Source organism: Phalacrocorax aristotelis, chromosome 4 (genome assembly GCF_949628215.1).
Source record: "Phalacrocorax aristotelis chromosome 4, bGulAri2.1, whole genome shotgun sequence".
In the NCBI taxonomy this organism is placed as follows: Eukaryota; Metazoa; Chordata; class Aves; order Suliformes; family Phalacrocoracidae; genus Phalacrocorax; species Phalacrocorax aristotelis.
In genome coordinates this window covers 77,614,955-77,862,315 of record NC_134279.1, presented here as the reverse complement: position 1 = coordinate 77,862,315, position 247,361 = coordinate 77,614,955, and the positions used below count along the sequence as shown (strand labels likewise).

General features: G+C 44.2%; 7 protein-coding genes and 1 non-coding gene across 28 annotated transcripts; 4 read left to right on the top strand and 4 right to left on the bottom strand.

Annotated features, from left to right (window-relative positions):
* The first annotated feature begins 1,527 nt into the window (after positions 1–1,527).
* CHMP3 (charged multivesicular body protein 3) lies at positions 1,528–16,909 on the top strand. 3 transcript variants are annotated; one of them, XM_075092161.1, is made up of 6 exons: positions 1,528–1,730; positions 6,129–6,189; positions 10,467–10,646; positions 14,087–14,208; positions 15,327–15,441; positions 16,360–16,909. In XM_075092161.1, exons 1-6 carry the CDS (start codon positions 1,686–1,688, stop codon positions 16,491–16,493), a joined length of 657 nt encoding a protein of 218 aa, XP_074948262.1. In that variant the 5' UTR covers positions 1,528–1,685; the 3' UTR covers positions 16,494–16,909. The 3 variants fall into 3 exon arrangements, with proteins under 3 accessions (XP_074948262.1, XP_074948263.1, XP_074948261.1); XM_075092162.1 differs by having other exon boundaries at positions 1,621–1,779; XM_075092160.1 differs by lacking the exons at positions 1,528–1,730; positions 6,129–6,189 and adding an exon at positions 8,566–8,711 and having other exon boundaries at positions 10,429–10,646.
* A 2,314-nt stretch (positions 16,910–19,223) lies between these two features.
* On the bottom strand, positions 19,224–51,445 carry KDM3A (lysine demethylase 3A). Of its 5 annotated transcripts, none has more exons than XM_075092153.1 (26): positions 51,431–51,445; positions 50,695–50,883; positions 48,006–48,161; positions 45,573–45,683; positions 43,938–44,040; positions 42,924–43,048; positions 42,398–42,470; positions 42,227–42,315; positions 39,891–40,042; positions 37,306–37,877; positions 35,850–36,051; positions 33,305–33,519; positions 30,104–30,256; positions 29,779–29,874; positions 29,335–29,462; positions 27,443–27,629; positions 26,783–26,952; positions 25,765–26,001; positions 25,193–25,364; positions 24,169–24,259; positions 23,464–23,594; positions 22,536–22,655; positions 22,309–22,448; positions 20,685–20,861; positions 20,468–20,602; positions 19,224–19,963 (listed from the first exon to the last, which is right to left on the bottom strand). In XM_075092153.1, exons 2-26 carry the CDS (start codon positions 50,863–50,865, stop codon positions 19,883–19,885), a joined length of 3,987 nt encoding a protein of 1,328 aa, XP_074948254.1. In that variant the 5' UTR covers positions 50,866–50,883; positions 51,431–51,445; the 3' UTR covers positions 19,224–19,882. The 5 variants fall into 5 exon arrangements, with proteins under 5 accessions (XP_074948254.1, XP_074948253.1, XP_074948252.1 ...); XM_075092152.1 differs by lacking the exon at positions 51,431–51,445 and adding an exon at positions 51,202–51,377; XM_075092151.1 differs by lacking the exon at positions 51,431–51,445 and adding an exon at positions 51,015–51,031.
* Positions 51,446–69,563: 18,118 nt separating this feature from the next.
* Positions 69,564–138,279, top strand: REEP1 (receptor accessory protein 1). 9 transcript variants are annotated; one of them, XM_075092140.1, is made up of 10 exons: positions 69,564–69,744; positions 96,859–96,931; positions 100,031–100,107; positions 101,683–101,803; positions 103,407–103,520; positions 110,893–110,943; positions 117,344–117,512; positions 124,886–124,921; positions 133,419–133,558; positions 136,042–138,279. In XM_075092140.1, the coding sequence occupies exons 1-10, from the start codon at positions 69,713–69,715 to the stop codon at positions 136,111–136,113; spliced, it is 885 nt and encodes a 294-aa protein (XP_074948241.1). In that variant the 5' UTR covers positions 69,564–69,712; the 3' UTR covers positions 136,114–138,279. The 9 variants fall into 9 exon arrangements, with proteins under 9 accessions (XP_074948241.1, XP_074948243.1, XP_074948246.1 ...); XM_075092142.1 differs by lacking the exon at positions 110,893–110,943; XM_075092145.1 differs by lacking the exons at positions 133,419–133,558; positions 136,042–138,279 and adding an exon at positions 129,166–129,733.
* Positions 138,280–140,718: 2,439 nt separating this feature from the next.
* On the bottom strand, positions 140,719–143,053 carry MRPL35 (mitochondrial ribosomal protein L35). 3 transcript variants are annotated; one of them, XM_075092137.1, is made up of 4 exons: positions 142,975–143,053; positions 142,473–142,635; positions 141,320–141,464; positions 140,719–141,073 (listed from the first exon to the last, which is right to left on the bottom strand). In XM_075092137.1, the coding sequence occupies exons 1-4, from the start codon at positions 143,036–143,038 to the stop codon at positions 140,885–140,887; spliced, it is 561 nt and encodes a 186-aa protein (XP_074948238.1). In that variant the 5' UTR covers positions 143,039–143,053; the 3' UTR covers positions 140,719–140,884. The 3 variants fall into 3 exon arrangements, with proteins under 3 accessions (XP_074948238.1, XP_074948240.1, XP_074948239.1); XM_075092139.1 differs by having other exon boundaries at positions 143,011–143,053; XM_075092138.1 differs by lacking the exon at positions 142,975–143,053 and adding an exon at positions 142,754–142,897.
* A 93-nt stretch (positions 143,054–143,146) lies between these two features.
* IMMT (inner membrane mitochondrial protein) lies at positions 143,147–166,846 on the top strand. 4 transcript variants are annotated; one of them, XM_075092133.1, is made up of 15 exons: positions 143,147–143,301; positions 149,624–149,700; positions 150,118–150,307; positions 152,157–152,277; positions 152,927–153,007; positions 154,107–154,208; positions 156,913–157,049; positions 158,074–158,177; positions 159,732–159,867; positions 160,723–160,852; positions 162,027–162,041; positions 163,366–163,589; positions 164,856–164,987; positions 165,419–165,548; positions 165,888–166,846. In XM_075092133.1, the coding sequence occupies exons 1-15, from the start codon at positions 143,257–143,259 to the stop codon at positions 166,493–166,495; spliced, it is 2,232 nt and encodes a 743-aa protein (XP_074948234.1). In that variant the 5' UTR covers positions 143,147–143,256; the 3' UTR covers positions 166,496–166,846. The 4 variants fall into 4 exon arrangements, with proteins under 4 accessions (XP_074948234.1, XP_074948235.1, XP_074948237.1 ...); XM_075092135.1 differs by lacking the exon at positions 143,147–143,301 and adding an exon at positions 143,934–144,305; XM_075092134.1 differs by lacking the exon at positions 162,027–162,041.
* Positions 166,847–167,888: 1,042 nt separating this feature from the next.
* PTCD3 (pentatricopeptide repeat domain 3) lies at positions 167,889–191,428 on the bottom strand. 2 transcript variants are annotated; one of them, XM_075092131.1, is made up of 24 exons: positions 191,294–191,428; positions 189,317–189,366; positions 188,191–188,230; positions 187,119–187,164; positions 186,300–186,368; positions 184,883–184,987; positions 184,326–184,449; positions 183,133–183,251; positions 182,304–182,377; positions 181,907–181,994; positions 181,744–181,804; positions 181,379–181,488; positions 180,559–180,703; positions 179,465–179,515; positions 178,507–178,590; positions 176,030–176,058; positions 175,414–175,517; positions 174,234–174,312; positions 174,053–174,143; positions 173,103–173,188; positions 171,907–172,055; positions 170,989–171,030; positions 169,317–169,475; positions 167,889–168,583 (listed from the first exon to the last, which is right to left on the bottom strand). In XM_075092131.1, exons 1-24 carry the CDS (start codon positions 191,386–191,388, stop codon positions 168,508–168,510), a joined length of 2,076 nt encoding a protein of 691 aa, XP_074948232.1. In that variant the 5' UTR covers positions 191,389–191,428; the 3' UTR covers positions 167,889–168,507. The 2 variants fall into 2 exon arrangements, with proteins under 2 accessions (XP_074948232.1, XP_074948233.1); XM_075092132.1 differs by having other exon boundaries at positions 181,379–181,461.
* LOC142057000 (small nucleolar RNA SNORD94) lies at positions 181,527–181,668 on the bottom strand. The gene has a single exon (XR_012660512.1). It is a non-coding gene; the product is annotated as a small nucleolar RNA SNORD94 (small nucleolar RNA).
* Positions 191,429–191,478: 50 nt separating the features above from the next.
* POLR1A (RNA polymerase I subunit A) lies at positions 191,479–228,836 on the top strand. Its single transcript, XM_075092130.1, has 34 exons — positions 191,479–191,675; positions 192,949–193,153; positions 194,503–194,652; positions 194,743–194,850; positions 195,786–195,871; positions 195,982–196,091; positions 198,078–198,164; positions 198,844–198,946; positions 199,414–199,576; positions 200,751–200,924; positions 201,132–201,254; positions 202,077–202,304; positions 203,962–204,216; positions 204,608–204,799; positions 205,581–205,724; positions 206,174–206,357; positions 208,925–209,007; positions 209,127–209,285; positions 209,620–209,718; positions 210,604–210,756; positions 210,941–211,023; positions 211,756–211,921; positions 212,445–212,666; positions 214,784–214,998; positions 215,634–215,801; positions 216,743–216,878; positions 217,889–218,046; positions 219,652–219,766; positions 220,402–220,518; positions 221,398–221,676; positions 222,800–223,000; positions 223,764–223,881; positions 225,118–225,282; positions 227,838–228,836. Exons 1-34 carry the CDS (start codon positions 191,599–191,601, stop codon positions 227,936–227,938), a joined length of 5,127 nt encoding a protein of 1,708 aa, XP_074948231.1. The 5' UTR covers positions 191,479–191,598; the 3' UTR covers positions 227,939–228,836.
* The last annotated feature ends 18,525 nt before the right edge of the window (positions 228,837–247,361 follow it).

The window sequence follows — 247,361 nt, the reverse complement described above, 5'->3', positions numbered from 1 at the left end:
CCCCTCATGTCCCTTAGCCTGGGTTATATAAATTGTTGTGATCCAATTCCTGGCGATGCATCTGTTTCAAAATCTACAGCAGCTGGTGTAGTACATTGGTAGTCCCAGCAGGAAAGGAAAAACAGTTGGATGTATTTATTTTATGAAATGCTTGTGTCAGTAGCAGCAGAGGCATCCAAGCAGGATTGTTTTCTATGGAGCGCAGAACCTCAGACAGCCCTTACCCAACGCATTGACAGTTTAAAATCTGGAGAACAGGGCGAAGACTGTGCCTCTAACCAGGTCGGCGGTTTCGCTGCTCGCTTGTTTTCCTTGCTGGGCTGGGTTATGCTAGTATTTGTAAAGTGTCTTAACTGAGATGCCAAGTGTTCTTGAAGTAGTGTTTTATTCTCTGCATGCCCAAAAGTTGACAGCCAACTGTAAATAGAAAATATCAAAAAATTCATCTGAGGTTACTTATGTCAGTAGGTTTAATGAGGACTATTGGTGTTTTGTTCTGTTAGAGGATGGATTTAGATCACCTCTGAAGGTCTCTCTGCCAGTTGCACTTTCACTACTGTTTTGTAATGCTGGCTTCCCCCTGCTCGTACCCCATACAAAATGAGACCTCTCCTTTCCAAAGTGTATTTAGAGCGGTCTTTGTTCTGCGTGAGGTTTAAGGAAAAAAGACAAAGGTGAACTGTACATTTTTGAAACTGTTATTAAAATGTCTTTCTCTGGGAAATAAATAGTGAGGGTAAGTATAATTGTAAGGTATTAGAGTTGGATTAAGCTAACAGCACCTGTTTCTTCTTAAGCTTTCACACTCTTTCTGTGCATCAGTGATTATTTCTAGTCTTGTGTGTCTCAGCTTGTGCATTGGGGTGGAAGAAGATGGAGCGACTTGCCAGGGCTCATCCCGCAGCACCCAGCAGGGTGGCTCCAAGCTGTCCGTTAATTTTGGCCAGGGTACCCGCCCTTTGCTGCGGAGAGGGTGGCGGCGGGTGGAAACGAGCCAGGCCTTCCTGGTGGGGCACCTCCGAAAGAACCTTAGCAGGAGCCTGCCAAGGCAGGCAATGTCTTCTGTGCTAACAGCTGCTTCTCTTTAGGTCTCCTGCGGGTCTTCCCTGGGCTGCAGGAGAAAGATACGAAGTCTAGTTTGAGTCACCCCTTGCATGACTAGATTTTGTAAATACTCCTACTGGGCGTTCTGGGGGAGGGCGGGTGGTGACATAACCTGCACTGCCATCGGCTTTTATTGCTCTGAACGGGTACGGACCAGCATCAGCTCCTGCCGCTCCAGTTCACAACGCCACCGGCGCGGAGGAGGCGCCCAGGCAGTACAAGCACCTTGGCCGAATCCCGTTAACCCCGCAGCAGCCCCCCTGCCCCGCGCCTCCGTCAGGCGCTGTGGGGCTCGATGGGGCCGTGCGAAGCGCGGGTGCGCCCGGGCCTCAAGGACCAATGGGATCGCCCCCCGGAGGGGCGTGGCGAGGGGCGGGGTTGCTCAGTCCTCCCCGCACCCCCCCACACCTGCGGCGCATGGGCAGTGCCGGCGGGAGCGGGCCGGGGCTCTGCGCATGTGTGGAGAGGGGGCGGAGTCGGGCGTGCCCGGCGGCGCATGCGCACAGTGGAGGGTCCGCCCCCGCCGTGGGCGGTGAGGAGAACCCGGAAGTGGCGGGCGGCGTGAGGCGGCGGCCGCCGCCATGGGCCTGTTCGGGAAGACCCCCGAGAAGCCGCCCAAGGAGCTGGTGAGGCCCTGGCCAGGCTCCGGCGGGTGTCGCAGGGGCGGCGGCCGAGGTGCGCGACGGCGCCGGGCGGGGGCTGCGGAGGGACGGGGCCTAGCCTGGGCGAGGCACCGGGGGCCTCCTCTGAGGGCTCCCGGCCCGGGTCTGGGGCGGAACGGGCACCCCGCACCCCCGCCGCCGCCGCGGAGAGTAGGGTTGGAGCCGTGAGGTCTGTCTCGAGTATCGCCGCGGCGGCTGGGCCACAGCAGGCGGTGAGGGTCCCTGGTGCTCCGTCCCGGGCGGGCTGTAGGTACCCGCCCTCGGTCACTTCACTCCTCCCGAAATGTAGCAGCTTTTTGTCGCGCCCGGTGCGGTGCCAGGGCCCCTCTGCGGGGTGCAGGGCCTCGGAGGGCGCTTCTCAGGGCCACTTGGGCAGTAGCCAACGGAGCAACGCGTCCGGGGTGCCGTGGCTGGGGCGGATAGTCAGCGGCTCCTGGAGCTTTAGCTTGCTGTTAGCTGTTTTCCATAGGTTATAGTCTTCTGACTTCACTAGGGGCTTCCAGCTCCTCTTGCAAGAACATGAATAGCTGAAGTATTGGGATTTGGTGGGCTCTTCTGAGTCGTTGGGAAAACTTTTTAAGTCTTGCTTCTTTCCACACATGTATAATGTCACAGTGGAATGAAATAATGGAGATACTAAGGGATTTCACCGTTGTCTTTCATAAATCCCTATTAACATATTAATAAAAATATATATTTGGTGGTGGTGAAGATCAAATACATTAGAGGTACTAAAAAAACAACAGAGAGAAGGTGACAGTTACTGAAGTTGAAGGCTTAGAAGAGCTGCACTGTCACAGATATTCCCTGCTGCTTTGTAGCAACACAACCACTTCCCAGGGGAGCAAGCAGTCTGTAGTCACTGCTTATTGGGTGGCGGTGTTAGGCAGGGGATCTACTTTGGATAGTGTACTTTCCCTTCCTCGTCTACCTGTGTCAGAGCACCATGCAGGCTGGTTACAGCTCCCTCCATTCGTGAGCAGTGTTCCCACAGAGAAGTGAGGTTTGGAGACGGCTGCTTTTGGTGAGGTAAAGCAGCAGACAACCCTTTAACCCGCACAAAGTGGTTACACTGCACCAATAACTTCTTGTCGTTTCATGTCCGACAACCTAAGACTGAAAACTTGATAACACACAACAAATCAAAAACTTGTCATGTTTCCCAGTAACACAGCACGGCTGTGGTCATCTTGGAGCTGTTTACAGAAAAGCTTGCAAGGGCACTGGAAGACAGACGTGTCTGACCCATAGGGAGGAGTGACGTGGGTCATCTTGCTGTCATGGACGCAGTCTTGGGTTGTGGGCTGGCACGGTGATTTCAGAGGTCATAACAGTGAAATTGAGAAACCCATTAATAGTAAGAAATTTATTTCCTTCTGTATCTGACTGCACACTTTAGAAGGAAGAAGTCGTTACTTCTGTTTACTAGGTGATGGGGAAACAGTACCACTTACCTTGTGTCTGCCAGCAGCCATACACAGATACTGTCCCTGGGCAGGGCTAGAGACAGCAACTGGAGCACTGCAGGAGGTGGCTGATGATGGGAAGAGGTTGAGATTTTTGTGATGGCAGTGAGCGACCCTGGGTTTGTCTGTACACTCACTGTCTGTCGATGAAGAAGAACTTACTGGCTGAATGAGACAAGGCAAACATCATCAGTCCTTGTGAAGAGCTAATGATGGTTTCAGCCTGTCTAAAGCTGGGGGTCTATAAAAAGTTTAATGCCATGTCTGGATTGTTTGAGCTTAAAAAGTGGTTTTCCTCCAGTATAGTCTGAGTGGTTTCTTTCATCTTAGTGTTTTGCTGGCTGACTCCCCGATGTAATGAGGTGCTGTGAGAATGATGTTTTTGTTTGTGTCAGAAGTGGGAGCAGAGTAGCTACATCAGCATGGAGCTGTGCTCAGGGTAATTAGCCTTGCTTAACTGGCCGAAGTACTCTTATTCCCAGCAGTGGTACCTCTGCACTGCATTGTGCCGTGGTTTGCAGCCGTATCCCTGTTGTCCTGCGTGCGATCGGCGCTACAGCTTCCTCGCTGCTCAGCAAATTGCCGTGTCTCATATAACTGAAAGCATGCAGTTGTCTAGATGAGAGTCAATGGGATTTCCTCCTCCTCTTGTACGCAAAACTGGTGATGTGTGTTGGGAAGACCCGGGAATGAAGAAGCAACCAGCTCTGTCTTTATGAGGACAGCCAGCTGAAGCAACTTATTCCTTGGCAGTGTAAGGGGTGAGCTATCAAAGAGGTTTCTGCTGTCAGAGTTAGCAGGGACTGGTGACAACATACAACCAGTTGTGGTTTAATGGTGTCTTTGTGCTGGGCTGTGCATCGCAGAGGCAAAAATCTGTGAATCCTGCTGTAGTTCATTTGACAGTTCCTGATTGTGCTTGTACGTGAAGGTTTAATACACGTTGGTTTGCTCTAGAATACAACTTGTAAAGCAAGTCTGTAGAAGATGTTACATTTGAGATGTGTCAGTTGGCCAGCCAAAGTTCAATCATGCTTTACCTTGATCTCTTTCCCGTCTTCTCTCCATCTAGTGGAGGCATACTTGAAGAGGGACTTTCTGAGCCTCTTACCAGGGCGAGGAATGAATCTATGTGAAATCTTTCTGCACTATTCTGAAGAGCAAGCGAGGAGGCTGCAGTCGGTCCAGCAGGATTTGTTTTTTTTTTTCTGAACAGGAGCTTTCTGAAACCCCTTCAAAACTTCTGCACACTCATAATGTGTATGCACAGAGTTCTGCAGGGCTTTGGGGTTTGCATTGTTTTGCATCAGATCTTGTGCTTGGGCAACTCAGATGGTGGTTGTTTGTAGTCAAAACATGGTCTTGTTCGTCGTGACTGAGAGAATTTCTTTTGAGACTGGTAAAAGTCTAAGAATCTCGCTCTGCTGGGCTCGTGCACTGAGGAGCACTCTTTTTACTGTTCTGTTACAAAGCTTATCCAGGTAGATGGAGCTTTTTATTTGAATAATTAAAAAGTCAGATAAAAATTAGGGTGATTTTCATATGAAACTATTCACGCAGCCAGCTAGACTTCCTGAGTGGTCTGTGCACTGGCACGTATAGTGCACAAGTGGATCCATGAACTGGAGGTCATCTTTGTACTTTGGGTTTTTTGGGTTTTTTTAGATACTGTGCAAAATCTGTGCTGCTAACAATTGTAGCATCCAAGCTGTGCAAGTATTTGGCACTCTGTATGCTAGTATTTTCTCCCAGTTCTCCATTCTGGTTCTGCAGCCCCTCTCAGCATCCTTGTTTACCACAAGTGCTTCCAGTTCTCAGCTGGATGTCTGGCAGCTGTTGCCTGTCTGGTGACTCCGCTTCCCCAGAGAGGTGGTCGGGGCAAGTGGTGCTGCACACCTCCTTCAGTGCCCTGTGCTGTGGGAGCCAGGAGTGCTAGAACAAAGTGGTCTTGGCAGGTCCCGGGAGGGAAGCTGGAGAGGGGGTAGCTGTGCTGAAACTGGGCTGCATTAGTGAACTGTAATCATCAAGCTGAGGCAACTGGTTGTTCAGTTGCTCTGCACATTCAGCATTAGTGAGGCCACATCTGCAAAACTGTCCTGGTTTGAGCACCCGGTTCAAGAAGGATAACAAACTGGGGAGAGTGCGGCAGAGGACTGGAGCCCGTTACAGAGGAGGAGAGGCTGAGGGAACCGAGCTTGTTTTAGCTTGGAGAAGCAAAGGTGAGGAGGCAAGAGTCTAAAGCCTTTCACTGACTCTAACAGGGTTGTAGTGAAGGCAGAGCCACTGCCTACTTTTCAGGTGTGCCCAGGACAGGAAGGAGGCTACAGCCACAGGTGGCCAGAGGAGAATTTTGAATTGGACGTGAGGGAAGTTCCTCACTATGGGAGTGAAGAAGTGCTGAAACGGATGCCGAGAGCAGCTGTGAAGTCTCTGCCTTCAGACAGTGTCAAAGCTCAATGGACAAGGCCCCAAACAACCTGCCTTAACCCTGAACTTGGTCCTGCTTTGAGTGGGAAGTTGGCTTGGAGACCACCTTGGGTTCCCTTGGACTGAAATGGGTGGTGGCACTCTTGGTGCTGTCAGCCCGTGACAAAGGTCCTACCTTATGCTGAAATCCCCTCCCTCTGCATGATGACGTTGCTGTGACATGGGAATTTAGCCAGGCAGTGACTGTTCACAAACTGCGTCCTCCTTAACTCCATGTCTGAATTGTAAGAGGAGTGCGATAATTGGTGGTATTTCTGCAGTGGCTTCTTTTTATAATGAAATGTTACAAGACTCATAACTTAAAGCTTGTGCATTTTGAAGTGCTTCTTTTGATATTGAGTGGTTAAGTTACATGAAAGTATACTTTTAAAGTTGGAATTTCAAGTAACTCTTGCTTTTTCTTTTTAAGGTCAATGAATGGTCCTTGAAGATAAGGAAAGAAATGAGAGTGATTGACAGACAGATCAGAGGTTTGTACTTAAGTCTCTTTTTTTTTTTCCCCCTTTCCCTGTCTGCCTTCAAGGTTTTTTTTGCTTTCACTGGGAGAGGCTGTCAAGTCTAATAACCAGCGGTACTCTGTCACATCTGGAATAGATGATGATGACTGTGGTCTTGGGGTCAGGCTTAGTCTGTGTTACAACATGACTGTGAAGTTCTCCAAGTAAAGTTTTCAAAAGAACCCAAATATTTTATGCTTCTTGTATGACATAATGCTCTAAAAACCCATTTGATAACATGAATTGGACTTACGATCCAGAACTTCAGCCATATTGATTTATTGAATAGTATTGGTGTAGAAAGTTCCACAGGTATGTACTGGCATGAAGTGTGCATGCTAAACAAAAGTAGCTTGCTGTCAGCTTGGGGAAGTTGCAGACACGAGAGGAGAAGAAGAAGAAAAAAGACTTTTCTCGGTGGGAGCTTTGTTATTAAATTATGAGCATTACACTGTTGAAGAGATCTTGAAAAGCAGAGGAGTTGCTGCTTATTGCACTGCCGCTAGTTCAGCTTCTTGTTCTCTCTTCTGCCTGCCTTCTCGGAATCTGAAAATAGGTTTGGGGCAGATTCTGTTTTCCCCTTTTTGTCTTCTGCCCTGCCCTCAGGGTTGGTCCATGGGATGTGCTGGTAAAGGATATTTTGTGTCGGCATCTGGTTATTAGGCACGTGTCCGTTTTGAGTGACTCCTCAAGGGGTGTGTTCTCCCTTCCCCCTTTCTCCCCCAGCGCCGTGCTTCTGGACTAGGCTGGCGGGGTTCATGTATTCTCCCACTTGTAGATTTGTACGAGTTGGTTGGAGAGAGATGCTTGTGCAGTACAAAGTCTGCCTTTGTCCTTATCTGTAACAGGACAGGGTTTATGCCTCTTCCAGGAAAACACAGTGATGTTCATTATACTTGTGAATTGTTTTGCATTCTCCAAGGCACTTGGTGTGGCTGTATCAGGCACAGAGCAACCGAAATGCGGCTGATCCTGTTAGCATGGTATTATTTAGAGTTTGGATCTTCCATGGGAGCAAACTACCCATGTTTTCACTGTTGATGGTTTCTTGAAATATTGGTTTTCTCTCAACTTCATGCATGCCATGATACTTCTAAAGGCCTATATAGATATTGGGTTATGTGGTAGTCTGATAGTTTGACATGGGTGTAAATCAAATTATTGTAACAGCTCTAAACGTCTCTGTATATGTATTTCAGAGTGTTACATTCAAAGAAATACAGTTTAGCACATAAGAGCTTAGACTGACCACCAATCATCTGCTATTCCGGTAATTGCCATTAAAATAAAGTACAGAATATCTTTGTAATGCCCATATTGTGCTAGGATTTGACATCTTACCAAGTGTCAGCTGTGGAATTACGTGGTTCTGCTGGACATGAGGCTAGCAGGCCACTGCTGAAAGTTGACAGCCACGTGCCACTAAAGGGCTTTTTCAGAAAGTATGTGCTGTAGTTGGGTTCTGCCATGCTTTATCATTTCGACTGAGATTTACACAGGAAATCACTGTAATCGTTGAGCAAAGGTGCTGAGCTGGGGCCTGTCTTCCTTTCCCTGGGGAATGCTGTGCTGGATGCGTTTTGATACGGCAACACTCATCCACCTGGGATGAACTGAGTGGGCTTGGATCATTTGAGCACTTGGCTCGCCCAGTCAGCGCAGTCACCAATACAGCAACATGCTGTTTCAAACCATCTGTTGTTGGACTCTTGCTGTCGTTGTGATTTCTGTTTGGTGTAGGTTGCTTTTGAGGGCTTGGAAGGTTTGAAGAAATGAAAGGTATCTTTGCGACTTCAGAATTGAAATTTTCGAGTTAACATAGTTAGAGTAATACAGTAACTTTGTGCTTTACTGAGTTTGCAAGTCCGTCTCGCAGGTGCTTTGGACTGCTTCACGCCTCTGTTGTGCTTGGTAGTGCTGCAAAGGCAACTGCTGTAGTGACGTGGGCTGATTCGAGGTGCATAGCTGACACTGACCTTCAAAGGTGGAGTTGACCATTCCTGCATATTTTATGCCACTAATGCCATATTCAGCAGTTTTTCAAGCAAATGAAAGCATTCACTCGAGTACAGGGCCCTGCTACCCTAGTTTGGGTGTAGTAACATATTTGTGGCTGGTTTTAGCCTGACAAAGTGAATGTGATAATTCCTCAGTACTACTGGACTCTGCTTCTGGTGCTTTCTGGTTTTTGCTGCAGCACCTCAGCTGTTCCTTGCTGTTCTGATACGCTGGCACTTGGCTCACTCCCGTGGCTGACGTACAGGTGTCTTCAAGCTTGTGACATTTCTGCAGATAATAGTGGGGAAGCAGGAAGGAGCATGCTGTTCTGATTACAATCCTACAGATTTCTGCCAGTCCTTTATGGCAAAGATGCCATTGAATGATATTGAGGTGTTGTGGTTTAGCCCCAGTCAGCAATTGAGCCCCACACAGCCGCTCGCTCAGTGGGATGGGGGAGAGAATCTGAAGAGAAGTAAGAAAACTCGTGGGTTGAGGTAAGAGTTTAATAATTGAAATAAAATAATAAGAAGAAATTGTAATGAAAAGGGAAACAATGAGAGAGAGAGACAAAACCCAGGAAAAGCCAGTGATGCAACCGCTCACCACCCGCTGGCCGATGCCCATCCCATCCCCAAGCAGCGATTGCTGCCCCCCCGGCCAACTCTACCAAGTTTATATACTGAGCATGACGTTACGTGGTATGGAATATCCCTTTGGCCAGTTGGGGTCAGCTGTCCTGGCTCTGCCCCATCCTGGCTTCTTGTGCATCTCCGGCACAGCATGGGAAGCTGAAAGGTCCTTGACTTAATTGTTGCTAAGCAGGGCTTACACTAAAACATCAGTGTGTTATTACATTATTCTCATGCTAAATCCAAACCACAGCACTGTACCAGCCACTGGGAAGAGAACTAACTCTATCTCAGCTGAAACCAGGATGTGACGGAATGACTCACCCTTGAGCACAGGGTTCATTAACTCCCACGTGAGAAGCTGTGTCGAAGTCTCCAAGCTGGTCTGTGCCAAAAAGTGTGCACTGATGCCTTTGTTTTTATAAAGGGCAACTTCTGATTCTTGCCTCCCTGTAACTTCTGTCTGGTATAAATCAAGAAAACTCAAAACCAAATTTGAACAAAGCCTTTGCTAGAAATAATTGTTCTTGTGGTCATTTTCTTCAACTCTTTGCAGGAAGGTGAGCCTAACCCTTCTTTATTTACTTTAGGATAATTTTTTTGTGGGCTCTTAGATCCATATTTCACCAATGGCTAACTTATTGCTGAGTCTGGAAAAGGGAGGGGGGTTGATATGGCCCCTGCTTGTTCCTGCATTTCTTACTCTGAGCTTTTAGATGTACCAGGCTTCTGCTGTACACAGCCAGCATTATCTGACGTGTGAACAGTCACCCCCAGTTTGCTAGAAAAACCCACATTATTTAAGGAAGCATATTTAGTGGATGAGATTTCAAACCCAGCTCTTCGGCGCTGGTTTTGTACGGGCTCAGTTCAGTACTCCTGTTCCAGCATGCTCTTTCAAAGAGCTGTTGAATAAAGCAGGATGCCAAGCGAGTTTGAACAGGCTGCTTTAAGTTATACCTAATGGTTTACCAGCCTACTGATTTTCACTGGTAAATTATCATAGCTTTGGCACCAGTCAGCTTATAATTTGAATGTGCCAGTTTATACAAACACCTAATGTAGGTGTCTTAAAGTATGGGCAGTATCAACTCAGGACCTTAACTCTTAAGTACAAGCATAGACTGGGCTGGCTGTCCAGTTGAGGCTCAATGAGTTGTGCCTAGCGGGGGGAATAATTAAGTCTGTCTGCAAGGATGGAGGGTTTTATACGTAGGTTTATATCAGGCTAGTTCAATAGTCAGGAGGTTATTTTGAAGTTATAAGTCAAGTAGTCATCTCAGAGTGCTTTGGTCTTACTGGACCTTTTTTTGCTTCTTAAGAATTTGTCTTAGCTCAGCTTCATGCAGTGATATTCCTGGACAGTCCTTTACAGTACTCTTAACTGCAAAGGAATTTACAGAGCTGGGTGTTTTCATAATGAGAATGTTCCTATTAATATTTAGTTGAATTAATCAGCTAACATGTAAATCAGCCTAGAACAAGGTCTTTGAGTAACAGGAGATCTGAAATCAAGCAGAAATGATTCTTTGCATTGAAAATACACCCCAACTGATGACTGGTTTCTCTTCCAAATCCTTAGTGGTTTGTTCCCATTTGCTGTGCTTTTCTGCGCTCCAGATATCCAGAGAGAAGAGGAGAAGGTGAAGCGGTCAATAAAGGATGCTGCCAAAAAGGGTCAGAAAGATGTGTGTGTGATCTTGGCAAAGGAACTGATCCGCTCTCGGAAGGCCGTAAGCAAACTCTATGCATCCAAAGCTCACATGAACTCTGTTCTCATGGGGATGAAGAACCAGCTTGGTAAGAACACCTTCTGAGTGCTTCTAGCTTCAGGGGTGAGGTCTGGGTTTCCATTACAGAGAATCACAGAATGGTGGAAGGGACTTCTGGAGACCATCCCATCCAACCCCCTGCTTGAGCAGGCACACCCAGAGCAGGGGCACAGGACCGCATCCAGGCGGGGGGTGAATGTCCCCAGGGAAGGGACCCCACAGCCTCTCTGGGCAGCCTGTGCCCCTGCTCAGGCACCCGCACAGGGAAGGGGTTTGTCCTCATGTTCAGGTGGAACTTCCCGTGTTCCAGCTTGTGCCCGCTGCCCCTTGGCCTGTCATTGGGCACTAATGAAAAGAGCCTGGCCCATCCTCCTGACACCCACCCTTTAGATATTTATGAACCAAGGTGAAAGGCAGGCAGGGCTTGAGTTTGGAAGCAGTCCTACTCTTATGAAAGGCAGCTTATTCCAGTGGGCTTCAGGACCTGGGGAAATTCATGCTGTAGTGGACCCAGAGGTGTGAGGCTGCTGCAGTTCCATGTCCCCACATTCAGCCAGGCTGAGCACCAGCAGGCACACATGGCCGCACAGGCTCACAGCAATGCCTTTAACAGCACCCGTGTAAACACATGCAGCTCTCACACAAATGTGAACAGCACCGACAGCTCAGTCCTGGTCTCCCTCTTCGCTGGTTAGGACTGAGGTCCACTAGTAGAGTACACATATACACATGTATGCACAGTGCATGGGTTGTTCAGCAGCTGCTCTCAGACGCTCAGTCTAAGCTGGCGAGCTCTCTGGTAACTGGCCCCAGGTTTTTCCTCTGCCTGGGCCGCTGGTACTTGGACCTGTAGGCCCCTGAGGTTTGTGGTCTTCCCTGTTCCACCTTGATCCCTCCCTTTCTCCGCCCTCAGTCCTTCCCCTAAACATTCAATAAAAAGTTTCTCATGTTCAGTCACATTCCTGCAATCCCCTTAAAAGATTCCATAATAAGTTTTTCTTGGTTCAAAAAATGCTCTTTCTCCCCCACATCCCATACTGAGGCCTGTATCCCTGTAGGCAATAACCCCCGTGAGCCTGCAGGAGACGTCTCCCCACTGCCCTCCCTGGATGTGTTTCCCACCCTGGGTTCTGGCATAGTCAGGGAGCTCCCCGTTAGCTTCCTGGGGTTCCCACCCCACATTGTTCCCTAGATATTCACTGGCTTTCTGTTTCCTCTGACTAGCTGCTCAACAGATAATCTAACACCTCTCCTCAGAGCCTGATGGGTGCAGTGACATGAGAATCACGTGCTCTGAAACAGAACTTTCTTCCAATGATCCAGGGCATGTTTTTAGTGTGCGTTCCTAAACAGTTGGAACGCGTGCCTAATACCCCTGTATCCGTGTGGAGCCTGTTGTTGTTACTGATTTTGACAGGTTCTGTAACGTGTTTATTTCCTTCAGTAGAATTCCCTTCATCTTGTATATTGTTATTTCTCTAGCAAGAGTCTTGGGACGCTTACGAAGGCCTAAATGGAGATGGGGGAGCAGTGTTTGATTTCCTTGATGGGGATGAATTGATTTGCCCTGTGGCTTAATGCCTAGCTCTGCGTAAAACCTGCTGGGTCCTTTGTGCTCCCCTGGTACCAGCGTATTTCCCTCATTCCTTATCCACATCAGGAATATGTCGGAATAGGCTTCCTGCAGTATTTTCCATACCTTAGAGCATTCCAGTCTGCAAGGCGAGCAGAGCAGAAAGCATTAACGACAGGGCCAGACTTGGTGGCGGCCGACACGCTGAAATGTCAAAGCATTTCCCCCCACCCCAGCGGGTGCTGGTCGATTTTATCACTAGATGAGTGACAAATTGGGTGTTGCAATGTGAACCTGAAGTGTAATCTTATGATAGGTCAAATGTGGCTCCCCATGTACCTCATTCAGGAAGGGGAAGTAGGGGCCATCTGTGCAGCTTGAGGTGTCCCTTAAAAGGAAAAATGATCCGAGCTCTGGAGCCCCTCTGCTACAAGGCCAGGCTGAGAGAGTTGGGGTTGTTCAGCCTGGAGAAGAGAAGGCTGTGGGGAGACCTTATTGCAGCCTTCCAGTGCTTAAAGGGGGACTCTAGGAAGGATGGGGGCCACCTCTTTAGGAAGGCCTGTTGTGATGGGACAAGGGGTGATGGTTTTAAACTAAAGGAGAATAGATTTGGACTGGATATAAGGAAGAAGTTTTTTACAGTGAGGGTGGTGAAACCCTGGCCCAGGTTGCCCAGGGAGGTGGTCGATGCCCCATGCCTGGAAACATTCAAGATGAGGTTGGATGGGGCTCTGAGCAACCTGATCTAGTTGGGGGTGTCCCTGCTCCCTGCAGGGGGTTGGGCTAGATGGCCTCTAAAGGCCCTTCCAACCCAAACCATTCTGTGATTCTATGAAAAACTCCTTATTACTGCTACCAGCATCTTCACCTTACTGGGAACGTTCCGAGACACTTACCCAAGTGATAGGAAGGAATCTAAATTTCAGTCTGGGGTTTGTATTAACTTGCATCCTCTTGGGGAAATGACTGCTAGAGGCAAGATTTCTGTTAGTTTGTTAACATTACAAGTGTAATGTTCTTACAGAAATTAAGTATTAAAATGAAGGTACAGCATGTATTATTTTTCATTTTATTTCATTGAGGAGTGACCATTTTATATACAAATGGGTGAGTTCTCCATGGCTGGGAAACCACAAAGTGAGACAGCACAATTCAGGAACCTCAAAGTACCGTTAACTATTGCATTTTGATCTTGGTATAGCAATGTATATGAGAAGAGCTTTTAAGCTGTATTATGAGAATAGCCTCTGGAAAGAGTATTGTTAAATTCAGTTTAAAATACGCTTATTTCCAGCTTCTTTGCTTCTTTGCTGTGAAACTATTGTGCTAGAACTTCTGCCAGAGGTCATGTCCAGTACCCAGTGCCAGGCGGAAGGTCACTAGTTGGGCCAACAGTCAGGCATGGAGCTGGGCAGCAGCTCCACTGGTGAAACCCTCAGCAAGCCCTCTGGCTGCTGAGGGGCACGGGCAGGAGCTCCTCAGGGACCTCTCTGTATGAACCAGAGCGTGAGTGGGTTGAAGTTTCTCTGCAGGCAGTCTGGGTTGCTCCAGGTAATCACACAGGACCAGTATATTTGCTAGAAATGTAGTTTTTCTGATGTGGGTAGGAATTGAGCTTTTCCAGGATGGTAGACAAGAATGAAGAAGCAGGGTGCCATTTCTTCTTTATAATTAAATTGCCTAAATGCAAACAAATTTCTAGAATCATGGAATCATTAAGGTTGGAAGAGACCTCTAAGGTCATCAAGTCCAACCGTCAACCCAACGCTACCCTGCCTTCCAAGTAGAATCATAGAATCCAAATCAAATTGTTCTGTCCATGTAGGGAGGATATAATTTCTCTGCTTTTGGTGACACATGGATCATTCAAGCTTTTCTATGGTGCTCCTTCACAGCTGTCCTGAGAGTAGCAGGTTCATTGCAGAAGAGCACAGAAGTCATGAAAGCTATGCAGAATCTAGTGAAAATCCCTGAAATCCAAGCAACGATGAGGGAGTTGTCCAAAGAGATGATGAAGGTAAGATCTACACCGTAAATAAGGCTTGGGTGAACAAGAGGTGGTTGTTAGTGTGCAATCGCTTTGGTGGGCCCTTTGTCAGAGGGCTTTTGGGAGCCCTGACAAACAGAAATAAAGGTTGCACGTTAATAGCGGGGGACTTTCTAGTGAGTTACTGTATGTGGGGAAAACCCTGACTCGGTGATACATTTGGTGTAAAGCTTGAAGCCAAAACAGCTCCTCAGGTTGAGGATGGAAGGAGAAAGATCAGACAGAGCGGTTGTGGTTTGGTCATCCTCATCCCAAGGGCTCGCACTTGTGCCTGGTGACTGCCCATGTCCCTGAGCTTCTCTCTGTTCTGGGGAGGCTGAACTTCCTGCGTTCAGGGACAAAAATGTCCATTAAGACAGACCTACGGCAGCCTATTGTGGAGTGGGAAGCTGAAAGCCCCACCTTAGGCCAGATGACTATTCTGATACTGGGTGTAAAACACCTAGTTTAGTGTCTCCATCTGATGGAACTGCTCTGATCTTAAAGTATGCTGCTTCCCTGTGGTGGTTATTTTCTTCTCAACTCCCAAAGTTGTTTTGCTTCCCCCTCTATTCTGACACGCTAGTTTAGGCCAGATCACCTTATTTTTTAGTAATTTCACCATTGTGCACCAGAACAATTTGGCCAGACTGCAGTTGCAGGCCCTGCAAAGGGATGTTTTCAAACGCAGATAGAAAAAAGGGGGACCTGTGTCACACTAATTTTACAGCGTTACACAATTTACACTTCGCAACTGAGGTTTGCGGCTGTATTTCACACGCTTGGAGCACGCTGGGTTGTCAGCATTTAGACATGCAATAACAATAAATAATAGCTTGGGGGTTTCAAAGTGAGAACGTGTGTATTTAATCCTCAGTTTTCTTTCTGCTTTTCCTGTGCACCGGTTGTACAGATATGGCTTAAACTGCAGGCAAGCATGTTGGCCAGCCCTGGTGCAGCAGAAGAGCCTCTGTCGGGAAGGCTCGAGCAGCCGGCAATTGGTTCTTGAACACCTGAATAGGCGTAACCTGATCTGGAAAGCAGGAAATACGTCCTCTTACGCTGCTGTTTCCCAGGGCATCATACACTGCCTTTTTGTTTTCTGCTAGGCTGGTATTATAGAGGAAATGCTGGAGGACACCTTTGAAAGCCTGGAGGACCAGGAGGAAATGGAAGAGGAAGCAGAGATGGAAATTGACAAAATCCTTTTTGAAATTACGGCCGGTGAGTGCGTGTGTGTTTGCCAAGAGCGGTGCCTTGCCCCACTCTGCTCAGTAAGGCGCAGCAGACTAAATCGTCTATTCTGACTTACCTGTGCTCTCTCAGTGGTGCCGGTGCCTTTGCTAACAGGCAGTGTGTTCTGACAAACTGGTTTCTCGGGGAATACTGGCTGAGGCGGCTGGTGCAGTCCAGCAAAGCCTAAGTAGCGTGGATCAGCTGATGTCTGTGCAGCTTTGTGCTTAAGGCCTTAACAGATCACCGTTTGTACGGTGGCTCCTCTTAACAAGGTGAAATTTGTATGATTGACTAGATACACTAACAAAGCCAGGAAATAAACTCAGCTGCAGTGCCCTGGGTCTTAGGCTGCATTGTGATTCCTGGCTGTAAAATGCTGTTAGCGTCTTGAGTTGTTGGCAGGGGAACCCACAAAACAAACAAACAAAAACCCCTAAAGCCAAAAGCCAACCCAAAATGCCCAACTTCTGCCTTATAGCTCACAAAGCAATGATCTACTGGTTTAGTTATTTGACTAGGTCACACTTAGCACACTCCTTACCTGAATTTCTTCTGACTTGGTGCGACAAATGAAGTACTGGAGCTGCGTTCAGCTGTAACACGCTGAAAGCGCTGTGCCCTGGCTCCTGCTGTTACCTTGTGCCCTGCTTCTGGCTTCTTGCCCTCTCCTGTTTCTCACATCCTGCTTTCCTTTTATTCCTGGCTGGGAGCAGCTCCTTCCCACCAGGCAGGCAGTGGGAGCTGCTCCCCCCTCAGCAGGCTCCATTCTGCTGTGTCCCCCAACAAACTATTCTTGCGTGTCACCTTGAGTAACAGGCTGAATTATTTTAAATATCTGTACCTGAAAGGTGCAGATGATTAAATGGAGACCTGATGTACGCTAACAGGCCTGTCTGTTGTTTGCAGGGGCCTTGGGTAAAGCACCCAGTAAAGTCACAGATGCCCTTCCAGAGCCTGAGCCCATGGGAGCAGCCGCTGCAGTTGATGAGGAGGAAGACATCGAAGCAATGCAGTCGCGGTTAGCGACCCTCCGTAGCTAAGGATGAGCCAATGTGTACAGTTTGCCTTGTTTTGTGTGCGTGCAATGGGATATTCTGTTCTACATTCAAAATGCAAAACTTAAGCGAGACTACTTTATGTAATATATTTTTTTCTCTTCCTGGGGAACGTGTTCTCCAAGAAACTACTGTAATATACTTCTTGGGGAGTGTGGTTTGTAGAGATTCTTACCCTTTTCTGTTCAGCCCGCCTCCCCTGTGAGAGGCTGTGGTGAAATGGCAATGGTGGTGTCACATTGTGTACTTTTAGATACAAAGCCCTGAAATACATTCTTAGCTTCAAGTACCATCTTTCTCTACGAGGCACTTCAGCTTGATCTGCTACCAAAAGCCTTCAGTGGTAAGATCTTTGTTTTTCTGACTCACTACAAGTTTTATTAAAGCTGCTCTTAACAGTTGCTTCTGTGCATCAGTTTAGTTTGCATCACTTAATGCTTTTCACAAGCTATATCCACCTCTAACAGCTCCCTTGTGGTTTTATAGCAGGTTTGGTTTTGTTAGAACGTTTAGGACCTTCACAGCATAGTTAAAACTTTCACTCAGAGCAGCTGTTAAATAGCTGCTCTCTTCCTGTGCTGTCCAGGTGGTGTATAATCATAGCAGAGCCTTATTTAGCAAAGGCAGGCCCAGCTGCCCATCCAGCCATGCAGCTTTCCTTGAGGAGCTCTGCTGCAGCCAAGAACCACTCCTCAGTGCAGCTGCCTGCCTCTGCTACTAGGAGCCACCACCAGGGAGGCTTCCAGACCTGCCCAGGCCCTGCCCTTTTGATCTTGGCCACCTCCAGCAGCTTTTGTTTTTGATTTCTCACTCCCAGACACCTGTAAGTCATACTCCCAGAATGCAAATGTCAGCCCTGGCAGCTTAGTCACTCCAGGTACTGTCACTTCTCTGTCCCACAAGCAGTGCAAAGCCAGCTGCTGCTGAAACAGCACGCTTTTAGTGTCAGAGGGAAGGTTCATCTCCTCTCAAGGAGAGCCTCATGATGGTGAGACTGACAAAAGGCAAGCTGGCAAAACAAGTATCCACTGTATCTCCCCCCGCCATGGCAATGCCATAACAGCCTCATAGGCTAAGGGAAGAGTTTCTAATTTTAAGGAAGACTTACCAAAAGAAAACTAAGTCTATAAATAATTGTGTTTTCCAACAGCAAGGGTAGAAGGACAGACACCTGGGTGGTGTCCAACAACTGTCAGTTTCAGCCATAAAAAGCAAGCAAACGGGACAATTTAAGACCACAAGAAGCAAAAATCCCAAGAGGACAGAGCAGACAGAAAACAAAAGCAGCTGAAGAGCTGGTAAGATCAGGTAGATAACAGCTGCAATAAAGCCAGAGTGAACAGCAGCACATGGGTAAGGTAGGTCAAAATCCAACTGCAACAGAGCCTTTCACAGCAGAGTGTGCACAGAAGCACATGTAAGACCGGTGTGACTCATTTCTCTCACTGGGAGGCAAGACACCTGGCACCAGCTCCCCACAGGTGCTCCAGCTGGCTCCAAGCAAAGCAACTGGACTGCTTTGTTTCATTTACTTCAGATTTGATACTGCAAGAAAGAACATTCAGCTAAAGCGTTGCCTTTAAGGATACTTCACTAGTGAAGTATGAAATGCCAAATCAAGGGTTTATTGCTCTTCTACAGAAATAAAGCCAGCTGAAGCAACTAGAAACAAGTCAGTCTAATGTCAGAGGCCTCAGCAGCAAGTAGAGATGGAGGGAAGTTGCCACAGGACACAGCAGCAAGCTGGCGCCTAAGCTTGGCAAGCCAGAACATTTCCCCATGCAAGAACATCACAGCACTTGCACTGCTGCCTCGCAAGTGCCTCAACTCCTCCCACAGTGAGCCATAACTGGTCACAGCTGCAGACAAGGGACCTCCCCAGGAACAGGTGCTGCAGCCAGCCTTCAGGCCTGGGCCAGGCAATTGCCACACATCAGCTTCCTTTTTGCTTTGCTGCTTCAGTTGCCTGCTTTCACCTCAGTTTTGAGGAAGCAGATGCACCTTTTCACAGCAGACAAACCTTTTACTACCCCACATTAACTTAAGAGGCTCCTCCTCCCTGCAATTCCCTGCAGGCTCAACTCCACTGCAGACACTGATGGGTAAGAGGAAGTTTTTACCAAAAAAAAAATACCATCTCCTGAGACAGACTCAAAACAGTTAGTGCTGATCATTAGCAGCAGGTGAAGCACTACAGGGAGGGGAATTTGCACAGAGCTGGTCAGTCTGTGACAAAGTTCAGAAAAGTGACTTTTGGCTGAGTAGGAGGTTCCCTTCCTGCCTGGGCCTTCCCAACAGCTCTCCTCTGTGCTGCTGGGCTGGGAAGGGCACTGAAGAGCAGAGAGGTTTGCCTTGTCACAGCTGATCTTGGTAGATGAGGTGAACTTTTCCAGTCTTGACCCCTGTGCCTGTTTTGTGTTTTCAGTCTCTCTCTAGTTCTGGAGACAGGTGTGCTATTTAAGACTGAAGCTGCAAAACTCATTTGACACAGACCATGGAACTGGCCCTGCCTGAGGAGCAGCAGTCAAGCTACACCACACTTCAGTTAACCAAAAATACCAGCTATAAACATCTGTCACAACATCCAATACACTAAGCCTTCAGATACTGTGAACAGCAGTATGAACAGTATTTACTTCTGCGTTTCAAAGCACTGCCATCAAATTAATTACATTTTAAAGAGTAAATTGAAGAAGCCAGGCAAGGAACAATATCTGAAATAGAAGAATTTTATGTAGACCATTCAGTGTTAAAAACCAGAGAATTAAACATCAGTTCAAATTAAAGAGCAGTTTCAAACAGAAGACATTCGATTAAAAGTTTCTTTTAACATTTAGAAATTTAAATACATTTACCTAAAGATGGTTAACTCCCATCTCTATGTTACTATACAATAGCTTAAAGCTACTTTTAAATGCTAGTTCTATGTTAATGTGAAATTCCAGAACTGCATTCTTGTTTTTATGTAAATTGGTTATTAAATTGGGTGACTCCATACTTCCTCCCACCCCAAAATAAACTTTAAAAATTGGAGCTTTACAATGTCTTGAATAATATTTTTCAAATGAGTAATTTGGAATAGTTTCCGACAGTTCTCTAGGAGGTATTTTGTACAGTTTGGAGAGCAACTCCATATAAAGTTCTGTTGCAACTGAGCGGTTGCACGCCACAGTCCATACATATTACTACATATACATATCAGGTTTGTAAACATTGGAAGAATACACAGAACATAGTACCATGATCCTCTGGTACTGCTGAAAGGAAGATGAGGTAACATTCATATAATCCCAAAGTCCACAGAGGTCCTGACTGAGGAGTTAAAACAGCTGCCAACGCTTCTGATCCATAGTGTGTGGTTAAGGCTTTCTACTTCACGGTCTGCTAAGGCTGGATTCGTTAGCTCTCAGTATCCCGACCGCATCTTTAACAGCGTGGTATATGACATTCTTCACCTGGGAGGGAAAGAAAAGGCATTTTGTTTTACAATTAAATGGCATGGTTGGGGTCAGGCTGGAAGGCCCTGACACAAGGAAGTCGCTTGCACAGCTTCCCCCCCCCCACCCCATGCAGCTCTCCTTTCAGTTTGAAGGCGCTCATCTGCATGAGCTTCACCCGAATCACTACCTTGTGAAAATAAGGTTCATCTTTCAACAGGATATAAACAGAAACCCTGTAGCTTGGGGACACTATTGCAAGCTCAGCTAGAGAGAAAACAAAGGAAATGGAAGAAACATTTCCAAAGAATCTCAGGAGAAGCTTCAGAAGGCTTCCTCAAAACTACTGAGAACTGTAAACATCGAAACCCTACGGAAATTCCTCTTCAAGATCCAATGCATTAAAGCTGACCTGGGCGTGGGCACACCCCTTATGGGCTTGGTGAGGGCTGGCTGTTGTCTTTTGGGGTTTTGTTTTTTTTTTTGAAAGGGTTAAGAGGGGCAGGGTTCATCTTGAGTTACCTGCAATTTGTCTTCGTGGTTCGTATGCGTATGTGACAGATATCTGAATTCCTGAGTGAGCCAGAAGCAATGTTTGACATGCTCTGGGGATACAAAGTCTTCTGCAACTTTAATACAACTGTACAAATTATGAACCTAGAGAGAACAAACAAGTATTAGCCACATGCTCAGAAGTCTGCCCAAGCAGTCAGGCTGTAACAGCGGCCCTGGCCCTTGCCTGGTGTGGAGCTCCTGCTGGAATGAAGACTACATCTCCTAGAAACTGTACAATAGCCCAGCCTTGAACTCCGTACTCTTGATGAAGGCGTCTTCTTAGTGATCGGTCCAGATACCAACTCTGATCGTGAATGGGATCATGGTCTACAGGGTTTTCTTGACCTTGTTCTTCTGCAACCTGGAAAGTCACAAGATGACAGGTATTACCATATCCCAGCCTCACTGGGCAACCAAGACATAGGTGTGGTATTCCGTACGCACGCGTGCCAGACAGAGCGACTCGCGCCACATGCTCAGGAGAGTGTTACACAATTGAAGGGTTGGATTCTTATTCAGTCCTTTGTCAAGGCCTCATCATTTCTCAGTCCCTCTTGCCTCAGATGCATTGTAAATGTGGATATAGGAAGTGTAAGTAAACCCAATTTACAGCAAGAAGAGAGAGAGGGTTAAGTGACTCATGGGTGTTTACAGTGGGATCAATACTCTCACTACTATAGCCTGTAACTGGGAGAAAAATCCCAAGTCTGGAAAGCAGCAGGTGTCTGCCCTGAGGCCAGCGCTAGTCAGCATGCTCACTGACCAAAGCAGAGGATGCTAACTATATTTTCAGGAGATACGAGGCTGGCAGGCACAAGCAGCACTTCAGAAGAGAAATTTGAGGGTTGTGGGGAGAAAATTTCTGCAAAAAGTTCCAGTATAAATCCAATTTGCTGTGCCAGTCATTTACACCCAGGACCGTAGCCCAAAAACTCATTTGGGAGGGGACAAACAGCTTGGTTCTACTCCAGGACAAGCTGCTGAAAGCCTCACACCTGCAGGCAAGAATGCTACAAGGGACCAAGAAGAGGTGCCAGACAGATGTCAAAACTCAAAATGCCAATGCTTATCAAATTCAGTATTGTGTTTTATCAGGGATAAGATTTGCTTGTTGTTAATACTAAACAAATCTGCTGCAGCCTCTCTAAGCTTCCGCCCAAGACAGGAATCAGGCTGACACGGCCAACAGTTGTTCAGATCCCATTTGTCCTCTTTTCACTCTTAGAGCACCAAAGAACTTCTGGAATTAAAACCACCAAGAACTCTGGACCATTTATAGTTGAATTAAATACTGAAACAAGCCCTTTTGGGTGTAGAATCACATCTCTACTAAACCTTTAACTCTCATGAAAACATCACCCAAAACACCTCATGCTCTTCCCTTAATCTGAACCTCATAAAGGCATGGAAAAAAGGTAAGAAAAGGGAGCCAACAAGGAAGAACTTTATGGACCACATGTTGCTCTCACTTCCCAAGAGCTTCTCACCTACATGCTTTAAAGAAGGATCTAATTTAAGATTAAACTGGTTTTGCTTAAATCGAAACCAGCTGTTTGTCCCTTACATAACATCACTGCTTGTGCTCTAACAAGAGTGGGCAGCAGCAGTGCACCCACATACAGGATTACTTCAGCTCGTTACCCTCCTCGGATCCTGCAAGATTCATGGCACACAGGAAGTTTTGTCTTGGATACAACTCAAAGACATGTGTTTCCAGAACAACTGGGATAGAAAGGAGGGAAAAGTCCAAGGATACATACTTGCAAGCCTACACAGACAGAAGATGAGTTTAAGATTTAACGGCTTACCTTTTTAAGGAATTCCCGGATCTTCTCTGTATCTTTAGCAGCATAAATGTGCCACAGAGCTCCAGGTTTTTCTCGACTTTCAGTAAAACGTTTAATTGTCAATTCATCAGAATCACCATCTTGTATGGTTTTAAGCACTTCTGTTGAGAGTGAACGCGAGCAGTTACACTGAGGGACCTTCCCTCCAACCACAGAAATGGCCCCCCTGAACACAAGACAGACTCTACCTTCTTCTTGATCAGCCTGGCCTTTGGGGATACCCACATAAACCATGACATTAGCTGCATCAGACACATCTAAATGGAGGTTTGTTGTGCCGTATTTTCTATCTTCTGGTGTTATTAAACCTGATTAAAAAGAAAAAGGAGTAGCAGATACATTAGTAAGACGAAACAAAGCCTTATGCCACTCTCAGCAGCATTATCTGAGAAGACCAGACAGCTTTTACTTTTATCAGCAAACTACTCTAGTACAGCAATATACTTTATACCCAGGACTTTGCCCCATCTTCTTTGTGTCTTCCCAAGTGATCAGTTCACAGGCACACGCATCGATCATATCTATACCTAGCCTGTGTGATATACAAAAGCCATGCTTAAGTCCTGCTAGAAGAGGGTTTCTACAGCAGTTTAGAATAAAGCATTCTCAGAAACAGCCTCCTTCTCAGTCTAAAAGGCAGCTACTACAGTATTTACTAGCACAATCTTTTTACTGGCCGTGATCACATATAGTATTAAATGCCTTTTGAGTGACAGCAGATGAACTACCCATGGAAAGAAGTACTCAAGAAGAGATTAAAAACTAAATGATACAGCCCAAAAAGGAGAAGTAACAGAAGTGATACAGCCAGAAGCAGCAAAACCAACAAATACAGGTGGCCAGCTACAGGAAAGAGAGGCTGTGTATAGACATGTGGAGCGAGTTGATTGGAAGACTGAAAATAAATATTATTGGCTTGAAACCACCTGGACAAAAACATTTAATAAAAATCATATAATGCTCTGGACATCACTAACAACTATAAGTGAGCCAATATTAGGTTTTCAGATCAATGGGATTAATCAAGAGTCTACAGCAGCATAACCGATTTAATTTACAGCAAGATTTAATTTGAACGTGTGGCCAATGTGACCTTTTGAGTAAAAAATTCCTTACCATATGCATTGTACATCTTAGGGCCCAAATCTGGTCGCACAAAGTAGTTGGGAAGTCGAGAGGCGAGGTTGAGCTTGCCGCCTCTCCTAGTGTATTCTGGCAATGGAATATTTTTCATCAAATCATCAAACCTGAAGTAGTACAGCACAATTTAATGTTAGGAACTGATAAAAAAGCATATTAAGTAGACTGCAAGAAAAGCTTTCTTCAGTCGAGAAACTGCGCTCCCTCCCCCAGGGGGTTTACTGGACACCACAAAAAGGAACAAAACAAACAAGACACAGGAATATAGCAAATAAATTTAACTGCTCTGGAGTAATGCTGTTTCCTTGTGTAATCATCTCAACTAGTAGCAAACAGAGTAAGTCAGAATACTTTAAAGTGTTTGGCAAAAGAATAAGCTTCACCTGAACTTTAGATTTTAAAATTATTCAGGCTTTTAGGAAGCTTCCAAAGTTTAACCAATCACTAGCGATTTTAGGCACTCCCTTTACTTGGCAATAAATACAATGAACTACAAAAAACTTTATCATAAATCTTGTTTAACATTTCTGGCTATATTGGGCATCTTTAAGAAAATGGTTCACATGTGACCAACTGCTTCTCAAAGCTGCAGCAGGTGTCAAAACCTAACAGCATTCCTACGTTCCATTATTTTGGGGGTGTACCCCACAAGTTATGAACAGTTTCTTTGTAAATTCATACCGAGAAGGCATCATATCTCTGAAGTCTTCTCCTGGAGGCCAGTCTTTAAGCTTCAACACCATTGGCTCTCCTTCTTCTGTTCTGAGGCGACCTATTGTTAAATATTAACAAGTCTTAGTTTTTAATAGTTGCACAACTCAAAATCCAAAGAATCAAGAAAAAGAAATCCTCATCTTAGTTTAAACATCATGTTCGTTCCGCAACTATTTGGTAGAACCAAAGACATACAAGTTCATCTGACACCACAGTTGGGTACAGCTGCCGTGACAAACGTGTTACAACAGATTTCACACCAGACAAGCAGCCTTTACCAGCTCCCCTGCCCAAGCACCTGCCTGAGCTAAACTGCAGGAATTGTTCTGTTTGACACTAGAGTAGCTGATGATAAAGCCAAATCTTTTCCAAGATCAAGTAACAGAAAAGAAAGGTGTACGTGAGCATTCCAGGTCCCACTCTCCCTGTCCCAAGTACCAAATTCCCCGAGCGAGTGAAGTAGAACTCCAAATGCCATGGCAAGTGTTAGTTCTTCTGGAAAAAGTCTGTTTTCACCTAGAAGTGAAAACAACGCCAAGCCTCATGCTCGCCTCCCCTAAACCCATTTTTATACAAAATAACTTTAGTTCCTTAGGAACAAAAAGCACCTGCAAGTTAAACCAGCAGAACCAATTACCTTGTGAGCACCAACACTACGCAGGCTTTTATGTTTTACTCAACTAGGCAAAAAAGCTGACAGGTGAACCTACTTGCTAGGAAAATCCCAAACTTCCTCAGAATGCTTCCCCAAAAGACTAAAGGCAGCCAAACGTACTCCTGAGGGAGAGCCCTCCACAGGGCTGACTGCTTCTATCCAGCCCACCAACCCGCACACATGCATGGAGAGAACACATGGCGGACATGCTGTCCAGACAAAGAAAAAGCCTGGAAAGTCCTTTACGTTGCTTAAGGATGACAAATTCGTGCTAGGACAAAGTTACTGCTGCTGAATATTTTACCTACTGGAACAAAAAAATCTCGCACTACTTACTTGAAATATCTTCAAATCCATCCCAGAAATCCCCTACAGTAGCTCCAGTGATGATTTCATTGGTCCTGCAGTTAACCAGATCTACTTCCTGTTGGCCAAATTCCTTCCTAAAGGACTCCGGTCTCCAGAGGTCTGCGTTTAATTTGTGATGCACTCCTGACACCATTACAGGCTACAAAGAGTAATATATTCAGAAGACTTACTAAATGGCAAAAATTCTAATTCCAAACAGAGTAATGTATAAAAGGTACCAAACATTTGAACACAGGCACACTACAAATACTGTATTTTCCAAAATAAATGCTCAGCCTGCCGTACCAGAATTATGCCGTGCATTTGATCATTCTTTATTTCAAGCTATAAGGCAGCTTTTTATAGAGAGACATAAGTTCAGCAGTGTTTGGAAACCGATTTCAAGTAGTAAAATACACATCCTTTTATCCAAGGACCTAACAGTGTTCATGTGGTACATTTTATGAAGGTTTAGCATTACTTATCATTGAAGTTTGTACCTGCCCTACAGTTAAAATAGACATGAACTGAAAATAGAAAAAGCAGAAAAACCCAAATACCTGTCCCTGCTTCCAGCACTCCCTGAAGACATTCCAGTTACTTTCATTGTTGGGATCTTGAAGACATAGCAAGCGGTTATCGCATAGCCAGTAGTGAGGAGTATCAAAGCCCATTATCGTAGGCTTTATAGTCAGTCCTTGAGGTTTCTTAGGCAAGTCTGTAATGGTTCTGTTTTGCACCAGGGAAGCAAAAATGTCATCAAGGATTTTGGGTGTACTCTTGAGTCCATTATCTGTCTGATTTAAAAAATAAAAAGGAGAAAGGACAAAAAACAAGTTGGTGCACTTTTCTGTTGCTTTGTCCTGCAGGCTTTAAAGATATTTGCCACTTTTAAAATTTCTCACTTGAGCCCACAGTTGTTCAGAGAAACAAAAATCTGCAGAACTTTCCCGTCTAGAAACTCATCATCATTAAATGCCAATGCCATTTCTGACACTTTGTCTACAGCATTCTGGCATAAGAAGGTCTGCTCTGATTTACATCTCAGCAACGCTGCAGAAAACCATGAAATGCAGCAGGGAACCAGAATTTGACATAAAGAACAGAAATGCGGTTTCATCAAGGAATTCTCAAGGCCAATATTTTACCCCACCATTTTGAAGTCCTATCTGTAAGAGCAAACAAAGCCCAGGAACATCTGAAGGAACAGTCTGCACACGAGATACGAGAAAGACAGTCACCCACCACAGAATGTTTTTCCCTCCATCCATAAGTTCTTTGACTGTTCTTTTTTGAGTCTAATGGACACGCCAATTCATGTGCCTGCTAGACCTCTGCTTTATCACTTGGTTCGCAATACCTCACCAAGTGAGACTTGCTGATAGTACCACTGAGTTACTGTTCTAGAAAGCATTAACTGGAGCAGTGCAACACAGACACTGCATTAAGCCCTTTTTCTCAAATAAAGACAGAATTCTACCTACTGTGACAAATGTCTGTGGTAGCTGTTCACAGGTTTAGAACAGTAGTCTAAGCCTAGCATCAACTCAGACTTGCAAAATGAAGTTTTTCATATACCTTTCCTCCAGAAGAGTTCAACAGATTCCGCAAGAAACCTGTGTTATTGTTGCTCACAGGTGTCAATATTGCACTGTTGAATGTCTGCAGGGCTGCAGCAGGCTTAGCTAGACTAGGGAGTGTCTGAAGAGGTTTATTTTCATTCTTTGAAATAGGTATGAGGAGTTTCTCTGAAACAAAGAAAAGATCACATCTCAGAATGAGAGATTAATTCTCTGAACCATAAGAAGTATATGCTTTCGCTTTATATGCTTGGGATTTTAAGACAAAAAGATACTCCTATATGCATGCACGTATATATGAACATATATATATATACACACTCTAAATAGATACAGGTGAAATACTCCTTTCACTTAACTTTCTTCAATATTCCAAAGTTTTTTAAATCACACATTTTAAAATACATACATTTTCAAACTAAGCTTTTAAGAATATTTGCATCAACGGGACATTAACCCAGTTTTCAAATAAGAACATGCTAACCCTGCCAGGTTTTACTCTAAGGCATTGCCACAGACCAGTTTTGCAGGACAGGCACTGAACACCCATCCCAGCAGGCAGATTATATAATTCTCAACACGAGATACTGCTGGTTTGATCTGTATTCTTCTGACAAACAACCACAAAGAGTTTACTCTTCACTGGTTCTGCACATACCTTTGTTCTCTTTATTCACGTTTCCACTTGTTAGATTCGATAACCAGCTTAATGAAGGAGAAGTATTTACTGAAGCAGTTTGCTTACTTCCAATTGCTGACTTTAGAGGCGGATCGTGTGTAGTGACTTGCGGGCTCAGGACTAAACTGTTATGTTGAAGGCTGGTCCTCTCTCCAGGTACCAAGTTCTGAAAAAAAAAAGTGAGAACTTGATTAGACACAAACATGCTCTACTCAAAAGGGAAGCAAGCAGTAACACGTCCAAATTAATTCTTTCACTAAAAAATGGTTTGGCCCTTCAAAAAATATCTGATCGCCACAAGAGGTCAGCATTGCATCTCAGTATCAGCCAGAGATGATCCAACAGGATTCGGGATCTCCAGAGTTTAAGAGCAGGCAACAGAGCGATACCTGCTAAGACAAGCACAGAAAGCTGAGTCTCCCACATGCATTTTATGGGGCTGCTTTGGGAACCAAATGCAGTTTTAATAGCAGCACTCTTGCAATTTTAGCAATAGCTGATGTTCAGACCAAGGCTAAGCTGGAGGTTTAGCTTGGTAGACTGAAATACATAAGAGCTCCTAAATTTTATCCTAAGGCAGCAGCAAAAGTCCACTCACCTGCCAGGTCTAAAAACACCTGCATATGAGTGCAGCACCAGCCTGGCCAGCACAAACCAAGCACAGGACTCCTGTACGTCTCCCGTGCACCCGATTTATCTACTTGTTTGGAGATTGAAGGTAACAGACTAACCAGAACTACTGCTTTGGCCTGGGATTCCTGCATGACTGGCTAAATTTCTCCTCTCTGCTCAAATACTTTCCAGTCAAGAAATTATTCTGCACCTGTGTCTGCCTATTGCTATGTTCTTTATTTCATCTTCTAATGACTGCTGATGCTTGTGAAGGATTTCAAACATTACATAATATAAAATGCTTCAAACTTTAATAAGCTTATCCTCACACAACCACTGCAGTACCTAATTTTACAGAAAGAGAAGTATAGATAAATTTCAAGGCAGCGGTTTGTCCAGGGTCACAAAGGAAATTGAGAAACAGAAGACTGAAGCTAGGTCAGTCAGTCATAGGCTAACTTTTGAATCACACAACCATCTTCCTCACTTTTAACACTTTCACAGTATTTTTCATCTCCTGTATTGATTACCAACACCAAAATCAAGTTCAGCCTGCTTCTTAAACTTATTCTCAAAATAAGTTTATCTTAAATATGTTATGAATACACATAAAGTTAAAATTACTTAGTTCAGCTGGTTTCTTGCATGACACTGCAAAATTAAGCCATTAATTTGTGCTCTATTTTCAAAAGCAAAAAAATACTATATCCACAAGCAATTTTTTTTTTAACTATAACGAGCAGCAAACTTTCTGCCAGGATTCCCAGAGACATCAGTGCTTCTCCATACTGCTCTAGCCCTCACAATTTTATTCATGTTTAGTTCTTCTATGAATTCCAGGGCTCTTCCATCCTACTTCTTTTAGATGCCAGAGGTGTTACACCTCCAGGACCCAAGGGATAGCCTACACTTCACAACCATTTCCCCGTGTCTGTTCTTAAGACTCTTCTCTTAAGGACGCTCTCAACCTAATCCTATTTTTGCTCTAAAAAATCCTCACTGAGGATTTTTCAAGGACAGGTCAGTTACTGAGGTGTCAGCATGTCAAAAGGGATGAGATCTTCCCCAAGACCTAAGAAAGAACTGAACCAGAAAGATGAATACTGAACGCAAATTTTGAACAAAAACCTACATGGCAGGGTTATCAGCAGGGATCAGGACTGGCATACCTACAAAGTCAATTATCATTGGCTTCAAATACAGGTAGTAGATGAGGCAAACCCATACTACACAGACATAGCGTGAGACAGTAGCAATACCTGTTTTGAATCCTCCTTTAGAGTTGGCTTTGATAGTGCCTTGAACTGCTTATTTGCACAAGGACAATTTGCCTTTATTCCCCATTTTGTTCTTATGGAGTGAACGATATCACCAACATCATAGAGAGCTGAAGGACAAGAGTCATTAGTGAGCTCACATGTAATTAGAGCATCCAACACTCAATAACACTTTAAGAAACTGTGATGCTGTGCAGGTGAACAATAGTACACAGACACAGTTCATCATTAAACAATGCTACCTCTTGGTAAAGGTCAAAGATAAATAGTACTAAGTACACAGGCCATTCCAGTCTTTGGACAATAAATACTAAGCTTTTACTAACTTTATACTAAAAATAATCCCTCACTTGCTACAATATCAACAACATACAAAAGACAGCAAGTCTACAGCATTTTTTTATCACAATCAAATATTCAAAATACCTTTCCCAGGAATTATTTGTGTAGGCATTAGATTCTCTGGTTCATGTACCTGCCCCTTCACACATTTAAACCAGGAGAAAGTATCCGAGTCATCATCTGTAAAACAAAACCATTCAGTTGTTTTATTAGTGCATTTTTCATCCTCCTCCAGAAAGCTCCACATTTTAGTACTATTGATAGACCAAACCACAGGTCTACAACATGTTGTTTTTGTTGGGAAGGCTTACTGTCTTGTGGCTTAAGGTTGTTATTGACTACCAAGTTCAAAATACAGGTTTTCTTTCCCCATCCCTGCTTTGTTTAAAGTACTAATATGCGTTCTCACCTTCATGTAAGCTTTTTTTCTTCATCCTGTAACAATCCACACACACGCCAAAGCCACACTTCGAGCAGACCCAATGAAGGTTGAAGATTGTGGTGTCACAGACATCGCACATTTCTCGAACTCCACGAACTGCACGCTTCCAGGCTACCTGTCCTGTGGTGATTGACAGATTAGTCGAAGTGTTAGTTTAAAGAAAACAAAAAATCTGCATGTGAAGTATAGCTACATTAAAACACTTTAGTGATAAAAGACTCAGACTTGTTTTTGCACTGGAACTCCAAAACAAAGCCTTTGCTGTTAGAGATTCAGAAAACTAGGCCCAGAACAGAGCCTAAGCAGTCAAGGCCATTTTGCTTTCTCCTGTGCAGCAGCAACAACACATCAGGAGTAACAGATATATTCACCCAGGTTAAGATGCACACTGCTGACATTCTCCTAAGTGGAAATTCCACAGCTACCCTAGAAAAAAGTTACTACTAGGAAGCTGACTTTAATGTCTAGCTTGCCACAACCAGCTTGTCCTTGTTCTCTATTCAATAGTATAATGGGCAAGTAGTCCTATTCCTTTTAGTAGGTTTTCTATGTGCTTGTAGGTGTGTATCACACCTCAGAATCAAGAGTTGTTTCTCTCTGAAGAGCTAAACACTGCTGTTCAGGTTTCTTATGTACCCATTATATTCCACCTTTCCTCACCCCAAGTCACTCCTTCAGTTCACTCAAAACATCCCAAACACTGACAGTATCTTCCCCCAAAATCACAAGCCCTTCCAGGGCTGCATTATGTACAGATTATTTTAACCTGATCTTTGTTTCATTATGTCACCAGCTAGAAAACTAGACTAGACAAAAAGCACACATCTGCCACCTCCTACCTCCTTCCACACTTGTAACTTCTCTGAAACTTCTGCCTACAACACTTCTTAATTTTAAAAGCAAGTTATGGGATACCGTGTCCTAACATACGCTAAAAAAGCCACACTAGGATCCAGGACATCTGTTGCTTTTCTTCTGTGAAATGCCCATTAACTATGTATGGAACAAAACCAGAATAGCTTGGCACAAATTGTTCTTAAGTAGGTAAAAACTGTTTGACTACTTGCTTCAAAATTCTTCCAAGAGTCAGAGGTCTAAATATCACCAGCTCCCTTCTCCGCCTTTTAGAAACATGCACTACATTAACCATTTTCTAGGCCAATCCTCCAATCTCCTCAAAACAGGATGAAGGGTTTTTTTGTTATCTTTTGCCTGTCATTTCTATTTCAGTTTTCTGATTTTGTCCTTTTCCACTCCTCCTGTTCTTTTGTTTCCTCTCTATAGGTCGACCCTGTCTCCTCTTTCCATAGGTCTCCTTTCGGCACTTGGTGGCCAAGGAGCAACATGACCTACTAAGCTGTTCTTTCTACACTGGTCAAACTTTTACTGCTTGGAGGCAATTCCATTTGTGGTTTTCTACTAATCCTTTAAGGAACCCTCCTTAAGGAAGCTCTCCCAAATAATCTTTTCCCCTCATACTTGTTTGTCTTGTGGCCCTGCCTACCAGTCTGGTAACTCACTGGTAAGAGAGAGGACTGACCCCGAGACATACTGTGCAGTGCAAAAATATTCAAACATAAATAATCCCCTAAAAATAGTATCTGAACAAAATATTTTGACATTTTGGAAAAAGGTCAGTTTAATCAGAGAATTTTTCATGAAAAAGTATCATTTCAACCGAACTCCACCAAGAAAAGTTTACCATAATTTTAAATCAGGGTGACAAAAGAATCTACCTTTTTCCTGTGCTAACCAAGCAAGCACTCTTCCACTGAACTGTTCAAAGAATGAATCTTTACACTATAAATTACTTCTTTCCTACCCAGGGCATTAAAAATATCCTCCATTTTAATGAAATTGAATTCCCTTACTCTCACCAGCCAGGGTAATAAACAATCAGAGGAATTAGTGACATTTTGCTCCTTGCAAACCAACACAACTCAAATGTGTCCGTTCGTTTTTAAGCAGAGGATGTTTCTGGTAGGTATGGCAACAGATTCATCCTCTACTATTAACAAACACCACACCTCCCATTTTTTTCCATTACTTCCACCCAAAATTTCATCCTTCTGAAAGTGTTTCAGTATTCCAGTCTGTACCTCTCACTCTGGCTATTGATACTTTGGCTCCACAAGCCTGAATATGTTCCAGTTCAAGTGAAGAGTAGAGCTTGCAGATTCCAAGTAGCACAGGGTAAGACCTCACATCAAGCATTTCTGAAATATCTCAAGTCCTCCCTCCCCTTTTGAAGGGCACTCAAGCCAGTTCAGTTTTTTCTTCTATTCAAAACCTTGGAGTGACTTGTAAACTGATATATAATCCTTATATAATGTCAATACTACCCAAATGCAGAAGACATTGGGTAGACAGTCTTCTAACCTGTACTACATCTCAGTCATGTAGTTATAATCCAAAAAACAAACACAGTTTTAAGAGTTAATCTACCCTGAGAAGTGATTATGCAAGACCACAACCTTCCCCATTTGTCTGCTCATGTTTGCTACAAAGAGGTTCTGATGCAGCCGAACACCTGTGTTCAAGGGTGCAAGGTTTGCCCTGCCTGCACTGACAAAGCTCTACAGTCAGTTACCCCATCAACAGCACCTTTCTGGTCTATTCCCAGGGCTGTACAGATCACCACCTCAAACAGTCCTACTGCACGACTTCAGGTGGAGAGGAAAAAAAACCCACATATTTACTGACTTGACTGCCAGCATTAGGTCCATTATGCAAGAACAACAGAATAGGACCAAAACAATCTAACAGAACCTGTGCAGTCAACATGAAAGCTTTATTTCATTTACATGCTAAGAAGAGATTGCTGTCAGCTGCCCACTGGGTGTTTTTTGGTATGGTTTTGTAGGTTGGTTTTTTTTAACACTTTTTTTGTAACAGAATTACACTCTCTGCAACAGGAAAAGTAATTTGATAAATTGAGAAAAGTCTTCTGACATAAACAAGGGTAGAATTACTTTTCCCTTTCCCCCTCCCTGCGAACAAAGAGTTGTTGACACTAGGTCACACTGGATCTTAACCACTACCCCTCCCTGAGAAGGAAACACTGAAGTCTGACGTTTCCAAATGCATGCAATGTATTTTCACACAGGTCAGACACTAGGTTCACATACAGCTATTAAAATAGATTATTTTAATACAAATTTATCTTACTGTGTGGTTCAATCGTAGACATAACTTCCTTTTCAGATATCACTAGCTGACAAAAGTGATCTCCAATGTTGGCTAGGATATACTTTGCTGTGTCAAGATCTAGACCCACAACATTTTTTGATAAAGGTAGCCATAAGCTAATAGCCTCAGGGTCATATTTATTTGGAGTTAAGAAGCCTTCCTCACGCAGTATTCCATGCTTATTAAACTGCAACCTGCAGAAAGAGGGGGGAAAAGGAGAAAATTCCATCATCTCAAATGTTCTATTAGTTTATATTCATTCCAGTGAGTCAATGCCTGACCTGTAAACATGTATGCTGTATGTCAATGAGTTTAAGAGTTAATGGTTGCAACAGACATGGGTGAACATACTTGTCATTAGGATGAAGCATGCTTCATGTACTGCTTTTAGAGAAAAAGACTCAAAACATCAGTTTTTTTGTAGTAAGGTAGATTTCCTAAAGGTTTCTTTCTAAATCCACACAAAGATCAAGTCAGTTTAACATAATTTTAAAAATGCATCGGCATTAAGGAACACATCTAGAAGAAGTAACAAGAATTTAATCTAGAACTAAGTACAACTCAAGAGACATCAGAACACCTTAAAAATACAATATATTTCAGTAACAATCAGCTGCCAAAAAAATCCAGCAAAATTTAAGTAAGATATTCTTGAGTGATTCTGACTAGGTGGGAAGAACATCATCTGTATTGTTAGTAGTTTACTAAATAAAAACCATAAAGAGCGCTGCTCATGTTTTCAGGAAACTTTTTACTAAATGCTGTAGAGGGAAGTCGACTTCTGGTGACAACATGTGCTCACTGTACTGCTCAGTGTGGCAAGCAAATACACGCTGGTAACTGGCATCACCAGACAAATGCCATATTCAGACTTTGCAGATTTCTCATTCAATAAAGAGAGACAGTTCCATCAGCTTCAGGTTCTACACTGAAGGATTCAACTGCTTTGAACTGCACTGCAAGTCTGGATTTTTACCCTAAGATGATGATTAGCACAGTCTGCCATTACTCTGGTATCACACATTTTTGAACATTTCAATTAATGTCAAATTATCCCAAGATTTTCTATAGTAAAATCTCTGATCCGAGGTTAAATAACAGATTAGTAACACACCTGTTTTTTAAACATTTAGCTACAAAATGTGCAAGATAGACAGTGTTGTGGTAGTTGAAGAATAAGCCTCAAGAAACAAATGAAAGAGTGGAAAGTATTTTTTCATTTTCTTCGTAACGTTTCCTCTTTCAGTTTTCTCTCTTCAAAAGGTTCTCAGCCCTATAGCTTCTTTTTATTCTACCTAGAGACTCAAAAGGAAGTAATTCCTCTGAAAATCAAAAGCAAAACTGAGACTGAGTAAGCTTCCCATCTCCCTTGCAGTAACTAGTATTTTTGCTTTTCCTCTCTAATATCACAAGCATTACTTTCCATAAAGCACAGTCCATGCTTAAATGGGCGTGGGGGGAAATAAAAAAAGCAGCACACAACAACATCTGGCTGTGAGATCAAATAGTTCATGGGGAAAAAAGTTTATACAACTTGAAAACAAAGGAAATGACATGTTAAATACCAGCCAGGCACTGCAGTTTGTCAACATCCATTCTGAGCTTACAGATAGGCTTCAAGTAACAGTTTAGTACTCTTTCTGAAAGGGTTCCTCATAGATTCTTAAGAGCTAAAGAAATAAAACATCAGAAGACCTTGAGCATCAGGCTGTGGGGGCTGGAGGGCAGGGGTGCATATAATGGATCTGAAGTTGCAAATCGGGTTTTGAAAACCACCACTCCAGTCATCACGTTTTCCCTAAAGTGGCCTTGCTGACCCTCCCCATCTGCCCTCCTGAAACCCAGCAGATGTAGTGATTCAAAGTTTCTACAGCAAGCTTAAAGAAGCAGCACAAACTCTCAAGTATAAAGTCAAACAAAGAATGAAGCAGCACACTAAAATTATTTTGCCCATCACTATTCCATGACTCCAGCTGAAAGCCCCTGGCCACTCACTGCAACTCATCCACAGCTGTGGATGTGTCCAACATTGCATATGCCCAACCACTAAGCTCTGGGGGACGTGCACGGAACCTGCCCCCTCACTGCTACCTCCAGCACTGAGCTATAGCACTCAAAACAAACTCATGTTATCCCATTGGCACTCAGCCTAGAATCACAAAATGAAGGGCTCAAACTCCTGCCAAAATATTTTCTACCCAAATTAAGCAGTTAAAACATTTCTAAGGGCTAAAAAAAACCCCACAGTCAACCTCTCATTAATGAGGTATATTAGCCTTATAACTTTGCAGCTACACACTGACATCCAACAGTTTTGAACCAGAGACTTAAGTGAGACCACTTTGAACAAAAAACTTTTTTCATCTCTCCTGGAAGATGAAGATCCATGTCATAGCTAACAGCGAGCACTCAACAGCACCCTTTTCAGAAAAGTAAAAAGGGTCATAAGTCCAACTCAGACATGGGGCATGTTATTCACATTTTAAGAATACCAAGGTCTACACAGAGTCAAAGTCGTTCTTACCTTCTAAAGTGAAAGAATCGACAAAAGACAGTGGAGTCTCTTTGCTCTTTGTTCTTCCGGTAACTGTCCAAACGGCATTCCCTGCATTTATGCAAGTGAGGTGCGATATTATTGCAGGAACCATCCTGTACAAAAGCTTCTCCACTTTGCTGCAGCTTCTTCACTTTAGAAGCATCTGCTAAAATTGACTTGCGAACAATTACTGCAGGGAAGAGTAGCATAGATTACACAAGCTTCAGTTTCTCGGTAAAGGTGCAAGTGGATGTATTTTATTGAAAGATCCATGTCAACTTTTCTTAAGTCTCACATTACATTGAAACAAAGTTATGTTAAAATATTTGCAGTTGGCAGAAACCTCTTTTCAAGTCTAGAAATTTTCCCAAGGTACAGTGCCACTGGAGCCATAGTCTGTGGCCCCAAGTTTAACAGCTCCTTTTGATCCTCTACAGAGGAATATTTTGAAAGAGCACCTGCTTTTAGCGAAAGCCCTTTAGCCATCAGGGCTGGAGCACCGAGTAGTCCAGGGCACGAACTGACCACACATCACAAGTAAGACAGAAGTACAACCTGGCCATTTCTCAGTGCTGTTTTCACCCTTCACGATGCAACGGCTTTCAGCATCTTACTGTAACAGATGCCAGATGCATCTCTCTCCCTCCCACACTGCAGGTGAGGCCTAGCAGGGTGCAACAGTGACTGCTTGGCTGGCCACATACCCGTGTTAATCACAGAATAGCACGTAGTAACTCAAGACCAAGCAACATGAGGTTGGAAAGAAAGAAGAGGCAGGTGTGTAGGGAGATTCCCAGAACCCTGAACAATCAGCCTGACGTGCAGCGCAATACATGACATCAGGAGTCCAGTTCCTTAAACAACTACAGCCTTTCCCATTCTGACCCATGTGGAAAACCTGAGCTCACCAAGTGGAACTGGGCCACAGAAAACAAATGAGGTGGGTTGTTTTGGGGCTGGGTAGGTTTTGATTCTTTTTTGTTGTTGTTGTTGGGTGAGCTGTTTTGTTTGTTTTGTTTTCAGAACAGTTATTAAATGAAAGCTCCTCTTGAACAAAACTTTATTGAGAACACCTTCCATCTCTCACCATGCTTACAAAATTTAGGACCATTGCTAAAAAAAAAAAAAGTAGTGTCATGCCATCAGCATTTGCATTCCAAACAGGACCTTGTTTTTGTAACCTGTTCTGCCATTCTGTTCTTGCACACATTTTGTAACAGTGTATTTCTAGAAATTAATGATTCGTCCTTTTCCTTTATCAGGAACAGATGTTATTCTCAAGTATGGAATTCCCTTTGTAAAAGGGCTCACAAATAACTCAAATTCTGGATTCACCCACACAATTTAAATTACTAATTTTACGTATGTTAAAGGATCTACTTGTACGTACTTACACAGAAGCTACAAGGACTTTCAAGTGACAGGAAGTTTTAAAAATACTTACTATTATCCTGGGCCTTGGCACTTCCAGTCCAAAAGCTTTCATTTTCATTTCTATCATAGAGAATCTCATTTGAATTTCTTCTAATAAAAAATTCCATGTCTATAAGTTCATCAGTCTTATTTCCTTTGTGGCTGTTCTGGCTATTGCAATTGCTTTGTGATTTAACTCCAGACTCGGCAAAAGAGAGAAGATGAGCATCTGAGGTTGAGGGTCTACAATCTAAAGTCCTCTGTAGTTCAAGAGTGCTACTGACTCTGGGTATTGGTATGGAAGCGTTAAGGTGTTGCAACTGTTTTACAGAAGTGCACTCTTTTGGAAAATTTGTTGTGGGCTTCATAAGAGATTCATTTGCATTTTTCAGGTTCGTTCCTTTTTCATTAGCTGAATCAGTCACAGATGAAGATCTTGAGGTTGTCAAAGAGGTATATTTACCATTTTGATCATTAAGATTTTGCGTTTGTTCTTTAGATATAAACCCCACTTTAGGAAAGGCCGTCAGATCTTCCTTCAATGGCTTAATTCCAGTATTAAGACAAGAAGGATGAGTTTCCGGTAAGCTTCGTCTACATGTGCTGCAACACACAACATGCAATAATTAGGCAAAGAAAAAACTGCCTAATAAATCAGGGCATCAGCTGCGCCGTCTAGTCACATTTAAAGCTTGGAAGAAGAAATCTAATCATTTACTGCAAATTCTGATGTTCCAAGATTTTAAATTTTGTGAGGTTAAATAGGTTTGTGGTTTTGAGTTTTTTTTTTGTTTTGGGGTTTTTTTGGGTTGGTTGGGTTTTTTGGGTGGTTTTTTTTGTTTTTGATTTCTTTTTAAGATTTGGACAGAACGATAAAGCTGTACACACATGTAGGCACACACAAATTTAGGTATGGCAGCTACTCCACTACCTTCTTTCACAATTAAACAGGTACTTTCTCATTTTCTCCATGCAGCAGCTGTATAACAAAATGCATTTCATTTGCATGTCTCAGAGGATTCTAATCCTCAAGAAACTTCTGGCTGGCAATACAAGTGCAGTAAGGAGGTAGTAAAACTGCTCCCACACAAAAAGCTGAAGAGTCACCTTTTCCATATTTATCTTGAGATAAAAAACAAAATTAACGGTAAAAACCTATACTACTTCTTTTAAAGCTAAAACAAAATTTGAGTTTTCTTGTCACATTATTTCTACCATGTATGTTCATTTTTGTGACATAATTGGGGACACAAGCACAATATGCTGACGTTCAAATTAAGCAAGTTAGGAAGGAGCTATGATTACACTAAGGGAAACAAGTTACTTGGTACAATACAGTCCCCATCCTTGCTGTGGTCAGATAATTGACTAAAACATACCCATCCTCTCAAGCCCCTGACTGCCTTTCCTCCTGTCACAGCTGATGTAGAAGTTTGTATTTTGGAGACATTTATCTGACTGAAAAAAATACACTGACAACGTGACTTCTAAAGCTAGATTTATACTGAAAATGCAGTATAAGTCAAATTTGCTCCAGGAAAGGTTGGAGTGGGAAACTCTGTACTGGAAGGTTTATAGCCAACTGGACATTTTCTAGCCTCCTACAGGTAAACAAAGTCTAAAGCCACTAGTGTTCAACAGAAACATAAATAACTACCAGTACTTGATCTAGAAGAAGCTAGTGTACTGGGCACCTGCCTGAATGTGTTTGTTTTTCTTGGGGGCAGGGGAGGAATGCATTTGACCAGAAGTAGGCACCACACCTATGTATAACTGATCAGCTTGCAGATGGGTACAAGGAAGCAGTGGCATTGTGACATTGAAAGGCAACTACCTCAAAGACATGGTTGGCAACATGCTTTTGCAGCCCAGAAGGCCAACCGTATCCTGGGCAGCGTGAAAAGAAGTGTGGCCAGCAGATCAAGGGAGGTGATTTTGCCCCTCTGCTCTGGTGAGATCCCACCTGCAGTGCTGCATCCAGCTCTGGAGCCCTCAGCACAAGACAGACATGGAACTGTTGGAGCGGGTCCAGAGGAGGGCACAGAAGAGATCCAAGGGATGGAACAGCTCTGCTGTGGGGACAGGCTGAGAGAGTTGGGGTTGTTCAGCCTGGAGAAAAGAAGGCTGCGGGGAGACCTTATTGTGGCCTTTCAGTACTTAAAGGAGGCTTATAAGAAAGATGGGGAAAGCTTCTTCGTGGGGCCTGTTACAACAGGACATGGGATAATGGCTTTAAACTAAAAGCAGGCAGATTCAGACTAAATATAAGGAAGAGAGGTGGTATATGCCCCATCCCTGGAGACATCCAAGGTCAGGCTGGACAGGGCTCTGAGCAGCCTGATCTAGCCGAAGATGACCCAGCTCACTGCAGGAGAGTTGGGCTAGATGAGCCTTAGAGGACCGTTCCAACCCAAACCATTCTATGCTTCTATAAAAAAGAAAAATATGGCACAAGCAAGCACATAATGTACCCAGGACAATTAAGTCTAACACTTTTCTATGCCAATACTACAGAAGACTAGTTACTACAGTTCTTTAAAATGACCTCTTCATTTTGCTAAGAACTGGAATTATTTTTGGAGGAGAAGTCTGTATGAGCATAAACTGATTCCTTACCCCTGAGGAGTTTCTGCACCGAGATCGGGTGGTGAGTTCGCTGGCAGGGGCAGGCCTTGATGCCTTTGGTCTTTATTAGCAGGAGTACATCCTAGCAATGCTTCACCCAACACTGTTGGTACTGACTGCACATGTCCCTGACCGGGAGAAACCTGTAAGGGAGATTTTAACAGTTAGGAAAATTCAGGATAACAGAAATATTGCTTTGCAGGGTTCAGCTTAAAAAGAAAAATGTTTTTCTTTTTACATCCTTCCCACCATGTCTAATAAAGCTCATTGAAGACAATTCCTCACTCAGTCCATAAGATGGAAAGACCTTAGAGCACCCTTTTAAACCTCATAGGTTCTGTGAAACACTGTTCCTGTTAATTTTCCTGATTAACAACAAATTTTGGTGGGGGAAGGAAGGTGTATTAAGAGGTGGAAATGAAGATAGAAAGCTCTGCTCTTCATAACTGCCAGTGCAATGGTCATTCTAAAATAACTACAGTAATCAGAATTCAGAAATAGCTTTCAGAGCTCACCTGAAAATCTTGGAGAAAATTAAAACTCTGAAGTTAGTCTGACAACATTACTAAAACCTATATGTGAACTTCCCTGTAGCAAAAAAGTCTTTGTACCAGGTTTCTAGAAAGTGTTAGGTAAAGAAATCCTGTGCTGATTGAATCACCAGCCTTACAAATCCACAATTCTTTTAGGATTACAACAGGCCTATCAAATTAGCAACCATCTTTAAAAACAGTAATTTTCTGTAGGGCTCCTTCCTCAGCTATAACATCCATATTCCACTCCCACATGCTCAGCTTCCTGCTGGAAGTTACACTACAGACTCGTTATCACCAACTCCAAGATATTTCCTTTCTGCTTTGGTGTAACACAGCTGTCAGGCATTGAGTCAAGCTCTCAAAAACCCACCAGAATTAATTAACTCCATATTAGAAAAATCAGAGTACTATCTCATACCAAGTAAAACAAAAAAATCTGGCTTCAGCTTAACACTCCCATATATTCACATCCATCAAAATCAGAGGAACAAACAGAGCTTTCCAGAGTTTTCCATATTAGAAAGTACACTTGCTTATAACCATTTTGAGAAAACAGATGCAAGACTTCCTAAAGAGTACAAGAGTGATAAAGGATCCAGGCCTTCAAAGGAAGGCAGACTAAAAAGATACATAAACAACTTCACTACTTTAAGGAAAAACTATAGTAAAACAAGCTGTGAATTCAGATCATGATAACTCTTCTGCAGAAGATTTGGAATATGAAATAAAGACCAGCTTTGTATGTATCAAGCAGGCAGCTCAATGGCTGAATATGCAGAAAGGCAGAGACTGGCAAACTGAGCACCCAAAAGATGCTAAAGGTACTCAAGCACGCTGTAGAAATAACAGAAGTAGAGGATGACTGCAAAGCACTAGCTCCTTCATGCTGATCTGCTGCATGCTCTTCCTCAGCAGTAAATACAAGATAGATCACTCTTCATTGAGGAATCTTATCCTGGACTTGCTACCTCATGCCATGTCTTCCTGAAGCTATTAAATATTTCTAATGACAATATCCAGTCATTAGTCAGATCTACAGTTGACTCGGCACAGGACTGACTGCACAGAAGCCAAGGAAAAAAAACCCAAAGCAAACCCCAACCCCCACACCCCACCCCCAACTCCAGGGCTTCCAGAAGGTTGCTCCTGCCTAAAAATGCAATCTTTGATCTGAAACACTGGGGCAAAATTATAGGGCAAGTTTGAAGTACTGTTCTTTAAACAAGCCATTATTTTTCATTTGCATCTCTAAAGTTACCCAGCCCATCTTTTGGCCTTCAGGATGGTTTTCTTAGATCTTAGTGATACTTGGCATGTCACTCATAAAAGAAAGAAATGTAGACATGGAAGTACTAGAAAAGTAGTCATATTCCCTTTTTGTACTGAAGCGATGTTCTTCCAGACTGCTGCTTGTCTAGCCTGAGTTCTCAAAGCATGCAAGTGTAGCTGAAGGCTTTGGGTTTAAGTACAAAACATTTCAAGAACAAACATGAAAAGCAAAGGTTAAAAACTTGAGAACCGCTTTGCATTTTCTCCCACTACTGAATACATGACCAGGCAGGCTAACTCCTAAGTAGGAGCAGGCAAAAAAGCACAGTTAAAAAACCTTCAAGGCTCAGTAACTTTCTCAGATTATCACAAGGTAGGATGCTTTACCCATGCCTAGACAAGTTCCAAAGAACTCAACACACCCTCCCAGGTATTACATTTATTATTCCACTTTCCCATCTAATCTTTATTCAAGACTGTTATTATTATATAACAGTCATATATAACATAGTAAGACATTACCTCAGGAGAAGATTTTGTGTGTTTAGCATTAACACTTCCACCATTCTCAGATGACTTCCTCTTCACGCCCCCAATTCTTTTAGACTTATCTGGAAGAGAAAGTGATTGAAATTAGTCTATTTATCACAAATATGCTACTTAGTGTTTGAAGGACAAACAAATAGGTCTTACCACATTTTCCACTGTTGTCATATATGATTTCAACGTGAATTAACTCTGGATCAAGAGTTTTTAAAGCTGGAATCTTGGATATGAGAGAGACACAGAAGCAGCCATTTAGAGAGGTGAAAGTTACTGTTTGTATGTATTTATCTTAGATGTGTGGTAGAAACTTCTAGGTTCTCTGAACACCATGCTCAATTTAACAAGACATGAAAACACATAAACAGATGCTTCAGAGCACTGTCTCCACAGCACAGAAAATAGAGAAATGAGGATCGTACATTTGCCTCACTCTTCAAATAAAAATTCCAGGTCTTCCTCATTTTGCTTAGGCGGCCATTTGTTATTTGATAGTTCTACCAGCAGCATATAGAAACACTTTGGGGTAACAGATTATTCTGCACTACACTGATCCCCCTTTTTTTAAGTTTATGACAGTAAGGACAGAATTAAAAATAGTGTTGGTGGGGATATAAATACAAGTTCTCACTTATTTCCCATCCCCGACTGTACACCCACAATAACTGGTTCTTACCTCCTGGCAGTTGACTTCTAGAGTTCTTGTAGCTGGATTACCATTGACAACAACTGCTGTGAACCACTGAGTAGATGGATCCAGGCTATAAATCCTGATTTTTGAACCAATGATATTTTTTCCACCTTAAAAATTAAAAAAAAAACAAAACACCAAACCCAGAAAAGGGAGCTTTAGAAAAAGGGAGTATTAAGATCATCATAGCCACTGACATGAATTTGCTGATAGTACTGCATGTAAGATACAAGCAAGCAGAACAAACTGAGGACCTTGACACAACTGCTCCATAGCTTGGGGAGGTAGGAGGGAGAGCATCACAAAACTGTGTTCCAGCTACCTCCTTCCTAGAATAGCTCCGTGTAGTTTTCTGGAGATTAAGACATGCAGCAGAGGCCAGACTGACCTCCAGATTTCAGAGAGCGAGGCAGATCAGTGGACATGGAAATGAAGATTCAATGATTAGATGTGAATTTTTCCACTTTACAGTACTGGAAGTGTCAACTAAGTTGCAATTTTTACCTTTCCATAAGAGTAAGACATTTCTTACATGTGCAAGCATATGACTACAAATATGCTTGTACGAACCTAGTAATTAAGATTTTGAAGCTGGCAAATCTAAAAGTAACCATCTTAACTTGACTAAAAAAGTAGCCTATAAAACTTTGGAAGGTTTTATAAACAAGCAGCAAACTGAAAAAAGTCAAGCTACTTGAAACAATAAATAACTCCAAATAATTTCAGTGATAATTGCTACAAATTTGATACCTTTTTCAGAAGTGCCAGGCCATCATGTGTGCCTAATTATGTACTCACTCTTAAAAGGAAATACTTGAAACTTAAATCTCTATAATCCTTCCATTTTGCATTCACTGCTGTGAAAGAAAGTGGAATCAGTATTTTAAAAAGCTTTTACCCCTAAAACAGATCACTGCAATTTACACCATCACTGCAAAGGTTTCCCTTTTGCCTTGAGTATTTCTTGCCAGAGCTTTCCACCACAGAGTGTGCTTGTACCTTGTACCAAGCGAGTTTCATCCAGGTGTTTCTTAACCAAAGCCTGAATTTCTTCATTAACATTTTGATCATCCTTAAGAGGAAGCCTGGAACTGTCCACATCCTATTTAGGAAAAAAAATATAGAAGTTGGTATTAAGGACAATGCTTTTAACAAAACCCCATAATATTTAGAAACAAGAAAGCAGCAATTCATACAAGTTCAAAAAGTTTCTCATTACTCTGTAGTCCTTCAGCTCTGATGATATTGTATTTATTGAGGCAGGTATCATTTCCTTGCCACTAATTGGGACTGACCACCTGCAAGCCAGACTGAAGTGAGCTCTCCATGTCCATTTTTATATTGTTCTGAAAACAATCTGGCTTTGTTTTGCTAATGAGCACTAAGTTTAACTGAGCCATCCATTTTTTAATTTAGGATTTTAAGTTTGCAGAAGCAGCAACTTATAAGTACTCCTGAGCAGACATAAATGCAAATATTTTAAGTCTTATGTCTCTATTTATGATAATAATGCCAGGATCCCATCCGTCTCAAGACACCATTATAAAATGTTCATATGAATAAAAACAGATTCAGCTACATCTAAATCATAGTTATTCAGCATCACCTATTTATATTTTAGAGGTTTTTTTATGTGTTCTCTCTAAAACAAGCCATTTGACAACATTTAGAATCAACTCTGAACTAGAAAGTTTAGAGCAAGTTTTTACCAATGGCTCAGAGTGCTAATATAAAAAGAAAAAGCTTTTGGGTTGTTTGGCCTTTGTTTTTTTCCCCAAGGACTGCTCTGCTATTTGTAAGAAGCAGAAGGCTGAAGAGCTAGTAGTCTTAGTCAAGATGTCAGAAAAGCAATCTTCTCCATTGCATTATTGGGATAAGGCTTCTACGTAAAGAAATCTCTTCTCTGTTGTTGAGCCAACACAGGCAAGACAACAATCTACAACTCAAATTTAGCTTTAAGTGATTCTTTTGTTAGTTTCTCCAGAGGAGTTGTCTATTTGCTGACCATTAACAGGTCAAAATAGAACACCAATGATGCACTACTAGCAGTATCAACATGGGATATCCACTACTAGTTTTATTCAGACTGTTTGCAGGCTGTGAGAGTAGTTTCCTGAAGAGGTTAAATCCTTTACCACTAGCGGATACTCTTCAAAATGCCTGACCAGTCAGTCACACCGGGCAATTGTTTCAACCCATCTCTACCTAATTTTCACTAACAAACTTTCCTCCTGGTGCTCACTAAAGGGCCTATAAATCAACCATCTCATTTACATCCTGCCCAATTCCTCATTTGTTTAGGATTAGAAGTGACATGTTTCTATTAAAGAACAAAGGGAAACTATTCCTGATTACCCCCACAATCAACATGATGCAATTGCTGTCACCTGAGCTGAATAACTGACCCACACACTCCCTCATTCAACTCTTAAGCAATAGTATCCTGGATCAGCTCCAGAAGGTTTTTAAATCAGACATTACATTCAAAACTGGTATTTATAGAGTTACAGCAATAAACACCTACCCCAAGTTTTACCCATCTGAAGTTTGCATTTAGAATGCAGTAACTCAACAAATCTTAAATATCAAGATAAAAGATTTATCTTCCATCTTTATAATGCCATACAAGGTTACCTGAATGGGTGTCAAAAGGTCTTTAGAAAGAAAAACACATCTCTCTTCACCAAGATAGCGTACTGAAACCACTGATCCCAAACCAGCTTTGTCCACTAAGGATTTGTAAGTCTAGAAAAGTGATAAACATTCTTAGAAACAGAGTAAGGAGATCTCATCATTCCTCATTTACATTTAAAAAATTGTTTTCGTTTTACATCTATTTTTTCTGTTAAGATATCACATCTACATGCAACTCTTGAAACAAAGCAAGTTTCCAATAAAACTTCTAATACTTGCCTAATAAGGGAGTTACTGGACTATACTTGAAATTAATTTCATTTAGAATAAGGAATTCAGTTCAGGTGGCCATAATTGACACTTATTAATCATTCATGTCAACATGAAGACTTTACTAATACTAGGAGTTCTAACTGTGGATATGTTAATGAAAAACCCTCCTTATGATAGATTGGGGACTAACTAAGAAAACAATGAATGCCTACTGTATGGCTTACATTAAAGTTCTCAAAGCTCATGCAACACTGAGAGCCTCATAGTTGTTCTACCACAGCAGTACAATTACAAAGCTGTGTTCACAGAATCCCAGACTGGCAGGGGTTGGAAGGGCCCTCTGGAGATCATCTTGTCCAACCCCCTGCTTGAGCAGGCACACCCAGAGCAGGTGGCACAGGACCACATCCAGGCAGGGTTTGAATGTCTCCAGGGAAGGGACTCCACAACCTCCCTGCACAGCCTGTTCCAGCGCTCTGTCACCCAGGTAAACCAAGGCTTTAAGAACATGGAAGAAAAAAATTTCCTTTAAAAGCTTCTGAAGTCTTTCTAGTATGTTCAAGGTTAATTTTTGTCTAGTCCTGCAATAAGAGCTCTTAGTGTATAGGCACGAGGAGCCTGGAACATTGGAACTGGCAAGAATAACTCCTCCCTACATGAAAAGTATATTTGTGCCCTATTTAAAAGAAGAGAAGAAACTCATTCTGATATTGTGTGTTTGGGTTTCAAACAAAGACATTCTTTCTCTTTGCTGTTTTCACTTCAGTTAGGCCAGCATTGGCGAAGGGATGGTATCACCATAAGAGGAACCAGAATCTCTCCAGGAATGACCAGGCGTGACAAGGGTTCTGCAAAGCTATTCCATTTGTCAGAAACATACTCTCCCGTATACTTGACTCAATAAATTGTGTGGGTTAATTTATTTATCTCTTGATCACATCTATTTTGTGACCCCTTCTTTCCTGCCTTGTGTGGTAGTAAAGGGGGCAAAAAGTCTTTTTGCCAAGACAAGCTTCAGTATTGTGCTTTACTTTATCCTACATCATTCCTCTGCTAAGTGAGCTTTGGAACACGTACCCTGCATGAACTGACACATCAAACATCACGAGAAAACCTTATGCATAAATTGAAGACAAGTAACCAGTAAGAACTGTTCAGATACTTGCAAAAGGACAACAGCCAAGTTTAGATTTTGCTAATACAATGTTCTGAAAACCTGTTGTTTTTATAGTAGAACTGCTGATATTAATGCACGGGTCAAGAAATAAAACAAAGGATTCATCTTTCCACTTCCTCACCCATCCTATTTGGCCCTACTTCCAACAAATATCTGCTTAGATTAGCTTTGCTTAAAAAACTCAGCTAAAATGCAGCAACATGAATTACACTGCCTACTTTATACCTATCAAAGGTAAGAATGTTAAAACATGGACTACAACTTCACCGTAATTAATGTACAGCAAGTTTACATCTTCATTATTTCACAACTACTTCTATGAGTAGCAAGATCCAAAGTAGTCAAGTAAAACTACACTGGCTGAATACATTAAGAAATGTTCCCAGTTCACCTCTACCGGCTAATTTGCCTAGCCAGCCATGCATGGCAGTTACACAAAGCTTAGTTCTCTGGCTTGTTCAGTGTAGCTCAGGTTTTTGTATGCACAAAAGCCATCCAAATCTCACATATCATCTGTGCCAGGCAGCCATCACATAAGTAACTCAAAATATTTTTGTCTCAGATCAAGAATCACTGAAGAATTAACAGTACTTGAGGCAGAACAAAAGAATTCAAGGTAAAAATACAGGCTATCCTTAGAAACCTGATTATTTGCCCTTTTTCTCTCTATTCTTAACAGCAATTTCATAAGTGAAGAAACATGAGACTAGAGGGAGAAGGAATGAACATCGAACAGAACAGTGGTTTGGGAGAGAAGCAAAGTCAGAAGAATAGATTCCTGTATCTCCAGGCGCAACATACCAACTTCTAATGCTTACAAGGTCTGCCTATCTCTAGCTGTACAAAGAGAGTTAGTCTCCCTTCAGATTACATCTAAGGGTATACCAGTGAAGCTGTACTTGAGAAATTCACACTTGTAACAACGCTGTCCCTGGGAGACAGAACTGAAGCACCAAAGTGAATTAGGCCAAGCGTATACTTGCCATTGCAGGCCACTGGACAGGAGACATAGAGCTGGCTTGAGATTTCCTTTCAGCCAGTACCAGCTTTTGCTCCACCAGGAATACTTTCATTTTATGGCTGTAGACTTCTAGCCATCTTCTTTTTTCCCATGACTCATCATCAAATTCTACACAAATCTGCAGAAAGGAAACAAAGTGAAGGAGTGACTATCCATAAAATTCAGACACATACAACATGATAAAGGATAAACACACACCAATTTTCTCCACAAAGAAAGAAATTTAATTAAAAGTACTTGTGATTGCCTTTCCGTCATACAATCAAGCAGTCACTAAAGCATCCCAAGCTGACCTCATATTTCATAAGGGATAGTCAATGCTCACAGATTTATCATTACTGTCGCCTAAAACATTAATATTCCTATTTAACTCTACAATTCAGAAAGTCCTCTGGTGTTAATGTGTTAACTCTGCCACGACTGTTTTGGTCAGAGAAAAAAAACAAAAACTTTAAAGACCTGTATACAGTAGTGGCACAAGCATTTCCCACAAGCTCTAAACCAAAGTACTTGAATAAACAAGCTGTTTTCCAATAATATTTTAAGAATAAGAGTCCCAAAGAATAACTTTACTTAATATATTGGAAGGACAAATGACAGTATGCCAGCAAAAGTGATCAAATTATATAATGTGAATAAGGTCACTTGCTGCCTGCTTTTAACTGGTATTTATCTTTATGAGTCTCTGAAGCATCTCTACAGACTTTTCAAGAGGAAAGCAGTCGTCACTTCATGGCAAAACTATGGTGGCTTGACCAATTTCTTTGGGATGGCATTACCCTTCTTTCATAGGCAACCCAGGGAGATCAATAAAGGACTGGGAAAGACCGCAAGTACAGCTTTGCCTGAATACAGGAATTGGATGTTTTGGTAGAGAGCACTACTCCTGGAAGAATCACTCTCTTTTCCCATAAAACAAAACAATCCAGTCTAAATACATTTAACTAATTTACCCTAACGGCAGAGAAACCTATGTCGAGTGAATCTTAGAAACGTTCCCTAGCGTTTAGCTTCCCTCTAAGGGGAAAGGCAAGTAAAAGCATGCACACAAAACAGCATTACCACAGACAGGAGTTGTAAAACTAATTGCTGCAGAAATGAGTTTAGTCATTTTGAAGTTCACGGAAACAATGAAAGAGATAAGCAAATAACACCAGTACCAGAACGGCTTTTTTTGTCTATAGCACGAAGAGGAAAACACAGTTGAGAAAATACTTTCAAAAGTAGTTGACAGTTCTATTCTCTAGTTTGCTCCTGACACTACAGAAAAAGATTCAATACTTCTACTCCTTTAGAGACTTTCCCCCACCCCAATCCATTACTATTTGGAGTCTAACTACACATTGCTCTTCCCCAGAGCTGAGAGAGAAGAAAGGAAACAGCACATGTTTTGGTACAAAAGATCTCTACTCCTACATTGTCTACTGCAACTTCTTTAACACTTTCACTGGAGAATGCATTAAGTCAATTGCTTCTAGCAGAACCGTAACCAGTTACAAGGCTCACAGTGAAGTCCCCAACAGCACCTGCTCTTTCTCCTTTTACGTCCCAGAGAAGGTCCTTAAGAACAGCTTTCTGCAGCATCAACTTCCTCCTCCTCATTCCAAGTGCAGCGTGGGCATCGCCCCCGCCGGCCAAAGATGGAGAAAGCTCCACCCCTGCCGCGGATCCACAACAAGCTCGGCCTCTAACAACTCGGGACTCTTCATAACAAAGTTTAACTCTTTTTTGAAAGAGTAGAGACACATACAGTTTCTTCTCAAGCAAAGGTCACAAATTTCTCCCCGTTAAAAAAAGAACCACAAAGGCAAGGAAACGGTTTTAACTGAATAGTGGTACCGTTCTTCTGCCATAGAATGGTCAACCACCGAAGTCCCTTGTAGAAACAAGAGGCCCATGTAACAAGATGCCGTTACTATAATGGAGTTTGGTCCTTACTGAGTACTTTGTATACTACAGGAATTGCCCAGGCATGGTTGAATAGTTTTACTGACTACAGTTGCCAAATAACCCCTTAAGAGCTTTACAGTCAAATCGCAAAAGTTGCTTGACTTCCACCAAAATGCATAGTTAAGTTTGCACTAATTGATTGCATGTTCAGAAATCCCTTTGGTAATCATTTAGAAGTGGCCACCATGCAAGAAGAGTCCAAGAAACCTCCAACACCATATATGAATTAGTCTTTTAAGACCATAGAAGTAATTGTTCATTACCAGCTACTTCAAAGAGCCAGAAAGAAAAGCCACCAATCCCATCGACATAAGAGTGTTTCAGTTTTATAAATAACTGCAATCTCTGGGGAAAAAAATTGTTTACAACTGACAAGGTCTTAAATTACATTTAGGAAATATGCAGAAATAAAATCTAGGCACAGTGAGTGCACAAAAAACCTTAAGTTTTCAAAATGCTGGTGGAAGAAAGCACATTTATAATTAGTTTGAGGTAATTTCCGGCACTAGTACAAGCACACTGGGGGCTTTGGCCAGAGTTGCACATTTTCAAGCATGTTAAGCAGGCAAGTTGACCAAGACGACCTCTCTCCCCCGACAACACTATATATACGTGTGCGTACACATGCACGAACACGAAGTTTCCGGGTCACAGGGTAAGCGCTCTCATTTTATAAGGTCTCTTTGCAAGCTCCCGGTTACCTTCAAGTCTTGTTTGGATATGTCTGTGTGCGAAACCGCTCGGATCCTGCCTGACTTCCACGGCCATTCCGAGATGCGGCTGGTGTCCCACGACCTGTCCTCCTCCTCCGACAGGCTGAGGAACTTCTTCCCCACCAGCAGCGACCAGCTCCCCTCGAGCCTCAGCACCATTTTAACTCATCGGGAGGCCTCCGGAGAGGAAACCGACGGAAGGAGAAGAAAAAAAAGAAAACAAACCAAACAAAACAAGGCGTCGGTCAGCTGGCAGGCCGCGCTGCCAGTCCCGCCGGCGGGCTCGCCCCCCGCCCGCCCTTCCTCACAGGGAGCCGCGGGGCCGAGGCGGTAGGAGCAGCCTTGCTTCCTTCTTCCTCTCCCCGGCCTTCCTCCGCGCCCGCCCCGTCCCTTCCAGGCGGCTCCAACCGAGCCCTCGGACACCCACAGGACGCTTCTGTGCCCCCGGTCAAGTTAATCATTCCCTCCTTGGGGGGGGGAGGTGGAAGGAAATACCAAAGGCTGCTGCAGCGCGGCTCCGAGGTATTTCCACGGCGGTGGCCGGCCGGCACCCTGCCCCCGCGGCCTCTTTGTTCCCTCCCTCCGAGGAGCCGGAGCGGCTGGCAGCAGCCGAGGGGGAGGTAGAGAAGCGAGCGGCCGGGCCGAGCTCCTTCCGGACGCCCGTCCGCCTCACGGATAGCTCCTCCCCGCCCGGCCAGCCCTCCGACCTCACCCCTGCCCTCACCTGCTCCCCCCCCGGCCCCCGCCGCCGGTCCCCCCCGGCGCAGCCCTCGGTCCCCCGGCGCCCGGCAGCGGGCTCCGCCACGGCGGCGCGTCCCCTCCGCCCCCAGCAACGCCGCTGCGCCCGGCGGTACTACGCGTCCCCGCGCTCGCGCACACACCCCCTCACCCGCCCGCCCATCCTCCGCTCCGCCACCTCGCGCCCATTGGCTCTTCCCCGCCAGCGGGGCGGGGCTCCCTGTTAGCCTCCCGCTGCGATTGGCCTGGAGGGGCGGTGCCCGCGCTCCCGGCCACGCCTCGAAACCGTTGCTCAGCAGATGGGGGATTAAAAAGATAAGTATCCCTCCGCGAAGCTTCGGCTGAAGGAGTCCGCCAGCCCGTCCACGTCCACGAAGAGCCCAAAGATGGGCCCACACGTAAAAATAAACGTGTTTTAGGCCGTAGCGCGCTTTGAGGCTTGTGTTTCCGCCTCAGGCGGGCTGAGCCTTAAGCTATAAGGCCCGCCTTTGGGGTCAGCGGAGGGATCTGATGGCTGCAAGAAGCGTGAAGCGACCGCTTATACGTGCGGTTCGCGGCGTACTCAGATATAGCACAGGGGGAGGGGGCACCTGCGGGGCGCTTCTGCGCAAGCGCAGATCGGAGAGGCGCACCTGCGGGGGCGCTGCGGGCTGCCGTCTGCGCAAGCGCAGATGGGAACGGGTCTCGACACCTGCTCGGGGGCGGTGTATGCGCCTGCGCAGGAGGGGTCCGACGGGGCGGGGGAGTGAGGCGGAAGCGCCTGAAGGGCCACCATCTTGTTTGGTGTCTTGGGGCTGGGGACGGCCGGGGGTGGCTGGCTCAGCAGGGCGGGAGGAGTCGCAGGGGGAATAAACAACGTGTGCTAGAGGTTCTTTGGGAGGATGGCAGGCTCTAGAGATGCTCTAGCTGTAGCTGAGCTATATAGTTCTATCTATGAGCAAATGGCTTCCACCACCTCAGATCTCTTATTGTTTTCATGCAAGACCTGTGCACTCTTATGAAAGACCAGAGCATAACAGGGCCGAGTAGATAAACTGATAACATGGTAAAGAGCAAGCTCGTGGTATTCTGCAGTGACCTAGCAAGAGGTACATGCTCCTCTTACCACAAGATTTTGCTACCAGAGGATGTGGGAGGAGGAAGACCAAAAATGAAGAACATACCCAAGGCCAAGAAGCTGTTGAGTCATCCAGTTTACTGGAAGCTGGTGGTATTCAGCTTATGCTTTCTCTGGGGTTCTTCCCAGCATGAGAGATGTCTGAGCTCCAAAAATCCCCATCAAACAGCAGCAGGGGCTCTGCTGCAGGTGGGATATTCCTGTTGCGTTCTGGTTTCATCCTCCATTTTTTCAAATAAGCCAGTCCCACATTTATGTTAAATACATTTTTAAAGCTTCTCTCACCAATTTGCTTCAAGACTCTCCACTGATCACATGTCTACTGCTACAATCAAACAAACATGTTCACATGTGAAGTGGAAAAGCACAAAAAATTCCTTGTGCACTGAGATGAGGGAGTCGCTGTCCTTCACGCCATGGAAATCAGGCAGCCTAAATTCCTTGGTAACCTTAAGGCCTCTTCAGCGATTCCTAGCAGCAAGCTGAACCTAGTAATATGTAGCATTTTCAGGAGGGAAAACACACAAACAAAAGTGAATAATAGAAAATTAGTCTAATATATTAGTACTGAATGTAGCCTGAAGAAATACTTGTTAGCAGGCACTGAAAGGAAAAACAGGTATGTTTGCTTCTCAGATTTAAATATTTAAGATAAAGACCAGACCTATAAAATGGAATTTGTGTTAAGAGATTGTATAAAGCAAGATATATTTGAACCTACCAAATCACTTGTTTCATTGTTGGTATTAGGCTTTTGTAACAGCAGCTGTACAACGTATCCATCATACAGCGTAGGTCTTGTATACCCTCCTTATTTAAAGTCCTTATTTTTTAGGCGTATACTACAGTTTGCCTCCAAGAGTAGCTGATTGATACGTGCAGGAAGAGCAATGTTAGGCAATAAGGAAGCAATATCATTTAACACAATAGATAAAACTGTTGGTAGCATTCCAGTTGCCTAATGTTTGGTTTTTTTTTTCCATTAGCACCAGAATAAAGGAAAGCTTTATGGGGAGATTTGAAAGACAGCAATGTGGGTTTCGTGAATGAGCAGCTCCCACATGCAGAGTAACACAAAGATTGATCAAAGGTGCTTTAAAATTTAATAGTTTGGGTAGGTACTGGCCTAGAGGGCTGAGAGTAAGAGAGCCAGCAGAGTTTGATAGCTACAATGATGTAGTCCATGAATAACCCTGAAAATGAACTTACACTTACATAGGAAATTATGCTAAAAGAGGAGTCATATGATCAAAATGCGACATTCTGAATGTGTATAAAGTAACACGAAGTAGCAAAGACCACAAGGGAAGGTGGTGGAGCAGGCAGAGTACAAGCTGACAGGAGCCTGGACAAAAAACAAGCTTTCAGGGTACAAACAAGCTTTCAGTCCTTAAAGAGTAGGGGTATTTGAAACCCAGGGGCTAGAAGTTGAAGCCAGATAACTCAAGATTTTTTTCTATTTTTAACAGGGAAGATAATGAGCTACTTGCTTCACTTCCCTAGGATCCCTCATTCCCTGAATAAGTTAGATCAGGACCAAACATCTTTTCGAATTTTCTAGCTTCCTTAAAAGTTATAAATTTGGAATAACCAGTGAAGTCCTGGGTCAAAAAGTCAAAGATATAAAATTTCATATTGTGGCTAAAACATGTCTGAATTTGTTGCATAGTTTTAGAATACATTTCCCAGGATCTTAACGATATAGTATAGAAAAGTAAATACTTGTATTTTTCTTACATGCTTATTTTACCACCACTCACAATAGTCTCCACAAAAACTAATGTCTACTAGAAAATTTTTTGTGTGTATCTGCTCACCCGCACTCACACAGTGTGTCAACAGAAATATCAAAATGTTCACAAATAACTTTCAAACAAACACTACGATAGTGACACAGGCACAGCTGTCTCACTCTGGATTATAGACATCTCTTGAACAAAATGCCATTCGAAATACCTGCAAAACAAACCAGTGCTGTAAATATGCATAACTGATTAAACTACAAAGCAGCAGATTTCAGCCTGTTCTGCCTGCAGTAAGCCTTGAACATAATTTTTTACAGCTGCCTCTATGTACTGGGTTGAACTGCTAATAGGTAAGCCTTTAGCTCCTATTTGAGGAAGGAGTAATCTCTGCAAACAGGTACTCTTTAAACAGTAACCTCAGAACACACTTGAATAAATTCTTCCTTTCAGCCACCATTAAGTAACAGTACTTTTCTCTTGTACACAATATCAGTAGGAAAAAAGTATAAGAAGGTTTGAGTGAAGAGAAATTTGATTTTAACAGTACGTGCGGTAAAACTCAATAGCCAGTTTTGTAACTATTGATGCCTAAAAAAAATCCACATTGAGGCATTTAAGCCTACTTCTCCGCATATAAAATCTGGATGTGCTGTTCAAATATTTGTACTTGAAAATCGGTCTGTCACTGTCTAAGTATTTGATATCACCAATGGCAGACACTTTGCAAGAAAAGGCTGTTCTATTCAGAGTGGGGCTGGTAGCTAACATGGACTGTCACGGCTCTATGTTCCTGGAAGATGTTTTCTGTGATAAGTGGGGGCAGATTGTTTTTCAGGGCTCTCCTCCTGCATTTCCAAGATAAGCCTACAGGTTTGTGTGCAGTTACAACAAACGATGGGTGATGCAAGATCTTATGGATACTGTTTTTTAAAAAACTCTACTGTAGCAACATTTAAAGGTCTTCGTTCTCAATCAAAGCCCCACTGGAGGCTGTACAAGCACCGAAAAAGACTATAAAGTGTTTTATCTTCTAATGATTGATGATGAAGGTGTAAGGACATATAATTAAAGTTGAAAGAGCTCTTGGTGAGACTACAAAAATGCCAGTCTTAGTAACTAGAAACAGGGCTTTGGAAAATACCGAACAGTTTCATTTTTCCAATATGTCTTGAGACACAGTGCTAAAGAATGAGTGATAACGGACTACCAGAAGGTTTGTTATTCACTAGCACCCAAACTGATGTAGTTTAATGACTGCTGAAGTAGGTCGGTTACTACTCCTGTTCGATCTAGCTCCAATTGTAGCATGAAAAGATAAAACCTTCTATAAGCTCTTTTCTCAGGTACAGTCATGTTACCTCAGGATACCTCACATGGATCAGCTTTGCAAGACTAGCAGGACTAGTTCCGTCTCTTCTTTTTCCATGCTTATCTCATTACCATAAGTTAAAATAGCCCTAAGTTTACCATAAGTTTACCATAAGTTAAATAAAGGCCTTTTAGCAAGGCCTGTTGTGACAGGACAAGGGATGATGGTTTGAAACTAAAGGAGGGGAGATTTAGACTAGATATAAGGAAGAAATATTTCACAATAAGGGTGGTGAAACCCTGGCCCAGGTTGCCCAGGGAGGTGGTCGATGCCCCATCCCTTGAAACATTCAAGATGAGGTTGGATGGGGCTCTGAGCGACCTGATCTAGTTGGGGATGTCCCTGCTCACTGCTGGGGGGTTGGCCTAGATGGCCTCTAAAGGTCTCTTCCAACCCAAACCATTCTGTGATTCTATGAGAATAAAACAATTTATGTCTTACATTAGTTAATATTGTGCCCTTGTCTAAAGCTAAAGGAAGCACATATTTTGACACAAAGGACCTTATATCACTGTGCAATTAAGTTTACTTGCTGAAGGAAAAATTCCATAAGAAATGCTGAACTTACTCTTTTCCACTGCCGTACATACTCTGCAGTGGGGACTAATTTGCTTTTGTTTTGCTAGCTACCTGTTAGTAGGACTTAGATTTGCTATCGCAACTGTAGAAACAGGAAATTGTGAGAGGACTTTTAGGATAATAAATCAGGTTTGACTATTAAATTTTAATTGACTATTAATTGAACATTTAATGATTTAATGATTTAATTGGATGTTAAGTATTGTCTGGGGATTTGGATTGGATGTTCAATTTTTCAGTTTAGTTCTAAAATTGAACAGGTATTTATAGACAAAGTAATGCAATAACCTTTAAAGAATATCCATGAGCAAATTTTAGACATAAAGCGTGGTTAGTAACTATGTGCAGATTTTGTTTTTTCTTGGCTGCTCCAGATGAAGAAGGCCTGTTTTGGAAGAAAAAAGCCCTTTCCCTACAGGATTTAATTATTCAAAGGGTTCAGGGTATCATACTTAATAAGAGAATTCAAATCAGTATTATCTTGATGGTTATAGGTGAATCAAGTCTTGAAGACCAGCAGCACAGAAGGAATGTCTTGGTGATATTACTACCCATGTACAAAAAGAGCCACTGAAAGTTAGGTAAAGCTATGCTGTGAACTTTAAGCAACATTATTTAATGAACTGAGGAAAAATGTTCTTTGTTAAATTAGCTTCACCTCCAAAAGCCTCACAAAAAAAAATGAAAGCACATCATGTTATTCATATTCTGCTACTTAATGATGTTGAGGTTCTTTTGTCACTGAAATAACATAACTTGGTGTTGGGAAAGACCAATTAGTCTTTACACCATTCCCTGCCAGTGCCAGAGAGGTTCTTGAAGTTTGTTACAAGTGCTTCCCGTTGCCTCTTTTGGTTTTAAACACATCGGTCTTGTGATTGAGCTGCTTCCCTTGGGAGAAAAGTTACCCCTTTCTCTTGTGGATCTGACAAGAAATGTCGGCAACTCGGGCTTCTGGACATGTGTAGCAACGTGTCAGGTCAGTGAACCCTAGACTAGGTGATAGAAATTTTACTAATATTGAACTAGCCTGCTACATACTTTTCTAGGATCATTTGGACAAAATTCGCAGTGCTGCATTTGTTTTTCCAAAACCACATGTGTCTTCTGTTGAAAGTATTTGGGACACTTTCAGTCTTGGTAATTTAATGTAGTTTGTGACAAAATAGTGAACACAGAGAGAAGTAGTGATTGTTGAGAGTTACGAGTACGTGTGATTTGGACAAGAACTTTGGTTGTTCTTGAATGTGTATTCACTTAAAAAGAGGCTCAGACTTTTGACTCAGATGCAAAGAAAGCACTCGAGAGTGATCTTGATGGGCAGGTTGTATGTGCTTGAGTGTTACCTGATGCGCTGCAAATCCTTCTATTCCCCGCAGAGAATGCTGGCTTTCTTGACTCCAGTTCTCCTGTCCTGCTGCTTTCTGACTCTCCCTTGAACTGGAGCAATGGGTATTTAGCAGAGAACGTTGTATGTTTTACCTGCTAGAGTAGTAACTCTGATTCCGGTAGGAAAATACAGTATCTTTTTGTGTCAAGAGTCAACTGAGAAATACGTCCTTTTTTTTTTTTCTTAATTCGCATTGTTGTGCTGATACAATGTTAACAAAGCTAAAGTAATGCTATTAGCTTCAGCATCCTGAAGCTAAAGGGTAAAAAAAGAAAGTGAAAGGTTAAGATCCCAGAGACTTATGAATATAGAACTGGCAATTTTTACAACTTGTATATTGCTAAATGTGACCTAGTTGCTATAGCACAGAACTGTCAGCCAGATCTGGAATCTAACGCTAAGTGTGTCATTAGGCAGATAATTCAATTCGCCTCATTTCTTTCTAAGATAGGGATAACAATAATCATTCTTATGAATTGCTTTGTATTGTGCACCTGAAAGATGTATTAGAGCTACTAATTAAACATTATTTTAATCCTCAAATTGCCTTTTCCTTTAAAACTTTAATAAGTGTTTGTGCTCCCTAATGCCAGGGAGAGAAAAAGCATGATTGTGAAGCAGCTAAGAATTTTTCCCAGAAGGTATTTAATATTAAATTGGGATTGAGTCATGTTTCAGATAAAGGGGCAATGCAAGAAGTATATAAGCAAGAGTAGAGATTTTGAGTAAAATATATTCAAAGCAAAACCAAAGCAGCTGACACACCTGTGCCTTCCAACTGGCTCCCACCTTCCCTGTACTCTCAGTCGAAACTGGAAATGGGCATTGTGGTTTTTTTTTTTTTTTTGCAGCTTAATTAAGGGGAGAAAATGCAATGGCATCACTTGAAAAATAGCTACAGCTGTAAGTTACAGGTTGTTACCGATGCTTTTTCCGTCTCAACTCTCCTTCTATGCGTTGAGGTCTCTCACCGCCAGCCAGCCCGGTAGAGGGGAGCTCTGGACAGCTCTATGGCTACTGGGATGGCAACTGAATTCCAGGCTGAAGCCTGCAGTGCAGCTGGGCATTGATAGTGGCACTGGTAATTATGGTGTTTCACTGTATTTATCACCATAAAGCACTTTGTAATTTCTTACTCCTCTTTGTAAAGCTCTGCAAGTTAACTACATGTCGGTGAAACTTAATAGTGTCTTTTCCCTAACCAACTCTCTTTACAGTTGTCAGAGACTAATGGCTGCTCTCCAAACCCTACGCTTTGGCACTAGAGGTTTGTGCCTAAATTTAAAACAGTAGTTCTAAAGCAAATTCCTGACTCCAGTGAAACTAGGAATTTCATCCACTGAATTTTTTAAAGAGATCATATGTCAGCCTTGTCTTCTCCTAAGATGAAGACTGCAATCTGTCTTGTCTTTCATCTCTTCCAAAAAGCACAAGAAGGCAAAATTGAACTTTTCTTGTTTCCCAATATCTAATGCCCTAAATAGCATAATTACCTAACTGCAGTTGTCCAAAAAATGGAAATGACAGTTTCCAGTTTCCTTTGCAGAAGTACTTGTGCTGCAGCATAGGTTTCTAGTGCCGTTTCTTACTCTTCTTTCCTATGCAGAAATCATCACAGAATAAAATTTACAGCTGCAGTTTTCTAATGAGAATATAAGACACACAACTAGGCTGTCTCTGTTGTCCAACAAACTTGGACACATAAACAATGAGGAGTAGCTTAAAACCTGAATGTCTACCTCAGGATGGCCAGAGATGGATTTATTTCAAAAGCAAATAGGAAAATATTTTTAGGTGATTGAAATAATTAACAAAGCTGAAAGGGATTTTATAAATGCAGTGTTGGGAAAAAAATTCAGCAAATCATTGGAGGACTGTGAATTTTAGAAGGCATAATAGTATGTCAGGTGTTAGTTTCCTTGACTCACACCACTGTGGTGATTAGCATTATGCCTCTGGTTACAGCGGAGGTGGGATGTGTCTCACTCTGTATGACATGTAGGTCACAAACTGCCAATACAAAAAATATTCATTTAATGAACTTCATCCACCAGGAGGCATCTGGTTGTCTGGGCTTACTCTGGAGGGAATGAAAAGATGCATCTCCAGAAGGAGATTCATACTAAAATAGGTGTCTAGAATAAGTGGGACGAATTATCCCTCAGAGGTGTCTGATCTTCCTCATTTGCTGTAGTGGTCCATGATTATTGACTTACATTCCACCCTTTCTTTTAGAGTAAATGCTGAACTAAATACAAACAGAAGGTGAGGTGGTGTCTCTGCTACCCTTTGGTTTACACATTGTTGCCCCAATTAGGTAGGCATTGAATTTTTTTTCTTTCTTGAAAGCTACTGCGAGTGAATGTTAATATGAGGCACTAATGATCTAATAAGTGGTACAGTGTATGTTCAGGGTTCACAGGTTTCCAGTAGCACAAATGACCTTATGAATATTAGAAGAAGAATGTCTAAAGACAGGAATCACAGGAATTGGTTGTGGCCATAAAGGATCTTTTAAAGAGGGGGAAAAATAAAAGCTTTATTCTTAAAGCTATCAAAGTGCTTTAAACACATCTATTGTTTGTACATGAAGAATGTAAAATAATCATTTAAGAACACAGGTTATAAAAGACACCAGCTAAGTTAAAAATGGTTCAGAATGCTTACATTTGACTATTCCATAGCACAGTGTGTTAGACATGCTACAGTGCAAAAGAATGATCCCTTTTCTAGATTTAACGTGGTAAACTATACACTTGCTCCCCAAATATATTTTGTGTAGACTCTTTCAAAGTTAGCAGTGAAAATGGAGGCTTAACGAGCAATAGAAATGTTGCTTTACAAGTGGACTGTAAGCATGAGAAAACAGGATGCGCTGTAATTGTTAGGGCTTTCTAAGCAGGTCACATCAACCAATGGCTTAAGAAAAGCTGTGTTAGAGCATGCACCTGGGAATATTGCTACTGGTTTGCTGTGTGGAATTGGCATTATTACTTAACCTCTTTGCACCTCCATTTTCCCCTCTGGGATTAACAAATATGTACCCACCTTTAAAAAAGTACCTTCTGTTCTTCAGAGGAGTGCTGAATAAATACAGAATAGTATTACCATCAGCAGCAAGTAATCCTGTTAATCTAACACACACCCTATGGGTATGTTGAATATGTTCCATGCCACTTGATCGCTGTAGTTAGATTAACAAAGGATATTACAGGGATTAACTCTTAAGTAATGGCTGCAGCTGCCCACCATGCGTGTTTACAAACCCAAAATCAGGGCTTGAAATCCTCTTGCCTATAATGAATAGAAGGAATGCACTTGACTTCTGCAAAACCAGTTTTCCATTCAAAAGAACAATGTCTTGACCTAGTCGTTAGCAGTAAGAGGTTTGTAACGCAACCTGTTGCACAGTGCTCTGATAGCTGCTGTGCTGCTGGCACTGGGGGAGGCAACTTCAGCGCTACAGCAGCATCATCTACCTACCATACCAGTTCTGCAGAGTTGTTGTAAGGTTAAAACTGTCTCACATCCCACTGCTCTGTAACAGCTGCAGCTCACAAAGTCATGTCTAGACTGCTTCATAAAATATTAGCTGGAGACAAGGCCCTCCCCAGTGTAATGCAACTTCAAAGTTGGCTCTTTGAGCTAGAGGCTGGCCCGGGTGACCTCCACAGGCTACTTGCAAGTGAAATTATTCAATTATTGTACAAAGTCAGGTGTGGCCTCAGTGGCATGGAGCTCAGCATGAGTTGAAAATCACCCAAGGATACAGAGGACATGCTTGTGGAGCCATCTCAGAGTAATCTCTGTGTTACTACAGCAACACCTTTATCAGTGCCCTGATTGGTTTCAGGGTAGTTCTGGGAAGACCATGTGATTCACTGGCATGCTTTTCATGGGATATAGATATACCTTCACAATCCTGCTGTTGGCAGTGCTCTTCACTGGCTTTATTTTGTCCATTTCATTTCAGTGGCACTTAGAGAATCTCTGAGCTGTAATAGACATTGGAAGTATTTTCAACAGAGGATGGCTGAAATGGGGTCTGAGGGAGAAGGAAGTACAGAAAACAATCCATCACCTGCATAAATTGCAATTAAGAGTCTCTTATTGGAGTGTGGAGGGAGAGAGAGAGAGAACACATGCTTACAAATGCTTCTCTTAGCTCGAGAGATTGGAACTTGCAGTTTTCCTGCTGGAGACTGGTATGGAAAATGGAGATCAAACACAAAGGCTTTTTTTGTTTGCCTTTTAGCAGTTGGCTGTTGTCTTTTTTTCTCTTCATTACCTTTACAGTGTAGTTTGTGGTATTGAAGTATAGACTTCTAGGAGCCCGAATTTCCATTTCCAGCTGTAGCCTTTTCAAATCCTGTGCTAAGCAGTCAGACTGGATCACTATTTGGGGGGAAAAAACTACCACCACTTTCCTCAGTCAGACATGCATTGTTCAGAAATGTGTTAGAATATTATCACTTCCCAGTACCAAATGTTGGGAGTGCTCGGTATGCTACTCTCGCTCTACTCACTCTGACCTTTGTAAGTTGTAAGAAGATACTAGCCAGGAAATGGTTACCTGGTCTTATTAACAGTGGCATTAAAGTGAGATATTGTAAGTCTTCAAAAGGGAGGAGTGTTTATAGAGATGGGGTCCTCTATAAATAGCCAATAGAAAGTAACTTGAAAACCCTTATCACAGTGGGTGTATTTTTCCTTTGTCTTTTTTTCTGAAGCCTCTAAGTTGTTTGTTTGGAGCCTTGCTTTTTTTCTGTTTCAGTTTTGGAGTTTAGCCTTTTTTGTTCCTGGGAAGACAATTAATTTTTGTTCTTACTGCCACATAATGAGAGAGAGAAGCAGGATGATACAGCAAGTTTCTCATATATCCTGACTGCAGAGAAAAAAATTATATAACTTGTCCATATAAAGAGGCATATTTTCCCTGACATCCTTTTTACTTCTTCCAGAATTAAATAGAACTGGAACTAGCTTAACGTGGTGGAATTTCGTGTTCATGACTCTACATGGTATGAGAGTCACTGTCTTTAATGTGCCCTGTGCTTTGACACTTGGCATTTCTCTTTGCATTTATAACTGAGGAGAAAGCAGTTATAAAGCAGTGGGTGGTTTACACACCTTGAAAGGAACAGAACAGGACACATATGGGAGATGCAGGTGTATTGTGGTGTATGGGAGGAGGAGGAGAGCTCTGACTGGAGTATGGGAAAAACCCTGGAGAAATGAGTGCACTCACAGTGAGGTTGCTGCTCACCTGCAAGTACTTCTGAGCGGCTCCTAGGGGAGGGCATCTTTGCCAGGTGTGCCAGTGCAGCTAGTTTCTTTCTGCCTCCCTCGGGACTCTGCATGAAATTGAAATCTGTAGTTGCCACATCCCGGTTTGTGCTGGATTTAAATTGATTGTAAATGTCAATAGCAGCTTTTTATTAAAATTTACCATGAAGTAGCATTTATACAGTTATTAAAGCATGTTTTTACAAAGCCACAGTAGTCTAGTAATTCCTTAGTAATTTCACCTATGTACAGGATACTGCTAAACAGAGCAGTGCCTGCAATACCGAAGTGGTTAGTTAAAGGCGATTCAGCAAGGGATGGTGAAGAAGCCCACCTTGTTTTCCTCTTTTATTGCCTTCATTTTTTTTATTGCATCAGTCTGTGAAGGCAGCCTGTCTCTAGAAACTGCAAAGACCAGTCTGCAGCAGTTCTTTGGCTTTCTCCTCACATAATTAGGGCTGTCCATAGCCTCCCCTACATTCCTTCTCTGTTTTCTTGAAGGAAACCTTCACTCTTCCCATGAGAGAGGCCCCTTTCCCTCATTATTTACAGATTCTTGTTATCTTGAGCATTCCCATCTGCATGGTGCCTCAGTGAAGCCTCAAGGCCGTGCACCAACCATATTTCTCTCAACATTCCTCTTTGGCCAATGTTATGTTCATACTAGTACTTAATTACCTTCCTCCTTTCTCTCTGTGTCTGCTTTAAGGGCAAGAACATGGTCAAGTCATCTTCAGAACATTTATTACTGTATTGTTAAACATTATACAGTAATAAAATTCAAAAAAGCCCATCCTTCCAGTGCAAGAATATAAGAACTGATGCACTGGATCAGACCAAAGCTCTGTGCATCTTAGTATCTCCTCCCTGGTGGTGGCTGATAATTAGGGCCCAGAGAGGCACACACCAGCAAATCTAAAGAGAAACCCTCCCCGGTCTTGACTCAGTATGCATCGTCCACAGCAGTTTGCCCAGGAAGTGGCCCTTTCCTTTTCCTTCTTTGTACTGAGTAAATGTCCTGTTTTAAAGCTAGAATAGGCTTGGTCTTGCTGCTGGTTCCTAGTCTTGAGAGTATACCTTGTTATTAGAAGTCACCCTTGCAGTTCTTCTTTTAGAAATTTCCTTTCCTTAACAGAGGGAACATGTCTGTCATGCTCGCCTTCTCACTCCAGCAGATGTTCAGAGAGCTAGCATTCATGAAGAAGGAAAGCCTCAAGGGGAAGATGGTGAGGATCTGAACCTACTTTGGGGAAATCCCAAGCTGACATTCTCTCAGCATCCAACCAAGATATCTGTGCAGCATATCTTCCTCTTTGTTTGCAGTCTTTATCAAATATGGGGGTGGGTTCTTGTCTGGCAGACACAGGGAGAGAAGTGCTTCATAAAAATGAGGGGGTTGTATGTTATGTTCCTAAGAAGAGGTGGTGTCTCGTCTTACCTGCTATAGCAGACTATACAAAAATCTGTCTTTGAACATTCTGTTTTCCGATCACCTTTTTTTTTTTTGCTCATACATAATTTTTTTTTAATTGAACTGTTTCCTTTCTTTTTACATTTCTGTGGTAAGCTGTCCATAGCATAGCAATGTTCATGTTTAGGACATAATCAGTGACAGGCAAATCATCTGGAGACATGGAATAGACCTGATGATTGTGCACAACTAGCTTGACGTGGAAAGATGGTAGTAGATAACAAGGGACAAGAAGACTAATCTGAGTGTCAGAAGTACTGTAATAATAGTGGTAATATATTAATGTTTATATTGGCATTTAAGGCTGAAAAAATGAAGTTCCAGTCTAAGACACAGCTCTTTTTTAGTGAATTTAGAAAATGCTGTAACCTAAGTGTTTTCTTCATCCTGAAAGAGTACAAGGAAAAACATGCTGATTTGGGATAATTTCTCATGGAGCTTGAGGGTCTGCAGATGCCTCACAGCCACTAATGGATTAATCTAAGACACATGGATTTATTCTGAGGCAGAGGCATCCTGTAACATGTATGTTACAGAAGGGGATGAGGAAAGCAAAGAACAAACTTCTTAGAAGACACTTCTGATGTACAAGTTGAGGTATTCAGAGCTTAATATTTGGAGATGTTGAGTACCACTGGCTGATCTTTGTGCTGGAAAGTTTCATGTTAGAATATTTGGTACCAAGCTATCTCATTTTGGTTACCCAAAGCCAAATGATACATTTGAGCATGCTGATCTCTGTGTTTTCCCCAAGCTCTTGTAGTGAGTCATTGAGAATGAAGGGCGCTTCTCAGCAGTCACAGTTCCCAGGTCAAATGCCAGACCACACCACTTTTGAATCAAAATAGGCATTTCTTAATCTCTTTGCTAATGGCCATAGCTCTGAAGCAAGTAATTCAATAATGAAGATGGAAATGGCATCCAGGAAAAGCTGACTGTCTCCACATGCTTTAACAATACTCCCCTTAGATTAGGATTAACCTTTTTGTATCTGGTCTGTATCTGATAGTAAAGCTGTAGTTTTAGAAATGGGCATTTTTCATTACTCTCTTCAGGAGCTGTGTTCTTCTTGGATTTTTGCTTTATATGTTCACATTGTCGTTTTTGGGTTTTGTGCATTCATTTTTTTTCTTTTGCTTCCCAAGTAGAAGTTAGGAGATAAATGCAAGAGATTACCTCTTCTCTTCCAGTTGGTGAAAGACCAAACAGTTATCTTCCAAGAGGCTGAGCATACGTATCTATATATGTGCATATATGTGTGTGTGTGTATATATATTCCTTGATGGGATGCAGAATTTCTATTTCCTGATCAAACTATCTTTCTTCTCCTCATACTTTTTAGGTACTGTAACAATGCTATAGAATATACGTGTGCACTGTTGCTGTTGCATGTGCATTCATTTTGTTATTTTGTTTTCCCCATGTGAACTTCAGCACCTAAACATCACCGCAGGTTTCCTGGCTGATGTTTTTCTCTGTACCTGGCAATGTTTCCTAGCTAGGTTTTCTGCTCTTCTCAAGCTGTTCTGAAATGCCTCTTGGGTAGGTTCGATCCGTTGGAGGGCATGCCTTCTTGATAAGAGCTGTCCCCCTCTCTCTGCACTTGCTACTCCCTGACCTTTTCTAGTTTTGGTAACAGGGTGGGGGTCCTGACTTTTCCATGGCTGTGAACTGCTCAGGAAAAGTAGTTGCTAGGAGAAGGCTGCATAGTATTTAGGGCAAGGGTGGTGGCTCTGCTTTCATTAACAAAGCTGGTGTATTTTGTTATTTGGGGAACAGAGATCAAACCATCTAATGGTGCAATCTGCATAGGATTTCTCACTGCCTGAACTTCTTCCACTGCTAAAGCTGTTCCAAAATGTTCCACTGGCATTGGGTGCCCTCTCTGCTAAGCTGCCTGTGTAAATTAATTCATATCTGTCCCTACAGCTTTAACTCTTCTTGTGTCTCTCCATTATTTCCTTATAGACTGCGTCAGGTGGTTTAATAGCAAAGGAAAAGCTTTCTTCAAGCAAAGCCCCTTTCCAGATGCTTGGGATGTCATATGCTGAGCTTACAGCCACAGGGCTGTGAAGCTGTCATCCTAAAACACAGCCCATGAAGAGTAGGCAGGGGGCATTGTCACCCTTCCACTGATGACTCAGTAGAGCTGAATTTCTCTCCTTCACCCATTGCTTACCAAATAGCTATTTAAGTAAAGCTCCCTGCGTTCCCAATGACAGGCTCCTTAGGTTTAACTCTGTACATTTGAAGCTTAAGATCAGTCATCGGGTGATCATGTCAGTTGTGTACAAAGCAGCAGCATGAGAGGGGTCCGTGTCCTGCTTGTCCCTGTCAGAGGGACCTGCCAAGCAGAAGAAAAAGATCTTCAAGCCTTTCAGAGGGTTGCTGCCCAGAAAAGAGAGCTGCAGGTCAGCGGTGACAGCGACTAGCAGGAGTTGCAGGCAACATGGTGGGCTGGAAGAGGCTGGAAGGAGCCAAGAGGGCGTGAGGCTGAGTTATGCTTTGGGCACTAAAATGTTTTGCTGCAGCTTTGGGTGTTGTCCTGTGTGTTATCCCTCTTTATGATCTGGTATCTTCTCCTGTTGGACCATTTTTCTGTGCTTAAAATGTGCAGCAAGGACTAAGTGGCAAGTTCTGTGTACTGTGGTGATTACACGAATATTTATGCAGAGAGATCTGTGCCTTATACTTGATAACATCATATAATTAACTGTAATAATGTTGTGGAGTGTCTGCCAACATGTAGCCTGAAATCTCATGCTAAATAATCCTGATACATGTAAAATCTTTGATAGCAGATTTCCAAGTACTTATTTGGCTATGACAAACAAGTGAGACAGGCACAGGATGATTCACTGCCTTAGAGTTTGGGCTAGATGGCTTCTTTTGGAGAGAAAGCAGTTCTTCCAAAGAGCAATCTTGTCTGGAGAAGACTGCTAATTTACACCTGTTTATTGCAACAGACCACCCAGTCCTGTCTTTGTGCTGCGTGTATAAGCAGTCAAAGTGCTGGCTGTAGCAATGCTGCCACTGCAGGCCCTTCCAGTCCCCGAGGCAGGAACGTTTGGTGACAGCCCTCTACCTCCAGCTGTGATTCGCAGCCTGTCTGTAACCAGAAAACGCCAGTGTTTGTGGCAGAAATGCTGCTGTAACCCAGGGAGGTGGGTGAGGAGGTAACAGCTTTTTACAGGTCACAGCGTGAGGTGGAAGTTCCCTCTGGTGGAGGAACAGACCCACTACAGAGAGAAGAGCAATGTGGTGATGTAGATGCTGGACTCTTACCTTCTAGAGGAAGATTCAAATTTTTAGAGGTGCTGAACTTTAACTACATGTATGTCTATACCTGCAGATTTAGCTGACAACTATGAGTGCTATTGTTTTTCTGGGGACTGGTTCCAGAGAGCCTACATGATAAAAGACAGTCCCGTTATGGAGGACTTTTTGCTGAGCAGAAGGTGTTAGGTAAGGGCTGGGTATTGCGTGATGGTCATCCCCCTGTGGAAATGGACAGGAGCATGAGGATGGCTGTGACCACCTGGGAGTGGAGGGGTCTCTGATCAGCTCTGAGCTCTGCTACCTCTGGTTTGAAATGCTCAGCCTCTCCCTAGAAGAGTTCATCACAGGTTACTCACGATACCATCAGGGAATTTCAGCCTCCTTCAGCTATGCTGTCTCAGAATGATCGGGAAAATTTGCCGCAGATGCACAGTCCTAGGAAAGAACAATGAATGTGTCAGGCATGCAGACAGGGATCCTGCAGCACACCCAGGGTGGCTGGAGCCTTGGCCCTGACGCCTGAAACCAGGCCAGCTGCTCCACGGAGCAGCCTCCCAGGGAAGCTTGGGGCTGGTCTCATGGTGGCAAGCTTGAGAGAGATCTAAGGGTTGCTGCAAGACTAAAACACATCATGGATCCCTGTGGGCACGTGTGCTTCTGATAGAAGAAAAAAATGAAAGCGGTGGAAGATTATTTCTGACAATCTAATCACGTTTGGCATGTTCCAGTGTACAGGAGGAAAAGAAGAAGAATCCAGAGGAAATGCAGGGAAGAACAACCCACAGGTCAAGCTAATATCTGTTCCGCATGGGGGCAAATTGGTTCCTTGTGGAGATTGGACTTGATAGCTGTGAGACCCCTTAATGAAAACGAAGGTGGAGGAGAGATTGCTGGCTGTCATCGTGGACAGTGACAGGGATTCACCTGGATTGCACAGCTAGTAGCCTTGTCAGCCATGCCTGCAAACTTTGGGGTGCAGAGGGGGATCCCTCTCTTCCTATGTTCTTATATTCCTATATATATACTGTACTGCTAGCTGGTCAAGGGAGGGGATTGTCCCACTCTGTGCTGGTGCAGCCTCACCTCGAGTGCTGGGGGCAGGTTTGGGTGCCACAGTACATTAAGGATACAAAGCTGCTAGAGAGTGTCCAGAGCAGGGCCGTGAAGTTGGTGAAGGGTCTAGAGGGGAGCGGCTAAAGTCACTGGAGAAGAGGAGGCTGAGGGGAGCCCTCATTGCGGTCTGCAGCTTCCTCACAAGGGGAGGAGGAGGAGGGGAAGGCGCTGATCTCGTCTGTCTGGTGACCAGTGACAGGACCCGAGGAAATGACAGGGAGATGTGCCAGGGGAGGGTTAGGCTGGGCATTAGGAGAAGGTTCTTCCCCCAGCGGGTGGTGGAGCCCTGGAACAGGCTCCCCAGGGAGGCATCACGACACCAAGCCTGATGCTATTCAAGAAGCACTTGGACAACACCCTCAGAGCCATGGTGTGAATTTGGGGCTGTCCTGTGCAGGGACAGGAGTTGGACTTAATGATCCTTGTGGGTCCCTTCCAACTCAGGACATTCTGTGATTCTGTTCTATGATGCTAGATAGCCAAGAGGCCCATCAACACCACGCCTTAGCTTTACCCTTACGTCCATATCAACAGTGGATACAAGGTTTAGCTTCGCGTCCCACTCAGCCGCGGTGGTCCAGAAGCGCACGCGTGGGGAAGGGACCCCTGCAGCTGGCGCATTTCCCCCCCCCCCCCCCCTTACCCGGGGCCCGAAAAATCCCCGTAGGCCTGGGGGTCTCCCCCTTCTCCTCCTCCTCCTCCTCCCGCAGCGCTGGGCGGGGGGGCGGCCGCCGGCCCTGCCCAGTCCCCGCTGCGCGTTGGCTGCCGGCGGCGCCGCCAGTGAGGCTGCGCTGCGGCTGCGGGGCCGGATGGCCGAACCGCCCGCCCCGCTCACTCGGGCGGCGGCCGGCGGCGGGCGAGCAGACGGGGCGAGCCCTCCGTGCCGGGAGAGCCAGCCCTGCGGCGGGCAGCGGGCGCCATGGTCTCATGGATCATCTCCAGGCTAGTGGTGTGAGTAGCTGCCGGGCTGGCACCTGCATCGGCGGTGCCCGGCGTGGGTACGCGTGTGGCTAAGGGCGCGCGGCGTGCGTGTGCGGGGTCCGCCTGTGTCCCCCCCTCCGCTACCCTCGCCCCTGCTACGAGGTGGAGGCGAGTCGGCTAAATTTAGCAGGTTGTTGTTAGGGCCGGTGCGCTCGGCTGCTTGGTGGGTGAAGGAGAAAATAGGTGGGTCACACGGTATTTTCCAGCGTGGGAAAACGGCGCCGTGCTGTGCGGCGCAAGGGGACAGGGGAGGAGGAGGGCGGTTGGCATCGCCCGGTGCTCGGCCATGAACGGGCTGGGGGTCGGGAGGGGGAATCGAGCATCACCGGGTGGGAAAATGGACGTGGATTTGGGCAGCGGCGCTTTGTTAGCGGGGCTGGGCGGGCTGGGACTCGCGAGGGGGCGCTGGGAGGGGCGGCCCCTGCTTTCTTCTCCTTTTATTTTCTTTTTTTTGGAAAAGAAATAGCAAATACTGCTTTCCTCCTTGCAACCCGCCGCCCACCCTCTCAAAAGACATCCTCTATTTCCCTTTAACCTGTCAGCCTGGGTGGAGAAGCGTGTGGCTCTTTGCGCTTGTCCCACAGCTTTTCCATAGCTGGAAGTGCTATAGGTGGGAATGCGCATAGAAATTCCCTGAAAATGCTTCCCAGGCAACAGGGGGAAATGGAGCAAGCTCGAGGTATACGTTCACCTGCCCCACCTGAGAAGAGATTCACTGAGAAAAGGGCGTTTTCGATGCCACTAGGAAAATTCCTGTGTGCGTGTGGTGGTGGTGGGGAGTTTGGGCTTAAGGTGGGGCAGCAGGATGGCTGATCAGTCTTCCTTCTGGAAATGCGGCTGGTCAAGGTTAGTACGCTGAATCAGATGAATCATTTGCCAGTTTTCTCTGTCTGGTACATGTAGCCACAGACTCAGGAGAACATCTGTTGTGCTCCTAAGTTATTGTAGAGGGTCTGCAAGGGCCTGTCACTTTCTTTGTCTGAAAGAAACATGCCATGATGTTGCACCATCAGCATGGTTCCAGAAAGGCATTTTCAAGGTCTCCTCTTTTGCCACATGAGATGAAACAGCAAAAGGAAAACTTGCCTTGATCTTAGCTGTCTCTCTGTATCACTAAGACATGGGTGGCTGCCAGAAATGAAGATTTTTGGGGGTTCCAGAGTTGAACTTAGCCCCTGGAGGTATATGATCTGGATTCAGCTGCAGCTGTAGCTAGCCATTATTGGGTTTACACTTCATTCTGGGAAAGAGTGTTAAATATTTAAAGGACTTAATCTGAACAGTATGGTGCTGCAGATATCTCTGACAGCAATATGAGGTGTAGCTTGTATTGTCCAAGGCTCCTTTTCCTTCTTCTCTACTAGACTAATTCCCACTTTGAAAAAAACCTGTCATCATGTAACCCAGCTAATCCTCAGGAACAAAGAATGTCTACAGAAAGATGGTAGTTTAACTTACCTGCCTCGGCGCGCACACCTATACACGGGTCATTTCATCTAAGACCGGGTGAAAATCTGAAAGGGGCAGGACATAGAGCAGTTGACATCTGCAGTCAGGTAATTAGCTGAATATACAAACCTTCCCGTTCGCTTCAGCTTTATTTTTCTGACTAGCATGTCACAGTGTGAAATCAGGTGTCTAAAGGGTGGTACCAATTATTTGTTATACTGGAATTTCAACAGCAAATAAGAATTTGAATATGCAGTGTTAATAATAATCATTTAGTAATCATAGTAATAATTTAAAAATAATTTTGTGAGGAAACCTGGGGCAAGCCAAGCTTGATCACCTCTTTCTTTGCATGGCTACTTAGTATACACCCATCCTTTAAGAATGTTTTGCACCAGGAAGTGCTGATTTGTTATGATCCTAGCGAGAAACTCGGACTCAGCAGTGTATTGCTTAAAATACCATCTACTAGAGCTAATACTATGAAGAAAAAGAGGAGAGTATGAATAATCTTACATCCCTTCAGATGCTGGAAACCCTGAGCTGCCTAACATGGAACAGCCCTCCAGTCTGGGCACAGCACACTGTGCAGATCTGCCTGTTGAAAGGTTGCCTTCCATTTTGGTCTTTTGAGCCCTTATAGTATTCCATAATATAAATAATAGCAATTCTATTCATCATTTCTACTGTCAAATGAAAAGGACATTCACAAGAGGACTTGTTGCTGCACTTTTAGATGAAGACAAACAAGGACATGCAGCTGGTGACCTCTGTGAGCTTCCTATGGGCTCCTTCCTTAAAATTAACCAGCTGAGCCGATCCTGTGTCCAAGGGGTGTGCGCAGGGCGACGCGGGCCAGACGGCCAAGCAATGCATGCAGCACAGCACAGGCCTGTACCCGCTCTGGTTAGCTGTTGGGTGGATCGCTGAGTCCTCTCTGTACAGTGGTTGTCAGATTAAGGACCATGACAGACATTCAATCTATCTAATCAGTTTTCCCCATCTCATTATGAATGACTAGCTGACCCATCAGTACAGATAGCTGTGCTCAAAGTAGAATGGCTACCTGGTTCGGCTTTTTTTTCCCTTGCTCGTGCTTAGTTAGTTGTTTTTCCATCAAATCTTACTAGCTGAAAAGGGTTATGAGGAAAGTGGCGTGGCTTAGTCACACTGTGAATATTGCTTTGTGCTCTTACGACTTCTGCTGATCTCTGTGGGGTTTATGTCTGATATGACTCAGCTAACAGAAAGGGCCTTAAAACAAAAAGCAAACCTTTGCTTTGTTGCTTCCACTATCTCCACTTTACAGTCACAGAACGGCAGGGGTTGGAAGGGATCTCTGGAGATCATCTTGTCCAACCCCCCTGCTTGAGCAGGCACACCCAGAGCAGGGGGCACAGGACCGCATCCAGGCGGGGTGTGAATGTCTCCAGGGAAGGGACTCCACAGCCTCTCCGGGCAGCCTGTGCCCCTGCTCAGGCACCCGCACAGGGAAGGGTTTTTTTCTCACGTTTAGCTGGAACTACCTGTGTTCCAACTTGTGCCCATTGCCCCTTGGCCTGTCGTTGGGCACTAATGCATCCCTGTCCTGGCAGTTTCTGTTTCCAAAATATTGCTGAAGGATAAGAGTCTGTGAGCGCTTCTCACCCACTTCAGCGGGACGTCTGGCACCTTACTGCAAACCTTCTCTTACATCGTTTCAATGTTAGTGTTTGGGCTCTGTGTTAACGCTGGTCCGGAGTGTTGGCTTTTTCTGTTCTGCCTGCAGAGCTGTGTGCTGGTAACCCCCAGAAGAGAAATGAGAACTTCAGAGCAGCATCTTATATTGCCATAGCGATGTGTTAAAGTCGAAACTTTATTATTGTCAGGATCTGCACTAGGTACGGTACAAATGCAAAACAAAAAGAGAATCCTGTCCCTGGTTATCTTTTTCCTTTAAGAGCTCAGTTCCCGTCCTCCTGTGGTCCAGGTAGCTTTTCCACTCACCTCAACAAGAACAAAACCAGGATGTTCTTTTTCTCATGGTAGTAGATTACAGGCAACTTTTCCACCAAGGGGTGGCTGCAGTCACTGTAATTGCAATTGTTGCATCTTGGAGTTACTTGTTGCTTACTCTCATAATAACTGGAATGGGATAGCATCGTTAATTACAACCCCTTTTTAGTTCATCATCTCCGAGTACATCTCAAAGGACATCCTAGAGCACCTGTACCTCCATTTCCTCGTCTGTGAAGTGTAGTGGACTGTGCTGAATTTATCTTCCCTGAGACAGACCAGAAGGGATCAGTGGCATGTCCTACCATCTACAGTTTATTGCTATTCATTTCAAAGGAGATTCTTTTTTGCTTCAGGTGGTAGAGACCACTCCAGCAGAAGGACTTGGGACCTGTCTTCATTATTGCAGTCCAGCTCAGATACAGTGCACAGCACTGGCAAACCTGGGTGGTTGCTGGTCTGCTGTACCTTTTGATTGTTGTCTAAATGCATTTTGAAGTTAAAAGTGGTCTATATAAATGTGGCCTGTTGTATTTGCATGGAAATCCTATTCTTTTCCCAGAAACATGGAACTTGCTTTTTATGCTTGGGATCATGCAGAACAGAAATACAGGTTTTGGCTCCAATTCTGAAAGTTAAGCGCATCATGCTCTGTTGAAAACCTTTCAATCTGGAACATGTGGCAGAGGAAGGAGATGGCAGTAGAAATGAGGCTGGAGCAGACAGGTCATCAATAGTTGACATGATACTGTGTGACTTAGACATTTGAATTCCTGCTGTGAGGAGCTTCAAACTGCATTACACATGATTATAAAATGGTTAAATATTTTCTTCATTGTGAAGTACCACAGCCTTAATTATGCCTTTTTGCCTGTATTTCTTTTCTTTAAATCAAAATATCAGTAATGGCCTGTCTGATCTCTTACGGTTTGGTACAACCTCAGATATGTTCACTGGGAATTCCCAGCCCTGTGTGGAAGTAACAGGGATTTGGGGATTTGTCAGAGGCATCCTTTCTTCTGGCTGTCACTGGAAGTAGGTAGGTCTGAACAAAACCAAAGAGGAACCAAAGAATTCTTTAAACTGATGAGTGAAATTTCCTTCCTTGTCACAATTTTTCTTCTTTCTCTTCCTTGGTTCCTGTGATGCCATTTTAGCAAGGGTGGGTGAGATCAGCCACCCCCATCCTCAGCTGGTATAAATCCATAGTGCTACTGAGTCAGACATTGATTTAATCAAAAGGCACTGCTTACATTGGTAATGAATTTCCTTTTTAGAGAAGCTTAGCAGATACTTCCTCCTCCTGTTTTTCCTGTGCATGGGAAGCCTGAAGAGATTTATGAATGAAAAAAAAAAAAAAGTAATGTAATAGACATTATATGATGGTAGAAAAGGGTAACTTGTATCCTCTTTACCCGAGGCAGGCAGAGACAGGATCTGCTCAGGTGGGCGAGGGCTGTTCTCGTGAAGGCATAGCACAGCCCCGTGCTTTTGGTGATTGATGTGTGAGCATTAGCCTCTCAGTTGATACATACCGCATACGTGAAGGTCCTTCTTCGCAGTCTATGTTATTTACATGGTGCTGGCAGGTGATGTGAAGGATTCTGGTAATCATTGCTCTGTACAAACCTCAACACCAGTGATGTGGTGAAACACTGGTGAAACCCTGGCCCAGGTTGCCCAGAGAAGTAGTCGATGCCCCATCCCTGGAAACATTCAAGGCCAGGTTGGACGGGGCGCTGAGCAACCTGACGTAGTTGAAGATGTCCCTGCTCACTGCAGGGGGGTTGGGCTGGGTGGCCTCTAAAGGTCCCTTCCAACCCAAACCTTTCTATGAGTCTATGTGAAATTATGTGACAATACAGCAATGGATCCAACGTGGCTTGAGCTCTCAGCTAAGGCTGCGGGATGAGTTTGCAGTAGACTCTTTTATGTGCTCTGAAGCTGGGAAGTGGGAAGGGCAGACCACCAGCCATACATTCAGAATTTGCTAAGAAACATCCCGTGTACAACAAGGTGGTTTAATCCCTCTGAAACAGATCTTGCAGTCTTGTACTGCTACTCTCCCTCGCATGAAGAACAAGTGGTCTCTGTGGCTCCCAGCTCAGCTCGGCCCCCACCACGTGCATCTCTGCTGCAGCCTTTGCAGCTCAGCTGAGGGGCAGAACCTGTTGGTGACAGTAACTGACAGAGGAGCATCCAGCGCAGGTGCGACATTTGCTTTGCCCTTCATGTGAAATGTGACCGTGCTGATCACACTGCAGGGGATAACGCTGCCTGCTGCTTTGTCAACCGTGACCCAGATTTTCCTGCCCAAGCACACATGTGGTAGAAAGGCTTTTAGCCCCAATGGGGAAGGTTTTCTTGCATGCACATCACAGATGTTACTAGTCCTGGTTTGGTAAGGAAGGATGTTTTACCAAACTAGAAGTTGTGGAATATAACTAGGGGTCTTAGCCTTTGCAGCTGCCTTAATACAGTACTTCGCCTTTGTGAGACTCTTACCATTTCACTGTATTAAAGCACTTTGAAGCATTAATTCAGTAAGTATTGTGTCATCAGAATGATTTTTACTGCTATTGCCCTGGTAAGGGCGCTGAGGCACAGGGAGATCAAGTGATGTGTCTAATATTCCACAGAAAACCTGTGGTAATAGGTAATATATTTCATTCAGGCTCCTTGATCAATAAATTAATGAGAGGGGATCTGATCAGGAAATTGGGCGTCATGTTTGTGGTTTATTTTATGGATTTGTGAGGGGTGCGGGAGGGGAAGAACAAAACTACAGGCTTAAATAGGTGCTACCTGAAGCAAACAGCCAGACTTAAATATTCTGAATAATGACCCATTCCCTTTCAGCTTCTTAGTGCTGCTGTCAGCATCATAGACAGCAGAATGCAACAGCCAGAGTGCCTGATTCAGGCTACTAAGTCAGGCATTACACTAACTAAAATTGGCTACTTAGTCCCAGCAGGGAGATTTAGAGCCAAGTTACTTGGCCTGTGGTCCTCAGACGGCTGGCAGTCCACAAAACATCAGGCAGTCCATGAAAACATTTCAGCTCTAAAACACAACCCCTCATACAGGCAGTTGTCAGTTATGCACTAACTGATTTAATCAGGTGATACCATTTTTTACTACATTTTCTTTAGTTATAAGTTTTGTAATTATACCTATTGAATTACAGTTCTGTAAAATATTAACATTTAAACATTTTACCAATTCCATGCAACTTATTATTTGTCATCTATCCTTAAACAACAGTGGGATATAAAATGAGCTGTATGTTTCTTTCGAAGGGTCAGGTAGTCCAGTGAATAGGAAAGGTTGAGAAACACTCTTCTGTGCTCTTATTTCAGTTAACAGAGGGAGACAGATATCTCTAAGGAGCTTCCATTAAAGGTAGTATGCTGCATAGAGAGCTGTTTGGTCAAGAGGAAATGCTTGGTACAGAGAGGATAAAGGAAGGCATATAATCATGCTTGCTACTTCTTGAGCAGTTGCTTCTGAGCACTAAGCGCTGCATTTGCCTTTCTGCTTCCATGCTTTCAGCAGGCAGAGGTGGTATCTTGAGGACTTCCAGGCTAATCAAAAAGGTAGGTGAAGACTTGAGTGCTGCAGGAGTATTGGCTAGTTTGGGTTGCTGTAGAACCTTTATATGTAAAAATTTCTTCTGTGCCCCCATTAGCCAGCTAGGATCTGAGTCTAGATTGCCTTTTGTTTGACTCTGCACTTGACTTGATCAGGGCCACCGAGCAGATTTCAGATAGGCGTTGTGAGATGAAATGGCTCAATGGAAGGATGCGTCCCTGTAATCGGGCTCTTTGCAAGCAAAATGCTTCCATGTCAAAATGTCACTTAAATCACCTGTGTGCTTGAAGTTAATCACACACTGCTTTTTGCAGAGGAAGGTGTCACATACTTTTATTATCACTCATGGTATTTAGATTGTAAACTTGGGCAGGAACTCTTATTTAGTAGTTTTGATTCTACAGCACCCTAGATAATGTGATTTAGTCTCTAGTTGGTTCTCCTAAGTTCTGTAGTAATATAAAACTAAATAATATATGAATAAATGCAACTCTGCCTTCTAGGTGAATCATTTATAAGACTGATCCTGTGCTCCTTGGTAATTTCTTTGTGACACTATTACTGGTACAGTGTTCATGTTCTGTTTTGGCATTTCACATGCATGTAGTAAGACAGGAGCTCCTCGGAGCAGGAATCTTAATTTAAACTGAGGAAATATAGGCAAAACAGATGGTGAGCAGAGTGGTGAGAACGAACTAGAAGAAATGACAAAATGAAAACTGCGTCTTATCTTTCCATGACTTGTGTGCTTCCAAAGGGAAGGACTGAGATAACAGGGCAACCTGCTCATTCCACAGGCAGGACCCAGGAAGGCACTCCAGACCTGGAGAGGCATGCCAGACCTAGAAACATGGGTGGTACTTATGCCAGCTTCATACACAGAACAACTCCATTTTTTGATGGGAAGCTCAGAGCAGGCATATCACCTTAGTGGGGTACCCTGCTTTTTGTTTCTTGTAGAAGACATTTTGCAGGATCCAGAAGGGGAAGATAAAGGATTTTAGTTTGATGTGGGTGGTAAAGCAGTGACCTGCAGGTTGGTGAAAGCTGCCATATAGCCAGAAGGAGGGCAAGGATTGTACCAAAGGAGGAGAGAAGTTGGTTGTACAGTAAGCAGAAATGAAGATCAAGGATTATGTTTCAGAAGGGACACACATTTATATGGAGGCAGAGGATTAGGTGTCAAGTTGGAGACTGGCTCTTGGGAGTGACGGGGGGACAGCTGGGAACGTTGGCCTGGTGTCACGCTTAGTAAAGGTTTGTTTCTTCAAATGCTGCCTACTTGCTTGCTGCGTCCCTTGCTGCTAATGTACTAACTGCTAATAAATAAACAACCAATGAATTCCAAAGAAGGGATCAATCAACTGTTCAGTAAAGCTGCATTCCATCTTTCCCTCTTCTCTCTCATGGAGCCAACAGTAATCTGCTTTCCAAAATGGCAAATTTTTACAGGACAACAAAACCAGCATTAAAGAACCTATTTGTGAGGAGCTGGAAAGAATGCCCCTCATGTCTGGAATTTTGTGCCTTTTTGGACGGGTCCCAGGGATGCTGGGGCAATGTGTGTAGCCTGACTTTGAGCCTACTGAGCAATTCAATACTCTCAGCATCAACGAACAGTTGCAGCTCCTTCTCAAGAAGCATTTCTGTTGAGTTCATACTGTTGCTTCCTTTCATTCAGCTCAGTTGAGCTCATTTATTCTATTTCTTGTTTCCAGCCTCTAAATAAATGTTTTTAGAGGAAAACCAAAAACTGACAGACATTTCTTGCCTCATGTTTTGGAGGGAGGCTTATGACCAATAACCAGTATTGTACAAGGGAGGGGAAAGGACTTGTGCTGCAGATTTTGTATGAGAATACCAAGAGCCTGGATTCAGTGGTGCTGCAAACTCCCTGTGGGAGGAGGGCAGGTTATTTATTCTTTCTTAATTTGGTACCTGTAAAGTAGGCGTAGTGGTAACTTCTGTCCATGTAAACTATCAGTTCTGCTTTGCATGTGATAGACCCTGATGAGGGCATGAGGCACGCTCTCTGGAGCAGAATTGGAGGGGCAATGTAATTATGGATTTTGAGCTGAGATTTCCAAGCCAATGGTCAAAAGTTCAGGGATGCTCTGGGATGTTTTGTATAGATTGGCCTCTTTTGTGGCAGAGCTCTCCTGACTGTCAGTCCCTGAGAAGCACTCATGGAAGAGTGAAAGCAGGAATCTTAGATGGCATTTCATGAGGAATACCCTTCTAGGGAGGACAGACGGGAAGCACCTGGTCAAGATTAAGAGCAGAGCAATCTCAGGAAGATGACCTTCTCCTGTCATCACAACATTTCATGGCTACCTTTGTCTTGATGTCTTTGGCACAAATGCCCTAACACTTGCTGTGAGTGTGTGGGGAGAGCAGCTTACCCAGGCTGCGGGTCACATTGAAAGCTGCAGTGATAAGGTTGCTGTTCAGCTGCAGGCAGTTCCCACAGGGCTGCTGTGGGCTGTGCTCTGCCTTTGGCCCTTTTGTGGATGAGCAGTTCGAGGCTCTTAAGCCTCGTTCTGCTTGTCCTGCTGCCTTTTCTGCTGGGAACTTGGGAGGACGTGTGTCTGTGCATGTCTAAACTGAGACCTATGCCACCCATATTATGTGACCCACAAGAAACTATCCCCAATGTTATATCGGCCTGTATAACACCGTCTGGCTCCTAAAATCTACCTGCAGAATTCATGATGACTCTTGAAGGAGGATGATGGGTGCTGAGGCTCCCCTGAGGCTAAAAGGTTTTGGATTTGGTGATATATTTCATGGGAGAAGATTGAGTGGTTTTGCTGGGCTTGCATGGCTGGTGAACAAGCACAAGACGGGCAGCTATGTGGAAATGAATTGATGGTCCGTGTTTAGATTCTACTGAACTTGTCCTTCTGAAAAAAATAAAACCCAAACAGTATCCTAGCTGGTATTTTTGCTGGAAATCACAGCAGGGAGGCCAGGGACATAACGGACACAGACACTGAATAAGACTTTCTCCCTTCCAGATGGTCCATCTAGGTCTGAGCTGAAGCACGTTGGCAGGGCAGCTTGGAGGCTGTTTGCATCTTCCCTGGCTTAATTGCACCTGTTTTGCAGCTGAACAAAGGATTCCACTTTCCAGGTTTATTGTTTTCACTCTGCTTATAAGGCTTTTGGTCAAAACAGAAAGATGTTGCCATGTAGAAAGAACATTAATAATTAAATTGAGATGCTGCAGGGAATATACCCCATAAGGCTGGATTTGTTGAATTTAAGTAGATCATAACTTCCATGGCAACATACTCTGCTGTCCTATATACAGAAAGGGTCTTTCTTGTAGGATCAGATGCAGAGAGGAAGCTGTTATTTAAAACAGATATTTTTAAAAGGCAGACAATGAAATAATTGAGTAAAGAGTTCCCTGCATAAATGTTGTTGGAATTTTCTCATGTTTGTTGTATTGTGCTAACCTCTTTTCACAGCTGTCAGAATGCAATCAGTCAAACCAATCCCCTGCTGACTCTAATGATTTGGGGAGAAGCTGTGATCTAATGGTCCTTTCTCAGGAGATCAACTCTCTCATAGCTATATCCATATCTGTAGATGTATATAGCTATAACTGTCGTGAATCTGTAACATAGACTACTGTGGTAATTTTGAACAGGGCTACTGGAGTCTCTGTGTTGTACTGCCTATACCTGTGTCTGCTAGTAGTCTCCCATCTCACAGCATTAGGTAAAGCTTGTTTCATCAGTATTTGGGTAGCATTTTGGGATCCGTGTATATGGTGTGTTCTGTTACAGCTGATTGTTAGATGGAATCTCCTAACGACGGTCTAGCACCTGAACACTTAGAGATAATTGAGTAACAACACATTCACTCAGAAGATTTGGAGATTCTTAGATCCAACAGGAACTGCACCAACTATTTTTCTCTAATCTAGCAATCAAATAAGTGTGTTATTTTACATGCTCAAAAAAGCCTTACAGGCGCATGGTCAGAGTTACAGGATCCTTATGAAATGAAGAGTGATCATCCAAACAGTAAAGAGGGAATTTAACAGAAAAGTTCTCGATGTAACCTTCTGTCAAAACCCCACATATTATATGAGGGGGGTAAAAAAAGTCAGTTCATATCTGGAATAATTGCAGCTTCTCTGTTTTGTCAGTGGAAGTAGGCTAAGTGGTACGTTGCCAAATTTTAACAAGAACTGCCACAAAAATTCTCAGTCCTGGCTTGTGGTAAACCTGAAGGATCAAGGCTGGATGCTCTGCAGACAGAGGGAATAAATAGCTGGAAAATGCTGATTCAACACAAACCTCAGTCATTTTCTCATTCCTAAGGCAATACCAGGGCTTCAAGTTGTGTTAACTGGTACAGCCCTGCTGAAGTCACTGAGTGGTGTAAATCTACCCAGGTCAGAATCCCAAGGTTGTGTTTGTAGCTCAGAACAGTGGGGGCCTTGAAGAGGGTGCCAGCTGAATCCTAGAAAACTGAATATTATAGGACAGAAACTGGCCAGTTCAAGATAACAAAGGACTTCTGTTCCTTATGAGCCTTAAGTTAAAATGCCCTTTGAGCGGTGACAGACTGAGGATAGAGGGCTCCCAAAGACATGATTCTGTCAGGACAGTTATTTTATCCTTTCTTTCATTTTATCGTTGGGAATTTCATTACTAGATTGGCATATGGCTTTACCTGCCCTTCAGTAACGAAAGCCATTCAAATGGGCCATCCCAAAGCCCATAATGAAGATATCTCTGACGTCAGATCCGGAGTTCTCTTTTAAGATTCACTATTGAGCTTCTCTCTAGTAAGTGTGAATATCCACTGGAAGCTGAGGATGAAAAGCATGACCACCTTCTCTTTAGATTCAGCCTAAAGAATCCTAATGCCTTATTGCAGACCACCCAAGCACGTATATTTTAAAAGCTACTTTAATCATGTCAGACAGGGAGAAACTCTGTCATCTCTCATGCTTCATCCCTGCACCCTTATGCAAAGATCTGTTACAGAGAGGGCTGGACATCACACCATGCTAACAAACCACTGCCCGCTGCCATTAGTTCTTAGCTTGCATCCCTGATCCTATCTTAAATCTCTTTCAGTGCTGCTTGCAGGCTTTCCCTGAACTGGGAATCCCAAGGGCTCACTGACAGCCATGTCCAGGGCCCAAGGCAATGTGACATACATGACTGATGATACAGACCCTATGCATGTTTCTACAGATTATTCCTAGATCTCTGTAGGAGGAGCAGAGCTGGTTAAGAAGCTGCATACAGCCAGAGAGAAAGATCTTGTCTGCTGACTGTGAGGCAGGACATGCATTTTAAGTACGTAAATACTATGCCAAATTTTGCATGGTACTGGAAACTGAACTGGTCTGCTTTCCTTGTAGTTTGTGTATGATTCATAGTTAATCTCATGTAAACCCACTCTGTAAAATCTCTTTTCCACCCACCCCCCCTCTAGGATTGACTTATAGATTAGATATTTTTCCTCTCTTTGCTATAGTGTGTCCTGAGGTTTTTGCACTCAGATGTGCTATACAGCTCAGCATTCTTTTTCAATTATTATTCTGCTGAGGTCTGCAGATACTTGGCTGTAAAAAATCAGATTCGAACACTATTGTATTTTAGGTATATTCTTGAACCTCACTCTGGGCAGTCAATCCTTAAACGGCTGAATTCTGTGAAGATGCAGTTCTCAAGGCACATTTTATACAGCTACATGTTATGTTGGAAACAATTAACCGTTTCATTTCAAAATAGCAATGCTTTGTTTCTGGAGAGTGGCACTTACACTGTCATCCTTCTGTGTGAATCTTCTCGCCTGCAAGGAGAACAAGCACTGGACTGTGGCATTTAAACCAGCAGTATTACAATGAATAAGAAGTGATGGAAAAGCATACATAAGATAGCAGGCAGTGTGGGCGTGCCCACAAAAAGTACAAGCTGCCTTCTCAAGCAGCTGCTTACTTAGAAATCTCTGTAACAACTTGGAAGCATTGGCTGTCTTACCCTTTGCTTTCCTCTGAAGTTATTTCTGTGAAGTCTCCATCTGGCTCCTAAGCCTCAGTTTATATTTCATTTTATATTTTGAGTAGCTGCCAGCTGCAAGGTATATGTATGTAAGAGAAGGTGAGAAGGGAAAAGAGGTGAAGTCACTAAGCCAAAAGAAAGAGAGGAGGCAAAGCTTTTGCCCTGATGAATTGTATAGCGCACTGGCTTTTTATCCAAGCCTGAAACAAAGAGGTATTCCTCACAGTGTAAGAATGGAGCTATGCCTGTGTCACAGGCTTTGATCTGAACACATTTGTGTTTGGGGAAATGCAGAACAGAAGAGAGTGGCATGGCTTATCCTTTTTACTCTCTAATGCTCTCAGCCAAAGCCTGAAATTCAGAAAGATATGAGAAGTCTGGGAGAGATCAAAATTGAATGCAAATGGGAACATGACATCTTCTGTCAGAACGAAGATTGAGTGTCTGGGTAGCAGTACTGCTGTCTGGAGGTATTAAAAAAACCTGAGTCAAACCCTTTCACCCCTTCACCAAATTATTAGTCTGGATTTAAAATCCTGACTTTTATAGTATGTGCATATATATCTCTCTGTACATCGGATCCTTTGATTTGTCCTCTGAACCTGCAAGATTGTTTGCATGCTCTTTTCTGAGAAACCATTAAGCCTGAGAATTTATTTTGAACTGAGATGTTCCTATAATCACTTCCAAGAAATCACCTGATGAGATTAAATGGGCAAATGTGAGAATTGGCAGTACTGCGGTACTAAGCTGTGCTCACAGAGTGAGCTCGTCTAAGTGTGATGATGGAGGTGATAAAGGCTAGCACAGCCTGCAAATTGTGACTTCTGCTTCCAGATCTCACGTTGGCTCTACCTGGGCTGTGACCAAGCTGCTGATTTCCAGTGGTGAAAGCCATTTAATTTCCAGCACGGTCAATGGGACCTGTAGATATTTGTCATCTCTGAAAACTGGCTGTTGCCTCAGGCTTCTTTAAAGATTTTTACTCTAGGAACCTCTCTATTCCAAATCTATGATTTCCAGTTGATGTTGTGAAGCTCTCAGCATGAAGTGCTGTACCGTGAGATGCTTCAATGGATGCCTGTCCTTGCTCTTAAGTCTCTCCTGTACTTGAGGTAATAGCTGGCTGTTAAAAACTGTAATGCAGATGAATATAGTAGTGCTATGAAAATTGGTGGAAGCTAAAAGAATCCCCTTCCTCTGTCTTATCTTTAGTTAAAGACCCAAAGTTCACTTACTAAAACACTACAGGGACTGAAATCTAGAGTCCTTGGTGTAACAGGAAAGTGTTTAACCCGCTAAGCTTCAGGAAGAAGCTATGGTAACACAGGAAGATACCAAAAACTAAACAAAGAAACCAGATATTGGTCAAGAAATACAAAACCTGGAGATACTTAATGAGATAAAATGATTTGGGAGAAGCAGGGAAAGAATTGTCTTTTTGTAGCAGAAGAGTATCCAGTTGTGGGATGAATCGTGGTGTAGAAAGTTAAATAGATATAAAGAGATTCCAAAGTTCAGAAGAGAAGGCTTCCATTTTAAGAAACATCCCAGAGTTCTGAGGAAATATGTCTAAATTCCAATATTTCTGTCTTCGTGCGTACATTTGTACATATATACTTTTTGTTGAGCAAAGAACAAAGGTATTTTAGAATCCTGTGCAAACCGCATGAGCTATATTTGTCACATGCACCTGCAAAGTGAATTGCAAGTCAGAAATTTTTAACTTGGGCTGTGGCTCTGGGCAACATGTGAGTGTTACTGAGGGAATGGCATGAATTTTAGAGGCTATGCAGCTGCATCTCCTCCCGAGAGTTTATTCGTACACCCACACTGTATGCTGGTATGCTCCAAGCCAGAAACAGTGACAATATCCTGCCCAGCCCAAGCAAGTTAAAGGCACAACAGATGCAGCTTTTGCATGTCAACACTGCATGATGAATGTCCAACCAGGGGATTACTCAGCTGGGCCTATAAGAAACCCATCTGTAAAATGGGAATACGAGAACTTTACTATTTCCCAAAGCCTTGGAGAGAACTAATTGAGGATGATAAGACTTTTAGAGACACTGATATTTCTGTGCCTAGGGCCCTGCTATGCACTCAGTTATAGTCCTGAAAAGCCTCTTAGAATTAGTGGGTCAGAGAAATTAAAGCTTCCCGAATCCTGCTGTGTTTGTTTGTCCTGCTAACTTAGGTGAACCCTTTGAAAGTGCTGAAATTAGCTCTTCTTAGAATTAGTTTCATTTAATCTTTCTTCATTTAACCTACAAATGCAATTCTCCGACTGCTAAAGGATGAATTTAGGCACTGTGGCGGAGACTGTAATTTAAAGAAGCCCTTTAAATAAGTTTTAGCTCAGTCAAGGCTTTGCTGGATGTTGCCGCCTCTGACCCTTTTAAAAATTATCATAGCATGACTACTAGCTATGTGTATGGGTAATTTACTTTCTCCATTAGCTTCCCAGCTCCAGCAAAAGAAAGGATGTGCCATTTTCTCTCTAGATATGTACCCTGGTCTATGGTGTTTGGCATAGAAGTATATAAGCTGATAATGACCTCCCTACTAGTGGCTTTATGTAAGAATAGATCATGCAACAGCATTATCATAAAACCATTACATTTTGCAGCGATGCTGCACAGCTAATGACAACGGAGGCTTACACTATGAGTATGTGGCTGTAGAGATAAGGGAAATCTAGCTGTCCCTCACCTAGCTCACCAAAAATGGCTAAGCAAGAGTATCAAAGCAATAAGTGTTTGTAAATATTCATTTAATCTCCCTCACTCCTTTTTTCAAAGCTCTTATGGTAACGGCAGCTTCATCCATGTTAAGTCCCACAGTTAGGACAGCGTGGTACTGTTCTTCACGTACTTCCCATGGCAGTCAAGTTTTGCTTTGCAGCTAGCTAAATGAGGTTTGTATTACTGTAACAGCTCATTTGGAGAAGGCTAAAAGGAGCATTTTCAGAGTCCTGCTGTAGCGTGACTTCTATTATTGTCGTACCATGACTTCAGCTTAGCTCCCTGGGGAAAAGGAAAGGGTGTGATATGGCTGAGCAAGAAGGTTCTCAAAGCAGCAAGGAAAAGCTTCCTCCTCATTCAGGGAGTGGGTCCTTTTGCACCTCCGAGGATGAGGGAAGGGTGCAGTGCTCTTCTCTTCCAGATCTTCATACAGGACTGGTTTAGTAAGAGGGTTAGCCAGCAGGTTGAGAAAAGTGCTTGTTCCTCTCTATTTGCAAGTGTGAACAGGGTCTGGCTGCAGTAGTGCATCCTGCTGGGTCTGCCTAGTGTACGGAGGGCACCAGCAGTGAATCTGGTGGAAGGGGGCTGGAGCACATAGTGCACCAGGAGAGGTGAGTGGGCTGAGTTCGTTCAGCCTGAACAAGAGATGGTGAAGGGGAGATCTTAGTGCTGTCTTCCGAAATGTGATGGGTGGTTACAGAGAAGATAGAGCCAGGCTTTTTGTGGAGGCACACAGTGAAAAGGTGAGAGGCAATGGATGCAAGTTGCAGCAAAGGAAATTCTGTTTAGATATAAAGAAAACAGTCTTCAAAGCAAGGGTAAGCAAACATTGGAGCAGAGGTCCAGAGATGGAGATACTGAAAATTTGACCAGATGGGGCCTGGAGCAACCTGATGTAAACTCAAGAGTTGGTCCTGCTTTGGGTTAAAGACTTGCAGAGATCTCTTCCTACCTAAATTACTCCATGATTCTAGTCTAAAGGACACATTTCTATTTCTTGTATTAGATTTGCCATTCTCTTACTTGAACAGTTTCCAGTAGAACACTAAATGATACCTGTTACATAGGTTTTGATCTTAATCTTCTCAGATGGGAAAGTATGGGGAAGAAAAATGTTTACAATGGCTTGCTTTAGCGTTGATGGGCCTTTTTAATATCTAAGATGCTGTTTGTTGATACAGGAAAAAATGGGCTGAAGATTTACATCTGGCAGGGCATCAGTGCTGCTGCTTAGGTGCTGGGTGGGTCTGATTCCTCTGGAGTCAGTCCTGGAGGAAGTTCTCTTACTCTCCAGTGAGCTGTAGTGATGTGGCTCCTTGGCACAGAAGCCAAAGTGCTGGCTGTCCCCTCTGTTCTTCAGCATAACTTCAGGGCATTATTTAGGCTCCCCTACCTGCTGTTTTTTATCACTTATCCTAACACTGGGATTTAAGATTAACCACTAAATGGTCATTTTTCTTTTTATTTATTTTAATTAGAGACAAATAATTTTACTGGTAGTTGAAGCTGAATTCAGAGGTATAGCCAGAAGCTCTGTTTATTCATTAGTGATCCGTGGCTTCAGTACAGAGGCTTGCTTCCTTCTGATTTCCTCCCCTTTATGTCTAGGTTAGACTGGAGGCTGGTCTGTATCAGTTTAGCTCCAGCTGGAGATCTCTCCCTCCTTGTTTATCTCAGTTGTACCATGCATTTCATTAAGATGCTGTTATTAGCCGTATAAAATGGAAGGATTAAAAAGGATGAATGAAATGAAAAAAAGACCCTGGAGGAAAGAACTCTATTAAATTTACACTAGAAATCCTTGTCACATGCATATGAGAAAAGACTAAAAGTCTGTCTTTTTTGAGCTGTATGACAGTGTTTCATTTTCTTTCTTTCCTTTTTTTTAAAATTTTGCAGGTCCTAGTCAAAAAAAGGAGGTGCCCAGCCCCTCCCTAAAATGTTGTTTTAGTACCCAGAAGAAATACCAATCTGCGTCTGTGGGCCATAAAGAGAAATGTGGTTTGCATGGCCCGTGAACTCTCTGCAATGTTGCAGCTGTTATATATAGCATGTGGCATTCTGATACTCGTACTAACGAAAGCATTCAGATGGTCTGAATATTCTGAAATTACCTGTAGAATCATCTTGCCTTATTTTTCCTATGCTCTTGCTTTAAAACTGGAGTTGAAAACTGGGTAGTGTTCATGTCTCTGACGTGAGCGTCCTGTATAATTTCAAGTAGATCTCACTGTCATCATTTAAAATGGAGATAAAACATGAATGAAATAGAAATAGTCAGAAATCAGTGTAACTGCAACTGACTTTGATACTCAGGTCACTAATAGTAATACTGCATTTTGAGATCCTTCTTCGAAATGTGTTATCAAAAGGAGATGTTTTAAAGGTGGGGTTGGGTTTGTTTGTTGGTTGGTTTTTTCACTTAACTAGGAGTTAAATACCAGCTCTGGAACATAGAGTTTATAACTGAGTTGAGTCCCACATGTTTTCAATGGGGCTGGTCCCTCCAAATGGTTGGTCTCCCAGTTTTTCAGATTTTAGAGTCCTCAGAGATGTGAGAGTTAGGGTCAGTTACTGATGGAAGGAGTTATGCTGTTTATTGTTAATTTACTAGCATATTTGTAGAAATGTCCAGGCAGCAGTAAGATTTTTCTCTGCAGGCTGTTTTGTGCCAAGCTGGCCATGACCATACCTGATACCTGTTCCTATACCAAACTGCTCTCCTTGGCTAGTGTAGAGACATAACCGGGGTTGCTGTCCTCCTCCAAGAGCTTGTGGAGATCTCTGAGATCTGGCGCTACTCAGAGCAGCCTTGGGACTGATCGATTTGGGTCAGTGGATTGAACTGTTGGTAACCCAGGATTGTGATTTAATAGGAAGTCAACATTTTCCATGGCTTTAGCTGGATATTTGGGTCAAAAAGGTGTCATGGTTTGGTTTTTTAAATTATACCGGTGAGCAAAAATATTCCTTACACTTACTTAAGCACTTCTAGTAATATTCTGTCCCTGGGAAGCTGAAGTAACATTACGCTAAGGAGATTCCATATTGCAATTGATTTGGACGAGTTATAGTTTTGTTTAATTTCTTATTCCATTTTCCTGTCCCACAAGGACAACACTAGAAGTCTAAAGCTGTCTTTCAATGAGGAATAGACAAACAGGAGCTTCTGTGTTTCTCACCATCTCATCAGACAGTGGTAGCACTTATGGTTTGGTGGTTGAAGACTTCCAAGACCTCAGCTGAGTTTTAGGGTACACAGAGTACGGGATTATGCTCCATATCGGGATTCCTGTATGTGTTTGTGCTTCCTAAAAATTGATCCATGTAGCGTCAGTTAAAATAACTCCAAAATAATACTTGCAGCATGATCTTTGTGGTTTTATATGAAAATAATGCAGAGCTGCTTTGTTGATATGCAGTCCATTTTTATACCATTTTTAGCCTAGAAATTTGGTTGGGTTATACGTCTCTTTCTGTTCCTTTTTGTATCCTGAGCCTACCGTAAATCTGTAGGCTAACTCACAATACAGATTTTAAACCATCTGTCATCTCTGGAATATAATGTCAGTGCTTCTAAAAAATCCCTTTTCCACATAAACAACCCCTTCTCCAGAGTCAGGAAAAGCAGCCCTTCCCATCTAAAACATACCATTTAGTTTTCAAATCACCATTTATTTTTTCCTGGAAAAAGACAGGGCTCTCAAAGCAGGAACTATATGGTCAGTACTGGATAGGGGAAAAACATCAGGGGCACACAGATGCTAAGCCCTGGCTTTTTGGAGCAGTGAAGCTGGGTGAAGATCTGACCCCGTCACATAGCAGAGCATGTTTTCTTCTCTAAAAGGCACAGATTTTATTCCCTTCAGTATCATACTTTGATGAATTATTTGTTCTCCCCCAGGAGGGTCTGAATGATGCAGTGGGCTGTGCCAGTGCTGGGAGAATGCTGAGTGCCCTGGACGGCTTTCTCCTGCCGCCCTGCTGAGCTGAAGCGCAGGGAGGGGAGGAGCAGCAGCGACAGGGCAAATGCCTCCGACGAGGCCCATGAAACACTATCTCTTGCAGGCAGCTGCTCGAGCCTCGTGGCGTGTGCCAGGCGCTGCGTTCCTATCAACCCGCAGCTTCTTACCGATGGGTTGGGGGCCCAAACCAGCCCCACACACTCTCCATGCAGATCCTTCCTTCAAAGCATTGCCTTGAGGGCAAAGAAATTCCCCTTGCTCATCAGCAGCCCACCTCTGCTAGGCCAGGCAGCTCCACTGAACACAGCATGAAGTAGAACAGCCCAGCTTAGTAAGCCATCTACCTGCACTAAATTTGCTTCCTAAAATAACTGTGGAGCCGTGGGGTATTTTTGTAGCAGCCACACCGGCCTTTTCTGTTCTGAAGGACTATACCAAAAAAACCCCAACAAACCCAAAACAAAACACTCGTAAGTGTTAGCTTATGTGTAAACTGATGCACTTTTGCCTGAGTTTGAAGATGGCGTGGAACAATAACCTTGGGAAGGGTGAAGTACCTGCTTAATCTTGGTTGGGCTTTACATATGAAACTCAAGGGTGTCAGTGTAAAAGTCAACCCTGTGAGACCCTTCACTGCTGGTGGTTTTAATAGTCATCAAGTGCATTATCTGGACAATCTCAATGTTTCACAAGGTCTCTCCATCAGTAGTATTGGTATTTTAGCATTTCTGTCTACTTCCTGTTACAAGAAGTAAGGAAAAGCAAGTCATGTTTTCTTCTTTAGACAAGTCTGGATCTAGGATCTCAATGTGAGTAAACATAATAGTTGTGTGATAGCTCCAGGCTGGTCAAGACCACTTCCTCCACCTGTTCCCCCCGGCCATGTCTCTTCACCTGTTTGTGCCTGGCTGTCTTCCAGCTCCCATGTGAGGAGTGCCCTGGCTGAGGGGAGGAAAAAAAAGGTGGTGTCAAGTGGAAAGGAGTATGTGCTGCCTTGGGAAGATCAAGACTGCTTAAATTAGAAGCATCAAGGACAGCCCTTACTCTTGCTATTTCTGCTGGAAGGACAGTCGGCCGTCCCTTTACCCTGCAGTTATACCAAAAGGAGTGATTGAGTTTCATCAGCCATTAGGTTACATTAACCAAAACAAAGTCTGCAGTTTGCTTCTGTAGTAGCCTCGCTGAGAAGTCAGAGGTGGATCTCGATGGAAAGCGGAACATCTTTGTGTTAGACACCGAGTTCTCCTGGGCCTGCCCTCTGTTTCCTCGGTGCCATGGGTGTGCAAAATGCTTCAGAAGTGCTCATGAGGACAAGGTCTCAGCAGCCAGAGCTAAGGAGGTCACCTACTGAGGAGGTTGGGAGGAAAGTTTCCTAAAGCTGAGGGATATGCTGAGCAACTGTTCAACTGGAGCTTTACACCTTGTTAATACCAGCACAACTGGCCAAGTGACGTGGGCACAGCTGCATGGTTGCGGTTGTCCTCGGCAGCACTGAACCAACCCCACAAGGATGTTTGATTTAAGTTGCAAATGGAGTTTGAAGTGAGCCTGATCTGTCTCAGGGTGTTAGAGCCCAGTGCTTTCCTGGGGGGATGTTTTTGCAACTGAGGCACCATGCACCAGGGAATACCATCCTGCAGCCTCCTCTGCAGCTGGTGCTTCCTCCGCCCCAGTCCCTTCTTGGATATCGGGCATTTGACCCATCAAGGGGCTCACATTAACCCTTTCCCTGACCTTGTGTGCTGCTTATTTTCACATCCCCAGCTGTTGGATTTAAACTGGGAACCTTTGGTGCAAAGACAGTGCTATTTATTTTTAGTCTGTGGCACTGTGTGAACATTAATTAGGACTGATAATAAGGAATGCAAACCTATTGGCACCCTCCTTGGCAGTTTCAGCAAGGAATACTGGCATGGTGACAGCTCAGCTGCCATTCCATGCATAAGAAGCACGCACTAGCCAGTGAATATGTTGAGGGAATAGGGAATATTTCAGTGATTCTTAAACGTGTCCATTGCTGTGTTTGAGCAGAAGTTGGCCGTCTTGGCTGCTGTGTGCCGCTGATATGTAAACACTAGTTTTTTACGGGCAAAATAAGGGCTGTTCTATTTGTGCTGTAGTAATATGATCTAAATATTTGGGCAGCCCAAACATCACTGGTGGCATGGTAACTAGATGAGCAAAACTTGGATGGCTTGGGATGTGGACAGCACCATGCTGGTATGTTTGTAACAGTAAGTTACCATCCAGAAAATACCTGTGTGCAGGCACTTCTGGAGGTAACCTGAGTCCTGGCCAGTACTCCTGAGAATCGCTGAGAATCTTTCCATTTATTTCAGTGGGTACTGTACAGAAAGTGAGAGTTAATTTTACAGGTAAATGGCTGTAGGACCAGGCCCCTCCTGAGGGAAATAGCATCACCAAATCATCGGAACTCAAGGTGTCATGTGGGGCCATCCCAGGTCCTGGTACCAGCTATGAGGCTGATCCCCAGGCTGTAACCTGGATGCTGAGGGATGTTGTCACATCTGGGTTAGCCTGTGCTCTGCGCTGGTCAGATCACTGCGCTGGCAGATTTGGAGAAGGAGTAGAAGGATATAATAGCCAGGGCTGGCTGTGGCTGTACTGGTAAGTGGAGACAGAAGGAAGTTTGGTGATGGTGCAGCTGCTCCCCTGGAATACGACAGAGATTGCTAAAGAAGAGGCAACAGTTCAGTTCCTTTAATACTCCCCTGGTAATCAGATAACCCCACAACATGGGAAGCTTCATGCTTTCCTGTCTTGTTTAGTGGTAAACTTTAATACTGAAAACCAATCCCTAAAACCTATGTAATATGATCATATAAATACAGTTACTAAGTTCCAAAGATTAACTCCTGGTGATAGAGAGGGTTTTTCCCCTCCTTTTTGACTTCGTTCTCTTGATTCAGTTGAACATTCCCTTGTACTGCATCGGGAGTAGGAGCAAATAACCTCAGTTATTTGTCTTTGCTGCAAAAGAAACAATTACAGCATTTACAGTTGCTCTCTTCCCCAGTGTGCATCCACACACTTCCCCTGCCCTTCTCCTTCCCCTTCTGCCTCTGCCGTGTCCCTTTTTACAAAGAATGACCAGAAGCGCACATAGTGGTCCAGATTGGGGATTGCTGCTGCTGCTGTGCCTAATAGGATTATAAGATTTCCAGCATTAATCCTTATCCTGTTCTTTAGGAAGACTAACCTTTTACTTAGATTTTTGCCTCCTGTTGCACAATTAGTTGACTCTTCAGTGATTTCTTTACAGCTGCTGTTTTGTCCTTTTTCTAGGCAATTGTAATTGAGGTGGACCTCCAGCATGGAGTAGTGCAAGAATTGTTAGACTGTTGTGGTTATTTGTTTAGTGCTGCAAGTGAGGTTCTCCTAACTTGCTGAGGAATGTCACTACTTCTTGCCTTTCTCTGTACTCTGAGGGTATGTGTTTGTTTTAGCCTGGGCTGTAGGAACACATCTCTATAGCTTTAAAAGTAGCAACTACATCAAGCTCTGGGAGCCCCTGGTTTGCTGATCAGGATGTCTTGCTTCTGCTTTTGCACAGAGGGCAAAAGAGCCAAGGCTTTCCAGGGTACATAACTCATTCAAAGGAGCTTTGAAAGATGGAAATGGGTGGGGAGTGGGTTGACTCTGCATTTGTAGCCTGGTTTCCTAAGGAAGTGAGGCTTAAGCAGTCTATTTTTCCACTGCTGCTGACTTTTGGATCTGCAAAGTGATTGTGGATGAAATAGATGGGTCAGAGAGGTCTCAAATATTAAGTTTCTGCATTATTTATAAGAATTAGCTGCTGGATAAGAGATTGTCTCATAGCAGTGTCTGCCAGGAGGTAAAAGCTGCAGTGTTAACTCCATAGGTAGGTCGTTAATTTGGCTTGCCAGCTGGCAGGCACCAGTCAGGCAGTCAATGCATGGACCACGGAAGGAATCATCGTGTGTGTGGTTCCCAGGTCAGCTGGCAGTTGTGGGAGGGAAGACATACAAGGAACAGCAGAGTAAGAAGATGGTGGCACTATAGTCATTGAAGGAAAGAAGGGACTGAGGTGGCCAGTGATAAAAGGCCAAAACAACAGTAGTTAGGAGCAACATTTTTCAGATATGGAAAGCAAAGATTCATCTTGGTAGGCAAGGGGCGGGGAGGTGAGGGCAGGGGGAAAGAGGTTTAAACACTGGTGCATTCAGGTAGGGTAGAAACCATGCAAAGGAGGCTGAAAAGGAGGCTTAGACAAGGAATGACTTAGTGGCTTGGGCAGAAGGACAAAGAATCAGCCTTGGTTTTGTGTATAGCGTGCAGAAGGAGTGATTTGGCAACAGTCTGAGCATGGGGGTGAAGGAAGGCAGGAATCAGTGATAACTGTAATTACACAGGGAGCGTGGGGATGAAGGGGAAGAGAGCAGTATTTTCTTCAGTGGGGGAGAGGAACAGAGGAAAGAGATAGAGGATTGACGTGTATGTTTGAATTAAATCAGTTGTCCTCAAGCCTGATCCAAAGCCCAGTGAAGACAGTAACAAGAGACGTTTTAGAATATGCCTATGTGCAGGTATTTGTCTCCAAAACCCTGAATATGCTTTACAGAAATGCCTGAACATCTTCTGTCTGCCATTTGTAGGGTGTACCCAAAGGTTAAGTGACTCCAAGCCACATAATAAGCCACAGCAGTGACACGACTGGGATCCAACATTCCTTAAACCAGTTTTCAGTCTGTTAAACCATAGCAGTAATAAATGTCCATATATGCACACAACACACTACAAGGCAAATCAGTGAAACTCTCAATCTCCAATTTAGGGAGAGCACATCACCTTATTAACTGTCATTTGCTCTGCATTTGCAAAAGCGTTGCACAGTTTCCTTTCCTCACAGGATTTTTTTCCAAGTGTTTATTGTCTGCAACTAATTATTTTCTAGCGATCCTGTAAACTTCTTGCTTCTTTAGGATCCAGTTACTTTTGTTATCAGCACAAACTATGGAAAAAAATATCAATCATTCAGTGGTTATTTGCAGGAAATAAAAGTGTGAGATAGCACCCAGCCTGGGCCAAGAAGGAAGGACAGAACTGCGGTACTTTTTATAAGTAGAGCCAAAAATATTATTCATGTGCACAGCTGTTAGTTTCTGGATATTGTGGAGCTTTCTTCCTTTTGTGAGCTCTACCTTTGTTGGATTAGGTCCTGCTACCACTGAACTCAGAGGGAATATTTGTTGTTAGCTTCAGCGAGAACAGGATCAAGCTATTGTCTCTGTGTTCTTCCTTGCTTTAACCAGTGTTGCTGTTTGTTAAGGTATTACAAGGGACAAAAATGTGTTTGGTTTCCCAGAATCTTTCTGAGCAATTATATCTAATCCCTGCACATAGCACAGCCCCTGTGGGGTGAAATAGGTTCAGAGCTGACTGTTTCCAGCAAAGCTTTTTGAAGCCAATGTGAAGCTTCTGTAAAATACTGAATCTCTTCCCTCAGTAGCTGCTTTTCTGAAGTCTGCATTGTGCCTCAGGTTTTACTAAGCTATGCTACAGTAAGCATCATGAATAGCAGGCACATTGTCTCCAGTCACTGCTTTGGAAATCAAGATGTGTGCTGGCTCACCCCATTCTTTCACAAATACCTTCTTGAACTATGGGAAGTATGATGGCACACCATATCCCAGAGTGTTAATTTTTAATGTCTTATGCACGTAATGGACTCAACTGTAATTATGAGTCCCATGGCACACAGTTGCTACTGGCAGGATGGAAAAGACGACTGTGGGTCCATGTGGCTCCACAATTAGGGATTGAAACATTGATCATTCCCATTCCCAAGAGCAGCAGAAGCAGCTGTGTGAATTTAAAGCAAAAGCTCGAGTGGGAAGAAGGGTAGTTGCCAGGCAATAAACATTCCCTTGCAGTCTATTAAATTCAGACTTTGCAGCATCATCCTACTGCATTGAATAAAATTGATTATTCTGGACATAAGCATAGGCTTGTCAAAACCACTTTGCCCTGCTGAGGTTTCAGTCAAAGTGAATAAGTGGCTACGCAGTGATGCGGAGAGGAGTTAGTACAAAAATTCTCAACCTTTTTTTCTCAGTAGTGCTATTTTTAACTTACGGATCCTTATTTCTTTCTTGCATGAAATCTTGAAGCTGACAGCATCCCTTTCAGTCTTGAAAGGAAACTGTCTGAAAGAACAACAGAGCTGGGATTTTCAGGCCTGATCCTGTTGGCATATCTTGGTAGGCAAATTCTTCCTCATTTGGTGAGCCCAAAATGACTTTACCAAACAGTGCAGGGCTCTTCCCTTTGGCAGATTTAATGTAGGATAAGGCCCCAGCATTCAAACGCTTGTGCCAGTAGAACTTGGATGCTGCTTTATCCTCTGCCAGCTTTTCAGAGTATTGAAAAGAGGTAGAAGGGTTTTTAGACAAAAATTCTCATTTTGTCGTGCCTCTGAAAGCAATGCTCCATATCTCTGGTATCACAGTAGTTTATTCTGAAGTCAGGTTTTTAATTTTCTTTTAAAAGTGCAGTGGTCTTTTTTGGTTGTTGGTTGGTTTGTTTGGTTTTCATAGAACCATTAAGGTTGGAAAAGACCTCTGACATCATCAAGTCCAACCATCAACCCAACACCCCCAGGCCTCTGAAGTTCCACCTATACACGTTTTTTGAATACCCCCAGGGATGGTGACTCCCCCACCTCTCTGCGCAGCCTGTGCCAATGCCTGACCACTCTTGCAGTAAAGACGTTTTCCTAATACCCAACCTAAACCTCCCCTGACACAGCTTGAGGCCATTTCCTCTCATCCTATCATTTGCCACCTGGGAGAAGAGACCAACCCCCACCTCACTGCAACCTCCTTTCAGCTACAGCAATAAGGTCTCCCCTCAGCCTCCTCTCCTCCAGGCTAAACATCCCCAGTTTCTTCAGCCGCTCCTCATCAGACCTGCTCTCCAGACCCTTCCCCAGCTTCGTTGCCCTTATCTGGACACGTTCCAGCACTTCAGTGTCCTTCTTGTACTGTGTAACTAATTTTGTGTGTCACTCATAAGGTACAGCTATGGAACCCATTGCAAAAGGAAAGTTAACCTGAATCCCTGCTCTTCATTCATGTCACTGGCAATAAATTCTCTGAATTCAGCGATGCAAAATCATTTCAGTACTGTACTTAGTGCACTCAAGCTTAAATCAAATCCTAATGCTTTTTGCTAGTGCAAGAAACACATTTAACAGACGGGAAAAAATCTTCCTCTGTGACAGGAAATCAATTTAATCTATTAATTGTTTGTTTGTTTGTTTTCCAGGCTTATATTTGGCACTCTTTACCCCGCATATTATTCTTACAAAGCCGTGAAATCAAAGGACATCAAAGAATATGTGAGTAATGAGGTTTGTGGCTGTGCTGCAGGGTTTGTTCTAAGATTGCTCCTCGTCACACTGTAAAGGTGTTGCCTGTATTCTGGGAAAGCTCGTAAACCAGTGCAAGGTGAAGGCTGGCCTAAAGGTAGACTGGCTGATTGCTAGGCACAAGTCTCGAATAAGGAGACTTGGGTTTTTTGTTCTGGCTCCTCTGCAGAGTTGATGTGCTCTTTGACAAATGTGTGCTATTTCTCTGGTGGCGTGAGCTATATATGGCCAACTTAAAAGGTGTTTGGCATCCACTGTGTTGCATGTTTTCCTTTGTTTCTGAAGAGCATAATAAATCAAAGCCTTTTCAGAAAGCCTTGAAGCTTTAGCTGCTCATTCAAAACAAGGATCAGAGGAGGCAGCTCGAAGCGCATAGGACTGAATCGTCAGATAGAAACACCCTTCCTTGTGGAGCAACCTATTAACAGGCAGGTCTGGCAACCTTTTGCTGAAAAATGTTCCCTGGGCCCCATGTCCAAAGGCATATGGAGCCACCAGCGAAAGTGAAACGTGGGAGAATCAAAACCACTTGGATGCTGTTGGGGTCCTGTAGGATTTGTAGTGCCCTTCACAACTTGAGCTCTGTTAATTTCACTGAAACCAGCTCAGCCTCCAGATCTCGACTTTTCAATCCTCTCAAGATCCCAGGGATAACAAGCCCATTTTCTCCTCTGGGTGACAGCATAGATGGCTATCCCATTAAGTCCTTAGCGCAAGCTCAAACTGGGACTCAGTGTGGCTGCTAAGACTTTTCCTTTCTATCAGTTCCCCTCTTCAGACAATGGCTTTGGATATTTTGAGACTCATAAGTGTTACAGAACACAGCAGATACTTAAGGCACAATGTCACTGCATCCTTGGACAGCTGTGCTTCTCAAGGTTTGTACACCCTTTGCTTGGAAACGCCAAAGACGTGCGCTAGCATCCCCAAGCAATGTCTGCCACTGATACTTAGCATTTGCATAGTCCTTTTCTGGAAAATATTTTGTTGAAGGGTCCCATTCCTGTTGTAAACTCAGTTGCAAAAGAGGAACTTGCATCAGACAAATAGGGTCAGGACCCAAATGTGGGAACAGCTGATCTAAGACCTGGTTTGTACTTAAAATTGTTTTTCAGTTTAACATACCGGTTGTGGCAATAAGTCCATTAGGGTCTGATTTTAAAAAAAAAAAAAAAAAAAAAAAAAGGAAAAAAGAGTAGTTATTCACAATGACACAATACAAACCTTCATTTATTAGTCAAAACTTTTATCACTGTAGTTTATTTTTATTCTGCTTGGTAATAGTCATTTTGATAAATGGTGCTTTAGGCTGATCCAAGCCCATCTGCGCCAGGTCTTGGTTTGCTTTTAAAAGTTTTGCTGGCAGTAAAGTCTAACTGACAGAACAGTGCTGGCAGTCAGGCTTTGAGGGAGTCGCAGTTATGTAGAAAGTCTGGCAAAAACTGCCCTGGGAACACAATGGTCTCAGGCATTTAGCAGTGCCATTCTACTGCTGTGACACTAAATATAAATATACATATAAATCCCAGGGGATCAGTTATATAGCTGGGTGATGGGTGCTCGGGGCATAATTTCAGTACCTGCAGGGAGATGGAGAGACACTACAGGCCCTGTCCCCACTGCTTCGGGAACAAGATGGAGCAAGCCATTTTGGAGCTGGTGAGACCCAGATTTATTGCCACCTCCATCCTCCCTTCCCCAGAGCAGCACCTGGTATAGGTATCCCTCTTTTACTGCCTTCTTTCCAGCCTTCCCTTATTCTATTGCAATTATCCCAGCCTTAGGTAACACGGTCTAATTCTCTAGGTCATGGATTTTAATGGATTTTACTTCCTTAAGCTTTCTGACATTCCAGCAAAGCTGCTTAGGGACCTCCATTTTCAAACACAGCTAATTAGACGACAATTTTCCGTTAAATTACCAACTGTTGCCTTACCATCTCTTTTCTTTTGGAGAAACGGATTCTTAAAGCCGTTTGAACTTTGTTTTACAATTCTCCAATGGAAAAAAAATGAGGGGGAATAAAAGGCTTCTCTCTCATGTCCAGTACTTGGAAATTATTCCTTACATCGTGTCTGTGGTGACAGTGATGCAGAAGAGGAGCACCACATCTCTTGATAAAAATCACTGGAAGTGCTGATGGCATGTGACAAATATGTTGTTTCTGTGCAGAAGAACCAATACTGCATACAACACAATAGTTTAGCTGTGCTTTTAAATGCCTTTTAGTGCTCAGTGACAAAAATCCCCACATTCCTGAACTACTTGAGATACTAGTTTCCCTGACCAAGCCATGGTCCCCAAAGACTTTTCTGTGTCAGTCGCTATCACCGCAAAGGAGACCATCCATAGATCACCCACGAAGCAGTCCACCCCACAGTGGAGTTATCATAGTTGAACACAGTGACAACACAGCACATGCTTTCACTACTAACGCGAGGTAAATGCTCTCACGTAAGCCCCAGGTAAGGGTTTTAAGCTAATGGACTTGCCCTTGTCACTGCAGCGGGCTCAGGGTGTGGATGTGAGGAGGCACCACCACTCAAGTAATGCACACTAATTCAATAAATTGCAGTGAGTTGATTGTGCTCCTGAGCCCTCGCTCATGGGATGGGCAGTTACCTCTTCATCTCTTCCTGGCTAATTTCCCCTGCCTGTAGATATTATGTAAGTAATGACATTTTGTCTTAATTGCAGTTTGGCCAACACCGTACCTTTGCTATTAAGATGAGCCAAGTGAGAGTTTGAATGCCCTGTGATAGGGCTGTGGTCCTCTGCTGGCCAGTGGAGCTTCCTCTGTAGGGACAGAGTCAGGATGTTCTTCTCTTCATGAGAGCAGTCCTAAAGGCCACAATCTTCCTTCCCAAGGGCTTGTGTGGAAATCTGACTTGTGTTATGTGCTGAGGCGGGGGGAGCTCTGGCATCTTCAAGTCTGTAGTAATTGTTAAATAAAAGGGCGGGAGAAAAGAATCTTTTTTTTTTTCTGAGTTATTCTGTGCAGTTATGCCTCTAAGAGGTAGTTCAAGGCCCTTGGGGAAAAATGAACCGGCTATTGTTTTTGTTTACCAGGTCAAATGGATGATGTACTGGATCATATTTGCGCTCTTCACGACAGCAGAGACGTTCACAGATATCTTTCTTTGCTGGTGAGCACCAGATGGGAGAGGGTCTTTGGCATGAGATAGAATGAAATGGAAATGTTTACAAAGGGGAAAAAAGGGTCACAAAGGTGCACTGCCTCTTGAACACGGGGTTAGCAGCTTCAGGTACATAGAGGTGTTTTGTCTGGTTGAGCCAGGCTTCCTTTCTCAGTGCTGTCACAGGGAAAGCAAGAAAGAAGACAGAACTGCTCAGTGGTATCTCATTAGTGACACATCATTACAGGAGTCTCAGTCCCCTTTCTGTCAGAGAGGCGCACAGCTGATTGCCAAGTTGGATGCTTGCAGAGATCATTATGTAAACTTTAGCTACAGGCATAGTTCTAGACTTACCTAGCTGTGTCCTACAGTAAATACCCAGAATCTAGGGATGAGGCAGAAACAGACCAGTGAGGTCAGCAGATTTCAGGATGAAAATCTAACTCTAGTGCATGGCCCTCACCTAAAGCCTGTTCTTGCGTAGCACTGCATGCCTCTAGTGAGTTGTCCAGACAAAGGGAATTGGGGGTACTTGGCAAGATGTCAGATCTGTTGAAAAGGAGATAAAAGACGTTATTGTCTCTCTATCTAATTTGCATGCAGATCTACCTCCACTGTGTTCATCTGGAGCTTTGTTTTTCTGGAGGGTGTATTATGTGGGTCTCTTGGGAGGAATGACACAGCGCTTGTCCAGCCTGTGAAATCAAGTATGCGGTAGAGAGTGAGGTGTAGGACCAACCTGGCAAATCTAGAACAAAGCATTGCAGAGGCCCTTTGGGTCAGACCTGGATGCTGTATGGCCCAGCTGGCTAGGTGACAGTGCTGTGCTAGCACATCAGGAGTCTGTCTGGGCCCAGCTGGACTGGTGCACGGCCATCACAGGTTCTCTGTGCTGCTCTTGCTTGTCCCTGCCTGCAAAGGGTAGCATTGGTTCATCACGCTGCTGGCAGCAACATGCTTGCCTGCGTGAGGATGCTGCTAGCTGGCCAGCCTTGAGCTCTAGACTTTGTCCTCCAGAAAAGAGTCTGGATAATCTAATCTCAAGAAGTCCCTGGTTTCTTACAGCTAAAGCATGTCCTGTTGTTAGTTTGTGTCCTGCATGTTTTGCAGTGCTACCTGAAAGCCACGGTATGGATCTGCACCTTTATGTGGCATGTTGCTTGAACAAGAAAGATCCTTGTATTTCAGTTTCAGATAAGTGTTTTCCTAAAAGCAGAAAAGCGGAGAGATGAAAGGTGCATAAATATATCAATGAAATACTGATTTGCTGGATTGCTCCCTCATAATGACTGGTGATGCTATGAAGGCAGCACCTGTACTTGTTGTGGGTAGAAAGCTCCTCTTATCACACAGTCAAGTCTCTTTCAGACCGTTAAATAATGGCCCTGATACCCAAGTAACGATTCACCCACATGCCTGGCTGAGATGTGTGTTAAGGTGAGTGCATGTGTTTTGGCCTTTGGATTCTTTGGTAAGCAAAAGCTGTCCTAAGCTAGACCGGCCAGACCCTTTCTGTGGTGAGCATCTCTAATTAAGGGCAGTGGTTAAACTGGGAGCAGACATTAACAGCTTTTTTTCTTCTAGGTTTCCGTTCTACTATGAACTCAAAATAGCTTTTGTAGCTTGGCTCCTGTCTCCATACACAAAAGGCTCCAGCCTCCTGTACCGGAAATTTGTTCATCCAACGCTGTCTTCAAAAGAAAAGGTAATCACGGGTGCCTGGGTCCTCTCTGGGTGGAGCAGATCTACAGTGTGTTTATTCCAGTCTTCGTATCACTCATTTTCATTGAAGGACTAGATGTTGCTGATGCTCTTCCTCTATCATTTGATCATCTCCTTTTGGTTGGTGTTTTTGTTCTTTGTGGTTGTTGTGTTTTTAATACTGGCACCTGTTCCACGCACTCACAAATATTAACTCATCATTGTGCACTTGAGAGGTTGGGAGGGAGAGGCATAAAAATACCTCCTGAGCTGCTTTGTACATACTGGCTTAATATAGCTGGAGTGCTGTGTTGTGGCTGGATATAACAATTAAAGAAACAGGGTCAGGCGGCCAGGGCTCCTTAACTTTGTTCCTAGCACTGCCTAAAATGTTATGCAGCAATGAGACAAATAGCTGAGCCTGTCTGGAAGGGGCTTAGCAAGCAGTTGCCCAGCTGGGAGATGTATAGCATGCTGAAGTAAGGCATGTAGTATGTTGAGGTCCTGGTTTGAGAAATGTCTTGCTCAAATTCAGGATGCAAATTTCAGGGAGGGGGACATTATAGCTTGGATCATTTGCCTGCCTAGGAGATTCCTGTGGCTGTGAATGGGACATTGTCAGGCACATCCACTTGGCTCGTATGGATACATGGGCCAAGAATAGCTCTCAGTCACATATCAACATGTAAAGTACTAAACTGGCAACTATGGAAGTGAAAGATCTCTGTTTAGCCACAAACTGCGCATGAACAGTTGTATCTCAATCCTGTCCGAGAAGCACAGCGAGGATCAGTCCACTGTCTCTCTGCTTACGCTTCTCACAAGTAGTGCTAGTGCATTTTGGGTTGCCACCTCTTATCTATAGGAATAGGGAGGGAATCACTAAACAGCCAGCAGCTTCTCGCAGCCTTCCGTCCCTGCTAACCCAGCACATCCAGTAGCTGAGTACTAGAAGTTATTGTCATGCATCATCATCCGGACCCCTGTGTCTTGAGGGAGGGAGGGTGAGGGCAGGAACTTCCATAATAATTTCACTGTACATTGAGCCTCATTGAAGTCCAGAAGCTCTGGACCTACCAATTCCATGGGCATGTTGAAGCTGGACACTGCAGTGATGTGCAGATGCGTCTCAGATACTTCCAAGACCACCAGTCCTGGAGCCAGGGCAGTACAGCTGCAGCTCCCCAGTGTCATAATATGATTCTTTTTAACTATGGGGCAATCCAATTTGTCTGTAGAGCCCATAGATTGCAAATGGCTCTTGACACACCCTGGTCCATTCCACCCAGGTGGATGTGTCTGCCCTGCTTCCAGGACCTATTGGACCTATTGGTGGTGGTTGCACTGTGCAAGTGTATCCTGTCTTTGGGTCCCAATCTTCCATTCGCAGAGTAGTTTCCAAAGCCTGCAATGAGAGTTATTGCTCCCCTACAAACCTTTCCCCTTTGCAAACGTTGGCTGTGAACTTCTCTCAAGCCAAGGTAGAGGAAGTGGAGGATGTCTGCCTCCATAAAAGATGACCTGGCCCTGCCAAGAGTTTTTGCTGGGAACACTCTGAACTTGTCCTTCTTGTGCTTTTTTGTTTGTTTTGTTGTCTGCTGTGACAGGAGATCGATGACTGCCTCGTCCAGGCAAAAGACCGGAGCTACGACGCCCTTGTTCACTTTGGGAAGCGGGGGCTGAACGTCGCAGCCACGGCAGCTGTCATGGCAGCTTCAAAGGTAAAGGTGTGGGTCCGGATGGTGACTCATTAGCATCTCATCTGCGTCCATCGCTAACAGGAGCCATAGTGTGGAGGGGGAGAGAAGGTGAGGGTAGGGATTCGCTTACTGATTTTTTTGATCATGCCTTCCAATCTCCCATTCACCAGCCACACAGGTGCCTCTTGGAATGAAGACAGTTAGTGTGGTGCCTAGTGAACCTTTAGGAGGTTGGAAATGCAGGATTAAGACTAGGGTCTGCCTCAGGCCTCTGTTGAATTTTATATATTCCATAGCATTCAGTGCACAGGTGACAATGTTAGCAATGCTGTTCATCACAGCCTGTGCTCTTCATTTTCACTGTCAAAATAGAAGCATGCTTCCCATGAAGAGGCTGACGTTAGGTGAACACGGTTAACACCCTGACAGGGAAATACTTTTTTTGGTCAGCACCTTCTGCAGTGAAGGGAAAGTCCATCTGCAGCCCAGTTTGTCAGTTGTTGTTCTGAATTGTTGAGAAGTCTGGAGGATCTAGTGACCTGTAATTTTGGTACCGACAGAAAGCAGATGTGATCTGAAGTTCGTGAAGACTAGAAGTTCATGTGCAAGGCTTACATGTAACATACCTGGTGTATAATTCTCTGGAGACATGTTTATATAAGTGTGAATGGGAGGCGGCATTAGTTGCTTTTGGAGAATGAGTAGATATTGAATGAGTGGTCTCATCTGAGGAGGTGTATCCTCTACTCAGCTCCTGGCTTAGAGCCAGAACCAGAAAATAGCTGTTTCTTTGCTTGTATGAAAGCTTGCAAGGACTTGATAACTGCGTTTTGTGGTCCTGCTCTCTGGCCATGGATTATCATGGCTTAGCATAGATGTGCATAGTGACTATACCCTTGTGTTTTGGGGGCAAGAATTGTATAAAAGATGTGGCTTTCATGCAGTCAGATACAATCCTCTTGCAAAAGGATAGTAGTAACATATGGGCAAGGTGGGTACTAGTGTTAAGAAAAACATGTAAATGGGAGTCGAAGGAAATTATTTTCTTCTGTCAAATCACCTCAAGCACATCGTTTTAGTACGTCTTAGCCTTACCTTCTGTAAAAATGCATGATACATCCTTAAGAGGCCAAATACCATAAAGTCTAGAAAGCATGTTGAATGCAAGGTATTACAGAAGTGGGGAGCCCCTGGGATATGCCATGCAAACGTAGGATCACAAGGACATGCCAAAGCTATATCCTGTTTCAAAGGAAAGACCAAAATTGCTTCCCTTTTCCCTGCCAAGCATTGGGCAGACTGTGACTGTCAGACCTTCTCCTGAACTGTTGCTATTCAGTGGGGAGGCTCTGCTAACCCAGGGACTGCTGGCTAAAACAAACTTGGACTGAAACCTGGGATAAAGGTGGAGCTAAGGCAAAGCTGTTCGTTATATGCCCAACGAAACAACATTTGTGTGACGCTTCCATGACAATTAACACTTTTGCTGCTGCTATGTAAGCCTGAAGTCACACCATGGATATAAACATGTTCTGGGAATGCCTGTTTTGCAGCACTGCCTTTGCTCTGAGCCCCATCCTACAAGGTGCTGCAGACTATCTGCACTAAGCTGTTTTTAGGATAGAGTGAGAAACTATGTGTGAATCCCAAAGAAACTCTGACTCCTGTTTAGGTAGCTCCTGAATATGAGAAGCTCAACAGTAGCCCAGATCCACAGTGCCAACCTGTTCATCTCAGGACTGCAACAGTGTCTTCATCAGCTCTTTAACCTGAATGAAGCCAGCACCAGTTTTTCTCCCCACTGTTCTGCCTTTTCTTAAGAATCTCTCACTACCTTGAAATGTGGCTCCAGTGGCAATGGGAAGCTGTGTAGAAGGGAGAAGAGTCTCCAGGGCACAAGGAATCCATTGTTTTGCATGAGTTCATGAAGCTCCCCATTCAGTCCTGGAAGAAAGCAACTCTGTGACTTGCATGGTATTGTATGGCACATCTGCCAGCCTAACTTGAGAGAAAACAGTTGAGATATTGCAACCTGTAAATGGACCAGAAGAATCTTTCCTGCACGGTACTTTGGGGAGATGGAAAATGATCTGTTGATAAGATTGAGAGGTTGTTATTGGATTGATTAAATCGATTGAGTGATTTTTTTATAACAAAGCAAGGACTGTTCATGTGTTTGTTTTAACCTTGACATTTAAGTTACTCTGAATATGTGAGGAAAAACAGGACTCCTGGCTTCCTTCACCACTTTGGCATGTGGCCTCCAGCAAGTTGCTTGCTTCTGTGTGCCTCGGTGCAGATCCAAGAGACAGAATGAGCTGATCTGATAGGTCTCCTCCTCCAAAATGTGGTAACGCTTCTGTTCCCAGTAGGTTACTGTGCACCAGCTCTTTGGACCTCCTCAGTTTATCTCTGATCTGTCAGAAAGCTAATCCAGAAAGAGAAAGAAAAGGAATACTGGGGGGTTTTTTTGAGCCCACAAATGCGTCTCGAGTGCCTGAACCAGCACAAGGGAAGGAACAGAACTGCATTGTGAAGAGTATAGCTGGAGGAAAGGAAAGCAAAATCTTTCCTTCCAGGTCTTGGGAAGTAGAGAGATCAGGCCTGCTGCTCATGGGACCACACCCTTAATACATTTACAGTCTTCATGGTTTAATAGTCAGGAATGGTTAAAGCAGCTTCTGCCCCTTGCCCTTCTTGGACTGAATTTGTTGTCTTTTGGGCAGGGAGAGTTGTGACTCACAGCCTGGTGTGTTGCAGTACAGAAGTGCTGAGCTGGGGTTCCTCAGGTATTCAGATGGGATGTGTGATGGGTCGGCTATAGACATGTCTCCATTTAGCTGTCCCTGCTGCTGTGAATGGAGCCGTTTCCAAGAGAGGAGCTATACAAGCAGGGTACGGGTGGTAACAGCTGCTGTTGCTCTGGTTTTCAGCTGCTGTTAAATGTATGGCAATGCCCTTACTTGCTCACTTGAGAAGGAGGTTTACCAGAGCTAGATTATCCTGCCTAAGAGAAGTTTAAATGAATAATTATCTGGAAAACACTTTGAGCTGACAGGTGCCAGACAAGACTGCAGTGCTGTCCTTCAGGGGAAGTTTCCAGGGAGGAAGGAAAGAGGATTCTACTTCTAAGGTTTATCCTGGCTTTCCCAATGCCAGGGTTTAAGGGTATCAAGCTAGCCTGTGTTGAGTGTAGATGGGAAAGTGAGCCCTGAACAGATTCATTGGGTTTCAGCCTTTAATGGATCATGTTAAAATTGGAGCCTATAGAGATGACCATATATTCAGAAGCACTGAGCTCCTGCAGCTCCTGTGGAAAATGTGGCTTTTACCAGCAAGTGAATGTGAGGATCTGTCTTATTTCCTGCTTCACTTGGATTAATGGGCAAGGAAAAGAGGCTTTTGTATTAAGAAATGAACCCTCAGACCTTGCAAATCAGCAACTTCTGGTGGCAAATACACAGCGAGCTGCTGGGCTGAAAGTGTGCTCTGTACAGAGCTGTTCTCAGTAAATTAGCTTAAGTCTAAAGGCTCTTGAACTTGGAGACATGCCTCCTACTGTGCATAGCCCTCACCCTACCTTTCTGTCTGAGCTGTGGTAACTGATCATCTTGTGCTCCCACGGGATCCATCATGATCTTTTGTCTTTTGTGATAACATCTCCGGGCGAGGCCTTTCTCTTCATTCTTTTTATCTATCTTGCAGTACAATGTGGCTGTCAGTGTGTGACAGGCTGCTACTTATGTATTTACCACAGGCTAAGTTGCTGCAAGCTGTACACAGCCACACCTTCCTTATCACTAATCCCCCGGCCCTTTCCCTTTTCTATCTTAAATAGCCTACAGTTTTACTTAGCCAACCACGGGCTTCTCTCCCTTCCCCTGCTCTGTTTTGTTTTGACTCCACAGTGTGCTAACACTGGCACAAGCCTGTGCCAATTCATTTTACGAGCTGAGGAGCTGTCAGTGTCCCAAGTACCCAGAGTCTGCCCAGCTGGCTCGCTTGGGTGTTTTCTCTCTCTCTGGAGAGTCTATTTTTAATGCTCTCTAAGCAGCCGGAGCATTGGATATCTGGTCTTATTACCCCTGCTAGGTGCTCAGCACAGATCTTTTCCCTGCCCCCAGCAGCTTGTGTCCCCACCAAGGAGCATAAATCTCATTTGGGGCTCTGTAATCCTGTCCTCATTGCTTGGTCATTCTGTCACATGCTGTGATTTCAAGTGGGTCAGTCCTAAATGGCCAGATTAGATGACCGGGCAGTAAATCCTGCTGCTCTTTGTGCATTTCCAATTAGTTCCAACTAGTTCAGCCATTCCTACTCCCAAAGGGCCCTGGGCACTGACCACCACCTTCTTTCCAGCTCATCTTGGGAGAGGAGAGGAGAAGCAGAGCCTGGTTTTGGGTCCCAGCAGAAGGGGAGCAGCAGCAAGGCTGTTAAAGCCCTAGTAGTGGGGCAGGTGCAAGGCCTTGGCTGGCAGCAGAGCCATTAGATGGAGGCTTGTGTCTGAGTGGGCTTTTCATTGACACCAGTCAGGTTTCTACTGTAAGCGGCTGGGACACGTGTGTGATTGCAGTGAGGAGAGGTACTGATGGCTTGGAGGCAGCACCAGCCTCCTCCAGTGCACCCTCATGTACTCCCTCACTGTCACCACACTCTCAACACTTGCACATCCTCTGCCTGTTATCCTGAGCCTCCCACCACCTTCTGCCTTGCCCTATCCCCCATCCCCAACCCTTCTACTCCCTGCTTCTCTTCTCAAGACCTGGCCCAGCCCTGCATTGCCCCTTCTGTCTCTGCAACCCTCCCATCACCAGCTTTATACTCTCCTCCAGCTCTCTGAACTTCTCCTTCAAGCTTGTGGGTTTCCCAAATCCTGTTTGCCTGCATCCTTATTCCTCACCCTGAACAAACCCATTCTGCCAAACAGGCCAATTCTTTATTCCCCCCAAGACAAATCATCCTCCCAAACACTGAACCATCCCCAAGCTGCAGGCTCAACTCTGTTCTTCAAAGGAGAGCTGCAGAAAATATCCCACAGCCTACAGGTCATCATAACCCAGAGGTTTCTGATAACCTACCTTCCTCTGTCCTTCTTCTGCCCTCCTGTGCGTGGGGCAGGGACTGTTTGCACAGCAGCTGGTGCTGTGGCCCGTTGTGTGCCCCTTGGTACAGCCCACCTTTAGGAAGGGGAGTGGGGCACAGTGTGCTGCTGGCAGTGGGCGCAGTGCCTTGGCAGGAGATGATAAATGAGGTGGAGGGAGCAGGCACGCATGACTGGTGTCGATGAAAAGCCCGTTTGTGCCTAATAAGTCTGAGAAACAGTCCAGGAGCCTTTCATGCGTGGGGAAATATGGCTTGTGGTGCTGCCAGAGCTAGCAATCTCTCTGGTTTATCCGTTAAAAAGACCAGGCATGCAGACGAAGGCGGGAGGGTTTCATTATGCTCATCTACCTCCTAAATGCTCAGGAGTGCAATGTCAGCAGTTCCCAAACTGCTTCAGCTAACAACCACCTGTCTGGTCTGGTAACCTCATTTCCATGTCCACCTTTGGGCTCACCACCCCCTGGGGAGTTGCCGCTCCACTAGTTTAGGGTCCCTTAGCCCACGAAATTTATTGGGAAGTTTCCCAGGGCGTTTGCTGATTTTTTTTTTTTTTCTTTTTTTTTAAACCAGGATATTTTAAGGGAAATCCTGGTGATCATTTAGATTTTGTCAGACAGCATGTTTTTGTTAATTTCTAGCATCTAGCTGTTATAGCCAGTGCAACTGCCTGAAAATCAATATTTAGATCCCTAATTTTCCATGAGAATTGAGACCCATTTACTCTGGGAGTTTAGAGCAAAATCCTGTGTGGGAGAGAGATGCTGCCTTTTGTGGCATGACAGTGGAGAACTACGCTTTTGCTTGAATTGGGGAAGAGGGAAACAAGGAGTGGGGAGCATCCTTCCCTTTAAGAGGCTGGATAAAGCCTCTTTGTAACAATGAGATCCCAGCACTTGGAGGGAGGTTGTTTCTTTGCTTACCAAACGTATCAGCGAACAGTCCTGTCCAGTCTGCTTAGTACCGTATCTGTAATGGCCACACTGTGTGCCCTGGTCTGTGGCGAGGCCAAGAGTGGTGGATGTCAGGAGTGGTTTTGAATATGCAGTTTGAGAAACCTATGGAGACTCATTAGTGTTATCTCAGAAGGGCTGAGCATGCTGCTTTTGAAAGTAGCTTCCTTTAAAGGATCTCCATTTGGGATCCAAAATCAAAGATCTCATGGCTGAGCTATGTTACACCAATAAATTGAAACATATATATATTTTGTGGTCTGTTCCTGTCATGGTGTGATGTATCTTTCATTCTTAAGTCTTTGAGAATCTGTTTTTCCTGAATCAATAAAAAAACCGGCGCTGTTTGAGCTACAATCCAGGTAGCTGTTTCCAGTTTACCTCTTTGGAGACACCAATGAAAGAGCCAACAAGAAGCAGACGACAGCCAGTGAATGCACAGGACAGCAGAACCAAACAATAAATTTATACAGAGAGACCAGGCTGGGAGAGACAATAGCAAACAGTTCCCAGGAGAGGAAATGAACTGTGCTAACAAAAAGGGTGGATGAAATTAAGTTTCCGCCATCAGCATTAATATCAGCTGATTTCCGTTTGAGTCTTTAGTACTGTCTGACATCTCCAAACTGGGCAACTGTTCGAGTCTAGGCACGGCACGCAGGCCTTGGCCATGAGAATATTGCTTGCAGGATATTTGTGTTCATATGGTGGCAGAAGCAATTTCCTCCTTCACCCAGGCCTGTGCTCAGAGCATAAATCCAATGGTTTTGCTCTTAGCAGGGCCTGCAGCCAGACATGATAACACTTCCATGTGCAAACTCCCACTCATTGCCATGAGTAATTCCCAGCACTACCCTACTTCTCAGAAGACCTGTCAATCACCAGGACTAAAATGACTGCCACGTGGCCCTCACCTAATCCCGTGCCTAAATTAGTCATAAATGGACTCTGTTCTTAATGATCCTAAGTCTGGATTAAAGAGGTGGCCAGACACTGGGGGTTCCTCCAGTGGGAAGCATAGGTCAGGTGCAAGTAGAGTGGCAGCCCGTTGTGTTTATAATTTGCTTTACTCTTTAAACACACTTGCTAGGTAACACCCTGTCAGCTGGGGTTATGGAGTGGTTTCTCCATCTCTCTGGGAAAGCTGAGGAAGGGAGAACCTACGTTCAAAGGTGTAGTCCACAGGTGGGTGCCCCTGCTTTTTATGTGTATGTGAGTCCCTGCACATGGTGCCCAGTGTCATGCTCATGTCTTGCCTCTATTACTTATGCTTCAAATAGACCTTATTCTCAAAGCTTTTATGCGGGTTGCCACAATGGCTCTCTTTTTTCCCTTGCTAGGTCTCTCAGCTACTTCATTTACACTTGTATTTGGACCAGAGAAAAGGGCAGGTAATCTGCTGAGTGCTTATACTAACCCCTAACTAATGTCTGCTTCCCCATTAGACTAGTTTGAACTGTTTTCAGCTGAGATTGGTCTGAGGCCAGATGCCGTCTGCTTTACTTCCAGTCAGTAGATCCTGCGTGCTGAGCTTCAAAAGCCTGTCTTTGATCTCATCAGCAAAATGCCTTCCAAGTCCTCTGCTGGCAATCAGAGAGACTCCAGCAGCCAGGAAGGGAGCTTTGTATGTGGAAAACCCATCTAACTCGGGTTGTTGCTACTGCATTGGCCAAGCTGCTGTGTTTGCTGTTGTTTTCTCACTAATGGATAAAGAGAGCCTCTCTCCCACTGCTGTGATCCCATTAGGGCAGTTGGGGTTGCAGTGGAGCTAGTGAGGCTGGGAGTTGGCTCAGAGGTGAAGATGCATCTCTGCAAGCATTTTCTGATAGGAGTGGTTGGGGAAGTCCTGCTGACACCGTAGCGATAACTGACATCCACGGAACATGCACTACACCCCGTAGTGAATATCTGCAGGATGGAGGCTGTAACATGCATGCAGACATGTCTGCTAGCGTGGAAGAGAACTGCTAACCAAAGTTACAGCAAAAAGAGAAGAGAACATTAACAGGTTTAGCACTGTGTTGAGGTGTGGTGAGCGTGACTTAGTATTCCCTTGCCTGTCCATTAACTACTGATCCTAAGACACAAAAGACCAGAAGGTGCCATCCTGTATTAACACTGACCGTATTAAAAGCTTCCCTTTTATGACTTGACATTTTTTGGTTCCTGCTTTGTGTCACTTTGCCATGCTGTGTTATAGTTTCCACAGCTGCAGAATGGAGTTTGTAGGTATTAGGGGTGTTCTGAAGCCTAAGTAATGTCTACAGAACTCTTCCAGATTGCCAGACTGAAGGTATGATGAAATCTAGGTGCTGTTGTTTCTTTATATTTAGATCATATTTAATGGGAATTTGTTATATACATTGCAGATTTTTTAATTATGTGCTTGTTTTTATTTACCTAGAGCCTATGTAAAGTTACCTACATATGTGGAGTGTTTTTAATGAATAATTCAATTGGATGTAAACCCAGTTTCTTCTAGACTCCTAAATCCATCTCCATCTAAAAAGTTTTACTTCAAATATGAATGCAAGGATTAATTATAGAGAGGCAAAGTAATGAAGGCAATTCCAGCGATTTCTGATGGAGTGCCTTTTAGAGTGCCTGACACAATAATGACTTCAGATTTTGGAAAGGATCAAGATTTCTGATCCTTCCAAGCAAATATTGGTTGCAACAGTGTTTGTGCTCTGGGCCCACAGAGGTTAATGTTCATTTCTGGAGATGATGATATCTGCAACATTTAGAGGAAGGTAGCCTGCAGGTTAGGGGGCTTTGGAAGAAAGCTCAGTATTTTGATACTGTTTTGTCCCACTCTTTAAATCAGAAATGGAGAGAATGTGCTAGGTGTGGGGAAGTAAGGTATGCCTATACTTCAGTTGCAATTTTGACCTAAGCATGCAGGCAGATACCTAAATTAGTTTTAGATTAATTACTGTGCCACATGGATGGGAGCTTTAACTTCCCTTAGAATCACAGATGAGCTTCTCAGCTTAAATGTCCACATCTTGATGGGCAATGCCCTAATGCTGTTGGTAGTGTCATGAATCTAAATAAAGTTGATACCAAGTGATAGCAGTTACTGAGGGGTGATATGTATGACCATGTCCTTTTTAGTATTTGCCTTTTGTCCTATTCAGTAGCACCAAGCCCTGGCCCAGCCTGGCCCTTCTCCGGCCCTGTAAAGAGAGAACGAGGTTGGTGGGTCCTGGGAGAAGAAGAGGTGAAGGAAGCCTGATGAGGTGCGCTTTCAGTTTGTACCATACCTTCACCTGTGGGGTGAAATTTCCTTGGGACAAGAAGATCAGATGAATTTGGGAGCAGGTACACTATAGTGAGCAGGGAACAGGAAGATACCTGCTCCCACTTGTTGCCACAAAACCTCACCATCTAGCATGATCACTGTCTGTTGGATCAGAAGTGCCATGCTTATGGGGACAGTCTGTATCCTAGGAGAAGCTGGATGAGGTAGAAGTTGAGTGTAGGCAGGCAGAATTGTGCCCAGGGAGAGTAAGGCTCAGTCTTCCAGCACTACTTCATGCTTGTGTCCTCTTCCATGGGATGAAGTCCCCAAAATACAGGTCCCACACTGCCAGCACAATCATCCTGACAAGGCAGTTGGTGTTTAATGAGGGGAGAGAGAGAGGTGGTGTCATCCATAGTCCCGCAGTCCTCCCAGTCTCCATTTTCAAAAGGCTGTACGATACCACCATGCTGTTTTGCTGTTGACATGGTGAAATAACTTTATCACAGCGACTCTCATGATATTCTGTCATGCTCTCTAGGATAAAAGTAGCCCAGATCCGTGCGGACATACTGCAAAGATGCCTCTGGCCTGCAGCATAGGCATAGCTTCAGGACCTGCATCTTTTCTCTGTGCAGACACACGGTGTGCCAAAATTTCTAGGGCATCTCCCATGTCTGTAGGAGTTGGAAGAGCATCTGTATGATCATGGCCAAGACAGTAAACAAAAATCCCCAAGAAAGTGGCTCTTCATCTTCCACACAATCATTTTAACCAAACATGGCCCAAGATGTGTGCTGTGCTAAATATGTTCTCTTGTGAAATAAAGCTATTAACTAGTTTTTTTCTTTTGTTAATAAATTATAAGTCTTACTGTGGAATAATAAGTGTTACAGCTGGGTAAAGTCTTTATTCTAAAACTGTACGGCAGTGCAAACTCTCACAGTGCTGGCTTTTCAAATGTTTGTGATTTCATATAGAGCAGCTGCTTATCTGACAGGGAAATTAAGGTTGGTAACAAGATTTCCATTTTATTCTGAAACCAGCCTGATTCTGTTGTAATCATAATTTTTGTCATGTTTCTGTTTGGACTCAGGTAGAAATGTGGGAACTGGGAAAGAATTGGGGTTGTTATGTTGTGCCCTAGGAGCAATTAAATCAAGTCTATGCCTATAAAGACTGAAGGTGCAAAAATCTGAAAGAAAATAAATGGAAGGGAAGTCAGCAGGCTTTCACACGTGTTCAATGGCCTCACTCTACCCGAGCCTTAGCTATCCCTGCCATTTCTGAGATTTGGACAAACTTTTGTGGAATGGTAGGAACAGTAATATTTTGCTATTATCTGTGTGTTGAGCAACCTTTGTTTTTGCTGTCATAATTATGTCAGGTTAAATTAAAGCAAAAATCAAGAAAAGACAATTTTAAATTTTTTTTCCTGGAGAAAGTCAAAGTTGTTTAGCACAACTGCCATGACTGGGTGTTTAAGGCTGTGGTTGTACATGTTATATGCTGGTGTAATGGACCCACAGTTGACAGGCACATATCAGGCCCTTCTTTCAAAGCTGTCCCTGCGGCCTTTGATCATTATATACCGCTACACCACAAGTTGAAATGCAAGAGTATTAACATCTCCTCTTCATTTTCAATGCAAAAGGGTGCGTTAGTGTCATGTTCCCTGCCAGGTTGGTCTGACACATAAGTCTTGTCTTTAATCTGACTTATGTCCACATACATATATTGCTCACTGGAATGAAATGGTATTTGGGTTAGCTGGCTGAGCAGAGCAGCTGGGAGGAGGTTAACAACTTGAGCACTGCTGACACTTGAGCTGGTGGTGCAGGAGGAATACAGCACTCCAGTTACAGCAGCTCATCAGTTGCTAACCCTCCAGTCATTCCGCAACAACAAAATATTTAGTGAGCTTGATTGCTCTCAGCTTGCTCTCGCTAGGGATCTGTCTGTTGTAGTCAAACTGCAGGGTAGGATCTCTTCTGTTAGCTTTAAAGCAGTTCCTGAGAAGGTGGCAGTGCAAGAATTCAGTGTAAGCTACAAAACCCACCCAGAACTGCACTGCAGTGAGTTCTGGGCGGGTGGGATCACACCCAGCTAACTAGCCATGCAAGGAAATTTTAGTGTACCAGCCCAGTGACAGTTGCATATGTACACTACAGAGTAGCTGTACCTTAGACTGGTCTAAGAAGAAAAACTTGAGATGCCTGTTGGAGTGAGAACATGTCCCAAAAGTGGCTTAGCCACTGGCAGGAAAAGTAGCCAAAATTCAGGCATGAACTCTTGTGGCAGGTTGGAGATTGAGATGGGAGAGGTGAGATTTTAACAAAACATCAGCTCTATGGACTCCACTGCCAGCCATATAAAATAAGCAAAAAAACCCCACCAAAATCTTGGTATACTAGTAAAAAAGCCCCCTCCATTTAAAATACATTAAAAAGTAAAACAGGCTAATGAGAAAGAGCAAAGTAAGTCTCCAAGAAGAGCATGGTGGGGGTGTGGAAACTGCTCTGTGATAGCCTGCAGAAAAACTAAATGCAAAATGCTGCCAAACACAGTATACATAGAGAGCTTTTAAGACACCAAAGATTCAGTGAAATGAGGAGAAAAATCCCAGCTCCCCTAGGTGACTCTGCCCTACAAAGGACAGTTCCATTTTATTTTTCTGAGGTGAAGTGTATTTCTACTGACGGTTATTTGGGACAACATTGAAGAAGTTATCATCATGTGCTGTTTGCTTCTTGCCGATCCAGAAAAGTGTTGTAGTCCAGGATGTGTAGCCTGCCTAGGGTTAAGTTGATGTACTATGGAGCTGAGAAGGAAGTTTGAACCCATTTTTCTTGTATGAAAAGCTTCAGGCTAAAAAGTTGGGAGATTACTGATCTAGAAGTTTTCCTGAATGTAGAAAATGCAAGCAGTGACTAGTCCTAAGCACCTGATGCCTCGTCTACTACAGTCCCTTAAAAGTAAGATGCTAGTGAATTTGTATGGGGTACAGACACTGATATTTCCATTACTTCACATGCAAAATTTCTGAAGTGATGTTGGTAGATTAGTACTTGTAGGTAGATGAATGCATTGCCTTCCCAATGTATCAATGGGAGTGCACTAGCGGACAGGCGGTGTTACCTAACTGCTTTAGCAAGGAATGCATCCAGTCTTGCCTTTGATCGCAGACGGTCAGGGTGAGTCCCTTCCCTGTGCCAGGCCAGCACCAGAGAGTATTCTCTGCTGCACCCTCACCTGCACCCTGGTTCTATGGGCATGGTACTCCGATCTGTGGCCCAGAAGGGAGCAGTGATACATTCTGTCCAGCCCCAACCTAGAGCCCTCTGGCAGTGTTCAGGCTATGCTGCCACGTATGTACTGCTTTGACAAATACAAGTCTAAATGAAGGTGGCCTGTGAATTGCTACAATGTGCCTTATCTGGCCACTTTTTGTAAACAGGACAATATTTCCTGTTGTTTGCCATCTTTCTGGTTTCACCTCAGTCAAAGCGTCCATTGGATTTTTCCTAATTTACACTAGCAGAAATAATTTTAGAAACAGGCTCTGTGTATTTATTTCAGTATTTTTTTTAAGACTATATGCTATGAAGTGTATCTCAGACCCTCCCCCTTGCCATTGAACAAAATGTTAAAACCCGAATGTACTGTTTATCAGTTATGCTGTTTGTATTCTGAATGCCACTTAGTTTAGCCAACAGAGAAGGATAGATAGATTCTGTATTAATTGTATTTTTTGGCAATCTCGCTCTAGGGCAGTGGTGTAGCATGAGGATTACAGAATTCAGAAGGAGGTATACTTCTAGTCAACTTTTTGGTAGGATGTAGTTTTAATGAAAGGTGTTAATCAACCCATTATCTACAAAGAACAGCTACGTTCCTTTCACCAAGGAATATGTTTGTTGCTTGATTGAGAGCTAATACAAAAAGAAAGAAAATTATTATGTGAGTTTATTTCTTCCTTAAGCTGCATGAAAAAGCACTGGAATATTTCTTTGCATTTAAGAATAACTTTTTATTACCTAAAAATTCCAAATTTTCTATGCTCTGGAAATTCTCTGTATGACTGAGAACTGCTGGGTGATTCTCATAATAGACGATTACCTTTAAAAGGGAATTATTTTGATGCAGACCATTTAACTGTGTTTCTGAAGCCAAGCACATATTTGACTCAGATCTTAATGAAGAAAAGTACCTACTAGAAACATACAACAATATCCTGCTCTTTCAGATGTGTCTAAGGCTGCTCTGAGCTCAGGTGACTGCACTGAAGAGTAAGAGATGCTCGCCATCAAAAGTTTGAATGGTCAGACTTTGTGTGTAGGACCACTCCAAAAGGAAGAGCGAAGGGAGGGAAATGATGCTTTTAACAACTCATTTTTGTCCCCTCTAGGTTACTGGACCAGGCAGTTTTTTCCCTTCCTATTGTACTGGTGGATTTCAATGAGCTAGGGAGGAGAAAGCCTCAAAATATGCTATGGAATCTTAACTTTTTTTTTTCATGTGTGTTATTTGCTTGCTTGTTTAATTAGGGACAGGGGGCTCTGTCTGAGAGACTAAGGAGCTTTAGCATGCAGGATCTCTCGACGATTCGTGGAGACAGCAGCAGCACTGTTCCTCCTTCGGTCACTGTACGAACAAGTAGCAAACAGAGCCAGCCAAAAACATCCAGAAGTGCATCGGAAGGCACTGGAAGCTCAGGTAAGTGTCAGTGTTATTTTCAGTGTTGTGTTGTCTGGAATATCACACAGCTGAATACAGTCTTGCAGTTGGCAGGAATATATAGAAACAGACATTGCAGGCAGCACATACCAGAATTCACAGGACACAGACATGCTGTTGAGCCTTTTGGCACTTAAGAGCGAAAACAGTATCATTGTTTGATGGTTACTATTCCTGGCTGGTACTGAGGACTGGACTTGAGCGGGCAAGGGAGCCAGCATCGGTCCTTGCAACTTGAGCTGAAATGCCAGGCTCTGGGCTGGGGGCTGCAAGATGTGGTGGGTTTTCAATGAGAGGGGCTAATGGAAGTGCAAAAAGGGTGGATAAGAATGCACAGTAGTGGGCAAGGATCATTATTATCATCAAAACCCCCATATGGTGATACAGCCTCTCTCTCTTATGTCATCTAAACATAAACGCGAGTTCTAAGGGGTATCTGGTTTGAATTAGGCCCATTGATGCTTCTTCTAAACTGTACAGTAGCTGTTACAACACTTGACAGTTGTGGTTCCAGAACTTTACCACTGATGAAGCCTACTGAGAAATAAAACCCATATAAAGCACTACCAGAAGCAGAGGCCAAGATCTGACAGCTGTTTACGATACGAAGGATGGCTGCATAAGCACTGTTATGGAAAACAAGTCTCTCTGAAGGGCAGTGGTTTGTTTTCAAATTCTGAAAGAACAAAGGGAAGAAACATCATGGTAGGAATAAGATCCATTCCTGACAATTCAGTTTAAAAAGTTTATTTTGAAATTCTTGATTTCTTGAAATTCTGTGATTTCAAGCTTGGGTGAAGAAATCTTTGTGAGCCCAGATCTCAAACATTTAATTGGAGATAGCTTTGCAGATTAGATCTCAAAAGTTGAGACACGGAGGGTTATCCCAAGCAGGGGGTTTCCAGATGGCTTCTGGGATTCCTGAACACCACAAAAGATCATGCAACTCGACGGCTGTGGTGAGAAGGCACAGAAAGTTGCAGGCGTGTTGCACTTGGTAGCTTGTTAAACATATGCTGCCAAGTTTGAAATTTAGCAGTCTCAGCTTGTGTGTGTTGAGGTCTGTGCAAACGTTCACTCTGTATCAAGCCTGTGTCTATTGCTACCCCTTCTAGTTTGCTTTAGCTTTGGAATGTATTAGGAATGTCTTGTCTCATCCTTCCTAAAGAGTATCCTCCAAGCCCTTTACAAATTCTGAGAATTATAGCTCACATACTTTTCTCTCTGTTTGTTTTTTTAAGCATCTGTTGAATAAATTCTCTTTACAGGTAAACTGATATAGCTGATGTTGGTGCACAGTGGGTTTACTCTGATTCTTATATAAAGTCTTGTATACACTTCTCTTGAAGTAATCAATCTGAAAGTAAAGCATTCACATGCAGAATATAAAACTCTTACTAAAAAAAACCACATATCATTTAGACCAAAACTACAAATGGCACAAATAAAGCATAATTTAGTTATCTTAATTCCATGTTTTGTGGAGCAGCCTTTGTAGTTTTGTTCTTAAGGCAGCGAGCTCAGCACACCTGGCCACAAACCCCTGCCTTAAAACACAGAAGTTTTAGGTTTTGATCTGGTTTCATATCAATACTGTACAAGGATCTCTCAAAATGAATCTCTGGAAAATTGGATTGTTTGGAGACTTTTCAAACTGAGCCTAGTGTTTATCACAATTTTTTGGATCCACGTAATTTGAGATTTTGTTTTAAATTCTTCTTTTAATGAAAATACCACAGATTTGCAAAATCTTCCAAGACCTTTATCTGTCCTATCTCACTTAGTGATTTCATTGAGGTCTCTAATCTAGGAGCCTGCTTGCAGGCCCCTTCTCCACCTGCAGACAATACAGAGAGGCACCTCCAGAGGGTGATTTCACCCCAAGGTGGTGGCATCATGCTGTGTGGAAGACTACGGCCACAGTTTTGCTCTCACTTTTAGTTGGATTGAGCAAAAGAAGTGGTCCTGGTCTCTCCAGTCCTTGTGCTGTTTTGTGTGGGCACAATTATATATGTAGTGAGAATGTCAGCAGGGTCAAATTGATCAGGTTTATAACTATCATGTGTGTGTATGGAAGAGGGTGATCGATCAGCCAGACTGTATCACATCCTAAGGGCCATATTCGGGGTGAGACGACACTTCTAGGCACACCAAGATCAGACATGGTCCCATCACTCCACCTTCCATATTTGTTTAGTTGGAGTCTTGCACATAAGCAAGGGGCAGACAGAGTTTGCTGCTGCCTATTATTATGCTCTATATACATGTAATATATACGTATACGAGTACGTGCATGAGCAGTCACTATGGAACAGCTGACACAGAGCTCTTTCTCCTGTCCCAAAGCCCTTAGATAACACAAATGTCCATGCCAGCAATCCCCACTGTCTCACAGAAACATTAGACTTCCCTTTGTATTCCTGCTTTAGAGATAATGGGACTTAGTCTGACACTGGAGGGAGTCAGCAAAAACACACCAGATTATCTCTTCGACATGAGGATGACTCAGCCGAAGACCTCACCTTTCTTGTAAAAGGTCTTTCTAACCAGCTGTTAGAAAGCCTGACAGCAGTAACTGGGATGTGCGTAATGACTTTAAGAAAAGTAATAGAGAGCCTGGCTGGGGCTGCAAACATTGTACCCTTGGTCTAAATAGAAATCCTATTTTATGGAGACTTCTAGGGAGGGCTTGAAGGAATGGGTCCTGTGTCTGCAGAAGCAGCAATGAGGTGGTCAGGAGGCAAGACTGTGAGTTAGGACACATGAACTCGCACCCTGCTTTATTGCAAAATACTGGTATGACCTGGAGCGACCTTTGTTCCTCAGTGTGTCTGTAAAACAGAACAAATTGTACTTCCCATGCCCAGGTCCTGAAAGCCATATGTGGTAGAAGATGCTTGTATATTTTGAGGTCAGTACCTTAGAAGATTTCTTTTGTGGCTTTCCTGTACACCTTACTTCAGTGATTAATTGTAACATGTAAAACATGTGGGAAAGTCCTGTCTGTGGATCAATCCGAGTTTTGCAAGAAGGTTTCTGTTTGTAGTAACAGTGCCCTATCTTGCTACTACCTCTGGAAGTTTCCGGACAACTGAAATGTCCCTTTTTATGTTTTCCCCTCATTTTTTCTATCCTTTGTTTCACAGTCCAGGCATCTAAGAAGCTGTGTGTGGGTATGCTGGGATCTTGATGACTCGCTGAGCTGGGTACCACTCTCCCAGCCCTTCTTCTGCCGTTTGTTCATTCAAGTGCTTCCACTCACACCCGTTTCCCTACATCCTCCATCCATACCGATCTACTGCAGTACTCTGCAAGTGCAGCTCTCAAAGTCACTGCCTGAATTTACAAATTATTGGTAACTGTGGCAGGGACAGGAACCTGAAGTGTTATTTTGAGTGGATGTGTTGAGGAGTGTTGCTGCACCTGGAGTTTGCCTGAGGAAGGGGGCATTGCTGGGCCACAGCCAACCTTACAAGTGGAAAAGCCAAGCACTGCTATAGCAGTTATAATAGTTTTTGCTTCGGGACTGGCATCCCCAAGCCTGAGAAGGCGTGTGAGCATCACTCAGTCCTATGGGGTTGCAATCTTTGATGAAGGAGTACCTCCACAGATTGCCTATGGGAGTGCTTTTATAACCCTGTTTATTTCTCTTATATGGCTGTCAGGGATGTACAAAGGCTGAAGAATTAGTTTTGCATCCAGCACAGGCTTTTACTTTTCTTAACAGGAGAGACAGCCATGTCAAAGAGAGAATAGCAGCCTTATGATATCGGGATGTCAAGTGCTACCCTCAGCTGATGGAACAGCCTAGCTATAGTCACTCAAGCTGTCCAGTAGTACAGAGCTGTGGACTCAGGAAGAAATCCTGAATTTAATCCTGATTAAAAATACTTTCTTGTACTATTTTTGAGGGATTATTTTTAACCCAGCCTGATTTGCTGATCTGCCTTACTGGGAGCCTCCAAAATAGTTGTTTGGGAGATATGTTTTGAGATCAAGAGGCCAGGAACGGGAAGCTCTTCAAGCCAGCTTTTCTGCGGAACGAATGGTGCATGGAAGCACATCTTTGCTTATAACAGTGAGGCAAAGACAAGAGATGGCTCTTTAGGTTAAGGTTAGAGGAGTTTAGATGGGTCTCATTCTCTGAGCAATGAAAACACAGCCAGCTCTGGTGTGGAACTTGGTGTTGCTCAGTTCCAGTCCTGTTGTGTGACTGCATTTAAGAGTAGGTATGACATCTGAAAGTAAGTGATTTGGAAAGACAGGGGATGGAGAGAGGTCTGTTGTTTTCCCGGCAAAGATGAGACTGCTGAAACTCAGGTTTGTCAGTATGAAACCCCGCCACTCCCTCTGTGAGCACCAGGAGTGGTTCAGGTTCTCATTTCACATCTCTTGGGCAAGTTTCCAAGCCCACTGAAACCCGTGAAAACACTCTTCTGATATTGGTGGGCTTTGGCTGTGGCCAAAAACTGGCTGCTGGACCACTCTGTACTCTGGCTACATTAAATAACCACTCAGCTTCTTTCATTTCCATTGTTGTTACTTTTGTAACGTGACTGGTGCTGGTTAGATGGATTTGTGACTCTCTGAATCCCCTTTTGACACAAAGCACCGTGTAAAGAGCTTGGCATTTAGTTAGTAATGACCACATGCAGACACAGCAAAGGCTTATTTCTGTCTGCTGAAGAGTGTCTTATGAGGCCAAGAAACAGAATATGCAAGAGCTGCCTCTGAGACAGGGGGAATTACTTCTTTTCCTCTACCTTTTGCTGCTCTCTGCCCCCCCCCCCCTTTTGCTGTCGTTGCTGCCTTTGGTGCCCACCATACATTGAGCAGTCCCACTCGTGCAGATGGCCTTCCACAGGAGCAGCACTGCTCAGCGTATAGCGGGCTTCAGGTGCTCCATGTGTGTTCACACCCATCCCACAGAAAGACCCTTCTCCTCCTCCTCACACCCAGTCACAAGCCACACGCAGACGACACAAAGGGGCAAAAGCTGCTTTCGCCATGGTTTGTGTGTGGCTGCTGACCCCGCACACAGCACATTACGCGAGGCATCACCACGGCTCCTGTGAAGCATGTGCACACCTTCCTTTGACGCACACCAAGGAAACATGATGATTGCCCTTCTTCCATGTAGCAGGCCCACCACCTGTCCTCTGTATCTGATCTTTCGCTTTGCTCTTAGTTCAGCATTTCTTGATTTAGTGTCCTGGCACCCTGATCATAGCCTGTGATATTTTAGCTTCGAAGCATGTTCCAACGTGTGCTTCTTCCACAGGCAGAACTGCCCCTTTCCTTTGGGAACTGTAGATGTTGTGTGGCTACTCGTCATTGTGGAAAACTGGAAGCTCCAGGACAACATCTCCAAATATTTTTCAAGGCAATCCTGTTGTTCTGGCAAATGCCCAGTAACAATCCATGTACAGACGTGTCTTTATTAACAGTGGTGGGCTTTTGGACTTCTTAGCCTCACAGTATTGCCTTAAAAGTATCCTGGACAGTGCAGATAAAGCTTGTTCCCTTATGATGGCTTGTGAGTGACACATGCAACTTCAGGAGTAGGATATTGGCCACTGTGTCACATAGCTCAGTCCCATGGCTGATGCAAACACATCTCATAGTTGCTGACATCAGCGGAAACCTCGAGGGTGGGCTGGGCACTGGAGGCCAGCCTTGCTTTTGGGTGAGTCAGTGGGACATATTTCAGCAGCAGGAGATTTGCGTTGCAGCACGGGATGGTCAGTGTCCAGAGCTGACGTCATCTGGGCCAGAGGATCACAATATTACGGAGCCAACCTCTGTATTGCCCAGTCCGAGTGCTGTTTCTGCTGAAGCTTACCCCAGGCAGAGATCATTCTCCGCTGGAATGATTTCAAAGCAGAAATGTGCAGTATGCTTTCTGATATTCTCCACTCCTCTGTTGCAGGAGAGAGTCAAGGCTGTTTTTTGGTTTTGTACTTAAGTGCTGAAGGCTTTGCAGGACAGGACAAAGGTGGGGGAATATCACCCTTGAGGATATGTTTGGATAGCTCAGTCCCCACCAACCAGAAAAACTCCAGAAAGATGTGTGAAACAACCCATATGTATACGTTGTATGATCTTTCATAGAATAAACCTTCATAAAACTGTGATCAGCTACCTTCTGTGTAAAATCAGAAGCTAAACCCACAGCAGATCTCTTGAGGCTGGTTGAGACTCATCTCTTTTATGCAAAGGCCGTAGCTTCACAGCAGCATCCAGCCAATGTGAGCCAGCACTCCTGTTGAAAGGCTATGACCCAGCTGCTTGCATCTGCCCCATACCGTCCTTTCTCTTGGACATGTTTATATCTTATTGAAATATGCTGACCCCAGCCAGAAAGCTGTTTCAAGTTAAGTGCTGTTCCTTGTTTCCAGGTTGCTCTTGACCTGGGTCAGATCCTGAAGCCAATAGAGAGCAGCAGCACAGACATCAGCAATAGGACAAGGAAGGTGGAGGCCAGAGCACATGGGGCAATGGGACATCTGCTTTCAGCAGCAGCACTGGTTTGTGCTGGTTTAAAATGACTATGAATCTATGGAAGAACTTTCAGTGTCTACAGTGCAGGATAATCACAACTAAAGAAATCACACAGAGCTCAAACCTTTTTTTTTCCCTCAAAAAGCTTTTTTTTCTCTGGAGTCGTCGATACCACTGTGAGGATTAAATTGGCAGGCTCAAACTGGAAATTATTTCTAGGCTGTTTCCTGGAACACAGGCTATCCACAAGGTGAAACTGTAAAGGTCATGCTTTTATGAACAGCTATGAATCACCTGTGTTTGCACTGAAGGGTACAGTACAATTCCCTTGGCTGCTTTCATTCTTATGACAATTCCACCAAAATAAAATTCCTGCAGGACTCCTCAGCATGTTCCTTATTTAGGAAGATTAGGGATCTATGGATAGTTTTCCTTCAGAAGCTGCATGAATGGCTGCACCAGTGCTTGTAGAAGTCTAAATCTACTGAAAAAAATCCAGGCATGCAGCAATACAAGTCCCAATATTGCACCCTGTGTTATTATCATAAAGCCTTTTGCACTGCGTTACCCATTGCTTATCCATGTTCCCAGGCCCCTCTAGTCAGGAGTTATTTCTGTTTAGTGATGTAAGAGCAGAGCCAGGGAGCTGTACGTAATCCCAGCCTTAACACCCATTAAGCACATAGCCTGGGGTGAGGCGCACGTTCCTGAATCTGTGCTCCTGCTGGTGGATAGAGACCATTGTCTCTTCATGCACATGGGGGCTGTGAAGTCCACCTCAGGATGATACCAAGTGTTTTCTGAGAGGTAGCTTAGCCTGATGAGTTCCTAACGCTCAGCTCCTCTTTCAGTGTGCACGTGTTGCTCGGTATGCCGACTCCTCAGAGGTGAGTCCTGGATTTCCTGCACCCTGATACCCACGCATCCCTTTCAGGCATGACTGCCGTCCCCAGCCTGGCTTGCTCCTGCTGCTCGTACTCACTGGGTTTCCTAACACCAGGGGAACAAACCAGGGGAAGGCCAGGCTGCAAGCGAGAATGCGAGCTGTGTGAGTGCTGATGGCAAGTATTGTGGTGCTTCTCACCCTACTGACCTGTGTTACCCAAGGCTGGGGAGTGTTCCTCTGGAGAAAAACCTCAGTCCTTTCTGTTCTAGAGGACGCACCACTGTTCTTGCTGCACTGGTGTAACTCCTGCCCCGTATCCCCCAGCGCTAGTGTAAAACCACAGGGAAACCAGCAAACCTTCCTCATTCCCAGCCCTGTTTTGCTCTGTTCCCTAAGGACTGGCATGTGTTTGTTGGTGGAGGGGACTCTTGCGTTTGAGGTGAGCAGGGTAAACTAACAAAGCCCAGTAACAGACCCTGGTACAATGAAATAGGTTTGAACAGACTCTCCCTGCTTCAGTCTGTGCTACAGCCATTTTTGAAAAATGTCCCACTGTCCCCAGTGTTGCTTGTGTTTACAAACTTAGGCGTGTAGTGAAGGGTTTAGCTGCACCAGGGTTTTCAATGCTGCACCAGTTAGCTTGGTTGCTAAGAACTGAGCCATTATCACTTCTGCATTTTGTCCCAGTGGCAGAAGAAAGGAGGGGGAGGCCTCTGATTTGGGCATGCCAGAGGATGGGGCTGCCAAGCGGCTTGTCTAGGGAGAAGGAAGAAATTCAGATTGGCATGGTCTCATGTTGATGGAAGCAAAAGACCTTCGTAATTCCTTTATTTCTCATCTCATGTGCTTTTTGTTTATTTTGCGCACTGTAATCAGCCTGGGGATGGCAGCAGAGGGACCGAAGGATGCCGGTGCTGCCACCGTGCTGCAGCCATCGCCGTTGGCTCATGTCACTTCAGAGCACCAGGGTGTGCGTTCCCACTGCCTTGCACCTGATGTGCCAGGCAGCCCTGTGCAGCAGTAATGTTTGGAGGCTGGTGATCCCAGGCTGACACTGTCTCCTTGCACACTGCATAGGTGGCAAACCAACCCTCATGTTTTGTTTGTCACCCTCCCTGTTGTCCTTTTCTCGTTCTTTGCACTAGCACATTTGGGGTGAGTGTGCCACTGTGCAGGAGAATGAAGCCCGTTTAAGGTGGTATCTGTTTAAGCAATCGTGAAATGCTTGTATTCACAGTGCGTTTTATTAGCACCCTTCTAATTTTAGCCTAAACTGATTTTATGTATTTGACTTCAAAGTGTTATTTATAAAAAGAATCACTGAATCCTTAAGTGCTTCATAGTCATGAGTTAACCTTAGGAAAGTCATTTAATGATACTAAAGCAGTAATCACTCTAATGTTTTTACAAATTGGGCCCAAAGTCACATTGATCTAGTTTAAATTGTGTGCTCTGTCTTTCAGATTGGCTTGTTTTACTATTTTTCCCCCCTGACATAATCCAGTCCCTTGGACCACGGCAACAGGGATATGGTGAGGCTCTATCTCATAGAGGGTTCATTCTGTCTCCACAGGCTGCCCTTTCTCTGTCTCCAAGGCAATAGATGCATTAATGCACTGTCAGACAACGCCTGCTGTTTAAAATGCTCCTTTGTAAGTGTAGCTTTGGTAGCGTAGGGAGCTGACTATGTAACGTGAACACATTTTCTCAACGCCACAAAAAGCAGGGGGAAGAAAGAAGCTCAGTTTGTTTAGCTAGGACTAAGTTGTCCTAAACTATTGGCAATCATCTTTCCTTGGTGCAAACTTTTGTGTAGCCAGTTTCAGAATACAATCATTAACAGTACTCATCTGCAAAGAGTTTACAGTCTAAATGGGCAGCCTTACCTCAAGCTCTGTCAAGCCATACCTCAAGCAGGAGTGTTAAAGGCTAGTTCAGAGACATGATGCAGCCTTTTTGGCAGGAGCAGTTGCCTTAACGCTCTTGCAGGTGAAACTCAATTGTTTCTCTCATTGGCTGACTCATAGAAATCCCCACAGCTCTTAGGATAGCACAGGCTGGTGGGAGCAAAAGTCTGCCCATCCTGCTCCCTAGATGATATCCTGAGAGAAGGTTTCATGAGGCTATGGCCTGCAGGTGCCACGGAGCGTGCATTTATGCAGAGACTGAAGCCCAGGCTGAGTGCAGCAGGAGCCTACCCTGTACAGGAGCAGATCATCACTGTCAGTGGTGGTGGGTTCCTCTGCTGCTGAAGCTGTTTGCTTCACAGAAGAGCTCTTTCCTGCCCAGTTGCCTTGCTCCAGCCGGCCCCACAATCTGCACATGGCAAAGCGTTGACACAATTCAGGACATTCATCCTCCCTTGCTCTGGGCAGCTTCACTAAATACAAGCATGTTCCACTATATATACTCTGGCGTGTCTTCTTGAGAGCTTCTGGGTCAGCTCTTCTTGCTCTTGTTCAGTCACAGGCCTTTGCTGGCAAAACTCCCTCCAGGTCTTTACACAAGTTTCTGATTTATTTCTTCTATGTTCACGGCCTGTGAGAAGTCAGGCTGCAGCATTAAAGAACAAAGGTACAATTACGTAAGACCTCTTTTTCCCCTTCAGGAAGGACAGAGTGAAAATCTCCAGGGATATCTGTTTGTCTTTTGGCAGTGCCTGGTAAATGCTTAAACGCTGGTCAATATTAAACAAGCTTGCTTGGAACTGGCATTTAAGAAGTAACAAATATTATGTTCAGTGGTATTCTCTCAACTAACATCTCCTAGGTGCTGTTGCAAAGACCTGAGGCATGGTTGAGAGGGAGGAACAATTTTAATCCTTGGAGAGAATAAATAAATCTAGCAGATATTGAAGAACCAGCTGTATATCAGGAGAACTGTTGTGGCTGCATGTATTTGAGGGGGGCATTTAATACTAAAATGCTGATCAGGAGCCTTAGGCAATGTAAGAAATGTGCAAGGACATGGGTGATGAATGGGACTGGCTTTTGAGGGTGCACCGCAGGGTTGTGCTCCATAGCGGTGACTGATATGTACCCCTAGAACACTGCAGCTCAGCAGTGACTGACAGTCAGCCATGTATAAGGTGTTGCAGCATAAAGCCAGCCCCTGGAGTTTTTCCAATAAAATAATGCTGGATCTCTTCCTACATGTGGTTGTCACTCTGAAGACAAGGTGACAGATCACACGCAATCAGCAGTGCAGCTCAGCAAGGACCTTAATGGGACGTTCACTTAATTGTCTTTTAAACAAATCACCTTGTTGGTATGTTAGATGTATCCAACCCCTTCTTTGTGGTATGCTACAAATTGCACATGAGATTATTACAGCGGAAAGTACTCTTAAAAAACTAATTGTCTTTGCATCAAGGGGGCTGTTCATATATCTCTGAACTAATTCAGTTAAATGGTGTAGGTGGTTTCACTTTTGTTCTTAGCCAGTTTTGCTTCCAGCTGTTGTGCTGAGGATTTACAGATTTTTTCTTTTAACCTTGCTCTCGTCAAGCTTAAACAACAAACGACAGCTTTCTGTTGCTCTAGGCATTTTGTTCCTTAAAACTTCCCTTTGCTAAATGTAGAATCAAATCTTTACAGGGGTGTCTTGCATCACTTTGCAACACTGGCTCTGAATGGCAATTTGGGAGTTTATCTGGATATTTAAAATACTTCCATAGTTATTTTGGTTATTTTAGAGAAGAAAAATTTTTCGTAGAAAATCAGTAGGTTCTTTAAGTCCATTTGCATTTTAGTAACAGAAAGTTAAAACATAAATTGTAGTTTAATAAACTCCAGTTGAACAACAGATATTATGAAAGCGAAGATGAAGATTTCTGTGCTCTGAAACAATGTTCCTTCCCCCTCTACACCCAAATGTTCTCCCCTAACAGTTTATTCTTTCCTTTTCTCTATGTAAATATTATGGGACTCTGATGTAAGTGTTACAGATTGCATGAGTTTTCTTCTGAGGTGTTTGGAATAGACTAGCACTTAACAACTTAATCATTTGTGGGATGTGTTTTCATTAACAGATAACTTTGTTGATGTGATTAGACTTGTTTGCTTTGGTTGCACTTGACTTCAGCCTTGGAAAGGATGTCCGCCTCTGTTCTGTGGCTCCTGGGCAGTGTGTGCTGGTGGAGTGGGCTGCTCCTAACTTCTTGGTTTGGCAATGAAAACTGTTGGGGAAGTACATGACTTGGATCAATGCCTATTGGAAATGATGGCAAATTTGTCTTTGTTGCAGGGAAAAGAAGCTGATCGCGATCGTATAATAAATATCTGCTCCCTTGCTCGTATTAAGTGGCGTGCAAACTTCCTTATATGAATTATCCCCTGGAAAGGCTTAGCTCTGGAGTGACTTCATCTTCCATTACAAAAATACAATACCTTGCTCCTGCTTCGTGTAGTCTGTGACTGTGGTTTTCCCCATTGCTTCTGAAGAATTATGGTGACAGGAGTAAGAAATATTGCCTGGGAAAATAAGGGGGGTCCAGCTTCTCTCAAAGGTATTGGGGTGCCTGATTCCCATTGTAACTGTATTTAAGTGTCCACATTTTTCAGAGGATCTACATCAAAGTCCCTTGCTCCTCTGTAATTAGAGTGGGCCAGGCTCTGACCTCCATTGTACTCATGAAAATCCATAGGAGTTACTCAGGGTTTAAACAGCAGCATAGATCAGAGGCTGAATCAAAGCAATTGCCAAAAAACCAGTCTGCTACTGAATCCCATTTGTTGCTGTAGAAAGAGTTTTGCAAGTGAGATTTTTAGCCCATGCAGAATCACGGAGATTAAAGATGACGACAATCTGGCCCTATGTTCCCTTGTCCATGCTGGGTTGTTCCCTGTGGTGCATTTAATAGCTTAGATCCCAGCCCTGTCTACTTCAGGGCTTCCTGCACAATGTGTTGGTTGTATCGGTTCCCTTTGAAAGAATTAGGATAGGACGATAGGATCTGGAATTAAGGGGTCCCTTTCCTTAGGCTGTTTACAGTCAGATTCTGTCTTGCCTTAGTGAAGAGAGGAGTGTAATCTGTTCTGTACACTGAAAAGAAGTTTACAAGAGGCAGCAGCAGCAGCTTTAGCCCTGGCACACCAGCCGATTTCCTGTTTCTGCAGCGATTCTGCCCCTCCCCGCAAAGGCGTGAAGCCGTAACTGTGAGAGGTGGAGACACCCGAAACACAGCCTGCTCTGAGATGGGGAGTGAGAGTCTCCCAAAGACGAGAGAGCCAGGGGAGGCGTCTGGCGTATGGTCCATGCTTTTACACAGACACCTCCTGGCTGTGGCACAGTCCCTGGGGCTGTCAGCTGCTTCCCTGGAGCAGCACATGCTGCTGGCTCTGTCACTTTGGGGACATCCGATAGTGGCCTGAGGCCCAACAGCCCCAGATCCTAAAGTCAGCTCTTAGAAACACGCAGGAGGTCACCTGAGGCCAAGTGCTGTCTTTGGGAAGCCTGTGCCAGCCCTGACAGCGTGTTTTGCTTCTCAGACTTCACCTTCTCCCGAAACAAACCTTGGTATCCCAGAACCCATCTATTCACTTTAAGCCTCCATCTCCCTTCTCCTTAATCCCTCACATGTGTGCTTGCTATTCTGGTTAATCCCCTCCTTTACATTTTCTCCTGCAGAGGACTCACTCTCTTCCAGTAGGGAAATTAGTTTTCTATTCTGTCATCACTCTATTCACAAAAAAAACCCAACAGCTTCAGAGTTGGCACTCACGCTGCAGCAGCCCTTCGGAGATGAGTTGCCTCCAGTCCCACAAGAGCGTATAATGCTTCCACAAACATGGGACGAAGTCTGGCACCCCCGATCAATACAAGGTTGTGATTGACCTTCCCAAGGCAGGATGGTCAGGGAATCCTTCCTTCTTGCTCCAGATATTAAAAAAGGGCCCTGCATATTCAAGATCTGCTCTCATCAATAGTCTGAAATGTAGTGGAAAGGCCTGGGATAGACCCATTTTTTCCCTTTTCCAATTCAGTGAGGCTAAAGCAAAACTGGTTCTCATTTGGCCGGTTTTCAGTGCCTCATTCACAATGAGATGGAACAGGGGAGAGAGGCCTAAGCCCAACTTCCAGTGGACTTTACAGACCTCTCTGCTGTGGTATGTGCCAGCGTGGAGGCTGAACTCTCCTCTTGATCTTCATGGAAGCAGCTCCAGGACATGGATATGACGTTTAGGCTGATGGGAAGAACGGAAGAGCCTGCAGGAGGCTGTGCCTCTGCTGTGCCTGTCATGGAGACAGGCGATGCAGGTGGCAGAGCTCCCTGGATATCTTTTTTGCCCAGCACCCAATTCAAGAGAAATCATAATATCAGAGCTAAAGCAATGTATGCTAGAAAAGGGCTGACAGTTCCTTCTGTCTCCCTTTGCAGTGGAGTGGCTGGTTGTAGGAGAAAGGGAGCAGAGCGCATTTGCCTAATCCTGTATGCTCTCAGCTTCAGCAGCCAGCATCTCCACAGTCTGGTCACCAAATGCTCTAATTCTGGTTCTCCAACATCCTTCTGTCCTGTCCCCTTTGAAGTCCTCTTTTTCCTGGGCAAAGCTGTTGTCTCCTTGCAGCACCACGTGGCTGGGGGCGTGTTGTTGGGCCAGCCTGCAGTTCACATCTGAGGGACCTCTGGGGAAGAGGGTAGCTGGGAGCAGTCATACGAATCAGTGTTGAGGACAGTACTTGGCCTCCAGGCTGCAGATTTGGGCATGTTTGGTTCAGGTTTTGCTCAGGCACTGAACAAACAGCGTTAAAAACAAATTTAACTCATTTTTTCATTGGCTTAGAGAGGTGCAAGGACCAGTTCCCACATCCAAGATGACTTAAGCTAGGCTCCTCCTGAATATCTCACTTCCCAAGTGGAAGGATAAAATAGTAATTAAAATAAAATTCTCCTGCACTGATTTGCCATGTGGCCTGGAGAACATGTAATTCTCCCCACAGTGTAGTCTTAACACCACAGTCATATATAGGAAAAAAACCCCAACAATTCAGCATTATTCCGAGCCTCTCTTTTATGCGACTATCAGCATTTTCAGTACAGCTGGGAAAAAGTTGACTCCAGTTCTTCCTGGAAACCTGCGATGGTGTCTTGCAGCCAGCTTGTCCACGCAAATGGTGATGGAGGGATAGAAACACAGGGTCAGTGGCCACAGGATGGTGTGCACCGCTCTCTCGAGCAGCAGCTGCATCCTGTGGGCTGAACGCAGGGGCTGAGAGTGTTTAGCTGCTGATTTGAACTTGGCACTGGAGAGGGCCCCAGTGACCTGCTCGTGACTTGTGGTGTTGCTGCAGCCAGATCACTTCCCCTTTGTCTCTCCATTACCCAATTGAAAAAGCTGTTGGAGAATTCAGTTCTTCTGTGTTTTAAGGATCTGAAGTTGATTAATAAGTATTAGATGTTTAAGAATCTGCTTTGGTTTTAGTCATTGGGTTTTAGTCTTTGATCCAGTAGAGTCTTACAGTCAGGCTGAGGCAAGGAGCACAGAGCATTATTTCTATGTATGTTTATACCACAGTCTAAGTATAGGGCCAGTAATTGTGGTTAATGCCATCTAAACAGCAAACACTTCCACGCCTGACACATTTCAGAATAAAAACAGCCTAACTATCAGTCAAACAAAGAAAGCTCCAGCCGTGCTGATAAGAAACTCTCTGCGGAGATGCAGAAGGCTTGGTCACTCTGGGTGTCCTTGCTGTACCTCTTGCTTTGGACTGACCACTAAAAATACCATCTTGCTTCACTGTCTGGATTTCAGGCAGCAAATGGATTGTGTTGTGCAACATGACCAGTCCGGCAAAGATCTTGCCATAAGTTACAAGGTTAAGAACCACCAAGCGGGCATTAGTGCTTTGTCATCATGGGGCCATCATCTGCCTTCAGATCCCTCAGTGGAGTTAGTGCTCCATAAGATTTACTCCAGAGTGACAGAAGAGAGACTTTTCCCTGCTCTGGTCTTGCAGCAACACACCCACTTGCTGAGGGTCCATTCAGTGCCTGTTGAACCTTTTGGTTAACTTTCTCAGACTGGGTGTTTGGCTTGAGCTCTCTCAGCTTCAAGTCAGTTAGTGCTGCTGTGCTTCATATTTCTGCATCCCAGACAGCTCTCTCCGTACTGTCCAGAGGGCTTCAGCACTCATTTGGTGTCTTCTAGAGGACATTCCTTCTGGAAGCAGTAGATGCAGGAACTGTGGCTGGAATCAGCAATTCAAGAAATCAGCTATTTTATTTATCCCTGAGCCAAAGAAAAAAATCTCTTTCTAGAACTGTGAATTTAGTCTTGTTTCTATGTAAAACGATCCAAATAGAGCTTATAATGGCTTCATAAACAAGAGCCTTTTGATTTCTAACCCCACAGCTGCTATTACTAGAGTGTCTATTAATCCCTGAAAGATGCATGGCTTTGCAGTGACGTGGCATTTGGCAGAGTGTGAATCAAACCATCACTGATTTCCTCATCCTCTGTCTTCACATTTAGACTGTAAATGGCCGTGTTAAATAGGTGTGGACAATAAATATGAAAAGCCACCTGAGGCAAACTGTGAAACAAAAGGCTCTGTGTTCTCAGATGATGAAGAGAACGATTCATTGGATTGTGCATCCATGAACAAAAGGCCCAAAAAGAAGGATCAACCCCTTGAGGTACTTCCATATTGTCAAGGCTCCTCCTTCTGTGACATTCCTTGAATCTTCAACTGGATGAACATCTCTGGTCTAAAAACACTCGAGTCCAAACAATACATTTCTGATCTTTCAGGGGTGGGTCTTGCTATGGGTTCGCTTACTTCTCTGCATATGCGGATTTCCTGAAAGAAGTCTGAAATTGTGCCTGTGGAGATAATACTTATGGGGAGGAATGCTTCAGAGCTGGATCTGAATTGCAAAACTTTTATCTAGCTCTAAACCATGTGCTAGCATGGAGGTATTTGGGTGAGAGGATTTGGATATCAACTGCTAGTTGATTTTTCATGTCTGCAGAGTAAAATATATTCTCACCCCCAAAGCAGGATAGTTACCGTGAGAAGAGCCAGAGCGCTCACAGTTCAGAGCCCCATCCCTCTTGCTTGAGTTCACACCTAGCCAAATCCCACCAAAACTAGCGGCAGTTCTTCCTTCATGACTTCAGTAGGTTTTTGAATCAGGCACTATATTAACAAGTATGCTTTAAGTTGCTTCATGGAAACAAAAGAACTAAAGGAGACGCAGATCTCACACTGTGGTTTGCCAAAAGCAATTTTAGCAACATTTTGTTGTGGAGGAAATAAAACCTCCATGGGATATGCCATAGGCAAAGACTCCTTCCAGATCTGGGCTGGGGGGATGGAGCCACAGCCAGCAGCTCTCAGATCCAAGCCCGGAGATCTCCACCGTGGGGGAGCTGGGTTTGTTCCACCCTCCCCTCGGCTCAGTGTGAGGGAGCTGGAGCAGTGTGGTTTGGTAAGCAGTATGTGACCTTGTGGTGGGTCGTCCTACCTCTGGGGGGATCTCACCAAAAGCTGGGCTGCTCTGTTCCTACCCTGGAAAGGTGCAGCCTCTGTAGCTGCTCTCAGAGCTGTCAAGTGGCCTCCCAGAGGAGGCAGAGCTATTCATTCCTGATTTAAGAGTCTTTACTGTGCAGTTAATGGCTGCTTTGCTTTAAGAGCCATCTGGCTTCCCAAAGAGCAGCCTTCTCCCAAGCTGCAGGAGACACTTCTGTAGTTGTCAGGCTATGTCCCCGAGCTCCTGGTTTACAGATAGCGACTCAGAGCCAGCAGCTATGGAGTCTGGGGTGGTGTGGGATCCCTGTCTGCCATAGACAGCAGCTTTCTTCCTTGGCTTTTCTCCGCCAGCTGTGCCTTTCTGAATAAAGCCATCCCATCCAGCTCTGTTGTGCTGCTGGGGATTCATACTGGGGGCTTCAGGCTTGGACGATGGGGCGGGGTGTTGGATTAATCCCATCTCTGCTAAAACTACCTTGGTTTATGGGCAAGCTGGAAGAGATGGAGATTTAGATGGAGTCTAAACAAAACCTCACTGCACTGCAGTTCCTTATCTATATGAATATTTGTACCTTGCTGCATCACAGGAATGTGGAAATACAGCATGATCTTGGGTCGGAAAGGCCTATAAAACAGAAATGCCAGTCCTCACTTATGAATGGTAAGACCCTATCGTAGTCTTACAGGTAAATAGGTTGGGGCCGTTAAAGAAAATAAAGCTTTGGATATTTATGTAAATGAAGTAGAAGAGCTTACCAGGCCTTGCAGTGTTACGTGATGCTATGACAGGCCTGCACGCTGAGAATTTGTGCTCCTCCACAGCATCTGGTAACCATTTCTTCTTGTGAAGCTTGCAAGGCACAATGCTATGCCAGAGCTCTTCTGAGAGAAGTACGGACTGCAGATTAGGTTTGGGGTTTTTTTGTTTGTTTGTTTCTTTGCTAGTCTAACTAATCTCTGTCTCAGTCTGGAGAATGGGTTAATCACAGTAAGCCAATTTCATGGAGTTGGTCTGGCTCCTCCGGGGTGTTTTGGGCTCCTTTTTAAAGCTCCCTACATAGCTGACTGCAAGGCAGAATTGCAATAGTTGGCTTCTAAAATAATTTCAACGGATTGTGTCTGGCCTATCTCCCAAGCGAGGCGCTGATCTTTTCAAAGAGCTTTGCCTTGTGAGAATTATAGGCCCAGTGTGTTTCAGCTTGGGGAGTCCTTCAGCTTTGTAATGCCCCAGTGAGATGTACCCTCAGAGGGGCAGGGTTGGGCAGTACAGGGTGGGCTGGGAGATACCAGCGACGCCTTTCTGCCACCCCTTTGCTCTCTTGATCCAAGAGCTGCCGTAAATGGCACCAATTTGTCCTGGCTCCTTCGACTGTTATGTTATTAGGAATCTTTAGCCACACCTCTAACCAAGCGCCAGAGGGGAAGGTGTTGGTGTAACCTGGGTATAAGATTACAAGGGGTGTCTTACAGGGGTGAGCCTTCAGCTGGTCATTCATTAATGATCTTCAGGGCCAAGATCTGCTCTCCATTACTTCATGCCTGGAATGGGATCATTGTCACAGAGGTGCCACAAAGATGGGTGAGTTTTAAGGAAAGAAAAAAACATTTCTCATTACGCCACTGAAGTTTTATCTTGCTTTTCTGCAGGCACCGCCTAGGACCCTTAGACCTCGCTTCAGGAAGAAAAGTACCTCGTCCTCTGCCACTGAAACAATGTGAGTGCAATGAGCCAATAGCACCAAGATCCACAGAATGTCTCTCTTCTGCCTTAAAGAGCTACTCGTTAATAATGTAGGAAACAGCAGTGGGATGGATGTGCTTTGACATACAGCATTGTAGACATGGCCTTTCTCTCTCCTCTCTCTGTGTCCTTCTGTTACACGCTTCTCGCGTTTGTCCATGACGTGGGTAGCACAGTCTGGCAGAACCCTGCAGGTAAAAGCCCTTGTTTCGTTTGCAGAGTGTACGCCCACTCACGCTGGTCCTGTAAGGCTGTACATGTACAATTCTCATTTGTGTCTGCATAGCTCTAGCTCTGTGAATGCACAGCGGAAACAAAAATAATCATTTACTCATGATGATACATTGACAGTGTATTTATTTATGGCTTTATCATTAATGAAATGGATTTGCGGAAGCCACGGATTTCTCTTTCCTCCCTTCCTCCTCAAGACTGGGAATGATGTAGCAAACGTCAAAGTACTTCGACTGTACAAAATGGCCAAGATTCATTAGCAGAAGCTGAGCTGCAACTCTGTATCTCTTTCTGCAAGTAAATTATGCGTATTCTGAGAAGATCGCTGTGCTAAAACCATAGAGAGAGAACCACTTACAGAGGACGAGGAAGAGACATGCAAGAGGAAATAAATGGTTTCAGCAACATAATGAAGGGGGAGTCTGAATTTTGATCAGCCTGAGCCAGGAGAGTATTGTGTGGAAAACAGTGGCGGCTAGAACTAGATCGTATCGCTTGTGGCAAATGTTCTGCTGCTGGTTTTAAAGTGTGAGCAAGCCAGGCTTGTACTAGCTGCAGCGACAGAAGTTAGCATCACCTCAGTGACGTGCTTCCAGGGGAAAGCTCACCTTTTTCCCCTGCCTGCAACAGCGTCGGTCCCAGCGCTTTGCTTTCCTGGTGAGGTGCTGCTGTTTTACTTGCAGGAGCAGAGCAGAGCGCTGGGTCTGAGCTGCTTTCCGAAGCCTGGAGTTTTGCCTGTAGCACGGGGTTTGGTTAGAACCACAAGAACCAGACGGAGTGGTGTGTTTGTATCCATATATAAATGAGAAATATAAAAGAAGAGGAAGACATGGTAGGGATTGTGTATTTGTGCTTCAAGTTGGTGTCTCTTGTAAGTGTTGAGCATGTGAGATTCACACCTAAGTTAATTACGTGGCCCTTTGTGTTTGTTCTTGGACCCGTCACATAGACTAGAAAAACATGTAGTGTTATGTAGAACGTGCCCTCACTAATGGATCAGTACACGGGCTTGACGATGAACAGTACTGTTAATCTAGTTCAGGTGCAGCAGTCCAGGATGCCAACAGCTGGCTGGAGTGTATCAGGCTCGGAGATAAATCTGAAGCGACCTTTGAAACCTTTTCTCTGCCGGGTATGCATCGATATCCCTGCTGTCCCTGGCTGACGGATCCCTGAGGTTTCCTCCAGAGCTTCCTACATAAGTGGGGAAGAGAGAAATAAATTATGCAGACGCACAAATGTCTATCTGACCTAGCTAGGAAGTGGAAAAAGGCAAGCAGGTATTTCCGGTGTCTGCCACAGTATTTGGCCTCATTACCTGAGAGTTTTATTTCCTTTACATGTGCTAATTCAATCACATTTTGCAATGGGTGAGAAGGAAAAAGCCCCAACAAACCTGCCTAAAGAGCTGTTACAGAAGAGTCAGTCCTTGGAAGATACTCAGCAAAAGCTTTGATGAGCTAAGCTTGTGCGTTTTATTTTTAAGCAGCTTTAGAGTTTATTTGATTTCTTTTGGCAAACATTAAAAAGAAATAGAAAAACTGCCTGCAGTGTTAGTAGAAAATAAAATCCTGTTGCAAGCAAGCTGTGTTTCCCTGCTATGCAACGGGCTGCCGTAAGATGAAAAAGAAGCTGACAAGTTTGCACTCAATTATGCCAAAAACCCCCCAACAACATAGAGCTACACAACATCTGACAAATTCTATTCTCAGACACGCTGTATTACCATTGCTTCTCACTAAAATTATTAAATGTGCGTCTAATCTGCTGTTTTACTGTAAACTTGACTGTTTAGCATTTCTTAAGTGCTGAGGTGAAATTGTCGACAAGGGAGTTGCCTTATATCTCTCAAAACATTCACTGTAAAAAGGAGAAAAAATAAACCTTTTCATATCTCTGACAAAAATGTATTAATTTATCAACTGAGCTGTATATTTGTGAATAGATAGACAAGAAATGTGAATGCCTAATCACGTACACTTAGTGGTGTAGTGTTCTGTGTACAGAAGAGAACAGTCATTTGCTTTTGACTCCGCACCTTCCACACACAGGTTGTTTACAGGTGTTGCCCCAAGTCTGTCATTTCACTCTTTGGCTACTTGCATTCACCAGCCGTGAAGTCTCTCGCAGATTTTCTCCTGAGCCTCTGCCAAGGCACAAGCGCGATTCAGCGAGTCGCCTCCCTGCGCTGATGCTGACCCCTCCCGGCAAACCCGAGCCTGCAGGACTTGAGCAGAGGGGGTGGATGGATGGTGGCTCTTAGGCGACTGCTCATGGCGGGCAATTCTCAGCTTCCTCCCAGCTCAGGCTCTGAGGGTGCAAGCCGGCTAACCGCTTGCAGATTACTCCTCCTAAAAGCAAGCAATCTTTCAGGGGACGGTTTAAACGACTTAAGTGAGAAAAGCCTGGTTATAGGGGCCTTTCAGGCAGCTGGCCTCCACAGTCAGCCCGGTAGGCCAGGGAGGCACCTCCTGACTTCTCAGAGATGGCCTGGAGAGTGTAACCCTGAAAGGAACAGGCCAGCGCTAGAAAATACAGCCCGTGACCAGCACGAGGCTCAAGTGAAACGTGCGTTGCTGTGAGCAAATAAAATCGAGGCTGAGGGGAAGGGAACTGCAGCTGAAGACGGTCCATGGTAAGTGGGACTGTGAATTACCTCACCCACTTACCATAAATTCACCTCAGTTATGAAGAGAATAAGCTTGATCAGGTCACGCCTCCTCTTGTCGCAGGGGCCAGCGTCAGTGCAGTTACAGCCATCGCCAAGCGCTGAATCAGGATCACGGCAAATATAGACAAGACAGACCTCGTGTGTATCACCGTCACCTTGGAATGAATCGCACGCTAATCTAAATTGTGTAAGTGCACACCCAGCACAGAAGGAAAGGAGAATTGGGTTATTTACTCCTACTGAGAGGGAGAAAGCTGCTTGGAGAAATACGATGCTCCTTAGCCTCATGTAAACAACCTCCTGCCTCTGACTGCTCTCTGAAGTGTTCGCGTGTAGTGATGAAACCCTCGTACTTGTGACCGAATGCTCGTTAATCACAGCCTCCTTTTTGCTGTTTGTTTTGGGTACCCGTTTTGCATCTAGCACCATATTTGAAATAGCAGAGAACACCACGTTGGGATTTGCGTTTAGACAAACTATTTAAGGATCATAACCGTGCCCTTCATGTGATCTCTTTCCTGTGATCGGTAGAAAAGAGCTGTGATGAAACGGCACACTTAATGCCTCACAAGAATGGCCGTTACAACACTATTCCAAAGGTCGATGTTTTGCTGGTTTTGTTATACTGCTTGATATACATCTTGAATAAAGTCTTAATCTTTTCTTTAAAAAAAAAAGAAAAAAAAAAAAGAAGAAAACATCTTTAGTCCGTTCAGTGTATCTGGCAGGCCAGAATAATTACTTTGATCACTGTATTATTTTTATCTCAATTCTGGCTGACTGTATATAGATGTATTCACTAAGTGCTGCATGTCCTTCAGAACGTCTTTCTGTATTATGAACTGGAAAAAAAATACAGCTACTGAACACTCTGCGTAACTAGTGAATTCATTGAAACGCTACAGCCTTGTACAGCAAACCCTCTCTTGCTATACAGGTGGCCCTGGAGCTGATAAGCAGGGACTAGCTGCTTAATAACAGTTAATTACTAGCACACGTTTTGAAGGTACTGCTAGAAGCAACTGCTTTTCATACACTTACTGGAGTATCAGCTTCATAAAAACCTCCCATCTAGCCCTTGGCGAAACCAGAGACGAGCTGCATTGCACGCTCCAAAAGGACCATGTAATAAATCCTTGGGTTTCTTCCATATATACACATGATCAGAGATATGCAGCGTGAGGTATAATTAGGCTTAAAGAAAGAATAAAACCAAGAAAATACTCAGAACTGACTGCCTGAGGATATAGCGTAGGACTCAAAGAATATATCCTACTACTCAAAAAACAACATGGGATCCAAAATGCGAGTCCTGTAATGAAATTTGGTGGCTAATACACTTTTAAATCAGTTACAAAACCCACACATAGCCATGAAACACTTTTTTTTTTTTTCTATGCTCTCTCACACAGAGACACAGCAATGGTTTATTTGGTACCGTGACAGGCAACAATACCGGAATGGACCCTGCTCTCCTTTCTCCCCCAAGGAGACTCAGTGAGCTACCACTAAGTGTGGACACAGCAAAATATATCCCCAGGTTATTTAAACATTTTCACTTTTAGTGACGTTTAGACTGTAATCATCCATGTTACACACAATCACAGGAAATCCACAGACATCAGAACATGTAGGTGACCAGCTTGACCTCAGCTAAGTAAAATACAAACGCTCAAGATAATCTTGAATGTTCCTTTATTTTGGGCATCGATACCCATAATTCTGATCAGACGATATGCATATGTTTATTTAGAAAAAGTAACAGGTGTTACATATTTATTAAGACCATACCATATGTACCACCACCTCTTTCCTAGCGGGATGCAAAAATGAATCCAAGATTTCTACACACGAAGATTCGTGCGGTCGTGGTACTTCTGGTAGGGATCATCAACATACCAATTTCTTCTTTTCCAGAAAGAAGTGGTCATTTTATCAAGGAGTTTACATTGTGTTCTAGTGCACAATGTCAGCTCTCGCAAACGCTTCTTCTGGGCAGCTGACTTCTTCCACAGTTTCTTCTTATAACCAGCCTGTCAGAAGAAAAGTCACAAAAGACTTCAGTGGGTCACTGCAAATACACATATACAGCAATACTGATCAGCAAACCAGGACAAATTCCCCACTTTCAGGAAGGACGGGAGACTCTGGAGCTCTTTTTAACTTCCATACTAGCTGCTGCCCTCTAACGGAATGAAAACAATTATCCTGCTGGATAATAATAATTACAATTACAATAATAACAATTATCAGGATGACTGTGAACAAAAAAGTCTTACCTTTCTCCTAACCCAAAGGCCGTTGTGCAGCCGGAGAAACCTATCGATGACGGATTTCACTGTTTTCTTCTTTCCTTTCCGCAAGCTACAGTAAGTGAGAGTCCTCGCTGGCTGCTGAAGTATACTTGGAAGTAGAGGTGTGACACTAAAAGAAAAAACCCCATCCCCAAAATAGGGAAAAAAAAAAAAGAACAGAAATGAAACATCTTTTTCTAAAAGTAATCACTGGCTTTTTCACATAAAGAGAGATCAGAAGTGGCTGCGACTTGTCTGAAGGCGGTTAATAAGAACTCATCCAAGATTACAGCACACCACTTAATGAGCGTGCGTGTTTGAACACTAACTGCAGTGCTGAACTCCACTTGAAACTAATCTCAAAGTTATTATTCCATATGCAACAGCTTTTTCATCTAATAGAAGTGGTTAAACAGTCAAGAACAAATGCTCAGCTGTCCCTAGCATCCAGAAATTACTTTTAGAACATTAATGACCAGCAAGAGAAGCGGTGCCAATTACAACAACATGGCTTTTTGTAAAGCCTATGTGTCTGCAAAGCACATTCCATTTTACACCCTGCCTCCAGCGTTACACTTCACAGAAGTGGGAGACTTAGGGCTAAAACAGAGACCCGTTTGCTCAAGTAAAAAGCAGTCTAAGAAGCGCCTCTGATGAGAATTCTTCAGCCCCTCTTTTTTGTCCCTTCCAGCCAGATACAGTTTCACATTAGAGGAAGCCGGGATGACTAGCTCAGATACCTGTCTGTAGAGGAGCTGTTTACTGAGAGTGAGATGACTTCCCCAGCCAAAGAGTACAGCTTGTCTCTGCCAGTGCCTGTCGGTGTCCGACTGGCAGGGCGAGATCCAACCATCTCACCTGTCTCTTATACTCAATACTTAGTGCACGAACATGGTGACTAGACCTCTCCTGCAGGGAAGTCACACATTCGTAAGTCCTTATGGCCCTTTGATATTTGCAACGCATCTCCCTGCTGTCTCCCTGGCTGTCTACCAAATCTTGAAGATGAGTCTGTGGAGAGGTGTCTCCCCCCAGGCGCCGCACGCACCGAGCCCGGCAGAGCCTGCCGGGCAGAAGGGCACGGAGCCATCAGGCAGACGAGAAGCTTTCATTCCAGAGAGAACGGCGCGGACCGTACCTGCTGAGGAGCGAGGAGGTGCCTCCCCTGGGCGGGCTCCCCGGGGACAGCCGCGGTTTCCAGAGCGGTGCCGCTGCCGGTGCCCGCGCTCCCCCGGCGCAGCGGGCGGCGAGGCCGGAGAGCGGGCGGCGGGCGGCCCACGGGGCCCAGCGCCTCAGGATCCCTGCGGAGAGCCAGACCCTCAGGCGGCAACCCCGCACACCGCCCCACTCCCCGCCGCCATTTCACGGGCCGCCCCCTCGCCCCCCGCCCCTCTGCCGCCGCGCGCCGCACACACCCACCCGTCACGGCCCCGCGCGCCACCGCCGCCGCCGCCATGTCCCGAAGGTCACGCTGTGCTGGAGGCGGAGCGGCGCCGTGCCCCGCCTAGCGGGGCGTTGCCTGGGGCAGGTTCGGAGCGCCCTGTCCGCCACCACCCGCGGCGCTGTGGGCTGGGCCCCCCTCATCCCCCGCCATGGGACCAGCAGTACACGCAGCCCGCCCCACCACGCCTCTCCCGCACATGCACCAGCGGGGCCGCCCCGTGTCAGCCTCGCACCGCCGCCAGCGGGAAGCGATATTTGCATGCGGCCTGCTCCGTCCCCTCTGATTGGACGCGCTGCCCATCACTCTCCGCAGGGAGCGGCCACGCCCCTAGCAGAGCGGAAGCCCCAGTGGCCGCCGCGCATGCGCTCGGCCCTTCACTCTCAGTGGCGGGGCTGGGGGGGGGCGGAGCGGAGGCGGGCGGCATTGGGAGTCACCGCGCAGGGCGCCTTCCTGCAGCTCCGCCGCCGGCTCCGAGGCCATGCTGCGGGCGTGTCACAGAGCGGGGGTCGCCGTGGCCGCGCAGGTGAGCAGGGCAGCGCGCAGCCCTGGGGGAGCCCTGCGAGCTGTCCTCGCTGTTGTGTGCCCTCCGGCCGGTGGGGCCTGGCTGCCTGGCTCGCCAGGGACCGGACCAGGCCAGGCCGGGCCGGGCCTACCGACGGGGGCGAGCGCAGGCAGCCGGGCCGGAGTGGAGTGGGGGGGTTACGAGGCGCGGCGCGTCCTCTGACCGGGGCTCGCTCTTCTCTGAATGACTCCACACGCGTAGGCCGCGATTGGCTGCCCGGACTTTGAGTGGCGGCTGCGAGGGCCAACGGGACACCTGGGCGGGCGGTAAGCGGGCTCTATCGAACCGGGCGTACTACGAGTCCCGGCGTGCAGCACGCTCGTCCTGCGCGGGGCGGAGGGGAGCGCCGCCCGCAAGGCATGCTGGTCCTTGTAGTCCCCCGTGGGTGTCGCAGCAGGCGGTGGGGCGCGCCGTGGTGCCTGCCGGGGGATGTGGTCTCCTCGGCGCCCGGCCCGTCGCCGCCGCCTCGTCTCCCACCGCTCCCGGCCCCAGGGCAGCGGCGGGGGGCGGCGGCCGCAGCCCGGAGGGGCAGCAGGGCTCGGCGGCGGCACACGGCCGGCAGCCTCCTCCTCGCTGGCGGGGCCGTCGGGCCCGCTCGCCGGCGAGGAAGGACGTGACCTTGGGGCCCCTGCGGCGGCCCGGCCCGCCGCCTCGCAGCTCTCCCCCGGTTTGGCGGCAGCGGGTCCGGCCGTGCGGTTCATAACGGGGGTGCGGTGCTGAGAGGGACGAGTAGCCTCGGGTTTCGGGCGCGAGGGGCCCCGCGGTCCCGGGTGGCTGTGGCGGGGATCTCCAGCCCCCCAGGCAGGCACCAAGAGCAGGGAAGCTGTGATGCCGGGGGGAAGGTGCCCGTTGGGTGTATTTTCTGGGCCTTTGCCCTCCCTCATCGGTAGAAATTAGGGTGATGATATGTTACGGAGCCTTTTTAAAGCAGTCGGCCAACTTTAAGAAGCTACAAGGGTTTATAGGTGAGGGTGACTCTTCTGGTAAGACCCCAACTTGTATTTCAGGTGTCTGCTTAACAGTAATAAAAACATAATCTGATTAGATCACTTTTATATCCCGCTCTGCATGCCGGTGTTGGTTACTCTCTGTGCACACGGTTCAGCGAAGGACAAGGCGTGTGTTCAGCGCCCCCAGCTCTGTAGTCGAAAGGTAACCGCCCTAAAGCCAGCAACCTTTTCCACCGCAGCAGCTGATGTTTCCTCCGCTGCTTTATAAGGCTGGAGAGTTCTCTGGGCCAGGTCATTTGATGCCCACTAAAATAAGGCTCTGGGTTTGCAGGCTGGTGGAAGGTTTTAGATGGGAGTTGAGAAGACAGAAAACAGGCTTTCACAGATGTTTATCACTTAGGGCTATTTGCATGTAATCAGTCTCTAAAAGAACATGTCTAGAATGACTATACAGCCCTGGAAAAGCCAGTGTTGTGCTCCACAGCTCGGAAGTGTGCCTTTGGTCTGTAAATGTTCAGTGGAAGAACTGTGCAAACACAGAGGTGCCTCAGCGCTCTGGAGTCTGTTGTCTGTACCCTTCCTCTTTGTTTCCTTACTTCAAAAGCCAAAAAACCCCCTTTTTTTCCTCTCCTTCATCCCTACTCATGTTTTCTGATGAGACCGAATATGGTGGAGATTTAAGTTGGATGGCAAAAGTGTGTATGCAGTGACACTGTATTTTATGCATTTTGCTTCTTTTTATACATATGTGGGGAAACTTTGTGGCATACTGCAGTATATACAGGTGAAAACTGTTGTGGGTCCTGTGGGCTTTCAGCACCTAAAACTTGGTTCTGACTCTTGGTGGTAAGAGTCAGAAATTGGACTTCAATTTTTAATTATAGCGCCTGTTTTGCAAGAGGTGTAGAATTGCAGACTCTAATCAAGAAGCACTAACCTGATCTGAGATGGTACTAAGTGATTTTTCACAAGCAGTGAAGATTCCCATCATGGAAATAAGACCTGTTAAGGCTGTGAAAGGGTCGTCAGGCAGATGCTGATGCCATCAGGCCTGGAAAGGGCACCAGTGCAGCGACACCAGGATGTTCCATCTGTCTGTGCTGCCTGTTGCCTTGCTTGTAAGGGAGGGCGTCCTCGCTGCCTGCATCCTCCTGCCTGGGGGACCGCATTCAACAGGCATGTTCTTGCCGGAGCAGCAGCATTGGTTTATTCTCTGCTCCAGCTGTGGCGATCCCCAGGCAGCCACAATTGCACCATTTTTATATCTTATTATCCATCTTCCATTTTCTTGTCTTTAGTACCCCTTCAGCACTCTCATCCCTCTTTTTTAGACATGAGGCTGGGTGTGTCTCGTGTTTAGGAGTTTCTCTCGCCCTGTTCAGCTGGCTAAAGCTCAGGTCAGAGCCTTGGCGTCTTCCTGCAGACCTGATGGTGGCATTGTTGCGAGTGATGCCGCCTTGCGGGTACCTCGCTATTCAGCTGGTGAAACTTGGTTGTTTTGCTTTGGTACAGCCCAAAAAGGAATGTGTGTTTGGGGTTTTGTGTTTGTTTTTCTTGTTTGTTTTTGTGTTTTAATACTAGAAGTGGCAAGTTTTAACAATGTTTTTTTAATAATGGAAATAAACCCTTTTTACATATGTGTTACACGGAAGCTGACAGTGAGGCAAGTCTCTGCTTCTGTTTTGTGATGTTAAGATACTCCTTTACAGGTTAAAAAAAAATCCAGTTGTCTGAGAAGAGCTGGGCCTGGTCAGGACTGTGGGGTAACGGGTTGTTGATGATGCTCATTTGCTTGAGCAGACTGAGAGCTGGGAAGCAGAGGGTGGTTGGGTGGGGGGGGACGGGAACGGGACAGCAAAGCAACTGCTGCTCCCCTAAGCCAGAGCAGCGTGAAGGTCTGAGTACTGAAAATCCCAGTAGAGAGCTTGTGAGGTGGGGACTGGGAAAAATTTTATCCTCTCTTACTGTGAGCTTTGTGTGGGGAGGGTCAGTAGACTTGTTAACAAGTAAATTGAAGTTGTGGCTTTGAGAGAAGTAGGCAGCAATTTCATAAATGTTTTCAGCTACATGTGCAGTCCTGCAGAGAGGCTCTTCTTTCCTCAGCTGGAGTATTTTTGTAGTGTTCTTACTGAAAAGAAACAGAGGCCCTTTTGTAAAAAGGTATGATATTTGGCAGAAGTCTTGAACGACGGGAAATTAATTTGAGTTCTGTGGTCAGATATCCTTGTTATACCTAACCTCCATCATGATGAAGACGAACTTTCTCTGAAGTTTTTGGTTTGCTCTTTCTGCTTAAGTGCACAAATCCCATGTTCCAGAAAACAGTACGTGTCTTGCAAGCTTCATTCTGTGCAAATCCTGGGTCAAGGGGCTGGTGACTAGGAGAGGTTTAGCTGGGCCTGAATGGACACAGAGGATGGCGTGTCCTGTGTGTGGTTATTTTGAAGTTACGTGTGTTGTATAAGCCCGCAAAGCAGATTTTATAATTTTTAATTATGTTCTGCCATGCTGTGCCTATCCTGAGCACTTTGCCGGGGCGAGCTCACGTGGATAACCTCAAACGCCAGATTCACTGGGGCTCTTAATGTTAACCAGAGTGACGGTATGATGTGCCCTGCAAAGCGGTTCTCATGGTGATACAATAGTATGTAATGAATGTAAAATAACAAGCATTTAAGAATAAGGTGACACAAATTGCATGTAGAACTGCTGGAACAGGAGGAAGAAATGGCAACAGCTGCCCTGCAGCACCCTTGCTGCGGGGATCTGCGCTGTCTGCGCGATGCCTTATCCAAAGGATTTTCTTTGGCTTCTCTTCTGCAGAACAGCAAACGTCTTATTTCTGCCTTTTACAGGGCATAGCAATGCATGTGTGATGCATTTCTTCCAAATCATTTGAGGCATTATTACATATAGATAGCAGGGGTCTGAAAAATTACAAACTCCTGGAAATTATACAAAGGAGAGATTAGAAACTACTTGTAAATTTCCAAATTATGGTGATACAGCAAATATAAGCAAGATTATTATGATGGCCAAAAGAGAGCAATGCTGCTTTAAAAAATCAGTGATTTTTGTTTTGAGTTAATAGTGTATTTAGATGTGAGGGGAGGAGAGTTGGACTTGGGCTTCTGCTCATAAAACTTTTTGGTACTTAAAGATTTGTGGTTGTTTTCCTGGCCAGCTGTGGGAATTTCTGTTTGCGGCATCTTGAAAGAAAGAGTTGGTGGGGACTTGTTTTGGTTTTAGTTATCACTCCCATTGCTACGGGTACACTAGTGTGAGAGTCTGACCCCGCAGACCGAGCACCTGTGCTTCGGGTCCTCTCATCTTAAATAATGATGAATAAAAATGAGGATTTGGCTAATCATAGAACAGCCCAGCTTGGAAGGGACCTCAGAAGTTCATCTGGTCCAAAACCAATATTCCCTCCAAAAAACCCCTCCTGATGTACAGAGCACAAATGCTGAACAACAAGAAGCGAGCTTTCTCCTATAGCCTGCCAGCTCCCTAAGCGCAGCCTCTTCCAAAGCGCAGGAGCGGACGTGTTTGCTGAAGGTGGGTGCGGTGTTATTTGCCATCGCCAGGTGTGAGCAGGGTCTGTAGCCACTATGAAAGGGAATGTGGTGGCCCAGGTACCCAGGTGACCGTGGGGAGAGCCCCCAGGACCACCTAAAAGGCAAGTGCAGCCTGAGCAAGGCCGAGCGAGCGAGTTGCCTTAAGCTCCCTCTTGCTGTGGCGTAGGGTGGGACGAACTCCAGAAAGCCTGGCAAGGGGCTTGGCAGTGATGCTTTGGTCTTATTTCCACGTGAGTTTTAGGCAAAATAATGTAAACCCAGAGTGTTGGAAGGGACTGAAATTGAATGTATCAATAGAAAATATTCCCCCCACCCCTCCCATATTATTGGGTTGAGCTGTTTGCATAATGCTCGAAATATTTTGCTCACCCTGACCTTCATGGTGTAATAGGGACCTGTTGAGGCTCAGAAGCATGTCCAGCAGTTGATTACAAAATCATTTAAGAGGCTTTTTTTCGTTATGTTCTATTTGAAAGGGCTGGTGAAGCCTTGGTGCATGCTTCTGGGGCAGTTGAGACTAATAATCAAAAACATTACAGAATATATTTATTATTTTGTCTTCCATTCTATCCATTGTAAATGAGGAAATTGACTGTAGAACACAGCTAGGGCTGTGGAAGTCTCAGGGGTAAGAAGAGCACGTTTCCTGTTGCTGTACACATGCTCCTGTTACTAACTAAAATATTTTGGCTGCTGTTGTGGAAAGAATAAGAATTCAGTGTTCCTGCCTTTCCTCTGTAGGCTGTTGGGCAAGGATGGGACCTAAACCACAAGACTTGGGCTTGTTACTTATTGCCGTATGCAAAAGGAAATGGAGAAGTTTGTCTTCTGGGGGTATGTTGTAGTGAAGCATCTCCCAGTTTAATTAATATTTTTAATAAAAATGTTCTTGTTGCCCAGAATATCTCAATTCTGGGAAAAGTTCCTTTTGTGCCTTGTACACTGATTTCCCGCAAGTCCTGTATTTCCCTTTTAGCAATTCACATGTGGGGAAAAAAAAAAAACACCTGAGGGGGACAGGTTTTTTTCCCTTCTTCTGCATGCTAGAGTAGCTTAACCAGTCTTTCTGGTTAATCTTAGTTTTCAGCTAAAACCTAAAGAAGATAAAAATCTTGGATAACGTGATTTTTGTTATGTAGAATATAATGAAATATCACTCTCCATATAGTAATTTCATTTCTATTATAATCTGATGGCTATCTGGAAAGTAGATGCGTTGTTAGTTCTTTTGAAGAGTAAGTCTTGGTTTGGAAGCTCAAGGAGAACTGCTTGTATGTCTTCAGAAATAAATATTGTTTTAATCACTAAATATGGTTTTTAATATTTTAAATTATTTAAACAGCTGCTGTTGTCTTCAGCACTGCTGAGAGCTGAGCTGCTCTAGCACACGAGATTGTTGAAGAGAATCTGAACTAACACATTTGTACTGCCCAGACTGGAGGTCGGGAACATAAATAGGCAAAATAAATGCAGAAATAAGCTGGGGTGGATTTTTTTTTTTCCCTCTTCCTTGTTTTTCAAAATGCCTAGTTACTTCTTTAAAAGCCCTTAACCTACAAGCTGCATGTAAGAAAGGTCTCTCCTTCGTTTAGGTAAAACAGAGTCCAATGTCGCTGCTCCAGTGCCAGCTGCCGCTTTCCTTGGGAGGGCGTGCAAGGCATGGCGATGGAGCAAACAGCTCCCATTCTGCTGTTGAGGTGAAGAGACGTTTAAATGTGCTCACTGCTTAACTCTTGTCTCTTCCACCCCTTGCAGAATAGCCGCTGTGGGAGAGCGTCACTCCGTCCATTACGACTGTACCGTGGCTATGCTACCCCCCCGGGAGAGTCTGGGTACGTAGGAGGTTTTGGAGGGTGGAATTGGTTCTTCTGTGCATTGATCAAGAGGGAGTCTGCTCCTTAGTTTCACGTGAGAGCAAATTGGTGGTGGGGGTGTTTGTTGAATAACTTGTATTGTCATGGTTTTGTGTGTTCCTTGTTCTGTTCAGTAAGGTTTAAATGAAGCTAATCAAGATGATCAATATTTAGAAGGAAGGTTGTGGGTTGCTGTCCTATCTTTGGTTAGTCACGACCCGGGACGGTACCAGGGATTTGCTGGTGCTGAAGGTGGTTTAAAGTGGGTGCTGGGTTTGTTGGCGAGCTTCTGGAACAGAGCGGTTGTCCCCGGCTCTAAGCTAAAGACTTGGAATCTGTTTGACATTTGTCATATAATACAATTCACATAACTTTCACTCTCCTTCCCCCCGCCAGTGTCTCGGTAGGCAAAATCATCGGTGCAGGTGCCCTGTTTGTGGGTGGAGGAGTAGGTGGAACCGTCCTGTATGCCAGCTATGATCCGCAGTTCCGGGAGAGCGTAGAGAAGGCTGTTCCCTACTCCGATAAACTCTTTGAGATGGCACTAGGTCCTGCACCTCACACTGTACCAATGCCAAAGAAACCGGTAAGTGTTTCCCAGTCGCCCCCGCCCTTTCATTTTTCTTTTTTTTTTTTTTTAAAAGAGCATCTGCTCTTACTTTTCAAATTCCGATTAATTTTGCTGAGTGCTAAGAATTAAAAAAATTCTTAAATTAAGAAGGTTTAAGAATTATGAACCGAAGTTTGTAACTGTGCTGCCTAACAGTCCTGTTTGTATGTTTGCTATTATCTTGTGATTGTGGTCTGTGGGTTGTAAAACTTATTTTTTTGTAATAAAATAATCTAGTAGGATCCTAACTGAATAGCTGCTCTGCTTATTCTCAGAAATACATTTGGAAGAGAGAGGGGTGGGCAACATGTTGGAATTTAACTATTTTACTAGAGGCTTAGTGTAGTTAGAAATGCAGCAGGATTAGAAAAAAATTATTCTAAGCTGAACTTACTTTAAAGAGAACTCAGAACATTTTTGAATTAATAAAGACTTGAATGGTACAGGGCCATGCATAAGCATCATACTTTGAAATATTAGTGGTGTGGCCCAGCGGAATGGAAAGCCTGATACTGCCTTCCGCACAGCTCAGGAAATCAAATCTGGAAGTTTCTCTGTTCCTGCATCTGAAAGCAAACACTTCCCAGTTATCTAATAACGCTGAAAAGCTGCTCTGGCTGCTGTTGTCCTGAGCTTTCAGAAGCCTTTTGACCTTCAAGAAACCCAAAATATTTTTAATTGGAGTTAGAGAAAGCCGTTCTTAACAAATGTGAGAATATCAGTTGACCGAAACTGTATCTCTTCTGGTTTGGCTACATTTTACGTGTGATCGTCCAACCTCTTAATGCCTCCCAGGCACTGGTAAATTATACAAAGCACACTGGTCCGACGGCAAAGTTGTCTCCTGCCCAGTCATGGCTCTAACTCAGACGCTTTTATTATTGTCTTGTGGCTTTGCATGATGGATATTAACAGATTAGTATTGTAAAACCTTGCAATACCCTGTGCTTGAATACGTGTTTGTCTGCCGTTAACACCGGCATCTGAATCCTTTCAAAGGGAAATCAGTGACACCATGCAGGTCTGATTCCTCCATGCCTGTCAAAGGCACACCATGCCTGTGGCACCTCCTGTTCAGTGAAAACCGGATAAAATCATGTTTGTTCTTTTTAAATGTATCTTTAGTTATGCAGTTACCTCTCTTTAAAACAATCACATATAATTTCCACTACGAGTAGAAAAGGAATTGCCTGGAAACTGAGCGGGATGGGCGGGGTGACTCCCGTAAGTGTTGGTGGACAAAAAAATTACGATTGAGGGAGCGAGCGGTTGGATCGCTTACCTGAAAAACTGAAGCTGGGTAGGGAAGACTGATGGCCTAATTTTTTGTGACAATAAACACGCAAGAGGTGTGAAATGAAGAGGAGAAGTGTCAGCTGAATTAATGTAAGGTACCCTGCATGGACTAAATAATGTCCATGGGGAAATGATTGAAATCTGCTTTCTCGAGCCATTTCAGACCTTCATGTACTTGTGGTTTTTACAGTTTCTGCATTATCTGTAGTCTTCAAAATATTCAGAAGTGTTTGGAATGTTTGGGGCATGAAATGAGTTGCTTTTTGTGCATACCTTAATAAATATTTGTAGTGAAAACTGCCACTACTCTACCTTCAGTTTTGGAGAGGTGAAAATTTTAAAGATTCCTTCTAAATTAAAAATCAAGGCAAGAAGTTACATGGCCTTGCTACTGCTTTTATGTGTACCTTGAAGTTTAGATTGAGGATACAGTTGTCCGGACATGCAAGTGTTCTTTTCCATCATAATGGGATCGGTGGGACACAAGCCGTTCAGGAAAACTGATGATACTTATTTTTGATTTTTCTAGGTACAGCAAGGTCCGCTGAAGATCTCATCTGTAGCAGAAGTAATGAAAGAGTCTAAACAGCCTGCTCCCAAATCCCAGATGAGCAAAACAGAAGCTGTTGCTCCTTCAGAGGAAAAAGAAGGTAACTTTACAGACTGTCATGTAGAGAGAGGCAAAAGACCTATATCTACATGCTCTATGTAGATCTATATAATACATGCTGGGGTAGGTTAAAATAGTTGGGTGGAATGGTTGAAGATGTTATAATTTCTTAGAATTGATGTTATTTTCTTTGCAGTCATAACAATATTTGCCTAAAATGGCTTTAGCTGGGGTTTTTTTTGCTATTTTATAGGCAATTTTATTGTATAGAATATTTGGAATCTAAGATAAACAATGACTATCCTGCATGGTTTAGATACAAAACTCAGTAGGAAGAGCACTTTGGGTACTGGAGCCTCTCTGCTCGCAAGTGCAAGCAGCTTAATTTTGGCTAATTACTGAGCTACTGTAAAGCCAGATCAAATGGAACTGGTTTAGAGAGGAGCAGTTGTGACATCTTTTTATATTTACCTCTCATGGCCGTGTATGTGATACTCTTTTTCTGGAAATAAGAAGTCGGTGTCCAAATACTGCTTCTACAAGGTTTCTCAAATATTTCTACAGAAGAAAAAAATTTGTCTTTTATATATACACATATATATAAGTATAGCGTATATATAAGTAAGTATAGTTCTTCCATTATAGCACATCTATACTAACTGGTTTTGTTCTATAACTGTATTTAACAGCAGGCAAGGCTGCAGCACAGATCATCTCTGCAACAGGTGTAGCCATGTCGGTGCCAGCTCCGGGTACAGAGACTGAAGAAGGTGAAAAAGATCATATGAGCACAATGAAGAAAAACAAAACCCTGTAGCTTCGAGTGCATTAATTCTTACGTCTGTATTGGTATTTGTCAGTTTTTAAAGGCGTGATTCTTTACGCCTTTTGCAGAAGAAAACTTCCACTCTTCCACATTTTAACATACTAAGAAGCTGAGATTGGTACCTGGGACAGGTATAGGGGTGAATGCAAGAGGAAAGCCTGCCTTTATGCTGATCTGGAACTTGTACAGTCCAGTTTGCCTCTGCTCCTGGTGGCTTTCTGATTGCTCTTAAGAAAAGCGTGTCTCCCAGGGCCAGGTGAAGAAACTGCATTTATTGTTTAGCTCAACAAAAACCACTAGCTTCTGTATGGGGGCTTCTTTCAGCTGAGATAGTATTAATTTCTTTAGGTATGAAAACCGTTTGTAAAAGGTATGCCAGCAAGAAGAAAATGCCTCTTCAGAGTTAGCGTCAGCATTATTAAGGGTAACCGGGTAGTTCTTGTCGCAGCACAAGTCTGAGAGCTGAGAAGTCTGGGCTCTCTCCTCAGTTCCCATGCAGACTTGCTCTTGGTCTTGAGAAGAATTACTTAGCTCAGTGCTCACTCTAAAGGGCATTTTAAGTAGCTTCAGGCTAGGGAATAGAGTATAATCGTGATTCACCATAGGTCCCTCCCTAATCTTTCTTTACTTTGGCTGGACTCTCTAAGCTTGCCAAAGGAGAACTGAGGGGAAAAAAACCAAACCCAACATATATTGACTTAAATTTTAAACTTGGCTCCGTAAATGTTTTCCAGTTCTTGTTTTGCCTTTCACTGCTGAATCTTGTATATTTTTGTAACTAGTCAACATAAAATCTCCAGATGCATGTGAAGTATCTGTGCTGCTATTTTTAATTTTAAGAAGATTTGAGACTGGCCTTTATAGTTAAGAGTATAAAAAAAGCTTGAGGTAGTTTCAGCACAGCTTCATGCAGAAGTCAGATTTATAAAGTGATACTGACTATAAAAATCAGTTTTGAAAAGAAAGTTACTTGCCTGCAAGGAATCCATTTACTTATGTGGACTCTCCCCTAAAACAGTTTAACTCTTTTTACTTCTGAATAGGTAAAGAACATGAAGGCTCCCATGCCGTAAAAGAACGGTCTCCAGAAGAAGTTGCAGCCCGGCTTGCCCAGCAAGAGAAAGAGGAGCAAGAGAAGGTATCGGGTAAGTCCATACTGGTAGTTTTCCTATATGGGTTGGAGTTGTTTGGCTTGAGTTCTGAGTTCCTTTTGCACTTCTTTGTTGTTGTTCCTGTGTTGTCCCTGCAGAGTGAGTGGTGTTGAAGCTTCTTCCGCCCACTAAGAAGTAACTGATAGTCAAAGAATGATAGAAAATTTGGGGTTCAAATGGACCCCTGAGGTCTCTAGTCCACCCCCTTACTTGGAGAGTCAGGGCAGGTTGCTTGGGGCCGCCTCCCCTGGAGGTCTGAAGCTCTCTAAGGATGGAGATTGTTCTACCTCTCTGAGCAGCTTTGCCAGTGCTTCTTATGACAGAGAGCTTGATAGAATCATGGAATGGAAGGGACCTTTAGAGGCCGTCTAGCCCAACCCCCCTGCAGTGAGCAGGGACATTGTCAACCAGATCAGGTCACTCAGAGCCCCATCCAGACTGACCATGGATGTTTCCAGGGACGGGGCATCGACCACCTCCCTGGGCAACCTGGGCCAGGGTTTTACCACCCTCATTGTAAATTTCTTCCTTATATGCAGTCTAAATCTGCCCTCCTTTAGTTTCAAACCATCACCCTTGTCCTGTCACAATGTGCCTTGCTAAAGAGGTTGCCCCCATCCTCCCTAGAGTCCCCCTTTAAGCACTGGAAGGCTGCAATAAGGTCTCCCCGCAGCCTTCTCTTCTCCAGGCTGAACAACCCCAACTCTGAGCCTGGCCTTGTAGCAGAGGGGCTCCAGCCCTCAGATTGTTTTTGTGGCCGCCTCTGGACTTGTTCCAACAGGCCCATGCCCTTCCTGTGCTGAGGGCTCCAGGGCTGGACGCAGCGCTGCACTGGGGTCTCACCAGAGCAGAGGAGCAGAATCACCTCCCTCAACCTACTGGCCATGCTTTGTGTGATGCAGCCCAATTAAATTTTGATATGTCCAATTAATTTCTTTTGTTGACACTTGGATCTGTTGCCTCTTGCCCTTTCTTTGGGCACTTTTGAGAAGTCTGCTTCAGACTCTTCTGTGATGCTCCTTTAGATGTGGAAGGCATTAGTTACAATAGGCCTTTGGCTTCTCTTCTTTAGGCCAGAACAAGCCTCTCATCTGTGCCATGTACTCCCATCCTCTGACCATCTTAGTGCCCCTCCAGTGTTGGCCCCCCTGTATGTTTGTACCTTTCTTACACCAAGGCTCTCAAAATGAGACACCGTATTCCAGATGGAGTCTCGTAAGTGCCAGTTAGAGGGAAATCATTTTCACATGATCTGTGGGATGTGCTCTGGTGTGATGTAGCCCTGTTCATGGTCAGGACTCGCTGCTGCTGACCCGTGTGCAGGTTGCCATCTTCTGGGATCCCCAGTCCCTTGTCTACAGAGCTGTTGCCTGGACTTGTTCGGTGGTGGTTCAGGGATGGTATGTCAAGGCTCTGTGAAGAGTTGCGTATAGGTTCTGGGCTGGGAACTATGAGTTCTAACTCAGACTTATTAATTCAGCTGTATTACTGAGAGGTGGTCTGGCTTTTCTGGTGCCCCAAAACTCATGTCCTCCTTGTGTGTCTTGCTCAAAACAATGAGCTTTGCTTCCCCCTCACCCCCCACTTGGTTTACTAGATTTTTAAATACTTCTGGGCTGTTGTTTGGTCTTGGTTTGGCTGCAGCACGATTGTTTAAATCAGGAGTTTTGGGTCCTTTCCTGGTTTGCCTCAGGGAAAGCCAGAAAAATAGAGAAATGGGTTTTTGCATAGATAGTGTTCTGCTGTCTGGTATGTCCGATGGTGGAAGAGGTGCTGGTGCAGTGTGGTGCGCCTGCTCTGGTCTGTCCAACGCCTGCACACGTGAAACAGGATCTTGGCAGATGTGTCGACCACACGCAGACTTTCCTCGGAGTGCTTTGGTCCTGAGCCAGAGCCCAGGCCTTGGGCTGTCGTTGCACATGAGGGATGAGAAGGATGTACAAGTCTGGACTTAACGGGCTCAGAGGAGACATGTTGGTTGTGGCCTGCTGCCGCTTGCTGCTCTTCAGAACTTTGTGTGGTGTAGAAGAGCAACACGAACAGAAACAAGAGGCTTGGCATTAGTTGCCCTCTTCGTACAAGGACTTCTCTGCAAGTGAAGAAGTTAAAATGTTACATGAAAAAATCCAGAGGAGTATTTACTGGAAAGGTGGATTTACTTGCCCCAGTACTTAGAAATAAATCTCTGGCTCCAGAAAGGCAGGTATTGCTCACTCTGTCATTCTGGTTTGGTTTCTACTTGAATAATTCACAGCTCATTTGTGCTTCTATATCAATAGGAATAGTTGAGTCCACCGCCGCCTTGGTGAGGAAGAATAACTCTGCATTTGGAATATATCTTCCTTGGGGAAGATAGGAAAACTTACAATGGTTATTAAGAGGAAACAAATAACAAACGAAGATGGAAAATACCTATTGGTTTAAATGCCCCCTGCAGACACATGGCAGAGGTCTTCTGCTGAGCAGCTTTATTGCTGTAATGCAGACTTGCACCTCAGTCGTCCTCCTCGAAATAAGGACGGTGTTTTGGCAACCTTTCTTCTTCTTCTGTAGGCTGCGAGCGCAGTTCCCAAACTGACCATCTCTTTTGGGTCATAGAAAAAAACATATGGAGATGCAGAGAATGTAATATATCATTTTTACTAATTCTAAGGCTCTTTTATTTATAGATTGAGTTAATTCTTTCCCCCCCCCCCAGCCCTTGCAGCAACTCTAGAAGGAGCCCTAAGCACAACAGCTCGTATAACCCTCCAGGCGATCACTGCCCAGGAGTCTGCTGTGCAAGCAGTGAATGCCCATTCGCAAATACTGAAGGAGGCCATGGACAATTCTGAGGTAAACTGCACAAGTGGGGACAATTTTTTTTGTTTTGTATTGTATTCAGCAGAACTTTTAATTTCACAATTGGAGTTGGAAGCTTTTCTTGCAATGTCTTTTACTTTTTATCACAGTTTTAACTGATCTTTCCACTTATGAAACACGGTGTAGTTGAATAATACAGTAGCTTTGCTTTTGAATTTTGGCTTTGGTTCTGCCCCCCCCCCCCCCCCCCGCCCTAAATCCTTTAGTTCCCTTTTGCAAGAAGAAAAGCACAAGTTAATACATTGATAGTTTTCACCTTGTATTTTAATTCATTGTATTTTAATTCCCAAGCGCAGTTTTTACACAGATATAGTTCGGGTATCACACTGTCTGCCCTATAATTCCATTGAACCATTCCCTTTGCCAAAATCTTCTTGCTGGATTGTTCATTTCTTGTCTGGAATGAGCAGGGGATGTGTGAGTGATACCAGCTTGTGGTTCCGGTGTGCTGGTGCGGGGGGGGGTTTGCGTGGAACCACTGTTTCCTATTCACTTCTGGAGCAGAGAATGTAATTTAGTGGTTAATCAAACAAACAGGGGCATATGGGCAACTAAATGGGCACCTGAGTTTTATTCTAATAGAAACACAAGCATTTTGAGAGTTTGCTTTTAAGCTTAAGCATTAAGCTTACTTTAAAATTAAGGAACTTTATAAACTATTGTGGTATTTTAAGCATTAAGCTTAAAAGCAACTTTAAAGTATTACAGTACTTTAATACCTGTAGAGATTTCCCCCTAAAACATTGTGGCACCATACAGGGATCCTCACACAAGCTTGTCTGCGTGGACAAGTGGCTGTTGCTCAGGTGGAACAAAACATTAACAATCAAAAAAACCCCAAAACACTCAATGGAGGAATCGTTCGTAACACAAATGTTGCTCAGTTTGAGTGAAATGAGTGTAGCAACTTCTGACTCTTCTCAGGCTTTCATTTATTTTTGGTAACTGTTTTACTTCATGATTGTGGTGACCCTGATGAGGCATCTCTGCTTCTTAGGCTGCTGGGGAGAAAAAATCATCTCAGTGGCGCACTCTGGAGGAAGCGCTGAAGGATCGGAGGAGGGCAGTGGATGAAGCTGCTGATGCCCTGCTGAAAGCCAAGTTAGTTGCTTGTTCTTAAGGCTTATCGAGTGCTAAGTTCATGTTGCCCGTGCAGGGGCTGGCAGACACCAGATGAGTTTCTAGAAAGTGTGTGGTCACCCATGTTCATATTAAACTGATGCGTTTGTGCCAAATTAAAAAAAAGTTCATACACTAACAAGTATTTTAATTCTCAGCGTACATCTTAGGTGCTTGTGCATGTGGTGCTCACTGTACCAAAGAGTCTGAAACAGTCCTATTCTTTTTAAGAACTTGTTTCTCTCCTTAGTGCTTACATATAATGTTAGTAATTCCAAGTAAGATTAAAAAAAAATTCCATAATCCTTTTTATATTACTTTTGGCTAATTTTGTCAATATTAAACCCTATCGTAAGGACTCCATGACTGTACTCTCTGTGTAGTGAGTCAGTAACATCACTAGCTGCTTTTAGTTGTAACGAAAACTTAAACCTTACAGCATCATTTGGCAGTTCCATCTGTCAGCAGACTTGCTTTTGAGGTTAGATTTTTACTAAGTGTATGTGTAAGAACTTGCATTCTGAAGTGGAGCGCTGCTCGTAACCCAGGGTTCTGTTCGGGCCACGCTGATGGGCATTGAGCCTGGTGTGCGGGCGCATCGCGTAGGGATTATAGCAGCGAAAATAAGATGACAGACATATCTCCAAGTTGCCCTTGTAACGAGGACAGACGTGAATTTGGAAGCCCTTCTGATGTTTGAGGCCGAGAGGGCAACATCATCCTTGAAGTGCCACGGTTGCTATTTAAGTTACAAACTTCTCTTTGAAGTTGCTGTGCTGACTAAAAAGAGTTGGGAGGTGTAACTGAGGATTCAAAGAGTAAAACAAAGCTAACCCAAAGCCAGATGCACTAGCTTTCATTTTCTGTTGCTCTACTGGACGCCTTCGCTTTTATTTATTTACTTGTTTATTTATATTAAAGCTTGTTCCTTATTCCAGTGAGGTTGTTAGAAACCTCCATTGGTTTGAATGGGTTTGGGAAAGGAACGCTTTTTCACTTTTTCTGTGATTTCCAAATATTGCAATTAGAGGAAAGCGGTTTTTCCTTAATTACCAAAAACCACAAAAATCTATCTTCACAGAGCTCTGTAAACTTTCTCCTATCCTCGTTTATCTCCACCAGTCACCACGTCCAAAATGCTTCTGCAAGAGTAAGCGTCTGTGTTACGAGTATCAAGGAAACATTTTTATGCGATGGAAATGTCTGCCTTCTCATACTAACTTAGTTTTACTAATACTAACTCCTTTTAGTGAATTTTCTTTCATCTGCCCCCTCCAGCTAAGTACTAATTGCATTATAAATAATTCTCACTTGACATGGAAGAGAGACGCTGACATCTTTTGGTTTCAGGCTGTGGAAAAGAAATTCTTTAATGAGCGCATCTTTGCCATGTCGCTGGTAGATGGGAAGCGCCAGCGGAGGTCGCCAGTAGCTCTTCCCATAAATACAGACGGCATAAAGTAAACTTTTCTTTGGGCTTGTGTTGTAAGACCTGTACACGTTATAATTAGCAGCTGCTTCTCTCTCTCTCTCCAGAGAAGAGTTAGAGAAGATGAAAGGTATCATTGAGGATGCCAAGAAGTCTCAGATCGCAGGAGCCAAACCTCACATTATTGCTGCAGAAGAAAATCTTCATCATATGATCGTTGACTTGGACAATGTAGTGAAAAAGGTGATGAGTGCTTCCCAGGCGGTTTTCAGTTGCCAGGAGAGTAAGGACTGCTTGGCACCTGGTGCAGGCCTCCCGCTCCCAAGTCCTCTGTAGTAGGTTAAATATTTTTAAAGTGTAAATTCTGGTCTCTTTTTAGTTATGCGCAGCCTTTGAGCTGATTATATACCAGTGAGCAGTCGTGACAAGATCTCTGCAAGAACTTAAACTCTGTCCTGGAAGAGTGTCCAGCCAGTTTGAGTTGTGTCTGTCCTTCCTGTAGGCAACCTGTGATTATTTCCATTTGGTGCCGAGAGGAATTTACCATGAGGTTAGAGAGGAGTAAGAGCAAATTGTGCTAATCAATAATGAGCTTTACAGCTCAGAAGACTGAGGAAGAAATGTAAAGGTGACATTTATCTCCTTTGCAGCACAGCTGATAATTCCTCAGGTGCGTTTTGAGTGGAGAATTTAGCCTAATAGTGGGAATATCAGAGCTTACTGAGAGGGGGCAGCCATCGCGGGGCTGGCTCACCAGCCTATACGGTAGTTGAAAGCCGAGAAAAAGAGCTGGAGATCTTTAAAGATATAAACTGAGTTAAAAATATTCTTTTGGTTCTGTCTAGGCTACAGACTGGCTATCTAGTTAGAGTGTGCACGAGGAGAAATGGATTTGTGGTAGTTCCATCAAATAATTATTGTATACAAGAGGTTTGATAATCACAGGGTGGGGTTTTCTCTCCCCCAAGTGAGTGTGCTTTAGTTGGGCTGGAGGGTGATGATATCTGCCACTAACTTTGGACCTGGCTTTAAATTATGTATGCCTGTTTTCAACGTTTGCCTTGAAAAATAAACTGATGTAATTTTTGTTTGTTACAGGTTCAGGCAGCGCAATCTGAAGCCAAGATAGTAGCACAATACCATGAGCTTGTGGCTACAGCTAGAGAAGAGTTTCAGCGAGAGCTTGACAGCATCACCCCCGACGTACAGCCTGGCTGGAAGGGGCTGAGTAAGTCTCTCACTGCAGGGTTACTTGGTGCTTTGTTACATGCCAGTCACTCTGGTTTGTGGTGTTCTACCACTACAGCCATGGAACTGAATGCCCGGCGTCCTGTTTTCCATATTGTTTGGTTGGTTTGAAGTGAAAATGAGTTTACAGTTCAAATAAGTAATCTAAAGCGGGCGTTATGAAGAGGCTTTATTCCGTAAACTACCTGTGCTGTATTGGAAGTTCCAAAAATGTAGCTCTTGTATGATAAATATGATGTGGTTGTTAAAACCTCTCCTCCCTCCCCTGGTATTCCAGGAAGAGACCCAGGTCACTCCATATTTGGATCAAGTCTGTGTTGCTTGCTGAGCAAGCATTTGCCTGGTTGAGTCTCTGTGATTATAGGTATTACAATACCTCATTACTACAGAGTGGTAAAGAACTCCCTGAATTTCTCGATCATCACTGAAACGCTAGATACACTGAAAGGTAGAGTTCATTGTTCATACCCTACCTACCCCAGTATGTGTTATTTCTACGTTAAATCAAGTAACTTACCTCGCACGACAGCGGCTGCTGCGCAGAAGCCGTGAACGGACATCGTACGCTCAGTTTATGCCATTGCTGCTGCAGTTCTTTGCCTGAGATCTGAAATCTCATGAGCTGCCTTTCCTTGTGCAGGACAAAGGGAGAACGTCTTGGGGTTTGTGATTGCTGCCCTTCGGAGGGAGGAAAGGGAATCTCCTGGTAGCTTCTGTGCACCCAGTCTCAGACCAGAGTGACCTATGGAAGTACATAGGGACTTGTTAGGGTCCGCAGCCCTTGCTGCCGCCTGGGAAGTTGTTCCTTAACCAACTGCTTCTAAGGACCTAGAAATATCTGACTAAAATTTCCAGTGTCTTGTTGCACTTTTCTACTTCAAACTTGTATTCCTTGCTTTGGCTAAACTTCACGATCAATCTGTGGTTTTCCAAAGGTGATTTTAGTGCTTAGGATGTTTTGGGCTGCATGTTGCCTGTAATATAGAGAGACTTTTATACTAGACACACTGTTCTCCCTAAATTTCTGAAGTCTTGGACTCATGTTTAAGTCACTGCAGATAAGAAGCTCTTAGTCTTCTGTTTGACTTATGCATGACTGACTTGCTGTAGTGAACGTGTATTAACTTTTCCAACCTCTCCTCTTTCTGTTGCAGAGATAACTGACTTAGGTGAGTTCCTGTAACTTATTCTCATCTTGTGAACGTCATCTCTTCTCTCTGTTCTTTTTTATGTTTGTGTGGTACATCACTGTAAATTGCAGGCAGGACCAACAAAGGGGTGAAAAGTTGCATTCCTAAACCCGTTCAGGCTGAGGTATGCTTTGGGATCCTTTCCACTAGTTTTGCACATCTAGCTTAAACCACAAACTCTTTGTCTAGCAGCACTCCCCAGGTGAGTGTGAGGCTGGCTTGTGAAAGCCAGGTTTAAATTTCCTTTGTGAATTTAAGCTGGCTGATAACCGGCTGCTGAGACTCCAGTGAGAAACAGAAACCATGACCGGTTCCAGTTATGCTGTGTGATGGTGTTTGTCCTCACATGGGCCTGTCCCGCAGCCGGCCTGGCTTGAGAGCGCTGCTGGACACACCAGCTCCGGCTGCTGCCACTGAAACGCTGCGGGACTTGGCATGCTTGAAAAGCCACGTAGGGCCACCCCGAGCTGGGTCACCACAGCCAGATTCGTTGCACCGAGCCCTCCTGCACCAGCCCGATCTCCAGCACTCACCAGCAGGATGAATTTCACTTGCTTTGGACCCTGCAGGAATGCCTTCCCCAGTAGTCCAGGGTTTTCCATAGAGGCAATTTAGCTGGCAGCCGGTGCAAAACGAGCTGCAGCATTTTATGGAGCCTGTGCCATTCTCTGGTCACCAAATCTACAAATGCTGCAGACATAGCCTGTATCCTCCTCTCCCAGCAGAGAACCAGCAAACTCCTTAGCAGACACAGATGTAGTCGTGGCTCCTGCTCCTCTTGGAGTAGCCAAACCTGAACGGTACAAACTGGGGTACGAAATCTGGTTGGGAGGACTGCTGAAGAGGGCGTAATGCTGGCCGTCCCTCACAATGACTTTGGTGTTCTCAGTGTCAAATTGCTGTACGCTTGCACCCAGCTGGAGGTTTTGGTCAGCACCGGGGTTCTACGTGTCCTGCTGCTCTGTGTGCTGTCACGGGGGAGAGTACGTGTGGCGTAAAGAAAGAAACAGAGTTGCCAACAATCTCCTCCAATTCAGTTGTGACATGAAGAGCGGAGTGTAAATAATAGCTGTGAATCACTTCAAAGAAACTGAGATAATTCCTCTCCTAGAGAGAAGGTGCTCACTGGTAGGCACGGCTCAGAAAGTGGTACTGGGCGGGCGTTAGCACAGGTCAAGGGCTTGAAGCACTCAGAAACTTTTCATCAACCACGTGGAGCCTTAGAGTGCTGGAGTGGGAGGTGGGCAAGCACCGTGGCAGCAGTTGCCCCGCAGACTTCCCTAAAGCCCTGTGTTTTCTTTAGCTGGCCAGTTATCGACGGACGACTTAAATTCTCTCATTGCGCATGCCCATCGTCGCATCGACCAGTTAAACAAGGAGCTGGCGGAGCAGCGAGTGAGGGAACAGCAGCATATCGATTCGGCCCTGGAGAAGCAGAAACTTGAAGATAAAAAAGCATTTGAGGCAGCCGTGGCCAAAGCGCTCGAGCATCACAAAAGTGAGATTGAAATAGAACAGGAAAAGAAGGTAAAGTGGTGTAACGTGCCTGTTGGGGTCTCTGGCTCAGAAGGGATGTGAAGAGCTAGAGGATGTGCACAGAAGAGCAACGGGGATGTTCTGAATGGTGGGAGACTTCAGATAGGGCGAGCCCCAGGGTAAGCGTGGAAAGGTGGTGTTGAGCAAGGAAACTTTGGCACAGTTAGAGCGGTAAAATCGTACAGCGGGACAGGGAGTGGCTTCTTCCCGTTCCTGTCTGCTGATGGAGGTGGGATTACTGGGTCAGAGTAAGTGATCTGACCCAGCAGGACCATTGCAGGGCTATGTGGCCCCTCCATCCTGCTTCCAGGAGGTGCTTCTGTGTCCTTCCGCTCTTTGCCAGTGGTTTGGGATTTGATTTCTTTCAAAAAGATGATGAAAACTCAGAATTTTCATGCTTTAGAAATGAAGCAAGTGCAACTTAGAAACACAGGGATTTGGGCACTGGAGGTTTTATCATTTGAGATGCCGTATTGCAGGCAGAGGCTTCAGCCAAGTACCCCTGCTGTTCCCAGCTCTGCCTCTGAAAGCGAGATCAAACACTGGCCGTTAGTGGGAAAACTTGCATTGACTTGAGGGGTGCTAAGGAGTTCACCTGTAGCCTGTTAATTCAAAGTACTGCAGTGACAGGTATTAATTTAGAACTCTTCAAAAGGTGCTTTAACTATCATCTTCACATTTAATGGAAGGTTGGAAATTACACACTCCTTTAAAAAAAAAAAAAAAAACAAACAAAAACCCAAAACCAACAGAAAATAAAAAAGCTGTTCACCTGCTCCTAAATAAACCAACACCAGGCACCCGTGTGCCAGCGCGCCCTCCCTAAAGTGGCTGTGTTACACAAGATGAGGTAGAAGGGGTATTCCCATTTTATTAAACTGTGCCTGACTCAGACAGCATTACATCATGTAGGGAAAGGTAAAATACGTTTTGTTTGGAAACTGGTTTATAAACGCTGGAGTGTTTAGTTTGTGTTACTGTATTTTTTAATATAATATTTTGATAACTGTGCTAAGTACCCAGTGAGCGTAATCACCCGTTACACACATTGTGGACAGTGAAGCTGTTCTTTAATGGCCTTTGGAAAAGGCTCAGCTATAAAAATGGACCTCGGCAGCTTTTTAAGATGAAACATGGGCTCTGTCAATGCTGCTCCTGTAAAACGTAGCCTAGGTGATGGCTGAGGATATGATCACACACCTTGTGACAAGCAGCTGAAAAATAGCGGTGCAGTAACCACCACTCGTGTGCGTACAGGTTGAAGAAGTGCGAGAGGTGATGGAGAGCGAAATGAGGACCCAGCTGCGGCGGCAGGCTGCGGCCCACACCGACCACCTGAGAGACGTTCTCAAGATCCAGGAGCAGGAACTAAAGGTGGAGTTTGAGCAGGTAAGGGGGGGAGAGAGAGGAGTCCCCAAAGGAACTGGGGGGATATTTGAACCGTGGCGAAGCGCGAGAGTCCTGAAGCATCTTCCAGGAGACTGAAATGTGGGCTAGGGAGGGAAGCCTGCTCAGCTTGAAGAGGTGGGATGAAGTGCCTGAATGTGTAGGTTTTATTAAGACTTGTCGTAAAAGCTTTTGCTGTAGACGAGGAATTTGTGACAGTTGCAAGTGCAGTAACTGTTAAATTCACTCTAAGGCTTCTTACTGGTGTATTGTATTTACTATATGTATTGTCCCTAGCAATTTTATTGTAGCTATGTCCCTAGAAGATATTCTAGACTGTCCCTAGCAGATTTCTAAAAATGTATCTTAAAAATCAGGTAAATATAATTAAACAGCTGGTTCTGGGCTGATCTATGCATCTCCTTCTGTTTCAGAACTTATCTGAGAAACTCAGTGAACAAGAAATGCAGTTCAGACGCCTTACTCAGGAACAGCTCGACAACTTCACCTTGGATATAAACACTGCCTATGCCAGACTGAAAGGAATAGAGCAAGCAGTTGAGAGTGAGCACTGAAATCACATTTCTTTAAGGACTAAAGCCATGATCCCATTAGGGTACCCTAACCTGTTAGGCTGGGTGCCTAAACCCAGGCTTAGGCACGCAGCTCGTGGGCCTGGATTTGCCGCACTGCTGAGCACCCAGCAAATCCCAGCTGCACGAGTCCAAAGCCGTCACCTTGTTCTGACCCTAAACTGTGGAACAGACTGGCTTTGAGGCCAAACGCCGAGGGGGCGGCTGCTTTTGAAAGCAGGGTGTTCAGAGGCTTTTGCTGCTTGTGTTCAAAACCTCTTCCCATATGCGTGCCCCTAGCTGAGGGTCCTTTTCTTGGCTTATTTTGCAGGTCATGCAGTAGCAGAAGAGGAAGCCAGAAAGGCCCATCAGCTGTGGCTTTCTGTCGAGGCGCTCAAATATTGCATGAAAACAGCCTCTGGGGACAGTCCCACAGAGCCCCTGGAGAGCGCGGTGAAGGCCATCAAAGCCAGCTGCTCCGACAACGCGTTCACAGAAACCTTAACGGCAGCTCTCCCTCAGGAGTCCCTGACGCGGGGGGTGTACAGCGAAGAGGCCCTCAGGGCGCGCTTCTACACAGTCCAAAAACTGGCCAAAAGAGTGGCGATGATCGACGAAACGAGAAACAGCTTGTATCAATACTTCCTGTCTTACCTGCAGTCGCTGCTTGTGTTTCACCCCCAGCAGCTGAAGCCACCGGCTGAGCTCACTCCCGACGACCTCGACACGTTTAAATTACTGTCTTATGCTTCCTATTGCATTGAACACGGAGATCTGGAGCTGGCGGCTAAATTTGTCAACCAGTTAAGAGGAGAGTCCAGGAGGGTGGCGCACGACTGGCTGACCGAAGCGCGAACGACCCTAGAAACAAAACAAATCGTGGATATCTTGACAGCGTACGCCAGCGCTGTGGGGTTAGGAACAACTCAAGTGCAGTGAGCCAGGATTGTAGCTTCGGAGGCAGTTCAGCGGTTGTTTGTGTCGGAAAGAAATCCTATGATCTCCTAGGGGTCGCAAACCAAGCTGTTGGCGGGGGCTGGAGGCGTTAAATCAAACCACGGGTACCGTTTTGTCTCCTTGCACTGTGTTTAACTTCACGACCGGTTTGTATGTGTGTCGGGTTTGAGTTACCGTGACAACCAACTTCAGGAAACTTCTCTACAATTTGTGTAAGAATGTTGTCTCCCCATCTTACCAAGCGGGCTTGTGATCCAACCAAATAATGTCTGTAACCTCCCATTAACGATTTGCCACTCTGTCAGCTGAATAAAACAAGAATTCAACCACTTCCTCCTGCTCTTCGGTCTCCTATTTAAACACCAAGTGCAGCTGGGCAGTACAGGAACAGCCTTTCTCTGTGACCTGAAGAAGTTAGAACTTCTCTCTCTTACTCCTTTCAAGGGGCAAGAATTCAATGATGTGAGCGATGTGTCTGGTCATTAACTTGTACAGCTGTGGGGGGGAAGTAATCCCTGTGTAAGTGCAGGTTTGAGCTGGTGCCACAGCACAGGTGCTGGTGGGCTTCTCTCCCCGGGTGGCACTCAGAAGACTGGGTAGTTCTAAAAGCCTGATCTTGGCTCAACCATGGGAACACGCAGAAAAGACCGAGCTCCCTCCTACTCTTACCTTTCCCTTTGTTCTTACCATCAGTGAGGATTGAGCAGACTCGATCATTTCAGCGACTGGGTACTAAGTAACCGGAGCCTGGGCTACCTGCTGACCCAGTTTTAAATCGGTCCAATAAAACAAAGAGCACATCAGCACCTCTGAAAGCCCTTTATCTTCCACCTTCCCTGTGCTAGTCACACGATCCTGGGCTGGGCATGTTCGCTTTCTGCAGCGAATACTGCCTTCCGCCAGCTGTTCTGCCCCTGCAGTGTGACAAATCCCTGCCTTTCAGCTGGTCAGCTGGCGTTTGTGGTACCCATAGCAGCAGTTGTTGCCCAAACTCGGCACTGCATGAGCCTTCAGCTGCTTTCCACACCATCATGCACACTGAGGTTTTACTTTTCACAAAGAGAATCCTCTGGTACCTGCTTTTCACTACGCTATGGTTTAATCCTCACAGGAACAAGACGTTCTTTGCCTGGTCAAGGTAACTACCTCACATCCCAGCTCCTCTGCAAGCTGAGCCCAGCAGCGCAGTGCTGCGAGGGCCAGTCAACTGCACGGCAGAGAGCGGCCCAGCACGGGCGCCCGGCTGCCCAGCCAGCTGCCGCAGTACCTTCAGTGCTGCATGCCGCATGAGCTGTACTTATGCCCCCTCACAGGGCAGCAGCACCACTTTGTAATCAACAGGTTTTGCGTAGGGATTATCCAAATACAGCCATAGTTGATGTCAGGTGTTTATTAGATACAAGTTGTACAGCTAGAGATTGTAGCTTTTTAACATCTACAGTCCAAAGCCTGTCCCAAAACACCAGAAAGGATGAGGAATAACACCACCAGTGATGAGTACAGCATGACAGTGTTTACATACAGAGTAAACTTCACATTTAAGTAGTTCATTAAAGTCAGCTGGAAAGGAACTAGATCTGGTGCAGGTTTAGGTTCCAGAAGGTCCAAGAGACGTCTTGCTCAAGCTGTCAAAGTCTTACCTGTGCCGAGCAGGCTCCAGGGAGCTGCCTGGCTGTACCTCAGCCAAGCTGCGGCAGCAGGCCGCAGCTGCCTGGCAGGAGCTAGCTGGTGCAGGCAGCGGTGCGGACGAGACCACGTTGGTGTAGCCCGTGCTGTGTCTGAAGTTAACGTGAATGTTAAACAGGACAGCGCGCAGCTTGCTCCGACGAGGCCAACACGCCCTCGCCAAGCAGGCCCAGTTTCAGAATGCTCTGGCGTGCTGGGCAGCGCCGCCCAGAAGCCGCCCCTTCAGTCATTTCCCTTCTCGCAGAAGCCGCTTGGTGTCAAGGCAGCAGTCGCTCCCAGTCTGCCCGAGAGGAAGGCAGCAAAGCCAGCTAGTCACGGTCGCTGTCGCTGTCACTGTCGCTGTCACTGCTGTCGCTGTCTGATTTGATGCTCTCCAGTGTCTTCCTGCAGATGTAAAAACAGTCTGGTCATCAGTTACTTGTGTGACTTTTGCTTGGAAGGAGGGACCTAAAACACAGGGTAAACCCCCTCCAAAGAGGACATTATGGGCTGTCTGGTGGCTATGACCCTCAAAAGGACAGGCCCACCCCACACCTGCCTCCTTTTGGGAAAGCAGACTGCTTCAGTGACCCAGGAAGCAGTGAGCCAACCGTCAAGGGTGCCGGGCTTCTATTTGTTCATTCCCTTGGACCAGACTACTGGCTCCAAACTTCCGTCCTCCAGGCCGAGCACATCACCTGAGCTTGGCTGCATCAGCTCAGCAACAGCCCGTGGTGGCTAGCGAGATGTACTGGAGCTGGACCATGGGCCGCAGAACCTACGCGCATGGCAATCCTGTTCCCCCTCCCCGCTCTTACCAGCCCGCTGTCAGTGTCTTTTGGGTGGCCAGACCCAGCTAGGAAAGCGTTCTGGGAAAGAAAGGTGATAGTGGGTCTGAACGGTGGGTGGGGCCAACCCACCCCCTCGTGGAAAGTCACCCTCCCGCCCAGGTGGGATGGCCACAGCATGGGATCAAAAACCACGCGGACATTTTGGGTCAGCCAGAGTCAACACAAAGCATGTCACTCTGAAGCCAGTTCTCTGCTGCCCTGGCGGAGATGCTTTTCCGCAGGAATTGCCCCTCCAACACCCTGCCTACTGTCCCCCTTTGGCAGTTACATGAAGTGCTCCAACTTACTTCTGCTTTTCAGAGAGTTCAAATTCCTTCTCCATTCTGCTTTTCAGCCTTTGAGATGAAGGAAGACCAAAGGACACTGCCAGCTTTACCAGCTTAATTGCCTCATCCGGGCAATTGGTTTGTTTAGCACAGTTCAAGAACTCGTCCATCACCTGCTCGCTGCAAAAGCAAAGGCAAAGCGTGACTGTCCCTGGGGCCCCCGGTGAGGTTAATTTCCACAGGTGCTTTAGAGTGGGAGAGGAGGTGACACATTTTCAGATCACTCAACCAGCCCAATTCTGTTCCTCCTGGGAGTTTTACCTCAGCCTCACCCTGTGCTGACGTGGTGTGCTCGGGAACTCCTACCCTAGCAGGAGGCAATCCTACTCCTTGCACAAAATCAGAGGGCAGCAGCTCACTGCTGAAGATAAGAACCCCACCATAGCAGCAGCCTAAACATTCTTCCCTTCTTTACAATCCCCACATCAGGCCCTTGCCCTCTTTTACATGGCTGGTGGAGGTAAAGGAACACTATAACAGCGCTTTCAGTCAAAGGCAGGGGACTCACTGCCAGAGGCTGCCGTGCTGCCTGTGGGCGCTGGGAGCCGCTGACAGCCGGCTCTGCTCTGCCAGCTCAGTTTTTCATGTCCAAGTGCTGGCTCTGCTCCTTTGTCACCTGCAACAGCTGCTGGAGACACCCCTCTTGTCTTTAGGCAGGGAAACAAGTCTGTTTGCAGCTGGTGCCGCAGAGAAGGGAAGGAAGAGGACAGTTCAACCAGAAGAGCCTCTGATCCATTTGGTAACTGCAGGGAAATGACTTGCTTTCCCTTCACATCCACAACCCATCAGCTACACCACGATTTCAGAAGAATTATTCTCCTTTCTCTGTTAGCCAAATTGGGACGGGGGCTCTGAGGTGGCTTGGCAGTGTCAAGGCTTCCCTGGGCAGCACCAGCGGCAGCCTGCCGCAGAGAGCGAGCACAGAGCACCACTGACAGCTGCCTGCGGTACCGCGCACCCTCGCTGGTGCGGTCAGCCACTGAGGACAGCGTGCCTCTCGGTGAAACCCCCATCTCCAACGTCAGATCTGAGGCGTTCATTTCCGTGAGCATCAAGCAGTTGTTTGGGATTTTTTTTTTCTTAAATGCATTACTATTCCTTAAAAGTAATTTTCTGCTTCAGACAGAATTTTTTCCTCCACAACCCTGAGAAAAGCTAACTGTTGTAGCCTAACAGGGTACCACAAAAGATTTAGGATTTGACTTGACAAACTTCTCTTTGGAGATCCAGACACCTCCAAAGCACCTATGCTCAGTTAATAGCATATTAGATTTTTTTTTTTTGAGCACACAGGAAATAAGGGGTTCTCAAGAGTCCTGCTTAGACTGGTTTCTAATGTCAAGTTCATCAGGGCACCGTTCTCCATGTCCCAGAGCTTCATTCGATGACATCTTGAGTGTCAACCACTTAAACCCCCTCTTTGCATTTTCAATGTTTTTTGAGACATATTCTTGGTCTTGGAACGTATCAGCTAGAAAAACACTCCCCTGCTCACAGGCACAGACAGACACACACACTCACGCTTCAGGAGTAACAGTAAGATATGGACAACTCTTGTCAGTTCTAACAGAAATGCAAAATCTCAGCCAAAGGGGAGCCTCAGTACTCGGAGTCAGAGCCTAGAAGTACTCACGTGGGAATCCTGTTGATTTGCTGGAAACGCTCCATCATGTTCCTGTTCGAAAGAAAACAAAATAATAATTTAAAAAAAAACCAACCAAACAAAAAACCCAAAACCAACATAGGAACAGAGAGATATTAAATCTCTTGAATAAGCCCCTACTGAAACATAGACAAGCTCTACTTCATGAAACTGATCTGACACAGATCCCATGCCGTACCCTCACGGATGCAACGTGTGCCAGGTCACGTCACTGCCTAGTCTAACACAAAATATCTTAACTGGTACAGAAAAAAGAAAAAGCGTAGCTGGCGGCAAGTTCACTTTAAAATACATATTTTTAGAAGGCTACTTGTCAATTCTTTGCTTCAAATAAATCAGTGCAAAGAGAACATCTGTATTTAACAGAAAATAGCTCAGAGCCTTGAATTGGAGACTAGATATTTTAACCAGTATTTCAAGTTCAAAGCATGTAGGACAGTAAATTCTACCTACTGCAGAGTTCTAAAAATACTCTCTTTAGAGTTTTAATTAGGATTAATTCTAATTAAAAGTTTAATTAAACTCTAAATAATCTCTGTAGCAGTTTGAATTCCGAAGAGTTCTAAAAAGTAGAAAATGGGAGGCTGTAGGAAATCACCAGTGCTTAGTGAAGTGGTCATCAAACCCCACCTTGCCAGGAGCAGCTGTACGATGCTCTCAGCCAGCTGCTACATTAACTTCTAAGCCATTTTTAAGATTGACAACTGTAACTCAGTGCCAAGAATGAATAAAAAAATTAAGAACCCCCCCATCACATTCCCAGCAGGATTCATCCCCCCACTTTGCACTAGCACTCCAAGGCGATCGGTCGTTAGCTTTTGATTTTTGTGATTAAGCCTGGAGTTGCAGTGTCAGCAAGGCAGGAGCTCACGGCAGCCACACACGTACCAAGCGTCCTGGGTTCTCCCAGCCCTGGAAAACAACAGCACGACGTGGCCCAGCATGTTGCTGGTCCATTCCAACGGGGCCTGATCCCGCCTGCTTTGCTCATGGACAGCTTTGATGTCTTCAGCACACTTGGCAAACGCCAGCTGAATCTGTGAAAAGATTGTGCTATTAATCCCAAAACTTCTAGGACTAACATAGCCTTTTCAGTGCGATTCCTCCTACAGGTCTGCCCTGTATCTGATTTAAATTTGTGAACTAACAGCGGGTACTCCTGGCAGAAAAACCTCACTTCTGGCCGGACAACTGCCCCCACTAGACAAGCTCCGAGACGGCTTTGCAGGGACAGCTGTACGTAAGAGACCTCTGCAGTACCTGTAAGCCTTTAACCCTCCTCAGCCTGAGAAGCCAGCTACTGCAATGGCAGCGTTGGCAAAAATCCCTGAATTCTGCCATGTGCTTCCCCAGAGATGTGGCTGGCTGGGCTGGATCGCTCTTCCAAACCCTGTTAAGGAAGCGATCCTCTGCTGTGTTAATCTGAGGTTTCTCTGTAGGCTGAAGACAAGCCGAACGGCTTAGCAGGCCTGGGTAAGTCGACATAGATTTTGGCTGGGTAGAGTTGATTTTCTTCCCAGTAGCCGGTATGGGACTGTTTTGGATTTCTGCTGGAAGCAGTGTTGGTAATACAGAGGTGTTTGGTTCCTGCTGAGCAGGGCTTGCACAGAGCCAAGGCCTTTTCTGCCCCTCACCCCACCCCACCCCACCCGCAAGGGGCTGGGGGGGCACAAGGAGCTGGCAGGGGACACGGCTGGGACAGCTGACCCCAACTGACCCCAGGGATGTCCCACACCATGTGACATCACGCTCAGCACATAGAGCTGGGGGAAGAAGAAGGAAGAGGGGGGACATTCGGAGTGATGGCGTTTGTCTTCCCAAGTCACCGTTATGTGTGATGGAGCCCTGCTTTCCTGGAGATGGCTGAGCCCCTGCCTGCCCGTGGGAAGCAGTGAATGAATTCCTTGGTTCGCTTTGCTGGCGTGTGCAGCTTCTGCTTTCCCTGTTGAACTGTGTTTATCTCAACCCAGGAGTTCTCACTTTTACTCTCCTGACTCTCTTCCCCACCCCACCAGGGAGGAGTGAGTGAGCTGCTGGGTGGGGCTGAGCTGTTTACCGGGGTGAAACCATGACAGCTTCCTTACCTCTTCAGGGTGCTGCTCCCTGCTCATCAAAGACAAGAGCTCTTCCAATAGGTCTTGCCTCCTGTTAAACCCCAGCTGTTTCATATCTGTTTAGAGAAAGGCAGCACTTAGTAGGTGTGACCGGTACCCCCTGCTCCCAGCTCCTGGTAACACTGTCAGCATAACTAACGCCATTTTGTAAGGCAAAAAGCCATCCTCTGTGACTGAACGGGTCACGCGATAGTTCCCTTTCCCCTCATTATCAGGCCCTGAAGGTCCTGTGCACCAAGTACACAAACCAAACACATTTCTTCTGTTCAAATAAAATATTAAGATTTGACCCGATCTGCAGAGGGTCCAGGTTAGAAAGCATAAGTCAAGCAGTGCTACAAAATTCTGTATGATGGTACTTGTAAAGCTGTACTACACTGATTCTACTTACAGAAATCCTGGGCTATTCAGATTAGAAATTCTATGCTAAGCTAATCATAAAATCCTGTTAAGAAAATAAAACTTTAATTGTAACTACAAATTAGTGCTGTCATTCTGCCAAGGATCCCTAAAAGAACCTGTCTGGCCCCTCAGCGTTGGGTGACGGTAGGGTATTTTCTATGTGCTGGAGCCTGTATCTGCATTCTTGTCTCCTCCTCTTAAGGAGCAAAAAACAGGCAAGTAATTTAAATGATTTAAACCCAGGCCATTAAGGTACTTCTCTCTGATAAGCGTTCAGTTTTCCAAGACGCTGACATTTACCAGTGACACAGCCATCTCTCCGGCAGTCTGTGCTATCAGTTCTGCCTTTCTTTCACGCAGCAGCCCCACTGCTGCGCCAAGGAATAACATCCCTCATGCCAAAGCTCCTTACCGTGGCTACCCTGAGCACTGGGAGGTTTCCCAACCACCTCCCACTTTGCATTGCTCCCAACTCCCATCAGACAAACTGCCTACATAGCCATGTGGCTGCCACTAACCTTCCCAGACTGAAGGGATCACTTCCAGGTGGTTGGCTGCATCCAGTGCTTGAAGGAGGTCCAATATATTTTTAGGAGTTGGATAGAAGAGCTGGAGGAAGAGCATCACTTCAGTGAACAGTAACTGGTCTGTTTCTCCATACTGACGCTTTGCCGCTTGCTTACCCTAACACACACTTACCGAAGGGGACATTCCTTTGTACCATTTCAACACAACATCAATTTGTTCCATCATACACAACAGTGAAAAGAATTTTGACCTACAGGAGGGGGAAAACGTTCTAATTCAGTAATGATTACATCAACCAAACCATACAGAAGCACCAGCCAATGGTGGTGGTCTGATCAGATTTGTATGGCAGATCAGGGAAACTTCCCTGGGTGACTGCAACACTCCACACAATTAAAAACGCAGTAGCAATTTTTTTTTTTTTTTTTTTTACAAGAGAAAATGCTGACACTCAGTAATTGGCAGAATTAGTAAGAAATGGACACTGGATATTAAAATCTCAAACAAAAAATACCACCTCCCTGCCTGACACCAGGTTTGAGGTATCTGATTCTCTCTCAGATGCAACCTCTCGTTAAGAACCAGAAATGAACTAAATTAACCTGGTTACTTGTGCAAGTTCGCAATACGCACCTGGGACCTTGATCTAACGCACTAAATAGGAAAAATATCTAGACCAAGAAATTAATTTGCCTTGATTTATTTACAGGCTAAATAAGGTAAAGTCATAATGAATCATCCCACCCCTGAAAACTGCATCTTATATTGATCATTATTTTTCATTAATTTACTGGAGCATCTCTAGTTCCAATGCCTAAATAGGCTGCTCTTCAAACCAGTACCCTTGAAGCACTTAATTGTGTTCAGCCACTGCAGCACATAATAACATCAGTAAAGACATTTCAGCTGCCATGATTATAGTGTCAAATGTTGGACAAATGGCAGGACACAGGATTTTGGTGCCTAAACACACCTGCTGCACTGCAGCCTCTCTCTACCATACCACGTGGAGAGCCAGGTCTGCCCTGTACGCTATTTTGGTGTTCCCTCCTATGCTGCCATCCTAACTGGACAACAGGACTGTAGAAAATACAACTGGTTGGGGCAGGTGTTTGATGGGGATTAAGCTGAACTGATGCTCCAAGACTTTATTTCAGTTCGGGCAAGGCAACAAACGGAAAATAAATCCTAAGCTATCACTGTCCTTAAGAGGGGCCTAATTCCCAAATTGCACATACAGTAGCCTGACAATGTTCAACAAAGCATCCTTTTGCACAGCGTTCGAATTCTAGTTTGCATTCAAATTAACAACAATGCACAAGACACTGAATCTAAGCTGCACCTCACTCACCAGTAGGCATTTAACCGATCCACGTCCAAGAATTTCCAATTGTCTCCCTTCTCCATTGCCTTGTTTAACCGATAGGCGAGCTTGATATCCTTCAGATCACAGCACTGCAATAAACCAGTTAGATTTTAAAGTTACCAAAGATAACACTTAATGCATCCCTCTGAGACCCACTTTCACAAAGGTATGAAGGGCAATGTGCTGAAAGCAAACATTTTTAACAGGACACAGTGACTGCCAAGGCATTTTGTATAGTTGAGACAAACGTGCAACTCTCCCAGTGGGCCAAGAGCTTTCTAACCTAAACTGACACGTTCTGGTGCGGAGACCACCTCACCGCTGTGGTGGCACCAGGAGGAGGAGGCAGGGCACAGACCCACAGGGGCTTACTCAGTCATCTCGAGCAAGACATGCGCGTATCACAGGCATGCCAGTTACCAGTTTAGGAGGTATCAAGTGAAGAACTGCAGAATTACGGAGGAAAGTGACAGGAGGTGATGAACACAGGTGAAAAGAAAAAAGAGACTAAACTTTGCATGACAGGTTGGAAAATTCACAGGCAATTCTGAAACAGCCCGAGGGCTCAAAGGAACTCTGACTGCAGGGAAGAGGTACTTACCGCTTGCATAGCGGTGGCAAAAAAGTTGGCTGAAAGGGAGAAAACAGAGTCTGTTAGCTTCAAACTTCCAAGAAGACATACATTAACCCAGCCTCCCAGGAGACAGCCGAGACACATTCAATCAGAAAACTGAATTTGTAGCTCCGTTTGACAATCTAGCAGGGCTCTTCACATTATGTGTGAGACTTTGGTGCATTATGAGCTTTGCTAGACAGTGGTCTGGAGGCAACTACACTGCTGTGCTTTTGAAGACAGATCTAAGCAGATGATCTGTTTGACTTTAGGCCCTTTTACAAAAGCTACATTCTCTTGCTCGTTGCAAGACAGCATTATTTGTCTATCAGGCAGCTACAAAAGAAGGCAGCCACATCACTCATCTTCTCTATTTACTCCAGCGGAAGAGAACACATGCAACAGAGGCAGGTGTTCAGGCAGGTTACCCACCTCTTCAGTACACCCTGGAGCTGCCCAAGAACATACAACTGCCCCCTGAGAATGTCTCCTTACAGTCTTGTGAGGCTTTGACTCTGGTTTCTGTAACTAACATTTCAAAGCAGCATGGAGACTGATGCTGCCTGAGGGAGGCAAAGAAAGCCCCAGTGGGAAGAGGACACGAACTACGCTCATCAGTAGCTTGTTTTTGTGATGAGAATTTTGGATAGGTGGTTTTGGTTTTTTGAAGGAGACATAAGGGCACGGGATGCTATCAGAGACTGAAACAAATGCTAGCTGTGGGTACCAAAATGGCAGAAAGAATTGCAAGGGAATTTCCTTAAAACCATTAGATAAAATACACTCCCTTTCCCTTACAAGACTTTTAATTCAGAAAAGATGTTTTTGTGTTATTTGACTGTTCAGCTGCAGCCTACAGAATCCTCTGGGCCATGGAAAGGCCTTGCAGGAAACACAAGGCTTCTGAAGGTAAGAGTCAGTTCACACACACCACCACACTAAGGAAAAACAAGCCTTGGTTTTGTTCAGTGTCAACCTGAATTCTGCAATAGCAATTACCAAAAGAGCACGAAGAGAGACCCCATGTTGAAGAAGAGCAGAAAATGTTTACACACACATTTTGCTTAGACAAAGTGCCTTTGATCTAGTCTTATGTGAGCAATCTCTCCCTCTCTCTCTCTCTCTCTCTCTCTCCCCCCCCCCCCACTGTGTAGAAAAGCTCATCAACTCCCATGATCCAGGCAAGGCCTGTATCTGCATGCCCATAATCCCTGCCTTTGCTAAGAGTGGTATTTCTACAGAGTGTGAAGGAGCAGAGCAGGTATAGTCATTGTCTACACTTCTGGCAACAGCTCAGAGCCAGAGCAAGAAACAGTACAACACACATTGCGGGACAGAAGCAAACAAAAGAGGTGTGCAACATTCTATTTCCAGGCTTCTTTCCAAGGACAAAAAAACCCAAATGCTGGTAGGATAACCTAATATGCTACTCCAACATAACATCTCCTAATCTTTGTCCATTAAATGGCCAAAAACCATATCAACCCCTCATTGGTTTCCTGAAGCATCCACTGCAATAGCTTCTTCACCCTATCATACATTGAACTGTCAGTTGCTCAAGAGTGGCTTCTGACGCTTTGTTAACACCACATTGTACACAGCAAAGCTACAGACCCCTCTTTGCCACACTCATCTTCAGACTGAATCTGCATCTACTTCCCAAGGTACAGAAGCGCTTATGAACACACTAGGGCAAAGTCACAGAACCACAGACTGGTGTGGGTTAGAAGGGACCTCTGGAGATCATCTTGCCCAACCCCCTGCTTGAGCAGGCACCCCCAGAGCAGGGGCACAGGACCGCGTCCAGGCGGGGTGTGAATGTCTCCAGGGAAGGGACCCCACAGCCTCTCTGGGCAGCCTGTGCCCCTGCTCTGGCACCCGCACAGGGAAGAAGTCTTCTCATGTTTAAGTGGAACTTCCTGTGTTCCAACTTGTGCCCACTGCCTCTCATCCAAGCCATGTACATACAGCTGGCAGAAAGAGCCAGTGAGACATGGGTTGTTCAGAATCTACCCCTTCTACAGGCCCAAGCTGCAGTTTTACATGAAGCTTTATTTCATGTAATTTTCTGAAAAGGATTAGGAAGAACTAGAATAGGAACTCAAACCATACACCAACAGAAAACTGTTGTTCACCAGATGTTTATAATTTCATGAAGCTGCTAGCACATGTTCCTCCTTAAACTAGTCTTGTAAACTGCCTTGTGTTTTTTATGGTGTGGGACTCAACCACTCGTTCACATGGGGTATGTTCCTACTTCCACACAGAAGCCAGTGCGCCAATCCACAGCACACCTTCCCAGTGCTGGAATTTGTCCTTCTTTGTATCCAGAAAGTACCAGAAGGGACTGATACAAGCAAGCTGCATGCATTCTTTCTAGTTGGGTAGAACTACTCGAAATTCCCTAAAAACCTTTTCACCCAAGCTTAAACAATGCAGGTTATCAGCTATATAGAAGTCCATACCATCATCAGGGTCCTGGGGAGTGAAGGTCCTCTTTTCAACATCATCTAGCACCTCAGAGATGATGCCTGATGGGCAAAGATCAACTACGGGACAAACAGACAAGCAACATCACATATCAGTAAAAAGCTTCAGCTTGCAAAAATACTATGGAAATGGAAACAAGCACCATGGTTTCAACAAGCGTCATGACTCTCCTATCTGCACCCCTACTCGTGGTGCCCCATACCAGCTGCAGTTTTATTTGCACTAAAATCTGCCCTACTATGGCCAGATTACCAGAGCACAACTGGGCAGATTAAGAAACATACAAGTACTTTCTAGCAAGGAATCCAACAGGCCTGCAAGTTTGTCTGTTAGAATATGGCACTTGGAAAAGCAATGCATTTCATAAACAAAAAAAAGAGACTCCAGAGCAGTCCCTCACATTTGTTAGAACACAAGGACTGCAGTTATCACTGCTGTGTCTATTCTCTTCCCAAGCCCATAGATTTTTGGCTAAAGGACCTCCAACAGCTGGGCTCCTGCCTCCTAACACAGCTGTATTTCAGGACAGCTCCAATGCACAGAACTGTTGCAGAAAACAATTTCTTCCTTATGAGTGGCACCATCTGTGAAATCACAGGCGTGGTAGTCAGATCCAGCCTCCACAGAGACTGCACAGCACTCGCTCTTTAGCTTTAGCAACTTGTGAGCACAAATGGGAAGGAAACAGGCTTTCTTTCCAGTTCTGCCCATTCTCAAAACACAAGGACTCTTCCCTCCCTTAAGAGGTTATGATCCTCTGTAGCTTTTTCTTCCCCCAGGCAGAATCAGACTGCACAGGTAACATTAGGATTGCACACATAAGAAGTTGTCTTTGAACCCATAAATCAGCTGCCTTCACCCACTGCATTTGGAAAGCATTTAAAGCAGGTGTTAAACAGGACACATTCAAGAACAAGCTGATTTTGCACGTACCTCCTCTATAAAATATGAAGAGAAGATGATCATACGTTGCAAGGCTAGGCTCTGAAAAGCAAAAACATTGAACTTACTTCAACATTCTTGGCTGAGCTTTATGCCAGAGCTCTAATTCAGTCTCCAGCCCTTCCTGTCAGGCAGTACGCATAAACTTTATCATTTCTCTCCCTGTTGACCCTAATGCTGGACCACACCTCACATACAACTGGGAGAGACGACAGCCTGAGGGTGGACCACCAGCTGAAGCACTGTATTGCTACAGGGCAGACGGCCAAGCTTCCCTGCTCTCAATTAAAAGCAAAAGTATTTCATAACTAGTTTTCCATTCCGCTCACAAACCTATCTTTGGTGTATCAGCAAGGACATTACCAGGGCAAAGCACACTCTACAAGACATCAAATCAGCTATGCCAACATTCCCTGTTTTTGCAGTGTTTACCTGACATCAAAAAACGTCAATTAGATCAAAAGCTTTTTTTCTGTAGAGATGTAGATATATAGACCTGAACTGGCTAGGGTGGCTTGTGAAGTAAATCTCCTTCATCCTAGGGAAGCTAACAGGCTCAGCTGACGGACTGCTGCAAACATATATTTATATTATTCACTATTTCTACAGCGGTCCTACAATAAGGACCCAGCTGAGAAAGAGCCCGTGGGCCAGGACACACTCCCCACTGCACGCACACACCTGTCCTTGAGTACTACAGGTAAAAGTGTAATGATAAACATGCTCCTGACCTAAAACACTACAGCATCAAAATGCTTCAGGTTTTGACCTAAGGAGCCAAGTGCACCCTCTATGTTGTAGTTAGTAATCCACACTGAACAAAGACTCTGAAGATGATGATTCAATTTGAAATCCACAGGCACTGGCTTCCTGAGTGGCCACAGCTCAGTACTTATGCATTTTTATTTCTCAATTCTGTTGTAGAAGGAAACAAATAGTGAGGTTGAGAACACAGTGAGAAATGTTTTCTCCACAAGCCTTGGACTTCTTCCCTGCAACTAGGAACCACTGTGCTGTTTGCTGCTGCCGAACTCTTAAGTTCTGGAGGTGGCACTAGAACACAATAACCACTCTGGTTCTCTTACCTATATCAAGTGCTTCCATTTCCTTTATCACCAATAAAGACATACTTCTGCCTACAGCACCACATCTTCTCAGGGTCTTCAGTACAGCATTAAAAGTTAGCAGATTTGGTTGCACTCCCTGTTGAGCCATGTGATTCAGGAAGACCTTAAAACAAAATACCCAAATCCTTAGTGCCTGACACATTATGGATGACATTTCAGCTTTCAGGTAGATATACATGCATTTCCTCAATCGAATCCTTCTGACCCCCTTCACATGAATGACTACCTCAGCTGATCTTTTTTTAAGGGAGTACCATCTAATTCTTAATTAATTTGACCAAAAAAACAAGACTACAAAATTACATCAGATTACATCTTGGAGAATTGTGTCCAGAACATCAAGGACATTTTTGAATTTACACACTCACTTTCCTTACTGATGTTACGTCACTAAAACTGGAGCCTCTAATGTTACCTCTCAAAATTCTATTTCCATCACACCACCACGAATCACAATTCAGAGAAGAGTTTATCTAAATTTTTTTTTTAATGTCCCAGAATAATTTCTCAACTACTTTCTGTCTGGGCAGTTCTTGGATCAGATATGTTCTCACAAGGCAAACCATTCTGCAAGGGCAAGGTTGGATTTTGTGCATTTTCCACTCCCCAGGAGTTAGCCCATATGTTTACACAAGCTTACTTCCTTTGCACCAGATATTAGTATCTTCAGACAAAGCTCTTGTTTTCAGCCTTCTAACAACTGCAAAATTCTATTGATAAAGCAGACCCAACCCCTAAACTCTTACCCCTTCCCACCTCTTTCTCTCTACCTCCTTACCTTGGCTAATTCCCATCTTTCTAAGAACCTCTCCTTTAGATATGGGACTGCCGTAATCAGTGCGTTGAACGTGTGCACATCAGCTGGAAATGTAAGGTAACTACTTTTAACTGACAATTATATTTCACAGAAAACAGTTTATTCTAACATGGCTCAGTTTTTGGCAGAGTCTCATGCAAACCTGTTTCCAGTGAGCCGGCCACACGCAGGCTACACCAAAAAACCCAGTTTGCATTCAGCTCCCATGATCTAGCTGAGGTCCGTACCCCTGCGCCAATCATCACTGCCATGAAGGAAATATTCGTGCACCCAACAACTGGCTGCAGCTACTTAGAAGACCACAAGTCAAACCAGGAGACACTTACCCTTGTGTCTTTCATTCAGCAAGTCTGTGTACATGTCATAAGCTTTAGCTGCAGCCCCGTGCTGCAAAAGAAAACCCAAACAACCAAAAATAAACAATCTCTACGACTGTGTGAGATTTCACAAGCTGAAAAAAGTCCTCCCAGCACTGATGGGTAACATTACCTTCACCATTCCACGGATCATTGTGCAATAGGAGTGTGCATTCCTCTCCGGCATTATCTTAAATATCCTTTCAGCATTGTTGTCCTCCCTAGAATCAATGAACAAGTTCAATGTTAAAGAGCTCAATAAAAGATACCTTTAGGAAAAGGATTCAACATGCTGAACAAAGTAATGGGCTGTACTCCCAAGGGCTGACATTCAAATGTGTTACTTGTGACACTTTGAGCTATCCTGCAACCATTTACCAGATTTCCAGCAACACTTTAAAGATTAGCAAACACAGATGTGTTTAACAAGTAACATCTGCAAGTATGGGCAGCTAAAAAGTCTTTTTTTATAACAACAAAGCATGCACACAGACCACTGAATACGGGAATACTGGCAACATTTTCTATACCTCCATCTAGAGCCAGATGACTGTGAACCTCTTTGGAATTGTCTCTTTGGAGCCTTCTGCTCTGAAACGTTCACCTGGAGAGATTTTTGCAGAAATAAGTTTCTCAGAGTCCGAAGTTATGATTAAACATCACATGACGTGATTTGGTAACAACACAGAAGTTCAAAACCAATTTATATGGTACCAAAGGTGTGTGTTTAATGGGTTACATTACATTAATTTCTATTATAATGTTCAGGAAGCAATAACTACATTAAGAATACTATTCATGCTATTAAACATACTAACAAGACAAATGATATGTATTTGTGGAGCTGGTGGGAATCATTAGACTATAGCACATACTCTGTAAAACCCCTTCTCCTTAAACAGTTTCCCAGGGACAGGTATTGTGTGACACATCTACCCTGCACCCTGATACTCTGAGGTCACACAGGGAGCCCTCAACTTCATTGAAATCTACTTATTATGGTTGAGACTGGCAGAAAATTAACTAGCTGGTTTTACGCTAGAGGTACTAGAGTTCTTCTTTGCAGGCCACTATAACAACAAGGCTGCCAGTGAGAAACAGTTATTTAAATGCAGTTCAGCACAACTAAGCCAAGACAGGGTTCCAGCTGCTAAGTTCAGCTTTACGGAAACTACTTTTGCTAGTAGGTTAGACACAGGATTGTTGTAACTGCTGTATCTCTAGGGAATGTTGACTGCACCTGACCCACCTCACACCACCTCCCAGGCAGGTACTGACAGTACAAAAATCCTGACAGCACCTTGATGCGCTCCCACTACATATGAAGGAAATAAACACAGATCAACAGGTTTTTCGTACCTGTGGTTCTTCCAAATCCTCTTTTTCTTCTTCCTCTTTTTCTGGAGTAGGTTCTCTATCTCCATAGAAGCATAACAAATCCAAAAGGCTGTTTGTGGTCTCCAGAGATACAGGAGTGCCTATGGAAAATAAGGAGGTACAACAGTCACACAGAAAGTAAAGAACACATTCTACAGCCATAACAGAACTTTCAAACACCCAGTTACGTCCAGCTCTCTTTTGACATAAAGGTGTTCTCCAGCAAGTCTGTAAAACCTGGATGTGACACTAATGCTTCCACAAACCCATTCACAGCAGGAGACAATTTTTACACCAAACTAGACTGTTTGGTTTTTTTTACTGAAGCCACTAAAAGGGTAGTTTTCCCAACAAAGTGGGAGAGGGAGGTTGCAATTGGCAGCCAAAATTGTGAAACAGCACAAGCCCAACACAACATCCAAAATTTCTAGTGCTTTTTCATAACAACTCCTAGAGTAAACCCTGCTGTGAAGATAATTTTGCGTGTTTCACTTCCTATGAAACAAATTTAAAACCAACAAAAGAAAATAACTATTTGATGAAACCATCTCCTTTCCATCTTGTAGTGGGCACGAGGTCTCACCTTCCCAGTAGGCTTTCCTCCTTCAGATGCTGTGGCAGTGACAGTTTTCTAATGCTTCTTCCTCATTCACCCATGACAGAGATAAGGTCCAAATTAAGGAGGAACTGAGAAAGACTCATTTATTGAGGGCAGGTGCATGGAAGGGCACTCTGATGGTACGCTATACCAGTCCAGCACGCAGCCAGGCACTCAGCACAGCTGTAGCTCATCCCAACCAATATGTTACCGCACGAGGGCCTTTGTGGACAGAATGGTATCACCTAATCACACAGCATCTGCTCACAACAGGCCCTACTCTACTGCATCACAAATTCTTCCACTTTGGAAGGAAAGAAAAAAAAACTCAAACCGTATCATCTGCTCCTCGATCAAGGAATCATTTGTCCTCTGTATCACCAAAGTGACATGTCAGACAAGCACTGGATAAGGACAGCCCAATAATTCTGAAGAACGACTTCACTGGACCAGAGCCAGTTGTGAAAGGCAGCAAGATAACCATGGAATTGTCTCCATAGCCTGTGCCAGCTACTAAGATATTTTTACCACAATTTAAGTAGAGCTCCACCACAGAGTATGGCGGGTGACCACATACCTGCTTGTATGAGCTGATCAAACAGGTCCACAGAATCTTTCACCCTTCTGAGGTGGACACGTTCTTTTAGAGATTCCTCACTCACTCCTTCAATCTGAGGTGTAAGAGTCTCAGGCATCAAGCACTAAAAGCAAAGACTGCAAGTCAGACATGAGCTCAAACATCCTCTAAGCCACTGCTGAAACACTAACCAAACCTGCTTACTTTTCACCCAGTACACTGCTTTGACAACATCCCAACCCTCCCAGTCTCACAGGACTGCTGAGTCCTTTTGGTGTTGAAGGACCACACATCCTGATCTCCCACTTTCATGCTAGGAAGTCAATATCTAAACCACATTCCTTTTCTTACTTTTATCTAAAGAACCCGATATGATACTGAATTCCTAAGGAAAAACATTCACTTCAGAACCAAGGTGAAATACAATGCTGCTTTCACAGCTGTCTACAAAACAATTAACAAAATTATCCTTTATGTTAATTTTAGACCAGGCTGACAGTTGATTTCACTACCTGACAAAGCACAAATACAATGAAAATGAAAAGCAAAAATCTTACTGATACGTTGGGCTCTGCTAAAGTCTTGTCAAAATACTGAGGAAATTGCTTAATAATGTATTTTGCAGTATTTTTCCCAGACTCCTTCGACAATGCAAACAGTCGCTGCATAGGAAAGACAACAAGATGAAGAAACACGCAATTAAAAGGCTGAGAGCAAGAAAAACATTTTTTGTAACACTGAGTGTTCTGATGGAATGAAATTAAACTCATGCTTCCTTTTCAACTCTTAGTAATAGCACAGGCACAAGACAACACTCCAGATAAACATTCTGGTATTTATGCCAATACAAGAATGTCTATTCTTTAAATGAGACTGTAATTTACTTTTCTGTTGATTAGTTCACAGACAAAGCTCTGTACTAGATACCTGAAATGCTGCTCTACTACCTCAAGCTCAAAAGCAACCATCTTTTTAGAGTCACAGCACTCGGACGTTTCTCTCCCTGACTGCCATTTCCAAGAGCATCCCCTGATTCCCACTCACCTCTTTTCCTCAAGTTCTAAAGTTAGACCTTCCTTTGCTGCTTCCTTTAAAACTCTTCATGATTCAAGAGCTGCCTTTGGCCTTCTCAATGACTTCACCTCTGGTATGCAGAAGAACTCAAGTTTTCTCGTAACGTTATCACTGATCTGCCACAACATCGCAGTTCCCAGGCTTCCTTTGCTACACTCCAATTAACCTCACACAGAGCAGCTCCTTCTTGCTCTCATTTCCAGTTCTGTCTTCTCCTGCCTCAGCTTCATGCTCTTTAATCTTACGCAGAGTTAACATCAGGGGAAGACTGCTTTCCTCCTTCCATTCTATTATGAACTCAACACTACTGTTTCCATAAGCCTAAGTTACCAAAGAGCTGCTCTGTGATAAAACTGAAATTCCGGGGGACAGTTAACTGATAACGTATCTCTGTGTAGTAACACACACACAAGTGACCTTGTGCATCTTAGTTCATACATTTAATTCAAATTTAACTAAACTGTAAGCACTAAATCTCAACACTTGCAGCACCACACATTCACAGTCTGTATCCAAGGTATACAAACACAGTGTTAAGAGGTTGAATGCCTCACCTAAAGAATTATGGTTGTGAGTTATTTAACAGACTAAGAACAGGGAGAAACAGAACAACTCAGCAGGTAAGCCACTAACTTGCAGGAACGTTAACAGAGCTGCGTCAGCTGGAAGGTCCCTACAGGGGCGGGAAGAAGTGATAGCTTTGTGTGTGCAGAGCGGCTTTGTCCAGAGAAATACTGCAGTTGTTATGAATTCAGAAATACACATAGGAGAAAATTCTGGAAAGTCTGATACATTAATTTCCTTCTGTAACTGAAACTAGGCTCCATTAGGTAGTTTTCATAGACTAGATGAAGTGGGGGGAAGGGGGAAGCTATCAAGGATTTGAAAGGAAATACTTACAGAATTGGCTGCATTTCTTGGCATAAGGAAAGGGTCATCCTGGAACATATAATGAGCAGCAGTAGGATCCTGTAGAAAGGAGAACCCAGGACTGAAACACATATGTACACAGGCACTCTGTAGGCATATCACACTGCCCCATGGAATTTAAGGCACAATGAACAGTTCCCACATAACCATCACCTGATGCCCATTTCACAAAAGCTCCTCTTGTTCAAAAAGTTTAGCCTGTTTGGAAATACTTAAAACAGCTTTGCCATTACACATGCACATGCAGGCTGACATAGCGACAACAAAAGGGTCCGTGCTATAACACGAAAAGCAATGAGTGCCCTGCAAAGCAAGCAGGACCCCAGCGGTAACAGCTGCAGAGTAGCAGAGGGGGCTTGCTGGATCAGATTCATTTTCCAGAACCCAAGACAGACAGGATTAAAGGATGGCATCACAGAATTTACAGTTGTTGCCTAGCAAGAGTAGACACTGCTTGCTCTTTGCAAGGCTTCCTTTCTGGACTGAGATTGGGCAGAGGCAGTCTGGACTGGGAAGCTGAACTGGCAAAGACACTTGCTCCTGATGTTAGCAAAAGCCTTATCAAAATATTACAGCTTTTTCTGGCAGTTGCAGCTATCTCTTAGCACTAGAATGAAGCTTTAAGGACAGAGAAAGACATGTTGAGCGGAAGTGAAATCCCTGTAAAAACTTATGTAAAAGTCCCACCTTTCATTTGTGGCCAAAGTAGAAGTAAGAGCCTCCAGAGTGCAAGGTTAATGCATGAGATGGGCAACTCAACCTACCTCCATGATCAACCGAACTACTTACCCTGTTCACAGTAGAAGCCAATGTTTGAAGAACTGCTAGCTTATCCCTAAACATAAAGGAGCTTTGATTAATACTCAGTCTTGTTATGCATTATGCTGTATGCAAAACAAGCACAGGATTATCCTGGCCCGTAAGGATTTTCAGTTGTAGGAAATAACGGGTTTGCTGCACTTAGAAAATACCACTTTTTGCAAAGGGAAGGAAACTTCAACTGCAAGAACAGTCTCAGTTCTGGAACAACCACAGGAAAAAGAAAAGACTTTGAGGAAAACCAGAAAAGTATGTGTGTTTCCTGCTACCACTCCTGGTCTTATTATACATTATCAAAGAAAGACGGGCCATATGAGGAGGACAGAGGAATTCCCTGGAATGCTCCCCTCAGAGCCCCTTAAGACTGCGCTGCCTCTGAGGGATGGATGCATGAGTACCTCTGCAAGACAAGTCCTGGGAGTAAAAAAAAAAAAGACAAAACAAAACTAGATTTCTCAGGACTCCTGTGCCTGTGGATCCTTAAGACTTTGGTTGTGTTTCAAACAAAGGCCACTGAAAGTGTTTAGGTGAAGGTGGTCTTACTTTAGGTTTACGTGCAGACACCATTTGGCAATAAACTTAGTTTTTGCTGTACAGTCATGCAACTTCATCTTAAGTGCTTCCAACAAAATAGCTTTTGCTCAGCTGCATTTCTAAACAGGATTTATTCAGCCAGCTATCAATGGCCAAGTTTATTTTGCTGAAAGAAACACAACTACATGCAGTCAGCCAAATGAACTTGATTTTACAGATTTCTAGCAAATGTGATCTTTCACAAAGAAACAGAACGAGGCTTAAAAATGCAGTCCTTGTAACTGTTTCTAAAAGAAAGGTCAGGAACAGAGTGTACATACTCTGCACAGTGAGTAAGTGTCAAGAATATTCCTAGAGCTCCCAGTCAGCAGGAAAGCCACTAGTGGGACATTAAATCCAGGAATACAACAACTGGAATTTTCTTTTTCAGCTTTGGTGGACAGATTACATTTAGTTAACAATGATTTTCTTCCAGGTCAATAGAGATATTCCAGCAGTAAACACTCACCAGGTTTTCTTTCGTGGGAGGACAATTTCTTCTTGAGTAACTATGAGAAACAATATTAAAACTGTTATTAGAAACAAACAGATGCCCGAAGAAAATCTTCACCTCATGAAAACTGATGATTTAAGCTGATCCAGCTGAAAGTACTAAAGCAGAGATTTTAAAACCAGTCTAACGTCGGCCACACTTTATTGCAATGAAAACAGACAAGGCTGGTGGGGAGCTTAAGTGTCTTGTGCCTAGAAAGGATCAGGGCCCTGTGGTAAACAAATGTCAAAGAGACTGTACCCATTTACCCGTTCAAGCTTCTCCAATCCTTATCCCGTATCTCCTAGCTTGAGCCCCAGCCTTTCCCAGTCCCTTGCTTTCCTACTATTAGTCCTCCAGTTTCAAGCTTGCTGCCTCTGCCCATGTGGCTTCTCCAGTTCAGCCTGCCTGAAGACTGTAGCAAAGTACCCTCTCGGGTTCTTACTCCAATAGCCTGACACCAACCGCTCAGTTCCTTCCACCCCACAGATCAATCTGCCCAGCTTTCCCAGAGGGGAAAAAAGAAAAAGGACGATACCAAAAGAAGCAGCTAGAGGTTGTCAGTAAAGCATCTCAGCAAATTAATTCACAGAGGAGCATGTCGGACCTCCTGATTACAATCCCCAGAGCCAGGGTCTACAGAGGCACTTCTCCCACTGCCTCTGTGTTTATGCTTCCATGAGCTGTTACTGACTGACAGGAACTTGTTCCCATGTGCAGCACGACTCCAAGCATCCCAGATTATTTTTCCCACAAAACTCATAGCAACAGGATGGTAAGGAGTACAGAGAAGAAGAACATGAAGGAAACTGTCAGGATTACGGTGAAAAACTCCTTATTTTCATTTCATAGTTTATTCAATTTCAAAGAGCAACTGGACAGCTTGTGGAACTGGACAACTCAGTTCCTGCTCTCAGAGCACAGAGCTAGTTGGTAGTGAGGGTAATCAAGTTAAGCCAGGAAATCTCTGCACAATGAAGATGGGGAAGAAAATCTGAGAAGGGGAAAGAGGGCATTCATGTCTTATATATCTCCTGATATGCTATGTTGTTTGGAGATTAAAACAGTACATGCAAGAAACTAGTAATTAAAGGCACCATACCTCCTGAATTTTCCACAGGCTTCCCAAGAGCTGTACTACTAGAAGAGCACCTATAAACCAAGCAGAGTTTTGCATTTATGGTAGTCACATCAATATAGCAAAAGTAGAGTAATTGAATTCTGTACTACAGGTCAGAATTAATTAAAACATTAGAGGGGACAAGAAACTGGAAATGTTGCAGTGTTAATAACTCCAAAGTATTACCATAAAACTCGTATTTGATGCTTTGCTTAAAGCCCTAATTTCAAGAGACAAGAAGTTATATGCAGAAAATTGTATTGCATAAAATTTGTAATTCTTTATCTTTGGGGATGTCATGGCTTTAAAGCAGTTTTCATGAATTACTGCATCTTAGAAATGAAATCCTGAACATAAATCAGAAAAGATACTTCATGTTTTAAAGGCAGAATCCAGCTGAAAGCAGTGCCTTTTTTTTTTTTTTATATATTTTAGACCTGAGTAGTTTTTACACAAACAGAAGACCCTGTGTTGGGATGCAGGGAAATCAGACCTGTTCAGTTCCGGACGCCCAGTCTCTACAGAGCTGCAGACAGCAGTCACGTAACCACAGCTGCAGATGGCATGTTCACCTAAATCTACTTCTGCTTTATACTGCAAAGCAGCTGCTCTGTGCTCAGCCCAGAGTCACAGGACACAGCTCCAAGTCCTTCTTACAATTGTTCACATTTTACTGCTTTTAACACAAAAAAGCTTGCATGAAAATACTTTTTTTTTCCCCTCACGAAGCGATCTAACACTAAAGTCTTACTGTAACTGGCATTCGCACGTGCTTCCACACTGACCTTGACCCTGAGAGAGATGTTGTTAACGTGCATTCGTACATCTGCACTTTACAGTGATATTGCATAATTCTATCTGTTCCTATGTGCCACATAAACTTATGAAGCACGATTTTACCATGCCAGATCCGAGTTATATTTTGCCTATAATGAGCACTCAGAGGAGCTGAACTCTTTTGCTTGTTGCATAGCCTGAAAGCAACTTATAGAATCCTAGAATGTCCTGAGTTGGAAGGGACTCACAAGGATCATTAAGTCCAACTCCTGTCCCTGCACAGGACACCCCAAATTCACACCATTTCTCCAAGGGCATTGTCCAAGTGCTTCTGAAATAGTGTCAGCCTTGGTGCCACGATGCCTCCCTGGGGAGCCTGTTCCAGTGCTCCATCACCCTCAGGGGAAAGAACCTCTTCCTAATGCCCAGCCTAACCCTCCCCTGGCACATCTCCCTGCCGGTCCCTCGGGTCTCGTCACTGGTCACCAGAGAGATCAGCGCCTGCCCCTCCTCCTCCCCTTGTGAGGAAGCTGCAGACCGCGATGAGGGCTCCCCTCAGCCTCCTCTTCTCCAGGCTGAACGAACTAAGTCACTTTAGCCACTCCTCAAACGGTTTCTCCTCTAAACCCTTCACCAACTTCGTGACTCTTCTCTGGACACTCCCTAGTAGCTGCGTATCCCTAATGTACTGTGGCACCTAAACCTGCCCACAGCACTCGAGGCGAGGCCGCACCAGCGCAGAGTAGAGCAAGACAAGCCCCTCCCTCGACCGGCTGCAATGCAGTCCTTGATGCACCCCAGGGCACGGTTGACCACCCCACCTCCACTCCCCTTCTGCTATTTTGCTGAGATCCAGCTGTAAGAATCATTTGGTAGCTCAGGCTCACTCCCGGGGCGGCTCCAAGCGGCAGAGCCCACTAAAAGTAGGGAAAAGCCCCAGCAGAGGCGCTCCCCCCGCCGAGGCCAGGCCACCACAGCCCAGCCCGCCCCAGCCCGCGTGCCGGCAGACACCAGCGCGCAGGCGCACAGCGCTCCGTCGCGCACCAACTCTTACTGCGGCTGCGCGGCCTTTCGCGCCTCAACTCCCCAGACCCGAACCCCTTCCCCCACGTTGATTCCTCCACGGCGCCACCGCCGCCAGGTCCTTCTCTTTCGTCCGCTGAGGGAACGGCAGAGCCTTACCGGTAGCGCTCTCGCCTCCCGCCCGGTAAGCAGCACCGCCTGCTCAGCGATACCACTTGCTGCCAGGAGCTGCCCCCCAGCCGCCGCGCCGCCATGCCGGCACTCGCGCAGTGCCCTCCGGGAAGGAGGGCAGAACCACTCTCGCGGCGGGGGAGGGGGGAGGAGGGAGACCGCCCCTCCGCGGCGGTGGTACGGCCCGGCCCCGCCTGCCCCGAGCCGCCGGGACCGCGTGGTGTTTCCTGTGGCGCAGCGCCTTCGGCTGCGGCGAGAGGCTGTGTCGGCCGGGGGAGACTCCCTCCTTCACCATGAGGCCGCCGAAAGTGGTGCCGTGGCGGCGGCTGGTTGGGGTCTCGTTCGGAATGTACACGGCGGAGGAGATCAGGTGAGGATCCGCGGCAGGCGGTGGGTTGTCCTCCTCCCTCGCCTTACGGGGCGTGCTCCTAAGGACTACAAGTCCCGGCGTGCCCTGCGCCGGAACGCAGGCAGGCCTCGGCGGGCTGCCGGCGCGCTGCCTGCTGGGAAATGTAGTCCTGCGTAGCGGCCCGCACGAACCGCTGGGATGGCGACTACTGAGTAACCCGCGGTTATTGAGGGTTCCGGGGGCTGCTGGCCTCTCTGTGGGGTTCTCGGGCCCGCTGCGTGGCCTGGGGCCGCTGGAGGTCTTGGAGGAGTGGGGGAGGGCTGTGAGGCCGCGGGGGGAGGGATTCTTTGTGTGGGACTGAAGTGGGGGCGGAAGGGTCTGTCAGGATGCAGGGAGGCGGCCCACCCTCTGAGGAGACTCCCTCACTGGCAGTGGAGGCGGGGGGAGGATGGCCGTTTCTATGTTCTGCTGAGGGTAGAGGCTGCAGGGTGCAGCATAAACTCACTCTGGGAGGACGAAGGCTGCTCCCCTCCTGGAGGGCTTCCTCTGAGGGGGTGTGCTGGCTTCCCCCGCCCCCTGCGCCTCCGTGCCAGCAGGGCCTGTCAGAGCCTGGAGAAGCCCTGTGCCGGTGAGGCTGGGCTTGTCCCTTGGTGGGCACGGTCCTGGAGAGCTGGCCAGGGATCTGGTCCTGAGTGTCCTGGACGAAAGAGACCTGGTTGATTTCAGTGAGTGGGAAATATTTACATGTTTTAGCACCTGTGTAAGTGTTACAGAGGGGTTTTTTGCAGCTTTTTCCAGCAAGTCATATCTCCTGGAATTGTAGAGAGCTGTCAGCATCCCTTTAGTGTTGTGTGATGTTAGCATTGTGTATAGTCAAGGGTGTAAAGCTGTCGCTGTCTAGGTGTTTTTCATTGTTTTTATACCTCCTGTCCTGCTTGAGAGGACACGCAGGCAAAATTACCTGACTTCTTAATATAACAGCTGAAGATGTAAAAGAAATACTTACTGTGGTATGAATGATTGCACTCAGACAATGAAGTTAATCAAAGAATCACAGAATCATTAAGATTGGAAAAGACCTCTAAGATCACCAAGTCCAACTGTCAACCCAACACCACCATGGCTCCAATACAGAAATGCCTGTTGCACGCACAAAGTACCCTCAAAAACATGTTTTCATCAATAAAAAAAATCATATAGGTACTAAATATCAATGCTAGTTGTACCATTTAACCATTGTATATTATGTGGCTGTTTGCTGCCACTGATTTTTGTTCTTTTCTTTCAACTTCAGGAAACTCAGTGTAAAAGCCATAACAAATCCTCAGTATTTGGATAATATAGGGAATCCAGCCATTAATGGACTGTATGACTTGGCTTTGGGACCTCCAGACTCCAAAGAAGTGTGTGCAACTTGCATGCAGAACTTCAACAACTGCCCCGGTCATTTTGGCCATATAGAACTGCCTCTGACTGTCTACAACCCTCTGTTTTTTGACGTATGTATGCTTAATTATTGTTTTGCTGGTGAAATGGGTGATGGTGCTCAAGCTGTCACAGTTTGTAGTGCTTGAAAATAGTAAAGGTGCCGAGATCTGTTTTCTCTCTAATTTTAAGTGTAATAACACTAAGTATAGTAGAAAAAGTTCGTTGTGTCATGATATTTCAATACAAATAGACTACCTTGACTTTTGTAAAATATACAGTTTGTTGTAACTACTATTTTACTCAATATTGACAAAGAAGAAAGGGGGAATGTTGATCACTAAACTATATGACCAACCACATGGTCTCATGCCTTAATTAAATGGATGGCACAGTAAAAATTATTAGTTGTTCCCTTTAAACTACTATTACAAACTTAAATTAACAGCTACATACTTTTATCCTAGGTGATTTCCAAGCGATACCTGGACATTCAGGGCTTTTTTGAACTCAGACTAGCTGTGTTCTTACATTCTGCCCAGTGGGTCCTCTTATTCCAGAATAATTTATTCCAGAAAACTGGATCAATGGGGTTAAGACCCAACAACCTGGTCAGCAATATGCTGAGTGACATAACGCGTATACCAAGTAAATGGAAGAATATAGTGTTGTAAGTTTGGTGGTGGCAGGGAGTTGAAAAATGCTAAGCTATATAGAAATCCATAGATTTGCATAACTTAAAAAAAGGCTGCCAAGAAGATTGCTTGCATCTGGAAGTCAGACACGTGCTTCTCATAGCTTTACAACCGTTACAACCATTGTATTTACATGATATGTGGGATACCTAACGTAGAGCAGAGATTTGACTTGGTGTGCATCTTTCAGGGCAGGTTTTATGTTTCGAAAGCTACTGTTGATGGTCAGACTGTACATTTCTCCCAAGTGCTTGATGTGGGTGTTTTTTCAAAGGGTCATCTTTTAAATATGGAAGGATTCCTGGCAGTAAGAGTAGGATTCGCCTTATTTTGGTCTTCTGGAAGTTAGATGTATAATCTGATTAGTACTTTTTAGCTCTTTCTGGAGTCTGAGAAGCAGGGCTATTTGCAGAGGAAGATTCATCTAGCCTATAGTAGGGACCTGAGCTGGGATGAATTTCCTTCCTGAGGTGCTAGTCTCATTTACAGTAGCTGGCTCCTGCATAGGTTACTAATTGAGACTAAAAGTTTCACCTGCATATGGCTGAAGTTAGATGAGGTCCATCCCACTTCTAGTCTTGTCCCAGCTTTGAAGTAAAATACTTCTGTTTGACCAAGGAACAAAACCAGGGAGCAGTAATTCCTAGCCAATGGTAGCACTAGTAAATTTACTAGTGCAAGCTAGTAAATCCACCAGGATAACTTTTTTTTTCCTATTTTCTTTCCAGAAATTATACCTTTTAATTCGAGGTTCTTGTTTAAATTGTCACATGCTGACATGTACTCGAGCTGTGGTTCATTTACTGCTAAGTCAGCTGAAGGTGCTGGAGAAAGGGCTGCTTCATGCCGTCTATGATCTCGAAGTCATTCTGAACAGGGCAAGTACTGTGTATTTTTCCATTTCACTTTGAGTTGATAGTCCTGTAACTACAGAGCTATCCCAATTTCTTCTGTTCTGTTTCTTTTAGTTCTTAGAGCAATGTGCAGATGCAACAGGTTCAGAAATTGAAGAAGAGTTAAATCACCATGTTCAGGAAATATTACAGAGTCATCAAATAAGAGATGAGTGTTCAAATGTAAGTACAGTCAGTGCAATCTCAGTTTTTGTCCTCTTAAAATAGTAATGTGCAGAAGAAAGTCTGTTTTTGACTGTGTATACTCTAGATTTTGTCCTGGAGTTCTGAACTGTGTTATATTTAGAGGTTTTCTGGGTGAAATGTCTGAAATTAAGTTTAAAAATATTTTCTTTTCTGTTAGTATAACCTAGGTTTCTGGAAAATACGCTTTGTGTATGGAAATGTTGTGATGGTGTTAATAGCCTATACAAATAATCTGATACTGCTGTCAGTACATATCCTACAGAGGTTGATACTTTTCCGTATGATGCTGCAGGTGTTTAGAGCTGGAGAACATTTTTTGAGAACTCATGCATCCAGCAAATGTGCAGAATTCCTTACAGTGAGGTTTTTAGAAAGAGTTATGTAATTGAGTACTCATTTCCATTTAAATGCAATTTAATATACATTGTTAGTTAAAGGAAAATGTTAGTGAAGAAGATATTTAAAGGTCTATCATCTCAGAGCAGATTTGTTTATAAGCCAGGTTTAATTTCTTAATCACTTTTTTCAAAACTAATCTTGAGCACTTTGTGAATCATACATTCACGAGCAGTCAAAATAAGTGATTTTTATCAATCTTCTACCTTCTTAAACCATCATTAGAGAAAAGCTTTAAAATCCAGTACTGACTTGAAAAATAAAGACTATTTATGAAATATATTTTAAAAGGAGGGTAGTGGGCAGTGGGGGGGTGTATTTTTCCAGCAAATGTGGAAGGATGACGGAATAACACTCAAAATCAAGGCCTGAATTAAATCAATACAAGGATGTGTGTGCACAGATACTAATAATGTCCGTGTTGATAGTTACATTGATTATGCAGTTTTAAATAATTCTTCATATAACATGTTTTAAATTATTTTCTAAGTTTTTTGGTATTTTTTCTTTATCAGGTAAAGAATGTATGTGAGTGTAGAAATAAACTGATAGCACAGTTCTGGAAAGCACATATGAGCTCAAAGAAATGCCCAAACTGCAAGTAAGTTTAACTACATGAGGAGCTAAATAGCTGGTGTAAAGTTCAATATTGTGAGCATTTGTGTTAACTTTTAACTGCCTTTCCTGGTTTTCTTTTTTTTTTCCTTTAAGAGCTAGGAGATCACTAGTGCGAAAAGAGCATAACAGCAAACTGACAGTAACATATCCTTCTACTGTGTGCCATAAGTCAGGAGAGGAAGGCCTTCTGGAAGAGCCAGCAGGTAAAGTATTTCTCTTCTACTCAAATATGTTGCCACTTACTTTCCTGTATTTAAGATGCACAGAATCCTAGCAGTGAATATGCACTTGTGACTCATGTATAAAAATTAAAATAAAACAGTAAGCTCAGCAGTAGGGAAGTACCCAATTCCGTTAAACATCGTCATTTGCAAGCCTTCTGTGCTTTTTGCAGCTTCAAGTGTCTGTGTGCACGTCAGGAAAAGAAGTACAAGAGCATTATCTATGTCAACTCTAATGTGGTTTTGGGACACTGCATTTTTGGTGGGTAGATGATTTTCTGCTAGATTTTTGAAACGGACTATACAAAAATTGAACTAGGAGGAAAATGACCAACCTTACTTCAGAAAGAAAATCAGATAATCCTAACTCTTACAGAAGAATTTCCTCTTAAAGAGGATAAGACAGAAAAGAAAGTAGATGACACATTCCAGACTTACTTAACCTAGTGTTTGAATCACTTTAAACTGTTTTTTTCTTTTGCATCCTTGATCCTTTATGCAACCAGGTATAACTGAAGTGGATTTGCGTGTGAGTTACTTAACCCTTTAAAAAAGTTTACATAGCGAGCTTACTCCATTTGCTAGTCTGTGGTTTAAATATTGGATTAAATCTCTGGAGTTGTGGCTGAAGAAGTGCAATGTCAAGGATGGGTTTTAAAGCAAAAACGTCAGATCTCTGCTTTAACATCCTATCCATAACACATTCAACAAAGGCAGGAAAGTTTGCATATCCCAGTGTTACTACTTCATAGCTGTCATTCAGATTTAACTCCATTAAATTGTAGGGTGCTACTCTGGGCTTTTTATTTGAGCCCCTTTAGGACTGTCTACAGTTTGGGGGTGTGTTTTGTTATGCTAGGCAAGAAAATGGTTGTTCTGGAGGGTCAGGTGAGTTGCCAGGTTTCAGACACCTTGCCTTACCACAGAAAGCTTCAAAGCCAGGCATGTGCTCCCAGTCTCTGTTAACTCACAGCTGAAGTACAGGTAAGAAGTATCTTCCTCCTGTCAGTGTTCAAAACCAAATGCTATAATGCCTCTTGGTTCTCTCATTACATCCTATCTGAAATGGGATGGACTATATATAATTATGTATGTTTTGCATAGGCTCTGTCACGGTTGCTCATTGTATTGAAACTTAGAGGGAGTACTTTTAACCTTGGCATTCATGCATTTGTGTTTAAGGGATGGAAGGGTTTTCAATGTGAAGGGATTGAAGTTTCAGCGTGGAAAAATCTGGATATCTGGACCTTAGACAAAAGAACAATAGGAAATTTTATCTAAGGTCAAGGGAGAATTGCTTTTTGTTGAGTCGGGTACTATGGTTTCCCTGGGACACAAGGGGCTGGCCTGCAAAAGAAGTGAAAAATGAGACCTAAAATACCTATCTTTTTTTTTTAATGTTTCTGCTTTTCAGTACCAAAACCATCTGCTTTACTTCCTCTCAGAAATACAGCTAGCCCAGTCTAACTTATAACATACATGGATTGCTGACTGTTGCTGTTGTCTCATCCGGCTGGGTATTTCATGGGAACCTTGATCTCACCAGTAATACTTGAATCCCAGTCCTGCGTTCACCAGCTGCAGGTTTACGCTTGATTCGTGTTTTGGTCAGTGGGCAAGATCATTTGAAAAAGGGGTCCAGCTCACCATTGATGAAATAAAGCAGACACTTTAGGTGTTGAAGTTTTGTTTCAGTTACTTATACTGATGTTCATTAGACACAGAAATGGCTTATTTTTGCCATACTGGGAAGGCTCTTATGTTAGTTAATTTCATATCCCCAAAGCAGACATATTAATGATAGTTTAATGTAGCTGCCAGCCAGTGTATTTTGTATGTTTTTCCATTCCTTTTTTGAGCTGGAACCACTTACCATTGCAAGCAAAAAAAAACTTTCAAAGTAACCTCTTGTGATTTTTAAAAAAATATTTTATTTTATTGTTTTAATTTTTATTTTTTATTTTTCAGCTATTGATGAAAGCCAGTTAGGGAAGAGAGGATATCTGACACCGATGACTGCCAAGGAATACATCCTGGCTCTGTGGAAGAATGAAGGTAATGGTTATTAAGAGCAATGTTACTTTGTTTCCTGTGTCATTTAGCAGACAAAGGCTGCAAATATTCCTGTATGAACTCCTGGCCAAATCTTTGCCTTTTGCCTTAAGAGCTCCTGCTGCAAGATAGATTTTTGTGACAGGAGGACTGGTAGCTAGTGAGCTAGATTCAATGAATAGTTCGATTAGCTGTTCTCAAATTGTGGCTCCCCAGGAATCACGATTGTTGTTTACAGAGAATTTAATGTTCGTATGGTGCTGTACCTAATATTCCCCACAGTTACATTGGTTAAAGACTGAGAATGTATTTAGTTGTATCTTCTTTTGAGTTCCCTGTACTCTGAATCTGTCTGCAGTTGCGAGGAAAAGCCAAAGCCAAGGCCGTTTCATGTATCAGTCACAGCTAGGAGCTGGAAGCTGTTTCTTCCTGCTGTTTTGCTTTTTCCTTTTGTTAAATTCTGTATTTCTGTTTAGAGTTGTTTTTTAAACTCGTATGTGACCAAAAGGAACAATGACAAATCTTTCTGAAGTACACCTAAATGTTTTTATTTTAAACAAGCTCGCTAGTATTTAACTTAGCAGATGCTTTTGGCTTGATTGATCAAATGCATCTAGGGGTTTGGACTCCCAAACAATAGCAGCAATAATGAGTTTTTATATTTTCTATTGTATCTTTTTAGGTTTCTTTTTGCGTTATCTCTTCGCTGGGATGGATCCCCCTGAGAGTTCAGGATTCAGTCCAGACATGTTTTTTTTAGATCTACTTGTGGTTCCGCCTTCAAGGTAAAACTTCCCCAAAAGACTTTTGTAGAAGTCACGGGGTTTAGCACATACTTTTTGCAGAAGTCAGAGACGCAGACACAGTACGAACACTGGTCTGCTAGTGTCAGTGGAGTGTTTAAAAATAAAAAACAAAACCCAAAACCACAGCAATAACTGATGATAAGTTTTATTATAACTTCAAATGAGTTTGTTAAAGGAGTGAAGTAGTAATTATGGGGAAAGTATTTTAATATTAGTATTTTAAATTATTAAAAAAAATTATAACTGTGTAGTACTGGTGGAATTTCTTGTTAAGGAATCGTTCCTCTTTTATGACTGGCTCAGTAAAATATATGACATTTTAAATGCTCACTGTTAGTTTATGGGGATTATCTTTCATGCATGGAAGACTTAGCTTAGAATATATGAGGATATATTGCTACTTTTTGGTGGCTCTAACCTTATAAAGTAATTTTGGTCCACTGTAGGTATCGTCCCGTAAATCGTGTTGGAGACCGACTGTTTACAAATGGTCAGACGGTGAACTTGCAGGCTGTCATGAAAGATGCCAAAATGATACGGAAACTCTTGGTTTTCATGGCAAAAGAACAATGTCAGCCAATAAAAATTCCAGAAGAAGAAATCCAAACAGTAAGCATTGATTTTTTTCTTCTTTCCACCCACCTGCCTGGTGCAAAGGGAAAAAGCTTTTATACAGACTCCTTTTGTCATGCGTTTTTTATTAGATTACTGTAGGTGAGACATAACGGGCTTCTGTTGCTGGAGAATGAAATACGTACAACACGAACGGTTCACAATAAAACTTTTCCAGCATCTCATTGAATGAAAAATGATGGGGGGGAAAAAGCCGCTTTATCTTCTAAGCCTGGTAGAGCCAATTGTGATCATGATTATTTTTGACCACTGATGTCTAAATAGACCAAAAAATTAACTAAAAACGTTAATTAGTAGCAGCGCTTGTTTATTCCCAACCCATTCAAATGGTCATGTAGTGGTAAATAGTAATGTATGTCACCATGCTTCCTTTCATATTTGTTCATGAATTGTATTATTGAGGGTTCTTTGATACTGGACTTAGTTGCAGCTGAACTTGATTTATGTCTCAAGTGTGAAACATTTTGAAAACATTTTTAGTTACTCAGAGTTTAGCCACTAGGTGGAGGTATGTTCTTAAAGCGTTTGATGTGACAGAAGGTTAATGCATTTGAGATATGACTGGTATACCGACTTTTAGACTGTGAAAACAAAGTGATGTAGGTGATAAAAACTCTTGGATTTACATCATTTTTATCTAAGAATAGGACCTTCTGGTAGCACAGTGATTCATAACAGACTGGTTAAGCAGTAACATCTGATTTGGGGAGAGGACTGTCACCGGGAGATGATTGATTAGAAATCGTATTAAAATCCCACTGGGGTATGTCGCTGTTTGTGATGTCTGGAAATCATAGAATCATTTAGGCTGGAAAAGACCTTTAAGACATTGAGTCCAACAGTAAACCTAACGCAGAGTTTCACCACGCAGAATGATAGAATCATTTAGATCTCCCATCCAAGTCAGTTTCTGAAACTTGACAGCAGACCTGTCTGAGGCACTTGGCTGTAATAATTTGAAATTTACATTTACATTATTAATGTTGGGGGATTTTTTTTTTTGTTCTTTTTGTTTGTTTTTTAAATTTGATGTCTTTAATGAGGCGCAAAAGCGGCCAGTGTTTCATTTGTTGTTTTATACTATAATTTCAGCCTAGTAAATAGAAGGTATATTTTGTTAAGTCGAAGTTACTAATTTTTGTTTCTGTAGGAGACAGGAGAGAATAATGAACTTCTGGACCATTCTGTCCTGACAATGATTCCAGGACAGAGCATTGCAGATAAGCTCTACAACGCTTGGATTCGTCTTCAGAGCCATGTCAACATTGTATTTGATAGTGACATGGACAAACTAATGACAGAAAAATACCCTGGTATTCGTCAGGTGGGTAGCAGACAGAATCTTAGAGACTCTGGACTTTGTGTGTCACAGACAGTTAAAACGAGAAGTTGATGGAGTAAGAAAAAAGTGCAATATTTGTGGTTAGCATGTAGGCATTTTCATGACATTCGTCACTGTAATATCTGGAGAACCTGTCTGATGTTGCATGCTTTCACGTTTTAATCATTAACTTAACTTCTGTTTTCAAAGCTCTTAGAGAAAAAGGAAGGACTGTTCCGCAAGCACATGATGGGAAAGCGTGTGGATTTTGCCGCTCGATCAGTCATTTGCCCTGACATGTACATTGGTACCAATGAGATTGGCATCCCCATGGTAAGAAGAAATAAAGGAGTGGTTCTTTTTGGTGCAGCAGGGGACTGAACTACAATGTAACACCTTCACCTACATAGCAAGCAGTTTAAAGTGTAGAGGTTTTCTGGCACCTGGACTCTTTCCTCCCCAGTGTATGTTACCGCTGTGCGTTAATAAAAAAGGAGCATTGAAGAGCAGGAAATTCTTACTGTTACACTGAACATCATGTCTGGGAAAGAGGATTAAAAAAATAGAAAAAGCTGTACTTGCTTCCTGGGATTATGAATTAGTGCAAACTTCATAAGTAGACTCTTTTTCTCCTGTGGTCTTTGTACAGTGTATCTTGTAACAGCTCTGGCAGTATTTAAGAAAAGGCCATAATAATGTCACCAACACGTTCGTCCTTAAAGATTTTTAACTGTGCAGAGATGACACCAAGCCTGAATTCCAGCTTTTCATTACATCATCTTTTCTACTCGTCTGTCTGCAAATAGCGGACCTGGTGATAATGGGTATTTTCTCTGTATTTGTCCATTTGTTTGCAGAACCTAAAATCATGCTTTCTTTTTTTTTTTTAATTGCTAATGGAGTTTTCCTTTTCTACTGCAGTAGAAAATTGTAAAAAGGACATAACTTCTGTTCTTATGGTAGAGGATTTTAAAACAGAAATGTGTTTATTTGGCATGGCAGTAGAATAAGGAGGAGATGCATCCAAGAGCTTAAAGTAATTTATGTTTACATTGTATGACTTAACAATTGACACAGTTTTCTCAGTGACTTAGTACTGTTTTAAGCTAAAGTGGAAGAACTAGTCATTTCTCTCCTCTTTTCCCTCCTGTCTAGGTATTTGCTACCAAACTGACTTACCCTCAGCCAGTTACTCCCTGGAATGTCAAAGAGCTGAGGCAGGCCGTCATAAATGGCCCAAAGGTTCACCCTGGGGCCTCCATGGTCATTAATGAAGATGGATCTCGTACAGTGTTGAGTGCAAGCAGCCTGACCCAGAGGGAAGCCATAGCTAAGCAGCTCCTCACTCCTTCTTCAGGCGCACCCCAGACAGGACTGAAGATTGTGAGTAAGACAAAGGGCTTGTCAGAGCCCTCCTACACCTGTGGTGTTTTTTTAAAAAAATCCTAATACTACTGTCCTTGCTAGTGATTCCAGTGGGCCTGCTCACAAAGACTCCCAGGGCAGGGTTATCTTGTCTTTTAGTAGGTGGCTGAGAAGAAGTTGGGGGGAGGAGGCAAGAAAAGCTTGATACCTCTTAAAATTCTAAAAACCATTTTTCCATCCTGAATTCTACTCTTTTCTTAATATGCAGTGCGTGCATTCATCTTGCCAAGAAGTGGAGTAGTCTTTCTTTTGCAGCTGACTATTCTTGGGAAGTCTCAGCAGTATGGAAGATAAAATACTGCTTTCATTTTATGCTTTTATGTCCCCCTGCCTCCCCATCCTTCTCAGCAAGTTCTAGCTTTTTTTCCCTTTCCTTTTGAAATATTAAATAGGTTCTGTCTTTGGAGCAGGTGGTTGGTGGTAGTTCTGAAGGCTGAAATTCAGTATACTTGTAGAGTAGGTACAATGCAAGCGGTTGATGTGACATGTCTCCCAGGAGCAGGGTGCCTGTGAGTATATATGAAGTAGAGCCCTCTGTTCTGCGTCAGCCATGCTGGTAGTGGCACTGACCAGGGGAGGAGTGGTCTGTGTTTTAGCGCTGATTGCTGTAACCTGGGATCTTCCCATCGGCATCTCGTTCTACAGCTGACAAAACAAGAATCAACCACACTGATATCTGTCTGTGCAGTCATGAACATTTGTGAAATGCTTAGTGCTTATATCAGTTGTTTCTTCAGAGCTGCTGGAGGGTTTGAGTTCTCTGTGCTACAGCTTAATCAACCTTTGAAACTTCTTAACAACTGTATCTCTACCCCTTGCAAGAGTTGAAAACTCATTATTTAGCTGCTACAGCAAAAGTGTTGGTGATGAAACGTTGTTTCACAATGTCTGGTATGTTACACCCCTGTCTCTAATAGAGGCATGGCAGAGATTTAATATTTAAGACTGAGTATTTCTGTGATGTCACTTCTCTCAGAACCTGTCACAGAAGTAAACGTAGCAGTATTTAGACTGTACAAACAGCTTATCGTACTCCTGTGATAATCACTGAAATGGATATATGGGTGCTACTGACAAAGAAATTAAAATGAGACTGTTTTGAGAGATACTGTTCTAGATATTGTGTTGTACTCAAACCTGAAATTATGACTCAGAGATTGCTGGCCTCTGCTTCAGCTACTGGGTCATATTATTACCTTATTCTAGGATGTCCAGTGCTGGGTGTATGGTGACAGGTATTATCGAGTCAGTCCTGTGGCCTTTGAATAAATAGTTTATCTTCTCATTTACAAATGGCCTAATATTCTTTTTCAGACTTTGATACCTATATTGTCAAGGCAGAGGAGAGATTGGTAGAGCATGGCCTGTATGCTGTTAACTTGGTTTGATCGCTGCAGTTTGTGGGACTTAATGGAGGATATACAGCCTTAGAGTGTGGTTTGGTGGAGAGCAGAGGGTGTCCAGGGGCAAGTAGGCTTGATTCTCTTACAAAGCTTTGCACAGAATGTTAATACTAGAAAGAAAATTGTTTGGATGTGTGTATATTTTAAGATGCAGTCTTCTCAGAGGCATGCATGGAAATGCCTTATAGACAGCAACCAAAATTACCTTGCAGGTGTGTCGACATATTAAAAATGGAGATGTCCTTTTACTGAACCGCCAGCCCACTCTTCATAGACCCTCCATCCAAGCTCACCGGGCCCGAATCCTGCCTGGAGAAAAAGTACTGAGGCTTCACTATGCCAACTGTAAGGCTTACAATGCTGATTTTGACGGTGATGAAATGAACGCCCATTTTCCACAGAGTGAGCTGGGTAGAGCAGAAGCCTACACCTTAGCCTTTACTGATGAACAGTATCTGGTTCCAAAGGTATGTAAAGCTGTCATGTAAATTTATTCCTGTGAAAATACTTCACCTGTTTTTGGGGGGTTTTGGGGTTTTTTAATTTTGCTTTGTCAAATGAAATAGATGTTTAAATTATTATTTATTATTATTGTTATTGCTATTTATTTTCAAAATTTATTCTTTGTTTCTGTTCTGTCTCCACTTGTGGCTCTCTTCATCTAAAGAAGGCCCAGCACATCCAAACAATCTCATTCCTTTTAATGTCAATGTCCAGAAGAAATTCAGTAGAGAGTTGTGCTGTGATGACAAGTTCTTTACAAATGACTTTAGTGCTTTTATCCAGCTGGAATAATTTTGGGAGCTGCTCGTACATGGCTTATCATCCCGCCAACCCTTTTTCTTGTTATCTCTTTAGGATGGGAAGCCACTTCCTGGCTTGATCCAGGATCACATGATTTCTGGAGTCAGCATGACAATCCGGGGCTGCTTTTTCACCAGAGAGCAATATATGGAGCTTGTTTATCGAGGACTAACAGACAAAAAAGGAAGAATTAAAACCTTTCCTCCTGCCATTATGAAACCACAACGATTATGGACAGGAAAGCAGGTAGTTCATAATTTATTGGTTTAAAGAATACTGGTGGTTCCAAAGTAAGCAGAATGCTAATGTTAAATCCAGTTGTGCTGAGGGTTGCTGAAAAGCCAGGTCTCTTCATCTAATCAACACCACATAGATCTTGGTGTGGGTTACTGGAGCTATGAGAGCCTTCTTTCATTTAAAATGACAGTATTAGAATAGCACTTTTACTTGCTGCTCTAAACAGTGTTGCAGATACAAGTATAATGCTGCATTTTGCAGGCATGGGAGCAGAGAAGGAATTTGTTGATCATAATAAACTGGGTTATACCAGTCAGTGCTTGTAAATCTTTGAACTTAAATGTTGTAGGTAAATATTCTGGTATTTGACTTTTTGATTGAGATCATCATTGGGTTGATCTAATATCTGGGAAGCCCAAGTGAATGCTCCATTTTCTACTATTTAAGAGAGTTTAACATTCAAGTATTATGTCTAATAGCAGAGTAGGGGAAACTCTCTGCCAGTTTTTCCTGTAAAATCCAACAGGCAACTTTTTTTTAAATACATGTACATATCTATTTATTGGAAAAATGTTTGGTGCCATATGTTTCTGAATAATTATGTGCCTCAGCTCATTGATCTTTCAAAGGCTAGAGTAGCAAGAGGTTTCAGATTTCCAAACTGTTAAAGCTTTGCTGTCAGTGGAAGAAATACATATAGGATGTTGCTTTTCTCCTCCGTGCGAAATTCTTTACGTTGAGAAGAGAATATAGGAAATAAATAGTTGCCACTCTTCCTGATTCTTTGTAGGTTGTTTCTACATTGCTAATAAACATAATTCCTGAAAACCACGTCCCACTGAATTTGACTGGGAAAGCTAAGATTGGTGGAAGAGCCTGGGTAAAGGGACCTGCGAACAGATGTCTAAATCTTGATTCAATGTGTGAATCTCAGGTATGCTGGGGCAGCAGCTCTGGAGGTTGGGCTGGGCTGTATCGTAATAAAATGGTGTATACAGTAGAGGAATGGGAAGGGAAGCAGGTGGATGAGAAAGTTAAAAACAGATATTCAGCAACAGTTACTGCCAGAAGGTGGTGATTAGGGGATAGGCCTGGGGGTCAGGAAAATCTCTGTTCTGATCCTGACTGATAAAGATTCCATCTGTTTTTTTTAAGCCACGTTGTCTTCATTGTTTAATTTTATAGGTGGAAAAGTACAGATAGTGTTAGAAGTTTTATTTCTGCTATACATTCTGGAAGTATTGATAATCTGTCCATATTTAACTGTTCACCAATATGTGGGCTTTAAACCTATTTTCATGTAGATTGCACGGAAAAGCCTGTAGAGATCATAATATGATCAAAATTTCTGTTTTCCTGAATAGCTGTGGTTTTATTTTTCAGGTTATTATTAGAAATGGGGAATTACTGTGCGGAGTCTTGGACAAAGCTCACTTCGGCAGCTCTGCCTATGGCCTGGTCCACTGTTGCTATGAAATCTATGGGGGTGAGACCAGTGGGAAAGTGCTAACGTGTCTAGGACGCCTTTTCACTGCTTATCTGCAGCTGTACAGGGGATTTACAATGGGTGAGTAACACAAGGACTAATTCACTAGGGTTGTAGTGCAGCCCCTCCTGAGATATAAAACAGACATTGTTGGGCATAATACCTGCTAAGGGTTCTGTAAATAAAGTTTTGCAAGACTGTCCTTGAGCGAGATAGCTGTTTGCCAGCCTTTTGTTTTTTTTTTTGGTCTCTTTTTGTTCTGGTTGGTGTGCAGCTGGCCTTCTAAGCATAAAGAGGAAGTATCATCTTGAGTATGTCTGTCAAGTTCTCTTTTCTGTCCTGCCTAGTCAGAGTGTACACAGTCTAAATGTCTTGTGTTGAAATTTTCTTTAGATCAAAACCTATGAGTCATCTCTATTTTTACTTCTCTGAAAAAGAATTGTTGCATGGAAACCAGAACAACTGATAAAGTGAGATGGGAGAACTTTGAGATGTTATTAATCAAGTCTGGCATATTTCATTCTACTGTAAATCTTTTGAGTTTCATTACAGCTTTGCAAACTCATACAAAAATGCCCTTGGCACACAGTAAAGATTTGACTCTTGCTGTACTCTCTCTTCTTGCAATAGTTGAAATATTTCGAATTACCAAGTAGAGCTTTACAAGATGTTTTTATACTAATTAAATACTTAGAATATAGAGCAGCAGGAGGGTTTAAATTGGCTTTTATCTGCAGGCGCAATATGATCACTTAGAGTTACATACACATGGCCGACTGGTAGACAGCAGTAATGAAGAAGCGACAGACTCCTGTGATCCAAGAAAAAGGGAAGGAGGTATTTTGAAGTGAGGAAGGTGATTAATTGACTGTAAGACACCAAAAATAAGTCTTGAGAGCCAGAGTGCAAAAACTAGTTAGGAAAAGATAATGACCTTGGGATCACTAGGTAGTTAAAGCGTCAGAAAAACAGAAGTAGGATTGGGGCAGGAGCCAGGGATTTGGTGAAGATGAGATGATTCAGGACTGAGCAAACGAGGCTTTGGGATGAGATGAATAAGGTTCAGGAGAAGGAAATAAAATAGAAGAGGCAAGGTTGTAATGGGAAAAGGAGAGCAGGGCTGGACAGAAAGAGTGAAAAAAGAGGGATGTGAGGTGGCACCACAGGCCCCTTTGCCTTATAAACATCTGTGAAACTCACACTAAAGTGTTCCACTTGTCCCCCTACAACTGCTGTACACTTAACCTGAGAGGAACCTCTGGAGGTGATCTAACGCAGCTCCCTGCTCGGAGCAAGTCCTGCCAGATGAGCTTGTGCAGGTCTACGTCCAGTCAAGGTGTGAATATCTCCAGGAATGGCGATTGTACAACCTCTCTGGGTCCCTGTGCCAGCATTGTGAAATGTTTTTTCCTCTTGAAGAAAATTTTGTTTCCTTGAATCTTTAAAGGACAAACACATCTTTCTCCCTCTTCTCATCCATCGCGTGCTCCAGCCATTTTAGTGTCCATTTTAGTGACTTTTGCAGGACTCCTTACAAATAGCTTACAGGAGTGAAGGTTCCAACCTTTGATTTGTTCTAAACTGTTGTTCACCTGGACCTGTCATCACAAAGCTCTGTATTTTTAGTTTACCTTTTTAAAGAAGCTAGGAAATGACAGATCCTGCAAAGCAGGAACTTCAAACTGGATGGAAGAGAAAAAAACCGTATGATGTGGCTGGCCTGTAACACGTTTGTTTGTGTGCAAGTGCACTGATTAAGATTTTATAGGCACTGTTGAATTAAGGCTTAAGTTAGGGAGTTGATTTTGCACCCTTAATGCTTAGCTTATTTGATGTTGCATGGGTTTTTTTGAAGGCTGTCATGGTTTAGCCCCAGTCAGCAACTAAACACCATACAGCCTCTCGCTCACTCCCTCCACCCCTGTGGGATGGGAGAGAACTGGGAGGGCCAAAGTAAGAAAACTTGTGGGTTGAGATAAGAACAGTTTAATAATTGAAATAAAACAGTAACAATAATAATAATATAATATATAATAAAATAATATAATGAAAAGGAAAATAACGAGAGAGAGGTGAAAACTCGGGAGGAGGGGAAAAAAATAAACCAAACAAGTGATGCAGCTGCTCACCAACTGCCGGTCCCCAAGCCATGATGGCTGCTTCCCTCGGCCAACTCCCCCAGTTAATATACTGGGCATGGTATTATATGATATCGAATATCCTTTTGGCCAGTTTGGATCAGCTGCCTTGGCTGTGCCCCCTCCCCTCCTGGCTTCTTGTGCACCCGGCAGAGCATGAGAGGCTGGAAAAGTCCCTGACTACTACAAGCACTACCCAGCAACAACTAAAACTATCAGTATTATTCTCATACTAAGTCCAAAACAGAGCACTATGCCAGCTACAGTGAAGAAAATTAACTCTATCCCAGCTAAAATGATGACAACAGCCTATGTCTTCTCCCTCAAAAATCCACTCAGATTTTTTTTTCTTGTCAGACTGCGATTAGCCTGATTTTAACAATTATTGTATCTTTAATTGTGACTTCCTTTTCTAGCTCTTTGCTCTCAAAATCCCTGACAGCAAATGTTGTTCCTTCCTTGATTCTTTTTAGTGTAGATTGTTATGTGCTCTGTCTCTCTTCTTAACAGGGATTGAAGATATTTTGGTTAAGCCTGAAGCAGACCACAAAAGACAAAAAATCATTGAAAAGTCAAGCCAGCATGGTATTGAAGTAAGTCTGTCTTGCAGAATTTTCCTCCCCCACCTGCCCCTCAATTAAAAATTTTTTAAATCCTGCCCTGTTTAACCATGCCTGCTTAGCACCTAAAACCCCCCATATTTTACTTTCAGGCTGTTAGAGCTGCTCTTAATTTGCCAGAGACAGCATCATGTGAGGAGGTCCAAGGGAAATGGCAGGATGCCCATCTCTGCAAAGACCAGAGGGATTTTAACGTGGTTGATCTGAAATTCAAGGAGGAAGTAAACAATTACAACAATGAAGTTAACAAGGTTGGCATCGAGGCATCTGGTATACTAATCTGGTTCAGAGACTTTCTTACAAAGTTAATTTAATGTCGATGAGGGGTGCCTGACCCTTCTGGAGGCTGAAGCTTTTCATCTGTCCCCAGCATGAGGCTTCACGTACTTCCTCCCCACCTCAACCTTGTCCTCCCTGAACGAGAAGATGGCTTAATACTCAAGATGCTTTTAAAATTATAAATAGAAATGTTCGTGATTACTCATTCTTTCACTTTCTTAAAGCCTTCAACAGGAATTGCTTTGGTTTATTATTTTATTAATAATGGTTTGGGTTTTTTCCCTTCACCCCACCACAACTCTTTAGGTTTGTATGCCCCTTGGTCTCCACAGGAGCTTTCCAGAGAACAATTTGCAGTTGATGGTACAGTCAGGAGCCAAAGGATCCACTGTAAATACAATGCAGGTAATGACAGCTAGAGTACTTAGCATCTGCATGTGATTTGTCCTAGAACGTAAGCTATTGAGAACCTCTTGTGTAGATATCTAATACCAAAGCAAGATATTTATTCTGAGCTTTGGGAATAGAGGCCTTTGGCATGGAAAAAATTTAGAAGAATGTAATAAAGACCTCAGTGGGTGATGGAGGAGAGGCAATACTTATTATAACCTTCTATTTTTGAATCAGTTCTCAGTACATTAGGATTTATAGAAACAGTAGACCTTTTTAGAAGGAATGCTGCAGATTATACAAACCAACCTACTGTAAGAGAAAGAACTTTTCCTGGCCTCTGTTGGAGACTGACCACTCTGTTTCCTTCTTCCACTACTCAACAGGAACAAATAAATATTACTTTGATTTTGGTAGAAATGGCAAGGGTTTTTTTTCATTTTGCCTTCTGCAACACAGACATCAAGCAAGAAACCCTATATAAAAAGGCCATCTAAAATTCTGTCTCTGATGAGAGAGATTGACCAAAGCTCAAGGCAGGGTGGGCTGTATTTTGGTTTTTTGTTCCATTTTCAGTACACTGTAGAGAGGTGGTAAGATAACATAGGGACCTAAAAAATATTTATGATATTTTTAGTTTCCTATTTCTTTGTATTAAAATAAACATACAGAATGACAGTGGGAATGTTGAGGCTGAGTCAAGGGCCTGGAATAACTTAAAAATACCAGATGAGATCTGCCTATCAATAGCAAGAACATTTAATGAACACGTCAACATTTAAAGAACATTTGGTGAACTTTTTTATTTTTTTACTATGTTTTTCAATAAAAATTGTTGAACTTACATGAGCAAAAAGTTGGATGTAAAAATTATGTTTCCTTTTTCCTGTCCACATTTAGATTTCTTGTTTGCTGGGCCAGATTGAGTTGGAAGGTCGAAGACCCCCGCTGATGGCATCTGGCAAATCACTGCCATGTTTCCAGCCTTACGATTTTTCCCCTAGCTCAGGAGGATTTGTGACTGGCAGATTTCTCACTGGAATCAAGCCTTCTGTAAGTTTAATACTGTTTGTGCTTATACTGAGGTTTATTTAAATCTCGGTATTTTAATACAGTGACTGCTATTATAGATAAATCAGCCTTGTTGACCTTACTTTCAACGTAGCTTTTGAGAAAACATGAACTGCCAGTCTTGGTGTACTCAGCAGAATGCTGACGGTATTGTGCTTATGTTTAGGAATTCTTCTTTCACTGCATGGCTGGCAGGGAAGGTCTTGTAGATACAGCTGTCAAAACCAGCCGTTCTGGATACCTACAAAGGTAAGAGGCTTCTTTCAGAATTTGAGCCTTTTAAAGATCCTGTTGTTTGGTTGTTTGGGTTTTTTGTTTGTTTGTTTTTGTAGCGTACTGTAGACTGGAAGAAGTGCATGTATTGCTTAGATTAACTTCAGTATACTTGCTTTTTTAGAAGTGTGTTTACTGTCTATATGTTGAATGTTCTAAGACCAACTTTCTAAAGGACTGGATCAAATGGAACTTTATAATTTCTTAACTTATTTCTGTAGCAGCAGCAATGAGATGTTTATTTTCCTAGTACAGGTAAAGATGTGCAGATTCCGCGCAACTCTAATTTTTCTTGGCCACATTGTATGGTCCTTGTCTTTACGCAAGCAACACCTCCAGTATGTGGAAGAAGATGGAACTTTTTAAATGTTTCGGAGGGTAGTGAGGGATTCTAAAGGAGGGATGCTCTCTTCTTTCAGACAACTGTTTGGGAGTGACAGCAGAAATAGAGAGTAATTTGCCATTTCATTTTAAGTCACTTTAGTCCAAGGGAACTGGAGGGAGCAACATGCAGAAAGCTTTGCAATATCATTATATGTTTCACCTGTGTGTGGTGTCTGTATGATTTTTGGCTTCCATAATTTCTGATCAGCCCTTAAGTGTACTTAAGGTATTAATGAAAACAGTATTTTCATGTTAGAGATCATCCTTATTGCTTTGTAGCCTCTTAACAGCAGTTTCATTTTTTTCTCTTTTTGTTTGGAACAGGTGTATCATAAAACATTTGGAAGGACTGGTAGTTCAGTATGACCTGACTGTACGAGATAGTGATGGCAGTGTGGTGCAGTTTCTGTATGGAGAAGATGGCCTTGATATCCCTAAAACTCAGTTCTTACAACCTGAGCAGTTTCCTTTCATTGCAGAAAACTATGAGGTAGAACACCCGAATCTTAAGTATTTAAATGGGGTGAAGGGGAAGACTGAAATGCACAGCTAACATCTTGTGTCTTGCATGTAGGGATCCAGTGGCATAGTTGTTTCACTCAGTCACTCTCAGACTAACCTACATTTTTTGCCATTGTATTCAAAATACGGAAGTGAATCCTAAGTCTGTGGCATGATTAAAGCCATCTCAATTTCAACAGAGCACCAAGCGCTCTCCCTAGTCTTGTCTATCCGAACTCTGCAGTTGGATTCAATGCAGATGTCTTTATTCTTCAGACTGTTAAGTTTGATTAACTTTTACTAGTGTCATCACTGGTTATTAAAGAATGGCAACGGTCACATAAAGATAGAATGAGTTTTGTCTCAGCTGGGTTAAAAACCAGTTTTTAAAATTGTTTTACAGCAGCTGAACATTTTGAGTGGCAGCAGATGACCTTTTCCATTTGCTTTGTCTTTTCTACTACAGTGAGCCCAGAGAGAGAAGGATAATCATGCAGATAACTTTCTTATAGGTAATCCAGAAGACAAACCGTCTAGATGAAGCTTTAGCAAGGATGGAGTGTCACCAAGCCAATCAGCAGTTCAAAGCCATCAAAAAGTGGCGAACCAGACACCAAAACTCTGTGCAAAGAGAAGGAGGTTTTCTGATGTTTTCCCGAAAGAAGATGGCAAGTGTAAAAGCACAGACTCCAGGAGGAGAAATAAAAAATGGGAGAGATCCTGCTACTTTACAGGTAACACAGAAGCAGTTGAATTGATTGAGCCCTTTAAAAAAAGTTGCAGAATTCAGTGATTTCTTTTTTTTAATGTCTTTTTATAGAATCATAGAATCATTTATGTTGGAAAAGACCCTTAAGATCATCAAGTCCAACCGTTAACCTAGCACTGCCAAGCCCACCACTAAACCACGTCCCTAAGCACCGCATCTACATGCCTTTTAAAGACCTCCAGGGATGGTGACTCAACCACTTCCCTGGACAGCCTGTTCCAGTGCATGACAACCCTTTTGGGGAAGAAATTTTTCCTAATATCCAATCTAAACCTCCCCTGGTGCCACTTGAGGCCATTTCCTCTTGTCCTATCACTAGTGACTTGGGAGAAGAGACCGTTCCCCACCTCACTACAATGTCCTTTCAGGTAGTTGTAGTGAGCGATAAGGTCCTCTTATGCCTCCTCTTCTCCAAGCTAAACAACCCTCAGCTGCTCCTCATCACACTTGTTCTCCAGACCCTTCCCAAGCTTCGTTGCCCTTCTGGACACGCTCCAGCACCTCAGTGTCCCTCTTGTCACGAGGTGCCCAAACCTGAGCCCAGCATTTGAGTTGTGGCCTCACCAGTGCCGAGCATAGGGGCACCATCCCTGCCCTGCTCCTGCTGGCCACACTGTTCCTGATACAAGCCAGGATGCTGTTCATCGTCTTGGCCACAAGCCAAGTGTCCTGAAGTGTTTCACAGTCTACTTACACAAATTACCTTTTGAAAGAATCATATGTCAGCTCTGTGTGTGGTGAAGCCACATTCATTTGTTAAAGCTTGTGGGCCCTAATGCTAGGGCAGAGGCCAAAAACTCTTGACGTAAAACTGATTTTAGAAAACAGCCCATGTTTGTGGGTGCTTTTGGGGGGATTGTTTTTATTTGGATTTTTGGTGGTGGGTTTTGCTTTTTTTTATTTTTTATGTACAAAGAGTAGGTCTCACTTTGATGGACAGATATCTTCTAGCTGGATGAGAGCCTGTTTAAAAGACGAAGATCAGAGGGATGAGCCAGCCCTGCCTAGTGTTTCAAAAAAGTACTCTTGCTTAAGCATCTTGTATATCAGGGCACTAACCTATACGTTATGACTTCTAATGAAGATTGTATGTATGGACACAAAATGCAAACAGGTGCTGCTTCACAGCCTTGCTTTCACAAGCAATTTACCCTGGTAGAATGTGGACAGTTAGCATGAAACTCCAAGTTGAAGGTGATGAGTTGTATAACTCTGTTAGCTTGTCTGCAGATGTTACGCCTAATCACTGGTTCATTTATCAGCAACGCTGAATTTGTGTTGCTATTGGCACTTTTGATAACAACGAAAACAATTTGCCCTGGTGATTCATTCACTGTTTGTTTATTTTTTCTTTCAGTAGATCTATATATTAGATATAGATACATATTTATCTCTGTCTCAGTATATTATAAAGCTCAGTAGACAGACTTCCATGTCAGAAGCCAGTTCCTCCTTCATAAAACCGCAAGGCGTGTAGAAGATATGTTTAGCTCATTTGCTGTATGGATTTTCTTTTAAGTTGGTATTAACTTTTTCCTTTATTAAATGCAACATTTGAAGTATTATTTGAAAGACTAGCAAACTGAAGAATAGAAGTAAAATAGATTAGCATGCATAAGATGCAAGCCCTGTTCAAGGTCTCTGCTGGATTATTGTGCTTGAATGTCAACAGCTGAAAATCAGAGAAGCTCCTTTGTCATGCCAGTTTTAGGCAGGTGAGGTGGTAGTCAGCTAGAAGTAAAGATTTAAATATGTCGAGGAAGTTCACTCGCAAGTTAAAATTGTTTTTAGAGGGCTGTATTTCACTGGTTTCTGGAGTAGGTACTACAGATAGATAACTGACAATTTCAGGCTTGTAAAGAACCTTGAAATCATTTGGGATCAAAAGTGTAAGTATCAGAAAATGGAGAATGCCGTATTTGTAGCTGAGTTATTTGGTATGTGTTACATACAGCCTGAAGTTTTACACAGGTAATCTTTTCCTTTTTCACTGTTGCTTGATTGTTGGTGGAAGCAGTGTTATTTGGTTTTGGTCTTACTGTGGATAAACCAGTCTGCTTAAAAATCTCCTCTTATTTTCAGTTATTGAAGATGTGGTATGAACTAGATGAGAAGAAACGAAGGAAGTATCTGAAGAAAACAAATAGGTGTCCTGACCCAAGCCTTGGTGTCTGGCGTCCAGATACTTATTTTGCATCTGTTTCAGAAACATTTGAAAATGGAGTCGAAAATTATCTCAACAAATGGGAATCTGAGAACAGACAAAGTTATACGCGCCCAGGACTTTCTTCTGATCGGTAATAACTTCTGTGTCTTCGTTGCACTGAGCCAAAAAATACCAACCCTATTTTTAGACTGAGTTTGCTAAAGGTGAAAAGTCTTTATCAACACTTGTTTTTGTTGTGACCTTTGTGAAACAAAAGTAGTGGGTTTCAGAATGGTGCCTGAAAGGCAAGTGCTTAGTATGAACTGGAGGGGCCTGGTTATCTGTTTTTTCCAAGCCTGAACCTTCCGTGCTGCTAAGGGTTTTGGCTAAGGCTTCACGGAATAACGGCAACGTATTGCTGTCCCCCTACATAGAAAAAAATACGGTAACAGTTAAAACCCAAAAAATGCTCTTGCCACACCTGGAGCTAGCAAGGCAGTTAAGATGAGCAAATGGGAGTAAATGGACTCTCCTCTGACATCCTGGGAATTAGCAGTAGAAGTAAAATATGGTTTGGCCAAGGCCCCACTTCTGTGTTAATGGGCCCTGTTTGTCAGTTCAGATTGGGATAGACAATTTTATGGTTTCTGCAGTGTATTTATCCATAAGCTACCAGGAGAAATTGGCTGAAAGAGGTAGCTTTATTGAGCTGAGCAATGTTTCAGTCTCTTCTGAGTTCTTTATTTTGTACTACATTGAGCTAAACCTCTTATTTCCTGTCTTCAGATTAAAGGATTTGTTGTTTTTAAAGTGGCAGCGATCACTTTGTAACCCAGGAGAAGCTGTGGGACTTCTTGCAGCTCAGAGTATCGGGGAACCTTCCACACAGATGACTCTGAACACCTTCCACTTTGCTGGCAGAGGTGAAATGAATGTCACATTGGGTATTCCAAGGTGAGAAAACTTGCTCTCAGTGGGTCCTTTGCCATTTTTGGCACTTATGTAATAGTGCTTGATCTCACTGGAAGGTATATGTGTAATCTTGAGGGCAAATGATGCTTCAGTTTAATTGTAAATTGTGCCTGTTCAGAACTATTTTATCGTTTTATAATTTTATGGTTGTTTTGGTTCATTTTCCAGATAAAAAATATCTGTGAAGGCCCCTTACTCTTACCTGATGTATAGCAAATGGCTTATTTGCTTCTGTATTTTAGTCAGTAAAGTATAAGCCTAAAGAAATAGTGTTTTGTGGGTTTGCCCTCTGCCGACCTCTTCTTCCCCCTACTCACTTTTAAACCTATTTCTTTCACAAACAAAATTTCACTGCAGCTGTGAAATCTGGTATGTTTAGTATTATTATCACCTATGTAGAAAGAGACCTGTTTTATAGCAGCCAGGTTTCCCCTGGCTCTTCTGTATGGTGACAGTGGCTTTATCAGTGCAGACGTCCTTACCAGCCAGTCATCAGCTTGTTCTGAAAAACATGGGTGCTGACCCTGGCCTTGCGCATAGGTGTGCGATGCCTTAGGTGGGAGGCTGTTGTGTTACTTCAGAGAAGCAGGGGAGGGGGAGAAAGCATGAGGAGCATATGTTATGCATCTGTAGGAAACAGGCTTCATTAGTTCTTCTGTTCTTGGAACAACTTATTATCCTCTCTAGTCTCTTCCCGTAATGGGTGATAATCTAACTGAGGCAATAGAACTGCTGTTGTGCTGTGCCTCATGAGGAATCAAAAAAGTGAAAAGGAGCAGTGCAATGGTAACCACAGCTCTTGGTGCATGTGGCTTTGGTGTCACTGGCAGTTGCTGCATGCTGCCTATTTAAATGAACTAGATATTTATTTGATTGCACAGTGCTTTTATTGCTTAATTTGAAATATCATTCTTTATTTAAAGGTTGCGGGAAATATTAATGGTAGCCAGTGCAAATATTAAAACGCCAACAATGAGTGTTCCTGTGTTCAATACCAAGAAAGCTCTCAAGAAAGTGAAGCAGCTTAAGAAAAAGCTCACAAGAGTATGCTTAGCTGAGGTGAGCCTCCTATTCAGCATATCCTTTGAAAGTCTGCAAAACAAAATTTCCTGTTTGAGCTCTTCAGTTAGTCTGGCTTTGTTTCCATTTTTGAAGGCTTGCCTGTGAGTGCAAGATGAGAGGGTCCTTTCGTTTCACCTCTTGCCTGCTGAACCTGTAGTATCTGCTAGGAATTGGAGCATTGAAAGGAATTGCAGTTACTGTGGCTGTATGAGATGTAAACTAAATTTAACATGTAGAGCATTGCCACAGGCTACAAACTCTGTATAGAAATTAAAAGGGGAGGGTAATAGTTCATACATAGCAGTAGTATAATGGCAGGGAGGATTTATGTTTGCTACCGTAGCCTTTTTGGGTTTTTCTCAAGCTCATTTTTGTCAGTCTCTAGAATTGGAGAGGTTTTGTTTTGTCTTTGAGGCCAACTAATTTGGCTGTGAGTGGCACAGTAGAGACATTTTTGTTTATCCCCCACCCCTTCCTAATATTGTACAAGTGGCTGTGCTCAATCAAAGCAAACCATGTGGCAACTTGCAGACTGAATATATTGAAATCTGATGAGTCTGATGTATTCTGTGCTCCCTCTCTTCCTAGGAGTGCAGGGTTTCTTGTGCTTTCCTGCATGCCCTATCCTTTTCTGTCTTACTCTTTCAAGTTGAAAGCAGCAAGGATAGAGTTAAGGCTCAGTCCTGTGCTGAAATACTGTCATGCTCAATGAGCATGGGTCAGTAAAATGAAGCTGTTGGCCCACTAGGAAGTGTAGTCTTTTGTGAAGGAGTCTGGTGGGAGGTGAGGTTGTTCTCCCAGTATTCCCTAAGTTTGTTGGGAGGAGTTTAAGCCAAAGAGTGCAGTAAGGTAAAGTCTTCTTTCCCAAGAGCTGCCACAAAGACTCCAGAAATGTTTGCCAGTTAGTCTTGTGTAATTCTGGTCTCGTATGGAAAGCATTGGAGTGGCAGGAAGTAAATGAAGTGTCTTCATCAAAGGAGTAACGTTCCTACTTGTGGCTTTTGTAGGTCTTGCAGAAAGTTGAGATAGAGGAATCCCTGCGTGTGAAGTGCAAGCAGAACAAACATCACCTCTACAAAATCAAATTCCATTTCTTGCCCCATGAATATTACCGAGAGGAGAAGTGTGTGAAGCCCAGGGAGATCTTGTACTTCATGGAAACAAGGTGACTGCTTTCAGATACCTTAATGTTTGCTCTTCTTTTGCCTTTCCTTCCTCTAAGGTTCGCTGTATGTTTATTACTGCTGCTATGGCTTTTGGAGCAACAGCTTCCTGCAGATCTGCTTGCAGAAGCATCTACGCAGTTGCTTTTTAGGTCTTGAATAAAACTGTGGATCTGTGGCTTGGTGACAGTGCGGAATTGAATCAAGGCAGATCTTTCACATGACTCTGATGTACGCAGAGAAGAGCCAGTGCAAGCAACTCCCACTCCTTATCTTTGGATGCTTAAACATTTATTACCAACAGAAATGTTTGAATACTTTAATTACCCCTTGCTGCTCCCACTGAACAGAAATAAACCTTAATTTAATTAATTAAAAAAAAATATCAGAAAATACAGGCTGCGGCATGAAGGGATTGAGAGCAGCCCTGAGGAAAAGGACTTGGGGGTACTGGTGGATGAAAAGCTGGACATGAGCCAACAATGTGCGCTTGCAGCCCAGAAGGCCAGCTGTGTCTGGGGCTGCATCGCAAAGTGTGGCCAGCAGGTCAAGGCAAGTGATTCTGCCCCTCTGCTCCACTCTGGTGAGACCCCGCTGCAGCACTGCATCCAGCCCTGGAGCCCGCAGCGCAGGAAGGACATGGAGCTGTTGGAGCGGGTCCAGAGGAGGGCACAGAAATGCTCCGAGAGCTGGAGTCCCTCTCGTACGAGGACAGGCTGAGAGAGTTGGGGTTGTTCAGCCTGGGGAAGAGAAGGCTGTGGGGAGGTCTCATTGCAGCCTTCCAGTATTTACAGGGGGCTTAGCAATAGGGATAGTGGTTTTAAACTAAAAGCAGGTAGTTTGAGACTGGATATGAGGAAGAAATTTTTTACAGCAAGGGTGGTGAAACCCTGGCCCAGGTTGCCCAGAGAGGTGGTCGATGCCCCATCCCTGGAAACATTCAAGGCCAGGCTGGACGGGGCTCTGAGCGACCTGATCTAGTGGAAGATGTCCCTGCTTACTGCAGGGGGGTTGGACTAGATGGCCTCTAAAGGTCCCTTCCAACCCAAACCATTCTTTGATTATGTGATTCTATGGCAAGGCTCACTTTTTTTTCCTTTCTTTTTTCCGCTGCCCCCTTTCCCATGTCTGGCTGAATTTGTGTAGCTAAAAGTAGAACATTTAATTATAAGGATCTATTGAAAGCTATTTTTGTTTTGCAAAAAGGTTTCATTGCTTTGTCCTTCCTTCAGGCCACATGAGTTCAAGCTGGCTTGCTTTATTTAATGAATTTGATTTTTTTAAGAAAAAAAAGTCTAGTAGTAAACCATCTCTTCTGAAGGTCAATTTGATGTGTGGATTTTATGTCCAGATGAGCTTATAATTTTCAGCTTTGGATTCATGGCTACATCTGTGGTTGTAAGAGAGATGATACCAACCTTTTGATTCCTAAAGGGACAAGAAGAAAAATGATTTGCCTTATCCTAGAAGTACTTTTGCATCCACCAGAGAATATGTCCTGTCATGAGTTGACTGCCTCCTTCAGCAAAATAAATTCATTTTCTGACGACTTGAAATTGACTGCAATACTGCTGGGCTTTGACATTCTGAGTTGCTGTTTCTTTCAGGTTCTTTAAAATTTTTCTGGAAGCAATTAAAAGAAAGAATGCAAAGATGGCATCTTTTACGGAAGTCAGCACCCGGAAGGCAACTCGGAAAGATTTAGATGGTGACCAAGACAAGGTACTGAGAAACATTACCTGAAAAATGCCTCATTACCTATTTTTGAGAACCAGAATTTGGAAAAGCGTAACATGTTTCAACGTGAACACGAAATGTGTGAATACTAGGTCACTTCTTAAATATTTTCTTTATGCATAAACTGTCTTTGCATTCTCATAAAATTAACAAGGAAATTAAAGTTATTGTGTATTAAATCCTAATTTACTTATGACTGTACTCTGAAAATGCCTGTTTATTTTAGCCTCAGTGAGATAAAAGCATATTACTCTCCATTTGCTCCCAGAGCAATGTGCTGTTGTAACAGTGGTTGTCAAAACATTGGCGAAGATTCTTTTTTTTTCATGGAAAGGCTTTGGCTGGCATGTGCCTTCTGCCATCCCTCTCCCAACACGGACTGTCATATAAGGAGGGTGATAGCTTTTCTATCTTGTAGACTTCCGTCTTGTTTAATGTTGAAGCTGTTATAAGTTCATTATTTCTTTATAGTGGTGGGCTTATAGAAGTGAATTTGTCCCTAAAGGTAGACCATCGAACAAGGGGTTGTTAAATTCCAAACGTTTGGCTAAAGCCTTTTGATGCAGTTGATGCTTCCTAGCAGAGTCAGCATGATTATCTCTTCTGTCATGGATTTCTAGACACAGAATAATCAGGAAGCTCCAGCAGAGGAAGAGGAGAACATTGTTGATGCAGAAGCTGATGAAGGGGATGGGGATGCTACAGAAGCAAAACGGAGAAAGAACCAAGAAGAAGAGGTAAGGGTTTTGTAGATGTGCTGAGCACTGCACATGAGTTCCCAGTTTCTTCTGCCTTGGTTTGAGTTGGGATGGAAAGCTTCCATTGAAACAGAACGCTGGAAAAAACCCAGACCCCACTTGAAAGGGGATAGGAAGGCCTCTGCTTTGTGCTGATCAGTTTTGATTTGGATGGAGGGAAATGGATAGCAGAAGATGTGGGCTGAGACTTCTGATGACCATGGTCAATAATGGTCATCATAGTTGAGCCTGGTCACTGCTGTCCTTTAAGAGTAACACAGAGCCATGCAAGTCAGAGATGGAAGAGACCTGTGTTTTTCCGAAGCCTTGTTCTTCAGCCATTGGGTAGATGTGTCTGGCAATCAGGTTGTCTGTGCTGTAGATCATCTTAACTTTACCTCTTGCTAATTTCATGCCATTAATTGTTTCTAAAACTTTACTGTGGTTCTTAATAAATATTCTCCCTGGCTCTGCATGTTTTTGCCACGTTCACTACTTCATTAGTACTGCTTAAAAGATGGGTTGGTGTAATTTTGGCAAGAGGGTAGCGTAATTGGAAATCCTGAGGGAATCCCATCGTCAGGGTTGGATTATGGGAAGAGCCTTTTTTGGGGGAAGAAAACTAAATTCTGCTACAGTCCTAATAACCTGTAGCATCCCAGACTGTATTGAGGAATAATGGCAAGATTATAAAGGAACTGAATTCTGAACTGAATCTGTTGTATTATTTTCTTTACAGCAGAATTACATTTTCATTGTGTCATAGGCAAGATACTTGCAACTCAGCTGTCAAGAATATTAATGAATAAAACTGTTCATGGCAGGTTTTGTTTCTGTACATATTCTGGCTCAGATAAATACAACATTATTTCTTTGCAGGTTGATTATGAGAGTGAAGAAGAGAATGGAGAAGGAAACATTGATGAGAATTTAGAAGATGAAGGGGCTGAATCGGAAAAAGAAGAAAGGACTCCCGGTGCAGAAGATCAGATTGGAGCAGATGGTGATGAACCTCAACATCTTTCCTTTATGTCTCAGACTAAAAAAGAGAAAGATCGATTACTTCAGTCAGCTGAGTTGCGTGTAAATGCTGTCCTAGACAGCCACCCATCAATACAGGATTACACGTTTGACACTGAAAATGAACTTTGGTGTGAGGTAAGATGGTGGTGCCTGGAAACATGTGTGTGGTTGTTCAAGGCTTGCGTGTAGCTCCCATAACATGGCTGTCTTTGCTGGAGTGCTGCTGTTTCTCCTCAGCACTCCTGTATTAATACAGAAAAGTGGCAGTGCAAAGGTACGTCTTGACATAATTTTTAGCAAGCCCTAACTTCCAGAACCTCTGATGAAATTTTATTTTTTCTTTTTTAAGATAATTGACAGGTTTATTGTGTTTTAATCTTTAAATATGTGTTGCAGCACTGTGTAGCTCCTGATTAATAAGTGATGACTGGACTTTCGAAAGAGGCTATTCAGGAATGTGTCCTCAAGGTGCTGGGCAGAAGGGGAGCTTTATATTGGGAAGCACATCTATTCATGGAGGAATTTAGGATTAGTAAAGCTGGCATGCTTAGTTATATGAAATAGTAATTAAAGGGGACAGATATTCTTGACCAAACGTGACAGTGACAGTTGAAAAAATCTGGCAGGAATATGAATTTCATAGATCCAGAAACATTTCACTCGCTATTTTTAATAAACTTTTTTTTTAATGCTTCCAGAAACAAAACTTTTTGTTTCAGATCTAGCTAGCTAATTTTATCCTACACTTTTCTCCTGATTCCGCTCCCATATTCCTTCCAAAAACCCCTCCAGCAACAAGCTGTCTTTGACCTCAGCTACGCGTTGTCCACCTCCCCAGTTTTCCAGTTTTGTTCACGCTGAAAAATCTTACGCCTTTACTTTAACCTGAGCTAATACTGCTTTGAAACTGTCAGAAGATGCAACAAAATCAAACAAGCTGCAGGTGTTGAGAAACTCACATGGTCCTCCTGCAAGACAGAAGGAAAAATGTCCAAACATCCAAAACAAATTAAAAAACAAACCCTAATTGATATAAGCGCAGAGGTTTTGAAAGCAGTGTGGATGAATGGTCCTGGGGTGTGGTGTTTTTATTAGCATCATTCAGCTTTAATTCTAGTCAGATGTTTATGTTCTAAGCACACAGCTAGGATAAATCCCAGTTGTTCTGTCTGCTTTTTGCCTAAAAAGAAGAGGCTGGCTATTGAGCCTAACAATCAGGTTTCCTTACAGAACACTGCACTGTTTTTTTCCTTTTTAGGTCTCATTGACGCTGCCGTTGATGAAGGTGTACTTCGATCTCTCCTCCTTGCTCGTCTCTCTTGCGCGAAGCACAGTCATTTATGAAGTGAAGGGGATCACGCGATGCTTGTTGAATGAAAGTACCAATAAGCAAGGAGAGAAGGAACTTGTTCTGCATACTGAAGGGATAAACCTTGTGGAGCTGTTCAGATACTCTGATGTGCGTAATCTATTTATAATCCCAAACTTGAATGATCTTTTGTGTTCTAGGGAGAGACAGTGGATGGTGGATGCCGTTTAAATTTAGCAGGGGTGATGTGTAGCCTTTTCAGCTCTTAAACTCTCTTCCTCCTCATTTATACCCCCAGAAGTGCTCAGAGCTCAGCAGAGCCTTTTCTCAAGGGCAGCTTGCAAATCAGCTTTTATGCAGCAGCCCAGTGTCTAATGACAGATAATTCCACACCATGCTTGTAACTGTCTCTCTAAACATTACTTGAGGGAGTTCTTCCATCTCAATGAATTGCAGTACTTGGAGATGAATAGTTCTGTTATGCCATCTAGCCTATAACTCTACAAGTACAGGATTGTTGTAAGCTACATCTTCTCTACTGCTTTTGCTAAAAGTTCTGGCTGCCTGAGATGGACTGGGCATTGCATTGTGTTGCTTGGAAGACTAGCATGTTCCTCTTCTGCTTGGGATGGTTTGTTTGTGCCCTTTTTCTAATTTCAGATCATTTTCTCCTATGGGCAGTTTTGATTCCAGTACTCTTATTCATGTATATAATGCTGTGGGGATTTAAAGATAGATTTCCAGAATCATTTTTATCTGTGTTTGACTCTGAGCTGCTGCCTAGTTGTTCCATAACTGCTGGTGCTGCTTAAGCTAATGAAAAATGGAGAAAAAAGCTATCTTAGCTTCAGTTATTTTGAAATATAGAGTAACTACTGTCCTAACCTGTACCTGTGGGTTTTTTTGTGTTCAGATTTTGGACCTGAACAGACTTTATTCCAATGATATTCATGCTATGGCTAAGAATTATGGGATTGAGTCTGCCCTGAAAGTGATTGTAAAGGAAATAAAAGATGTATTTGCTGTATACGGTAAGATTTCTTTGTATTTTTGAAGATAGTCTTTATTATAATCAAGATGGGAAAAATCAGCCACAGTGCTTACAAAGTTATGGCTTTGCATGATCTTTTCATTTATGTGTGTATTTTTAAGTTGCACCTTTTCATCATTTTAGTCATTATAGTGCCTTCTGTGAAGACTTGGTTAGTTAATTGTTGGGTTCTATTTAATCAGTAGAAAATCCACTAAACAAGGTCGAATTTATTCCCCCTTTACAGAGCTTTTCTATTCTGGTATGTTTGGGTTTTGCAAGCTGGAATGCCCAGATGAGTTAACTATTGACATCTGAGGAAGCTAACTGTTAGACTTGAATAGTGGCCCTGAGAATAGGATTAACCTTGCCTCACTCTAGCTTTTTAACGATGGGAGTCTAGGCTCCCTCTGTAGTTGAGTTTTTATATTTTTCCTAAAATAGCTGCGCTGCTTTGTCTGAATGTTCTTCTCTCTGCCTGGATGATTCAGAGAGTCCAGACAACTAGCTTAGGGAAGATGCCTGTCTTCATAGGCTCCTGAAGTTAGGCGTGTTGAATTTGCCTTAAGTGAGCTAAGTCATGCTATGAATTAAACTATTGAAAAGAGGGAAGATTAATACAGTGGGAATTTTAGCAACCAGTCATATCAAACAGATTTGCCAGCTGGCAGCCCAAAATGATCTGACTTTCAAGTTGTTCAAGGACTGCTAGGTAAACGTTGACAGAGCTGTTAATGATCCCCCATTACACTGACTCCACAAGTGTTATTTGAAAATAAGTGCTATTTCTTTCTAGCCTAAATGGGGTTTTCTGTGGATGCCTAATATTATACAAAGAAAACACAGTGACTTCTGTGCCTGGCTAATATGGGTGAGGGGCTAGAGCTCTGTCCCATCACAAATGGATGGGTGTTTGATCCCCTTCTGCGTAAACAAAGGTGATGCAGACCTGACTGATTTTATGTAGAGAAACTCTCCCACCTTACAGCATTCTTGAGAATTTAGTTGCCCTAGAGAGATATTGTTTTATATTATAATAAGGTCTGCCTCTCTCAGATGTTTCAGGGGAGCAGTTAAGCCAGTTATGCACAAAGAGGTGCAACTGCCAGAAGAATGTTAATAGAGATGCTCTCCATGTTGATTAGACTCAGGGGGTTTAATTTAGACCTGATTTATTTTAAAAAAACCCACCTTAGCCCTTGAATGTTCTGATGATTGCTCTTTCTTGTGTTCTTAGGAATTGTGGTAGACCCTCGGCACCTTTCACTTGTGGCAGATTACATGTGTTTTGAAGGATTTTATAAACCACTGAATCGCTTTGGAATTCAGTCCAACTCTTCCCCTCTGCAACAGATGACATTTGAAACCAGCTACAAATTCTTGAAGGAAGCAACAATGATGGGTAAATGGTTTAATTCAAAATATATTGCTGCAGCGTTTCACATACGCTTTGTTTTCATCGTAACTTTCCACTACTCTGGGTAATGCATAATTGCATTAGAAAAAAATGCCAGAGGCTAAAATTTTAATTAAGCCCTTGCCTAGGAAAATGCTCCAGATGTTTTTAATGAAATTCTGTCAGCTTAAATGAAGTCAGCTCCCACATGTAATTTGTGGGGTCTGTGACTCCTTTCTTTAAGAATTAGATAAGCATTTTTATAACAAACCTTAAGATTATAAAGCTTTGCTATAACAATAGGCTACTAAATCTGCCTTTTTCTGTCTCTGCTATTAAAATTGTCATCTCTGCTTTGTTTTTCTGTCTCTGTTATAACTTCCATATTTTCATCTCTTCTCTAACTTTGCTATTCAGAATTTTATTGTGAGAATAGTCCTCGTGGTTGTTACTTTGATTCTGTTTTTCTTGTGCTTTGTAGCTCTTTACTATCTTTGCTTTTTTCATCAAACACAGACAAAAGGTCAGATTCGTTTGTCTAATCGTAGGTTTCTGGTGCCATCTGAGATGCCCAAGAGTATCCTTTCTGGCCTCTAGTTGCTGCTCTGGAATGTGTAGAAATCACATGGCTGCATGGATCATTTAGGGCATTTGAAACGGCTACTGGCCACCTACACTTAGGAGTCTTATCCAAAAAACTTGTGCTTTAAGTCTGTCATTAGACAGTTTGCTTCATCTCATGCTTTAGATATTAATTACATCTCCCTTTTGCAAATAGTCTTGGTTTCTGTTGCTTGCCAGTTGGATACTTTCTTGGATGCTCCTGTGCTGCCTTCTTTGCTACCTATTACAAATGGGAAGAGCTCTCAATGTGGTCTCTTCAGCTAGTATCTTAAACTGCCTTGCACAGATATCAGAGATACTCTTATCACTGAATTCATCTTGTTACCGCTGTTTGACACCTTTTCTGGGAAGGTAATTTGGGTTTTAATGAATAGTATTGGTTACAACTGACTTAGAATTCATCTGAAAATCAGAAAGGAAAGGTGTAAATCTGGGTTGAAATTGAGTAGAAGAGGATGTTTTGCACACAGTTGCACTCTCTCTCTGGGTTTATGTTGAGTCACATATAGACTTAGAAATAAGATAAAGCTTTTGCCAGGTGAAACGTAATTATGGATAATATTACAGATATCCATAAAATTTATGGATAATGTTATGAATAAAGACACAAAGTGCATGCTGACAGAAGGTCACAGTGAATTGGCAGGAAAGCTACGCTAATTACAAGTGGAGGGAGTTACTGATTTCTCCAAGATGGAAATCAAAGTCATAACATGGATTTCAGCAATCTGGAACTAATTTGCTGTAATGTAACTGACAACTTGACCATACATTTAAAGAGACACTGCAAGGGTGCTCACTTATGGCCCTGGCCAGTAAGAAGGAAAAAAGAGGGCTTGTGACCGCTGTGCACAGCTAATGTAAGTAGTGCCATTAGAGTGCGGGCGTGACCCAGCAGAGTGCTGATGCGGGTTTAGAGTGCAGAGAGCACACTGCATCAGAAGTGAGATCCCTTTGGCTGTCTGCTCAATGAATGATTCTTTGTTAACATCACGTGAGCAAACAGAACAGTTTTGATTGTTTTGTTTAATGATTTAACAAAGGAGCTTTTTTTTTCTTCAGCAGACATGCATTTAGGAGCAGCTATTTAATTATTCAGCTGTAGCTGAGATGAGAGCAGCAAGCACATGCCATACGCTGTGCTATGGTGCAGCTCCTCCCCCCACCCTCTGTATGATAGAAAGTTCAGTACATCTTGCTCCGTAGAATAAATATGACCCAAATTTATCAAAATTTTAACAGTTTTATTTCTAATACTCCAACTGCTCTAATGACCAAATTCCAGCTTGCTGTAGTTACAATGAATGAAAAACAGCCTGGATGCTTATAAAAACAGTGGAAGCTTAACAGTCCTAGCCAGGCATGTCATCTGGAGAGCTTCCAAATTTCTGTGACACTATTTCGCTACAGTGAGTAACCACAAAATCAAAGGAATTCATGGAATGTCTCTACAGTGAAAAGTTCTCTTCATATCTAGCCAGAAGGATTTAAAATCCACATCAAAAGGATTCACTCTAACAAAGGAAAAAGGCAATAATGAAAATGGAATATTTTTGGGTTTGCCTCACTGATGTATTTTTTTAGCGATCAGCAAAATGCGATCACTGGAAGGTCAAATCTGCGTTCTCTTAGAATTCAGAACGTGTTGTATTTTCATGCTGAATAGGGAGGGTTTAGTAACATGTGACCTAGTTCTCTGCTTGCACAAAAAGATTGGGATGAGATAATAGTTGTACGTGGGGTAGGAAGAGTTTTGGACTCCTGCTCTCAGAAATACCGATTAAATGTGAACAGTAGGTGGCAGTGCCTTTCTGAAACTAGGGGGTGCTGAACCAGATTACTTCTGGCATGTAAACCAAAATGCTTTCTTTTCAGCACTGACCTCTGAGAAACTCTTGGAAACAGCCTTATATGATGTTGTTTGAATTCTGTTACAGGTGCCCACGATGAACTGCGATCCCCTTCTGCATGCCTAGTGGTTGGAAAAGTTGTTAAAGGAGGGACCGGTTTGTTTGACCTGAAGCAACCCCTCACATAGTGCTTCGGTTAGAACTTAAGGATTCTGACTAAAATGTTCATCATAAGAGATACGTGCGCCCTGCAACAAGGGCAATGCTGGGTCCCCAGTCATCTTCCCTGTGCCAGTAGGTTTGTTGTTCTGGACACTTGATGAGCCTAACCTATTTAATGACAATGTCTGCATCTATAGGACCTATCCTTTAATCCAGAGAAACATGTATTTAATGTTCATGAATGTAAAAAAGAGATTATTGGCTTACATAAAAAAGAATAAAATGAAGGAGACTGTCTGGGTCTCAAACAGGCCCTGCAGCAGCAGTGGCAGACAGATGTCAAAGACGAATCTGTTTATGCTGCCTATTTTTTGTGTGACAGAATCCCATCCGGCTGAGAAGGGCCAGTTGCCACCCGGTTGTTACGTGACAAATTTCCATTATTGGAAATAGCATTCAGAACTCACAGGTGGAGCTGGGCAGTGCTGTGCTGAAGCTTCAATGTTCTATTGAAGCGTCTGCTTGAGGCACATCCTCTTCTTTTGCTGTACTTGCGTGCACTGCCATGACTTCTATAAGCTTTAGAGGATGCAATTTTCCTATTCTGTTGCTTCATTTATTAAGAATTATGTGTCCATGACACAATTGTTAAATTTCTTTATTAGCCGAAGACCGGAATTCAGAGTTTTCATGGTTTCTATAGGCATTTGCCAGCGTCTACTCTTACAACTTCTTTGTACAGAACAGATCTCCACACAGCGAGAAACCTGACATTTGGTAAAGATTTATTTCTTAAATGGCGACGTGAGCTGCTGTAACAGTGACTTCCCAACAGGGTCCTGTAAGAATTACTGAAACAGAGTTTTTAAACTATTTTTTCCTAAATATTCTATATCAAAGAGGATATTTAATAAAGGACATTGCAAAGAAATATTCTGAATGCCCTATTATGTGGTATGTTACCAAGGGAATTTTGTCATGCAGCCAACAGCCATCACTCTGACTTTGATGGCTGTCAAAAATTGCATAGCCGAGAGCTGCTAGCCACTCTTCAGAAATCAGACTTTCTTGTTTATAATTTGATTTTAATCAGAATGCAATGTGTGCCAGTAGTTAAAATTCTCTGGAGTTTGCTCACTACTGTGTAGGCAGGTTTTCTAACAGATTTCAGCCCCTGATCGTTCCCAGTGGTACCTCTAAGCGAGTGGAAAAGGGCCAGAGCTCACTGAGCCACCTGAGGAGCTCCGACTTCCAATGGAGCCGCGCTAACACCAATCACATCAGGTAGTGGGAGGTGTTGTCTTGGGACTGTGGAAGAGCCTCTGCGGGGTATCTTGATGGACCCCGTTCTGCCTCAGCCCCTTAAAACTGTGTCAAATGTACTGAAATCGCACTGAAGCTTAACAAATCCATTAGGCCGGTAGCTCTCCAGTTTCACTTTGCAAATCTTCCTAAAAGATTTCCTTGTGTCTTTCTCCAATCATAGCACCTGCTATGTATTTCTCAAAAACGTGTCATTCTGCAAACAACTGGGACAGAATTAGTTGGATACGGTTCTGCAAATGGTTAGATGGGAAAGAACAAAAGGGGTAACGAAAAGACTTTTAATTTCAGGCTACAGTCTACTGTTACAGACCATTTGCTGAGAAAGATCCCCAAGAGGTATTCACAGTCCTGCAGTGAAGAGCAGCTTTGCCACATTTTCTATGTGGTGATGCGGCATCCTTTAGCTCTGTAAAGAGTTTGACCTAAATAACTCATTCATCCAAGTGTTCATGTGACTCCTCTGTGAGGCTTAAGATGCGGCTTTGATTGTGTCATGGTAATGAATTGTCTTCACAGTTATGCAGCCATGAAATACAGTCTTAGACTTGATATGATATGATATGATATGATATGATATGATATGATATGATATGTACTTGGCATGATATAGCCACGTACAAATTATGTGTATTTGAAATGTATGGATGTGAAATTATGTTGTGCTCCATCTGAAAAGAGAGAGAGGCCCCCTGAGCAACTTGAGGATATCCTTTTCTAGATGCTAGCTTGCTTTTCTGTTGCTCTGCGAAGCTACTGAGGCCAGTGTTGCCCGTAGCAATCCTCTGGCAGGCTTGCGTGCTTCTTCAGTGGTGAGTAGTCCTGCGTGGTGGTGGGGCAGCAGCCAGCCAGCATGCCTTAGGGGAGGGGAGCAAGGGGCAGGAAAGCGCCTATGAATGTTACATAGTCTCGTTTTGAGAAAACATACTGAAGTGACTGTCCTTTGCTTTACACCACCTTGTGTGTCAAATATTGTTCTTCCTTGCTCCCTCCAGAACCAGCTCGCAGGAAATGGCGATGAATTCAGTAGGTGGTTAGTCAGTCCTGCTCCCAACGTATCTAATAGTGATGATTCTTTAAATAGAGCCATTTGGAACATGTGCTCTGGCTGTGGCAGGATGATCCAACCTCCCCTTTTAGTCTTGAGTTGCCTTTAAAATACAGGCATGGCCCAGGATCCAAAAAAATATTCTGATCTGTCCTGAAACTAAACTGACACTGTAGGAAAGCCCCGAACATTCCGATTCAGATCTTGCCTAATGACTGCTGAGGAGAATGAGGCAGATGTCTGTTCCTGTTAATGGACAAAAGTGATAGGGGAGAGAGTATGGCAGGGCCTCAGATCAGAGTCTGTGCCTCCAAGGCTGGAGAACAGTACGTATTTGGGCATATAAATGGGCTTAGCTTATGCTGTGAAGGAGAGGCAGCTGAGGTAACAGTTACTCTTAAACTGTATAGCATGAGCACGTTGACTTGGGAATCGTCTAAAACTGACCTTTCTGAGATGGGAGGAGCTTCGGTTTGCTTAAAATTCACATGCGTGCAGAAAAGGGAGGTAGAAGAAACATCCTGATTCCTGTGGTCAGAAAACTTACAGTTCTTTTCATGCAACATGTACCTCTATGCAGCTAGATCTTCTGTATTTTAAAGTTTCTTGTTCCTTGCACGGATTGCTGTGGCTGTACAGTACTTTTTGAGGCAGTGTGAGCTACCTACACCCAAACACAGTCTGAGAGAAGGCTGCAGTAATGGATGGGGCTCTTGCAGCTTTCTAGTTATGTAAAACAGAGAAATGGAGTCAGTTTTGTCATAAAGGATCCCAAAGAGCTGGCAGTAGGGGTGATTTCATGGACAGGAGGAGATCACGATTGAAAGGCTACAAGAATGGGTTAAAAGCCCCTTTGGAGTGTGAGAATGGAGCTTTGCAAATACTTAAATAAGATGGGAATTCATAACTGGGACTGCCTTTTTCCTTTTTCTCCAAGTAAGTGTCTTGCTGCTCTGAATCAGAATTCAGTGTGACTTTTTGCTGCTGTGGAAACCTCCTGGCTCTCTCTGGTGGCTGACCAAGCTCGGCAAGTAAGAAGTGGTAAAGAAACACGTCAGATGGCACCGAGAACTCTTCATGCTATTTTTTACTGCTTTCTGCAGAACCACTTTGCATGCTATTGACAGGTCTTCTGTCAAATATCTTTGACGATTCTAAAAAATAATGCAAAACTCAAATGGCCAAACCTTGTGGTGATTTCCTCTAGCTTGTGTATGCATGCTGCATTTCCATTTGTAAGCAATTTAGAAGTTGGATGCAGTGCTGGCATTGGCCACGCTCTTAGTGCTTCTCCCCTAGGAACCATGCCTTGCCTTAACTGCCTGCTGCACTGCAGGGTGCCAAGGTACCCTACAAATATGGGGGAGGAATGAGAGGAGAAAAGGTAGCTTCCAAAATTGCCTGATTTCTGTGTGTTACCTCCATTAATAATAGCAAACAATCTTGTCTGGAAAGCTAGAGGTTATAAGCTTGACTGAAAGTGCACCCCAGGAATGGGCTGGTTTGCATATGCAGATGTGAAAGCTGGGGGAAGAGGGATTTTTCAAGCTCTAACAGAAGGAACTTAAGAATTATTCAGCCAGAAAGAGGCAGTGATCCTTGTCTTCTGGTCGTGCATACTTTGGCAAGCAGGGCATATATTGTGGGTTTTACCCTGCTTGTATGGGACGAAACACCCGCTGGCTGATCTAGATTAGTTACCTATAAGACAGGGATAACAAATCTTTTCAGTATGTTGGTGAATCAGCTTGTATTTGCACAGCACTTGGAAAGTGAGCTGCGTTCAGGCTTCATAAATCATAAGAGAAGGCTTGTTCTTGACATTAAACTTAGAAAAATCCTAAGTCAGGCAAGGAGAATGGATATAAATAGGAATTAGTTTTTCTTTCATCTCAAAAGCAAAGCTAAATAGTAGAAGTCAGGGAGCAGAAAAGTTTGTTTTGCCAGATCCTTGGCTCCCACGTTGTTATGCTTGTGTAGGTCAGTAACCAAGCAGTAGCAACAACACAGCTCGAAGAGATCTTTAATCATTCGGAGCCTTTCTGGACAAACCACATGAAGCTTGCCACTAAGTACTGAAAGCTGGAAGCTACCTCGTCTGCTGAGGAGTTTGGCAAGTACAAGGGCATGTGACACCTCAGGGGAACTTCACACAAGGTCAGACTGCCGTGGCCGGGCTGCGCTCCCGGGTCTGGCTGGCTGCAGGCAGATCGAGCCAAAGCAAAACCTTTTGTCTTCTCTGCGATTACGTCGGACAGAACTGTCGAACATCGCCCAGGAGAGTTGAGATCTGATAAGGGAGGGAGGAGGTCAGCTCCATTCCCAGGGGAAAGGAGGGGAAACTAGGGCTTTCTTGGAAGACCAGAGAAACCTTTCTTCTAGGGTTTGTGTAGCTTCATCCAGAAAGGCAGAGAGAAATCCTGTTGCAAAACAGGATTACAGCTGTCTCAGGATTTAAGGCGTTTTCCTGTGATGTGAAAGACTGGGGTTGTAAGTCCCTCAGGCAAAAGAGGGTTATGAAGCCCAGTGTTATGGATGAGCACTGCAACCCCTAGGTGAGGCAACCACCCAGCTCCTTCAGTGTTACCTTTCTATATCATTTCAGGTTTGCTCTGCAGTGCAGTATGGGTGTGGTGAGCCTGAGGATGCTCCTGGGGGGAGGTGGACACAGGCAGTGCAACGGCCAAGCCTGGATGCTGAGCTGAAGGTGTACGGGGGTAAAATGGGGTGCTCAGAGTGTTGTAGGGTGAGAAATCAAGGTGCTGACAGAGCTCACTGGCTGCAGGGCCAAAGCACAGCTAAGCAGCAGTTTAGCTAAGCAGGAATGGAAGGCTGATCAAGGGAGGCATCGTTAGCGCATCCTCCACGGAGGCCTGAGCTGCTGAGCTGAGCTGTCGGCCAGAGCCAGCCCAACAGCCCATTCCCGCTCCTGTTGCAGCGGGTGCCATAGAGCCAGGATTAAGCAAACTGCTCCTTAATGTTTTACAGTTTCTGGCTTAGATCCCTCAAGAGCTGAATGTCCAAATTGCCCTGGAAAAGTTTAGGTCTGATCACAGAGCGAGAGAGGATGTAGAGCTGTTCCCCTTTTCCTGGGTGCAGCACATTCTGACAGCTTTGGGAAGATAAATGATCCGCCTTGGTGGGGCTGCCCTGAATCTGGTGGGGCTATGGCTTGGTCCGTAGTAACACTGCTGCAGTTTGGGTTTCAGAGCCGTGCCTAGCACTACAGCGAGAGTAACGAGTGATCAAGAAGTAACAGTGGAACATTAATGCAAACTGCAATAAATAGAGATGCATTATTAATGGGACATTAAAACTGAAAAAGCAAGTAGAGCAAATCGTATGCTGACAGTAAAACAGCTCTGCAGAAAAATCCCAGGGCTGTACCTTGGGGCAAAAAAAAAAAAAGGTCTGTAAAACACTTCAATAGAGGATTCTTCTGCTTTCTGTTATACCGTATTTCCTGGGTTATTTCTGGAAGATGCAGAATTTGAGATGTGTTGTAGAGCCAGCAGCCCCATGAATGTAAATAATGCTACAGACCAGGGCAGTGTCCCCAGCCTCCCAGAGGAATCAGCTGCGACTTAATGGATCTTCTTTAACTCTGGGTAAAGCTACAGAATTGAATTTTTATGGGAGCGGAAAGAGAGCAGAGTCTGAATTCCTGCTCTTGCCAAGTTCAGGCTGGGCAGGAGTTTGAGGCTGGACCCAGACTGGTGCCAAGTGAGGGGCAGCAGCAGGGAGCGCCCATTTCATCCCCTTGGCACAAACATCAGCACCGCTACGTAATTTTACAGTAACTGGAGCTCAGGCAGCAGCTCTTATGCTTTGCCTCATGTTTCGGGGCCAGGCCAGGGCTCTGGGCAGGAGACTGTTGCTGAAAGAGCTCTTTTAAGGTGCTGATGTATCCACTACTGCGCCCACCAGGCTGTGGGTCTGCTCAGGTATCTCCGGTACAGCCAGACCACTACAAGCTCATCTTCCTTCATCGGAGACGGAGCTAGTGCTCACACACATGCTCCAGCTTAACAGGCCAGCAGCCACTGGGTGACACAAAGCACGTGGTGGGAGTGTGGACAGGATCTACCCCTTTTACCTTGACCCATGGGGTCCTGTTGACCCAAAGCTTTGCCACTGAGTGGCTTCAAGTCTCTGTGTTGGGCCCTTGAAGCCAAGCCTGTTCCAGGCAGTGCTTTTGCAGGCTCTCAGCTTTACCCTTCACTTGCAGAGGTTTCGTAGGCGTTGCTTTGGCTTGCACAAACAGCTCTTGCAGCTGAAGCTCTAGCAAAGCAAGGCCTAGCCATTTCCAGCTTAACTGCATTCCCCTGCTGTGTCCCGACCCCCCGCACCCCAGTTTCCCCAGAGCCTCCCCCTTGCTTGGTGGTGATCATCCTTTCCAAAAGCCCACGAAGGGGTTGCCGCTCGTCTTCCCCATGGTTCATGTTGCCTTGCTTAAGTTGCCAGTGGGGCTGGTGCTATGGGGTGGGGGAATGTCGTGCCCCATGCGGCTGCCAGGGAGGCAGGGGACGGGCGCGAGCTGCTGCTGCCACCTTCCGCTTGTGCAGTGGCGGGGTGTGCCCACTGCCCAAGTGCCGTCCCTGCCTGGGCTGGGTGTCTCTCCATCAGTACTGAAAACAGGCTCTCCCTTCCTTGGCTGAGTGGCCTGCAACCGCAGGGGATCCCTGCTCCTTCATGGCTGTGGGATGGTTACAAAAGCCAGAGCTGACACCGGCTTCTTCTCCCTTCTGCCTGGGGAAATTTCTTTGCTTCAACTTCAAGGAACTGAAATTAATTGGGTTGAGGGTTTGGTTTGGTTTTTTATTTTTTTAATAATTTCTGCCAATATCTGTCATCCTAAACTGTTTCCACTCTAAGATATCTAAGGGAGTGAGTCTCTGCTCATTCATTTTGGGGGTGGGATGGGAACCTGTAGTCCTACAAAGCCATGTGAGGTAGAAGTTTTCTCCCCCTGGGATTTGTGGGTATTTTTTAAAGGAAATTTTCAAAAAGGGATTGAGGGTTTTTCCTGGAAATGCTGAGTCGTTCCAGGGAAGCAAAGCTTTCTTCACTGCAGTGAAAGGGGTATGCAGCAGGACTTGGACTCCTGAGTACTGCATCGTCTATGCAAGAAGAAGTGATCCTTTAAAATAAGGTTTTATGGACAAGAAAGCAGAAATATTGACATGAGGAACACAGGCATCCTGAAGAGTTGGTTTGACTTTGGCTTTTCACCTCACTGGGTCACCAAAAAAACCCCAAACAAACCCTAGGTTTGTCAAACCAAGAGAGAGGAGATTTCCTGGTATAACAAAACCTGATGCTTTGTTTGCAGTCAACCAAAAGATCTCATCTGAGCTTCTGCTTAGGGGAGTTATTTAAGATACCCACTATTTTTGAAGTGATTTTAAATGTGAAAAGGTTTGTGCCAGAATAAAATAAACCAGCCATTTTTCAACACCTGCCATTCTCTCTGATTTTTTTTTGTTCTGAAATTATTTTCTAAATCCTGCTTAAATTAGTGGGGGAGTCTTGTGGATAAGAGGGGCTTTATTCACTGCCTGATAAACCATTTGAAAAACATCCATCTACAATTAAGTAAGGAGAACTTGTGACGAGTGTATGCTTCTAGGGCTTAAGTCACTTTGAAAAATAGAACTTGCCTTTCTCAAGACTCTGAGTCCCTCCTGGCAAACTGATACAAATCATCTTTATCAGGATCGGTCAGAAATCCTGTGCTACACCCACCCAAGGCACCCACCTCTTGCTAAGGCCTCGTTTGAACAATCGCCTCCATATTTACTCAGGGACCATCTCAGATAAGCGAGGGTTTGGGGAACACAGAGATGTGGAAAGCGCTCTGGGTGCGTCTTTTCCTTCCCAGAGTTTGAGGCATCGTCTGAGAGTCACCGCATCCTACATGTACCTGACAAACACAAAGCACCAGCTCTATGGCACGTCTCTGGTTTCCTCACAAAACTTCATATGGCTTAAAAAGAAGAGTTGTCAGACCTGGTATGATTCAAACCAGTATGAATTTAGATGTGTATCTGTCAAAGAGTGTATTTAGAGTGACTGTTGGGGGACAACAGCCTGAGCCATCCTGGATAAACACACTGAGTTAAGCAGTACCGAGAGGAGAGAGAAGGGGAAAGGACTAGTAAAGTTCTGTTGTTCCCACTAAAGCCTGGCCTGCTGGTTTTAATATCTTTAAGGTGGGGTGAAGATCACTTTGTCACTGCCAAGCTTCTTCCACTATGTCAGAAAAATACATCGGCAGCTGGCCCTTTTGTGCACTGGGAAAGAAATGACTTCTTAGCTATGCATCTTCGCAGTGACAGAGCTCCCCGCCAGCTGACTAGTAATTCATGTCCTCGGTGCATGACCTGGAAATGCAACAGTCTGCAGCATCCAGCTGTGCTGCACTGCGCAGGGGGCAACGCAGCGGGGAGCTTTAAGCCCTTGTAGGCGTTCTTGTGCTATAGTCGGCGTTGTCTTTTTTCTGGCTCAGTAGCAGAAATGTTACTATTTTTCCTTCTACATTATTTAGTGGCTGCTTCTGGTTAGCGGAAGACCTGGCATCACCTCATCAGTGCCGTAGCATCAGGTCAGGGCAGAGTATGTCAGCCTTTGCTTCCATGGAATGGTTTGGGTTGGAAGGGACCTTTAGAGGCCATCTAGTCCAACCCCCCTGCAGTGAGCAGGGACACCCCCAACTAGATCAGGTCGCTCAGAGCCCCGTCCAGCCTGGCCTTGAATGTTTCCAGGGATGGGGCATCGACCACCTCCCTGGGCAACCTGTTCCACTCCGGTCTTGTTGCAGATAGATAGAATGCAATGAAGCTGGAGCAACTCAAAACCTTCCCTAAGCAAAAGGGAAAAGCTGCATGGTTAAAGCAAATGTTTTTAATGCTCACAAGATCTGGGCTTTGTTCCCAGCTCAAATGCAGATGTCTCATGATCTCAGACAAATCACATCACTCCTCCACACATGGGGCAGCCCCACTGACAATGCAGTTGTACTTCTTTGATGCAGGCACTTTGCAGCACCCTGTGAGATTTGCCAGCAGAAGCCATCACTCCTAAATAAAGGCTCATAAACCCATTTCCTGACTGCATTTGCTATCTGCTTCTGATTCAGTTCTGATCACCTCAAAGATATGTGATGCTATTTTTGTTGACTCTGAAAGCCCCATGCAGAGCTTGCTCACACTTTTGAGTCAGTCCTTGTTTTAGCACCCTGCGAACCACAGTCATTGGGGGTTTTTTGCACAGCATGTCAATAAAAGAATTGTGTCTTGGGAGCTGCCTGTCCAAACTGTACTTATTATATTGTCATATTAAAGACGGAAGAGACCATAAGCATTCCTGTTTTCATCACGCACAAGCCCTTTGCTGTGCTGTTCTGGGGAAGAGAGAACATTTTCTACCACAGAAGCTTTTTAGCCAGCTGTAAGCACAGCATAAGGGTTCCCAGTCCACTTACCTACCTTCTCTCTACAGGGAATCATCAGAAACCACCCAGACCCCAAGACAATGGATCGAAGGAGGACCCAGAGCTTGGGGTCCTCCTGCCTCTTTGCTACTTGCATTTGCCATCCAATTTTGGGTCAGCTCAGAAAGCCTCCAGGATGAGTGATGCTATTTCTGCAGACTTTGGGACCGTGGCAGAAGAGTTGGGCATATTTTTGGCACAGCGTAACGTTATTATCCAGCAGACTGCAATCATCTTCTGCTCTGCTCTGATGAGAAAAGTAGTGTGTTTGGGAAGCAAGCAGTCCGTCCAAATACAGTTTCCATCTGCCAGATAATCCCCTTCTGGGAGAGAGAGGTGCAATGATGCACTGAAGAGGTTTAACTCAATTCCCATGCATCAATTACACTTGGTCTCATTAGTGTTTTACAGGCAATTACTCCTCACGCTAAACCTTTCAAAAGGCAAAATACCAAGGAAGCAACTGAGCCCCAGAGGGAGAGGACACGAGGAATATTTTTAGGTTTCATCAGTCACTAGCATAGACTTCTGGCAGACCCACCAGCCCTATCTATACCCATTGCTGCATCACTTAAAGCTTGACTTAGCATCGCCTTGCAAGACACTGGCTTTTTTCTCAACTTCAGCTAATGACTCCTGTACAGTGTGGAAAGCCCCACAGCAGAAAGTGCCTACCTCCAGAAACCAAGCCCATAGCAGGGGCACTTATTTTGGGGTTGTTTATAGGACTTGGATGATGATTAGGAGCCAGGCTGCTGCACACAGCTGATCCTTTCCTCGGTGTGCAGACCACGAGCACTGGGACACCATAAACATGTCCCCAGGAACGTTTCCCAGTATGAACCTGGGAGATCCCTGAGATGATAGATCCCATGTGCTCTGCTACATCACTGCCAGCAAATTCATCCCACTCCCCATTGATCCACAGGGCACAGTCTTCCCTAACCCAGGGCCTTTTTTCCTCCCATGTGACTTTTGCAGAGGTTTTGTTCCTGGTCTCACACCAGCTCAGGAGCCTCTCGCTATTAGGAGAAGCAACGGTGTCCTCCAAGTCCAGGCATTTTATGACAAATAGGATCAACCACTACCATGAGCCCAAACCATCTTGAAGCCTTTGCATGTGGTTTAGTAAGAGGGTTTTCAAAGTTTGTCAGCCAGACACACGCACCAGGCATGTCTGGCATGTGGTGGCATTGCCTCCTGTGCAGGCACACAAGTGTCGAGTCGCATTTGAAACGCAACGGGGATCAAAGCATGCTTGCTGGCCTGCTGTTTGACGTTCAGCAGGTGCTGAAAACTCCCCATTCACCTTTTTGTTTCCTTCTCTGCTGGGGTATTTTGGGGAGTGGGGTCCAGCAGATGATTTGCTGAGGTGGTGGCACATGTTGAGAAGCTCCTTCTGGGCTGATGTGGACAAGCTGTGGAGGTGCATGGTTTCTCCTGGAGCAGTGCGAGGGGCAACCTGGATGATGTTGGTGGCTGTGCTGTGGTTTAATGGCTCTGCAGAGCTCTTGTGTGGCACAGCATGGGTCCCCAAGTGTCTGCTGAGCCATGGCCAGGTCCTGCACCCCACAAAGCAGTACTCAGCACCCCCTGACTGCTCCTTGTTCAGACGTTTGTAAGGATATAGATGGTTGTGGAAAGCCCAAGTACCGCTCCTCATCCTCCATCTGAGGAGCTTGGGGATGATTGTACACTGCAGATGGGAAGATTGATGGCTGGAGGTCATCCAGAAACAAGATTTTGAGGGGTTGGGGTTTTCTATTGGGAATAAGCTACGCTCAAGTGTGAGGCAGTCTATATTTCCAGCACCTCTTCAATTACCCTAGGGAGAATTTGATACAGATGTGAGTGGTGTGGTTTTACCCACCAACAGAGCAATTCCACAAGCCCATGGGCTCCAAACAGGCTGTTTCCTTTGCTGAGGGGATCCATGCAGCAGAGGCAGCCTGAGAAATCACAGCTAACCCCAAATGTCTGGATAGCAAAGGAACTGAAATTTTCTAAATCTGCACAGGGTCTGTTTGATTTTCCACTTGTGACAGTTCTCTCCTTTTAAAAAGTTGCAGTGGTGATAACTGTCAGGGGTTTGAGTTCAACTGTATGAGGTTTAACAAGGCCCAGTGCCGGGTCCTGCCCTTGGGTCACACCAACCCCAGGCAACGCTCCAGGCCTGGAGCAGAGGGGCTGGAAAGTGCCCGGCAGAGAAGGCCCTGGGGGTGCTGGCTGACAGTGGCTGGGCATGAGCCAGCAGTGCCCAGGTGGCCAAGGAGGCCACCAGCCCCCGGGCTTGTGTCAGCACTGGTGTGGCCAGCAGGAGCAGGGCAGGGATGGGGCCCCTGTGCTCGGCACTGGGGAGGCCCCACCTCGAACGCTGGGCTCAGGTTTGGGCCCCTCGGGACAAGAAGGGCCTTGAGGGGCTGGAGCGTGTCCAGAGAAGGGCAGCAAAGCCTCCGTGGGTACATGCGTGCAGGGCGGCAGGGCCCCAGTGTCCCCCATGCCCCCGCAGTGGTCACGGGACATCCTGATGCACAGCAGGCTGTCTTCTGGGAGGGGCTCTGCAGTCTTAAATAAAATCTGCTCCTTCAGCTCATGAAATGGGGACACTGTGACTATCTGACATATAATTACATATTGTACGTAAAGCTGACAACAAATTACAAGTGAGCAGGCAGAATTTGGAGCTCTTCTCAATTCTCAGAAGCAATCCCTAATTTCAGAGAGCTAGGACTTTTCTTTCCCTTCCTATTTCAACCTGTTTACTCGCTCTCCATCACGCTGTGCTCCCATGTGTTTCTCCAGGCTGCAGGTAGGAGTGATGGGGAGCAGCTAGGGATGTCTCCAGTGACAGTTCATGATCAGCTTCTGCCAGGTGCCAGCCCTGACACGCCAGGCAGTTTGAATGTAGCTGTGACTCTCAGCTCTCAGGCTTAGGAATACAGTGACGATAATCACATACTATTTGTACTGCACCATACAGTTTTTAAAAACCCTACCTCTTAAGCTGAGATACAAATGCTTTTCCTAATGGCTATTAGAAAAGATCTGCCTCATAGATATTTTTTGGGTTTTTTAGATTTAAATTCGTGATGTGGTCACTTTTTGTTAGAAGAAGCATAACGGGCTACCTCCAAACTGCAGTCTTGAATGTATGTATACATATAGGTATTGACTGAAGAAAAAAAGGACAGTTTACCAATTTTGGAAGAAGGGGCAGGCAACTTAAGAAGAGTACAAGGCTTTCATTAGGTCATGCAAAGAGAAAATTAGAAAGGCAAAAGCCCAGCTAGAACTCAGTCTGGCCACTGTTGTACAAGATAACAAAAAATGTTTTTACAAATACATCAACAACAAAAAGAGAGCCAAGGAGAATCTCCATCGTCTATTGGATGCAGAGGGGATCATTGCCACCAGAATGAGGAAAAGGCTGAGGTACTTAATGCCTTCTTTGCCTCGGTCTTTAATAGTCAGACCAATTGTCCCCAGGGTATTCAGCCCCCTGGGCTGGGAGGCAGGGACGGGGAGCAGAATAAACCCCCTGTAATCCAGGAGAAAGCAGTTTACGGCCTGCTGAGCCACCTGGACACTCACAAGCCTATGGGGCTGGATGGGATCCACCCGAGAGTACTGAGGGAGCAAGGGAGGAGCTCGCCAAGCCACTGTCCGTCATTTACCAGCAGTCCTGGCTAACAGGGGAGGTCCCAGACGACTGGAGGCTTGCCGATGTCTGGACTTTAGTATAGCCTTTGACACTGTCTCCCACAGCATCCTCCTAGAAAAGCTGGCAGCTCATGGCTTAGACAGGGGTACCCTTGGCTGGGTAAAAAACTGGCTGGATGGCCAAGCCCAGAGAGTTGTGGTGAATGGAGCTAAATCCAGCTGGCAGCTGGTCACGAGTGGGGCCCCCCAAGGCTCAGTGTCGGGGCTAGTCTGGTTTAATACATTTATCACTGATCTGGATGCGGGGATCGAGTGCCCCCTCAGTAAGTTTGCAGATGACACCAAGTTGGGCGGGAGTGTTGATCTGCTCGAGGGTAGGAAGGCTCTGCAGAGGGACCCAGACAGGCTGGATGGGTGGAGGCCAATTATATGAAGTTTAACAAGGCCAAGTGCTGGGTCCTGCCCTTGGGTCACACCAACCCCAGGCAACGCTCTAGGCAGAGGGGCTGGAAAGTGCCCGGTGGAGAAGGCCCTGGGGGTGCTGGCTGACAGCCGGCTGGGCATGAGCCAGCAGTGCCCAGGGGACCAAGGAGGCCACCAGCCCCCGGGCTTGTGTCAGCACTGGGGTGGCCAGCAGGAGCCGGGCAGGGATGGGGCCCCTGTGCTCGGCACTGGGGAGGCCCCACCTCGAGTGCTGGGCTCAGGTTTGGGCCCCTCGGGACAAGAAGGGCCTGGAGGGGCTGGAGCGTGTCCAGAGAAGGGCAGCAAAGCCTCCGTGGGTACATGCGTGCAGGGCGGCAGGGCCCCAGTGTCCCCCATGCCCCCGCAGTGGTCGCGGGACATCCTGATGCACAGCAGGCTGTCTTCTGAGAGGGGCCTCACGCTGTGGCAGGGGAGGTTTAGATTGGATATTAGGAAAAAATGTCTGTACTGCAAGAGTGGTCAGGCACTGGAACAGGCTGCCCAGAGAGGTGGGGGAGTCACCATCCCTGGGGTGTTCAAATAACGTGTAGACGTGGCACTCCAGGACATGGTTTAGGAGGCCTGGGGGCGCTGAGTTGATGGATGGACTTTATGATCTTAGAGGTCTTTTCCAACCTTAATGATTCTATGATCCATTGACCCAGCTTTAAGCTAACCATGCAGTTGTGAGTGTGCCTACAATTAGGCATATAAATACAAATAAATAGAACTAAGTCCACCCAGTAGTGAAGAAGTTAATTGCAGTAATCTCTTTGCAAAGCAAGAATAACTATCCGTGCAAATAATCTCCTTGAAATTTGCCTGAACACCTGCAAGTGCAATTGCTTTGGCAATGCATGCAACTGAGATGTTTATATTTGTGGTTCCTTTGCAAGGCTGTGAATGAGCAGTTGCAAAGCACCAAGGCTGATGTCCTCACGGCACTGCAATGCCAACTTTACAGCCAACTTGAAAAACAGGTAGAGCAGGGATTTCCTTGGAGAAACTACTGCTGTGGCTTTTCCAGCTCTTCTAACGATGGAAAACCAGAGCCTTGAGTTGGAAAATACACATCCCAGTGATGGAAAGCTATGAGAAATTTGATTCCTGAAGAGATTTAAATGTTGCAGCTGGGAAGTTTGGCTGGGGGTGGAGAACAAGGAAATCCAACCACCAAGAGAAGAGAGATAAAAATCACACAGAAGTACTTTTTCCCAAACACTTATTTGGCTGAAAATTCAAAACCACCACAGTTCTGGGCTAAACAAATTAATTATTGACTGTCTTATTAGGAAAGGCTGCTTCTCCAGTCTATCTGCTTTCAGTGGAGAAATATACACCTGAAAAAACATGCCAAGTTTGACCTGGGAAATTCTGGCTTCCACCCCAAATCCAGCTTTGATGTGAAATACCCAGCCAGAGACGGGTAGGTGTACCACAGGGGCAACCTCTCCCTTCCCCTGCAGCCGCCCACCCTCCTGCCCATTCACCTTCTGGCCCAGGTGCCAGATGAATGAATTCCCAAATTCCCACTCCTTTTCAGCCCAGATTTTTTTTAAATAGTCACTGAGCATGTGGGACTTGACCCTTGCCCTTTGAATATCCTCCACTCTAGCAGCAGAGCTGTGGCTCTCACCCAGGCAGTCCATGCTTCCACCTCCAGAGATGTTGGTAGGAAACAGCTTTAACTGCATAAAAGGAAATTATTTCATACCCAGCAGGCATTAAATCATGGGCCTCCTTGCCACAAGATATGCTAGTGATGAGAAGTCTAAAGGGGTTTAAGAAGAAGTTAGGGCCATTCATAAAGGAGAGGGTCCTTGGCAGCTCTGGGGCACGGTGGCCTATTTATAGCCTCTGCTTCAGGAAACTTCTTATTGCCAAGATCTGAGAAAGAATAACAGGGAAAAGATCACCCTCTACCTGCCCTTTTTTAAATGATGCTGTTGGAGAGTGATAGCAGGCTATGGCATTTTTGTCCTGACCCAGTATAGCTGCTTTTATGGGATTGCCAGATCAAACTCCCATGCCTGAGCCTGTCTGATGTACGGCTGTTTGAATCCATGGTTATGAGCTAACAGGCTAATTTTGTGGTGGTGTTTCACAACTGCTTGATACTGGCATGGTTAACAGGCTCAGAGCAATACTGACTTGCCCAATGAGGCAATGAGGCATTGATGAGGATTTACAGTTTATAATGCTGCTCATCTGGAGGAAGGTGGTGCCAGGGAGCTGCTGCTGCCGTACCCTGTCCAAAGCATAAGCAGTCCCTGCCCCTTGTCCTACACAAAACCCCTAAATCTTTGAAGTCCAGAGGTTGTTTCAGTATTTTATTTCTTTTTTTTTTCTTTTTAGTATTCGGCTGACATTGCGGGCAGTGTCGAAATGCAAGGAACCGTATCTTTGCTCAGTGGTTTTCCTTCCCAAACCGCTACAACCACAGCTTGCTCTGGAGGAAGGTGAGTTTGCAGCAGGATGTCTCCATGCTCCAATGCACTGCCTTGGTCTCCCCTTCTGACTCTGGGGCATGCGACCATGTTACGGACCCTTGTAGCCAGCAATGAGGTTTTCTTGGTCTTCTGAGGCTTCTCCTTGATGCCCATCATATTTTTGCCTTACCTTGGGGTTCAGCACAGTCTGTTACTTGGACAAGACCTTCTTGCCCAAACTGCTGGGCTAGGAGACATGCTGCAAGGGTCCCAGAGTTTCTGCCCGGTGGTCCTTGCAGCTTCTCCTCCCCATCACCTTCATCTCCTTCCTGGCAGGTTGAGCTCTATGCAGTTATCCTTGTGTCAGAAACACCATTGCCATAGTCAGTCCTGGCTTGAAGCAGGAGGTGTGGCAGGTGATGTCTCTCAGTCCTTCAGCCTGATGATCTGTGATTCTTCCCATTTAGGTTTTCTGACCCATGGGCTGGGTTATCACTGGCAGTAGAGAGAAGAGTGCTATCTGGTGGTCCTCCCTGCCTCTGGATCCATCAGCATCCTAGTACAGTGCTGGGGAGGAGCTGCAGAAGCAGGTGATTCTGGAAGCACTTTCCTCTACATCACATTTTAGGGGCATGAGGGTGCTTTCGGCTTCAGGTCTGACCTTTGCCAACTGTGTCATCAGGTTGTTGGCCATAAACATGTGTACAATGCAGGGTGTTTCTTGCCTCAGCAAGTGTCCTGGTGGAGCAAAGCTCAGGCCTGCAGCGGACCAGTTGGGTGCAGGCTGTCTGGAGGGCTACAGGCTAATGCTAAGGCTGCTGACTCCGTCAAAGCCAGGAATACCTCTAGTGTGAAACAAGTAGACCAAACCTAACCAGGCTTGAGTCCAAGGCAGCATGGTGGAAAGACCTGTTTTCACATTCAGCTTATTTCAGGCCCAGCATATATGCATGCTCCAGCAGAGCTGGGCTTACTGAAAATTTAGGTCCAAGAGACCATGTGATGTCTGACCATAAAAACTGATGCATTGGTGACTCAATGAATTATTTTGTTCCTTCGCCATATCTAGATTCTGATATACATTAGCTAAACCAGCCAGTGCAAGTTTTCTAAATAGATTTTAAATTGACCTAATTAAAGTAGTAAGAGCACATAATGGAGATGTACTTAACCCAATTTAACCCTTCCTTGAATCAATTACACTAAAATTTAGTAATTTGCAGAGAGAAGCTAAGCCAATTTAAGACAGGTGAAGTACTGTTGTAGTGCAGGTGTGCATTACTTCAGACTAATTAAATTCTATCTAGTGCATGTTGGAATGTAGCCAGACCACAGCCACTGTCACCCAATAATACATGCTTCATCGATTCACGAGCTCCTGCTATTAAGGACGGAAGTGCCAATGACTGCCAGGCCATCACCAACCATGACATCTCATTTTGTTCCATCTATACACTACTTCATGTTCAAGTAAATTGGTCATGCTGAACTCATCTTCTGTAGGTACATGAGGGTTTTCTGTCCTAGCTTGTGGTCTGATATTCTCCCATCTCATGTGGACACCACATGTGGCCTCCAGTTGAGTGAGCTAACATGAATGCCCCATCGTGAGGACATGATGGCATGTGATAGATGTACGACAAGACATGCAGTGTGAAAGAACCCGCTGGGCCCCAGGGAAGAGGGCAGCAGAAAGCCATAGGCTGGGTAGTTTATTAAAACACTCCTTTCATACAGCATCTGTCTCAATCTGAAGACCTCAGAAGAATGGGGAACACATTGGTGCAAACTACCCATGGCTACAGCTGCAAATGTCATTGAAGCTTCCTGTCTGAATTAGCCTGGCTTCAGCTTTTCTGCTGCCTTTTCTTAAAGCGCTTTTTAGCACTTCAGTGAGAGTTTTGCCTTTTTTTTCTCCCCATTAAGGTATGTCAGCTATTTTGTCATTATAAGCAATGTTGCCATCCCTGAGTAGTCGTTGTTGTTGTTAAAGATAATCAATAAAGACAAAATTATCTGTATATGGCAGTGAGTGGGCTGGATGGGTGAGTGCTCTCTAAACCGCTAAGGCTTCGTTAATTAGGGGTTAAGTATGTTTTCTGAGGGATGGATCTGAGTTTTCGAAGATCAAGTTGAAGGGATGGGGAAATCCTTGCTGCGGCATTCCACCCCTCCAAAAATGGCATCTCCATCACTCATTGCCTCCTGGTTCCTTTGATGGACTGAATTCTCCTCCAACTGGACCATAAAGGCACTCCCTCCAGTCCCCTCCTGTCCTCTCTCCAGCCAAGTATCATATCTCTCTTCCAGAAAACACAACAAGAAACAGAAAACCAAGTGAGAAGGAGAAGTGGTGAAGCCAGCAAGAATTTACTAGGAGGCCAAGTGTGTGGAGATAAAGCCCCAGGTGAAACAGAAGCAGGCAATGAGTGAGGAGGAGACAGGTGCAGGCACTGGGGCGCTCAAAACAGACACCAAACAGACATGTATCTGCTGCTGGTCTCAGTAGGAAAGCACCTGGGCAGGTAACCACGGCCAGCACAAGCCTGCAGACCATTGTCATGGCAATGAATCAGTGGTTCGTCAGGCAGAGCATCACCAGGTGCAGATGGGAACCCTCGTCCTTGTGAATGGGACAGAAACTGTGTGGGAAAGAGGTGATGTGGGAGTCAGTGTTAAGGGAGGTTGTCATCAGTGGCTTTTACAAACTGTGGCACTGCTGGGGAGATGAGGATTAGCACTGGTCTGTTACAAGTGTAAGATCTTGCACCTGGGAAAACATAACCCAGGAGTGCAGCACAGACTGGGATCCACCTGGCTGGAGAGCAGCTCTGTGGAAAGGGACCTGGGGGTCCTGGTGGGCAGGAAGCTCAACATTAGCGAACAGTGGCTGCTGCGGCCAAGAAGGCCAACAGGGTGCTGGGTTGCATCAAAAAGGGCATCGCCAGCAGAGATAAAGAGGTCATTACCCCGCTCTACTCAGTGCCTGTCAGGCCACACCTGGAGTACTGTGTGCAGTTCTGGTCCCCGCTGTA

Excerpts from the sequence above, each read along its gene's own strand:
- CHMP3 (XM_075092160.1), top strand. The coding sequence starts at position 8,578 with ATGGCAAAGATGCCATTGAATGATATTGAGGTGTTGTGGTTTAGCCCC. Across the intron at positions 10,647-14,086 it reads GGGGATGAAGAACCAGCTTG|CTGTCCTGAGAGTAGCAGGT; the intron begins GTAAGAACACCT and ends GCTCCTTCACAG. Across the intron at positions 15,442-16,359 it reads CCTTTTTGAAATTACGGCCG|GGGCCTTGGGTAAAGCACCC; the intron begins GTGAGTGCGTGT and ends TGTTGTTTGCAG.
- KDM3A (XM_075092153.1), bottom strand. The coding sequence starts at position 50,865 with ATGGTGCTGAGGCTCGAGGGGAGCTGGTCGCTGCTGGTGGGGAAGAAG. Across the intron at positions 40,043-42,226 it reads ACACAAAATCTTCTCCTGAG|GTTTCTCCCGGTCAGGGACA; the intron begins GTAATGTCTTAC and ends TCTCCCTTACAG. Across the intron at positions 25,365-25,764 it reads AGTGCTGGAAGCAGGGACAG|CCTGTAATGGTGTCAGGAGT; the intron begins GTATTTGGGTTT and ends TACTCTTTGTAG.
- REEP1 (XM_075092140.1), top strand. The coding sequence starts at position 69,713 with ATGGTCTCATGGATCATCTCCAGGCTAGTGGT. Across the intron at positions 96,932-100,030 it reads CAAAGGACATCAAAGAATAT|GTCAAATGGATGATGTACTG; the intron begins GTGAGTAATGAG and ends TTTGTTTACCAG. Across the intron at positions 103,521-110,892 it reads CTGTCATGGCAGCTTCAAAG|GTCTCTCAGCTACTTCATTT; the intron begins GTAAAGGTGTGG and ends TTCCCTTGCTAG.
- MRPL35 (XM_075092137.1), bottom strand. The coding sequence starts at position 143,038 with ATGCAAATATCGCTTCCCGCTGGCGGCGGTGCGAGGCTGACACGGGGC. Across the intron at positions 142,636-142,974 it reads GGGCGGCCCCGCTGGTGCAT|GGATCCTGAGGCGCTGGGCC; the intron begins GTGCGGGAGAGG and ends GGCTCTCCGCAG. Across the intron at positions 141,465-142,472 it reads ACCTCCTCGCTCCTCAGCAG|TGTCACACCTCTACTTCCAA; the intron begins GTACGGTCCGCG and ends TTTTTCTTTTAG.
- IMMT (XM_075092133.1), top strand. The coding sequence starts at position 143,257 with ATGCTGCGGGCGTGTCACAGAGCGGGGGTCGCCGTGGCCGCGCAG. Across the intron at positions 143,302-149,623 it reads GGGTCGCCGTGGCCGCGCAG|AATAGCCGCTGTGGGAGAGC; the intron begins GTGAGCAGGGCA and ends CACCCCTTGCAG. Across the intron at positions 164,988-165,418 it reads TAAAGGTGGAGTTTGAGCAG|AACTTATCTGAGAAACTCAG; the intron begins GTAAGGGGGGGA and ends CTTCTGTTTCAG.
- PTCD3 (XM_075092131.1), bottom strand. The coding sequence starts at position 191,388 with ATGGCGGCGCGGCGGCTGGGGGGCAGCTCCTGGCAGCAAGTGGTATCG. Across the intron at positions 189,367-191,293 it reads GGGAGGCGAGAGCGCTACCG|GTGCTCTTCTAGTAGTACAG; the intron begins GTAAGGCTCTGC and ends CTTGGTTTATAG. Across the intron at positions 182,378-183,132 it reads AGGATTTGGAAGAACCACAG|GTGAACGTTTCAGAGCAGAA; the intron begins GTACGAAAAACC and ends AAATCTCTCCAG.
- POLR1A (XM_075092130.1), top strand. The coding sequence starts at position 191,599 with ATGAGGCCGCCGAAAGTGGTGCCGTGGCGGCGGCTGGTTGGGGTCTCG. Across the intron at positions 200,925-201,131 it reads AATACCCTGGTATTCGTCAG|CTCTTAGAGAAAAAGGAAGG; the intron begins GTGGGTAGCAGA and ends CTGTTTTCAAAG. Across the intron at positions 202,305-203,961 it reads CCCAGACAGGACTGAAGATT|GTGTGTCGACATATTAAAAA; the intron begins GTGAGTAAGACA and ends ATTACCTTGCAG.